The sequence below is a fragment of the Ursus maritimus genome, unplaced genomic scaffold (genome assembly GCF_017311325.1).
Source record: "Ursus maritimus isolate PB19 unplaced genomic scaffold, ASM1731132v1 scaffold_21, whole genome shotgun sequence".
In the NCBI taxonomy this organism is placed as follows: domain Eukaryota; kingdom Metazoa; phylum Chordata; class Mammalia; order Carnivora; family Ursidae; genus Ursus; species Ursus maritimus.
This window is the reverse complement of record NW_024424564.1, coordinates 11191039-11420560: the sequence shown is the minus strand read 5'-3', so window position 1 is coordinate 11420560 and position 229522 is coordinate 11191039. Positions and strand designations below refer to the sequence as shown.

Below are 229522 nucleotides of genomic sequence, written 5' to 3'. Positions count from 1 at the left end.
AGGAATAGTGGGGCCTAGGTTGGTATTTAAGTTCTGACTGAAAAGACATTAAAATTCATGAACCTGAGATAGTCTAGGTTCATGACAACAATGTAAGGGCTTCAAAGGATATGAATTCAAAGAGGAAAAGAGGAATGGGTGTATTCTTGGATATAACAATGAAGCTCCCATGTTTCTACCTCTTTTTAGATTAATACTTACAGGTGTAGTCTTTTCAAGACCTCTGGAGAAAACATGCCCAAGTACCCTTTTAAGATCTTACTCCAGGCTATCTAGTACTCTAAGGACAGAGGTTTAAACCCACTTCTACTGAAACCTCTGTAGGTCTTCTTGGTCACGATATGCTCACCTGTTCCACCTGAGGTGTGGAGATGAAAACTGATGTTATGATGTGATAAAGCACTTTAGAAAAAAATCAGTACAATTCTCTTTGATAAACTCAGGAAAAGTTTCTTTATGTGAATGTTGGGAGGACATACACTAGGACCACAAAAAACCACAAGTTTTCCCAGCTTTAATAGCTTCTATTAATAATATTAATATTATTAAAATGTTGAGACCAATTTTTTAGACAAAAACAAAACAGTCTGGGGGTGCCTGGCCAGCTCAGCTGGTAGAGCCATGTGACTCTTGATCTCAGGGTCATGGGTTCAAGCCCCACATGGGGCCTACTTTAGAACAAACACAAGAAAACAGGTTGTTTTATCAGCATTTCTTTGAAAACCCTTTTGCTCCTCTATGGAAATAAAATGTTTCTCCATTAAGGTATCAGAGATACCCTGCAAAAACTCAACCTACTGCTAGGCTTTCTCTCATTTCTTGGGCATTCTTTTATACAATGATGCATTAATAACCTCCAAATCTAAATACACCTTTAAACCATTAACTCAGTACACATCTATCCCTATTTCTACTCTTTCTCGAATCCATTTGCCAAAAACAAAAAATCCTAACTAAACAACCAACAATGCCTGTATCTAACCACATCCATCTTCAAGAAGGTATTACCTGTTAAAGCATCAAAGGTGCTTGAGAAGAAGCGTACCAAACAACTTTCAAAACAGGACTCTTTAAAACTTGAAGTAACAGAAACCACGATCATTTTGTCCTGTGTAAGAGATAGTACTTAGACTACACAAAATTAAATGAGTACTAAACTTTAAGATACTTTCACTAAACAAAATTAAACAGCTAGTAAAGGTTACATATGATTACAAACCAAGAGATTAACCTATGTTTATCACATCTGACTTGGACTTAACAAGATCATTATTTCATAAACATGTAAGGTCAATCATTAGTTAAGCCGAACAACTCCATACCGAGAGTATAATCATTTGCTTCCATTAAATTTAAAAAAAAGTACAAATCACTAAGATAAGAACAATTGTTCAAATTTTTATTTTGATGCACAGTATGAGAAATGAACTTTTAAATCAACAGAATTTTATGGAAAATGAAACAGCAAATAAATTAGACCCATGTTAAAACAGAAGGTCAGTTAAATGTCCAAACTTAAGGATGTAAGAGCCACAGATAAACTTCGATTCCACAGTCTTCTTTAAAAGGTCGAAGTCTTTCAAACACAACTCTGCCATGAACTAACTGGTCCAGAGCTCGACAGCACATGGGAATGTTTAACAGGGGTGGTGATCAGGGACACGTTTCCTGTAAGTATTACAAAACAAACACTTAAGAAAACACAATGGTAAAATTGAAAAGCATGATTATAACCAAAGGTTTATATTAAATACAAACACAGCTGAAATCCTAATTTTATCAAAACCATGACAGCCAATTCTTTATAACAAAGATGTTTCTCTACCTCATTACTAACATCCCTCAATTATTACTGTATTAGTAAGAAGGCAGTACAAAATCTGCGGAATGTGAAGATCTGTAAGTATTTAGCAACTCTCAACTTCTCATCCAAACAACCTATTTAACAAACACATATTCTCCAGAAAAAGGTTAATTCCTCTTTTCAACTAATGTATTAGGGCATTTTACTACATCAGTCAAAGACAAAGACAGTTTACTCTTAATCAGAAGTTGTAAAACGACAAGGCTTTGGGGCCTCTAGAAGAAAATCTCTGGATCACTATTCTAAATGAATGAAAACGATGCCAGTAGATAGGCTAGTGACAGGGTCAGGTAACTCACTAAAGTATGTCGAAGGCGCCTTTCACATACATCTTAGACGTTAAACTTTTATTCTCTGGTGAGAAAATAACGAATCCCTCAAGGAGGCACGGCAGGGGTACTAGAGAACTTTTTTACTTAATGCCTATGTAGTAAGCACTGCTTCTAGCGTCAAGTACAGATCCAAAGAGACCGTATAAAGAGAACGATCTTCCAAACCTGGAAGCTTAAGGGAATATGATTAAGGATGCTGAAAGATATCAACACAGAAAAAGTTCTCCAGCAGCTGTCATGGGGCAACCAATCTGGAAAACGAGTCCCCTGGAGATTAAGTAGAAAAGTCCCAAAGAGTCCTTCAGGAAGGTTGATTTAAACACAATTACTCATGTTTCCTTACTATAAATTACGAAGTACGTCTACTAAACTCAATAGACACTTAAACCACTAAAACACGGATATCGGATCAAATGAGGTATTTTAGTGTATCAAATGTGGTTGAGGGTGCCAAGTCACTGCAAAGATTCCTGAGGGTGGGTGTGGTTATGTGATCTTGCTGCCAAACCAGGAAACTGTACAGACCTCGGTTTCCTTTTGGTATCCTTCTGCTTAAAGACAGGAGAAAACAGAACCACACTCAACCATCTTTGCTGGCACAGTTTCCAAGAAACTTTCTCTCAACTTCTCCTTCCCACACCAATGTTCCATTCCAAAATATGACCGTTCCTCATTACCCTACCCTACTACCAGGGGCAGAGAATCTTCAGATTTTTCAGCCCAGTCCTCCCTCCATTACACCACAGTAGGTACAAATACCACTCCCCTTTTCTCTCCACATCCAAATCACTGTTTTCTCCTCTTTCCTTCTAATAATAAGAGGACAGCTGCCATTTACAGAAGCAAGCCACTGAAATGGGTGCTACCGGATTTTGCACAAAGAAAGTCCTCATAACACAGTCCATTTAAGGTGCAATCTCCTGATAGTGCTCCTCCTTCCCCCCTGTTCCCAGGGACGAACTCCCCTGTGCTCCCCGTGCTTCATCGAAAACCAAGCCCTCCTCTCATTCTCCCATTCCTTCTCACAGCTACTCAGTGGGCTGCTCCCTCTTCCGCATCCATCATCCCCTACAAGATCGCTCCCACATACAGCACTGTTCACAGTGAGACCCACGTCCTCTAACTCCCATCCCACTTCTCTGCTTCCATTCACAAGAGACTCCCCGAGAAGGCAGTTTATACACACTTCCTCCGATTCTTCTGTTCCTGGTCTCTGTCGCACCTACTTCAGATTTTTGCCCCCTCCACTCCACAAAACTGCTTGTCAAGAATACCAACGGCCTCTGTTGCTAAATCCAATCTTTAAGGTCAATTTTCAGTTTTTATCTTACTTGACCTATTTGTATCACTGTGGCAGTTGATCACTCCCCATCCCTGAACACTTTTGTTTGGCTTCTGAGACACACATTCCCTGGGTTTTCCTCCTACCTCAGTGGCACCCACACCCCCAACCTTTAAAATTCAAGTATTATGGAAAATTTCAAATGTACAGAAAAGCAGAGATTATATACAGAATCCCCATGTATCCATCACCCAGTTTTAATCATTACCCTTTATCCATACACTTCATGTTCCTTTTTAGTGTCCTCTAGCAGTCGCTCCGAATCTTTCTAAACTTATTACTCGAATCTCAAGCAGCCAGTGCCTATGAAACCCCTTCCCTTCCTTACCTACATTCCCTCTCTTGGGGACACAACCAATCTCATGGCTTTAAATACCAAATGTAGGCTGACAACTCCTAAATTTACAATTACAGAGCAAGCTTCTCTGCTTCAGCTTCAATTACCTAACTGCTTTCTCAATGGAAAGCTTGAATGTCCAACTCTGACACCCCCACCCTCCTTCTCAAAGTCTTCTGCATCTGAGATAAGAGAAGCTCTTTTCTCCCAACAAAAACCTTGGATTATCATTCATTCCCTTTCCCCCCACAACTTATATCCAAACCATAATCAAATTCTGCTGGCTCTACCTTCAAAATCTTTTATCAACCCCTTCTCACCACCCTTACCTCTATCTCCTGGTGCAAGCAACCATAGTCTCCCATCCCCCAACATTTTAATAACTACTAGTAACAAAATTAAAATTATTAACTGAATCTTCAAAAGTTAAGATTTTTCTGGCTACTTAACTATTTTTTGTTTGAATGAGTTTCTGAAAGTTTGACATCTTAGAAAAAATGATGAGGGGCCTGGGTGGCACAGTCGGGTAAGTGTCTGACTCTTGCTTTTGGCTCAGGTCATGATCTCAGGGTTGTTAAGATCAAGCCTTGCATAGAGCTCCGAGCTCAGCAAGGAGTCTGCTAGAATTTCTCTCTCCCTCTGCCCCTCCCTGTGCTCATGCTCTCTAAAATAAATAAATAAATCTTAAAAAAAAAAAAAAAAGCCAAAACAAATGAACAAAAAACCTGCTGAAATAGGAACATGTAAGAACTCTGCACACTATGAGCTTAAGATTATTTATATAAAAAAAGTGTACCCACGACAGAAAATGACTGGAGTGGATTCAGCCTGGTAAAAAGACATTCGTTCTTACCACTATAGCCCTCACCCCCATTCAATCAGGTTCTTGACCTTTCCAAGCGTGGCTCTTCATGTGACCTTTCAATTCTGAAAGCTCCCCCGTGTCATCCATACCTCTCTCCCCCTCAGCTTTTGACTTAAATCTTAGAGTTGTGACTATGTATTTTAAATAATGTGCATAATACCTTCAGCTAGGCAGAAATGCCTTTTTCCATCAACTACAATTACCAAATACACGTAATTATCTATTTTTTGCTTCCTACAAAATGTTTGTTAAAGTGCTACGATACCTTGGTGCTGCTTTAATAATGTTGTCCACACGAAGAATCACCTCTGCTGCTTCGGCTGCACTCAAAAGAACTTGTCGCTTCACTTGGAAACTTTCTGTTATACCCAGTACTGCCATATCTCCAACGGTACCTTCCTTCATATCTGAAAAAAGAAAGTATTTACTAAATAAACAATGGTTTTAATAGTGAAATTATCGAAGTATCTCTAATGACTTGTAACAAATAAAATTAATCCTGTTATAAAAAATGAGATCACAAGACTCAACTACTCAATTTAGTTAGAGCATTCTCATCAGCCTAACACTCAAGGAAAGCATTTTAGAAAATTAAAAGGTCAACTACTCATCATCTGTATTAATGGAGGACAATTAGCTCAGGTAATGGAAAGTGTACACAGAATACTCAATCACCTATCTTTATTACATACATATGTGTGTGTGTGTGTAGTGTGTATGTGTACATACGTATATAAAATCACTACAGAAAATGTGTTCATCACTAATTACCATGGATTCTTAAGAACTGGAAGAGAATTCAAAAGTCATCTACTTTTCCTCTTGTGAGAATCCTACTTCACTTTCTGACAGATCATTATTCATTAGCTCTCTCTTCTCTAGTGACACAATTATCTACCCTCTGTAACTATTCCTGCAATGTCCTGGACAGTTCATTGGGAAATTTTTCAATCTGAATTAAATCTATCCTTCTGGCCACTTATCTATGTAAAGATCTGCACTCAAGAGTATCTTATATCTGTGAGATTAGGATGTAATATTGATATTCTATAAAAATTTTAATAAAGTTTGTACTTATTTCAGAATATTAGTACTATTTATATATTTAAATCCTTCAGTCACCACATTGTAACTAAGTACAAGCCTTCTAACTATAGTTTCATACCCCTTATGGAAGAACAGTTCTGATAATTTTGAAAATATGAAGTTACATTCTCCTAGGATATACAATGGTTACTGAGGCAAGCACCACAGAAATCTTCTCTATGCTTTTAAGAATTCATCTTTAAAAAAAGAAAGAATTTGGTAAAGAATTACTCTTAATCACTTCATGATTCCAATCGCTTTCTTACCCAGTCCAGCAGTTGTATTGCCTTCACTATGGGCAGCTCGGAGCTGCGCCACCAGATCTGCACTGTCATAGCCTGCGTTATCAGCTATGATGGTTGGCAACTGGAACGTGAAAAAGACAAATGGTAAGTATTCTCCTATAAGAAAGTTGACTCAGTCCTAACTAGGACAGCTTTTTATAATTACGCCTTTAGAAACAATGTAAAATTGTTCCTTTTAATTACTGCTCATAAAAAAGATATGCTCCAGAATCAAATTTAAGTGGTGTGAACCAGCTCTTTTTCTTAAAGCCAAAAATTAGCAAACATGTCCGAGAGAGAAAAACGTATGCATTTAAAAAACCATCAATACTCACAAAATGTGTAAGTTCACATGTCTTTATCAACTTACCATTCTCAGGGCTTTAGCGTAAGACTCCATTGCAACAGCTTCTTTGCCTGGTGTTCTACTGGCAAGCTGTGTCACAGCATGAGCCATCAGCATCTCAGAACAGCCTGCAGATGAAAACGAAATTCCAATAAAATATGTTATCTCCCAACACAATGAATTACTGATTTCCCTTAGGACACATCAAACATTTTAAAATTAATTGCAAAAGCATTATATATAAACTTTCTAAAAATCATTAAAGCCAAAACCATTACTATACTTTAATAAAACATGTTCAATATTTTGAAAACGTTTACCTCCTCCATAAACTGTTCTAGTATCTTTCACAGTTTGGGCAAGAACACAAAGAGCATCATGCAAAGATCTTTCTGCTTCATCTAAAATCTGTTGAGTGGCACCACGAAGAACAATGGTACAAGCTTCACCTAAAGTTAAAAAATAATATTCTTAGGTCACAGTGAATACAAAAAATAAGAGTTTCCTTTCTATGATTTATGTAGATATCGGTTATGATTATCTGGTTTTAAAAGCTAACATGTCCTCTGCTGTTATACATTCTTTCTGCTAATTATCCATGTTCACAATAGTTCTAAGTTATCTAAAAATCACGTTGAATATACACTGTTCAGAAAGGCAAGGTGTTAACCTGGGTTTGACCTCAAGAGACTGAAATTAACCTGCATCCCATGCTTCTCACGAATTAAGACACATCATATTCTAGTAAATACAGTAACTATTTCTTTCAACTTCAACACAGCCTATCAAAGATTTAGGAACCTAAAACAGGATCTGCATAATCACTCACCAAGAGCTACGCCAGAAAAGTGGATGAGTTTATCTTCTCCAATCATGACTTCCTCAATAAGCTTGCAACTTCCAAGCTTCACTAGCTCTGGGTGGTCAAAGGTAGAGGCAATTTCACCACCTATGAACATAAACATGTTAACTAAATGTACAACATGTTTAAAATTTGTTTTCTAACAAGAACTAAGGAACAGAGAACATTAAGTTGACTGCTTACTATACACCAAGCACTCTGAAGCACTTCACATAAACTAATCTTTACAACAACCCTCATGAGAGAGGTTGTTGCTATCTGATACAGAAATAATAAAACTGAGGCAAAGAGATACTCTGTTTCTTATTCAAGGTTACATAGCTCAAACAAATATAGGGTGAAGCTGAGATTCAAATCCAAGTAGTCTTACACTTATATGTGCACACTGTGTAATACTATTTCTCAAAAGTTAAATTGGGACTTTTAACATTTACTTTTAAGTCTGAATTTAAATCCCAGATTCTCTTTTGAACCTAGTCTACAAGACCAGTACCCTTATGATCCAATTTCCCAAAACATGAGAAGTATTTGACTAGTTCTATGTCAACAGATGTAGACATTAGAAACTGCTTACAGGAGCACATGATACCTGCTAATCATCATGATAACTGAAGTCTCAGAAAGTCCCTATAAGGCCTAGAAAAAGGGGAAATGTATACTGAGAATTTCCCAGAGCAGACCTAATGAGGTGTCAAAAAAGTAAATTTATTTTGGGGCACTTGGGTGCCTCAGTCTGTTAAGCATCCGACTCTCGGTTTTGGCTCAGGTCATGATCTCAGGGTCGTGGGATCCAGTGGTGCATCAGGCTGGCACTCAGCGTGGAGTCGTCTTGACCCTCTCCCTCCCCCTCTGCAGCTCCTCCCATGCACCCTCTCTCAAATAAATAAAATCTTTTAAAACATAAAGCAAATTTATTTTATTCTTGTGTCTTATTTCTATTCCTATTTTCCCTACATCTTCCATGGTGTAAACTGAAAGGTTCAGCTATTTCCTTCCCTAGTTCTTATTTGCAAAAGTTCAGTTTCCATTTTAAAAGCCTTTTGTCTAATTTTTTACTCTCCTCTAATGAAGTAGATTCCCTCTACCATCATCAACCAACCCCTCTTTTCCTACTCCTTACTGCTAAGTCTGAATAATCAATACTTTATATCTGCTTTACAGAAAATTTATTAGAAGTACTCTTGTCTTCCCAACTCTACTGATTTATGCTCATCTGTATAGCTGAAGTTTTTTTTGACTTTTGATTGGCCTGAGACTGCTTTGTGTTCTAGATGTGACGCACAACAGATATTTGGGACCCCATACCCCCCAAATGAGACTAATTTCACTTAGGAGAATTTTCACTTATCCTAAATTCACTCACTTATCTACATTTGCCGACAAAATATTTCCAGACATTTACAAGAACAAATTTCACACATCTTGACAACACATAAGTTAAGGATGGAAGGCACCATGGGGTCAACTTTGCAGTGGGTTGTGCTTGGTGCAATGAATTTTCTTCTGAGTGTATGTGGCAATTTCATGTATCAAGTCCTTATGGTATCAACTTATCCCACGAAGGTGCTATCATTCACATTTACTTCTTATGTCATATCTTTAATTTTGTTGCCTTGAAGGAGGAATTACACCATAAATTTTATCACCTTAAGCATCAAGTATGTAATGGCTCTTAAAGAACTTTATTTAAAATAAGGAAACCCACTTCAAAGTAATTAATGAAAGAAAAATGTCTCTTTTTAGGTCAGAAGACTACGCTTCTCAAAATATTAAAAGTGGATTAAGAAGTTCTGAGATGAAACCAATTCTACCCCCTTTACATTAGTATACTTTTATTTCTAATACCCATGGCACTTGAAAACTGAATTCAACATTCCTAGTGGCTTTTATCTCAAACCCCTCTCCTTAATTCTCATTGCAAGATCTCAAACCAACTTCCCAACCCATTCATTCATTTTCAAAGGCCTGAAAATTAGAGGATAAAGGCTGCAAAACTTAGTCTTTCAAGGGCTACTTAGCAGTTACTTTGAAAACTATTACTACAATAAAAAGTCAACAAGCTGCATGCTATGTCATTTTGATGTAGACATTACCTTAATTATAAACACATTTTTATTCCACACAACTGGGATTATGAAACTCATAGCTCTATTAAAGGGTATTATAGTATACTAACTTTTCATTATTCATTGCTGGATTGTTTCACACTTATTTCAACATTACTTCAATTTTTTAAAAAGATTTACTTGGGGGAGAGAGACAGAGTGTGCACACGAGCACAAGCACACAAGCAGGAGTGGCAGGTAGAGGGTAGAGGGAGAAGCAGGCACCCTGCTGAGCAGAGAGCTGGATGTGGGGCTCAATCCCAGGACTCAGGTTCATGACCTGAGCTAAAGGCAGATGCTTAATCGACTGAGCCACCCAGGCGCGCCCCATTACTTCCACAAATTTTAAAAAATAAACAAAACAACATTTAAGCACTTGACCCACTCTCTGACATATAGTTAAGTGTTCAACAAAGGTTACCATCATAACTTACTACCACAAAGGGCACAAAGCATTCGACTACTCAGCACTAGAAATAAACAAATGAGGGGTGCCTGGGTGGCTCAGTCCGTTAAACATCTGCTTTTGGCTCAGGTCATGATGTCAGGATCCTGGGATCAAGCCCTGTGTCAGGTTCCCTGCTCAGTGGGGAGTCTGCTTCTGCTACTCCCTACCCCCATGCTAATAAATAAAATCTTTAAAAAAGAAGAAAGAAATGAATAAACTAGATAAAACTAAAAGAGTCCTTTTTTAAGCTTTAGTTTCTTCAGACAAGGGGTAGAACGTTAGTCCTGTGGGTTTGTGAGAAAAGATGTAATATCTTTAAAACAATGTAACAAAAAGGTATTTATAACCCATGGCAAACATGGCAGATAATTTGGTATCCAAGGATGTTAAACCTATACAATCAGATTTCAGAATATTTATGTTCTAAGCCCCTTAAAAGTATTTCTTTGTATTCTCAGAAGTTACATATCTAACATTCAATAAATCCAAGAGTGATTAGTGTTAGAAATTAATGCCTTTTTCGCCATACCTGTGACAAGAGCTAGGCGTTCCACACCTGCAAAATCTGCATGTTCAATCGCCATAACACCAGCAGCGCCAAAGAGCTGTTCAGGATAATTATAAATTAACTGCCTATAAATAAAATAAAAATGTTGTTCAAAATTGTTATTTCCCAAGTCTAAAATACATCAGACTAAAAAACATGGAAACATTTTTACCAAAATACAAATTAGAAATACCATATACAGTAATTCATAAATTACACAACGTAGGGCATCCATGCTAGCAATGCAAACAGGTCATTTTTTATATTGCTATTGATAGGATAAACTGAATCATAATTCTGAACAGCAATGCACCAGAAATGCATGAAAAACTGTATCAATGTTCACATGCTTTAATTCCACTCCTGAGGCTCTACAGCAAGAAAATGAATTCGGATGTTAAAAATCTTTAATGAAGGTATGTATAAAAATTTTTACAGAGAACAGCAAAACCTGCCAATGACTTCAATGTCCACTAAGAGTGTTTGTGTAAATCACAATTTACCAATTATGAAAACTAATTTTAAGTAAGAATTTATACTGTTAGGTTTAAAAAAAAAAAAGGCAAGTTACAAAAGTTTATAGCATGTGTTCCCAGCTAAGTGAAAAACTGAAACTTGGAACACCACACACACATACATACGCAAGTCGGCTTCATGAAAGAATAAATTTCAGGAAAGTTAAACCTCAGATTCTGTTTCTTCTTTATACTTTTCTATTTTCCAAAATTAGCAGAAGTTATTTTTTAGTAGGAGTAAAAAGGACATGTTTAAAAGTTTGGAACTTTAAAAAAGGCCAAGTATTTTTTTAAATTCAGTATAAGGGACCCCAGGATCGCTCAGTTAAGCCTCCAACTCTTGATTTCAGCTCAGGTCATGATCTCAGGATCGTGGGATCAAGCCCCATATTGGGCTCTGCACTGGGCATGCAGCCTGCTTAGGATCCTTTCTCCCCCTTTGCCCCTCCCCACAAATATTTGATTTTTCATCAAATACTGTCTGTCAAAATATTTTCACCATTTAAAAAACCCAAAACATCTAAGGGAAAATTGGACACAAAGGCCCTGAGGTGGGAATGAGCAAACAGTTCAAAGCAGTGGGTTCAGGCCCCCTGATCCTGGAGGGGAATAGTGGACTTCTTGCCAAAACTTCAGCCTGAGCTTCTGGAGCAAAAGGGGGACACGGTGAGTACGAGACTCCTCTGCTACCCACTCTAGACCCTGCTATGAGGTGGCACGCACTGGCCAGAGAGCAATGGAAGAAAGCTGTGAGCCCAGAGTGTCTGCCACCTGGACACTGATTCCATGTTTATGCTGCCTCATGCCACTGGCGTGGGTAAGATTCATGACTTTTTATAGAGCCTTTCCTAGTTTTACTGAAAAAATTTTTCCACTGCCTTTGAAAAAAGATACCATAAACACTTTAGATACTAACAATTAAGAATACATGGGAAAAGTTTACCCATACTTTTCCATACAAATTAAAGCCCTAAAACTGTTACTTTTCATCTCTTCATTCTTTTTTATTCCATTGCTACTAGCTTTTACTACTTCAAAGTCCCATCGTTTATTATGAAACTGAAGCTCTCCACCAAATACATGTACATTATAGGCCAAAACTAAAATGTAACTGCAGATCAGAGAACTGTTGTGACTATAAAAAGGTTTATTAGTAAAGTATACTAACATAAAACATCACTAAAATTGTGATGCCAATGCCCTGCTGTGAAATTCTAACTGTATTTGGAAAAAACACCAGTTCCTAAACAAGTCACTAATTCAATATGAAGTATTTGCATATGTCTTTGTAGACAAATATCATTAGATTATTACAAATATTGTTAGCAAAAGCACATACACACCTGTTAATAAAGCAGTTTATCCCATGCTTAAGAATACGTTCAACTTTCTCCTTCATTTTTTCCTTTTCAGCATGTTCTATTTCGGCAACCTTTGCTGTAGAATCAACTCTTACCCTGGAACCAAATATCTAAAACAAAGGAAAGCATAAAAATAGCATCGCTTTCATTACTCGAGTCCCACAGCATATTTTTATGAAAATAAGCTAAAATTACATATTTGAATACATTCATATATATTCTAGGTTTTTTTAGTGCAACTGAATTAGAATTCCAAGAAATGTAGTTAACATACCTTTATTTTGTCTGTATCCATACCAGTATTTGCAATGAGAATTTTAGCGTTTTCAATTCTCTTTGGTTGGTTTACTCCAATTTTTTTATCCAACAGAAAACCTACAACACAGAGTATTGTAGTAAATACTTCAAAGCTATACTGATAAATCTTTACGTCTGCTTTATCTTTCAAAGAATGCATTTAAGTCCAATTCACAAAGCTACTAGAACTTAGAAAGCATTCCACTAAAGCAAGTGATCATAAAAATCAATTTAGCAGTGGAAATGTAAGGGCACAACACAAATCTTAAAAGTTTCAAAATACTGTGTTTATTCTTGTTTCATATATATACAAAATATGCAGGTGTGGATTATAATATAAAGCTAGTAAGTCCACTTTCATTAGCTTAAAACCAACACAACAGAAAAACTGTGACGATTCAGGAAAACAAGGTATTGCTAGAGATTACTGAATTTTTTAAAGAACTGAGGCTGGTGATAAAATGAAAAAAAAACAAAAACCAAAAAAACAAAAAAAAACCCCACACAAAAAACCACGTATAATGGAGTCAGATAAACCTAACCCGCATCACGCCCATGCTGCTTACAGGCTATGCGTACAACCTTGGACAAATTAACCTCAGCTACTCATCTGTAAAACAAGAGTTATCACCACTGGCACAGCACTAGTTTCCAGCCAATGGGCCTGTGATTTGGAACTCTCTCTCCAGGTTTCTTTTAGATGCACGTATAACTTTTACCTTTTTAAGACATGATCATCTTGGGTTTTCTGCCCTATTCAGATGAATTAGGTTCATCATGAGGAATAAATAAGATTTTAAGTAAAATTCCCATTAGTATGCTTGCGCAGAACATTCAAGAATGGTAGCTATCCTTCTTTTCATTATCTTTCCCTACCACTAGCCCCTATTAGAAATGCTACACAGTCCTTGCATATAAAATCAACAAAGAATATTTTTAGAATTGTTACTCCTTTGAAATAGACACAAATGGGGCGCCTGGGTGGTTCAGTATGCCTTTAGCTCAGGTCATGATCTAGGGGTCCTGGGATCGAGCCCCACATCAGTGGGGAGTCTGCTTCTCCCTCTTCATCTGCCCCTTCCCCCTGCTTGTGCTCCTCCTCCTCTCTTCTCTCAAATAAATAAATCTTACCAAAAAAAAAAAAAAACACGACTACAGCAAAACCTGGAGTACAAATCACTGGTAAAGCACAACTTGTTCCTATTTCTCCTCTATAGAAGAGAATGCTTACACATTCCTCACCATAAGACATTTTGTAAATACCATGTAGATGTTTTGAAAAGTTCATACTCTAAGAACAAAACACACTATTACTAAGGAAATAGCAGTTGCTAAGACTTACTACTTTTTAAGAACACCAAGAACTATGGGGCGCCTGGGTGGCGCAGTCATTAAGCATCTGCCTTTGGCTCAGGGTATGATCCCAGCTTTCTGGGATCGAGCCCCACGTCAGGCTCCTCTGCTAGGAGCCTGCTTCTTCCTCTCCCACTCCCCCTGCTTGTGTTCCCTCTCTCGCTGGCTGTCTCTATCAAATAAATAAATAAAATCTTTAAAAAAAAAAAAAAGAACACCAAGAACTATGACCTCAACACCAACCAATTAAATATGACTTACAAACACTCTTCCTAGAAAAAGTGCCATTTGAGAATAGCTGACTTTCACTAAAACTACAATTTCTCTTTATTAGAGATTGCAAGAACTTCAAGGTATAAAATAAAACCTAGAGATTATCAAAGAAATGCTGGGATAGTGTGAAATGAAGCATACAGTAAGTATAATGAATGGATTAAAAAGACAAAAATGGTTGTAATATGATTTGTATTCTTAAAGACAAATTTTCTGGCTTTGTAAAGTGTCAAGTCCTGACCAGCTAAAAAATAGGATTCACTATTTAACCCTCCACATCTGATCAAAGCTTGTTTTCCCATATTCAACATATACATACCTTCATCTAAATAGGAATCTGCCAGACTTCCGCCTAGCTTCTTGATGACGTGAATTGCCTCCAGATTACCAGAGCCCTTCAGTCTGAGAACAGCTTCTACAGCTAACTGAGTGAAGTGGTCTTTGTGATGAGTAAGTAGTTTTGAGGATAATGTTGTTCCCGCAATGTTCATTAAATCTTGACGGAATTTAACTTCGTCAGAACTAGAAGAAAAAAAAGACTCATGCCAGTTTTTAAAATGCTTCTTCAAAGACATCAATCCTATTTTTCTTTTCAAAATTTATCCAAATACTTGTCAACAGATAATTTCACCGTAGCTGGGGCTCTCAGCCACAGCAAAAGAATTAAAGTTCACCACTAATCAAGAAATGCAAAATTAAAGGACACTATTTTCCTCACCAATCTGGCAAAACATCCAAAAAGAAACACAAGTAAACAAAAGAATACCAAGTGCTTCAAGAACATGGATAAAAAGGAATTGCTATACAGATATTAGGAGTGAAAACTAATAAAGGTTTTCTAGAGGATTACTTTTAAATAAAAATGCATTAAAATATACATATACATTTGGACCCAACAATTATACTTCTTGAAACATTTTTCTAAGTAAGAAGTCTGTCACAACTATTATTACAAATCTAACTTATCAAAACAGATCTCTAACTATACATAGGTAAATTACACTACAAATAACCAAATGCATACCCTCTACTAACTATTGCAGAAAATATCAACACCCAGAAATATGCTTATTAATCAACTAAGTTAGAATGACTACACAATGATTCTATTTGCTTTTTTTCCTGGGATTTTTACATGCGAAAAACTGGAAACCCAACTGCATCTGGAGTGTAATGTGGGGGTTTGTTTTGTTATCCGGGCAGGATAAGGCAATAGGGTCATGTTTGTGTATGCTTTTCACTGTTTTCCAGACTTCCTGCATTGAACGTATTTTGAAAAGAATGTTAAATGTTTAAAACAGTATTATTTTGGTATACCAACCCATGATCAACTGCAGAATTCAACAGAGCCTGTCTTGCCGCCTTTGTGGCTTCTCTCCAACCCGCAATGATGGTCTGTGGGTGAATCTTTTTTGCAATCAAAGATTCTGCTTCCTATTAATAAATAGTGGAAAACATTCACCAATAAAAAACACATAAAAAGGATCTAATTCTGATACAAGAGCAAAAAAACAAAAAAAAAATGAGGTTAAGGTTGCTCAGATACTCTTACCCTTAATAATTCTGCAGCTAAGACAGTAACAGAAGTAGTGCCATCACCAACTTCATCATCTTGAACCCTTGACATATCTAGAAAGAAGCTAGTTAGTAACTCATTTATATTTGATATAAATGCATTTTAAATTACTTCTCCACAGCTTACCTAATTCTCTAAATATATCCACTACCAACCTGAATCTCACTTATCTATGTTTCCTCACCTGACAAACTCTCTGGAACTTCTCATCTTAAATGTTTTATTATTAATAATTGCATGGCACTCCAGAAGCTTATAGTTTAATAATGATAATGATTAAAAAGGACATTAATTGAAAGTAGTCCACAAAGCTTATTTAAAAATGTGTTTCAAAATGTTAATGAAACCTTATTATTTTCAGACTCACCAACTAAAACTTTAGCTGCTGGATTGTCCACACCGATGTTTTTTAGAATAGTTGCACCATCATTGGTTACCATAAGAGAGGCATCTCGTCCACTGCTTAACAGAATTTTATCCTAAAAGGAATATATTTGATTTAAGTTAGGATATAAATACATCTGGAAGAATGCATGGGTCAAACCATACTCTCATATACTGCTAATGTGTAAATACTCTGGATAGCAATTTGGCAGTATCCATCCAGATTTTTTCAGTGCATATACTCCATAAGCAAACCCTGTTGTCTGCCCCCAAAAACAGGGAACAGGGAGACATTAACAAGGTTGTTTCAGCACTGTAATAGAGAAAACAGTGGAAACAAAGTGTCCATCAATTCGGTAATAAATATAAAATATAAGTATCTACACTGAAAGGGATTTTAAAAAGCAACCCTCAGAAAGAATACACACAAATAATTACAATAAAAACAAAATATATATAACAAAACACATAATACATAAAATGCACATAAATCTACATAAAAACAAATACTGGGAAGACTTACATCCAAATATAACTACGGTTGTCACTAGGGAAGGGATTGAGGATGGTGATCCAGGAGGGCTTTAGCTGTAGGAGTACTGTTTTGATTTTTAGAAAGGAGGACATATCCAGGTCTTACATATACAAGAGTTAACTTTCAAAGCTTAAAAAGCATCCCAGAAGAGTGAGCTAACTACATTCCCAACAACGGCTCTAAAGCAATATCAAAACATAAAGATTCCTTGTTTTTCTTACCATGCCCTTAGGTCCTAGTGTGCTCTTTACCAAGTCTCCAATAGCGATGGCACCAATAAAAGAAGACTGGAATAAAAATCAGAAATTAAAAGTAAAAATCAGTTTTACAGTCTTAAAATTCCTAAAGTACAACTGGATCTTTAAAAGAATGGGAGAACAAGGCTTACCAGCCGAGCAGTCTCTGCTCTCTCTTCATCAGCTCCAGCCTTGAAGATATTAACAGGTGCGAGGGAAAGGGACGCCTAAAATAGAGAACAGTGATCAGTCTGAATACCAATATTTAACACGTATACCTAGATGCATTCCGCCAGAAATACATGTACATATTTAAGAGAAAATTAATTTACAGCATAGCGTACTTTTTCAAACAAATGATCTCCATCACCGGAGCGGTCATTTACTTAGGGGGAGTGAGGGACTTACACAACCTGTGTAGGGGAGTTTGCCTTTGGGGTCTACAAGTGGTCTACGAGTAAAAATTATACACCAAAAAGAATAGCTGTTAAATATGGCAAGACTTAAGATGACTCTAAGGATAAGGCAGGCAAGGGTTGCAGGCCACTCGCGCAACAACCGTCAAGGCGGACTAGGCAACGCGGCCGAATCGCCTCCATCTTCACCCTCCACCCCTTCCAGCCCCGCTGCTCCAGGCTCCGCCCCCAGGCGGAGGGCGGGGCCTGTCGCACCGACCCGCCCGGGGCACTAGAAATTTCTTCGCTCGGGTTGACCCCCGGGCCTCGGGTTCTGAGACTATGTAGAGGCCGAGTTAGCACCAGACGCTGGCATGGAGGCCCTAACCTCCCGGTTAAGTATGGAGGGCTTCGCCGGCGGGCCCGGCGCAGGCCGCACGCCGCGCCCCGCGCCATGTGCTGCGGTCTCTGGGGACAGACATGAGGAGACCGCGGCCATGGGAAGACAGAAGGGGCAGCGGGCGGCAGGGCGCGGCGGGACGCGACAGGGTTTGGGCAGGGTCGACGGGGCCGGACTCACCATGGTTCCGACGAGTTCGGCACACAAGCTAATCCCTCAGCTCACGCCCGGGACCAGAGGGAAGAGAAGCCGGAAATGACGGCACACGCTCTACTGCAGGGGGCGGAGCCCCGGCAGGCGCGCAGCTCCGGCCTGGCACCGCCCTCTGGGGAAGGGAGGGGGTGCCAGTTTTGAGTGCAGGAGCGCGGTCAGAAATGCAGCTCGTCATACTGAGGGGCGGGGCTTTGACTCGCGCTCCGCCCTCTGCGGCACCACCGGCTCGGGACCAGGGAGGGAAGGATCTGACGTGTTGGGTAGAGCCGGGCAAACTGGGAATGGAACCCCCGAAGAACAAAAGGGACGCCGCGATGCGGGCGTTGCTATAGCAACGGAGTTCCTACTCGCATGTTTAATTTTTCTTAAATTTAATCTTTAAAAATGTGCCTTAAAATACCACATAATACACAGCTTAAAGTGTTACATACTAATAACGAAAAACAATTCACCAACCTCAGCACTTCCTTCCCCAGAAGCAAGCACATTCAGCTTTTTCAGTTTGTGTGGGAGTGTTGGGGTTACCATTTTATTATTAAATATTTTTATTGCTATTTTAATTTTAAACGTTATTTATTGAGTTACGAGGAAGACTTACATTCCTTTCGTTGAATTTTAAAAAGCTGTTTTAGATTGGACGTTGACTGTCCCGGATAAAGTCTTGTGAACTCTGATGGAGACATTTTATCTTTGCCCTGTTCGCTCATTTTCACGTCTCACATTTCACTCGTTCTTTTCCCCTCCACTAGTAGAGATGACTAATATATTTTTACATAGTGTGTTGATAGAGACCAAGATTGATTCCAAATATTTCAGTTTATTAAAACAATTTTCTACTTAACTCTTTAAGTTGTCCGCATAGGACAGTTAAAGTGTTTGTGCTTTAAAAAAATCTATTAGTTTTCTATCATCTACTGATACTTTTCTCTCCCTTTTTGAGTAATTGATCACGTAGCAAGTGCTTGGACTTACCAGCAATTGTTATTAACATTGGAAGATGTTTTCAATTTTTAATTGTTTTTACCCTTCAGATACACTTTAAGAGGGTTACTTTACCTCAGGGGTTGACAAACTATGGGGAGGGAACCAAATCCAACCTCCCACCTATTTTTTTATGGCTAGAGAGTTAAGAATGTGTTTTACATTTTTTAATGATTGGGGCAAAAAAAGGCAGCTATTTCGTGATACATTAAAATAATATGGAATTTGTATTTTGGTGTCCATAAAGCTCAGTTGGAACATAAGCATACCCATTTTGTTTAATATATATATATTTTTAAAGTTTGTTTTTTGTTGTTTTTTTTTTAGTAATCTCTACACCCAATGTGGGGCTTGAACTCATGAGCCTGAGATTAGGCATCACATGCTCTTCCAACTGAGCCAGCCGGCTGCTCCTACCCATTCATTTTTATACTGTGCAGTGTGATACAGAATTATACAGTAGCAGAGTGGTTGTGACAGTCTAGCCCATAAAGCTTAAAATAGTTATTATCTGATCCTTTACAGAAAAAATTTGCTGACCCTGGTTTACACTATTCTCAAGGTCCATCATGAAAAGGGGTGTTCAGATTGGACAAATCATTATTTTAAATCTACCAAGATTTTGAAAACTTGCTCTTCTTGCAGGAAATGCACTTTAATGGGTAGATCCCAAATCACATACTGGAATGAGAAGAGTCACAATGAGCAGCACAGATGCCTGCACAATATTAAAAAGGGCTATTTTCATTGTGGGCCAAATCACTTACCTGGAAACATTATCTCCTCCGGCAAGCCTGAGACTTACCTAAGATTGAGACCCTGGGTGATGGAGAAACCAATCAATGCCCCCTCCCTTCTTGGCTTTAGTGAAGTTGGAAGATAGCCAGGGGCATTTGGATGGGGACTGGGAGGCAGGCCTTGCCACCTGTGGAGCTAGGCCAGAAACACCCAGCAGACCCCCTATTTGGGGACTCAGCAATTTGTTCTTTCCCCTTTGCATGTGTTTGTGACTCTTCCTTTCCTACTTCCTTTGGTGTCACCCTTGTACCCAAGGGGTTAAACGCTCAGCGTCTGTTTTCTGTTATCAGGCTGCACGGGTTTGGATTTCAGCTCTTCTATTTATTAGCTTTGTAACTTTGGATGGGTTCCATAGTCTGCCCACCCTGATCTACAGCAATGGGAGAAATAACAGGATTTGTTGCTTTAAACCACTATGTTTTAGGGTGGTTTGTTGCACAACAATAACTAACCTAAATACTCTTTCAACAATGCCTTTGAAAAGGCATTTATCCAGTTTTGCTTCCATTTTTATAAGAGCCTAACTCAGCCTCCCTGCTTCATTAAAATGTCACATCCTCCAGTGTTCCTCCATGTTGATGTCAGAATAATCTTTTGAACTATTGTTTCTCCAACGTTTAAAATCCTCCAAATTCTCACCTCATTTAGATTAAAACAAAAATCCCTTAGTATTCTACACCTATGTGCTCTCATTTCTTCTTCCTTCTCTATCCCCTACCCTGTCTTTGCAATCTACGCTCCAGTCATATGGGACCACTTGCCGCCATTGAACAATCATGATCTATGTATAGTTAAATACAACTGTGCCTTTGTACCTTATTCCTTCTCCCTAAGACATCCTTTCCTCTCCTCCTCTAAATCTATGAAGACTCTCATCAAACACCTTAGGGATTACCTCCTCTAGGTTTTTCTCGAAGATCTCCATTCTTAGACCGAGTTTGATGCCCTTTTTTGTGTGTGTGTCTATATCATACCACATATACTAAGAATTGGAGTAACAATTTTGTTAATTCTCCTAAGGTATACAGCTAGTACCATTCTAGAGGTATCAGAATAACTTATTATATACAATTTGCCTCAGGGCTTAGTTCTCTGGGGGCGGGGGAGAAGGGCATTGCCCCCATTAGTAAAGCTATTCTAAACTACAAATCCTTTTGAGCACAAGGACTGCTATCTTTATTAGTAGCAGGGAACTAGTTTGTGCTCATCCATTAAATAAGAATAACATGTGAATAACTACTGTCTTCAAAGGAACTCAAAAGAAGAATACAGAAATAATCCAAAGAAGTTTTTAATTTCTGAGAACAAATGCCCAAATTTCCCAAGATGCGGTCTCTGCCACATCTTAACCAATCAATCTATGGGTTCCATGGTGTTTGGCACATAATAAGCAGCCAATCACATGTGGTCTTGTCTACCCCTTCATTGTTTAAATGACCTCCATCTTGAGCCGTACCCAAATAGAAAGCTTTGCATTTTTTACTTAAAAATAGGTTTGGAGTCCCAAAGCTGAGAACTACTAGTTTGAATGACCGCATAGATAAAACTGTGAGGGAGTCTGTCAAATACTTAAAATTTCATTTCACTTTGATGAAACATGATCTTTAACCCATTCATTATATATCACTTTGAAAATGGAGGCAATGATATGAGACTAAGAAATAAACCCTCTTATCATAAAGCTTTAAGAAATGTATGAAATATAAATACAGGAAAACTTTAAATAGGTATCCAACCAAACTTTTATTGGGGTTTTATTGCAATCTACTTTCGGCAATAAGGGGAAAGTAACCATAAGAACTCCGATCAGATTTTATTCAACAAAGCAGTTTTTCATGAATGCTTAAGGTCAGTGTATATATAGTCAGCTCAGCTTCCAGTATCAACTTGAGTACCTCATTGGGGAAATTTATGCCAGAATGACAACAGTAAGGCATTGCAAGATCCTAAATCATCTAAGATTAAACCATATTTTACATATAATTTTTAGGACAGTATACTAATACTCTACAATAAATAAGGATTTTAAAAATGTGTTGCTTAGCCCTTGTTGAACTAAATTCAATTATTAGCTTATTAAGTACTCCAGTTAATAAAGGTTCGATTGTACTCCAAGAACTCTGACTTTTCCAAAGATAAAAAAATTAGTTCTCATTTGTTATGACAAAAATTAAGCTTAAAAGCACATTCACACTTGTCCTTAAAAGCATGTTTACATCATATATGAGATAACTTCTCATGCCTGGAGATACGGTTTATATGGCAAAAAGTCATATGCAAAGAACGACTAGAGGGCAATCCTCCCAGCTCCACGTCCTCCAAAAAGCCACACTTGGCCTCAGTGTAAAAGTTATATTTTATTGCCATGCTACAAAATGTATGAAGTTGGCACTGATAGGGAGAAACAGAGAACAAAGGGTGGGAAGGGATAGAGGGCAAAAGGTGTTGTTACATATACAACAAGGTTTTAATCAACAGTGGTAAATTTTGCCAATATTAAAAATGCAAACCAAAATTTAAAATGCTGATATGAAACAGCATTAATATACAATTTATGCATAGTACAGTATCACTTATGTCTTTTATTAGAGAAATATGGAATGTTTATAAAAGAAATTAACCATAGGGGATAAAATTCCTATTTCATATACAATTTGGCAATGGTAGTCCCACTGTTAGACAATTTTTTATAAAAGAAAAAATTAAAAATCTAACAAGCTACCTTTATACAAAGTTGCTATATTTATGCCTTTACGTAGGAAAAAAACATTTATAATGCAAATTAGGACGTACAATAATCTTACAGTATTATACAATGTAATGAAAATAAAAACATAACACAAAATTTTTCCTTTATAAAATGTATATTTTGCATTTACTAATGCAAATGTGGCACACCGGTGACTACTGTACTATTAATACCAGTCCGTTTCCATGCTATTATTGTCCAATTGTCATAGAATTGCAATTCTATCGATGCTACAAAAGAATTGTGTTATACGCCCCAAAAATGAGGAAGTAGGAATGGGGAATAGGGATGTAAAGAACAGGATAGATAGGGTGCTGGTTTGGGCAGAGTATATTGTGGTATGTCATAAAGTATCTGTTAGTTTTTCAAGCCAAAAACATTTTCTATACATTCTGTAATTTCGTACCAATGCCTTTATTCAAATTTGGCAAACATCGGGGAAAAGGTAATTAGTACCATATACCTCACATATCAGAAATATGAATAAGATGCCAATACATCAGCTACTTCTGAATGTTGTCTCTGATGGTATGTCTATTCCAAGGAGAGATATATATATATATATATATATGTATATACACATATACATATATATATATTTACACACACACACACACACACACTACACATTGCACAAAACACTTGGGCATTATAGGTTAGGAACAGCACAGGGGGAAGCGGGAAGTACTTTTTAGCTTGTTAAAACCTTTACCTTGAGGCAAAAATATGGTGGCACATTATTGGGAAATTATGAAAACATAAGGCCCCTGTCCCATTTTTAATAGAACATTACTGAGGTACATTTTTATATGTTGTGCCACAGATTTTTTTGAGGGGAGAGGAATAAACATACATTAGCTTGACTGATAACATTGAACTGTGGGGGTCAACATTAATATCTATAAAAACAAAGACTGCTTGGCAAATTTTCATAAGTCCCAAATGTGATCTATTCCGGATATACTGGGAAGTGAAAAGCTTTTTGCTGAGTCTTCAAGAGTAAAGTGCATATCTCATCACTCCACAGCAGCAGTAAATAAAAGGAACTATTTGCCAATCTTCCTGGAGGGAGGGAAGGCACCATATTTGCATTTTTAAAGGAAGATGAAACTGGGAAATAAAACACATGAAGAAAAAACACAGGTAATACCCACATCAGTTTCTAACCTCTGATCTGGGATGAAAGGCTGTCATCACCTGTATGGATAAAAGAGGACTCTATTGGGGGGAAAGCATCTGAACAGTGATTATATTTCCAAAACCAAAAAGTGGGATCCCATGGTCTATCAATGGAACAGAATATCTAAAATTAGGTTTGTCTCAGAAAATCTGAAACATATGGCCACAATTATATCCCAATAAAATATCTCATTCTAAAATGCACCTAGTACCAGGTACATTCTTCCAGGACAGAGCTTAATGCCCATGACTAGACTACTGCAACGGACAAGTAGTGTTCTACATCACTTTTTATTAAATAGGAGCACAGGTGATTTCCAGAGACACCTAGAAATAAACACCAGTTGTATACATCTTCCTAATACTCATAGTACCTAAAATCAAATTCTTAGCAGACAAATTGGTCCCATTTTCATTTTTAAAGCACACGGTATTTAAAGCATAAACTGCGATGATTATATTGGAGCTACCTAAAATATATAAAAACTAATTAGAATCTGGAAGGAAAATGAAAATGATGAGGAAAAGAAAGAAAATAAAGTATCCAACCTCCAAAATGAATCAGCAGGTCAGCCCTTTCATTTGGAGGTTCTGTTCTGACCGCTCGTTTTGGAGAAAACCACGTGTACTGCTTCCATTATAACTCTTACTCCACCTTACAAAAACCATCACATGGATTTGGCACGATCAGCAATCCACTCAGAAGAAAGCATAAATGGAACAATATATTAAAAATGGAAACCACACACCTATACCACTGTTCTCTTTTTAGAGAACAGTGAACACTTTAGTAAGCACCAAGTTCACAGGGAAAAAAAAGAAAGAAAATTCTGCTATGCACATAAACCAATGGCACTGAAAATAACAAAGACACCTTTAATAATTTTTTTTCTTTATAATGGTCCCACTCTATTATTCTGCTAATCCATCCACTGTCCTATAATTAGGTTATTTACTGATCAGGTTGGGTGCTGTATGACTGAAACCTTTTCATGCTAAATTAACCTTAGTTACATCTGGTAGATAGATCTAAATCATGACCTCAGACTTCCTCAGATTTAGAGAAAACAGTAACCTACGCTTTCCACTCCACTGTCTCTTGTCTTCTCTAGTGTCTGAGAAACTGGAACATTCTTGATTTTCCAAGAGTTAGACATATGGACTCTCTTCGGTTTTATATAAACTTCAATTCATTTTAAATCCTAAATTATGACACAATCTCATTGCTATAAGACTTCCACTGTACCTGCTATGCTGGCGACAATCCTAACATTCTAATGAAATCAAGGGGTAATCAACGATCCAGCTATGAGTGAAAGGACAGCAGAGCTGAGTAGCACTACTGTGGGCAAAGTACAGTTGCAGCCATGTGATGAGGGAATCACTGCTAAAGTGCTGGGGAGAGTGCCCACAGAGAAAACACAGTACCTTTAGGGAACTTTGCCTGTTAAAAGAAGTTTCCTTTTTTTCTCACTGTTAAAGAGATCACCTATGGGCACAAGTGAAATTTCAAATTGAGCGAATGTTTTTATCAACTTGAAAAGTAAACAGCATATAAATAAATACTGGACAAGGGCAACCCTGTTATAGAATAACAGTAAGTTCCAAATGAACCTTCAAAACCACAATTTGACAAAAATGCAAACTAAGCAACAACGAACACATAATCCAATTTCAGAACTATATACAAACTCAAAACATTTTAAGTTGAAAAAAAGACACTAAACAACAAAATAAGACATCCCAAATACCAAAGGAACAAACTGAAGGTAAATGGCAACCTAATGGCACAAATGCCTCCAGAAAACAATGTCACTGTTAATAATCTAGAGGAGAGAAACTTTCAAGAGATCGTGGTTCAGATTTCCAAATGTGTTTGGGTAAAGTGACCTGAGGCTGATTTCTTGAGTCTAGTGTAATTCGGATTAAGATACCCGGGCATGCCCTTCAAATGACATCATGAGATGAGTAAACAGAAAATCTTGTTTCCTTCCTGCCTTTTGATACACCAAGAGCAAATCATATTCACGGGCACAGGGCTCTTTCTAGTAACGCAGAAGGCAAAGGAACTGACTGGTATACAAGGAGGTGTGGTACTTCTATTTCCTTTACATATGTTTTGGCTCAAGTCAAAAAGCCTACAATTAATGAAATAAAGGATTCCTCATGTTACATGCTGGAGGCCATATACCATGAATAGTGAATCTACAAATATTACTTTCAAAGCCTAGAGTTATCTGTTAGCGATGCACATTATCAAGAGGCTTTATAAAATGGTTTAAATGCCAACCATGACTTAGACATGAATGATATGCGTAAGTCCAGAATATTGGTAAGAATCACCCAGCATGTCACTCACTTCAGCTCTCATTTGAAATAGGCACTGTGAAAATGGGAATGCTGCTGCACAGTACTGAGTAGTATATACGGAAACTAGTGTTCTTTAATGAGTACCTGCTCTACATTAATTCCCTTTAGTTAAAGAAGCACAGGAAATATTCAGAAAAAATCTTATCAGTCTATAAAAGGAGTTAGTGTTTAGAAATGAAAATGAAGCACTTGCATCTTCATTTTTTAAAACTTCACAAAGGTGCAAACAAGGTACCGCTTTCCGGGCTCACATGGGCAGGTCAGTACTATTATGTCTAGTCTTCCTCGATGTACCGTCATCTCGTGGCAGTGCTTTCTGTAAATTTGACATAGCAGCAGTTCTCTCGATGTCTATCACAGCATACAGCTCTGTACGCCTGGTAGGGGTTTGCGGAAGGGGAGTGGTAGGCGTTTTTGGAGTCTGAGGGTTGTCAGAGTCACTGCCGCCTTCCAAGTCGACCTGTATGTAATTGAGCTGCCTGTGTTCTAAACTTGGGCGTCTGATATCGAAGTTAAAGACTGTCGGTGTACAGTCCCGACGCCTCGAATATTCTATCTTGTGAGCACTTGCCGGCACTGTTACATTCTCTGTATTTACATAGTTATGCATTGGGTCTAGATTATTATGGTAGCCATTTAGAGATGGCGTCTTTGGTCCTAAATTGTCATCTTCATCCCTACTAAGCTTGCGGGCTTCCCAAACAGGAGGCAAAGATGGTAAATTTTCATAGTTTAATAACGCAGTTCTTCTCTGAGCTGAGTTGTTGATATTCTGGGTATCTGAGGTGCTGGATGTCAGACGACCCCTCCTGACCCCTGAGGCACTAGGGATAGATAACCCATTTATGTTTTCATACACCAGTTTGTTAACAGAGGGCGCGTCTCTTCGCTCGTCACTGTCATAGCCAGTGTCCCATTCTGTGCTATTGGCACCACTTCCGCTCACTTGGTCTCTTCCGAGTTGCTCCAGTTTCTCTTTTTCCATTAACTGCTTTTGAACAGGGGTTGGTCCTAAGACAAATTTGACTCCTTCGGGTTCAAGAAGAATCTGAGGGTCCCTGTCTTCAATACTACTTGGTTCTTCTTTTGGTGTGTTGCTTTCAGCATTTGAAATCCTCGCCTCCAATGGGACATGCACACTTGTGCGGTTTTTCCGCTCTTCTTGCACGCCTGTAGTGTTGACATAGGTATGTACCTAAAGCAAAATGGAAGAGTGGATAAATAACTTGCTTAAAACAGAATAAAAAAAAAAAGGCTGACCATATCCGTTAAATGTTATCGATTAACTTTCTCCCTATACTCTTCCTTCAAAGCTTTTGTATTAGTTTTTCACCAATAAAAAGGGGGGAGAGGGGAGGAATGTGGAAATACTTTCTTTACTTGATGAGGACTGTGGAAATACTTTCTTTACTTGATAAAAGAATAATTAACTCTAGGGGCGCCTGGGTGGTTCAGTCAGTTAACCGCCTGCCTTTGGCTCAGGTCATGATGTCAGGGTCCTGGGATTGAGTCCCATGTTAAGCTTGCTGCTCAGCCGGGAGGCTGCTTCTCCCTCTCTGTCTCAAATAAATAAATAAAAATCTAAAAAAAACCCAAAAAAACAAAAACAGAGTAACTACTCCAAAATAACACATAACAGTGTACTTGATACATGAAAAGCATTCTGTTAAAAAAACATCAGGAACAAATTGGGATTACCATTTTGATGTTGTTTTAGAAATTCTCATCAATGCATTAAAACATGATTCAGAAATAAGGAATAACAAGAATTAAAAAAGAGAGAGAGACAAATTTATCAAGATCTGCAGACAATGGGACCAAATAAGGAGTTAAAAACCCTGCTAGATTTAATAAGGGTTCTATAAAATGCACTTATACAAAATAAATACTACCTACTAAGAAATCATCACTATTTAGAAAAGGTCAACAGTATTTTGCGGGAACAATATAAAATGTTTGGAAGACTAGGGGCACCTGGGTGGCTTAGTCACTTAAGCAATGACTCTTGATTTTGGCTCAGGTCAGGATCTCGGGATCTTCGCACTGAGCACCGGCTTGGGAGGGGAGGCGGGTGGGGGGGGGTTCTGCTCGGAATTCCCTCCCTCTCCCTCTGCCCCTCCCCCTGCTCATGCGCGCGCTCTCTAAAATAAATAAATTTTTAAAAAAAGTTTGGAAGACTATATATAAAATTTGAAAAAATTCAAAAATAAAATGCAAAAACTGCAGGAAGTATAACTATGGTAAATAAGAATTAATTTAACATGTAAAGAACACAGAGATATAGATTTTAAAACAGTAAAAATTTCTTAATGATATATGACCATTTGGTTTACAAAAGATAAGAATAACTAATTAATATATAGGCAATGTTCAGCCAAATACTTCATTCCTCAAACGAAAAACAGAATAGTCAGAAATATTACATAGCTTCATAAAAACACTGACAATAAAATCTACCTTCCCGCTAGTAGTCCACTGATACAAAAGGAATTTAAATTCCAAATCCACCGGAGGTTACTGTGACAGGAACTGACCATTAGTTCTACCTGTCTTCATCTACAGATGTGCCCCTCCTGAGCCCACGGGCTACTGCGACGCTGTTTCCCTCCACACCTGTATGCATTCGGCATATGTTAGAAAACACATGCGGTCTCCTCTGATTCTTCACTACAAACATCACCAACAAACGGTGAAAGCTAAAATTCAGACTAGAACTTCCACGTATCGTGCAGCAATGCTTTAAGGCCACACAGTCAATCCGCCTGTTAGACAGCAGTACGTGCTTACTTGCTCCTCCGCCACAAGCAGAGGGTGCGTAGATTCTTCACCCACTGACGGCAGGCGTGCGCTTCCCACGGAAGGATGTCTGCTTGAGGGATGGGACGAAGCATCTCCAAACGAGGGGTAGCGGGGATAACCATTAGGTAAATTCTGAGCAGCAAACCCTGGAGCTGAGTTTTTGTTTATTGGTTTAAGAAGAAAAGCAGGATATCGGGGCAGGACAGAGAGATAAAAGTGAATGAGAATGGAATGTGCGCTGAGAAAATTAAGCAAGGTGTTTCTGGTAAGACACGACAGAAACCAGAGCACGAACGACACCCTCCTTCCACCCCAACTTTCCATTCACGTTTTAGATAACATAGAACTTTTAATGTTTTCCTACTTAAAATATTAAAAACGTTTATAATTATAAGCTCTAACAGTGTAAAACAAAAAACCTGACTACTATTACACTTATGTTAGCCAATGGTGACTTCTAAGGCGTTACAGATTAAATACCCATAATCCAAAATTTATAAATGTCTACTATTCAAAATACAAGAGGGAAAACTGGTACTTACTTGTAGGTGTTCGAGGTGTTCTGGGGACTTCCAATTCTGTCTGATGATTATTCCTTTCTACAACTGGCTCTTCCACCACATTTATACTATTATTTTGCATAATCTCTTGCAACATGTTAAATAATTCTTCTGCACGGGCACACTTAAAGGCAAAGATTCCTACAAATATAAAAGAGAAGGGGAAAACAGTAGCTATAGCTTTTTTAAAAAAAACACAGGAACACCTGTCAAGAATGAAACTGTAAAGTAAGCATTCTATGCACTGACAGGAAGAAAGGCCTTTTAAATAGATGCCTGATAAATTAATGATATTCTGTTTCAAAACATAAACCCAAAAGGAAATTCACGGAATTTTCCTATGTCTGAGGGAGCTGGCCCAAAACAAGGCAGACAAAAACAAGATTTGAATACTTACTTTCATCTGCTTTTTAACAGCAGGGGGCGCCCAAATCGCCATTACCAAGGTGATCCTTTACTATTTGACAGTCCCTTCCTGGATAGTTTACAACCCTTACCTTGTTTAACCATCACAACAGTTCTGTGAAGTAGTGATTAGCACTGCCCACGATACAGAAGAAATTTGATGTTCTACCAAGATCATGTAACTTGCCCAAGGCCTTTCAAGCAGTAGGCAGCAAAAAAACCAAACTATGCTCTGTTTGACTCTAAAGTTTAGGTTCTTCCCCCAAAGGGTTATAACAGTAAAGATACATAGTCGATTTACTGGAGCTAATCATCTACTGAAAATCTTAAATAATATGAGTCAAAATTCTGGACATAGAGAATGTGCTTAATAAATTCCTGATAGGGGCGCCTGGGTGGCACAGCGGTTAAGCGTCTGCCTTCGGCTCAGGGCGTGATCCCGGCATTATGGGATCGAGCCCCACATCAGGCTCCTCCACTAGGAGCCTGCTTCTTCCTCTCCCACTCCCCCTGCTTGTGTTCCCTCTCTCGCTGGCTGTCTCTGTCTCTGTCAAATAAATAAATAAAATCTTTAAATAAATAAATAAATAAATAAATAAATAAATAAATTCCTGATAAATGAAGACACAGTCTACTCTATCTCTTTTCTTAACAATCCACTTAGTTGGGGAAATTTTTTTTTCTATCAGGAAAAAAGTAAAGTATTTATTTAAACATTGTAAATAGAATAACTGAAAGAGCAATTTTCAAATGTGATACTGTTTGGGGAAAAAAATTAAAGGCTCTACCTACCTTGTCCAGTTTGACACCTTCGGCCACTTTCAAAAGAAAAGAGATTTGAATCATAGCCATAGCGCCGCAGGCAGAGATAGTGCCATTTGACCGAGTCACGTTTGCGAGTGTATAAAATCAGCTCTGTGTCTGTAAGTTCCATTATGCCAGAACCTAACTCATTCCCATCATCATCCACATTAATGACCTAAAAAAGAAAGTTCAATTAATGCTAACCTAACGTTCCCACTTGACAGTCATACACGAATTCACCAATCTGTCAGTAAAATGCACTGCTGCTGATTGGTTCAGTTATTCGTTCCTTTGTTAGTTCATTCATTAACCAATGTGTGTGCCGGGCATGGATTATGTAGCAGTGAAATATCCTGCTCTACCCACAAGACGCTCACATGCCCAGTGAGGATATAGGATATACAAACACGAAGTCAACAACACAACGCTGTATATGAGCGATTGACAAATGGGTGCGACAGAGGCTGCAAAAGGCAGGAAACGTGGCCTAGGTGGCTGGAGGAGCCTTCACCCGAGAAGAGGAGGGACTTCGGCTGGGCCTCAGGAGAGAACTGATGGGTCAGGGGCTGTGGGGCACATGCTGAAGATGCAGTGCCGTGGCAGAGACGAAGAAGGTATGCTTCAGAGAGACCAAGACAAGACTGGCACAGAGCTCACGGAAGGGGGAGGCCTCGCACTGCTGAGTTTCTGAAAATGGCTAGAGACTACGAGGAGTAGGAAACACTTCGAGAAAACGGTCTATATTCCTGGGACTGGCAGAGCGCTTTCCACATATTTTTCCCATCTAATCCTCAAAACAATCCCAAACTGCAGGTAATACTATTTTCTCCGCTGTACAAAACTGGAACAAACACACAGTGATAACGTAACCTGCCCAAGGTCACAAAGCTACAAAGCAACAGGGTTTCGACTCACACCTGGGTCTGTGTGACCCAGAGGCCACAATGAGTAACAACCTGAGGTCAGACTACAAGAGACACTAAATGGCTGTGGAGAGGTAAGAAATGGAGCATCTGCGCTCTACGTAACAGAACACCAGAAGTTTTAGAATGATGGAAGAGTAAGATTAATATGATGTCAACTGCAGGATGGGTCACAAAGGTGACTGACTCAAGGCAGAGCTAAGAAGTTACCCAGGCATGAAGCAATGACTGGGAGGTGGTGACCAGACTGAAGAGGCACTTATAAAATGGCATTAAAAAAAAAAATTTACTAGAACTGTATGGCTCTAATTGGATACAGAGGACCAGAGGGAAAGCAAAAGAGGATTCCACACTGTCGGTAAGAACATACCGTCATCATTTGTTAAAACAAGAAAAGGCAGAGTGGACACAAAGAGAAATAGAAGAGTCTGGAGATAAAAGTGAGGAAGTATGATACATTATGTGAAGAAAAAGAAGAACATCCGACTAGGCAGAGAGATATAACTCAACCAGTTTTACTAACCTTAAACTTGTTCCGATGGTTATCTGGGACAGTGTCTTTATCTGGACAGCTACAACAGCTACCCATGGCTTCTTCAGAAGACCATGTGAGCACTACATGAAAGATAATTTGGAAAAAATTATTAAATGTAGGATACAAAAATCATGAAACAGAAAGAGACAGAAATCATCTAACACAAGTCCTGCATTATTTTGATAAGGAAATTTAAGCCCAAGAAGGTACAGGGCTGAGCTAGATTTCACACACTCAGCTGGTAAATTTTGCTCAGTGACAAGAAAAATAATTTTGTGAGGTAGACTTCATGGAAATCTCAAATTTCCAGTTTAATTTGCAAAGGTCTGCTCTATTTTTAAATTATCTTAAAAAAAAAAAAAACCACAAACCAATTAAGGTCTCATCTCATATGTAACACTATTTAAATAAAGTCGTTCATGGAATTAACCCTCAATGGTTTATCAGAAATTTCATGTCCCTCTTTTAATAAAATTCCAAAGGGATGTTGAACTTCAAGGTTGGAAGGTATTTTGATTCTTATTACTCACTGTAGTATATCCTTTATGTATCTCACCAGGCAAAAGTTGATTGGCAAATAAGACACAAAAACAAATTTGGACTAGTTCATTAAGAGAGAAAAACAACCCAACAATCAAGGAGTAACTCAACGTAGAAACTATTGGCAAAACTGACACAGCGTGTCTGTCTAATCCTTCTTTCCCACACAAGATTAGAGATAATAGGTTACAGGTGACATTAAGTGTTCAAGAAAACTCCAAATGAACAATGGAAAAATTCAAAACATCACTTAAAAATTAAGGGGAAGAATCAGAATGAATGTGACAATATTTGGAAAAGAGGGAGGGAAGGAAGCATAAAAAGCTATTAAATTTTAATTAAAAACATAAATCTGATAAAACGGGCTTAAAATTCTTCAGGGGCTCTTCACCATGTTTAGGAAAAAATTTGAAGCTTATCAGCATGAAATGAGGTTCTTCACCATCTTGTCACTGGCTACAGATCTAGTCTGAACCCTCTTTGTCTCTGCTTCAAGCCCTCCCAAGTCACACTTAACAATTCCCCCAGAGCAACCATCCTTCCATGCTGCTCCTTTCCCTTCTCAAGATTCAACTGCACAGTTCCTTCAGGAAGCCTTCTCTGATTCCAAGCAACTGGGAGAGTTACACTTCTTACATACCTCCCAAGGCACCCTGGGCTTCCCAGTATCATAGCATTCTTCACGTTGCTTACTTAGTAGAAATTGTGATAGACCATCTGTTTACTTAACCATCATTCCCCCTCTACCGAAGCTCCTTCCCAAGCAGGAAGAGACCTTATGCAGTTTTGCATTCCCCACACCTAACATGTTACCTAGCACACAGCAGTGCTCTAAGTCTCCTGTGAGCTGGATGAACTGAATTGTGTTAAACAAAGGTAAAGAATGCTGGCAGGTATTAAGCAGATGAAAAAGTATACTAGTGCGCAAACCAAAAGAAGTGATAAAGTAGTAAAGTTAATTAAGCCTCATATTTGGTACTTTGCTCTAAGTAATATGCCAGCTAAATAACATGGCATAAAGATGATTAATCACAGCATGTACTTCTGAAGAGTCATGAGTCTAAAGGGAAAGACAGAGATGTAAACAGATAATGCATTATGATTAAATGTTATATGAGAATATGAGAAGACTTCTGCGGGCACAGAAAAGGGAGCAAATAACTTTCTGGGTTAGCAGGGCAGGAAGCACCATCTGAGCTGGTACTCCAAAGGGTGAACGGAAACAGTGCACTGGGCAAAAGATAGAAACTTGAGACAGGTAAGAGTACAAAGAATACAAAGACAAAGGTCATGAAAGATCATGAAAGGTGGTACTGCATTCAGAAAAAAGTGAGGTGTCCAAGATGACTGGAGCACAGGGTCAGCTGTAACATAAGCAGGGGCCAAACCATATAAAGGGTCCTGAACAACGAGGTGCGAACTGGGACTCCAAGTAACTTGAAGCTAGACGGCATCCAGTGTCTTCCCAGTCAAATGGACATGACTGTATCATGGCATTTATCACATTCTACTGTAATGTTTATCTGTCTCAACGTTCACTTCACTGTGATTTCCCTGAAGATAGGAACCTTCTCTTCTTAATTTTCTAGGGCACTAAACGTACCACCTGACATAGCCACGTCCTGACGTGGTCCGCAAGTGTTTAATTTAAAAAAATTAATACAGGCATACCTTGGAGATATTGTAAGTTTGCTTCCAGACCACGGCAAAAAAGCAAGTGTCACAATAAAGTGAGTCAATCACTGTTTTGGTTCCCAGTGCACATAAAAGCTACGTACGCGCTATACCACAGTCTAGTCACGTGCAACAGCAGTATGTCTCACAAAACAATGTACGTACCTTAGCGAAAAAGTACGTCATTGCTAAAAACGCTAACCATCAATCCAAGCTTTCAGTGAGTCATTATCACTGATCCCAGTTCATCATAACAAATAAAATAATAATGAAAAAGTTTGAAACACTGTGAGAATTACCAAAATGTGACACAGAGACACAAAGAGAACAAATGCTATTGGAAAAATGGCGTTGACAGACTTGCTCAAAGCAGGGTTGCCACAAACCTTCAATTTGTAAAAATCACAGTATCTGCAAAGCACAATAAAGCAAAGTGCAATAAAACAAGGAATGCCTGAAAACACTTAATAAATTATGGGATGAGAGAGAGGCAAAGGAATACTAAAAACATTTTTTTTAAGTAGAGGGATAAATGCCAGAAACCAAGTCTTCTTGAAATTACACGCCCATCCTCCCCACTGACCTGCTCCTGAACATGAAGAGCTAAGAGATTCCTACAGTGTAGCTTCTGCTTCACAAGGTGGGGCTTCAAAGGAATAATTTTAAACTATTTCTCAAAAGGAGTAGAAAATCATTCTTTTTTTGTTTTGTTTTAAAGATTTTTTTTAAATTTTTTAAAAGTAATCTCTATAGCCAACATGGGGCTCAAACTCACAACCCCGAGATCAAGAGCCACACGCTCCCCCGACTGAGCCAGCCAGGGAGCCCTAGAAAATCATTCTTCTACTTGCCACCTCCCGGGCTACCTATGAAGGCAGCACCTCCTGTGTCGTCAAGGACATGTGGGCGGTGGCGCAACCTACTTGAAACTCTATCCACACGGAATGTTTCAATTCAGTACAACACTAATTAATGAAAAGCCTAATATGTGACCCAAAAGCCTTGTATGCCATACTAAGGAGAATGAATTTTATCCTACGCATAATGGGAAGCCAGCGAAGAATCTGAAGTAGGAAAGTGAGGTGCTCAGAATTTCATTTTAAACATATCCACCTGCAGAATAAATTTAAGTGGTAGTTCAGCTCAGAGAAGAAAAACCAGTTCAAGAATACTGAAAAATGAAATATGCTACAGACCTAACTCCAGAGCAGCAATACTAGGAATAAAGACAAAAAAAGATGAATTTTTAAAATACTCAGGGAGACCCGTCAGCAGCATGGAGCAGTTGGCTAAGCAGACAGGAAGGAAGAGGCACTTTCTAGCGTGGCGGATGATGGGTGCTGGTTCCATTACCTGAGACAGAAAACACCACGGTGCTCTTCAAGTAGAAATGGTGGTGGTTAGTTCAGTTTTAGACACGTTAAGTGGAGATTCTAGAGAACCACCAAATGGAGATATGCAACAGAGTTAAATACATGAGTATGGATTTGAGGAAGGAGGTAAATTATTGATACACACATGGTATTTGAAGCCATAAAGCAGAAAATACTGCCCAAGGACAGTATCAAGAGGGGTCTATAGTTGAAATTCTGGGGAATTTCAATTCTAATTCTGGGACACGTGGAAGTACTGGAGGAGAGGGAAGAAGTGAAGGAGAAAAAAAAAAATCAAAATAGTACCAGCTGAAAAAAGAAAGTGTCAAGAAGGAGGGTTCCATTCACAGTAGACTGCTAGAAGCAGAAACCAAACCGAAGCGAAGAAATGGAAGATAAGGAAGCAGCCCCCCAGGGAATGGAAACTGCTGTTTCAAGAACAGGTTCAACAAGGAGAGGGCAGAGTGCTTCAGTGTAGAAAGACATGGTTTGAAAAGAAAATATGTTGCTTGAGTTATTTGTTTTCAGATGACACAGACTGATGCGGGTTTGTGACCAGTAGGTCAGGAAAGGTTAAAATATTTAGGAAAAAAACCAAAAGAAAAAAATGTGCTATATGATGGCTCAAGACAGAAGGGGAAACTGGAGAAGAGGAGTTGCAGGACCCAGAATGAGAAGTCTGCCCCTAGAAGTAGGAATGCCTTGTCCTCTGAGGAGAGACGGAAGAAAATAAGGATGGACGAAGCATAGTAGAGAAGCTGAAGAAGGTAACACCTCTCATCCTAAATGTCCTTCGTGAAATAGAAGGCAAGTTTGCAGAACGAGGGACTTGAGGAGAATGGCAGGATTATTCACAGAGGGGCTGCCCAAGAAAGGCAGCAGGATGATTAAGCAGGCTGCCCTGAGGGCTCAGTAGAAGCTGGAGGGGAAGACTATGCTGTTTCTGCAGCAGCGCTCGGCAGTTCAGAGGGCAGACTGTGCAAGTGACCCAGGGTCAGAGGGTAAGAGCACAAGGAAATTAAAGGATATTGGCAATAACGGGGGTTTGAAGTGATGGATCATCAGGTCTGGTCAGGACAGAAGTAAAGAAAGAGGCCTGATGAAATGGGGAAGCAAATGGAGGCAAAAAGGAACAGGAGGCCTCAGTAAGGCTGAAGAACAGGCTTAGTAGGAGCAAGAGACTGAAACAGCTGGAACAATGGGAAGCTGTGGTCAATCCTCCAACACAGGAGACTTTTTAATGTGGAGTCTCATCCACATCTCTGCCTCCTCCTGAACTACAAACTCCTAGGCGAGGGGAAAGGCAAGATACCAGATATTCTGCATTTACGACCACCAGGTTAGTATTTGGAGACCACATCTGAGTTGTGTAAGACCTAATAATGTGCACTAATAAACACTTGATGAGAAACCATATGATTTCACCATCTTACCCAACCAAATTCATAACCCGGCAAAAACATAACTATGCTCCCTCGAGAAAGCAACACAGGAAAGTAACCGAGCGTACATTCAAGAACAAAAGATAGCTACGGTCTGGGAAGATTGATACTGCAGAAAGTTGGCTAAATATTTTAAATTCGTAAACACTGCCTTAGTTTAATTAAAGCCATTTGTCCTTATTCGCTGGAGGTGACAGCAAGTCAAGGAGGCAACATGATTGCATTCAAGAAAGCTTGACTAAAATCTCTTGTTTAAAAGAATATAATGTGAATTTGAAGTTTTTTCTTTTCTCAGGTAAACCTCAACTTACCTAGATCTGGCCATTAATATTCTTAGCCTCTTCTGCAGCATCAGGAGTTTAATCATACTTCAAAATACCATGTTTTCTTTGTTTGCTGACTTAACCTAGAAACAGAAAAAAGTCAAGAATTTATTTCTTTTAAAACAATGATTTTCCTTATGAGACTTTTGGTAGCACTGTTAGTTCAATTAATCTATTTCAATAAACTCAAAAGTATAAAGATCTGATTAATATATAAGATTTATTTTTAAAATGAAAATGACACGTACAGGTTATCATTCATACAGTCAAGTAAAAATGCTATAGTCTAAGTTCTAGGATGTTTGGATATCAGAACCTTTAGAAGCTGTTGACTCTGGCTTCTCCACTATAGCTATCACACTGGACAAATCATGTATCTCTATACTTAAGCCTCCTCAGCCACAAAATGAGAGGTGAGACTAAACCACCTCCGAAGTTCCTTTCCAGTTCTAATTTCACCAAGTGGCAGACTAATTCTCCACCACCAGTCACTTTCCTTAAACCTCGCCACCACTCCTCCCAAGAACAGACTCTTCAGAGTCCACCCACTGTACCTTTCTAATCTACAAGACCCTTCCAGAACCAAATCAGAGCACTCAGTCATCAGGAAACGGTCGATATGAACAAGAATGCCACACAATCAGGATAATGATATACCTTATAAGCAATAAATTACAATCTAGAGTTTCAAGAGATTTCAATATACTTTTAGGAAATTTCTGGTCAATCTATTCCCTTTTTACAACACAGAAAAAATCAAACTCAAACATGGGCGCTAATGTTTACCGAATAACTACATTGTATCAGGCATTAGGGGTTTTGCGAATACTCCCATTTTAATCTACATATTAACTAGAGTTAAAGGATTGATATCCAAAATGAACACTTTCAAATCATGAACCCACATGCAAACAGAATTTTCAACTCTGGACTTCAAACCAGTATACAAAATAAGCAGCTTGGCCAGGCGTCTGCTTGTGCCCCTCATCAGCTGCAGCTGCACCCCATGTTAGATTGAGCAGCACCCCACCGCCTCTGCCTCAGCACACCCTTCTTTTCTCCAGAAGCTTAATATATATTACGCTTTGTGTTTGGCTTGCAAAGTTATCTAGCTAATTCCAACAGAAATCATTTCTCTTATATGAATACATATTGTTTGTTCATCTCTCTCTCTTCTGGGAGATGTTAGCCAGCCAATGAACTCAGGAAAATCCCTCTTCCTCTTTTTATTCATTCCATTTATAAGTATCTTACAACTCCCATCCTGAAATAAGTTTAATCATAGTAAATAGGCTTAAAAGAGGTGATCCTTCCATAACCCTAAATCAAGGAAAAGTCTTAAGTTTTGAAATGAAACACATTAAATAATCAGTGTACCAACCTACACAGCTCTTGAAAATATTAAAAAGCATCCAACAAAATCTCTGAAAATTTCTGTCCCACCTTTAGACTTTTTCCTCTTTTCCTAATTTTCTTTGAGTAAAAGACACATAACATAAAACTTACCATCCTACCTATGTTTAAGTGTCCAGTCATGTTAAATATACTCAATAGTGTTGTGCGACCACTATCCAGAACTTCTTACAAAATGGAAATTCTGTACCCATTAAACATCTCATTTCCCCTCCCAGCTAATCCTGGCAACCACCATTCTACTTTCTGTCTCTATGAGTTTGACTGCTCTGGGTACCTCATATAAATGAGATCATACAGTATTCATCTTTTTGTGCCTGCCTTCTTTCACTAGGCATAATGTCTTGAAGTTCATCCGTGTTGTAACAGGTGTCAGAATTTCCTCTTAAAGGCTGAACAATATTCCATTTATACACATACACACACACACACACACACACACACACACACAAATTTTCCTTATCCATTCATCTATTGATGGACATTTATCCACCTCTTGGCTATTGTGAATAATGACGCAGCTGTGAACATGAATGTACAAATCTCTTTGGGACCATGCTTTCAATTCTCCTGAATACAGACCCAGAAGTGATATTGCTGACCACATGGAGATTCTATTTCTTATTTTTTGAGCAACTGCTATACTGTTTTCCATAGCAGCTGAAGCATTTACTTTCCCATGAGCACTGCACATGAGTTCCAGTCTCTCCACATTCTCACCAACATGTTTTCCGTTTTTGTTTGTTGGTATTAGCCATCACAATGGGTGTGAGGTGGTATCTCAATGTAGTTTTGATTTGCATTGCCCTAATAATGATCTTGGGGATCTTTTCATGTGCTTATTATTAAACATTCATATATCTTCTTTGGAGAAATGTCTATTCAAGTCCTTGGCCTATTTTTGAGTTGGAATGTTCTTTTGTTTTGGACTTTTAGAAGTTCTCTATATATTCTGGATATTAATCCCTTATCAAATATATGGTTCACAAATATTTTCTCCCATTCTGTGGGTTGCCATCTGCAGTCTGTTGAATAGTGCTTTTTAATGTACAAAAATTTTTGTTTTTCATCAAGTCCAACTTGTCTATTTTTACTTTTGTGGCCTATGCTTCTGGTGTCATATCCAAGAAAGCACTGCCAAATTCAATGTCATGAAGCTTTTGTTTAATGTTTTCTTCTAAGAACTGTATTGTTTTATGAATTATATTTAGGTCTGTGATCCATTTTGAGTTAATTTTTGTATGTGGTATTAGGTGAGGGTCCAAGTTCATTCTTTTGCATCTGGATATCCAGTTTCCCCAGAATCATTTGTTGAAAAAATTTTCCTTTCACCACTGAATGGTACTGGCACTTTTGCCAAACTTCAGTTGACCAAATATGTGAGGGTGTGTTTCTGGATTCTCTATTCTATTCCATTCTATCTATTCTATTCCGTTTCATTCCAAAAACCATATTGTTTTGATTACTGGAGCTCTGTAGTAAGTTTTGAAATCTGGAAGTGTGAGTCATCCAGTTTTGCTATTCCTTTTCAAAAGATGCTTTGGCTATTTGGGGTCTCTTGAGATTCCACACAAATTTTAGGAAGGGTTTTTTTCTATTTTTGAGAAAAAAATCATTAGAATTTTGATAGGGGTTGCATTGAATTTGCAGATCTCTTTGAACAGCACTGACATTTTAACAATATTACATCTTCGAATTCGTGAACATGAGGTGTATTTAGTTATGTATTCTTTAATTTCTTTCAGCAATGTTTTGTAGATTTTACTGTACAAGTCTTTCATCCCCTTGGTTAACTTAATTCCTAAGTATTTTATTCTTGTTAATGGAACTGTTCTAGTAAATGGAACTGCCTTTGTAATTTTCCTTCAGATTGTTCATTGTTAGTGTAGAGAAGCATAACTAATTTTTGCCTTTGTGTCCTACTACTTTGTCAAATTCGTTTATTCGTCCTAAAAATTCTTTGTGTGTGGAATCTTTCAGTACATATAAGATCGTATCATCTGCAAACAGATAATTTTACTTCTTTCTTTCCAATGTGGATGCCTTCTATTCCTCTTTCTTGCCTAACTACTCTGGCTAGAACTTCCAGTACTATGTTGAATAAAAGTAATGAATGTAGGCATCCACACTTTGTTCCAATCTTAGAGGAAAACCCCTCAGTCTTTCATTACTGAGTCTGATCACTGTAGGTTTTTCATAGATGGCTTTTATTACGTTGAGGCAGTTTCCTTCTATTCCTTGTTTTTTAATGTTTCTACGATGAAAAAATACTGAATTTTGTCAAATACCTTTTAAATGAGATGATCATGTGGGGGTTTTTTCCTTCATCTCATGAATGTGGTACATTACATTGCTTGATTTTTCTATGTTGTACCACCCTTGCATTCCAAGAATAAATCCTACTTTGTCATGGTATATAATTTTTTAAATATGTGGCTGAATTTGGTTTGCTGATATTTTGTTGAGGATGTTTGCATCAACGTTCATAAGAGATACTGGGGGGCATCTGGCTGGCTCAGTTGGTGGAGCATGCGGCTCTTGATCTCAGGGCTGTAAGACTGAGCCCAACGTTGGGTATAGAGATTACTTAAAAATAAAATCTTTTAAAAAGGGGGGGAGGACATTGGTCTGTAGTTTTCTTTTCTTACAGTGTTTTTGTCTGGCTTTGGCATCAGGGTAATGCTGGCCTCATAGAATGAATTAAGGAGTGTTCCCTTTTCTTCAGATTTTTGGAAAAATTTGAAAAGAGCAGATACTAATTCCTTAACTATTTGGTAGAACTCACCAGTGAAATCAGTCCTTTTCTAGTCAGGATATTTTTGATTACTGATTCAATCTCCTTACTAGTTACAGGTCTATTCAGATTTTTCTTTCTTTCTTTCTTTCTTTTTCCTTCTTTCTTCCTTTCTTGTTTTTTTTTTTTTTTTTTGTGATTCAGTCTTGGTAGGTTTTATTTCTAGGAATTTGTCCAATTTATCAAAGTTATATAATTTGTTAGTATACAACTGTGCACAGTACTCTCTTATAATTTGGTAGAATCTGTAATGATGTCCCCACTTTCATTTCTTATTTTAGTAATTCAAGTCTTCCCTCCTTTTAAAAAATAGTCTATCTAGCTAAACATTTGCCAACTTTGTTGATCTTTTTAAAGAATCAACTTTTTTATTTCTATTCTCTATATCATGTATCTCTGCTCTAAACTTTATTTCCTTCCTTCTGCTAGTTTTGGTTTTAGTTTATTCTTCTTTTTCTAGTTCCTTAAGTTATAAAGTCAGGTTGTTAATTTGAGGTCTTTCTTATTTTTTAAAGTAATAAGCATTTACAGCTGTAAATTTCCCCCTTAATACTGCTTTCTCTGGGTCCCATTAGTTTTGGCATATTGTGTTTTATTTTCATTTATCTCTAATCATTATCTAAGTTTCCTAGTGTTGTCCACTGGTTGTTTAAAAATGTGTTAATTTCCAGAATTTTGTGGTTTTTTTCAAGTTTTCTTTCTGTTATTGATTTTTTTTTAAAGATTTTATTGGTTTATTTGAGAGACAGAGTGAGAGATAGCACCAGAGAGGGGAGGGTCAGAGGGGGAAGCAGACTCCCCACTGAGCAGAGAGCCCGATGTGGGACTCAATCCTAGGACTCCAGGATCATGACCTGAGCCGAAGGCAGATGCTTAACCAAGTGAGCCACCCAGGTGCCCCTGTTATTGATTTCTAACTTAATCTCCTGTGGTTAGAGAAGATACTTTGTATGATATTAGTTTCATGTATAAAAAAATAATAAAAATTAAAATTAAAATAAAATCTAAGACTTACTTTCTGGCCTAACATATCATCTATCCTGGAAAATGGCCCATGTGCACTTGAGAAAAATGTGGATGCTATTATTGTTGGGTACAGTGTTTTGTTTTGTTTTGTTTTAAAGATTTTATTTATTTATTTATTTGACAGAGACAGCCAGCGAGAGAGGGAACACAAGCAGGGGGAGTGGGAGAGGAAGAAGCAGGCTCCCAGCGGAGGAGCCTGACGTGGGGCTCGATCCCAGGACCCCGGGATCACGCCCTGAGCCGAAGGCAGATGCTTAATGACTGAGCCACCCAGGCGCCCCTGGGTAGTGTTTTGTATGTCTGTTAGCTCTACTTGGTTATGCTATTTTCTTTCCTATATTCTATTATTGTGAGTAGGGTGCTGAAGTCTCCAACTACTATTGTAAAACTATTTCTGCCTTCAATTCGTCAGTTTTTACTTTGTATATTTTGATGGTCTGTCATTAGGTACATAAGTGTTTATAACTGTTATACATTCTTGCTCTGTTGAATATTTTATTGATATGTAATATTGTTCTTTGTCTCTTATAACCTTTTTATTATTTTTTAAAGATTTTATTATTTGACATAGAGAGAGAGAGAGAGCACATGTAGGGGGAGCAGCAGGCAGAGGAAGAAGCAGGCTCCCTGCTGAGCAGGGAGCCCGACTGTGGGGCTCAATCCCAGGACCCTGGGATTGTGACCTGAGCCAAAGGCAGACACTTAACCAACTGAGCCACCCAGGTACCCCTCTTATAACCTTTTTAAATTTAAAGTCTATTTTATCTGATATTAGTATAGTCACTCCTGCCCTCTATTGGTTACTATCTGCATGTAATATATTCTTCCGTCTTTTTACTTTCAATCTATTTGTCTTTGGATCTCAAGTGAGTCTCTTTGTAGAGAGCATATAGTTGGATCGTGTATTTTTATCCATTCTGCCAGTCTGTCTTCTGACTGGAGAGCTTAATGCGTTTACAACTAAAGTAATACCTGATAAGGAGGGACTTCTGTCATTTTCTATTTGTTTACTACATGTCTTACGCTTTTTTGTCTCTCATTTCCCATATTGCTGTCTTCTATTGTGTTTAGCTGATTTTTTATAGTGAAATGTTTAAATTCCTTTCTAATTTTCTTTTGTGTGTATATTCTATAGCTATTTTCTTTGTGGTTACCATGGGGATTAGATTTCACATCCTAATGTTATAATGGTCCAACGTGAATTTATCCCAGCTTAACATCAATAACATACAAAACCTCTGCTCCTTTACAGTTCCATCCCCACTCCTTTCAGTTACCGATGTCCTAAAGCTATCTTTATACACTGTGTGCCCAAATACACAAACTAATCATTCTTTTAAATGTATTAGTCTCTCTCTTTTTTTTTAAGATTTTATTTATTTGAGAGGAGAGAGAGAGAAGGGGGGGAGACCAGAGGGAGAGGGAGAAGCAGACTCCCAGCTGAGCAGGGAACCCAATGTGGGACTCGATCCCAGGACCCTGGGATCGTGACCTGAGCTGAAGGCAGACACTTAACTGACCGAGCCACCCAGGCACCCCATATTAGTCTCTTATATAGAGAACAAAAGAATTACAAGCCAAAATTACAATACTAGCTTTTTCCCCCTTTAAAACATATTAGTTTCTTAATCATGTAGAAAACAAAAAGTGTAGTTACAAATCGTTCTTACAACAGTACTAGCTTTTATAACTCCCCTTTATTTATCTTTAGTGAGACCTTCATTTCTCCGTATGGCTTCAAGTTACTGTCTAGTGTCCTTTTTGGTTTCACCTTGCAGGACTCCCTTGCATATTTCTTACAGGGCAGGTCTAGTGGTAATGAACTTCCTCAGCTTTTGTTTATCTGGGAATGTCTTAATTTCCCCATCACTTTTGAAGGACAGTTTTACCAGATACAGAATTCTTGGTTGACAGTTTTTTTCTTTTAGCTCTTTGAATATATAAGCCTACTGCCACCTGGCCTCCAAAGTTTCTAATGAGCAATTTGCTAATAATCTTATTGACGATACCTTGTATGTGATGATTTGTTTCTCTCTTGCTGCTTTCAAGATTCCTTGCCTTTGGGGTGTGCCGGGGTGGCTGAGTTGGTTAAGCATCTGCCTTCAGCTTGGGTCATGATCTCAGGATCCTGGGATTGCGCCCCACATGGGGCTCCCTGCTCAGCGGGGAGCCTGCTTCTCCCTCTCTCTCTGCTCTCCCCCACTTGTGCTCGCTCGCTATCTCTCTCTCTCAAATAAATAAAATCTTAAATAGAAAAGATTCCTTGTCTTTGGCTTTAGGAAGTTTAATTATAATGCATCTTGGTTGTGTCTCTTTGAGTTAATCTTATTTAGAGTGCAAAGAGCTCCCTGAATGTTTATATTCGTGTCTTTCATCAAATATGGGAAGTTTTCAGCCCTTATTTCTTCAAATATTCTCTCCTCCCCTTTCTCTCATCTCCTTCTCGCACTCCCATATGTACGTCGCTCCACTTGACTATGTCCCACAGGTCTCTCAGACTCTGCTCATTTCTCTTCAATCTGTTCTCCTTCCATTCCTCAAACTTAATAATTTCCATTGTTCCATTTTCAAATTTGCTGACTTTTTGCTCTGCCTACTCACATCTGCCTTTGAAACTACTGAATTTTTCATTTTAGTTACTGTACTTTTCAGCTGCACAATTTCTATTTGATTTCTTCTTGTTTTCTCTTTATTGGTATTTTTTCTGTTTTCCACATTTTCCTTTAATTCTCTGAGCATCTTTAAGACCATTGTTTCATCTTTCTGTAACATGTCTATCATCAGAACTTTTTCAGGGGCAATTTCTGTTGATTTTTTTTTCCTTTAAATGGACCATACTTTCTTATTTCTTTGTATGCCTTATGGCTTTATTGTTGAAAACTGGATATTTTAATAAAAAATATGGTAATTCTGGAAATCGGATTCTCCCCTTTTCCTTTTCCCCTTTGCTGTTTTTTGTGATTGTTTTTATTTTTATTTTTTTGATTGTTGTACACTGGCTCTGTGCCAACAGTCAGCCTGACATCTGAACTCGAGTTCTTGTCTTTTCAGATCTTTTCTGGGCCTTTTTCTGGACAAGTGTGGTCACCTTCAAATTTTCCCTGTATAGGCAGTTGTTTTTGAATGTTGTAGTCTGTAATGTCTGTTTCCCAAAAGGGAAAAAAAGAAAAATGAATGGGGCAAAAGAAGGTGCTAGTCCTTTAAAATCCTAGAAGTCACCTTCACTGGAGGGGAGGGGCTTGCAACAATGGCGGAGGCGCAACAACAATGGTTGGTTGCCCGCTTCTTTGTGTGTACCTCTGTGATCAGAAGCAACAATCAGTGCCAAAGCACAAATCTCTGACATTTGGAAAAGAGGATCTTTTTTGCCTATCCTGGCTTTCACAAGCTGTGTGTAAGCTGCGCAGGGCTGGAGGAAAAGATGGGTAGCTGTGCTAAGAGGTAAAACTGACTGAAATTAATTGCAATTTATAACCAAGCCTTCTGGCACATGCAGGTCTTCAACAACTTCAGTAACTTGGAAGCACTAAAACAGCTATGTAAGATTCTGCCAGTGCAATTGTTGCTTAGGTGGGGAAAGATTACTGATGCTTCCTATTCTACCATACATTTTGAGTATCAATATATATTCAGTTTTGTCATTTTAATTCCTTGATTATCAGCACTGCCAAAGTATTATGAAGTTTTTACTTGCTTTTATTGTTTTTCAATGCAAATATTCAGCATGTCCGTTGTACCAGGGATTAAAAGACTTTATGGGCTTCATTCAAAAGGATACTTCCTATACAAAAACACATTCTGAGTTCCAAATAACTGATATAAAACAGCACTCCTGGAATGAATATAACCCAATGGACCAAAGGTGTCCTGCATTTGACTCTGAAACATGACTGCTATCCATGAAACAAAAGACTATTCATGACTTGTTAACTGTCTTTGGTTTCTTCCCACCAGCAAAAGGCTTAGAACCAAAAGGTGATTTAGAGGTCGTGAAAGGAAAGAGGTAGCTACAGACACTATATGGAGCTATAATCTTGTTGTAACATGGATGTTACTTTGTATATCATTTTGGTGTATCAGACCAACTATGACTCAATACTCAAGAAGAATACAATGATTTTACCAGGAAAATAATCAAGAAGCTAAAAATTATACTAAATATTTTCTATAGCAAACTGATTTTAAAGCCTTCACTGTACACTACACATAAATGCATTTGGATTATCTCAATCTAGACAACCGCCCTGGGAGGTAGGTACTACCATTATTTCTGTGTTCCAGATGAGGAAACCAAGGCTTGAAGAAGTTAGGTAGCTTTCCCAAGGTCAACAGCTGATAAGAGGAAGAGCCAAATTAAATCCAAATCTGACTCCAAAGCCCAAGTTCGTATTAATCAATATGTATAAAAAGCTTAAACCAGTCCCTAGTATATAGTAAGCAATTAGTAAATGCTAGCCACTGAAATAATAAGTAATTTATTTTAAAACAGTGTTTTAGATGGCAGTCAGTCAACCTTTCTGTGCCTAAATTTCCTCATTTATAAGATTAGGATAACTATTTCACAGAGTTATTGTGAAAACCAAATAAATTCTAGCTATCAAAACATTTAGAAAAATATACGGTGTTTAAAAAGACAAGGAATTATTATATCACCACTGCAGGTAAAATCCTGTCTCTTGTATTACAAAGGAGCCTTTTGCACTATAAGCACAGAAGCCTAAAACTTAAGCACTATCCTCATAACAAGAGTTACATTAATAAATTTAGTAAAGCTGTCTTAAATTATTCCAATATGATTCTTGCAGAATGACAAGCAAAGAGAACAGTGAACTCTATTCATGAGTGTGATTATAAATTTGGTGCTTAGGAAGGTATATTTGCTCTTTCAGTTCAGTAGCACTGGGGGTGAATTTGGCTTATACTACAGTAGTTCTGTTCAAATGCAGCCAGGACAGAATATCTATAGTTAGAAGCATAGCAATATAACTCTCAGTTTAGGGCATAGCTAACTGCCACATTTAATTACATTAAAACAATCAAGAGAATGACATTCAAAAACCTTGTTCTTTATGTCAATGGTCTGACTGGTAATTGGTATGTACGAGTTTCCCGCTTATTCTTAACACTTAACTAAGGATTTTTTATTCTTTATATTATTCTGAGGAAGAGTTAAGAAACTAACAAAAAACAAGCTAAGGGGAGAGATTTCTCAGTATATTCTGCTAGTCACCAAAACCAGAGCCATTCTGTGAAAAGTAGGGACACCTGCAACATAGTTTCCTTGTTAGCTGAAAACTGAAGTACACACAAACACACAAAATGAAAACAGTACCCAACCATTTTTTAAGTATCTATTCATGAATATGGTTGTATCTGCATATTTCTAAGTCTATACAAGGAGATTGTTCTTCCTTTAGGTTTTTTCTTTTACTAGGGACTGTGTTGGTGAACCACTTTGCAATTCATAACCATTTAACCACACCACCCTCCTTTTTAGACTCTTCAAAAAATCAATGACATTACTTACACACTTCAATATCTGGTACTTTATTTTCTGGATACTCTTTATGTCTAATCTAAATTCCTGGTACTGCAATTTAAACCAGATTCCTCTCATTTCTGTTTTCTCTGTAAGAGATAAGTAAAACCAGCATGATCAAGAAAAATTAAGTGCATACTTATGTATATTTAAACTGTTATCAATTCATTTTCCTGTGGATAAATCTAAAATATTAACAAAGTAACATTTCCTTATTTCAGATATAGTTGTTTGACTTAAGCTAGCAAAAAATTACTTAGTAAGGTAACAATAATTTGTAAACAGTTATCAATATTAAGGAGAGAATAAAAGAATAAAAAATTGAGTTCATTCATTTCTCCATCTTCACACTGAAGCATTCAAGCAATAATTCTCTTTGCTAGGCACTGACTTAAATGCTAGAAATAAGATACACACATATTCTCTGACTTCAAGGAACTTACTGTTTAGTGAGGGAGACAGATAAGAAAATGAAAACAAGATTGAGTTACAAGCCCACAGACCAGTGCCATCAGAACATCTCACAGCAGAAGGAAAGACAAGTGACAGAAGGCCTCCTGAGAATGGCAACCTCTAAGTCAAGTCCTAAAAGACTGAGGGGAGTTTGCTAGGGCACAGGTAATCCAGATCAAGAATGCAGGCAAAAGCACAGAAGCATAAAAGGACATGGCTCGCTCCAGACGCAGCAAATAATTCCTTACGGCTGGAATGTAGGGTGTGCATGGGAAAATATTAAGAGACAGGTAGGAAGACAGGCTCGTGCCATTAAATGAAGCAGTTTGCACTTTCATAGTTCACATTCTCACTTATAAAGATACCACTAATGTCTTACCAAAATACTGTCCGATAGAAACAGAAAATCTAGAGTCCATAACAAGGAGAACTTCTAATTCCTAAGAATACAATTAATGGTGTTTTACTGTCTATGACGCCCAAAGTCTAACCTACCAGTCACAGCATCCACCTATGAACATAAGCATTCTCCCAACATCATTTACCTGCCTACAGTGAGTGTCATTATAGGATGATGACCTAAAAGTCAGATAATCCTTCTAGACCTAAAAGAGTTACCCACTTTAACCTCATATTTCACACTGATTTTGAAAAAGTCATTTTCAATCATACATTTTGACTTTTAAGAATGAAATGAAAGAATCTATAGCTATATCTTTACCATTTATCTACCTATAATTTTATGTGTGCACTTAGCAAATACTCAGAAAATGGTACTAAAATTGCTTGATAAAAATAAAACAAGAGAAATTAAAATGGAAGATGATATAAAACACCACTTTGGGCGCCTGGGTGGCTCAGTCAGTTAAGTGTCTGCCTTCAGCTTGGGTTATGATCTCAGGGTCCTGGGATCGAGTCCCACATCAGGTTCCCTGCTCAGCAAGGAGCCTGCTTCTCCCTCTCCTCCCTGCTCATGCTCTCTCTCTGTCGCTATCTCTGTCTCTCTCAAATAAATAAATAAAATCTTAAAACAAAAAAACACACCAGTTTGCCTTTAATTATACTTGTCATAATTCAATCCCGGAGTCATCTATAACCTTGGAATATACTTATATCTAGAAACACTGGTGATGAAATTTGTACAATTAAGTCTGAGTGTCCATAATCTCTGACCTAAGATATAAAAATACACTACAGATGTGCAAACCCAGCAGATGAGTCACTCTGCCTTAGCTAACTCGATAATGTAATCAGTACCAATGGCAACAATCCCAGCACCTTCAATCATAGGAAAAAATATCATCAACCTTGGGAACTCTCGAAGAAACTCTTAATATAGTACTTTATGTTGTGAATAAAAATATGCACAAGGAAATCAAATACCGTCCTCCAGTAACATTAAAGTGATGAACGTTCTATGTAACAGATCACACAGCTCTCTCCACTAAAAATCCACAGACTGCACCACAGAAAGACATATAATTGTAAGACAGCAGTAAGAAAGTATAGGCATTCTCCAGAAAATATTTATCACTAGCTCTGAAAATTGGAATATATTTGATCTTACAGAGATAGTGCATTCAATTTTCTGAAAGTACTGTATATCAGAATTCCATGTTCATATTCTTCAACTCAGTTATTTCTATATATTAATTCATAGAACCGTATCAAATTAACAAATGATGGCTTAACCCTCACAATAAACCTCTAGTTTATAAATCTCCTAATAGAAGAGTAGTCCACTAGTCCAGACTGAACTCTAGCATAATATTTAACCTATAAGGTTTTACTAAACAGAGCAACAGTAAGAGGTAAAACCTAAGTATGAATTTAACAGTATTTTGCTTAGTAGGGTACACCAAATAGTTCTTTAAAAGCACCTGATTTAATTCTGTAAAACAGCAAACATTAAATGCAAGCCACTCTAAACTTCAAACTTCATGTTCAAGGATGAAACTTATTAAGTATCAATCAAGCTGTCAACATCTACAAAATAATACAAGACATGCAAGAAAACCTCTAGATATCTTCGCTTTTTCTATTACATGCTTAACCTAGAACTAAATAAACATTAATGAAGGATATCAGAAAAGGAAATAAAGTGGTAATTGTCAGGGGGCGCCTGGGTGGCACAGCGGTTAATCGTCTGCCTTCGGCTCAGGGCGTGATCCCGGCATTACGGGATCGAGTCCCACATCAGGCTCCTCCGCTATGAGCCTGCTTCTTCCTCTCCCACTCCCCCTGCTTGTGTTCCCTCTCTCGCTGGCCGTCTCTCTCTGTCGAATAATTAATTATATCTTTAAAAAAAAAAAAAGTGGTAATTGTCAAAGCTGAATCCTTAAGTGCATAGGTAGAATATACCATAAATCTGTATTTTCAAACACAGGTGGGTATCATGCTAGTACCAGACTCATATTAAAAGGCTAAATACTGATTTGTGTATATAAAATGTACACACACAATTTGCCTAAAGCAAGGTTAGGCAAACGCCAAGCAACTCTAAATAACCCTCAAAACAAATTGCTTCATGAACAGCTCATCTGTTTCTGCATTAACTCAACCTAAAATGCTCTTAAACATATTCTCTAAGGAAAATAATCTTGATTATTTTCTACTTTTAGAGCAATGCATTATAAATCACTGTTATAATCTAGCATTCAAATTACCTGATTCAAGTACACCACTAAGAAAATGATTGATGTGTGTGTGTGTTTTCTAACACTCCTCAACCTCACAAAATGCCACCCAACACACAAAGTTAACGAGAAATATTTACATCAGAGTACATCTATCCATTTGATGAGCTCTCATGGGGCCATTAATAAGTATTGTTTAAAGAACACTTAATGACCAAAAAAAAAATGTTCATGGTCTGAAGTTAAGCGGGAAAAAAGAACAAAACTGTTCTTTTAAAATGCAATATGGTATCCTGGGTGGGATTCTGGGACAGAAAAAGGACATCAGTGGATAAACTAGGGAAGTTCAAATAAAGTCTGTAGTTCACAGCATTGTGCCAGTGTTAATTTCTTAGTTTTGAAGTATGTACCATAGTTACATAAGATTAACATTAGGGAAGGCCAGGTAAAGGGCATATGAGAATTTCCGTATTATCTTTCCAACTTTTCTGTGATTCTAAAATTGTTCTGGGGAAAAAAAAAAAGGTTATGTTAAAAATTACTCTTTGTGCCCAGTAGCAAATACAAGAGGCTTCTCATTTTAAAAAATAACATTCACACTTATTTTTCTCTCTCCCACCCCTACACACAACACATAAATCCAGAAAAAAAAGACTAGACTAAAACACACTAAAATATTAACTTTTGTTCACTGGTGGTAGGATGAAAAGCAAATTTTTCTCTTTATATTTTCTATAGTGAATTGCTTTTATAATCAACAATAAATTATTAAATATACAAATCAATACTTTATTAAAAACTTCTTTTGAAAGAAAAGCTATAAATGTCTAAGCAGAGCCCAAAGGCAGACTGCATACAAAACAGGTTAGGGCAGAGGGTGAAGAATGCAGTGGCCAAGGGAAATTGCCAGGAGTATTTAAGTAGGCATAACCTAATTAGTAAACGCTGGAAACCTGCCAATACACAGAACTTAACATCCACTCTGAGGCTAAAGGTGCTCACAGCCAGCAAAGTTATGCTCAGAATTCACATGTCTTAGGGGAATGTCCTGAAAGGCTCCCGTAATACTAAGAATTTGTGGAGATATATAGCTTGGGTTTGTTTCAAACAAAAATAATGCAGTTGGAGATGCCTGGCTGGCTCCATTGGTGGAGCTACCTGACTCCTGATCTCAGGGTTGTGAGTTCCAGCCCCACACTGGGTGCAGAGATTAGACAAATAAAATCTTTAAAAAATAAATACTGACAATGCAGTTGGACATCTGGTGCACAACTGCCCACTGAGAGCTTCTAGAAACATTCTTCAGTACCATGGTGTGCTCTTTAGGTATTTCTCCTCTACTTTTTCCTTCTCTAGCACCTTCCCACAACCTATGCCCAACCTTTAGCCCTCAGGCCTAAAAATGTCACTGCAGAATGATGAGGATCTAGAGACCACTGGGATTATACAATCAAATCCTATTTCAGATGTCTGAAAGTTATCACAAAAGTTATTATTCTGATACCTTCAGGGCAAAATATGTTCTAGAACTCCATTAAGCAATAGGAGGGGAAACGTAATCAATAACAAATGTTTCCCGCTCAAAAGTGAAAAAATAAAATATTTTGTCCCTTAGAGGAAGTGCCAGTGGGACCAAACAGACTGCGTTTTGACAGAGTTTCTTCCAAGCTATAATCAGGCTGATTTACGTGTATCAGGCTGTCTGTCCCTACTTAACACTAGCAAGTGCTATGTGGTCAGTGCCGGGTTCTGTGTTGTTTTAAAAAGTTTTTTAATTCTTTGTATATGGTCACCCTCATTCTCAGTTGATAGTACAGCAGGCCCTAGAACTCTCACTTAAACATGTATGTGCTTTTTTTTTTTACTCTTGAATCCTTGTGGACTCTATAATCAGATAACTAAGCCTATTAAGAATGGGTGCAAAATATGGCCCTGTACTCAGAGACAAAGGAATATTTAATGTTAAAATACATGGTATTTATTTCATGAGTTTTATTACAGCACTTTTAAGCATTAGAAGCATTTTTTGCTTACTTCCTGTCATAGTTACGTTTGAGAAAATAGAAGCGACCAAAAAAGATCCTCAGGTATGGAGGACACAAGAACAATGTATTACTGTTGTTATTATTTTGAATATCAATGGAGATACACACTGTTTTTCATCAAAGCTAAGGCACAATTGAGTTTAAGGCTGATGTTTTACACACCACTAAGAAAAAAACGTTGCCCACTGAACTATGACATGCCACTGATTGTTAAGATACACCTAAATTTCTATTAATAAAATCGGAAAAAGTCTCTTAGAATCAATGAAGTATAAGATACAATGAAAACTATCAACTCATTACAAATGACACTAAGGGATGTTTGTTACAAATCTTTTCTTTGCTCCTTCCCAGATGTTAAAAGATAGTTACAATCAAGTGACAGGATTTCAGAGTGTCCAAAACCCAGTGTTCTTCTGAGTCTTGATAAATATTTGTCTAGAGAACAATCTTTCAGTGCAGACTGCTGGGAACTATTTTCTTCATTCATATGGGGAAATGAAGTGAAAAAATTAATCAAAATTTTACTAAAAGCCAAATTTAGAATTTTTAGTTTTCCTGTCTACCACTTTAACAAAGACAATATTCACTCTTTCCCTAAAGGTTTCAGGGTTTGTTTTCCTTCAGTTTTACCTGGATCTTAAACTAGGATACCAATCATCCAAGATCAAGATAATTCTGAAGAGCTATCTTCAAAAGTACAGCTAAGATCACTGTGGATATTCCCTTTGAGCACAACTTATGATAAAATATAATTTTAAAGCAATGGTGAGAATATTTTTCTTTTTTAAAGGCAAATGTAGAGAAAACAAATGTCTACAGAAAACAGTGAGAATTTCTAAGATGTTTTACTCTGTCTCATTCTCCCAATATTTTTTCACCAGTAATGGCTGAAAAGCTATCACTTTAACTCTTTTTTTTTTTAGAAATCTGTGAACTTAATTAATTCAACAGTTAGCCACAAAGAATATTAGTCTCATATAATTAGGTACATGTAACATTCTTGTCAAAGCCTTAAAAATTTTCTACATGCGAACCGCAAATGTGAATGCTCTGAAACTATGAACCCTGCTAAATATGAGGCAGAATGCAGCTAGGGCAAGATTTTCCTTCTCATATAATTGATAAATGGCTTACAAAAGCTCTGCTGTCTTAATATATTTTAATACACCACATCAGAATCTAAAATAAAAGGCTTTATTTTTAGCATCCTAAGTCCCCCCAGCAGAAGGCAGTATTAATGCCAGCAAGGCAGCATGACAGAATGAAAATATAATGGGCTTTAGGGCAACAGAAATCTGAATTCTTATTTAACCTCTCTGAATCTACGTTTGCTCACAGGTAAGTTAAAAACACCACCACTCCCTACCTCATATGGTTGTTACAGGTTTGGAGGCTGTTGCAGTAGTAACAACTGGGGGAAGGGTCTGAATTAGGGTAGTGAACAATGAAAATGGAGAAAGATGGATTAGAGCAAAATATAAAAGTTCGAATCAATAATGATTGATTAAACTGGGAAGAAAAGCAAGGCTCCAGGAATGAATATTCATTGAGCTGGGCTGGGGAACACAGAAGGACACAAGGTTTAGAACAGTTTTAAACACATTGTGATGCCTGTGAGATATCCAAGTGGGAATAGGCAACAGGCAAACAGAAATACAGGTATGGAGGTGGGAAAAGGATCTGAGTTGGAGATATAAATCTAGGTTGTCAACTTACGGATGCAAGGCTTGGGACAAGATGAGACCGCCCAGTGAGAAGAAAAGTAAGGCCTACAGAAACTCAGAAACACTAATATTTAAGGGAACTGCAGAGGAAGGGAAGTCCAGAAAAGAGACTGGACAGGCACTGTCCAAGGACCCAAAAGAAAATCTCAAAGACGGTGCTATCACAAAAGCCTACGGAACAGAATGATTCAATGTGAGATGGGATAAGAAACAGTGTCTCATTGGTAAGACTGCAGAAACCACGGGAAGTTTGAAGAAAGTAATATTTAGCAGTAAGGAAAAGCAGAGCAGAAACAGTCAGTTTTCATCAAATTTCTTTCTGCTTCATGGAATAACAGACTTCACTTGCTCCTAAAACAGAAATTAAACCAAAACACAGAAGTCTGTGAGAATAAAACAGACTTCATCTTCTAGAAAGAACTGAGTTCCCAGTCACTAGCAATGTTCAGTAGATTCCACTACCGGTCAAGAAGTTGATGAGATGACTTTGCTCTTTTCTTCAAATGAAGGAATTTTCAAGGACTAAACAAAATCTGAAACACCTGCATTAAAAGGACAAAGGGAGGGGCACCTGGGTGGCTCAGTTGTTAAGCGTCTGCCTTTGCCTCAGGTCATGATCCCAGCGCCCTGGGATCAAGCCCCGCATTAGGCTCCCTGCTCTCTGGGAGCCTGCTTCCTCCTCTCCCACTCCCCCTGCTTGTGTTCCCTCTCTAGCTGGCTGTCTCTCTCTCTGTGTCAAATGAATAAATAAAATCTTTAAAAAAAATAAAAAATAAAAAAATAAAAGGACAAAGGGAAAGATACAACAAAAAGGCTCTTAAATATTTAGAAATAGAAAGTAATGGTTCTACGAAGTTTTAAAAATCATTTTCAATGAATTCTACGTAAAACACATAAAAGAGAGAAAAGCATTTTTTTAAAGATTTATTTAATTTAGAGAGAGCATGTGTGTGCATGTAAGCAGGAAGGAGGGATAGAGGAAGAGGGAGAGACAGAATCTCAAGCAGACTCCCTGCTGCGTGCAGAGCCTGACATGGGGCTCAATCTCACCACCCAGAGATCATGACCTAAGCTGAAATCGAGTCAGATGCTTAATTGACTGAGCTACACAAGCACCCCAAGAAAGGCATTTTTAACCTTGTAAGTCCAAAGTAAAACATTTAATGTGATATAAAAACTTGTAGAAAGTCATCCAAGATGGTGGCACAGGAAGAGCCTGAACTTCCTCCCATGGACATACCAAATCTACAGCTACATATGAAAAAATTCCCACTAAAAAAGAACTGAAAACTAACCATCTGAACAGCTCCCTCCAAAAGTGATAGAAGGACCATATCAAGTTAGGTAAGTGAGGCAGAGACACAGTCTCACCAACTATCCTACCTCCTCACCCCCCCGCCACAACCACCCACAAGAAGTAATCTCACAGTCCGGAGCCTTTCCCCAAGGAGTGAAAATCTGTGCCCCACTTCAGGCGCTCCAACCCTGGGGACCTACACTGGAGAGACAAGTCCCCAAAAACATCTGGCTCTGGAAACCAACAGGGTTTATGTCCAGGGGACGTGGGGAGCGGTGGGGATCTGAGATACTCCTTTTGAGGGGCTTGTGTGTGGACTCACTTATCCCTGGATCCAGTGCAAAAGCAGCAGTTTGAGAGGTAAGCGAAATATATGTGAAGGAGATTTATTTACTAATCTTAAAGTATCTGCTAGAGGAGCAAGAACCAGTTGGGAGTTTCTTTGGGGAGAGAGGTACAAGCAAGTGCCATTTTTGTACCCTCCCTCTACCTTACCATTGCAGGCAGGCACATGCAGACACAGCCTTGCCAAAGCCACGGGCATGCCCCACCCCCAAAGTTCTTTCCTTGCCTCATGAAGATTGCAGGCTTGTTCTACCCTTGGCACTCTCTAGCATGCTAGTCTCATAAAGCCCATGGGTGAGCACAGTCCACACAGGGGATGCCCCTTGACCACCTGGCCCTGGTAGCCAAAGGGGCTTGCATTTCTGGGCTCCACAGGACTATAAAAATAAGAAAGACAGTTCTAGGAAGGTTATTACACCCAAGGCACTGAACAAACAGCAAACATAAACATACCCTCAGTACCAGGAGGTACAGGCTTCAGGTCTGCCACACACTTAGAGGTTATAAAGGAGCTCTCAGGGAATGTAAGCAGGGAGCCACCACCTGGGCTGCACCACAGATCACTGTTACTTCCCAGAAATGAACTTACAGACTTCTCTGAAGCCCTGATTTTTGCAACTGTGGCCCAGGGGACATCTCCAGATCTGCTGGTCTGGAAGTCAGCAGGGTTTATGACTACAGTCCCTCAGTACTGTATTTATTTGCATACTTTTAAAGCCTGAGGATCTGGCTTCCAACTGGCCTGAAACCAGGTACTGATTGAGATCACTCCCTCTGGAACACTGGCAGGTCTTGGCACATCCTCATCAACTGGGACCTGTTGAGAGTAAATCAGGCTACTGAGACAATCACAAAGGTTTGAGAAACTACCAAGAGCTAGAGTAAGGCTGAACAATAGGTTCATCTAGGTTCATCATCTACACAGGGCCACTCCTTCAAGACTGGGAGAGATAGGTGATTTACCTACTACACAGAAACAAATACAGAAAGACAAGCAAAATGAGGAAACGGAGGAATATGTTCCAAATGAAAGAACAAGATAAAACCCCAGGAAAGACCTTAATGAAACAGAGATAAGTAAGACAGTTTACCTGATAAGGAGTTCAAAGCAATGGTCATAAAGAAGCTCGCCAAGCAGGAGAAGAATGAATGAACACAGTGAGAACTTCAACAAAGAGATAGAAAATATAAGAAAGTACCATGCAGAAGTCACGAGAATATACTGAATTGAAAAACACACTAGAAGGGTTCAACAGCAGACTAGATGAAGTAGAAGAAAGGATCAGTAACCTGGAAGACAGAGTAGTGGAACTTACCCAAACAGAGCAGCAATCAATCAATCAATCAAAAGTGAGGATAGCTTATGAGACCAATAAGAAAAAATCAAGCAAACCAACATTCATATTATAAAGGTCTGAGAAGGAGAAGAGAAAAAGAGAAAGGGGCAGAAGACTTATTTGAAGAAATAATGGCTGAAAGCCTCCCTAGCCTGGAGAAGGAGGCACAGAGAGTTCCAAATAAGATGAACCCATAGGGATCCACACCAAGACACATTATAATTAAAATGTCAAAAGTTAAAGATAAAGAATCTTAAAAGCAGCAAGAGAAAAACAACTTGTTACCTACAAGGGGAACCCTCATAAGATTGAATTTTCAGCAAAAACTCTACAGGCCAGAAGAAAGTGGCATGATATATTCAAAGCGCTGAAAGGAAAAAAGTTCCAACAAAGAATATTCTACCCAGCAAGGTTATCATTCAGAATTGAAGGAGAGATAACAAGTTTTCCAGACAGGCAAAAGCTAAACCAACCTTACAAGAATGTTAATGGGACTTATTTAAGCTAAAAAGAATAAGAAAAGGATAACAATAAGAAAACACAAAATAAAAATCTCACTGGTAAAGGTGAAAATATAGTAAAGTTGGTAGACTAATCACTTACAAGCTAGAATGAAGGTTAGAAGACAAAAGTAGTAAAATTAATTATAACTATGATAATTTGTTAAGGGATACACAAAATAAAAAGATGTAAAATATGATGTCAAAAACATAAAATGTGGTAAGGGAGAAGCAAAAGTCTACAGAGTTTTTAGAATGCAGTCAAATTTAAGATTGCTCTCAGCTTAAAATAGACTGTTAAATATATAGGCTATTCTGTATGAACCACATGATAACTACAAAGCAAAAATTATAATACAGCCACAAAAGATAATGAAAAAAAAAATCTAAACACAACAATAAAGAAAGGCATCAAAACACAAGGGAAGAAAGCAAGAGACAGAAGGATGAGAGAAGAACTAAAAAACAGCCAGAAAACAATTAATAAAATGGCAATAGATACATATCTACCAATAATTATTTTAAATGTAAGTAAACTATGGATTCCGGGAAACAATCTGGGGTTTCGGGGCAGGGGGAGGGGGATGGGGTGCCCCGGTGATGGTTATTGAGGAGGGCACGTGTTGTAATGAGCAGTGGGTGTTACATGCAAATAATGAATCATTGAACACGACATCAAAAACTAATGATGTACTATATGGTGACTAAAGTAACAAAAAAATAAAATAAAATAATAAATGTAAGTAAACTAAATTCTCTCATCATAAAACAAAGAATGGCTGAATGGATTTTTTTTAAAGACTCATCTATACTTTGCCTACAAGAGACTCACTTCAGATCTAAAGACACACACAGACTGAAAGTGAAGGGATGGAAAAAGACATTCCGTGCACACGGAAATGGAAAGAAGGCTGGTGTAGTCATACTCCTATCAGACAAAATAGGCCTTGAAACAAAAAGTGTAATAAAAGACAAGGGTATTACATAATAATAAAGAGAGTCCAACAATCCAACAAGAGAATATAACACTTGTAAATATTTATGCACCAGCATAGGAACACCTAAATATAGAGAGAAAATATTAACAGGCCTAAAGACAGAAATTGATGGCAATACAATAATAGCAGGGGATTCTAATATCCCACTTGTATCAATAGATAGATCATCCAGAGAGAAAATAAAGGAAACATTTATTTAAATGAAACATTTATTTAATGACACAGATGTACTTAATAGAAACATACAGAACATTCTACCCAAAAGCAGCAGAATACACATTCTTCTCAAGTACACAGGGAACATTCTCCAGGATAAATCATATCTTGGGCCACAAAACAAATCTTAACAAATTTAAGAGGACTGAGGGGAGCCTGGGTCCTCAGTGGGTTAAAGTGTCTGCCTTCACTCAGGTCATGATCTCAGGGTCCTGGCTCCCTGCTCAGCAGGGAGTCTGCCTCCCCCTCTCACTCTGCCCCTCCCCCCAGCTTGTACACGCTCTCTCTCTTTCTCTCTCAAATAATAAAACATTGTTTAAAAATTTAAGAGGACTGAAATAATAAACATCTTTTTCAACCATAACGGTATGAAACCAGAAATCAGTTAAGAAGAAAATTGGAAAAATCACAAATGTGTGACAATTAAACAACATGCTATTGAACAACCAAGGGTCAATAAAGATATCAACGAGAAAATTTAAAAAATACCTTGAGACAAATGAAAATGGAAATTCAAACATCCAAAATCTATGAAATGCAGCAAAAGCAGTTCTAAGAAGAAAGTTCACAACGATCCAGGCCCACCTCAAGAAACAAGAGAAATATCAATCTGGTATACTTAAAGGAACTAGGAAAAAAAGAACAAAGCTCAAAGTTAACAGAAGGAAGGAAATAATAAAGATCAGATTGGAAATAAGTGAGACTAAAAAAAAACAATAGAAAAGATCAATGAAACTAAGAGCTAGTTCTATGAAAATATAAACAAACCTTTACCTAGACTCACCAAGAGAAAGGCCCAAATCAAATCAGAATTGAAAGAGAAGATAGAACTGATGCCACAGAAATACAAAGGCTCATAAGAGACTACTATGAACAATTACAATCCAAAAATTGGACAAAGAAGAAATGGATAATTTTTAGAAACACAACTTCCAAGACTAAATCAAAAAGAAATTAAAAAATCTGAATAGACCAATTACTAGTAAGAAGATTGAATTAGTAACGGAAAACCTCCCAACAAACAAAAGTACAGGACCAGACTTCACTGGTAAATTCTACCAAACATTCAAAGATATTAATACGTATCACTTCCAAACTCTTCCAAAAAGCTGAAGAGGAGGGAATGCTTCCAAACTCATTTACAAGGCCAGCATTATGATGTACTAAAACCAAAAACACCACCAAAAAAGGAAGTTACAGGCCAATATCCGTAATGAACATAGATGCAAAAATCCTCAACAAATATTAGCAAACCTAATTCAACAATACATTAAAAGGATCACGCATCATGATCAAGTAGGATTTACGCCAAGAATGCAAAGATGGTTAAAATATGCAAATCAATCAATATGATACACTACAATAACATGGTGACAGATGGAAACTAGACTCATGTGATAACTCTGTGGTGTATACAAATGTGATATTATGTTGAATACCTGAAACTAATACATTCTGTATCAATTTTACCTCAATTAAAAAAGAAAAAAAAACTTCTGGGGCACACCTGGCTGTCTCAGTGGGTGGAGCATATGACTCTTGACCTTGAGTTTGTGAGTTCAAGCCCCATGCTGAGTGGGGAGATTATTTCAAAAGATAAAATTAAAACAAAACTTTTAACTGTCAACCAAATTTTATGGTTGATTTTTAGCTGTAATAATCCTGTTTCGTTTAATGTCATTAAAACCTACCCAACTGAGTTTTTATAACTTCTACTACTAAAAAAGTAATTCTTTCTTTTCGTCTTTTTAAAGTGCAGGCACATAAGTTTGTTTGTTTGCTTACTTGTTTTTATGGCAGAGTTTAGAAGTTATTTGCAATTCTGGCTATTTTCCATTTGACCCTCCAGAGCCACTCACTCTGTTCTGTTCCCTAGAAGCCTGACCTGCACGGAATGCCGCCAGACCAGGTTGGCTGTGGCTCCATTCCCCACTAAAGCTTTTTTGATGGCTCCTATCAGGAACCACCCCCCCCCCCAACCTCCGTAAGTATGACTACTGCTGGTTCAGGTAATCATTTGGTCCCCTGTCCCTTTCAGATCTAGAAGTGGTAACAGCTTCCTGCTATTGCTAACTAGCTTGGTCATCATTACGTGCTGGTTTCCTTTAACCTGCCTACACTTTGCAAATAATCCCATCATTGAATTATTTTCTATTATACTTGTCAGTGTCCTGTTTCCTGCCAGAACGCTGACTGATACAAGTTGCTACTGATGTTTTCAATATAGTAATTATATATTGCCCTCTAACCCCTGGAGAAAAGAGCCTATGGTCACCAGCTTTTACATTTCTTACTCAAACCAACAAAATACCTAAGAATAGAAAATAAAAATTGCCAACCTAAAAATAATTAAAAGGGAAAAGGATTTTTTACCAATTTTTAGGGGAAAAAATCTCTTTAACTTCACTAAATTTTATTATGATTAATACCCTCAAATCTCGTAGTCATCCTTGACCCCTCACTCTCACTTTCCAATCTATTAATCCTTTCAGATCTATCTTCAAAATATATCCCAATGTCAACCACTGTTTACCATTCCTACCACTAATTCTCTGGTTCAAGTTACCATCATGTCTGAATTTTTGCAATAGACTTCTAATTAATCTCTGCCTTTGCTCTTGGGCTGCTCCTTTCCTCAACAGAGCAACCAGATTAATTCTATCAAAAAGTGTCACTGATTTTTTTCTAATGGTAAAAAGACATGACTCATACACAAAGTAAAATAAATATGTCCAAGATATTATTGAAGTCATTAATTAATAAGGGAGTCATTAAAATGTTACAACTGGTTCAAAGAAAAACTCCAAGAACCACACACACACACAAAAAAATTGGGAATTCTGGCATGAATTTACAAATAGATCCAAAATTCTGAGGGCAATAATCAATTGTATTCCGCTGGACACAATTCATTTGCACTATGAATGTGAACTGTGTACGTTTTTAACGGTCTTCTACAAATTACAGAATTAGAAAGTAACTCAAAGAAAATCAGAGACAGATAAACCCAATAGATGAGCAAGATAAAAACCTGCTTATCATTTTTTACCCATTTCAAAGTTGTTCACAACTTTTCCAGACAAAACCTTGCATGTCTCCTTCTATTCCCCTAAAAGTAAAAAAATTAAAGAACTTTTAATGGCCTGGCCTACAAGATCCCAAATATTTTAGTATTGTTTCCTGCCCTTCTGGCTCCACTACTGATCTCGCGTACTAACTCTCCCCTTCCGCATCTGTTCCAGCCACACCGGCTTCCGGGCTGTTTCGAAGACACTAAGCGTGCTCCTACCTCAAGGCCTTTGCAACTGTTGTCCTGTCAAAACCGTCTTCCTCCAGATACCCTTGCTCCTTCACTTACTTCAGGTCTTTACTCACAGATCAATTTATGAGAGGACTTATCTGAGCACCTTACATGAAATAGGTAAACCCCTGTGCCACAATGGTACCTCCTTTCTTCCTTTTTTTTTTTTCCTTACACTGCTATGTTATTCTCAAATGACTTATTACCAACTAGCATGCTACATACTGACTTATTTTTGGATTCCCTGTTTCTCTCCTCCATAGACACCACAAAATGTAAACTTCATAGGAGGGCAAAGACTTTGTTTCCTTCACTGCTATATCCCCAGTGGCCACACAGTGCCAGACACATACTAAATGCTCAGTAAGTTTCAGCTGAATGAATAAAAGGCACTGGATAATGTTTCACAATTACAACGTAATTACTGACACATTCTGCCCCTGAATTTCTTCAATATAAAAACATATCAATAAAACTACAACCAAATAATCGTACATTCTTACTAATTGGCATGTTACTTAACAGTTTTTTATTAAGATTACGTTTTAAAATAGAGCTCAAAATTACTTAGGTTGGTCTGAACCCTGACGGTTATTTCATGAAAAATGCTTTAAAACTTAGCATATGGTGCCACAAAACTTCTCTCAGAAGCAACGTTATCCTGGCGCTGTCAGAGTGAGCAAGTATACTCACAAGACTCAGGTGCCACCAGATGTCCTCCTTCTCATTCAAAGACTGTGTGATACCTGAAGAGTCTAACTGGGCAACTCAACTGCCTCGAAATCATTGCCCAAGCTGTTTTATTTCCACCAAGCTATGTCAGGTCACTCCTTGAAGTTCTATAGTCTTGGCATAGACCTAGGTGAAGGTGAATAAACTTCTAGGATTGAGACTACTATTTACGTTGGATTTCTGATCCTAAACCTTTTCCTAGCCACTAGACCACCAGGGAACTGTGTTGATCCTAAACCTTTTCCTAAGCTCTTGTAATTGTTAACCTTAAAAGATGCCTAATAAATTAGAATTTTCTTTGAATAACACCTGAATTACCTACCATATGCAATGGCAATACTAGTATCTTTGGTCTACTTATTTGATATTTCTTTGGTCTTGTTATTTGGTAGCTATTTCTGCTAAAAGAGGAATACGATTATGTAAGTGGAAAGCATGAGTTTGGAATATCACAGGCTACTGAAATGATTTCACTATCAACATTCATTAGCTTCTTCAAATATTTTCTTTCTTTACGCTAGTGACTCAAAACTCTGCTTAAAAATTCAAAGGACAAAAGAGCTCCTCTTTTTCTTCTTCCATCTACAAATAAACCGAAAGTAAAGCTGACAAAGTAAGGCTTTGCTCCTCTTGTTGACAGGGTTGCAACTGTTCGAGACTGGGTTTGTCAGCATGCGCATTTTCCGTTTTTAATAAAATGCTACAAATTAATATGTCTATTTCGTCAAAACCAAGTGTGCTAGTAGGGGAAAATATCCAGCACACTTCCCCAGCCCCACCCCCCAGCAAGAAAATAGGTGGGTTGGGGGCAATAAATGCTATTTTCCTAATATATGGCCCCAGTGACACTTGCTTTAGTAATAAAAAAGATAACCGTATCACCATTCAAGTGCCTGAGACAAATTTATTCTGAAAAATAAAGAAAGAAATTAATTACTGTTTGAAACCAGTACTCTCTTTAAATTATTAAAAATGTGTTAAGATTAAACTAATGTAACATTATGCCTTAACTACACTCAAATAAAAAAAATAATTAAAAATGTGGTAAGATGAGAGTAGCCTCTGAGTAGCTCGGTTAGGTGACGGACTCTTGATTTCGGCTCAGGTCATGATCTCAGAGTCATGAGATGGAACCCTACACAGGGCTCCACGCTCAGCAGGGAATCTGCTTGAGATTCTCTCCCTCTCCCTCCACCTCTGCCTCCCCACCCCCAGCTCCTGCATGCCCGTGGGCACGCTCTCTCTCAAAGAAATAAATCTTAACCAAAAAAATGTGGTAAGATTATATCAAAGAATAAGAAAGGGCTTTTAAGTAACAAACTATACATTCAAAGGTATGGCCAATATTTTTTAATAAAAAGTTTGATTGGTTTGAAGATAAAAAATTTCAAATGATACTAAAAAGGACTTAAGATCAATAAATAGAACTTTCTACCATTTGAGAGTAGGCCAAAAGCTGGCATTAAATACATTATAAACATTGGGCCTGTTTATAAGAATCAATTATGTAATACCCTCAAGCAAATTGCTCTTTTACTAGACCTTTAAAAACTTGGGTTCCTCCAGGACTAATATGTATTTAAGAGTGGAATATGAGCAAAAATCTAGTATAAGTTGTTAAGTACATGATTTCTGGGTTTAAAAACATACTTAAAGGACATAGTGGGTTTTTTTAATAAACTATTTTTAAAATAGTTTTAGAGTTAGAGAAAACTTGAGGTGATAGTACAGAATTCCCACAGACTGACACCACAGCTGGTGTTACATGTTAATAACATCCTACGTTAGTACGGCACATTTGCTACAATTAATAAACTAATACAGATATATACTTATTCACTAAAATCTATACTTTATTCAAATCCTCTTAGTTTATACATAATTTGCTTTTTTTGTTGCAGGATCCTATTCAGGATAACATATTACATTTAGTTATGTCCCCTTAGGCTCCTGTTGGCTACAGTTTCTCAGAATTTCCTTGTTTTTGATACCTTAACAGTTTTGGGGAATACTGGTCAAGTATTTTGCAGAATGTCCCTTTACTGCGACTTCTCTGCTATTTTTCTCATGATTAGACTGGGGTGATGGGTTTTGGGGAGGAAGACCACGGAGGTAAAGTGCCATTTTCATCACAGCATATCCTCTGGACCAAACTATCGATATGACTAATGACTACTGACCTGGCTATGGTAGTGTTTATCAGATTTCTCCACTTTAACTTTACTCCAGGAGTAAAGTTACTCCTCCCAATCTCCTTTCATTAGTGTATTCTTTAAAAGGAAGTCACTATGCACAGCCCACACGCAAGGAGTGGGGAGTTATGCTCTCCCTTGTTGAAGATGGAGTATCAACATAAATTATTTGCAGTTCTTTTGCAGAGGAGATTTGTCTCTTCATTATTTATTTATTTATTCAACAACTTATTTATACCATATGGAGCCATGGGTATTTATTTTATACTTTGGGTTATAGTCCAATACTACCTTACACTTATTTTCTTGCTCAAATTTTTCCACCTTTGACCACTGGGAGTTCTTTCCGTTGGCTCCTACGTCCCTTTGATATAGTCCCATTGTTATGAGTTTAAGCACTTTCTTACTTTCTGGCGCTACAAGATGCTCTAGGCTGATCTTACATATTTCTTGCCCCAGTCCTTGAATCAGCCATTTCTCCAAGGAGCCCCGGTTTCTTTTCATAGAGAACTGCATTAGATATCAAGATCTAGGGGCGCCTGGGTGGCGCAGTCGTTAAGCGTCTGCCTTCGGCTCAGGGCGTGATCCTGGGATCGAGCCCCACGTCAGGCTCCTCTCCTGGGAGTCTGCTTCTTCCTCTCCCACTCCCCCTGCTTGTGTTCCCTCTCTCGCTGGCTGTCTCTCTCTGTCAAATAAATAAAATCTTTAAAAAAAAAAAAAAAAAAAAAGAAATCAAGATCTAGGAACCAGGTGTGCTCTTGCTCCTGGGATGGCACTGCTTCCAAAAGGGCCTGTTTTTAACTGAATTTTATGTTATTTTGGGATAACTTGCATAACAAGATATAGAAATACTTTCATGCATAGACTGTGCTAGACCTATGTAGTTTTAATGCAATTATAGATGTATTTATCATCATTTTACAGATTTCTTTTGAAAATAAGCTGAAAACCATAAAGGAGACTGAAATTTTTTAAATATAAAATTGGGACATGTCCCCTTTTTTTGAAAACGGAGAGGGGGACAAATGCATAATGTCAGAAATACAACTGAAATGTCATTATGATTTCTGTAGGTCAGCAAGCAGTTCAGCAACTTTTTGGTCTCAGGACCCCTTTATGCTTTTAAAAATTATTTGAGAATTTTTTCAAAGAGCTTTTACTGGGTTATTATCTATGGATATTTACCAAATCAGAAGTTAGATGTGAGAAATGTTTAAAATATTTGATTTATTTAAAAGGATAAGCTTATGATGCATTAATATAAATAACATCTATGTGAAGAAAACTTTTTTAAAAAAACTTATTTTCCAAAAAACTTGGTAAGTAACATTATATTTTTGCAAATATCTGTAATTTCTGGCTTTATAGAGGATAGCTAGATTCTTAAGACTGATTCTGCAATATGCTGTTTTGGTTAAAGTATATAAGCATATGAAGAAAATCTAGACTCATAACAGATATATAGTTGGGAAAGAGAATATTTTAATAATTATTTCAAGTAACTGTTGATATTCTTGAAACTATACCTGAACTCAACAAATGGTCATTTCCTGTAGGTTAGAGGATTCTAAAACTGTATCAATGAACTTTTCATATTCTATTACATTAAAATCCACTGATTTATCTTGCGCTTTGAATGGATCTTTTACCCACATGTGATTTAGTATCATGACACATTGGTCATCTGGAAAATACTGATTCACTGAGTTATGCAGGTGTTCCTCAAAATTGACACAATTCAGAATACAATATGAAGAAAAAGAAAAATACAACATTCTTTAATATCATTACCCACTTTGCAAGAAAAGCCTTCGAGTATCTGGGAAGCTGTCAAGCTCACAGTATAATGTACAAGTTTTCCAAAATTCTAAATTTTACTTAGAAGTTTTTATTTTATTTTTTTTACGATTGGCTACAAATACAGCTGTTTTTCTTGAAGTGTTAGGCCCACTTAGTTCATTTCTGAGAAAAACAAATGTCAAATACATAAGTTCAAATAATCAAAGTTTGCCTACCCTGTTTTTTCAAGAAAGAAAAAGGTTGTTACAGAAAAAAGCAGTAGTTCAGCTCACACCTCGGTTGCGCAAGTACTTTTTCTGAAGATGAGTATCATGCTCCAGTATACAGGACGAGTACTCGAAGTCAAGATCTAAGGAAATCAGTATTTTTGGGCGTCTGGGTGGCTCAGTTGGTTAAGCGTCTGCCTTCAGCTCAGGTCATGATTCTGCAGTCCTGGAATCAAGTCCTACATCAGGCTCCCTGTTCAGCAGGGACTCTGCTTCTCCCTCTACCCCTCCCGCATGCTTGTAATCTGCCTCTCACCCTCTCTCTCAAATAAATAAAATCTTAAAAAGAAATTAAAAAGAAGTTCATCTTAAAAAGAAATTAATATTTTTATTGCTTAATGCAAAAGGATATTCTTTTTTTTCTTAAGGGGGGGGAGGGGCAGTGGGAAAGGCTGAGCAGTGAACCTGATGCAGGACTTGATCCCAGGACCCAGGGATCATGTCCTGAGGTGAAGGCAGAGGCTTAACTGACTGAGCCACCCAGGCGCCCCACATCAAGGACATTCTTAAATAAAACTGGATTTTAAAAAAACTATGAATGTACGGCAGTGAAAAATATAATACATCGGTTTGATGCCACTGCGTTAATTTGTGTTAAGGTGTTAGCAGTTTTATTCACCATTGCTTTTACGGCATCACTGCAAATGTCAACACAGTGGAAAAGAAAAAAAAAAAACCTTATTATGAAAATAGTTTTGACCTTCCAGACCATCTGATCTCAGGGACCCACACAGGTCCCCAGAACAGTTTGAAAACCACTCAAAATTAGGTATTTCAAAGATAAGAGAATATTACAACAATATCATACCAAAAAATTAAGGAATTTAGATGAAATAGATAAATTCTTAGAAAAAATTAACTTGCCTAATCAAATTCAAGAGGAAACAAAAATATGAATAGTCTTAAATCTTAAAATATTCAATCAGAAATCAAAAAATCCTCCCATAAATTCCAGGCCTAGATGGCTTCACAGATGAATTCTGTCAAACATGCACTTAAGAAATAATTTTACACAACATATTCCAGAAAATAAAGATACCCTCTCTGACTCATTTTGAGACTTGTATAACCTTGATACCAAACACAGCACAACAAAAGAAAATGATAGGCTGATGTCCTTCATGAATATTGGTGCAAAATTTCTTAAAATAGGAGCAAACAACGTCAAAGTTGGTTTAACATTAGAAACACCAAAGCAGAGAAAGACAATTATCATATGATTTCTCTCATCTATGGAACATAAGAACTAGGAAGATCGGTAGGGGAAGAAAGGGATAAAGAAAGGGGGGTAATCAGAAGGGGGAATGAAGCATGAGAGACTATGGACTCTGAGAAACAAACTGAGGGCTTCTGAGGGGAGGGAGGTGGGGGAATGGGATAGACTGGTGATGGGTAGTAAGGAGGGCACGTATTGCATGGTGCACTGGGTGTTATACGCAACTAATGAATCATCGAACTTTACATCGGAAACCAGGGGATGTACTGTATGGTGACTAACATAATATAATAAAAAAACATTAAAATAAAAAAAATTTAAAAAAAAGAAACACCAAAATAATTCTCCATGTTAAACAAAAGAAGAAAAAAAGGTATCAATATTAATAGTTTCAGAGAAGATAAATCTTTTCAGATGTTTCTCTCAACAGAAAAGTAAAGCTTTAAGGCTGTTTTGGGAGAGCCAGGTAGCCGAAAAGGACTAGCTTCCTGGCCTCAAGGAGAAATGAAGCTGCAGTATTCCCAGAAAGAAGCCTCTGTAAGAATAAGGTGCTACCAGTATCACTTTTTCCAAAAGAAACAAAGTAGGGTCAAAATCCTAAGCAAGTTTTTCTTTTAATGTTTCATATTAAATGCAGTCGTGGTGTGCCCTCACACATCTGTTCCAACGTCTAACAAACTTCTTAACAATCAATTTGTAAGACAAAGATGGCCTATAATTTTGCCCCTAACTTACTACGAATCATCTGCACTAAAGGGGAGATGAATGGTACAACTGTTCTTGCACTGTTATTCAGAACACCTGGGTACACTTGCCTTTTTCCCTATCTTACTGCTACTCACACAAGGGCTCCCCACCTAAAGGAAGCAAGTACTCTTTCCACTGCCACAGATATTAAGCAAGTTCAGTAAAACCCATCTCGTCCAATTTAAAACAGACCTTAACTTGGTCAAATCAGAAAATTAATTGTGGGTGGGTGTGTGTGTACCTTGAACATTTTATTTTCGCTTACACATAAAAAAAATGTATGAATTATCCAAACTTAGAGTTAGGAACTTTTTTTTTAATGGAGGCCTGCTGGTGGGAATTCTGTGCCACATTTATTACATAAATCTTACCTAAAATGTATGTTTATTTGAAATGGATCAAGGATTTCCGTTTTTGGCAACATGGTAGGTTAGATGCGCAGACTGGATCTACGCATTCTAGCCTACATCTAGAATGCTGTATAAATATTTCTTCAGTATTTTTAAATTTTCTAATTTGGCACAAATGTACAGAGAAGGTGTACATTTGTACAAATGTACTGGAAGGTGGCTCTTGACTTTCAGGTTACCTCACAACACTACTTTGAAAACTACAGAGCTGGAGACAGGTTGTGTACCCTGAGACTCTCCAATATGGGCAATGTAATCAAGGAACTTTGCGTGTAGCTGACAATCCAAAAGGCTACACCTGCAAAGCAGAGCTGAATGAACGGTAAACCTACTTAGCAGAAGCTGAGAACAAGCACACTTGCCTGCTTGACCTTGGTGCCGGTAGAAGGAAGAAAAAAAATCTCGTGTAAGAATTTATAACTACAGCCAGCTCTTAAATGAATTTGTAGAGAAGGAAAAAGAGGAAAAGGGGTAAGAAACATGGAAAATAGATTAAGAAGGCCTAATAAATGTCATCAATGTTACAGAGCCCTTGTTTCCAAGACAACCATGAAAAGAAGGTACAATGGTTGTGTCAAAAAGGGCTGCAGCCATATACAGCCTATTTGCTACACTTAACTGCACCCAACAGCTTGCAAAGGACAAGGTCATTAAGAAGTTCATCACTGGAAACATAGTAAAGGCATCAGAGACATTTCCAAAGTGAGTGTTTTCAGTGCCTATGCAATTCTCAAACCGTATGTAGAGCTATATTCTTGTGTGAGTTGTACCATTCACAACAAGAAAGTCACGAATTATTCTCATGATGCATGGAAGGACCAAACATCCCCACCCTAATTTAGACCTATGCTGCCCCATGACCTCTGCCGAAGTCCACATAAGAAGCTGACTATTTACGTTCTGAAGAAAAACTGTCCTCTGAAGGGAAAGAGGAGAAAATAAAGAAGGAGAAAATAAGAAAATAATAGGCCATTATTCAGAGAGATAATGGTCAAGAATTTAACATAATTGTTGAAAGACATCCTCAGATCCAGGAAGCCCAAAGAATCCCAGGTAGAATTACAAATAATAAAATAAAATAATAAAGTAAAAAAAACCCCAAAAAACAAAAAAATTCTTCAATACATTCTATAAAACTAGGAACACCAAAGGAGGGGAAAAGGTTTAAAAAACAGTCAAATAAAAGATTATTTACAGGGGCGCCTGGGTGGCACAGCAGTTAAGCGTCTGCCTTCAGCTCAGGGCGTGATCCCGGCGTTATGGGATCGAGCCCCACATCAGGCTCTTCCACTGGAGAGCCTGCTTCTTCCTCTCCCACTCCCCCTGCTTGTGTTCCCTCTCTCGCTGGCTGTCTCTATCTCTGTCGAATAAATAAATAAAATCTTTAAAAAAAAAAAAAAGATTATTTACAAAGGGAGGGCAATTTTATTTCGCAACAGCAACGGTGGCAGTTAAAACACCAAAATAATGTCTTCAATGTGATGAGAAAACTTAGAATTCAATACACAGTGAAATTATCTCTCGAGAATGCAGAGGAAATAAAGACATCTTCAGACTGGGGGGCCTGGGTGGCTCAGTCGTTAAGCGTCTGCCTTAGGCTCAGGTGATGATCCCAGGGTCCTGGGGTCGAGCCCCGCCCTCCCCGCCAGCCATCCCCGCCATCGCCATCGGGGCTCCCTGCTCAGCAGGAAGCCTGCTTCTCCCTTTCCCACTATCCCTGCTTGTGTTCCCTCTCTCGCTACCTCTCTCTCTGTCAAATAAATAAAATCTTAAAAAAAAAAAGCCATCTTCAGATTAAAAAATAAACAACAAAACCATCGTCCACCTTCACCAAAAGACTTTCATTAAAACAAAAATTCCAAAGGATGTACTTCAGTTAGAAAAAAATTATTTCATGTGGTAGGTCTCAGATAATGAGCCAAGAAAACAGTAAACAAATGTAAACAAAGATAACTACCTAAAACAATAATTTGTCTAAAATTTTTTATGTATGCAAGAGATAAATATGTTAAAACTAAAATAATAGACAATGGTGTTATGGATTTCTGGAAGGAGGACAATCAGAGCATTTTAAATTATTACATTATTCAGGAATAGGTTAAAGATACTGATTTAAACTCTTCCTTTTAGAAAGGACTTCTTAAAAAAGCTAGAGCAACCACTGAAAGAATAAAAAACATATTAACTTACAAACAAGAGTGCATGTGTACAAGGTGTTAGGGGGATTGAAATGAGAAAACACGCCTACATGAAGGCTTCAAACACGTAACTCCACACAAAAGATTAAAAGACTAGGATGGAAGGGGAGTAGGACAAATAGACCACAAAACAGAAATAAATCTAAATCTACCAGTATCACAAGTGACTACAATTCCAGTAAAAAATATTGTCATTCAGAACAAAAACACAATTTAACCATACCCTGTTTACAAGACACAAACTAAAATACAGGACCAATGAAAAGCTAAAGGATGAAAAACACTATCAACCAAAAGAAAGCTAGAATAGAAACACGAATCCAAGAAAACAGCCCACCACAACAATCACAAAACTTAAGGCAAAAAAGTTTTGGATACAGCCTTTCATAATGACAAAGTTCGATTTAACAGAAAAACAATTCAAAATGTAAGTACTTAATATAGCACAGACTCAAAATACATAAAACAAAAATTACATCTAGAGGAGAAACTGCCAAACCTACCATCAGGTGAGAGGCATTAATATGACTTTCTCAGCAAAGAAACGGATAGGAAAGTCCCAAAATAAACCCAAACCCAAATTCAAACAAAACCCAGGCAAACCATGAAAGATGTGAGTAGAACAGTTAACATGAACTCATGAACATATATGTAGAACTACACTAAACAACAGATTTCACATTATTTCCAAATGCATATGGAACATTCATGAAAACTAGCCATATGCTAGGTCTTAAAGTTAGTCTCTACAAATTACAAAATTATGGGGTCTGAACATAATGAAATCAACTTGGAACACTATTGCAAAAATTATATTTACAAAGTTAAATATTTTGAAATTAAGTATATACACTTTTACATAACTCATGAGGCAAATAAGAGCTATTTTTTCAATGAAAAAAACAAAAATACTGTATATCAAAACTTGTAGGAAGGCAGCTCAAATGACACGTAGAGGCAACTTTAAACACTAAAAACCCCAATTCAAAAGTCTTTGTAAAAGGACAGAAAAAAACAAAAACCTGAAAGTTCTGAGAAAGTAGAAAGAAATAATAAATAGCAGGACCTAAAAGGACAGAAAATATTTACAACAAGAGGATAAGCTAGAAGTTCATTCTCTGAAAGAGTAATTATAATTATAAACCTCTGGAAAAACTAATTGGGAAAAAGAAAAAAACTAATAATAAAGTAAAAGGAAATATGATTACAGATGTTGTAGAGATTAAGCTGATAAAAGGATACTGTGGATAATTTTATGGTAATAAATTTAAAAGTCTGGAAAGATTTTTTTAAAGTGTTTAGAAAATACAATCTATTAAAAATGAATCAAAAAGATTTAAAACTTACACTTTCCAATTTCAAAACTTACCATAAAGCTACCGTCATCGAGCACCAAATCACCAAGTGTGGTACTGGCTAGAAGAGAAATATAGATCAAATGAAAGAGAATTGAGAATCCAGAAATAAATCCGTACATTTATAGTCAACTGATTTTCAAAAGGGAGCCTAGATAATTTGATGTGGAAAGAACAGTCTCTTCAACACATGGTACTGGGACAAGTGGATTTCCAAGTGCAAAGTAATAAACTGGGACCTCTACCTTATACTATATACAAAAACTAACTCAAAATGGATCAAAGACCTAAATGTGAGAGCTAAAAACCATAAAACTCTTGGCGCACGAATCTTTATGACCTTTAGGCAAAAGTTTCTTTGATATGATACCGAGTCACAAACAACAAAAGAGAAAACAGATAAACTGGACTTCATCAAAATAAAAAACTTCTGTGCTTCAAAGGACACAATGAAATAAAATGAAAAGACAATCCAAAGAGTTGGAGAAAATATCTGGAAACCATATATCTGAAGAGTCTAAAATTCAGAGTATATACAGAACTCTTAAAACTCAACAATAAAAAGACAACTCAATTTTAAAATGGACAAAATTTCTAAATAAATATTTTCCAAAGAAATTATACAAATGGTAAGTCCATGAAAAGATGCTCAGCATCCCTGTCACTAGGAAAATGCACATCAAAACCACAGACTCTACTTCATACCCACTAGGATGGCTATAAGCAAAAAGGCAGACAACAGCAAGTGTTGGCCAGGATGTGGAGACGCTAGAACCCTCACACACTGCTCGTGGGACTGTAAAATGGTGCAACTGCTTTGGAAAACAGTTTGGGAGATCCTAAAAAGGTTAAATGTAGCATTACCATATGAGCCCAGCAATTCTATTCCTAGACACAGAGCCAAAGTAACTGAAAAATCTGTGCATGCAAACCTTATATGTGGAGATTCACAGCAGTATTCATAATAGACAAAAAATGGAAACAATCCGAATGTGTGTCAACTGATTAACGCATAAACAAAATGTGGTATAGCCACACAATGTAATAATATTCTGCCAAAAAAGGAAAGATATACTGATATTGGCTACAAATGTGAATAAACTTTGAAAACATTTCACTGAGTGAAAGATCCTAGACAAAAAAGGCCACATATTACATATTTCTATTTATAGGAAATGCCTAGAACAGGCAAATCTATAGAGAAAGTAGATAACTGGTTGTCAGGGATGGGGTAAGGGAAAATAGAGAGTGGCTGCTAATGGGTATAGAACTTCTTCTGAGGACAATGAAATATTCTAGAATTAGACAGTGGAAATAGGTATACAATTTTGGGAATATTAAAAAAAACTGAATTTTACACTTTAAAGAGGTGAATTTTATATGTGAATTATATATCACTTTTTAAAGGGCAAATAAATCAACTGAGCATTTAAAAATAAGAAATAGAGAATCTAAACAGAAAAATAATAATTAAAAAATCAAACAGTGGGGTGCCTGGGTGGCTCAGTCAGTCAAACTTCTGCCTTCGGCTCAGGTCATGATCCCAGGATCCTGGGATGGAGCCCGGCATAGAGAGCTACTTTTCCCTCTCCTTCCCATTTGTGCTCTCTCTCTCTCTTGCTATCTCAGTCTCTCTCTCAACTAAATAAATCTTTAAAAAAAAAAAATCAAACACTTACAGTTTAAAATCTTTCCACTAAAAAAAAATAATCAAACCCAGATAGTTTGACAGGTAAATCCCACCAAACACTGGAGGAAAAACAAATTAAAAAAATTTAAACAAATTCTTCTAGAGAACAGTAAAAAAGAAAAACACTTTCTAATACATATCAAAATCCAACCAGGACAAAGGATGCCAACACCATTCAATGGAGGAAAAGACCACTGTTTCAACAAATGGTGCTGAGAAAACAAGATATCCACATGCAAAAGAATGAACTTGGACCCTTACCTTACACTTCATACAAAAATTAACTCAAAATAAATTCCTAAATATAAGACCTAAAAGTATAATACTCTTAGAAAAAAACTAGGAGTAAAGATTCATGACATTGGATTTGACAATAATTTCTTTGCTATGACACCAAAATCACAGGCAACAAAAATAAAAACAGATAAACTGAACTACATCAAAATTAAAAACTTCTAGGCATCAAAGGAAACAATTAACAGCCTGAAAAGGCAACCTATGACAGAGGAGAAAATATTTACAAATCATATATCTGAGAAGGGTGCTAATATCCAGAATATATAAAGAACTCCTACAACTCAGCAACAATAGTAACAACTACACAAATAACCTGATTAATGGGCAAAGGACCCGAACAGACATTTCTCCAGAGAAAATACACAAATGGCCAACAATTATATGGAAAGATCCTCAACGTCACTAGTTACTAAGGAAATGCAAATCAAAACTACAATGAGATATTACTTCACAACCGTTAGGATGGCTACTATCAAAGAAACAGAAAATAGGGGCATCTGGGTGGCTTCAGTCAGTTCAGCATCCGACTCGTTGATTTTGGCTCAGGTCGTGATCTCAGGGTCCTGAGATGGAGCCCCAAGCCCCACATTGGGCTCTGCTCTCAGTGGGGATCTGTTTCTCTCCCTATCTCTCTGCCCCTCCCCCTATTTGTAAGGGCACACACGCACCCTCTCTTTCTCTCAATAGCCTTAAAAATAAATAAATAAATAAATAAAATAAAATAAGTGTCGGCAAGTGTATGGAGAAACTGGAACCCTTCTGTACTGCTGGTCAGAACATAAATGGTGTAGCTGCTATGAAAAACAGGATTGCAGTTCCTCAAAAAATTAAAAATAGAATTACCACATTATCAGCAATACCACTTCTGGTTCTATATCCAAAAGAATTTAAAGAAGTGTGTAGAAGAGATATTTGTACCTATATGTTCACAGCAGCATTATTCACAATAGCCAGAAGGTGGAAGTAACATACTTGTCCACTAACAGATGAGTGGGTAACAAAATGTTTATACATACAATGGTATATTATTCAGCCTTAAAAAGGAAATTTTGGTACATGCTACAACATTATGCTACATGAAAAGCTGACACAAAAAGATAAATACGGTATGAGTTCACTTCTAGGAGGGATCTATAGTAGTCAAACTCATAAAAATAGGAAGAATGCTGGTTGCCAGGGTGATGGAAAGGGGTAGATGAAGAGTGTTTAACGGATACAGAGTTCCAGTTTTGCAAGATGAAAAAGTTCTCGAGATCAGTTGTACAACCAATGTGAATATACTTTACACTACACTAAACCATAAACTTAAAAACGGGTAAGACGGTAAACTTTATGATAGGTATATTTTAACACAACTAACATTTAAGAAAAGAGAGATGTTAAAAATCTAACCAGGATGATAAGAGAATGGAAAATTAAAAGCCAATCTGACTCATGAACACTAATGTAAAAATCCTAAACAAAATGTAAGCAAACCGGATCCAATAATTTACATAAAAGATAATCCATATATGATTAAATTGGGTCTATACCAGCAATGCTTAGGTGTCCTAATCTGAAAATCAATGTAACTGACCACATCAACAAATAAAGGAGAAAAAAATTTAATCATTGCTGAAGTTATACAAAAGCCTTTCAATATAGTTCAACATCTATTCATGATTTAAAACGAAGAGATAAACAAAAGTCCTAGTCAGGTAAGAACAGAATGAAACTTCTTTAATTTGGTAAAGACCATCATTTAAATTACACGTATCATTTTAAATGGTGAAATTTGAAAGCATTTTTTTTGAGGTGATGAACAAGACAAGAAATAAAACTGAGTATCTGAGATATCTAAGATAGTACAGTAATGATTCAGAGGTAAACAAAAGATGGGGCGCCTGGGTGGCTCAGTCGTTAAGCGTCTGCCTTCGGCTCAGGGCGTGATCCCGGCGTTATGGGATCGAGCCCCGCATCAGGCTCCTCCGCTGGGAGCCTGCTTCATCCTCTCCTATTCTCCCTGCTTGTGTTCCCTCTCTCTCTGGCTGTCTCTCTCTGTCAAATAAATAAATAAATAAATAAATAAATAAATAAATAAAAAGGTAGACAAAAGACCAATCGTACAGAAGAGTGAGTACAGAAATAAAACTACCTATATATGAATACTTGATTTATGACATAGGAAATTTCACATATCAGGGAAGAAATGAAGAACAATTTTAATAACTAGTGCTGGGATAACCAATTATCCATACAGAGAGAGTGAATTCATACCCATACCTGTCACAAAAATCAATTACTAGGAGATCTGAGGACTAAATGTGAAAGGCAAAACCATATTTAGTTGATAGAGAATGCCAAAGGTATACCATGAGAACAACCAACTGAATTCAATAACAGATTATTTTAATCTTTTAATTTCCCTCCATATTTTATAAATTAATCGATTAAACAGCAATTGTGTCAAAGTAGCCTATCTGTTTAAGAACAGGGTGCTAATGTAATACAGAGCTGCCAATGTCCAGTGACTTCACATCTTAAAGATATTGCACATTTATGCTGTCATTTAAGATCAACATGTTATTGTCAGGATTTGTTAGCAAGGATGGAAAAAACAAAAAAACTTCATGGTTCATTCAGTGTCTATATCAATGTATGTGGCTATATCTCATTTCAAATATTAGCAATGATGTCCATGGTAAAATCTAAATAGTGTTTCAGGTAAGTGGGCTTGTTAGTTTGACACTTCCTACTGTTCCTTGAATCATATTTTTTTACCAAATGCCAAACCTATCTTTGGATGCTTCAGGGAAGAAACACAATGTATTAATATAAGATCTCCCTTGGGAAGAGTAAGAACTATAAAAAAAAAAGTTGGGGGGGAGGGGGAAGAAATGGACCAAATAGACAACATATTCTTAGGACTTTCAAATAATTCTGAAACTAAAAGTGTCCAAGATATAGAAGGAACACATCATTCACTTGGGGAACTAATAACACTGCACATGTGACTGAAAGGGATGAGTTGGAAAGAACATTTATCCCAAGATAATTTTTGTTTTTACAATACGAAAGTATGTGTCCATCATACAATATAAATTCATTCCCAATATATCTACCATCAAACACCCTCCCCTTCACCCAAAACACACACATAGATTTATACGAGGTAGATGTTTTCAGTCTAAACTGTAAGCCTCTGGCTCACATGAAAACAAAATGATTTTACCCACACGGCACTGAGCTCTAGCACTCAGATTTGTAGTTTCTCCATGCTGCCCACACAGCACTTTGAGAGCATGTGATTAGGAGGAATGATGCACAATCACACCACATTCCTTCCCTCAGCTCACACATCAAGAACTTGCCCTCTCAGCTGCATTCTTCTCCAAACAGCCATGGTCACCTTAGCAACCCAAGGCTCCTAATATGGACAGCTGGTCCATTTAAAGTCAGCCCTTCTTGGCAGGAAAAATGCTTGTTCTTCAAACTGGGGGAGAGAGGAGAGGTTTTCCTTTCAATACACATTACAGGGGTTGATTTAACTTGATCAGCACTTTTGTTCTGTGGCAGCAATTTGTGTCAAGTTTCAACCTATTCTGAGTTTTTGGTTTTTTGGTTTTGTTTTTCTTTTTTAAATTTGAAAGCAAGTGGCTTTAAAAAAAAAAAAAGCCGCTCACATGGAATTCTAAAGAAGACTGGAACATGAAACAAAAAGGTATCTGAAATAACTGTAAACTTTTATAAAAAGATAAAATTATCCACATTTTTTTAAAGTTCAAATTTACTTAAATTACATTTGAAGTCTCACTATACAATAAGAAATCAGAGTCAGAAGACCTGTCTTTTTAACACCATAGCCTATTTTTGAATCACAATAACATTGCTAAACTTCAAAGTCCTATAACTCCAATCTACTCAATAGACTATGAGTCAATCTGTGCTCCTTTATCCCACCACCTACATGTGAAATCTCTCACAATCTTTCCACAGGATCAAATGTCAATGAGGTATTGAAACCAAATGGTTAGTATATCCAAAGATAGTTCAGACCTAGAATGCCCCAGGATAATGCCAAAACTGGATTAGTCAAAACCAAACTTGATCTGTACTTATACCACTAAAGCTGGGCCTGAACCAAATTAAGTCACTCAAGAGAAAAGATACAGGTTTATAACACAGTTTTCCTGATTTTCACACTATAAACAAATGATTTGGGGGGAAGGGATTACCATACTCTGAAATATGTGAGATCAAATTGCTTATTCCATTCCCACAAATCGGCGATTCTAATTCTCCCATCCATCAAAACTAGACACCTAATTCTTAAGTAAACAGGCATACTCTAAACTTTAAAAAAACTAAATTTATGGTATTTGTTATAAATCGGAAATTTTTTTTTAAGATTTTATTTATTTGAGAAAGTGAGAAAGCGCTCAAGTGCACGATGGGGGGAGGTGGCAGAGGGAGAGGGACAAGCATATTCCCCACTGAGCGGGGATCCCCATGTGGGGCTGGATCCCAGGATCCTGAGATCATGACCTGAGCTGAAGGCAGACACTTAACCGAAGGAGCCACCCAGGTGCCCCAAATTGGAAATATTTTTGAAATAATGTTCTATGTAACAGTAATGGACAAAATTCAAATTAATTTATTAAAGCTATTTTAGTGAACCTTAAGGTTAAGTGATTATCAATAATTATTCACTGGTTATAGTTTTGTTTGTATATGTGTGTTTTTTAACTTTTTAGGCTCTGAGGTTCTTCTAGTTTAGAAACATTTCTTTTAAGTTTAAACTAGTAATTAAAAATTCTATATAGAACAAAGTATCAGTTGACAGGGTGGCAGCACAGATTAGTAAAAAGATCCTAAGGCTCACTCCACTTTAGTGTCATCATTTGTAAAATGAGAATACTATCTGTTTTTCTTATGCCATCTCTTAAGATAACGAAGTGAGAATAATGAAATTACTATGCCATATAAAATACTTAGAAACAAATGAAACTAGAAAAAGAGACTATGTTATCTGATGTCTAATTCTCTGAACTGTTATTTTTAAAAAGAGCATGGGGAGTATTCAACAATGCATGGGATACTAACTCAATAACAACTTCCAGAGTTGCTGGTCTTCTCACCAGAGATCTTACAAATACGTCAGTGTTCACATATAAATAAATAAACAAACAAGCCTCAACACTGGCTTCACTTTTAGCAAACAAGAATTCCCTTACCCTTTTCCATTCCATTACTGAATCAGTAACACATTTTTTCCTAACCCCCAGAACTAAGTGACCCTAAGTTCCTCCTCCCACACAAACTGTTCCCCACAAGGTACCTTTAGCTTTTTCTATCTGTTGGAAGCCCTTCCCTGATCTGATCACAGCCGTCATTATCCTCCTCCTAAAGTCAGGAATCTGGTGATTCCTCTGGTGAATCACCAGATCCTCTCATAGGAGCATTCCTCTCTCTCTCCTCTTCATTGCTGCAAGGCATACCATCACCATGGACCTGGAGCTTCTAAAGTTCCCACTCTCTGGTAGTTTCCAGTTAGGGGATCCAAGAGAAGTTGCTTTTCCTGATAATGTGCTACTATAGATAAAACTGTATTTCTGCATCCCAAACTTAGAAACCTGCTTTTGTACTATTCTTACTCTGTGTTAGATTCAGTGATGGGAATTCACAGAACATGATTATGCCTCAAAGAAATAAAAGAAAAAATATGATGAATGTTCAAATATAATACAATGTAGAAACTAGTAAGTAATAGGTAATGGGGAAGTTCCAAAATATTACTGGTATCTTTCAACTATTAAGCTTTTGTGGGCTAACACTGAGACCCAAGCATTTTAACACACTGTTTCTAGAAGAAAAATACATGTTTTTGGTAGGTCCCACAATTCTTTCCTTTGACTGTTCTAACACTCTTAGCCTTTGAAACAGATGTTTATATTTCCATAGCATCTAATTCCATTCTTTAGATTGAATTCTAATATAAAAAAATGAACACAAATTGGACTTTTCTTAAATGCTCACTTAATGTATCTTATACATTTAAGGAATTTTACATTAATAGCTTCATTTTAATAAATAACCTAAAATACAATGTACCAGTTAGACAAGACAAATTAGATGAACACTCATCAGCATAGCCAGATCTTAGAAATAAAGAGAGAGGTGGGTGAAGGGGACCACAAGAATTCGACTAAGACCTAATATATAACTGAAATACATGAAATAATAAAACCTTTTATAAGACATAAAAGGATACATATCAAATATATCAAATATATTAAAAGGTCACCTATATGGGGACTAGTTATAAAGGAAAACAGAGAAACAGTCCTTTAATGAACCAATGATGATGGGTATGACACAAACTAAGGAATATGATTAACTCAACACTCCTGTACTTGAGGTTAAATACTGATACTTCAAACATAACCATTCTCTTTCAGAGTAAACAGAGTTGCTCAAAAATTTAAACAATTTTTTTAAATTGCAGTAAAGTATACATAACATAAAATTTATCATTTCAACCATTTGCTAGTATACAGTTAACAATAATTTTTATTGAAGTTGTCATTGTCCTTCTAATGCCTTTGACTGTGTAGGAGGATGATACTATATAAATATGAATAATCTTGTTTTGATTATCTTCTACTCTAAAAAAGCTATGAAAGGATCTGGGCTTTTATAAAAATAAATATTTACTGAACACTCACAGGAGAGCCCTACGGGTACCAAACAGTATGACCCATCATCACTGTACCATAAATTGTATTAATGTTTAAAAATTCAAACTTCATTTGCCCAAAGAACAGAGACAAAGGTGCAACAGATCAAGTTCACTAGGATTAAATCTTCTGAAATTTCTGTTTTCACTTTAAGCACAAATGGTCCAGGAAAAGAACGATCTGGATTTCTCCTCAAGTACTGCCTTTGAATAGTGCCCTGGAGGATCAGATAGTGCTACACACAGGTTCCAGGACTCCCTGCCTTAACCCTCTAGAGATAGGAGAAAAATATAGGGGAAAAGCTTCACAAGAAACTTTAAAGTAAAAACTATTAATGTTTTGCTCCCCACTCCCTCCTCATGAGCCAACGGGTCTCTTTATTTTAACCCTTTGTTTTCAGTTATCAGGATAAAAACTGACCTGATTAAATCTGTGGCAATTCAAAAATAGGTGGGAAAGATGTGTTTGAGAGTGCATGTTCCCCTCAGCACAAAGGACAATAAATGAGAAAGAGCTATTGACCTGAATAATTCACTTTATAAGCATTTTCCAGTTGACAGATTAAATTCATCTGCAGATCACTACTACCTGTACCAAAGAGTTTCAGAGAAAATTTAAACAATGTAACTTCTTAAGGCCAAGCAATTGATTTTAAGTTCCTGGCATAGGGTTATAAGCACATCAACAGGTGATTTTACTACCTACTCAGTTGAACATTTCATCCTTCAGAAGTCTAAAAAGTGTAACAATCTAAATCAATGATGATTAAAAATTCATTGTAAAGATGATCATTTAGGATTTTTTAATACTAAATGTTACTAAATATTTTATTATCTACCTAGTAGAAAGCATTCCACTTTTTAAACTAAATGTAGGAGTTCTATAATTTTCATAGGTAGAAACATAGGTAAATAATCTCCCTTAATTTACAGCCCCTACTAGAGCTTCTATGACTCCTCCACCACCCCACGTCATTCACTGACGTAAAAGTTCCATGGGCCCCAAGGGAAGAAGAAAACTTTTTTCCTAAAACGGACAAACCCAATCCTAAGGACGTTAGGAATAAGTTCCTTAATAATGCTAGCAATAAGGATGCCATGAAAAGCAGTATTTGAGTTTCAAAGGTGACGACTTTTATCACATTCTTTTAATCTTAACTTCAAATAAGATGAGATGCACCTTGTTTGCAAAGAAGGAGCTAACAAACTTGTGATAATCTTGTAATAATCAAGAAAAAATGTGAAATAAATACAGGGAAAAGGGATTTAAAAAAATCAAGAGCAATTAAGCCTATATTCGACTATATTTGTTTTATTACTATATTAACAATTTCTTACCTTGTGGAATTCTCTTCTGAGAAAAATAGATACAATTCTGTTCCTAAAAAAAATTTCAGGTAGAAAAGTTGAAATGTTAGTTTCAAAACAGGAAGCCTCTTAAAAATAAAAAGTTAACAAAATACTGATAGAGTACATTCAGAATACCATGACACTTGGTATTACCAAAACTTGAGACAATAAGTCTCTAATAATAAAAGTTATTTTGATATTTTTATTAAAATTTATAAAATTTATTATTTTTATTATTATGAAAACATTATTCTACTGACTATCAAATCATTTCTTCTAGGTACATGGTGATATCTTGGCACATTTTCATATTCTAACTCAGTTGCGTTTTACTCTTACCAAAATCTGGTATCCTGAAGGGTAGTTTTTAGGTATTATCCATATGTCATAAAATTCACCCTTTTAAAGTGTAAAATTAGTGGTTTTTACTATAGTGACAAAGTTGTGTAACCATCACCACCATATTATTCCAGAACATTTTCATTACCCCAATAAGAAACCCTGTACTGAAGAGTACATTTTTATTCGCAGGGAGTAACATCTGAAAGAAATTTAATTTTAAAAGATATAAAAGAAGCATACTCTTCAAAACACTATGATCAAAAATGATGTTTTTTAAAAAATGTATAGAACAGAGACTGGGAAGGAAAACAAATATCTAAACATTTTTAAAGTAGTTGTATTTGGCTAGTGGTATTATGGTGACTCTTTTTCATATATTTCCTCTAAAGCTATGATTTTATAATATTACCTTTATGGTTCTTAAAAAGGTACGACACAGACATACATTTTCTAGAGCTACATGCTCTAATTTGTACTACAATCCAAAGTAAAAACAGAAATACAAGTTGACACTTAAGAAAATGTCCACTATACTTTTTATTAAGTGTTTTTCAAAGTAGATATAAAGTTTAAAAAAATTTTGGCCACACTTACTAATCTGGTTGAAAAGCCACAGCTGCATCTTACTTTATGACAAATTGACTGTTTCATCACTTTTGCATCTGGGCATCTACTTCTTAATGGTCATTTCTGAAATAAAGATGTAGTCATTAAGAATATATTATAACAAAAACATAAATCTGTAAGGACAATTTTCTAAACTTTAGTGTCTATAAAAGGAACTATCAAAAAATTTCTTCAGCAACCTTCTAATAAAAAACATTAACAGGGCTGAGGATGAGGTGAGAGAGCTGGAATATATGCCATCATCCCACAGGTCCCGAATTACACAGTTATGTTACACATACTGAGTATAAAGAGCTATAAATTCTTCAGTCCTCAATGCTTTCCACCCACCAGGGTCTTACAATTCCTAAGAATGCCATTTACAGACTGGAAAAAGAAAAAAGGAAGATGTAGGAGAGGAACCCTAAAACTCCACATTCGAAAACAATAAATTAACTGATTATGCGTGTTTGTCTCTCCCCCCACCCAACACCTGTAAGAAAGGAAGCTCCAGAGGAGATTTTTATTGGCTTTATTTACTAATACCTTTTGAGCACTTAGGACAGTGACTGCCACACAGTAAGTGCTCAGTAAATATTTATTGAAAGAATGAATAAACTGATGAGTGATGTAACTGATGAAATATTTAACCTGGTACTATTTCAAAATGGCAAATTCTCAAAATGCCATTTCTTCCACACATACACCATTGATATCAATGCCAATTACAACATCGTTATTGTTTCTTCCCCAGTAAACAAAGCCCATAATTAAAAGACAAGATACGGTACCAGCCTTCAAGGAACAGAACAAAGGGCATAGATCACTTTGTGATTTTGTTACTGCAATCTTTGGGGAAAACTTCTTTTTTTTGGGGGGGGACTTCTGAAAGAGGAATTGCTACATATATAATTTTGCTAAATACTGCTAAATGTTGCAAGTAGGCTGTTTTTTTTAAACATGTATGTTCTTTAGCTGCTTGTTGTGGAGATGCTAGGAATATAAGAAACTCTTTTACATGGAATAAAAAATTCACAAGTCTCAAGAATAACCCTCAAGGAGACCAGTAGTTCCCTACTTCCCATGCTATACCTGAGTTAGCTTCCACACAATGCTATTCCACACAATGCTATTCTTTTTGTAAAAAAAAAGGGGGGGGGATAGGACGACAAATATTAACATAGACTGGTGGTTTTTTTCTTTCAAAAGGAAAAAAGCATTGGAAGGATAAACCAGAATCATTTTTAAATGGTTAGCTATAGAAAAAAGAGAAAGCAGGATGGGAGGGACAGGGATGGAAGTCAGACTTCTCAGAACTTGTTTTACAATTTTTACGTTGGAGACGTGTTTTAAGGTCAAATGAACATCAAATCATAGTGACATTTTGAACATAAAAATGGTAACGACTACCACTGATTGAAACATTAATTTTTTTTCTTTTAAAGATTTATTTATTTATTTAATTTATTTATTTCAGAGAGAGAGAGAGAGAGAAAGAGAGCACACGCAAGCAGAGGAAGGGGCAGAGGCAGAGAATATCCAAGCAGACTTCCACTGAGCGTGGAGCCCAACGTGGGGCTCCATCCCATGACCCATGAGATCGGGACCTGAACAGAACACCAAGAGGCAGATGCTAAACTGACTGAGCCACCCAGGTGCTCCGAAACATTAAATATATTTTTAAAAATCATGGTCATCTCTAGAGGTTGCTATAGCACTAACTTATTATTCTAAAAGTTGATAAAGGGAAAGAATCAAGCACTTATCCTGGCTTTCTTATATGAAAAATACCTTAGAGTAACCAATCAGTCAATAAGTGAAAGCTCTTTTTTATAGGATTCCAAATTATAAATGTAGAAGGAATGATAAAACTAGAAAATCATCATTTTGTAACATGTAATGAAATAACGGATCTAAAAAATGATCAATGGTTGCTAAAACCATTAGGTAAAAGACTAATGGGAAACTTTATAATGGACAAATTAAGTAGACAAAATTTGAACCCAAGAATTAATCTTAACATCATTTAAAAATGGGTCAATCAAACACTATGTGCAGAAATATCCACTGCTACCCATTAAGTGTTCATCCTGGGAGCTCCAGTTTCAAAAGACATCCATAATGTTACCACTTTTAACACTTCCACTCTGACCACCATGGTCCACGCCACCTTAGTTCTCATCTGCATTACTCTAATAGTTCCCTATCTGATCTCCCAGCTTCTCCCTTTGCTCACCTCAGTAAGTCAGTCAGATTCGTCCTTTTCAAAAGAAAGTCAGATGTCATGTTTCCGCTCAAACCCTTGAACTGAGTCCATCTCACTACTCTAAAAACCAAAACCCCTATCAAAGGCCATAAGGACCATGATCTGATATTTCCCTTCCACATCTCTTGAACATCATCTCCTACCACTCTCCCCCTTGTTCACTCCATCCCAGCCACACTGGCCTCTTTCCTTTCCTTAAACACTTCAAGCACGTTCTCACTTCAGGGCCTCTGGACTTGTCTTTCCCTCTGCCTGGAATACCAAGTATCTCTCTGTCTTATTCCTCCTCCACTTCCTCTAGGACTCAGTTTTTACAAGTTATCTCATCAACAGATAGGTCCTGTACCCTAGGCGAGCCCAAAATATCTGCCTCAGATTTCCTTATCTGGCAGAGAATATGTAAGGAGAAATATTTTGGGGATGATAATCATCCAAAATATGAAAGTCACCAATTACCATATCTTTGTGTCTAAACATCTGGAGAACTATACTGTCCCTTTTAAAAGATTCTTACAGGCCCAACTCCAAAGAATTAATGAAGGTATAGCCACCATAGGGCGCTTTTATTTGTTGTTTTGTTTTTAAATCATCTGTATCATAACTCTAGGGAGGAGTGGTAAATGATTTGAATTAAAAGAGTCCCATTAAAGGGGCACCTGGGTGGCTCAGTCGGTTAGGCGTCCGCCTTCAGCTTAGGTCATGATCCCAAGGTCCTGGGATTGAGCCCAGCATCGGGCTCCCTGCTCAGCGGGGAGTCTGTTTCTACCCCTGCTCATGTTCTCTCTCTCAACTAAATAAATATTTAAAAATAAATAAATAAATAAATCCCTTTAAAAAACAACAACTAGCAAAATAAATGGCCCTTTCCACCCACTCCTTTAGGGACGTCTCTTTGGGATTACATTGTAAAGTTCCCAGGAAAAGTTTAAATTACTTTCAAATTTGTTACCTTTAAGCACCATGACCACCAGAAAGAATCAAAAGAACTCACTAACTCTAACATGACTAGACTAGCTACGACATGGTAGGGATGTTTGAACTTAATTATTTTTCTTTAAATAAACAAACTCCCCTGGGCTAAAGCCTACTCTGCCTTTTAAACATCCTGTGGCTGGCAAGCTTCAGAGTCTTAAGAGAGATAGCCAGGGGACAGAGAAAACAGCAAGTATGACTCAGTGATCACATTTAATAGTCTCTGAAGACCAAAACAAAGATACCAGTTCTGGCAAGAGATCTCTAGAAGTGCCCTAAAACTGACTTATCCACATATCTTTCATCTGAACAATCTATTTTCACTTAGTTTAAGGTTCACAAAGCACTTGTTATGTGCCTATCAGACTTTAGGTACAAAAATAAACCAAGAGTACAAGAAAACAATCAGCAGGGGTTCCAAGAGTTGGATGATGAAATTTAACGTTAAAATCTGCTTTGTTTGGGGAGGGGGTGAAGAGAAGTCTTGAGTATTTTTGTGCAGAAATACCCCCACTCATTTAGAAATCAGACTTCAGCAAGTTCAACCACTTAAAGAAGGCTTGTGATATTAAAAGTAACCTTTCTTGAGCAACTCTTTTTTTGAGAGAGAGAGAGAGAGAGAGAGATGGAGAGTGCGTGTGAGCACAGAAGGGGGGGGGCGGCAGGGACAGGGAGAAAGAGAGAGAATCTCAAGCAGGCTCCACCCCTAAGCAGGGCTTGATCTCATTACCCTGAGATCATGACCTGAGCCAAAATCGAGTCAGACGCTCAACCGACTGAGGCACCCAGGTGACCCCTTCCTGAGCAACTTCTGCGTGCCAATTATTGACATTAGCTCATTTAATTCTCAGAACTCTATGCGAAAGGTATTAACAAAGCACACAGAGTGGTTAAATAACTTGTCCAAACCAGAGAGAAACAGCTCCAGGATGCAAAATCTCTCTTTCTTTTCACTATTATAACCTGCCGTAAACTGGAATGAAATTATTAGTCACAAATACCACATACGCCCTGTAAGAGTAACATGTAAATCCAGGTGGCTCGTGTAAGAAATGTGTTCCATTCTTCCAAAGCTGCTTTAGATAAGAGAACAAAGGGGGAAGATTCACTGTTATATATTAATAAGAAAACTATGGCATTAAGAAATGAATCAGAAAAATATGCTACATTGAGATCTAAGGGAACTAAGTAACTAAACTAGTCACACCAGAGCTCACTAGTATTCTTTCACAATGATTAACCTGTATCACCTCTAGGTCACTGATGGCTATTCCATACACTCAGAGAAGTCAGGGAAAAAATACTAAGATTTAATAGACGGGGTACACAGGTATTTATCAAAACAGTTTTTGTACTTTTCCGGATGTTCTGAAATATTTCTTTCACTCTTGACATATAGATACATACAAATACATACATTAAAGTATCCCATTTGTTTCTTAAAATTTACAACAAAATGAGTAAAGATTCCTAATTTTCCTTTTGTAGAAAATTCTCTCATGTGGAACACCTTACTTCCTGATTCCATGAGATAACACTTATTGGCCTCAGTTCTTTATACTGAACAGAATCTAATGTTTAATGAGTCATCAATCAGAAAATATTTTGTAGAAATATTTTTTCAGAAATGTAAATTTGATTATTATTAGATGTACCTACTGCCTATGACACAATAAAATAAATAAAAGTAACATACTTATTGTAAAATAAAAAGGCAATTACAATCAGGACACATCACTGAGGAAAGGTATCCTTGCGTCACTGATGTCCCTAGTCATGTGGAGGAGGTGAAAATTCCTTGGAACTAATTATTCCCACTGACTAAAAAACACACCATTTAAATGAGTGGACTCCTTTACAGAGAAGAGATTCAACAGATTGATGATTTAAAGTTTCCAAAGGCCTAAATACATATGCTGGTCTTCTAAATACTTGATTGTGTCCTGGGAATTGTCAGCATAAATTAACACAAAAAAAAATCTCTCTCAACTTTAATTCATTGCACTAATGGTTAGGAATGATGAAAGGGAGGACACACTCTCTCCCTGAACACCAATTATGAATAATACAACCTTATTTTTATTAAAAAAAACAAACCCTTAGGATTTTAGTGTTTCTCTCTCAATGACAAAATACTTCATGTGCAGACCTATCATTAAGACTAAATAAAGATAATGGGATGGCCTGTATGGTTCTGAAGTCAATGTCGGGGGCACCACCTACAGCATTTGCTACTTTTGTTTTATATTTTAAGAAAATGGAAGTACACAGCATACAGAGTATTTTTTCTTAAAACTTTATCACACACACAATCTCTCCCTACCGTGAATGTTTGTCTCTTTCTCTCTCTCCTTCCTTTCCTTCCCCTGGCACTCACACACACAGCATGAGTAACTATCATTTTTAAAAACTTTTGTTTTGAATACAAAAATGCTAGGCACATGTTGGCCATGATATAAAATGTATTTCTTACTAAGAAACAATAGAAAAATCTTAACATGTGATTCTATGTAGAACATCAAGGTAAATATTTCCAGAGTTAATTTTCTTCTATGTCTTCAACATTATCCATAACAAGGAGATCTATACAAATCTAAGTATCAGAGTCTGTGGCTTTATTGTTTTTCATGAATTTTAACACTATACACAATAAAATAGTCACTATGGAGAGTGGCTTGATATTAAAGCAGGTTTACCTTTCTTTCAGGAAGCTGAGTTACTTGAATACCAAAAGACCTCAGTATTTGATACCTTCTTCTTGAAGACGCTGTCATCATTAAGGATGTGTCCCAGGAACTGTCACCCAACTCCATTAATGTCCTCAAAAGTGGAAACAATGTTTATAATGCTCACTTCAGCCCTTTTCTTTTCTAGGCGGTAACCCATATCTTCAAAAATAGAAATCAACCAAGAAGGAGTAATAATTTTTTTCTAAATTCCTCCTTTATCTGTTAGGAAGAAAATACCATCCTCATTCTTTAGTAGTTCTGGTGGGCTCTAAATATTTTTCAGCAATATATTAGAGACTTTTTTTTCCACAACCAAAGTCTTTTAAGATAATTTCTCATGATAGGTATTGTAGAAGAGACAAAAAGAAAGAAGGAATGACCAATGTCTTCAACTAGTTTCCAGCGAATTAAAAAGCCGAATTCATATCACATGAAAAGACCTTCAATAAACCCATATCCTAAAACACCCAATACAAGCTATACCTGTTTTCTTTGAACTACAGCTATTAAATACCGTTTCTCCTAAAAATCCACAGAACTTTTAGTTACAGCCATCAGATAATTCAAAGGGATTCAGTTGCCCTACATAACTTGTGCCTCCTTCATGATACATAAAGAACTTGCTTAATATTCTATATTTAAATGGCATGTAGGGGGGAAAATGCTAGGAAGGAGGGTGAGAAAGACAAGCCTTATAAATTGGCCATATTAGAAATAACAGAACAGATTTTGAGAGTAGCAGGGGAAAAAAACTGTGAAATCATTTTATATTTTACAGGTGAAGAAACTGAAACAGCTTATGAGCAAAGAAAGAACTGAAGTTCACATTATAAATGGTATTTTTCCCCAGAGCTACCCATCCCAACAAATCTATAATAAGTATTTTAGCTTAATGCATACATAACACAATCAGAACGGAGTGCCATGCTGAAGAGTTTAAAAGAATGCACGAATTCTGAGTACAGTACGTTAAGTTAAGGGAAATTAGAAACGGCCTACGTGTCCTTTAGGAATGACAGAATTCCAATAAGTAACCTGTTTCCCTGCTGCAGCTCTTTAGGACAGTCTGCTCTTTAGGACAGTCTGGGTTGGATGGATCACCGTTCTGGCCCAGCAGGACAGCTCTTAAAAGATGACTAATTAAATTCACCATTAGCTAATGTCCATAAAGATAAGAAACTTATCTATATGAAAACATCATATTTTCAACCTGGTAGCTTAATAAAAGGACTACTGCCCATTTGAGGATTGCTGGCCCACTAAAAATGTTAATAAAAGAGGCTTAAATCTCAGGGTAAAGTAGAATAGTCGAGTAAATAACATAATTGCATTTATACAAAACTCCTTTGTATACAGCCGGCATTGGACAAAACAAATTCATAGAAAAATAAGAGTTCTCAAATTAAAATTTATATCCTAAGAAAGAACAGACGGAGGTAAGGACAAGAAACATAGTATACTCAACATTAAAAATGTAATATGTAAAGATGACGAAAATCACTTTTAATTTCATGGGCCTTTACATCATGTATTTCTCTAGCACCCACCCCACATTTAGACTGCCTACGAGAGTATGTATGTGGAAGGGCACTTGATCTACTCACTTTCACAAAAATTATAGCTGCCCATTTAGTCCCAAAGGCACAAGTGAATAAAATAACATTATTATAAAGCTCTATTTTGGTAGCATAGAAAAATCTGCAGGACAGACAGACTTGTGCTAAAGCAATAATTAACAAGAGTTGTGGTTTATGAAGAAATACTCCAACTTGGCTGACATCATAGTAACTATGGGAGTTTCTCTTTATGATTCTTCCCCCCCAAACCAAGTTGGATATATCCCAAGTTAAATAACAGCTCCTGTTTATTACCCCTAGATATCACATATTTTTTTAGCTTTAAAATAGAAGTACATAAGTCAATTTAAAATGGAAACTGGTACAGAGGCTTAAAACTCACTGTTTACTCTAAAGAAAGCACTGAATCGAACTTAAAAAAAAAAAAAAAAGCCCTCAATGACTTTCCTAAAGCAGAGAAGGGGGAGTTCCACTATGTTTCAAGCTGCCATTACAAACAACAAAGGACACAAAGAATGATGCTGCTTGTAGGGTAACATGTGTGTCATGTCCCCCCCCCCCCAGCATTCCTTCCATATGTATTTGTGTCTCCTTGGTGTGTGTGTGTGTATGTGTGTGTGTGTCTGATATTTCTCCCTTCCTGCCACAGTCTTGGTCACTCTACCTCTCCTTCTTGTCCATCTGTCTCCCTTACACTCAGCAACTGGCTTCCAAGCACTGATATTCCAGAAGAAAGCACTGTATCAGGCTATAGCCTGTGGCAAAGTCACAAAATGAGAAATGACAATTCACAAAACGAGAAAAAGAATTAGAAATTATTCAGTCATTTGATGGGGGCGCCTGGGTGGCTCAGCGGTTAAGCGTCTGCCTTCGGCTCAGGGCATGATCCCGGCGTGATGGGATCGAGCCCCACATCAGGCTCCTCTGCTATGAGCCTGCTTCTTCCTCTCCCACTCCCCCTGCTTGTGTTCCCTCTCTCGCTGGCTGTCTCTATCTCTGTCGAATAAATAAATAAAATCTTTAAAAAAAAAAAAAAAAGAAATTATTCAGTCATTTGAAAATAGAGAAAATTAAAGCCACAGATTTTCAACTTCTTTTAAAATACCTAAATACATATAAATGCCACATATAAGATTTTAATAAACTCAGTGGTCAATCTAAAGGTTTATTTACAAGATTTTGAGATAAATGTATTGGGGGGATTTTTTTAAAGAGTCAGTTTAATACAGAGGTTATAAGCACAGGCTTTGGAATCATAGCTCTGAGTTTGTGTCTCGGCTCTGAACTGACTAACTGTAGGATCTCTCTTGGCCTGTTATTTCATGTCGATCGCTGTGAGGACGATCTGTGATAGGGCTTGTGAGACACTTTAAGCATGGTGACCATCACAGTGAGGACTCAACACATACTACATATAAAACATCAGATGCAGTCAATGTTTATCTTTTTTTTTTTTTTTTTTTTTTTTTGTCTGCCTAGCATCTGAACTTGCCTGTAGTTTGGGAACTTCCCCAACTTACGATTTCAGAAGGTCAAATAGTTTTCCGCATCTAAAATTTGAGAATCCACCTCCCCAATTTTATGACTTCGAAAGATTAAACACTTTCCCACGTGTCCTATACATGTAGGACATGGGTTCTGCCAAATACACATGCCCAGCCCAGACTACACAAATGGACAACTAGTGAGCAGGCGAAATCGAGACCAAAAGGAACTCTCTCCCACATTAACGGTGGAGTAATTGCAGCAAGGTCAAGTCCAGGGCAGAGGTGGCAGCATTCAGAGTCATCCAGAGCTAGCCGTGTCACTGGGGCAGGCTGTGGCGTCTGTCAGTCTGTCTCTAGATGCTACCAGCATCCTCATGGGAATCATTGTGCAATGTGATTTTGGGCATTGTTTCTGGCTGCTTAGCCCTGAATACTGGTTCTCTAACCCTGGAGCAACAATTTGATGAGCCCCTGAGCTCCACTCATATCCTTTTAAAATATGCGATATGCTTGAATTGGTTTTTACTGCCACCAGGAATTCTTACTGACAAATCAGGTAAGGGTAACATTCATTTTTACTTGCCCCACCCCGACATGGGAAAAGAGACTCTATTTTAAATCTCTCTGGAGACACAAAAGTATTGTTCACTTTCAACCAACTGATTTATCATGTAAGGTCTTAGAAATCTTATTCTTACACATTTCAGATAATCGCTCCTAATTTAGAAGATGAGAAAAAACTCATCAATTTTAGATTTATTTCAAAAGAATACAATCAATAATAAGCAATGACACAAGAAAATCACTAAACGCAAGGAGTGACTATACTAGGGTAACAGAAATTACCCCAACACGCCTAAAACCACCTTTATCTATTCTCAACAGCTTTCTTCCCGGCAGGAGTTATTCACTTGAGGTTCTACAACCAAGGGGCAACCTCTGCCTTTTTGGGGTCATTTTAAGGTCAAAATTTAAAAAAAAAAAAATTATTATCAAAAGGCCTTAAATAGTCCTCTTTTGTTTTTAACAAACAACTCGGTAAAATATCTGTATTTGACAAAACTATTCAATTCTCTGTTAAAACGGTGCAGAGCAAGTAAGTGCCTGATTGCCACAGGCTGACTTTTCAATATATAAAACACACTCCTCTTCCTCTGCCAGATTTCTCTGCAGGGCTACTTTACAGTTCATTAATGCTTTCCCCACTGTTTAGAATGTTAAAGCTCAAATATGTTAATTTTATTACTTGTCAATATAAATGTGATACAAGGTTTGTGGGGAGGGTGAAACTGGGGGACTCTATGTGTTTTGTTTTGTTTTGACTCTCAGGAGCCAGTTACCATATAGAGTTAAAACTACACTTTAATGACTAGAAGAACAATCTAAACAAAATCAAACATAGCTTTAAAAAAAACTGATAGTCTTTTCAGATTAAAATTTAGAAAAAATAATCAAGCATTTGGAAATGCATACTGACATCTAATAAATACCTAAAGCATTAAAAATTCAGTAGGAAAAAAACTGAATTTTGGCAGGGATTTGTGGGGGAAGAAAAAAGGCCACAGATTTTTAGGGTTCATGACAATCATGCATTAGATGTCCTAAATTATGTTATAGGACAAAAGCAGCTGAGGCCATAAAAGTTAAAGACAGCTCACTCAAGGAACCTACCTTCTGATTTCTAGCTGAGTAATATCATTAAAACGTCTTCAGCCTGTCCTTCAAATTGAGTCAAAATAAAGCTCATTGAACACCATATGGTTTTAATTCCTGGATTTAAAAATAACAAAAAAAATATTAAAACCAAGGCAAGTGATTTCAAAATCCAACTGTTAATACTCTTTTTAATATAAATAAAGGTCTGATTTATGATACCTTATAAATACCCTGGACTTATCAATGTAGAAAAAGTCATCAAGAAAAGTAAATACTTTTTATAGTGTCCATAACCTCATTTCTATATAACTTTCAAGATGTGTTATAAAGCGAAATCATTTTTGCCTATGTGCTAAGGGATATTTCATTAATCACCAGTTATAATTTATTGATTGTAGTTTACTACATAAATTATACCTAAACAACATAAATTCAAACTTATGCCATTTAACAACGACAAAATTTTTCTGGTTATAATCCACCTGCCCTGAAAGAAGACTATAATCCCTTACAGAAGAGTTCTTGCATTTGATTGAAGCTAAACATAGCTTTCTAGTTAGGGAGTAAGAAGAAAAAGTTCACACAGAACCTAACTCTTCTTTAAATGAGACGTGTTCAAAAAAAATAAAATAAATGAGGCGTGTTCAAGTCAGCCTTACAAGCTAGCTCTATTTGTGTTTCATGAGAGGCCTAGAAGAAACAGGACTAAAGAGGACCTAAGGCTATTTCTGGATTACTACTCTATAATGAGGAATAATTTATGCTATCAAACAACAACAGTAACAATCAAAACGCTTTAAAAAGCAGGCAGATGAGAGCTAACAAACTCCTATCAAAATAAGGTACAAGAACAAAAAATACTTGAAAACCCGAAGGGAAAAGGAAGTGACTATGTGTGCAAAGAGACAAAGTTTAAAGCAAGGAGAGCAAACCCAAGGTGATATACAGCACTGCTACTTCCCCTCCTTCAAAACTGACCAAACAGGTAACAGGTGACAGCTCTATAGAGCTTGGCAAAAGCCTCGGAAACCTCTAGATGGTTATCACAAATCAATGGGAGTTGTCAGACCAAACAAAACACTGCCATTTCTGGTTTAGATTGACTGGAGGAAGATTATAGAGAAAAACCATTAAGGAGGGAATGAGTATAAGGAAAACCAGTAACAGGAAGAGCCCCAAATATCTACTGAGGTATTTTTTTTTTAGGTTACATACAGTGTTTCATTTAATGCTCACAACAAACTTTAACACAGACCTGTGCGCTTTACCACTCCTCTTAACGGATCATGGAATTCAACAACTGACCTAACCCTCTAGTCATCCTCCTACATAATTGGACCAGAACAGATGTTTTAAAATACAATGTTAATTATTTAAGTAATATCATGTTTTTAATTGAAAGCCTGGAAAACATAGTGGATGTACCAAAAGTCATGTCTTTTTTTACTGTTTCTATAATTAATATTTTCATGAACACCTTGTGCATAAATTTCTGTGCACATTTTTATTCCATTTATAATACTTTATAAATGGAATTCTGGGTCAAAGAGTGTGAGTACATTCTGCCAGAACATCTGATCTTCATATTACCGAAATGAGGAAGGGATGATGGTTCCTCGAGAAAAACAATTATGCCTTCTTCTTGCTTGCATCCACAACGCTTAGGTGCATAAGCAAGTTTTCTGTGACTGCTGACCGAATGGTGGAGGGTTCTCTTCCCTCAACACACGGTCTCGGAAGTGAGATGTTAGAAGACAACAAGCATGCCAGAAACGAAAGTCACCAATGAGCTGCCTGAAACTCTTCTTAGGAAGAAAAGAGCATGAATATTGACAGTGTTATCTAATATATTTCTGTTGAAAAGAATCTGGGGATCTTAGATTATATTTAAAGAATACAGAATTTTAACAGGCATATAACACATGGAGGACACTACTTCTCCCAGATTAAATTATTATCTAGATGCCATTATCTGTTATCTAAGCCCATGGAGATCATTTCAGAACATGTTCATATACAAAAGACAAAGAACTAAATATTTTAATAGTAGCTAGATTTGTCATTTTACTTTGATTTTCTATCAAAAATCATCATCTATTATCATCAGATGCTAATGATATTATAGAAGGTAATCTTCCCATAAAGACGAAAAAAGGCTTCACCATAAAACAATGTGCCAGGCATTGATCTAGCCTGCAGAAGTAGTCATTTAATTCTCACAACATTACATGGTAGCTATTACCTCTATTTGATAGGTTAAAAAAAAACTAAACCACAGATAGTTTAAGAAACTTGCTTATTTATCTGAACCCAGGCATTTTCACCACACAGAACGACCTCCAGTAACAAGCAAAAAGCACCTAACAGTTTCTGGCATAACTTTCAGTAGACACTGGTGATAAAGGGCATGAGGACAATATACTTGCTAGAAAGCAGGAAATGCAATCAGTCCAGGTGGATTAATTTTCATTTAGTAAATAATTATTTATTACTTATTGTGGGCCAAAAACTGTATGAGAATGTGGGAATGCTCTCCAAACCTTGTGAAACACTAGGCCTAAGAAAGAAAGGAGACAGATCACATAATGTAGTTATCTAGTATAGACAGACCCAATGTAGTTAGAATGATTGACAGGTGTCATGGCCCAGAAGGAGAAATTAATTCTGCCAAGGGCACTCAGAGAAGTTGCACAGAGGAGGAAATACCTCAACTACACTTTGAATAACAGACTTTTACAGAAATTTCTAGGTAACAGTCTATCACCCAAAATCACTCCCCACTTCTGTGCCAGGCTCTCACTGCTATGAAACTGCTGTAGCAGCAGAGAATATGTCTTAGCACAGTGGGCCCATCCTGGGTATGCTAGAGGGAGGGAAGAGGAGGTTGTAATAGGTCTGAGGAATCAAAACCAGCCAACCCAAAAGGAATCAGGGATAATGAAGGAGCACATCTATAAATCCTAATTTGAGAGACAATACAACTATAAGGCTGTCTTTATCTGTCTGGCACACCTGTATCTAAATTCCTAATTAAAAAAAAAAAAACTGGGGCACCTACGTGGCTCACTTGGTTAAGCATCTGACTCTTGATCTCGGCTCAGGTCTTGATCTCAGGGTCATGAGTTTAAGTACCATGTTGGGCTTTAAAAAATAAATAAATAACTGGGTGCCCGGGTGGCTCAGTCAGTTAAGCGTGTGCCTTCAGCTCAGGTCATGATCTCGGGGTCCTGGGATGGAGCCCCACATCACACTCCCTGACTCCTCAGGGAGTCTGCTTCTCCCTCTCCCCTGCCCCTACTCATGCTCTCTCTCACTAGCTCTCTAATAAATATTTTAAAAACTGAATTTTAAAAATGATAAACGAGGAATTTAGGGGGGGAGAGCAGATCTTCAGTTAAGCAAGATGACCTTGACTCCTTCCTAAAACCTCACCTTGAAAGGTTAGAATTTTTAGAATATAAAACCCGTAAGAATAAAGAAAATGAGAACGATACAACAGCAAATGAGAGAAGCCAACAATATTCTGGAAGCCAGAAAGGGAGAAAAGTGGTAACTAAATTAACGAGAACAAGAAAGCTGAAACCTAAACCCAAGAAGCAGCCATCGAGAAGCAAGCTGGTGAAGACAGGAAGTAGAACGGTTGCTAGGGGCTGCGGTGGGAAACGACATGGGGAGTTAGAGTTGGGTAGGCACAGCTTCAGTTTGGGCTGATGTAAAAATTCTGAAGACTGATGGACAGTGGTGATCATTACACAACAATGTGAATGTACTTAATACCACTGAACCATACACTTGAAAGTGGTTACGATGGAAAATTTTAGGTTATGTATATTTTATCATATTACATATCACAATAAAAAAGAGAAGTAAGTTGATGCATGCTGGAGAAATTCAGATATTGGAAGCATGATGAAGACAAAAACGCAGCATGGGGCTAGAAATGAGATGACAGACTGAAACTTCATTTAAGTGGCCTCCTCCCAAAAACCAATCTTCTCCTCATCCCTGACGAAAGTCTAGAGATGCATCTCTGGGGAGGATGGAGCAGAGACCCCGATCTCAGGAACACAAGCCACAACTGAAAGCAAGACGAAATTCCTTACTGAAAAACAGGAAGAATTATGTGAAAGTCTGCATTCTACATAGGATACAGAAGGCAGTCTCCAAGAAGAAAATGAGGCAAAGAGACTGCCTGATATATCCAGCCATATTGAAAGCTTCTTAGATTTGTCAGAGAATTGCAAATGGATTAATAATAGGCACAAAGCACATAAAATTTCAAACTCGGATAATTATTTGAAAAAACAATTAAGTTGGACAATAAAGGAAACGCAATCCCACTGAATTTGTGACTCAGCTGGGAAAAATATTTGCATAGTCATAATAATTTAAATACTAAAGAATTTACCCAAAAAATCCGATAGCCTATAAAAGGAACATGACAGAAAAGGAATTTTATGTAAATGTTTGCAGGCAGTAGATTAATTACAATGACTAATCCTCATTTTTCTTAGAAAGAAGTCTAAATGAACTACTACTAAAATGAACTACTACCTAAAATGAAAAGCCAACACAAAGCAGAACTGACTTAGAATATCAGAACAAATAGTTAAAAGAACTGAAACTAATTGCCTCTAAAGATTGGGAATTAGAGGTAAAAAGAGGAGAGAGGACAACTGCTGTTTTTATAAGCTTTCAAATATTACTCGACTTTTAAAACTACATATATACAAATATCACTTAAATGTTTAAATAAAAATAGAAAAAATAAAAAAAAAGTGAAGAGGTAAAGCAGATTCTGTCATGTTAAAAAGATCTCAAACTGTCTCAATTGAGTATACATCACTTTTTCAAACTATTATGTTGATTTCTGTCAATTCTACTGACTTTTCAGTAGTACTGAGGTCCAGTGTACTAAATACCTTTCTTATAACACAATTCATGAGCTGATACAGTATGCAATTCACTGGAGGAATACTTTGGGCATGTAGCAATTCTAAAGCCTAACTGTTTAAAACTACTCCATAAACACAGTGTTTTATTTATTCCTTTCCCCCAAGAATATATATTTGGATATATTTATACAAAAGCTTATATTATTTGTAACTCTTGGGTCAAATCCAAATTTTGACATTTTCAATGGCTAGCATTTGTAAGCACCAGGGATGGTAGTGTTTAATTTACCTTTAAGTCTGAATGTCAAACAATACACATGACCAAACTGAAAGGCTACCTCATGGAAAAATATACAAAGTACTAAATATGCAAAAGAAAACAGGAAACAATCTTATCTGCAAGAACTGTAGCAACTTGCAACTTTTTAAAAGTCACATTCTTGTGGGTACAAATTCACCAACTAAATATAATCTAATTAACATATTTCTTCTTACACAGTCAAAACCAAGAACCTCATTCCAGAAAAAGAAAATGCTTCAAAGCACAAGATTAAAACCATGAACAACTACATCAGAATCTATTAATTTTTTAAATTAATGAAGTTCTCTTCATATAAAGATAAAAACCGTGAGACTCGGTTTCCCTTTCCAGTAGTACTAATGGACTCTGCCGATTTACAACATATAACTGCTCAATTTCATGTACTGACTACGTAACAGATTTCCAAATACAAACAACTACAAGGGCTTAAGAGCCTTAAAATCATATACAGTAATCCCCCTCCTCTTGTCCATGGTTTCAGTTACCCACGGCCAACTGCAGTCCAGAAGGAGATGATCCCCTTCTTACACAGTGTCCGAAGATCGATAGTAGCACAACGCTATGTCACAATGCCTACGTCATTCACTTTACTTCATCTCACCACGTAGTCATTTTATCATCTCACATCATCACAAAAAGGGTGAGGACAGTACAATAAGATATTCTGAGAGAAACCACATTCACGTAACTTTTATTACAATATATTGTTGTAGTTGTTCTATTTTATTAGTTATTATTAATCTCTTACTGCATCTATTTTATAAATTAAACTTTATCATAGGTATGTATGTATAGGAAAAAAATATAGTGCATAATAGGGTTTGGTACTATCTGCGGTGTCAGGCATCCTCGGACATATCCCCTGCAGATGAGGGGGGTCCACTGTATATTATTTACATTGAACACCCATGTACTGAAACAAGAAACAGACTGAGAGGTACAGCAACCAAAGAAAACTTAAGTATTTAACAATGAGTGCCCACATGTTAGGAACCATGAAAGGGAGAGATGCATAAGAGACAAGACTCCTGCACTCAAGGAGTTTGAAATTTAGCAATGCAGAAGAGGTGTGAAGTGTGTGTGGTGGGGCTTGCCAAGATTAAGACATGAAAACAATTCATGAACAATATCAAAGAGTGAAACTGCTGAGTATTAAACTATGAAATATAAATGATAATTATAAATTTAGAGAAGAGAAAAATAATAGTTGCCTTGAAAATGAAAAGAGGCCTTGAACTGGGTCCCAAGTAGAAAAACATTTGAAGAAACTTGAAGAGAAAGATCAATGCCTCTCTTTCTAGATTTTGCTGTATACTTAAATTTTTCATAATGAAATACTGAAGGCAAATGTATGCAAAATTTTTAAAAAGTAAACTGAAAGAGAACTGACCCAGGAAAAGGGAAATGAAGCAGTAAACAGAGGGAAAATTATCCACGAAGAAAAAACAGAACTTAACCAATAACCATATATCTTGTGTATCAATAAATGTTCACATTATTTTGATTAGTCTCACTCCGTTATTTAGGGAAGAATAAAAGTGTTATAATCACACTTCCATAAAGAGACTAACAACGTTTTGTTTAGCAACAAAACTATATAAGGACAGCTGAGATTTCCTGATTCCCAGTCCTATAATCTATCCATTATACTGCACACAACTTTACATGTTAAGTATTTTACACTGGATTGATTTATCAACCTCAATCTCCTGTAACGGCCAAAACCATTAGAATGCTACAGCCACTGTAAAAAAAAACAACACCCATTTTTGAGTAAGTGTGGTGTAATACATGCTAGCCAAACAGGTCTTACTTAAGGCCATCAAACTTTTAGGACCAGAAACATGGTCTTTCCAATAAATTGAGATATGCTACCATTCCAGTGTGTCCTCTAGGTGACAGGCCATTCTAAGGGTCAGAGAAAGGGAGGATGATGCTCGGGCAGCAAATTTCGGAGCTAGAGTCATGGTTTCAAGAATTCATATACAGAATTTTTTCAAAGTTTTATCTAAATTATTTTGGTTGTAAGCTGACAGCAACATAAATAGGGATTAAAAATCAAAGAAGGGGGGCGCCTGGGTGGCACAGCGGTTAAGCGTCTGCCTTCGGCTCAGGGCGTGATCCCGGTGTTCTGGGATCGAGCCCCACATCAGGCTCCTCTGCTATGAGCCTGCTTCTTCCTCTCCCACTCCCCCTGCTTGTGTTCCCTCTCTCGCTGGCTGTCTCTATCTCTGTCGGATAAATAAAAATAATAAAATCTTTAAAAAAAAAAAATCAAAGAAGGGGCACATGGCTGGCTCAGTCATAAAGCATGCAGCTCTTGATTTTGGGGTCATGAGTTCCAGCCCCACACTGGGTATAGAGATTACTAAAAATAAATAAATAAATAAATAAACAAACAAACAAACAAACAAACAAACTCTAAAAAAGAAAAATGCTTAATATGCCTAAATGAAGCACTGTAAAATAATCACATTCATGAAATACACAAATTATGCCATATGGTTATCAGTCACAAACTTATTATAAGCTTTCTCAAAAATTATATTACTTTTTATACCTAAATTTTTCCTTTCTTTAAGTTAATAAGGTCTTATTAGTTTTTCCACATCTACAAATGGTACCCATTCTTACTAGTGTATTCCAGACTAGATTACTATTCATCACAGGGGCACCTGCGTGGCTCAGTCAGTTGATCATCCCGACTCTTGGTTTGGCTCAGGACATGCCCTCAGGGTTGTGAGATCAGGCTCCACACTGAGCTGAGAGTCTGCTTGTCCCTCTCCCTCCTTTTCTGTTCCTTCCCCCGCTTGTGCTGGTTTTCTCTCTCTCTCTCTGTCTCAAATAAATAAATAAATAAAATCTTTTAAAAAGTACATTCATCACAAACTGAAAAATACTCATTGGTCTAGCAGGTAGGAGTCATAGTCCCTTATATTCTCTCTCACTTCCTTCTGCTTCCCCATAGGCAAAAGAAGAAGATTCTCATGCTTCCCCGTTACACTCCCACCTGACACACCCCTGAGCAATAGCCAGGTGCTTCCTCCTCCTTCCACAGAAAGCCACCACTGAATTAACTGATCCCATTCACTTAGTATACAAAGAGTATAAGTTTCCTTCCAATATTTTTATGTGTGTTTTATGTATGACTGGAAGGAGCAGGGAAAAGAAGTCTTGAATAGAGGCACAAAATAACCAAGCACAACCTTCAGCCCTTTATTTTTTTTTTTAAGATTTTTATTTATTTATTTGACAGAGAGAGACAGCCAGCGAGAGAGGGAACACAAGCAGGGGGAGTGGGAGAGGAAGAAGCAGGCTCCTAGAGGAGAAGCCTGATGTGGGGCTCGATCCCAGAATGCTGGGATCACGCCCTGAGCCGAAGGCAGACGCTTAACGACTGCGCCACCCAGGCGCCCCAACCTTCAGCCCTTTAAAGCAGCTGTGACACAATACAAAAAGCAATTGTACCTGGAGTGGGAGACCAGAGTCTTAATCCCAGATCTGCCCCATTACTACATCTTAGTTGAGTGATCTCCTTCTAGCATTTCAACTTGCCATGCTTAGCCTCCAATGGCTCATCTTGGAAACTACCTTAACTTAGCAGAGTCTTTAATGATGATGATGATAATGATACAGATGCAGAAAAAGGAGATGAAGCAGAAGCAGCAGCAGCAGAAGTAAAAGAAACAGAAATACAGAAACAGAAATAGAGAAGTGGAGCTGATGGCAGTAGCAGTAAGCCTTAGGAATTGGTAAACATTTGAAGGCTGCAATATGAAGAGACTGAAGGATCCTACGATTCTGGTAAATGACTACAAAAACACATGAATTGTTCTGTAAACTGTAATTTAAAATCTCATTTAACCAACATTTATATAGTGCTTATTATGTGTATCACTATTCTAAGCACTTTACAATTTATTTAGTCTTCATAACCTTATGACATAGATACCAGTATCCTCATTTTACAGATGAAGAAACTGAAGCACAGAGAGATTAAATCACTTACCCAAGTACCCAGCTAAGTGGTGGAGTCAGGATTCAAATTCAGGTACCCTGACCTTAAAATCCATGCTCTTACTCCACTAAGCAGACATGTAGCTGTGGATGAATTATTTGTACTTACCTTTGGATATATTGTGTGATTTTTAGTACACATCTTCCTGACCACAACTGTCTTAGATAAACATTTAACATTTTAGTGGCATCCAGGTGGCACAGTCAGTTAAGCATCTGACCCTTGGTTTGGGCTTCAGTTGTAATATCAGGGTCGTGAGATCAGCCCGTGAGGTCAGGCTCTGTGCTCAGCGAGAAGTCTGCTTAAGACTTTCTTTCCCTTTCCCTCTGCCCTAGCCAGCCCCACCCCCTCCTGCGCATGAGCGCATTCTCTCTCTCTCTCTCTCTCAAATAAATTTTTTTTAAAGGGAAGCTAATGAAGGTTTAGTTTCTTTTTTAAAGATTTTATTTGTCAGAGAAAGAAAGAGTACAAGCAGGGAGAGAGGCAGGCAGGAGGCAGAAGCAGGCTCCCTGCTGAGCAAGGAGCCAGATGTGGGGCTGGATCCCAGGACCCTGGGATCATGACCCGAGCCAAAGGCAGACGCTTAACCGACTGAGCCATTCCAGTAAATAAATCTTAAAAAAAAAAAAAAAATTAACATTTTATTATCTGTATCCTATCTATAAGGAAGTAACTGTAGTGGGTATCAAGAACAAACCAGAAACTGAGATTAGTATTTTATCACTCATATTCACAAACTCAGTAATGAATAGTAACAATCATTAAAGTACTACTAATTTAGTCTTTCAGGAATTTATTATTTTTAGTTTTTTGAAAATATATCAGTTCATGTGCCATGCACACACACAAACACACAGAATATGGACTATTATGTATTAAATTATTAGTCTGTTTCAATGATCTGTATTAGACTAGTTAAATATTTGACCAACAAAATATACCCTAATGGACAGAGTTAGACACCATTTCACTTTAGTTAAATTTCACTGATAACTATAAAAAATGCTACATAAACTTCCATATCTTACTAAAAATTACATCATACAATTTTTAATTGCTGCCACCACAAAGTTTTAACTAATAGCTGAGCACAGTATTAACATTTATTAAACAGTTGCATTAAATATATTTGTTATTAATAGTAGTATATCTTATTCAAATAATTTCCCCTAAGAATACATATTGGCACTTCCCAAATTTATCAGCATAATTACATTTGCATTACCATTCTAGAATACTGGATAAACTAGACAGAGGACTAAAAGTTAATTTTAATTTTATGAAGGATCTGGGATCAAACCGAATGTTACACAACCCAATTAAAACGACAAAATCAAATATATTCTTTGGAATATAGGACCAAAAACCAGACTTCTGGAAGTCTTATTAACATTAAGACAATAAACTAAATTTTGAAACAATTCCCAGAAGTGTTAATGCTAGATGTGACTCTTCTCCGTGAGGAGAAATTTATGCAAAATAAGCATGTCTTAAAAGCCAACTCAAACAGTGTTAGGGTGAAAATAAAAGACATCTGAAGACAACTTTACTGAACACTAGGAGAAAATTTTAGGTTAAAGTAGTATAAAAACATTAATTGAAGAATATGTGAAGAGAAGAGAAAAATTAGTAAAAAAAAGAAGGGGAGGTTCTAATTAACCGAAGACAAAAATAACAGAAAACAAACAAGGAATTCAAATGCAGGAACATTTTTTGGAATTTGCACTGAAAATTAATGGTACAGAGTAATCATCAGAAAATATGAGGTCTCAAAGCATAAAGAGCGTATATCACATTTTTCCAAGCATACTCAATGAAGACCTTCCCTCCGCTACAAATACACAAAAGGTTTTTGTTGGTACAATTTACTATGCCTATTCTCAGCCCTAGGATATTTTTGTACCCAATCTCAAATTGGAAATGGGATACTATCTGTCCTCAAAATGTCGAGTTACTGGCAGAAACTTAGCTCCATGTCTAATAAAACTTTTATGCTCCACTACAAGTCTTTTAAGTGGTATTCTTGTTTATTTGTAACTAAGACCACCTGTGTATTTTAAAATATAAATCAAAACTTATGGGACATACTGTTCACTGATTCAATAGATCTGAATTTCTCCCTAATATGAGAATACAATCTTAGTTAGCACTTATCATTAAACCCTACTATTAAACAGATTAATTCATAGTATGTGTATCCCTCATTTTATGGAATTAGTTTTCCAAGGTTAGTACATAGTGAATCCTACTTTCCCCCCACTAAAAAGCAGAAAAATGTTCCCACAGAAATATATTTCCAACACATAAGCCAGAAACCGTCTACTGCAAAGGAAGGCTGACATTTCCTTTGCTTCCATTTCCTCATAGGTAATATCAGATACCATATGACATGCAGTACTCCTTAGGAATGGAAAGTGGAAACGTGTTAAGAATTAGAAGATTTCTACAACCAGATGCACAATGGTGACCAACTTAGGAAGCGTGGAATTAGAACTTGTTGTCCATTTACTCACGTCAGACTCTATGATTCTACTTTGATGATGAAGGAAAAGTTATGTGTGTGTTTTTAAAGTTAAATTAATATGCATTAAGCATAAAAGACATTATTACATTATAATAATTTCTCTACCTGGGGGGGTGGGGGAATGGGATAGACCGGTGATGGGTAGTAAGGAGGGCACGTACTGCATGGTGCACTGGGTGTTATACACAACTAATGAATCATCGAGCCGTACATCGGAAACCGGGGATGTACTGTATGGTGACTAACATAATATAATAAAAAATCATTAAAAAATAAAAAATAAAAATAAACCACTGTATTTTTTATTAAAAAAAAAAAAAAAAAGAATTTCTCTACCTGAAAAAATATAGTTTGTAATGGGATGCAATTGTTAATATAGTAGACAAGTTATTGTCCTCTATCAACTATGCTTTGTTTCATTAGTTTTCCTAAATAAACTCTCATTTCAGTCTCCCAGATCTATGCTTTAAATTCCTTTAAAAGCTCTGTCTTTTAAAAAATCTGTAAAGGGGCGCCTGGGTAGCTCAGTAGGTTAAAGTGTCTCTCTTGATTTCGGCTCAGGTCATGATCTCAGCGTCATGAGATCAAGCCCTATGCCAGACTCCCTGCTCAGCGCAGAGGCTGCTTGAGATTCTCTCTCTTTCCCTCTCCCTCTATCCCACTCCCCCGACCCACCCTGCATGCACTCTCTCTCTCTCTCTCTCTCAAATAAATAAATAAAATCTTCTAAAAATCTGTAAAAATATTTAACTAATACCAATTTTCCTTTTTGGGAGGCAAAAAACCCTTGGTGATCTAATTTCTATGAAACAGCTAAACTCTAAGCCCCAGGGGTGAAGTAGGCCTTGAGAACCTACCCTTCTACTCTGCTTTCTCCCCTGAGCCACCATTCCCTGTCTCATTCCTAGCACTGAGGAGGAAAATGGAGAAACACTGCTCCACCACTCTAACAACTTCTGACGAAACTCCTCTAAGGAGCCCAAGGGAAATCCATTACTATCACTGCAGAAACTCATGATATCTAATTAACGTACCGAGGACAGCTGCTGATGGTCCTCTTCACACACAGCAGTGGCAACTGCAATACTTACTGGCAGCCATGCAATGGGGACCATCTGTGGTATGAGAATTTCAAGATCCAAGATCTGTGCTTCCCAGTGTACATACCCTGCATTGTCCGTGTGAATACGATAGATTTCACTCCCATGATAATGCTGATTTTTAAGAAGCTGACTTTAAGAGGGGCGCCTGGGTGGCTCAGTCGTTAAGCGTCTGCCTTCGGTTCAGGGCGTGATCCCGGGGTCCTGGGATCGAGCCCCGCGTCGGGCTCCCTGCTCCGCTGGGAGCCTGCTTCTTCCTCTCCCACTCCCCCTGCTTGTGTTCCCTCTCTCGCTGGCTGTCTCTCTCTCTCTCTCTGTCAAATAAATAAATAAAATCTTTAAAAAAAAAAGTTGACTTTAAGAAAATGATTATCCAGGTGGGCCTGAGCTAACCACATAAACCCTTAAATCTAGGTCTAGAAATAAGACAGAAGCCAGGGAGATTGGAAGGTGAGACACACTAGACATGAGGATATATTCTCCATAGCTGGCTTTGAAGATGCAAAGGGCCATAGGGCAAACAATACAGGCAGTATCAATGAGCTAAGCGCAGCTCCTACGTAACAACCAGCAAAGAAATGGGATCTCAGTCCCGCAACTGCGAAAAAGTGAGTCCTGCTAACAAGCTGAGCTTTGGAAGTAAGCTTTGGAAGATCCTCTATACAAGAACTCAGCCCATAGGACAACCTGATTTCAGCTTTGTGATGCACTGAGTAGACAACCCAGCCACACTGCACCCAGACTTCTGACATACAGAACCACAAGTAATAAATGAGTGTTGTTTTAAGCCACTGAGTTTGTGGCAATTTGTTACACAGCAACAGAAAACGAATACAGGGACTCCATGGAGGAAAAGGGTGTAGGCTGCTACTGCGGCAGGTTTCTTTTTACCAATAGCAACACCACAACAGGAAGGCCGGACACAGAGCATAAATTTGCCTGCAAACTAAAGAAGGGTCACCATAATGAAGAACATGCTTGGAAACTGGAAACTGCCCTGCTTTCATTTCCTTCATATTTATCATTACCAGACCATACATATTCATTCGTTTGCTGCTTGTTTCAGGCAGTGGAATGAGAGCTCCATCAGAACAGGGACATGTCTCTTATTCTCTGCTGCACACCCAGCACCTTAAAAAGTGCCTGGTACACAGGCAGGCAGAAAGTATTTCCTGAATGAGTAGTCCACAACCAAAATTCACAGTAAATTGTGTTATATTTGAGGTTTCTTAGCATAAGAAACTGAAATAACTACATTATCAATTGGACATGCTGCACCCAGCAAAGTCCATCTTAATAAATAATTTCCCTTTAATACAAAACAGATAGGTGTTTCTCCATGCATAGTTGTTTCACAGATGCTCTCACTGATGCCTAAACCGATGCAATCCATTAAAGAATGCTTGCAGCCTGGTAAACATATCAATAATAATAGAATGGCATTTTAGTAAATAATATGATAATGAAATCCCAACACAAAACTACTGAGGAATTTATTTTCAGTAGATGGGGTCAGTTCAAGTCTTTGCCTCTTTCTACACAACTACCCCACACTCCGCAGAGCCAGAGTTGAAGAATCCTAATACGCTTGAAGAAACTCAGAACGAGAAAAATCTCCAGATGAGCAGTAGAGCGTATTTGTACACCGTGGATCACATTTCCACCTGGTTTCTTTGTTGTAACAAACCGAATGTTGCTCAAAATAAGTTTAAAATAAGTATAAAGGCCCTAATACAATATAAAAGAAATATCGTAATAATCATACTTCCACTAGAAACAGACTTCAGACTCGGGCACTTTCCAGGGCATATAATGGCAAAAGAGATACCCAACTCTCTTTTAACACATTTCTTTTCTGCCAGAATCAATTACTTCTACCGCACTTCCCAACTTAAACATGGTACATTCCAAAAAATGATTTCTTGGTTGGTTGCTTGGGAGTCATGAACATCTTTCTGCCCCACAGAATCACTGTTAGAAATGGCGGGTCAGTGATGCAGTACTATACTTCGGGATGGCTGGGGGCCTGGCAACTGCCACTATGTATTTTGTCTACTTATATTTCATCTCATTCTTTAAAAGCGGGCAAGGGACTAAGGCTGAATCATCTTATGTATCAATTTAATTAATTTTCTCAAGTATTACAATTCCTAAATAACTCTTTTTTTACATCTAAAAAGGTTAATCTTAAATCAGGACCACCTAAAGTCAGCCTGAAAAAAGGTGTGGAAAGCACATATTCTACTTAGATATTCTTGAAAATAAATTTTATAATGCAGAGAACAACAAAGTACTATTATGGGTAATTCACAGAATGATTTTAGCATTATGAACTCAAAGAACTTCCAAAACTTATTCAGAGTTCAAGAACAAATTTTCATTTTAAGGACAACAAAAATAAAAGTAAAGTGTTAATACACTAATTTCACCAACCCACTAAAAGTAAAAAGAACTTCACATCTGTGACCAGTGTCGGTTCATTCCCTGGAGTATGACTCAGAGACAAAAACTCTGCATAATAACTATTCCTCAAAATTACCCCCTATTCCTATGAAGATATACAATCAAATTGCCTCAGAATAGGCTCCAAAGGGGGGGAGGCTCCTTCTTTCTCTTTAGGGAAACCGTAATTGTGTGCACGCACACGTGTGCGCGTAGGTATGTGTGTTATGTATTTGTCTACATATATGGCAGCCTAATTCATGTTTATGCCTCAATCTAAAATTTCATTTACTGAATCATTACTATTGAAGTAACTAGTCCTGCTAAAATCTGTCATAAGCATAACATAACCAAAATAGTGTTCTAACAGTTACTTATTTGAAAGCCATGAATATATTTTCCTCATAATTGTCTTGTTCCTTCTCCACATTTCTTTTCACTATTTATACACCCCAGATAAAACTTGCTAACACACCGAGAAAGTATTTTATCAATCTCCACATGTTTGCCAATGGGAATTGGCTGAATCCAAATGTATGAGAAATCACCAGAATGCGGAAACTTCTTGGTGTTAATTAAACAGACAACACCACATCCTGATACGCAAGTTATCAAAAACCTTTCCTTGATTTTTCAGCAGCATCACATATACCTTTTTGAAACTCCCTAAGACTTGTAGGACATCATCGTTCTCTCCCGCCTCTCATTTGTCTGATCACTAGCTGCCTCCGTCTCCACAGAAGGTTCCTCATCCTCTATCACAGCTCAGCATTTCCCAAAGCATGGGATATATACCACAGTAGGTGACACATATATAATAATGAATCGTTTCATGAAAAAGTTATTAGCTTGTCAAGGCCTTGGGCCTTCTAATTACAAAGTCTTACTGTTTTTTCATTTCTTTTGGTTTTTTATTGAGTAGACTTAAACTCAGAGGATTTAACAGGTAATGGTATTTAGCTAAAATTTAATACCATTATATTTGGTGTGATCACTTTCATTTTTCCATTGCCAACTGCTTAAAGCAAGTTACACTTGTTTGCCATTTTTATAATATAATGTTCCCCTCTAAAATAAATGTATATAAGTAAAAGAGTCACTTAAAGAACAATAGTAAGGAAATAATTGCATTTTGGAGTGATCCTCAAAACACTGATGCGTCATAAGTACTGTTCTGACCAGAACTGTGGCTATTTCTAAACTCAGTCCTTCCTCCACATTTTCTCACTGTGATCACCGCAAACACTCAGAGAAGCTCCAGATTTCCATTTAAGATATTGTGCCAGCACATCTGATTCAATACCTTCAAATTAAACCCATTCTCTTCTGGATCACTCTATCACTACCAACACCACTTCCAACTTCACCATCAAAAGCTAGCCAAATTCCCCTTTACCACTATTCACACAATCTCAAAACCTAGGCGTTATCTTTGTCTATTCACTGAATTCCAGCAGTTACTAAATTCATTCATTCCACAAACACACGTTGGGTTCCTGTTGCATATGAATAAAATTACATCATCTTAGAAAACCATTTTCTTTAAAAACTTCCTAATCTATGAGAAGAGAATCTGACTTTGTAGACTCCTTCTCTGGGGTGGGGGTGCACTCAGAAGGACATAAGATGAAAAAGAACTAAAAAGGAATGCCTGAGAATATTAAAAGTGGTTATATTTCTAAATGACAGAAATAAAAATAGGTACCATCTTGTCCACATTCTTCTGCATTTTATACATCTACTGTATTTTTAAAATCAAGAAAAAATATATCCTACAAAATGTTCCCATCCAGACTCATCTCTCCGTTCCTGATATTCAAGCATCCTAGTTCGGACTCTCATTATGTCCTCTTGCCTAGCCTCTAAACTGACCTTTGTGAAGGTTGCTGCCCAATACATTATACATACAGTTGTGAGAATAATATTCCTGAAAAGTTATCTTTACTAAATTACTCTTTCATTCAACAACCTTTAATGGCTCTCTGTTGCCTGTAATAACAAGAGTTGTCTGCTCTACTAAAGCTGGTTAGCTACTATCAGCTAGCCCCAATCCTACCAATATAAAATAAAGGAGAAAAACAGTATTATCGCAAGTCAAATATTAATGCTTTATCAAAAAGTTAAATGTAAGTTAAAACTATTTAAGATTCCAAATCTGGCGTGCTATTAAGAATTCTGTACCCAGTGCTCATCATTTCTTATTAGTCACTTTTGCCCAAGAACATGTGTTCTAGGATGGGAGATGAAAGATGCAAAAAGCTCCTCTCATACTATTCTTCAGTTCCCAAGGAACATCTAAATGCTTAGGGGTTTTATTTCTCCTATCATTACCAGAGAACACTGAAACAAAACCTAGAAGCCGCAGGCTGGTGTGGGAGAACTTTCTCGTATGTGAGAATTAAATGCTAGGTAAGCACTTTGAAAATCCTTAAATTTTGTGCCTTAGGTGCCTCCTTGCTTCACCCTAGTCCTGGCCCAGGGTAGAGCCAGGGGTACTGCTAGACATCCTTTAATGCACGGGACAATCTTTCACACCAAAGAATTACTGCCCCAAATGTCCACAGTGTTAAGAGTTAAGAAATCCTGATATAAATGAAAAAACACCGTTAGAATGTCAACTCTACAACTTATTAGCTAAGTGACCTTCAGCAAATTATATAACCTGTTCACGACAGTCTCCTCATGTTTAAAATGGATATCATCCTTATGCCAAAGGATTTAGGAGGATAAACTGACACAGAACCCTTTAGACACCTAAAAATGTTAGCTTCCATTCTTCAGAAAGACAGTACAAAAACTTCTCTCAGACGTAGAGCTCTGGCCCCCTCAAACATAAATTCAAAATATGAATGACAGGTGGTACTATAACTGATTTATTTTCTCAATTTCTTATCAAAGTCTAAGCAAACTGAAGGCAGAGTCCTTACCTTTGTATCCTCAGCCTCTAGAACAAAGTAAGCATTGGGTAATATCTGTTAAACAGCTATACAGGGCTCGCTTCGGCAGCACATATGCTAAAATTGGAACGATAAACAGAAGATCAGCATGGCCCCTGTGCAAGGATGACACGCAAATTCGTGAAGCGTTCCAGATTTTAAAAAAAAAAAAAAAAAAAAAGGCCAAACAGGTAAACAAGTTCTAAGTGTTTACCCACAACAAGTCATTCATTGCATTGCATTGTGGGAACTACCAAAGAGTATATGATAACATAACTCTTGTACTGGAGAAAGTTAAAAATAGTAAGAGATAGCTAACAAAACAGAATATACAGATAGATTCAACACAGAATAAGCACTCAAAAAAGCTCATAGGTTGAAGAGCAAAATTTACATAAATACTGAGGCCACAAATAAAAACTAATGGCATGCACACAAAAGAATTAAATAAATTTAATCAGGGAAACAATTACTCTTTTATGAGTAATCTAAGTAATCTAAATCCCAGTGTAAAGAAATGAGTCCCTTTACATTGTCTTCTATTTTTTTTAATGTGTTATCTGTTCTTTCTCCTAGCTATCATGTCAAAAAGTGTAAAACTTGTAACTTTGTTGCATTCACAATGGTATTTCTATTGGCTGCTATACCTAAACTAGTGAGGAATCACTCTGTTTCTATAAATATGCTCATTTTAGGATACATTTAGGTCACTATTTTATAGCATTTGAGCAGTCACTGTATTTCATTAGATCTAAGACATAGTCAGTTGTATGATACACTGTCATGTTAATTACCATCAAGAAAGAACAATAAAAGAAATTGACAGTTAAAAAAATTTAATCAGGGAAAGGCCTATTTTTAATTAGTATAATCCTTCAGGGTACCTGCAGCTAATCTCTTCCAAAGGCATGAAACAGTACACTTAAAGAACAAACATCAAAATGACAAGTGCTATCATTTGTCATTTTAGCAATACTCAGCTAAATTTCATAATTCATATGATGGTAGCATATTTTAACATACTCGAAGGCCACTTTAAGCAATTTTTTAAACCACATTAGATTTTAATGGAAGCTTATCAAATTCCTAACATCCACAATCCATCTTAATTATCTTAAATGGTCTGACACAGAGTAAGACCAAAAGGGCTGATGCCCAAATGTCTGAGTACTTTGCTGAAAAGGCTGAGCTCCAGCATACCCAAAGTGTGTTAGAAGCAACTTTTAAAATGCACAAATGTAACAATTATTTTTAAACCGACAATTTTAGAAAAATAGCAGTTCCTATCTAAAGCTTATATAAATATAAGACATTGGGTTTGCAAATGTCAGCAGAGTTTTAAGATCCCTTTCTAAAGTAATAGTCTCCTGTTTTGCTTGGTATCTTAATTTGCCTTTAGTTTCAAAACTAAGCTTGCCAACACGATTCCTCTCAAAACCTCAGGAATTCCATTACAGTTTTAAGCTAAATTAAAGGAAAACAGACGCATTCAACCCATGGCAGAAGTGTGCACAAAGTGTTTGTTGACGCTCATGAACAGGCTGAGAAACGCAGACGCGTCTGAAGCACAACGGCCGTAGAATCAACTCTGTTTTTCTCCACCAGGGAACCAAAGAGAAAGAGAATTATTGCTACCACTACAAATGAGACCAGACCAGATACCTTTAAACCACCCGGGATTTAACAGAACATTCTCTTTAAGTCAGAGCCTTTGTGTATGTCTCCTCTTCAAGGAAGAATGGTTAGAGTACCCTTTAAAAAAATCCACATGAAGCCAAGATGTCACTATTCTCTCCCCCAAAACAATGCTTAAAATGCCCTCAACACTGCTCACCCACTCGCCTCCAAAAAAATATAAAAGATTAAAAAAGAGAAAGAGAGAGCTATAAATGCTTTACAGATGGTTCTTTGTCTTATCACTAGAAATCTTTTCTATTCCACTTCCCTATCCTCAGCCTCTATAAACCTTCTGATATTTATAGACATTTTCACTCCTCATCCCTCTTCATCACCTCCATCAAGGCTTAATTCATCTCAACTCACCTGAAGCCCAGGTATCAGGATCTCCTGAATGGGACTAATAAAAGAAGTAAGTTACTAAGAAGAAAAAGGAAGGAAAATCCTGTCTCCCTCCCTGCTCCCTCCCTTACCCTGTCCCAGCAGAGCCAGGAAACAACAAAAGGAAGGAATAAACCACCTTCAGTTCACTCTATTGCTCTTTCTCACTCTTTTACCTCCAACTCATTCACTACCCCCTCCAGGCATTCTGCTCCTCAGGCATCACCCTATCTAACCCCTAGTCTCCAGCCCCAGGTAATGGAAATCACAACCCAGCTCCCTAAGGTAGGGATGCAGCAGGATGAATTTCCACCAGTATTATAAAGGGTGTTTTGAATACATTGTGATATAATGGGTTACATCATTTTTTATGGCCTGACCTAGTAAGCTAAACACCATTTTCACATGACTAATTAGAAGAATAGGCTCCTAATTCCAAATTCCTTTTTTCAACTCCCAATTTCCCCTACACCCAACCCTTAGCCAAAACCCTTTTTAAACAGTTCATTTCCAAGATACGGCTACCTATGTAAAAGAGTAAAATTATAATGACTGCTAGTAATTAAAACAATACATTTTGACGAAGTAAACAAGTGAATGTCAGTAGCTTGTGCAATGTGGGCAATTCATTTGCAACCACCTTATTAATAAAAATAAGGAAAATAAATCTAGTTATAAACAACACGTAACCAATTAGCGATCATACATTTGCAAACACTGCCTTACAAAACTAATATTCTAACTTTAGAAACGAATACACCAAGAACAATTTGTCAGTATCTATCAAAAATGTTAATGCATATGTATAGTACTGGCAAAGAATTTGCACTTCTAAAATTTAAAGTACTGATATATTTGCACAGGAATGAAATATGCATACAATACTCACTACCACATTATTTATAAGAGATAGGAAACAAGCTTAATGTCCACCAGAAAGGGAACTTATGGTATAGTCAACACAACCGATACAACACAGCTAATAAAAATAGTGGATACAATTGTAAATGTAGAAAACTTGCTACAAACAGCAACTGTCTCAAGGGAGGGAACCTACAAGACAGGGAGGTAGGAGACTTGCTTTTCACAATAAATCCTTTTGTAACTTTAAATTTTGGACCATGGACACATACTGCCCTTTTTGTTAAAAATGAGTAAGTTAACAGGCACCTGGGTGGCTCAGTTGGTTCTCTTGATTTCAGCTCAGGTCATGATCCCAGGGTCATGAGCTGGAGCCCTGTGATGGGCTCTGCACTCAGTGGGAAGAGTACTGGAGATTCTCTCCCTCTTCCTCTGTCCCTTTCCTGCTCTCTTGCTCCCTTTCTCTCTCTCTCTCTCTCTCTCTCTCTCGCACTCTCTCTAAAATAAATAAATCTTTTTAAAAAGTGAATAAGTTAAAAATTTGTTAAGGGATTTAGACAATTCTCCCTGATCCTCTGATGCATAAATAGTTCCACTTCCTCTTCTGCAGGCAATGTTAACTAGGACTAGGACCAAGAATCTGCACTACTAGAGGTTACCCAACAACCAACGTACCAGAGTAGAGGGCTCATCTCCTCCTTAGTGGGAAGATGTACAACTACAGCAACTTCGCATCACTCAAAACAAAGCATAACAGCTGAAGAAATGGGTGAAGAATTTATCTCACTCAAAGCAACCTTCATTACAGAAATAAAACTGGATGCAATGTAATTCTGTCAGCACTCTTAAAAACTGTGCTTTACCAAAAGGAAAAAAAAAAAAAAAGCCACCTGGCTGGAATTCCTGGTTAGGGTCTAGATCTCAAATGGCTACATGCACCAAAAATACTTAGTAAAGAATCTAGGTGCCAAAATCGTTGAATCCAAAAGGCAGTTAAAAAGCAGGGGGAAGGGGAAGGACAAAGTCATAGACAGTAAGTTTCAAACGGCAAAATAAAAAACTTTTAAGATACCATTTTTCTAATGGAATTTTTCTCTTTATCTCTTAAATTCCAAGTAACATCGAACACAGCAGTCCCTCAACTAAAACTCAAGAAATTAAAAGAAACAGTTCAAACTCTAAAGCTAATTTTTAAATGTTGCTACTTAAAATGATTTTTGGTTTTGCTTCTAGATGAAAAGAACAAATAATAGAGCTGCTAATACTAATCTGATGCCCTCTTCCTCCTTCGTTTCAAAAGTTTATTACAATCTGACTGTTCAATTATAAAATCAGAAAAACTAGGGAAAAAAATCTTGAAACGACAGGGCACCGGGGTGGCTCAGTCATTAAGCGTCTGCCTTTGGCTCAGGGCGTGATCCCAGCGTTCTGGGATCAAGCCCCGCATCAGGCTCCTCCGGTGGGAACTTGCCTCTTCCTCTCCCACTTCCCCTGCTTGTGTTCCCTCTCTCGCTGGCTGTCTCTCTTTCTCTCTCTGTCAAATGAATAAATAAAATCTTTAAAAAAAATCTTGAAGCGAGGTGGAGTATATAACATGGTAATATGTAGGGAGAGGATCACATTTATTTTTTGTAAAGTAAGAAATCCTTTTATTGGGTCTCTTATTAACAACACTGACTTGCATCTGAGCACCCAGCTATACTGCTATGTACCATTCTAAATTTATAGACTTAATGATCTGTTTAAAACAAAACAAAACAAAATCAAACTAAATAGCACAAAGGTTTGTTGTCATAACCAATTAGTCTAATGAGGTCTAGAATATATGCAGTAAATGAAAGATGCTAGCTGGCATATAAAAAAATTCATACATTCCCTGGCCAGATTCAAATATTCGGACTAATGCAAACAACAAACTCATAAAATAAAGATATACCTAAGAAAACAGGAGGTAAAAAGTGCCTCAGCATTATTATGTGAGGTTTATATACCTTGACATTTACAAAGAAATAGGACAAGAATGTTATCAACTGACAATTTTCACTTTTATTCTATATTTATTACTAAACTATTTGTTATGCTCAAGAGTGTCTGAGGTACTTGGTACACTCAGAGTACTGCTAAAAAAAAAAAAGAGTACTGCTAATCATAATATTAATTATAATCAAATCAAAGTCAGGGATTAACAACTACACAAATGAACATTTAAATTCATATCAGTGGTTCCAGTCCTGAGTCAAGGACCACCTAAGGTAAAACTGAGAGTTCCTTAATCTATTTTCAAGCTTTAAAAATAGCCTAATAATAAAAAAAATAAATAAAAAATAAAAATAAAAAAATAAAAATAGCCTAATAGTCTCATATACTATCTGAAATACAGCTTTCTATGCTAACTAAAATAATTAAATTTCTTTTTGGAGGGCTGGAATTAAAACTCAATGTGGAAACACCAATTATCTCATAGTGATCAGAAGCCCTGGTTGTAGTGATAAAAATAGAAAACCCAATGAATTATTATGTAATACATGTATTTTATTTTGTGGCAAAACTTTTTTGGATTCTAACATCTGGAAATCAATGGAAATAGAGTATTTTAGGGGTGTGTGTGTGTGTGTTTACGGTTTAAAAAAGCAAAATGCAAAACTAAAAATACATACCAGACTCTAAATATTGACAAAACTTTTATCAGGAAAAGGTTTATGTGTTCTGGCTGAGCACAGAAAGACACCTATAAATTACAAGAAAATATCCTTTTCTTTAAATCCTAATGGCTCAAACCATGTTTCATGAAACAACAAGTACTGACATGGATAAAAATGACTGGTCAGATCCCAAACTATGAAGGAAACTTAACAGGAAAAGAGCAAAGTTTATGTCTGTATTCTCCACTCCATTTTTCCCCTTTCGGTTTTTTATTTCACAATTTCCTCAGCAGTTACAACACTGCAAGATTTTAGCCATATTTCTCACATATACACATCCAATATAAAATAAAACGAATGATTATAACCCAAAATTTCACCTGGGTATGCGCTCTCATTTTGTACAGAGTTAGAACAAAAGAAATACTAAAGCGCAAAATAAAACTAGGACCCAAGACGTGGACTAACTACAAAAACACTACCCCAAGCATAACCTGAAGACCACTCAAGCGTACTCATGGAACTGGCTGAATCTGATGAGCTGAAAGGCACTGAGCACCTGCATGGCAGATATGAGGACATGCTATGTTTGAATCTATACGTATTTCAGGTACAAATCCTGGACTCTATCACTTATTAGCTGTCTGACCTCGGGAATGTTACTCAACTCTCTGAGGCCTCAGCTTTCTCACCTATAAAATGCAAGTAAGAACAATAATTCAGTAGAAACTCTTTTAACAGTCCTCTATTTTATCCTAACTTACAGAAATAAAGCTCTCCAATCCCTCCATAAATCACTCCCTGATGCCCACCACAGGCTGACCACTTGCACCTGGTAGAGTCTTCGAAGTAGACCACTTTCTTACTATGTCCCCACCCTTCTGCTCTCACCAAATGAGCTGGACGCTTAACAAGAGCCAGCTGTTTCTGACAGATTATGAGTGTGAAAGGGGTCGTTTTCTCCGAAAGTTATGTTGTAAAGTTCAAAAAGATTCAAAGGCTAATTATTTTTGAAAAAGTTATTATGGAATTAGGTGTATGTAAAACAGCTTTAAAAGAATAAGGAAAAAAGCATAAAGCCATAGAAAGATTTTCTAGAACACACTGAAGATGCCTTAAATTCTCTCTTCCATAGGAAAGGGATACTGTTATGATATCCAATAGATAATGCCTCCTGGGTACAGATTATGCTAAAAAGACAATCCAGATTTTTTTTAAGATTTATTCATTTATTTTAGAGAAAGAGAGAGAGCAAGTGGGGGCAGAGAGATAGAGAAATGTGCAGAGCACAACATGGGGCTTGATCTCAGGACCCCAAGATCACGACCTGAGTCAAAACCAAGAGTCAGATGCTTAACAGACTATGTCACCCAGGCACTCGTAGACAATCCAGATTTCTAATCAAAGGACCCAACCACAAAGAAAAACATTGACGCTGTAGAGGGGGAAAAGAAACTGGTAAAGGAATGCAGTATATATTCAAGTTAACATTACAAATAATGTATCATTTTTTGATTCCCTGCTAGCCAACTTTCTCAATTATCTACTCCACATTGCAAATGAGATCTTCATATCTAGCTACCCCAAAAATTTATGGGAAAATTGTGAAGACTAAATAAAGTACTTGCACAGTGCATGGCACTTAGCAACATTCAACTAAAAACTGTTCTACTTTAAGGGTTATGTTACTACTACCCTTATGGTCTACTGCTCTAAGAATATAATATTGCTGTCTTCTAAAACATACAGAAAAGTAAAAGGTGTACAATCTCCTTGTATTATTTTTTGTATTCATGAACACTATACACACCCCATACGTTATTGGCCATATAAAATTTCTGTAGTGGCCATCAAAAAAGTGAAGACATTTAATACTAATGAATGCCCCAGAATACTGTACAGAGTCCCCAGGATTATACTTAACCATAAGGATAACATCACAGTAATGCATTAACATGTCTGCATGACCGTGCACTTAAAGCTGACAAGAACATAGGAAAAATGAATGAGGTGCCGGTATGGTACCACTGGAGGGAGCAGCCATTCTCTGATGAGGGAACAGACAGGGGAAAGGTCAAGGATCCAGACTGAGGATAGTAACTAAGAGATAATGGCAGAGACTGAAGAGAAGCAATGCAGAAACTGGCAATCATTTGGAGGTAACAAACCCGCCAACTAAGGAGGTTACAGTTAAGGTAAAGAGAAGGATCTGGTGATTCAACCTCTTCCTCAGAACGGTTGAACACTAACAGAGATATTAAAATGCTTTCTAAATTACTTAAAAGCAAAATCATATTTTTAAAAGTTCATGTCATTCTGACATTACAATCAATTTTCCTCTTCAAGGAAAACAATGTTACATAAAGCATTGCACTCTAAAATTAGAACAATGAAGTACATTTTTCACCTTATTAAGTTGGGGGGGCAGGGAAGTAACACTAATATCCACTCTAAGAAGGATACAGTGAAACAGTACTAGTAATACTATCCTCTTGAGAAGCAATTTGACCAAATGTTTCAAGACTAATAAACCTTCATATCCTTTGGCTCAATATCACACATCTGGGAATCTGCCCTAAGGAAATAACTAAAAAAATGAAGAAATCAATATGCTCAAAGGTGTTTTCTGCAACATTTCTTATCATAGTGAAAATTAAGTACGATGGTAACAAAAAATATTTAATATAACATTAAGTTTAAAAAAGCAAATAAAATTGAGCATATACTAAAAATATGATCTAAAATATCATATGAAAAAGGCTGTAAAAAAAACTCCAAAATGGTGACTATTAGAAGAGTGGTTTCAAAATATGTTTTTTCCATCGTCTAACATTTCTGAAATGTTATTTTACTTTTAGAATTAAAACAAATTATATTTTTAAGATACGCACCTCAAAAGATTACGTACTGTATTATATCATTCACACAATACTCTCATAACGGCAAAACCAGCGTTGGGTAGTGTTGTGAATACGTAGAGGAAGCACTAGGGAACTCTTCTGTGGTGATGGAACAGTTCTGAATCTTGATTACGGTGGTTACACCAAACTATACATGGAATAAAACTGTACAGAACTATAACACATACACAGAAATGTGGATTTTAAAAAATGGTGAGACCTGTATATGGTCTAGTTAACAGTAATGTACCAATACCAATTTTCTGGTTTTCATATTGTATGACAGCTATGTAGATGTCACTACTGGGGAAAATGAGTGAGAAATATATAGGACACTACTATTTTTGCAACTTCCTATGAGTCTCTACCTCAAAATAAGTTTGTTAAAAAAAAATACATGTGCTTGCAAATAAATTACGTTTGTTTTTTTTTTGAGGGGGTGGGAGATAAAGGAATGTAAAATGAGCCGTGAAATATAGAACTTTCAAGACACTACTACATACTAACTGTGCACAAAACCACATATGAGGCAAACAGCAGTCTTTAGATTGAACCATAACTTACTTAGGTCAGGCTTTAATAAAAGGCTTCAATTTAAATGAAAGTATCAGTCAATTTTCAGAATATGCTTAACTGTCTAGTTCTGAATCTCAAACCCTATACTTACACATTCCATTAAGCAATAGCCCCCAGAATCCTCTCCCTTGCCAGATAAGTTCCAACAGATATAAATATGATTTTCTTACATATATTCAATTTAAATATATAAATGACTAACACAGACAAAGGATATAATAGTTCATGACCTCTAGTCTGTGCTATATGACAGCAACCACATCCATCCTAATCCTCCATTTTAACCTCAATGCCTAGCAGGGTTCTTGATACCTACTGGGCTTCCCAAGAGCTATTTACTGACTCAGTCCGCCAGTGAATGAATTCATGTTCCAGCCAAGACTCAATGCCCACATCCCTCCAGCTTTAACCAAGAATGGGAGATAGAAAATAAAAGGTAAGAGAAAAAAGGCATGAATTTGGCTAGGGCCCAGCTTCTACCAATTCACCAGGTCAAAAGATTACATTAACCAACACTTCATCCTACTTTGTCAAATGCAAAAAGTGACCTTAGGAAAACCCTGAATCATTTCCTCTGAATCACCTAAGTCTTAAAAGAATTGTTTAATAACTAGAAAAAGAATTGAACTAGCATCAGAAAATCCACCTCACTAATCTTCATCACCTAATGTTTTCAAGGAAACCAAATTTTCTTTGCTATAGGCAAATACATCAAATCTTTGATCTGAAAGATCTTTTTTTTTTTAAAGATTTTATTTATTTATTTGACAGAGAGAGAGACAGCCAGCGAGAGAGGGAACACAGTCAGGGGGAGTGGGAGAGGAAGCAGGCTTCCAGCGGAGGAGCCTGATGTGGGGCTCGATCCCAGAATGCCAGGATCACGCCCTGAGCCGAAGGCAGAGGCTTAACGACTGAGCCACCCAGGTGCCCCATGATCTGAAAAATCTTAACTAGAGTTATGCAAAGCATCAAAAACCCCTTCCACACAAGCTCTAAGCTCTCAGTGATTATATGTATGTAATTATACATTATAGATATCTATATGTATATATAAACATAAAATACATAAATAACAAGATTACAATAGAACACCTGTCAGACAGCAACTCATGTCTATGTTGTTGGGTTTAAGATTTTATTTATTTATTTGACAGAGAGAGAGAGCGCGCGCACAAACAGGGGGAGTGGCGGGATGGGGAGGGAGAGAGAATTAGGGAGCCTGATGTGGGGTTTGATCCCAGGATCCTGGGGTCATGAACTGAGCCGAAGGCAGACGCGCTTAACCGACTGAGCCACCCAGGCGCCCCTATGTTATTTATTCATTCAAAAGTCCAAGGTACTGACGGTGTAACAGCGAACAAGACACAGACCATGCCTAAGTTTACAGTCTATCTTGTAACCTAAAAGGCAAGCATAGCTAGTAAAAAGAATCTTAAGAAAACCAGCGTTTGAATTCCAATGCCACCTCTTATTAGCTATGTCTCTGAGTCTTTTTTTCCAGAACTTTCAAATAAAATCATAAAATATAAAAATGCTTGGCAAACTAGAAGGCCCCATAGAAATGTAAGGTATATCACTATACTTAGTTTTTCATCAAGAAAAAATAAAACACTAGGATACCTCCCTACAGATTATTTATTAGTTGTAAGGGGGAAAAAAGTAACTATACAGTAAATAAACCAGGTAATACCTTGAGCAAAATTTAAGAAAACAGGAAATGAACCTCCAGGGGTTTATTTATAAGCTCTCACCTATACAATTTTAAAGTACTATTAAAAATCACTCTGTAAAATTAATACAGCAAAACAAACAGCAGAATCATATCTGCAAAGACTTCAGATATTGGAATAATCAGAGACAAAGTATAAAATAAGTATATTTAATGGGTTTTTAAGAAATAAAAGACAGCTTGAGAACACAACCAAGAAAAAGTATGACAACCAAAAAATAGTAAAGATAAAGCAGTCTTAAAAAGGAACTACCAGAAACTTCTAAAAATGAAAAAAGTATAGTAAATAAAATTTTTAAAAACTCAGTGAACATGCTACAGCATGAATGAACCCTGAAGACATTTTGCTAAGTGAAATAAGCCAGACACAGAAGGACAAATAGTGTATAATCCACTTATGTGAAGTACCTAGAATAGTCAAATTCATAGAAAAAGAATGTAACATAGTTCTTGCCAGGGGCTGGGTGGAGGAGACAATGGGAAATTACTGTTTAATGGTCACAGATTTCAGTTCCTGATGATAAAAAAAAGTTCTGGGGAGGGACAGCAGTGACAGTGAATGCACTTAGCATCACTGAACTGAGCACTTTCAAGTAGTTTAAAGTGGTAAATTATACTTATGTATATTTTACTATAAAAATGAATATAATAGTTAAAACAAAGTGAAAAAAATTAAATTCAATAAACTAGTTGAACAGAGATGAAGCAAGAATTAGCTAACCGGAAGAAAAGATCTAATTATCCAGAACACAACACAGAAAGATAAAGAAATGGAAAATATGAAAAACAGGTTAAGAGGCATGGAGGGTAGAGTAAGAAGACCTACTTCAAGTACAAGTTCCAGATAAAAAATATGGAAGATAAAATTTGAGGAGAAAATGGCCAGAAGTTCTCCAAAATTGTTGAAGGCACCAGTCATCGGATTCAATGGCCTAGTGAATTCCAAGCACGGAATAAAAAGAAATCAACTTCTAAACATCAAAATGAAAGTGTGGAAAACAGATGCTAAATATTCTAAATATAGTTATAATAAAAGAATGACAATTAGACGGATTACAGAGTTTTCAACGGCAATAAAAGCCAGAAGAGAATGGAATAAGATCTATAATGAGCAACAACAACAAAATACTGCTAACATAAAATGCATACTCAGAAAAACCCATCTTCAGGAATGAGATAAAGACATTTTCAAACAAATGAGAAGTTTTCCAACAACAGACCCTCACTGAAGAAAATTCTGAAAGATATATTTCAGGCAGAGAGAAAATGACCTTAGATCCCAAACAAGAGGTCTGAGATGGAAATGAAAATGATGAGCAAAGATACTGTAAAGGCAGAGGCAAATTAAAGCAAGTGTTGAAAACAGTAATAATATCTAATTTGCTGGGAGTTAGGGAAAACTAAAATAAAGGAAAACTACATAAAGTTTAACTTCCAAACTGGAAGAGAGAGGGAAATAAAATTTCCTTTAATTCATGAAAATTAAAAGGAAAAGGGAATGATTAACACAAAATTAACACAAAATTTAGATGGTGGTCTCTCAGGAAGTGTGTCAGAGAACACAAGTAGTAAGGGTTATAAATTGACTTCAAAGATACTGGCAATGTAATTCATTTTACAATTGTTTAAATTGTACATTCTGTATACTGTATGCTTCTGTAATAAAAGTAAAATTTTAAAATCAACACAGAAGAAAAAAAAAATCAAGACTAGTGATCACTCTCTAAAAACCTAGAATACTTCGCAAACTTTGGTCTTAAAAATTGAAACAACAAGGGAACCTAGATGGAGTGGTCAGTTAAACCTCTGACTCTTGGTTTTGGCTCAGGGTGGTGAGATCGAGCCTCACCTGGGGTTGCACAAGCATGGAGTCCGCTTCAAGTTTCTCTCTCCCTCTCCCCCCAACATGTGCACACTAGCGCTCTCTCTCTCTCTCAGTAAATAAATCTTTTTAAAAAACTGAAACAATAAAAATATTATTTGAGAAATATTTAAGAAATACTTACCAAGGGCCTAATTTTGCCTATAACTGAGCATGAAGATTTCTAACCTCCCTTCTCCATGTCTTCCTAACCCCTGATAGCAGCATTATCTCTAATACAGTACAGTCACTGGCCGCAAGTGGGGCTATTCACATTTAAATTAATTAAAATCAAATAAAATTTCAAATTTAGTTCCTCTGTAACCCCGGACACATTTTAAGTGCTCAGTAGCCAAATGAGGGCCACTATATTGAATAGCACAGATACAGAACATTTCCATCATTACAGAAAGTTCAATTAGACACTGCTTCTATATTTTTTATAACACTAGAAATATAGTGATCATGAATAATCTTAAATACAAAGAACATCTTAAAATTGATTAAATCTCCTTTTAAAGGCATTTTATCTCTATGAAACTACAGCTCCTTGGTGGTATTCAAAACAGTTTGCTGTTTGTTAAGAACATATAAAAGCGTCAATAATTGTCCACTATCCCGTGTCCCACCCTATCCCGTGTCCCACCAAAACCCATCAGAACACAGCATTTTTTTTTAATGAGCCAAAATTAAAAGGTGAAGCACAGAGCCACTGAACTGTAATACAAGCCATGTCACAGAGATATGAAAATCCACAGGAAGAACATACCGCCCCTTTTTGGGGGCACCAATTTTAGTCGACTTTAAAACACTGTTTACATCTACATAAAATAGCAAAACATGAAATTCATGTGAATTTTTAAAAATAAAACCCTACAGGAATCATGAAATTTCTACTTATAGCAGGACACTTTGGGCTACCTCTCCAGACTTCTAAGCATACCATTCATTTCTGCCAGTAGGAATATTCTGGAGGAAAAATGTAAGCATTGTTAAAATAAATGAATTCTATATGATTCTTTTATTTACCAGAAACAATGATATACAACGAAACTCTATAAAACAATAACATCCTTAATACCTAAAGCAGCAAACCTCCAGTTTCCTTTAAAATTGAAAGACAGAGGGCCTAAGCTTTTCAGCCTAATCTGAAATTTTGCTTTAGGCATTCTAACACATATTCAGTATTTCTATAGCACTCCCAATTTTTAAAATTACCTAACCAAAAACACTAAAAGGAAACAAATGTTAAGCCTTAATTTAACAGTCATTTAGGCCAGGTCTGCACCTTAACTTTTCTGCATCTGCCTCTCAACACTAAGTGAACGAGGGAGTCAAATGCTTCTCATCTAGACAACTGAATGTAATTTCAATAGCACTTATGCTAATAATTGGTTTGTGTCCCCAGGAGGACTTCTGTGGCTCCACTTACATAACCCATTATGCAAAGTGCTGAACTATTCTTTCTCTAGAAGGCATTTTGAATACTGATATTTGTACAAGGTTTACTTGCTTTATTAAATAAAAAAGCTTTTCTTGCTCTAGCGTCAAAGATCTTCCCTGCAGAAGAGGTGAAAAGGAAAGCCAATTTCTACTACTTCACTATGTCAAAGGCTAGTTATTTATCTTGTTGGCTAATCAACAGAGTAATGACTTTCAGCAGCACCCCCAGGCAGCCCCCCCCCCCCCAGTTCACCAGTTTCCTCTTGGGACTCTGGTTGAGAAATACAGCCTTAAATAATTTGAAGCAACTTGTTTGAACTGAAAATAATCTGAACTGCTCCCTGAAAGTCTTAATGTAAAATCTGACAACATTAATTCAGTCGTGGTGAGAATCAAAATACAGTTCCTATAGGATAATACAACGGCAGAATGTACTCCCAAACCTAATTTGACTATGTATAATATATTGGATGAGTAATCTCCCCCAATTCCCTGGTTCTGTTTAAGCCAAGATTTTCAGATTTCACAGAACCATAATCTTAAAAACAAAACTGGGGGACCAGAATAGAGTTGCCAACTTTTATTTTGCCAAGAACATTTAAAAAGAAAATAACTACCAATTACCACCACCATAAAAGAACTAATATGCTTACGTCAAAAATGGTAAAAGACAATTTTAGAAAAAATATTATCTTTTAAATTCTACAGATTTAGCTTTACGAAAAGCTAACCCATTCTCATTTCAGACAAGTGAAAACTCTGTCAGGGACTGACACCTCTCCATAGTCCAGCACTAGGGAACCACAGGTCTAAGCAGCTAACTCCCAGCTGGAAAAAGAAAACAACGGTAGGACATGCCCAAACCAAATATTAACCTATTCAATAATGAGGAAGTAGAGGCTTGGAGAGGTTTAGGGACTCTCCCAACATCGCAGACCAAGAATTTTGACACAGGTCTGTCTAATTCCAGAGTCAGAACTACTAACCATTATGCTAAGTTTCCTCTAATATTCTTTCAGTGGTATAAAGATCCACCCTAATCCAGTCACCTTTGTGACCAATGACAACCGAGGAATTTCCAAGACAGCTGGCTAGAGGTGTACTTCCCTGGCCATCACTCAGACGGAAGCTAAATGGAACTCCTGACCTTTGCCTCATTAATACCAGGCTCACTGCAACTAAGCCAACCAGCCCAGACAAAGCACACACAAAACCCCCTGCCTCCAACAAGACTGACACAGGACTCTTAGGACATTCCCAAGAGCCTGTGATATAGTAAAAAACATATTTCTCAAAAACAAAAGGAATGTATTAATTCTCAAGAAGGAAATAAACACTTCCCTGGTAACTCGGTCTAAAAATAATAAACTTGCCCTCAAAAAGTTACAACTCTAAGCCTCATTCTGCAAACTATTACAATCTTTTACACATTAATACTCAGGTTCCCCATATTTAAATATCAAACAGAAAACTACATGAAACTCCATAAGTCTATAGTCCTCAGTTTCCAAATAAAAATACATAGTTTTTATAGATGTATCATTACATGATGGATAAAGGCAGCTTATCATTCCATCCCTCTAGGATAATCAGAACATTAAAGACAAAACTACCTGTGTTAATCAAAAGTACTTATAAAAGAGAGTTGGAAGAAAAGTATGTAATTAAATACCATTTTCCATGAAAGGCACTATTAGCAGCCAGGAGGAATAGGAGGGACAAAAATTATTTTTGAATATTCAAAGGCTCTTGATATTGAAACCAAAATTGAAAGTCATAAATATGAATAAATAGAATACCTATCAGAGATGGCTTCCAAATCCTCACGTATCACTTGCCAACAAAAGCCCAAAAGAAAACCAAACAGCTCTTAAGTAACTAAAGCCTAACACTCTGTAACAAGTGAGTCTGAAATAGTTCATCCTCCATGAAAGGGGGTAATGATAGCATAATATCCTTGCTAGCAAAGGCAAGAAAATTTTATTTCCCAAATGGATTTTCAATGATCAGATTCTTTGTACTCCATCTGAATTTGCAATGAGAGGGAGCAGAATACAGTACAGACTATCTTTTCCTTCTGTTTTCAACAGATGCCATCTAAAATAAAGGTTTGTTTTTTTCTTTCCTTGTAAACTCCCTCTCAGCTCTTTCATCTCTTTACACAGATTCAACTAGTACATCTATTTGTATTACTCTCTCTACACCCATGTTTAATATATGCCTAGCACTGACCTCTCTCATGAACTACAAACCCACATTTCCAAAAGCCTCTGGGCAATTCCAGCATTTTGCAAGTATATAAAAAACTCAACCTCTTCAAAACTGATCTTATTATGCACCTCCTTGCCTATATTTCTAGTAATAGTACCCCCATCACCACCACCCACACTTAAAATGAATATAACTTTCAACTTCCAGGTTCTCCAAACCTTCCCCAACAACCCCTCCTCCACCCACCCCATCTCAATGCCACTGTCCTTGCCCAGTACAGATACTACATTGAAAGCTGGCTTTCTACAACAAATCCCTTCACATCCTACACTATTAGACCTAGCAGTTTCTCAATACCTCCTAAATGTTGAACTCCTAAATACAGCATTTAAACATGCTCCTCAATCCAGACCCACTTAAAATTTCAAACCTCATCTCTTATTTCCAAAAATGAACCCTATATTCTAAGTAATCCGTCCACTAACTTTTCTGTGTATACAATGAACTTTCCCACCTCCAGCCTTGTGCTTACATCACTCCCTTTATCTGAAAAGCTTTCATCCACCTACTCCCAACCCCTAAATTCTTGTTGTAGAAAAGTCTTACCCTCTGCAATGTGAAACTCAGGCTACCAGTTTATCGAGAGGTAGCATGATAGACTGGAAATGCACAGGCTTTGGCACCAGGCAGACCTGGATTCAAACTGAGGTTCAGCTACTTAATATATTTGAGCACTATCCTCTTATTTGCTAAGGAAGACGTTTATATGTTGTTGTGAAGCTTAGGAAATGTATGGAAAGCAACTAGCATAGACCATGATGCTAAGTGCTCAAGAGCTTCAGAGTTATTTTTTACCTCCCCACTTTCCACTTTTTAGCTGATTACTCCAGTTAAAAATGAACCCATTTTCCCTTCATATAACTCCAAACTTTAGGCCCAACCACTCACACAGTAAGTATTTACATATTTTTATGTAAATATCTTACATCCCCTTCTAGATTTCAAATTCCTAAAGACCAAATACTTAATCTTTGTACCCTGTAATGCCTGACAGTGCTTTTCATGAAACACACAACGCTCACCTACAGTTAGAAAAAAAATGTAATATGCCTAAGCAATACAATTTACCTCTTCATGATTTCTGACACACCTTAGAAAATTATTGCCAAAACATGAATTTTAATGGTTATGGCTGTATATGTGTTCCTACATGGTTGCCCAACATAGCTTGATGCCTAACATAGCAAACATTCTGTACCCATTGACTTGAATAATACAATAAAATTTGCAACGCAAATACTCAGTATCTACTGAATGGACTTGAACATAATAAAATTTACAGTGCCTAAGTAACTCCCCGATTACCTTTTTCTGCTCTTACAATTCTTGAAATATTTCCCTTCAAAACACATTAGCTTTCATACTCTCACTATGGATCCATAATATTTAACTTGACTCCTTTTGCAGATTTTCTCAATTCCAAAATTCCAACCATAAGCTCTGAACAATTAAGTACTTCAAACGGCTAAGAATCTACAGTTTCTATCTAAATCTAAAAGTTGGGCAACTAATCTTCCCTCCACAATTTTTTCCAGGGACTTTAAAAACCAACCACCCTCTGACCACAATCAATAAAGGAATAAAAGAAACAGAATTTTTAAAAAAATTGATCCACCCTTTGCCTGCTGAAAATCAACAACACTGAAAATTTCTTTTTCACAGGAGAGCTCACTGAACTTACCGCTTCAGTCTATTTTCCCTAACGCATGATATTACCTCCCCTTTCAGTAGTAGGAGGAGAAAGAATGAGATAAGCACCCAAAAAACTACAGTATAAGTCCTAATATAAGCACAAGATGAGAAATGCAGTTAAGTGTCATTGGTTTCACAAAGGTGGCTTGTGTATACTTTACACTGCAAAACAATGGTCACCCGCACGCAGTCACAACCTGCAGTAACCACATTCTCTTGTGATCATAATCTAAAAATCAGTACTAAATGTAGAAAACCTTCATCGCCGACAAACCTTCCAGCAGTTTACTACCTGAAATCTGTTCACTAAAAAAACTACCTACATCACTTTCTTCTCTCGGAAATTCTTAATTTATCCCAGGTGAACATTTCAAAATATAGGTTCACACACACACACACACACACACACACACACACACCTCGGTCCACTTGTGTGAACCTCTGCATTGCAGCACAACTGTGAAGTATAGGGAGCCTCTAAGGAGTTACTGAGAAAAATTTTTCTTTAAAAGTTAAGGAAAATGACAGGTCCAAAAATGAAAGTATACAAACGTAGGGGAAGAGGAGGTACAATTAATTCTCCAACCCTCTGTAATCAATTCGTGCTATAACTGCAGACTGAACTCGCCATTCAACTGTGACTTTAGATAGCCACCAGAATCAGGAGTGCGTATTAGAGAACAGCATCCTTTTTTTAAGTCTGCAAGAAAACAAGGGAACTTATCTTAACTACTGATTTTCCTCAAGCAAGCTGTTTTTCTACATGACTTCAGCAACAGCTTGAGCAAGCTTTCCAGTGAGTAAAGATCATGGGAGGCACGCTGGTGCCACACTGACCTAGGTATCCAGAACCGGTCCCAAGCGCATTCCAAATCGATCCCGGGCAACCCCTAGGCGGGTCTGGATGAAAAGCTTTGCAAAAGATCCCCGGCATCTACACATTCATCGCCCAGCCCTGGGGCTGAGAAGACGACACCCCTGGGACCTGGGCTAATTAGTGACCCGAGGACAGACCCGGAGGACGCGAAAGTCGGGAACTGGAGCCCAAGAATAAGTCCGGCGTCCAGGTTCCCAGCCCCAGGTGAAGAGAGAAAACCCAATCCGGGAGGCAACGCGAAGATTTGGGGGAGCAGAAATGAGGAGATCGGATGGACCGAGGCCCAGCCCATCCCCACTCTCAAGTCCCAACGGCTACAACAGCTCCAGGAACCCCCTCCCCGGCTCCGCCCCGCCCACCCCAAGGCCCCGCCGCCCGCTCCTTCCCGCCCGGCGGAGTCGGTAAGGACGTCGGCGATCGACAAGCCCCTTCCCCGAACCCCGACAGCCGAGCCCGCAGCGTTGAGCGGGCAGCGGGGGCCCGAGAGCACAAGCCCTGACGCGGCCCGAGGCCGTCCGGGTGTGCTCCCCCGGCCACTCACCGTCGGCCCGGGCGCTGGGAGGAGGCAGGCGCGGGTCGGCGGCTGTGGACCCCCGAGCTCCAACCCGGGCAGGAGCCCCTACTCGGAGCCGATCGAGGCTCAGCAGCTGTGCCTACAAGGCCTCTCTCCGGCCCGAACCTTGGAAAAGCACTTCCGGGGAAGCGGGGGAGGGAAGAGTTTTGGCACCGGAACTGCTCGCGGGCTGGAGCTGCCAGGGCCTCCCAGGCGGGGCGGGGCGGGGCGGGGTGGGGCGGGGCCTCTCCCGCTGAGCTCCGTAAAGCCGCCCCCAGACTCGTCACTAACCCTTTCTGCCCCGAGGCCCCTCGCATTTCCCAGCGACGGCTACGTCTCTTACTGCTCTTCCAGTTATTCCACTCTAGCCACCTAATTTTACAGACCACGAAACCGAGGATCGGAGAATTTTGGTGCAGGGCGTATACAGCGTATACAGCCGGCCTCCCGACTCTCCAGTATTCTCTCCACTCCAGACCGCCTCCTTTAAAAATAGTGATAGTTAACATTTATTGAACGCTTACTACGCGACAGGCGCTGTATTACGCGCGCTTCGGATGCTTCACTCAATCATCCCCAACCCCTTGGGGTTGTTGTTATTATCTGTATCTTGCATCGGAAGAAGCCGGTCAAAGATACCAAACCCAATACCACAAACCGTGGCTCTCGACTTTAGCTGGTGGTGTGTGTATAAATCTCATCTACCCCTAATAAGATTTTTAAGCTCTTTAAGGGCAGGAGGCAAATTATATTCCTATATTTCAGCATTACTTGGAATTTGAACAGAAGCCAAGAGCCAGGAGGCTCTGGAATCTTATTGCCTGCATCCTGTTATGCACTTTCACTTTTTCACCTTGAGCAAGTTGCTTGACTTCTTTAAGCCTCGGTTTCCTTATTTGCATATGTGTGTATCCGTATATGTATAATCACCTCTGGATTGTGTGGGAATTCAAAATGAACATGCATGATAAACACTTCAGTGTACCTAGTTCCAAGTAGGACTGGATGAAAGTCCACAATTCTACGTCACCATCAACAGGAACGGTTTCTCCTCCTGTGGATCACTCTAGAAGGGGGCAGTTTGGAAAACTGGGTTAGCAATAGGCGATAGAAAAGCTTAGTTAAGGAAATAAAGAGTAGAGAGTTTTGTAATAGGAAAAATGAAGGTAGGTAAGCCAAAGAATGTCATGGGGCCGGCCTGGATACTTGTGACGCTGGGAGCTGGGACAGCCTGAGGACTCACAGGCTCAGATGCCAAGCAGGGAAAGGAGAAAAAAAAAAAGAAGAAGGAGAAGGAGAAGGAGAAGGAGAAGAAGAAGAAGAAGAAGAAGAAGAAGAAGAAGAAGAAGAAGAAGAAGAAGAAGAAATTCCTCAGCCACAAAATCAGGAAGGCACTGAACATCTGAGGCAGATTCTGTATCTGAGGCCAGATATGGGAGGAAGGGTGGGGGGGATCCTTTTAACATGCATAGTGTCTGCAAAACATATTTACAAGCATCTCTTAAAACTGTGGGGGAGGAAGGTTTTTTAAAATTTTCTAGTAAGAAAGGCAGGAAAATGGAAATGGTTCAGAACCCGTTATTATGAATTTAAGATGTAAACAATACCTTTGCCATTGGCTTTATTTACAGCACTGTCTTGTTTATTTTATTTTTGTGTTTGCAGAAGTGTTTGTAAATACTTCCCTAATACCCAAATAAGCACCCTTCCATGCCTCACAGTGTGAAGAAGTGAAAAACAGAGCCTGGATTGGCAGGACTCACTAACTTCTCTTTCCACGGAGAGGCTTAGAAGGATAGTGAGAAGGAATCCTGACCTTGTCAGGCTCCTGCAGGACTCAGATATGCTGGAGGTCTGTCACCGAACTAGTTATCTAACTAGTAAATGGCGCAGTCAGCATTCGAATGTTGAGTCTGTCTCCTCAGATGCTTTTCATCACTATGCCAGTGGTTTTCAAACTGGTAAGTACATCAGAATTACCCAGAGGGCTTGTTAGAACACAGACTGCTGGGCCCCACCCCCCCAATTTCCCTTAACCATGCTAGTGCTTCTCTGAGGTGTCCTCCCTGGACTAGCAACATCAACATCGTCTGTAAACTTGTTACAAATGCAGATTATTAGGCCCTACTCCAGACCTCCTGAATCAGAAACTCCAGGGTGGACCCAGCAATCTGTATTTTCACAGGCCTTGTAAGTGACTCTGATACATACTCAAGTTTTAGAAACACTGCACTGTACTATCTTGTCTGTCACATAACTCTTTTTTCTAATTCCCCCCGACAGGAATAACCCCACTGAAGCAAAAGTTCTCCCATTGAATTAAACGATGTATAGAAGCATTTTTATTCATGTTTTGCTCTCAGTGGGAGATGAGGCTAGAAAAAAAAATGAGTATTCATGGAGGATTCTTTTTTGATTACTTTAAATCTGTACTGAAATTTAACCAGATAATACTGGGTTAGGGGTGGAACTAATCTTATTTGGGAACTACTCTGTGGCAGGGCTTTACATGCATTTTCTAAATTAATCTTCACTACACTAGTATGAGGTTTTATGGTCTTAATTTTACAGAAGAGAAAAACTGAGACCTAGGTGAAATAATTGACTTAAGGCCACATTCTTACTGAAAGGGCAGAAATCTGGATTGTTCAAACAAAGATTTCTCTAATTCCAAAACTCATGCTCTCTCCACTTCGTGGCAGGAGCTTGAAGAACCGAATTCCAGTGTGGGCTCCACCACCCAAACTATGCAACATTGAGTAAGCGACTTAATCTCTATTTCAATTTCTCCATCTATAAATAATGTTATCATAAATCTTCCCCTCCCACACTGGAATGTTAGAACAAATGAGGAAATAAAAGTATAAGCACTTTGAGCTTTTTGAAGAAAAACAGTAAAAAGGCAAGTTATTACAATATTGTAAATTTAACCAATGTGAGCCATGTGAGCCTGAGCGTCGAATCTTTCCTGGTTATCTGCGGACTCATACGTAAGGGGTTCAAAGGCGATACTTGATGCCAAAGAAAAAGTTGTTTGACTTCATTTGTCAGTGTCCCTAGAAGTTAAAGAAGATGACAGAGGGTTTTATGTGTCTCTTTTAAACATCACAGGGAATCTCTCACCAGGTTCATAGGCTCCAGATTGTTGCCAAATTGCTGGCCCACCCTCATCCTAGAGATCTTTCCTCCAAACCCTTTTCTTCTCCCCATTACAGGCACCCCTCCACCCTCCTGCCTCCACCCAGTAGGCAAAGATTTAAAATTCCTCTTTATTATGTAGAAGGATTTAGCTCAATCCTCCTCTCAGGCCAGACTCCAGGCCTATCTTTGTTGACAGAGTTACCAGGTTGCACAAATCCAGGGGGTACCATTCATAAAGAATACAATCTGAATGGTGCTCGAGGGGGTGCCAATTGCACGAGCCACAATAGGAATGGTCCCCCTGGAACCGTGCAAGGCTTGGCCCTGTCCATGCAGAGCTCCCACCCCAAAAATCCATTAAGGTGTTTTGTGAAACAAAAGAGCCATCTACTTGGGTGTCCACCGTTTGCCAAGCTTTCAAATAATAGGCTTCTTTGTTTTTTGTCTGTTTTAACCTAGGCCTGATCGAATGTTTAACTCACCAGGCTTAAGTCCTGGGTTCCACCCTCTGCTACAGCATTTTTCACTCTCTTCTCTGACATTATTGCCCATCTCCCCATTAGACTTGTGAGTTTTGTAAAGACTTTGTCATATTTTGTCTTCCCCACCTTTTATTCGTGCCTTAGCACAAGTGCTTGGAAACCATGTGCTGATTTGACTAACAGCACAGTGTACTTGTATGTACGTGCTAGTATAATTGGCCGATATTTGACAATCAATGGCCCTCAAATGTGTTGTTTGACCCACAGACTTTTGTACTAAGAAATAAATCGAGACGTAAAAATTTAAAAAAGAAAAGAAATAAATTGAGTCAAAAATTTTTAATTGAGAAATATCACATAAAGATCCCAATTTCTGGCATCCCTTGAAAATTTAGACACTCTGGCACACTAACTGTGCATCCCCCAGGGCGTCAGCGTCTTTAGCTCAGAAGCAGCTCCTTATTCGGATAGTACAGTAAGTCAGCCTCACTCACGTGCGGAATCTTCATGATGGGCCCTGAGTTTAGAGCCTCTGACTGTTGTGCGGGGTCATATGGATGTTTTGAAGAAACAAGTATAGAAGATTGTAGATGTCACATGGGCTCATAACTACTTATCGCAATATATTTTAGGGTAACTTTAAATTGTTTCTCTGGGGTAGACAATTGTGGGATACCATGTTGTACCATTTCTCAGCATGCCAGATTATAAATATAACCACCAATATTTTAAAGGCATTGTAGCTAATGTTATTTGTCAACAGCCTTGAAAATAAAAAAGACAAATAACAGCAAATACTTGAATAAATTTCATGATAACTAATTTAATGGAGAATGAGCCTTTCCCCCCCACCCCACCCCCCACCCCAGCTGGAGAGACACAAACATCACTAGTTTAGTAAGTAATGGAGCCAGGATTAGAACCCAGGCAATCTGTCTCCACAGACATGGTCTTAACCACTAAATTAATACTTTTTGAGCCTTTCCCATGTGCTAGAGCCATGACTGCCTCTCAACTGAGACTAGCAGATTTATGGAAGAGTGCTTGCTATCTCTTCCGGGCTTTTAATAGGTATTGTAATAAACTCACACAGAACCTTCTCATCTCTCTCTCTCCCAAGTCATGTTGATATGTTTATAATCTTCAGTTTTGAAGTGTGTAAATCTAAAACTAAGTGCCAGAAATCAAGACTTCCTTTAACTCCAATATAATTCCTCCACACAGTTTGTTTTCATTGCAAGTTATCATGAACAGCTGTGTGCGCGCAGCAAACGAAAGGGTATCTTTTAAAAACAATGGAAGCAATTTGAAGCAATATAATATTGACACTGGAAACCAAGATCTGAGGTTAAATTGTGCCTGTGTGGCGAAATGGGAGATAACAAGGTTGAATTCAAGCAAAAATGTCACATTGACATAGATGCAGTGAAAGTTCAAAAATGGAATAAAATCTTCAAAAATGGAAGATCTAAAAGCAAATGGTCATCAATCTTAAGCATATTTTACATTTAATTTTTAAAGGATTTTTATTTATTTATGTATTTGAGAGAGAGTGCACACGGAGGGAGAGGGAGAGGGAGAAGCAGGTTCCCCAGTGAGCGGGGAGCCCAACGCGGGGCTCGATCCCAGGACCCTGGGATCATGACCTGAGCTGAAGGCAGACACTTAACCAACTGAGCCACCCAGGTGTCCCTTACATTTAATTTTTAAGTAAACATCGAGAAAAAATATTAGAACTGACACTTCCCTTTAAAAGGTTTCAAGAATTAAACTTCTGTTGTTGTCCAGATTCGGCTGTTCAGTGAGTCTCCAGACCTTAAGAGGTCGCGTTTCCACCCTCCTTGTTTCTTATGCAGCTGTGGCCCAGTTTACTCTGCCTCAATTTCTCTTTTTGCAAGATACGCACAATAAGTGCATCTTGTAGCATAGAGATGTTGTGAGACACAGCTAATAAATGATTATAAAGCACAGTTCTTTGAAGTATAAAGCACTGCATAATTACTAAATACTATAATAATCATCCTCATAATAATAGTAATTTTCAACCAACACATCAACCAGACCCAGATGCTTATTCACCTCCCAATTAGGCAAAAGTCTATATGCCACCTATGAAATAAAGTAAAAATCTTAAGCTACAGATGGGTTCCACCTCCATCCTCTTCCCTGTGCAGAATGTGAAGTCGGCCTGCCAGAGACCTGTCCCAGTTGCATCACGCGCTAGCTGTATGATCCAGCTTGCATGAGAGAGCGAAACCTCTCCAGCCTCTACTCCTTCCACTATACAATGACAGTGATGGTAATGCCCACCTCACAGGACTGTTGTGACAGTTCAACCAGTGAGTACATGCAGAGCTGTGCGCAGTGCCCGGCAGACCGTAAGAGCTCACTGACTGGCAATGGTGCTAATGACTAACAGTGATATCTGAGAAGGACTAAGAGTGGGTAGCTGTCAAACCATGTTACTGAATGAAGGAAAATCAGGACACTCAGTTTAGAGGATGATCTGAGCTGCCCTCCAGATGATGTGAACATTCATCAAATATAAGCATTTAATATTAAAATTTGATAGCAAAGTAAAGATTGAGAGGAAAATGTGGTGGAATATATACATACATGTTTACTTATATATAGTGGAATATCACACAGCTATAAAAAGAATGAGATTGTGTCATTTACAACATGGATGGAACCAGAGGGTATTAAGCTAAGTGAGATAAATCAGACTGAAGAGCATTGTGTGGTGACAGATGGGAGCTACATTTGTGGTGAGCATGGCATAATGTATAGACCTATCAAATCACTACATTGTATGCCTGAAACTAATGTAACATTATGTGTCAACTACAGTCAAATTTTAAAGACAAAAAAAAAGAAAGAAAGAAAGAAAGAAAGAAAGAAAGAAGAAAGAAAGAAAGAAAGAAAGAAAGAAAGAAAGAAAAGGTGAGGCATTTTACTTTCCCCGTGTGTTTATTTTAATAACTGTACATGGAATAAACGACCACATTTTGGGTATAGATGATGAGGGGGAAAAATAGAGTAAAATGGAAAAGTACAATGCTCCCCATTCCCCAGCCCACTCTTGTCTGCAGGTGGAACCACTGTTAATGATTTGGTGTTCTCCTTTCCAGACCTTTCTCTGTGCATTTACATTCACGTAAACAAAACAGAATTACCCAATAGGCAGATAAAGCATGTACTTAAGGCACCAACAAACCAGGACCCCCCAAAATTTTTTTCTAAAGAACCTGACATTTTTACAAACGCATAGATTTTTAAAAATCAGAATTTGTTGGGACTTCCTTATGCTTATTTAATTTTAGCATGGTTTTAATCTTAAAGTAAATAATAGGGATATTATTTCATATGTACCATAAGCTCTTTAGAGCTTAGGACCTTTCTTCAGATCTTAATCCAAGCTCGCTTTTTATAGGATATAAATACCTGTATTTTACAAAACATAAATATAATCGTATTGTTTTGCAGCTTGCTTTATTTGTGTGAGTGATTTCAAACATTGTGCTATTTACTTACTGGCAACCCAAATAAGAAGGAACTTTTCCCATATCTGTCATTTACTCCACCAAGAACTATCCCTGTGTAAGGGCCTTATTAGAACAATTTGAGTTTCAAAAGCTTTCTTTCTTGGTAAAGCAAATTTCATTTTCCATCACATTTTCAAGCCAACGTAATACAATCCTTTTTTAATCTCCTCAGAGTGTATGATGGAGAGAAATCCTGCCGACCAGGAGCTTTCTAAATGGTGACTATGGAGAGACGCCAAGGAAATCAAACGGTGCCAAGTGCAGAATCCTCAAGTTGCTCTCTAAACTAACAGAAATTCGTTTAGAAGCTGGATTTTACTGAGGCAGGAAGCATTTCACCCACAAAGGTAGTGCACATGTGGAGACTGTATTTGGGACCAGGGAGAAGAAAGAAGTAAAGTAAAGCTACATTATACTTCAGAAGACAGTAAGAAGAGAACACTCCCTGAAGAGAAGATTGATGACCTTTTGTGAAGGAAAAAGAATGCTTAAGCAGTAGTTTGTAACTACATGTATTTAAAATATTTCCCTTATAGTAAATTAACTGCTGAAATTTTATTACTCCTTCAATAAGCTCAACATACTTAGAAGATACAAACATATATGTAAAGAGAGAGATCAAACAGATAGCGATAGAGATCTATAGATATAGATACACTTGAAATGACACTGACTCGAAACTACCAGAAATGTTTATTACACACATACTGTGAATAAGACACAGGGGGTCTGAGGACACTAAGAATTCTAGTCACAGAATCTGCCCTCTAAGACTCAAAAGGCCAGTTGGAGAGAGAAGTTATGGACTCATAGAGGAGGAACCACAATAGTGCCAAACATGCTGTGGTAAACGCTAAATGAATAATAGAACCTCTTACCTTTGGAGACCTCTTCCTTCACGCGTGGCCTTAGGACCAAGTAAGAGGTGTAACTTACGTAGTGTCTTAAAGGATTTGTAGAAATTACAGGGAAAAGAGGGAAATAAAAAGGATCCCAGCTTTCAAAAAGGCGTAGTAGTAGAAAACCACAGAGCGCATTCAGAAGACCTTGAGCACGTCCCTGTAGCTAAAACAAAGAGTTTGGGTAAGCAGGTTGGGCCTGTAGTCTGAAGGGTGCTGACAACTAAATTAAGATATGTGGGCATTATCTTTTCAGGCAGTAAAGAATCAAAGCTGGTTTCCCTACTATGAAGCAACATAATTAAGGTACGCTTAAAAAAAAAAAAAAGAAAAGAACACAGCTTGTTTTTGTTTTTATTTTTTTGAGATTTTATTTGTTTATTTGACAGAGAGACAGCCAGAGAGAGAGGGAACACAAGCAGGGGGAGTGGGAGAGGAAGAAGCAGGCTCATAGCGGAGGAGCCTGATGTGGGGCTCGATCCCAGAACGCTGGAATCAGGCCCTGAGCCGAAGGCAGCTGCTTAACGACTGCGCTACCCAGACACCCCGAGTTTTTGTTTTTGTTTTTTTTTTTTAAATGAGAGGCATTTGCAAAACACAGAAAAGCCTAAGAAATAAAATAAAAGTCACTTGGAAAACCACCACCCAGAAACATGTTACACTTCCGCTGGGATCACATATAGCACTTTTTTCTGGTCTTATATTTGTGTGTGTACACGTGCATGTTTGTGTATAAATTGGGACTATTCTTTCTTAACTCAACATGATTTTGTAAGTATTTTCTTATTAAAAATCACAGCTGCACTGTATTTCATCATGTAAATGTAATATATTTTTACTTACTCAATTTTCCATTTTTTCATCTGGGCACAAAAAACTAAAATTCATCCAAGGTTAACCTAAGCGGTATAAAGAGAAGATTGGAGTAAAGGATAAGCTGAGAGTGGGAAGATCACTTAAGAAGCTATTGGCAAAGGACAGCTTATATAAATTAAGGCAATATTCAGAATAGTTTATTATATTACAGTATAATTACTGTTTCAAAGAATGATGCTGTTCCTCGTGTACTATTCTGGAGTAGTCTCCCAGACATATTTTCTCTTCTCCCCAGTCCCCTGAATTTGGAATGTTCCAGAACTCAGTTCTCTCTTCTTCCCCATTTACATTTATTTCCTCCCTTGGTGATCTCCTCTGGTCCCAGGGATTTAAATGTTGTCTACATGATAACCACCTGATGGCCTGTGGAAAGAAAGGCTATTCTAAATTCAGGAATGGATAGAAGTTTTCCGAAAAAGTATTTGAAATTGTACATAAAAAGAGGCCTGCTCCACTCTGATGCTATCCAATAGGAGATGTTACAAATACAAAACGCAGGTGTCCTGCTCTGGGAGGGGTCCTTGGAAGTGAGGGGCCTTCTATGCTATAGCCGAAGCAAGGGCCTGGAGAGAGGAGCAGAATGATATGATGAAGGAATCAGTAAGGGGATATCACTATTTCAAAGTCAGGGGATGGGGTGGGTGGAAAAAATCACCCATGGATTTGGGCAATTTGTTCTTTGCCTTCTATTCATTCAGATGTCTATAGAACAATAACCTGAAACTATCATTTGATTCGGCTTCCTAAAAAAATGGTACATTGCTCATTGTGAAAGGGGGTAAAAAGAGAGTTTCTGTGGGCTACTCAACAAAATAACGCTCCTGAGACAGCAAGCAAATGTGCATGATTCTCCACATCAAAGTTTTTCTCACCGCCTCTATTGTAAGCTCTGCTTTTCAGCCAATAACACGCTCAGCTAAAATTTGCAGAGAATTCTTTCTTTCCACATTGAAAAGGCCTGGCTACTTTGATAGGACTGTAGTCTGCCCCCCATTATACGTGAGTACAAACATACAAAAATATTTATACATCTCTCCAATCTATAGAAAACCATTCTGGGGTCTTGAAAACAGTCTCTTTACAGATGGAGAGAATGTGAGAGAAATGCCCTCAGTGTGCTGGCTAAAAACTGCAATGTCTGCCCAGCACTGTGCTTCCTCTCATAACAGGGGATGCTCTGCTGAATGAGCCCTTGTATGTCAAAATTCAAAAAGTTCTTGTTTGCTCCAGTTGAACAAAGCTCTCACAGACAGTGGGATCTGCAGGGTAGCCACCAAGTGTGTTGAACCCATGTTCCCTCCACCACACTGCCGAATAGTTTATCGTAATGGCAGTTCTCACCTCCATGTATAGGGCCCGGTGTTCGCGGTGCCGTCCTGCACAGAGCTCCCACTGACTTCAAAGGAAATGACATAGAACAGAACCCCATGGTGTAAGGAGAAACAAGCAGCATCTGATCAGAATCAGGCCATATTTTTTTTCATTCTCTCTGTATAAATGGCTAAATTTATACACAGAATATTTAAAGGCTACCTTTCACTTCAGCAGTTTATGAATTGTCAGATATACACATACTTATTAGGGAGCTCAACACTGAACTGCTTATATAGGAGGGAAAGGGAGACGGCTGTGTTGTAGAGAAAGCCATCCCAGTTCCACGTTTTTCTTGGTCTAAAAGACCCCCCCCCCCAAGAGACCAAAGTGATTGGGGCTGGCTTAGTGGCTTGTTATCTTAAAGCTGGCCTTAAGGCAAAACTTGATGAAAAAGAATGAAGAGACAGAGGAGAATAAGAGGAGAGGGAAAGGGAGGAGGAAGGAGAAGAAGGGGGGGTAGTATGTTTATTAAATCCCTGCATAGGGGAGGTCTCTTTTTAAACTTTAAGGGGAGGAGGAGTCACTAAAGAACAGTAAATTTAACTACAAAAAAAGAAAAATTTCACATGTCAAGAATCAAAAGATAGATTTAAATGACAAAAAACTGGGGAAAATATTGGTGACAATAGGTAAAGAATTAATATTCTCCTGAATTTACAAAGAACTCAGGAAAGCTGATTTAAAAAAAGAAAAACTCTCCCACAGCCAATATCACACTCAATGGGGGAAACCTGAAAGCTTTTTCTCTAAGATTAGGACAAGACAAGGATGTCCACTCTTACCACTTTTATTCAACACAGTACTGGAAGTCCTGGCCAGAGCAATCAGACAAGAAAAAGAAATCAAAGGCTTCCGAATTGGTAGGGAAGAAGTAAAACTGCCGCTATTTCGAGATGATATGATACTACACAGAAAATCCCGAAGACTCCACCAAAAAACTATCAGAACTAATAAATGAATTCAGTAAAGTTGCAGGATACAACTAGTTAATTGGAATCTGCTGTGTTTCTATACATTAATAATGAAGTAATAGAGAAATTAAGAAAACAATCCCATTTGTATTTGCATCAAGAATAAAATACCTGGGAAAAATTAAACCAAAAAATAAAAAGTGCTAAAATTCCCATAGAATGAAAAAGGATCCATACAATTCACAAAAACATAAATTTAAATGGCCAATAAACATTTGAAAAATGTTCAGTGTTACTAATAACCAATAAGAGCAATGAAATAAAAACAATGTTTTCACTTCAAACTGGCAATTATGAAAAATGAAACTACATATTGTAGCCTTTTCAAATATAAGCAATAATCAGAAAATACATCTCTTTAAAAATGCTTTTTCAAAACACCAACAAAACAAATAAAATACCAAAGGCTATACATAATAAGATATGCAAAACCTAAATTTAAAAAAATGAACTTTCTTCCTGGGCAGAAAAGCCTCATGAGGAACAGGGCCTGCTCAGGGAGGGTACGCTAGCATGGCGGCAGCCTAAAGGTGTCAGGAGATTAGCTACACACAGGGAGATCAAGCAAGTTAGTAGAATCTTGAGGATAATGAGAGGCAAGTTTCTCACTGTGAGAGAAGAGTGGTATAAATAGTGATGGGGGAAAGCTAGAATGAGCCCCGTAGTACTGGATTGGAATGGAACATGAAAGCGTGAACTCACGGTTTTCAATATAGGTAGATAGACACAGAAATAAATATGGATGTAAATGCGTATTTTTATATATGTATACAAGTGTATGTAAATACATATTTATGTGCATAAGTATATGCATACATTAATTTCCTAGCTCAGTCCAATGACAAGGCCAGGGAGAAGAGACACTCTGGTAACTGATCTAGTGTCTAACTAGTACCTTCTCTTCTCCACATGGACTTTGTTCTTTGGGGAGCTCACCCATTTCCTAAGGCTTCATGCTGAAGCCTATGTCAAGATTAGACCTTTCACCTAAACTCCAGATATTCAATGTATTCAACATATTCAAACTGCTAATATGACTTCTCTACTTTGCTGTCTCACAAACATTTCAAACTTAACATAGTCAAAACAGAATGTTTAATTTCCTTGTGTTCTCCCCAAGCCATTCCTCCCTATCTCTATAAATAATAACACTGGTCACCCAGTCACTGAAGTCAGAAGCCTGGGAGTTATCCTAGCCCCCTCCCTTTCTCTCACCCTTCACAGTCTCTCCATCAGCAATTTCAAATTGTTCTACTTCCAAAATATACCTTGAATTAATTCACTTGTCTCCATCTCTACTTGTGACCATGCTAGCTTAAGCTGACACTCTCCCTCTCCTAGATTGCTGCAAAGCTGTCTAACTAGTCCCTCTACATCCATGGGGATCTCCTTACGTTCCATTATCAACACAGCCAGAGTGAACGCTTAAAATGTAATTGAAGCATGCCTTTCTCCTCCTCAAACCCTTAAAACCCTTCTATGATTTTCCGGCCTGTTAGAACAAATCCAAGTGTCTGACTACGGCAAAAAGACCCGGCATGATCTGGCTACCTGCCTAAGGCCTCCGACTTCATACCATGCACTTTATCCCAACAGTTACAAGTCTGCAGTCAAAGTTCCTAGAACACCAAGCTCTTATCTGTTTCAAGGTTTTGTTTTGTTTTGTTTGCACTTGCCCTTCCTTCTGCTTGCCATGCTCTACTTTCAGCTTTTCACATGATTGCCTCCCTCTCAGTCTTTAGTTCTTAGCTTAAATGCCAGTTCCTCAAAGCAGAATTTCTTGGCCATCCTACCTAAGATCCTCTATTATTCCCTATCACAGCCAACTGTTTATATACTTCCTAACACCTGTTGTAATTGTTTTTTTATTTTTTATTTTTTTGTTCTATTGCCTGTCTCCCTCAGTAGAGTATAAGCTGTAGGAGGGGAGAGACCTTGTCGATCCAGTTTTCTTTTTCATTCCTATATCTGCTATATACCATGCAGTTGATACATTTTTATTTTATTTTATTTTACTTATTTGAGAGAGAGACTGAGATAGGGAGAGAGAGCACGAGTGGGGAGGAGAAGGAGAAGCAGACTCCCTGCTGAGCAGGGAGCTTGATGCGGGGCTCAATGCCAGGACCCTGCAATCATGATCCGAGCTGAAGGCAGACGCTTAACTGACTGCACCACCCAGGCGCCCCTGTAGTTGATAAGTTTTTATCAAATTCAAACAACTTATAGAAATTTACTATGTATTAGATGTGAAGGATGCCGAAGTAGAACACAAAATTTCTCCAACTGGCTTACAGTCTAGAAGGGAAGCAAAGAAGCAATTGCAACTCTGAGCGGGTAGTACTGTAATAGGGAAAGTCTCATATGGGAGAGGCCCCTAATCTGGGCTCAAGGCTTATTGGACACAAAAGGCTTATTGGAGGCAGTGACATCGTAGTAAAACCTGCTGGATAGATGAGTGAGTCATCAAAGATGCAATGAGGTAGGGCAGAGGCCAAGAATAGCATGTGCCTAGAAAGGAGGCAGACCGTGACATAGTCAGGAGGCTAAATGCCAGGGGTGGAGAGTAGAGATGAGGGTGATGAGAGTGAACAGCAAGAGATGAAGCTACAGAAACAAGGTGACATAAGGGTAAACCCCATTAAACGGTTTTAGTAAAAATCCATCTTGACCCATCTTGAGGAAGTGGGATGGTCAGTGGAAGGTTTCATGCAGGGAGTAACCTGATCAATTTTGTGTCACACAAAGGTCATTTCGACCACAGCATGTCTAAGGAATGGAAGACCAACAAGGGTTAGGGGGCAATGGCAGCAATCTAGGTAAAAGTCAAGCAGGATGACAGTGACTGAAACTAGGGGAGTAACAATGGGAATACAAAGACTAAGACAAAAAGAAGGAGAAGGAGAAGGAGAAGAAAAGAAGAAGGAGGAGGAGACAAACTTGGGGACTATTTTAAAAATAGCAAGTGCAGAAACTGGCAATTCAATAAATAATGTGTTAAATGATGTGAGGACAAATGGTTAGATATTTGGAGGAAGGGTTAGAGCCCTACTTCAAAACTATCAAAATCGGGGCACCTGGGTGGCTTAGTCGGTTAAGTGTCTGCCTTGCACTCAGGTCGTGGTCTTGAGGTCCTGGGATCAAGTCCTGAGTGGGGCTTCCTGCTCAGTGGGGAGTCTGCTTCTCCCTCTCCTTTTGCCTCTCATCCCCTCCCCCTGCTCATGCTCTCTCTTTCTCTCTCTCTTTCAAATAAATAAAATTTTCAAAAAAAAAAAAAGTACATCAATATAAACTCCAGGTCAATTAAATATTCACATTTTCTTTATAATGAAATTATAAAACTGTCAGATTTCCAGTCAAAATGACACTTTAATGCACCCCATCTCTTCCAAATCTACAGTTCACCCACTTATGATAAGAGGTAAAAAAAACAAAGCCGATGACAACCTTCTTTCTGCCGTTAGGGCATTATAGAGAGCTACAGACGTGACAAGGTGTAAGAACAAAGACAGCAGCCAGGGACTCAAAGATGTGGGCCACTCTCTCGATGGCTGGATCTGCAGCATCCTGGATATCCCAGAGTTATTGCAGGAACTCTGAAATGCCGCCCAAGGACATGATTTTGGATTGGGGGAACAGACTGAGTGGAAGGAGCCACAAAACTGCTGGATAAGGAGAAATGAGCACAGGAGGTGTGAGAAGAAAATAAGCGAACCACAAACAAAAGAAAACCTCTTACTCAGAATGAGTCGAAAACCTAAATCCTCAAACACATGAAACAACACTAACGCTTAGGGGAAAAGTATACATAGTAAACAATAGGCATGTGGATTCACTCCAGTTGTATAGAACAGTCTGACAATTATTTTTTTAAAGATTTTATTTATTTATTTATTTATTTATTTATTTATTTATTTGAGACAGAGCACGAGCCTGAGGAGGGGCAGAGGGAGAAGCAGACTCCGCACTGAGCAGGGAGCCCAATATGGCGCTGGATCCCAGGACTCTGGGATCATGACCTGTCCTAAGGCAGACACTTAACCGACTAAACCAGCCAGGGACCCCCAACAATTATTGTTAAATAAATGTTTTTAGGATGTTAAAAAATACAAGTCAAGGAATAACTTCTATTAATATTAATAATAATTTATAAAAAGTGAGTATACAGAAAATAAACATCTGGATATAAAAAAGAAGCAACTAAAGATGATTAGAATTTACACATTTTTATAGCCATTACAAACTTAACAGAGGAGCTAAGCTCTAGACTAGATACATTTGAAGAGTGACTTTACTGAATTGGAAGACAGTGCTGAGAGATTTACCTAGAACACAGCACAGACAGCCAAAGAGCTAGCTAGCTAGCTACTTAGCTAGCTAAAGAAAAAGCAGTTAATTAGGAGACATGAAAAACAGATTAAAAGGCTCCAGCCTGCATTCAAGTTTCAGAAGAAGGAGGGATGCTGGAAAAACAGTATTTGAAGAAATAATAGGCAAGTAATTATAGAATTAAAACACACACACACACACACACACACACTGAGTACTAAGCAGCATACACCTACAATTTCAAAAGCTATTACAGAATTAATATGATGGTGGTAACACTGTAAAAAAGAGTGAACTTCATGAGGTTGTACTTCAGAAAATAGATTATATGGAGAAAATTAAATTTGTTTTCTATCTCATATCATACATAAAAATAAACTTAAGAGGAATTAAAAACTTAAATGTGAAAAGCAAACCTATAACACTTTTAAAAGAAAATTTAAGATAATATATTTATGCCTTGGGGTAGGGGAGGATTTCTTAATTAGGATTTAAAAACGAGAATCATTAAAAAAGTGAATATATTTTCCAAATTTAAGAAGGAAAACTTTTATTTAACCAAAGACACCATAAATGAGTGATAAGACAATCCACAAACTTCTCTTTGCAAGGAAAGAACATATTTTCAAAGCCTGTATTATACCACTGGAGGTAGACAAGGGGTAAGTGTCCTCCTTGAATTGCTAATTAAGCTTTTCTCCTTCCCTCCGTCCTTCCTAAGACCCTCTGTTTTGATTAACATGTTATCTGACTATACCACTCACTTCACTTATTATACCCATTCTCCTCTCCTGAGACACCTGTCTTTCCTTGAAGATTTTAGCTGGCAGTTCACTGTCATCCCAACAGCATTCTTGTTATAATTCTTGGTGATTTCAATATCCATTTCCTGGGGCGCCTGGGTGGCTCAGTCGTTAAGCATCTGCCTTTGGCTCAGGGCGTGATCCCTGGGTCCTGGGATAGAGCCCCACATCAGGCTCCTCTGCTAGGAGCCTGCTTCTTCCTCTCCCACTCCCCCTGCCTGTGTTCCCTCTCTCGCTGGCTGTCTCTCTCTGTCAAATAAATAAATAAAATCTTAAAAAAAAAAATCCATATCCTGATATGGTCTTTCAACAATCTAGTCTCTAAGTATTTGGCCTTCTCTTCTCCAGTAATGTTGTCTTCCAACTTAGCCACTCACTAACATGGTCAAATGTCTAGAACTGCACTCCTCAATCTGGTAGCTACTTGTTTCATGTTGCTTTTAATTTTAAACTTACTAAGTTTAAATACAATTTAAATTCCATTTCCCTAGTTGGCCCATTTTCAGTGATCAGTAGCCATGAGTGGCAACCATATTAGACAGTTGACACGAAAGAGTCCCACCATCACAGGAAGTTCTATTGAATAGTACTGCTCTAGATCTTTTTATCGCCCATAGCTACAACTCCTCCCTAATGTCAATATCAAGCCTCACACTCTCTGACCAAGACCTTCTACTTTTTAAGCTTATTTCTGACTCCAACAATTTGTCAAATATATTTGGACCTATAATCTATTGAGTCTTCCACCATTTTATTGTTCCTTACCCTGTGCCATGTTCTACTTCCATTATTATCCAATTTAAATTCCACGATCAACCATTATGTACCTCCCCTTGCATACATCTTAAACTACTTTCTCCCTCTTACTTTTTTTTAACATGATAAATTCTAGTTAAATCTAACTTTCTGCCTGTTTGTTATCTGGATAAATCCAATGCTCCACTTAACTCTGCACCCACACCTCTGCTGCTGACTGTGGGTGGAGAAAAAAGAACAAAAAACCCACACAGCTATCACTAACCTCAAGTAGGCCCTTACTGCTACCTACCAATCATTATTGTTCCGCAGTGCATTCAGTCTCCCATTCTCTTAGACTACTTATACTTTCTTCTCATTTTCAAACCTCTGATAACTTCTCCCTATTCTCACTCTCAGCTAATGATTTACATCTTATTTAGCTGAGAAACAGAAGTGATCAGAAAAGAATTACCATCTGCTCCCACCACCACATCTACTCACCTACCTGCTGTTGTGCCCATTTGCTCTGTCTTGTCACCTGTTGCTATGAACAGACTGTGTCTATAGTTCTAATGAAGACCAGTCCTCTACTCTATACTAGACCCACCCCCTCCAGCCTATCTAGGGATCTCAGTACACCAATTGTCTACTTTCTCTTTGGCATTATCACTTTTTCCCTTTCTACTGGATCCTTCTTATCATCATGAAACTATGGTTTTATTTATCCCATCTTAAAAAAAAAAAAAAAACTACCACTGACCTCACTTTTCCCACCAGTTACTCCTTCATTTCCTTCCTTCCCCTTTAAGCAAAAATCTTTGAAAGAATAGTCTGCTTGTACCCACTATCTCTAACTTCTCTCCTCCCACTCTTGAATCCACACTGGTCAGGTTTTTGTCCCCACACTGCGTCATCAATTCTCTTGTCAAGATCACCAAAGATTTTCATGTGGCTAAATTTATTGGTCAATATCAGTCCTCATCTTGCTTGACCTATTAGCAATGTGTGTGACCCAGATGATCCCCCCCTTTCTTCATGAGACCCTTTCTTTACCTGACTTCCAACCTGGTTTTCTCCCTACCTTACTATTTGCTCCTTCTCAGGCTCTTTTGTTGGTTTTTCCTTATCTCCATGACCTCTGAACATTGAAATATCTCAGTCTTCGGATTTCTTCTCTTCAATGTCTGTACTCACTTTGCGGTAGATTGAACTATGGTTTACAACAATTTGCTCCCTCCCTTCTATGAAGATTGTACATCCACACTTTTGGATTTGTCTTGAAATGCCTCCTCAGTGCACAATATACATCCTTGTCTCATTGCAGGGCTGGACTATGTGTCTTTCTTTGGCCAATGAGTGGAATAGAATGTAGGCATGTGTTGTATGCCACATACAAAGAGAAGCTTTAAATTGGATTGCATTGTTTAGTTTGGCCTCTCTTGCTTCTGCCCTTTGCCACGAGTGTGCCATGTGCCAGATAGTGGCTGTTTCTTCAGCTTAGGGCTCAAATTAAAATACGTTTGGATCGGACATAGCTGGCTCACAGCCTAGAGTGGAGCCATAATCAATTTGCCACCCATATGTAACAAGAGCGAGAAATAAATGTTACTCTAATCCACTGAGATTTGGGGGTTATTTGTTACTTCAACAATGCTGACTAGTAAAACTCCCTTTAAATTCTCCTGAACGCTTCGTTCATATGTCCAGTTGCCAAGTGGGCACTTCCACTTGAATGTCTATAAGGGAACTCAAATTCAAGAGGTCCAAAAATGAGCTCCTAATCTTCTCTACCAAATCTGATCTTCTTGAAGTTTTTTCATTACTAACTAATAAAAACTCTAACCTCCTAGGATTAAAAAACAAGACAAAAGCTAAAGTGATCCCTCGGGGCGCCTGGGTGGCACAGCGGTTAATCGTCTGCCTTCAGCTCAGGGCGTGATCCCGGCGTTCCGGGATCGAGTCCCACATCGGGCTCTTCCGCTATGAGCCTGCTTCTTCCTCTCCCGCTCCTCCTGCTTGTGTTCCCTCTCTCGCTGGCTGTCTGTCAAATAAATAAATAAAATCTTAAAAAAAAAAAAAAAAACAAGACAAAAGCTAAAGTCATCCCTGATTTCTCACTTTTACTTATATTCCATGCCCAATTTATCAACAAATCCTGTTAGTTCTGCTTTCAAAGTAACTCTAGATTCTGAAAACTTATTGCTACCTTTACAGGTACCACCTTAGCCCATGCTATTACCATTTTTGCCTGTTTACTGTTATTGCCATACCAATCCCCACCAAAGGGTTGGTTATCTTTGCTTTCTCCATCCACACTCTTGGGTCCTAAGCATGACTAGAGAAAGTTCTTCTAGAGTAGAAAAACAAAAATTAATCAATAACTACCCAACAAATGCTTCCCAACCTCAGCTCGGTCACAGTTACTCATAAGTTATCTTTTCATCTTTTCTGATCACTTTTTACCACCTCAGTAACGCCTGAGTCCATGATCTTCCACCTGGATTATTTTGAAAGCCACTCACTTTACTTCTGATCTTGTACCCCACAGTGGGCCTTTTAAGCCAGTAAGTCAGGGCACCTGTCTGGCTCAGTTGGTAGAGCATGCAACTCTTGATCTCAGGGTTGTGAGTTTGAGCCACACATTGGGTGTAGAGCACTTAAAAGAAATAAAATCTTGAAATATACAAACAAACAAACAGTAAGTCAGGTTGTGTCACTTCTTTGCTCAAATCTTTCCTTTCCTCAAATGGCTTATCACCTCACTGAAAGTAAAAGTCAACTCCTTGTAATGGTCTACAACATCTTTTACATTCTGCACACACACCTTCCCCACCTTACTGCTCAAATCTCATCTCTTGTGACTCACTTTTGGCCCCACTGGCCTCCTTGCCGTTCCCTGCACAAACCATTTATGCTCCAGCTGCAGGGCCCTCGCATTTGTTGTTCTAAGATGCTCGTCCACCAAATATCTCTGTGCCCTGGATCCCCAACTTCCTCAGGTTCGACTCAAACGTCAGTCTCTCGGTGAAACCTTCCTTGACCACCCTATTTTAAGTTGTAGCCCTTCCCCAGAACTCCCTATTTCCCTTTCCTGCTTTATTTCTGCCTATAGCATTTATCACAGGGTATGTAAAATCTAATACATATAAACATCCCTTATTTATTGTGTTTATTGCTTCTCTCTCTATACTAGAATGTATGTCTCAAGAACTGAGTTTTTTCATGTCTGTCTTGTTCACTACTATATCCTCTAAGTGCACTAAGTGCTCAATAAATATTTATTGAGGAAATTATTGTAACTAACAAAGGGGAATATGCAGAATATATAAAGTGTTCCTACATGACCAAGGAAACATAAAAGCAACCAACTGAGGGGTGCCTGGGTGGCTCAGTCAGTTGGGCATCTGACTCTTGATTTCAGCTTGGGTCATTATCTCAGGGTCATGAGATTGAGCCCCCCCGTGGAGTTCCGTGTTGGGTTTGGAGCCTGCTTAGGATTCTCTCTCTCCCTCTGCCCCTCCCCCTGCTCTCTCTCTCTCTCAAAAAAAAAAAAAAAAACCCACAAAACACAACCAACTGAAACATTAACTGAGGATATGAATAATGACCTCACAGAAGAAACACATAATCAATAAACATAAGGGACCCAACTTCAAGTGATCAGTGAATTAAGTAAGGTGAGATATCGTTTCATAACCATCAGATTGTCAAAAATTTTAGAAGTCTTACAATACCAAGCATTGGCAAGGATGGGGAGTGTCAGTAACTCTCACACACCTGCTGGTACAACTTTGGAGATGTGAAATAGCTAGTAAATACTGGAAATACACATACCCTTCACCCAGCAATTCCAGTCCTAGAGATAAGCCCAAGAAGTATGGTGCTGACAAGTCTTTTTATGAACGACATGTAAGAGATTCTTCATTTCAGCATTGTTAATAATAGCCCTAAACTAGGCATTCAAATGTCCATTAATAGAAGAATAAATACATAAATTTGGTACATGCAAACAATGGGGAATTTTATAGCGATCAAAATGAGTGAACCATAGCCAAACAAGAACACGAAGACTAGATTCCTGACCCCCAGAAACTGTGAGATCATATTTGTTGTTTGTGAGATAATGTTTATCGTTCCTTGCCATTAAGTTCTAGAGTATTGTGGTATACAGAAATGAGTAAGTAATACAAAAATGGTGGTATTGGTAGGGATTATTAGAATTACTTAGGGGAATTTTTTAAATTATTAATACCTGCACTCTGGTGTGCTGGTATATCTCACAAATTCTCCACACAAGGACATGGGAGAATATCCTATCACTCAGACGTGTCTGTGGAACAGTGTGAGAATCATTTAGTAGGTCTGAAAAGGTTGCTATTTCTTTTCCTCCCAAAACTCTAATAAAAAATGAGAATTTAAAAATTACAATCATTAAGTACAACGGAATGGAAAATGAGGCAAGGGTAGATGAGAGATATCAACAAAATCTTCAGAGATGAAAAGTGTATGGAGAAGTAGTAACTGTGGGGTTTTACCTTCTCCATTCTGCAATGTGCCTGCAGAGCGGGAAACCTGGGGGAAGGATTCTTATTCCTGCCACAGACCCTTAGAAGTCTCAGGTATATTCTCTTTTACTGCCCTTGCCCTACTGTGGTAGATGTCATGGATTATCTTGATCAACAACTATTCTAATGCTTCTGGTGTGCAGAGGCTGGTTGGAAAGTTTAAAAAAAATGCAGACTGTTTTATATCTAGTTTTCGGGTTATGAAGCAGGTTCCAAAAATGAAATGCACTTACATTAGATCTGGAAGGTAGAAATTAGGTGCAGGCAAACTTCCTGTTCCTTTGACTGTTGCTTCCGGCCAGCACGGATATGGAGACAATGAGTTTTTCTGCTAAATTCTAGGTCCCAGATTTGAGAATGTGGAGATACAGCGACAGCATGGCAACGGTGGCTTCATGAGCCTTGGGACACAGGTACTAAATTTAGTCTATTTCAACCCCTGGAGGCTTAGCCTCGCCTTCTTTCCAAGCTCTCCCAATGAATTTGGAAGCTCCTTATTAGTTGAATTAAACCCCTCTCTGATAAAAAAAAAAAAATCTAGATTGGCTTCTGTTTTGTCTAATGAACCATGACTGATATTCTTACAGAATAAAGGATATTTACAATCTGGAGAGGTACCAAAAATGGTACTAAAATATCACTCCATGGATTATTTGCTGATTGCAAGTGAAAAAAAAATGTAGTTTCACAGTGGGGAGATCTGGCTGTTGCCTCCTTAACCCAGTAATAAATGTTAGCATCAATAAAAGTGGACAATCAGAAGTAATTGTGCCTAAAATGATATGCGATATAAAGTACATAAAACCAGTTACAAATATTCCTCACAAAAATGTTTAACTTGAATTGAAATCAGCCTTTATATTTCATCTCCAGTTTACAGGAAATATAGGGGTAGATGAACATGTTAAATGACACCAAAAAAGAAAAAGAAACAATCAAACCAATCCAGAAGGTGGGACAATGCTAAGAACAGTGGGCCCAATTCACAATTCAATGACATAAAAAAGAGGAAGGGGAGCACCGTTGACATCAAAAGAAAATTAAACCACACAGCAACCTGAGGAACACGTGGTTTTTATTTGAATCCTGGCTTGGGAAAAAAAAACAACAACTGTGAAACATATTTTTTGAAACCATTGAGAAAATATGAATATGGTCTGTTACATAATATGAAGGCATTATTATTAGTTTTGTTAATTATGATAATGATATTGTTTCTAAGAGATGCATTTTAAAGTATTTAGGAGTGAAATGTCATAATGTCTATAACTGAATTTAAAATGCTTCATGAAAAGAAAGATGAAGAGGAAATGGCCAGTTGTTCAATCTGGGAGCAAGTATATTGGTAGCTACTATGGTATTCTACTTTTCTTTTGCTTTTTTTTTTTTTTTGAAGATTTTATTTTTAAGTAATCCCTACACCCAACATGGGGCTTGAACTTACAACCCCGAGATCAAGAGTCACATGCTTTACTGACTGAGCCAGCCAAGCACCCCTTTACTTTCCTTTATATTTGAATATTATAATTAAACTACAAATAAATTTAGTGGTAGAAATAAAGTAATGAAGTCATAGCTTGAGGCAGTAACTGAGTCAAGGTTGCTTTTACTGTGGACATATTTGTAAGTTGAAGGGAAGAAGGCAATACAGAGAGACAGGGAGGAACTGATGGAGTGAAGTCAAGAAGTGGGACAGAATGGATTGTAAGGACATGTGAAGAGTTTGAACCCAGAAAGGAAGACCAGCACCTATTCCTCTAAGACCAGAACAAAAAGTAATGAGTGAAGAGATGAGAGCATTCTAAAGTGGAGTCAACCAAATGGGAACAGCCTTCCACCGGAGGAAGGCTAAGGATAGACCAAGGATAGTGAAGGTAGGTGTGGGGACTTGAGGAGAATGAGAAAGTTCCAGAAATGATGTTGAGTAAATTCTGTAGAGATGCATTTGTGAAGAGAGGTGTTACCCAGATGAAGTTAGATAGCATCCATTCATAAGTGAAACAAACCAGCATGATTTTATGATTTCCTTCAGGCATGCTCATCAATCTGGGAATGGAAGAAAAAGCAGAGAATACTAGATTTGCCTAAAGTGGAGGAAGGGAAAGTGGGACAATCCCACAAATCAAATAGGTGAGTGCGGGTGTTTCTGTGTTTTTAGTAAAGCCATACACAACTAGCTGCTCATAGGAAGCCCCCTGTATGGAGCTTTGAGTAAGACTGGAAGAGTATTAACACACTAGGACGAGAAATGCTGAAAGGGATAGGAAGTCATGTTTGCTGTCAAGGATGGTGGAAGAGGAGTGAAGATGTGGGACAAGTAGAGGGAATGAAAAATTGTAGTCAAGTCAGGAAGCACAGAGGGTGAGAGTCTGGAGATTATAAAATTCCAAGTGGTGTTGAGGTCCCATATATGACCACCCAGATGTGTAACTGAAGTAGAAACTAGTCAGCCAAGTTATTAGATGAAAATGAACATGGATGTAGTAAGCAGCCTCTGAGACAACCCCTGAAGATCCCCACTCCCGTTACTCACACCTTTGTCTAATTCGCTCCTTTTGACCACAGACTGGACCTACTGACTTTTTTTTTTTTAAGATTTTATTTATTTGTTTGAGAGAGAGAGAGTGTACAGAGCAAGAGAGAGAGCACCAGAAGGGCTGAGGGGTACAGGAAGAGGTAGAAGCAGACTCCCCACCAAGCAGGGAGAGCCTGACACCAGGCTCAATCCCAGGACCCTGAGATCATGACCTGAGATGAAGGCAGATGCTTAACTGACTGAGCCACCCAGGAGCCCCTTTACTGACTTACTTTTAACAAATAAAATAAGGCAGAAAATAATGGGTTATGACTTCTGAGATTAGGTTGCAAAAAGACTCTGGCTTCCATCTCACTTGCCCTCTCGCTTTTTGATCTGTTTGTTCTATACGAAGCCAGCTGCCATGTTGTGAGACGCCCAGTGGAGAGACCAACCAGGCAAGGAACTCAGGAAGGCCTCTATCCGACAGTCCATGAAGACATGAGTCCCACCAACAACCACATGAGTGAGCTTGGAGTGACTCCTCCCCAGCCAAGCCTTAGATGACGGAAGTCCAGCTGACACCTCATTGCACCCTGTGAGAGTCCCTGAGCAGAGAATCCAGATAAGTTTTGCCCAAGGGCGCCTGGGTGGCTCAGCCGGTTAAGCATCTCACTCTAGATTTCCACACGGGTCACGATCTCAGGGCTGTGAGATTGAGCACTGTGTTGGGCTCCACGCTGGGCATGAAGCCTGCTTGAGATTCTCTCTCCGCCTGCCTCTGCTCCCCCATCCCCTGCTCTCTCTCTCTCTCCTAAAAAAAAAAAAAAAAGTCTTGCCCAGATTCCTGATGCACAGAAACTGTAAGATAATAAGTATTGTTTTAAGCAGATAAGTTGAGGTGATCTTATATGCAACCGTAGATAACTAACACAATGGATGTTGATGTCTGAAGAATGACGGGACAAGACAGAAAGGAAAACCACGCAGCCAGGAGCAGCAGGCATCCTGAAGATTTAAAGCAGAGCTTCTCCAACGTTGGTGTGCATACAACTCACTTGTGGGTCATGTTAGAATTCAGATTCTGATTCGGCATTTCTGGGGCTTGAGGTGGGTAAAGGGGAGTTAGGAGAATCCAAATCAAATGCCTGTGAAAGGGGTCAAACCATTCACTAAAATAAAGAGGCAGATTAAGGCATACGTAAACCAGGGCCTACGGTGAGGCCAGGGAATAGTAATAGAAAGATCAGATAAGGAGATCAGTCTGGGTGAAAACGTAATGCGCTGAGTATTGCCTAAGACTAGCTTTTATGGGTTCTCCACGGTATAATGTTTGGACAGGTCTCTCACGGTTGGGGAGTAGGAATCTCTCTGTCTCTCTGTCTCTCTCTTTCTCTCTTAATATCTACCTACCTCTATTTAATAAAAACTAATTTAGAAAGGCCATTAGGGTAGATGGAGAAATAACTCATTTATTTAGCAACCATGAACTAAGCACTTGTTATGTCCTAGGCACTGAGCAACAAGGTGGATGAGAGAGGCCCTGTCCCGGTGATGGAAACAGGAGGGGAGCTAGACACATCAAGAATTGCTAGAATACAAGGTGATTGGCGCTATAATAGAGGTATGAAAGTTATGGTAGCCTGACCGGGTAAGTGATTAATTTTTCCCAAGAACCCAGAGGTAGAAGAAGTTTCAAAGAACAGGTGAGGTGTGCACTGGGCCTTTAGAGGGAGTACACATTGAAAGGAAGTCAGGGAATTCTAGGTAGATCAGTTTGTAAATAAAACTGTCTCAGAACCCTTCCTTCTACCAGTAGCTGATGCTTACACAGCAACAGACTTCTACTTTTTGTTTGGTTTCATTTGTGGGAAGAGAACTTTCAAACTGTCCAACATAAATATTGCCCCACTTGGCTGCTATATTTCTCATTGTCAATGATTAAATTGATTTTCTGATACAAATTAGACTCACGTGAGTTTGGGATGCAAGACCAGTTTTTCTCGGGGCCTGATCAAGCCAGGATAAGCCCAGATTGAGTGACCCAGATCTACAAGGACAATCCAGAAGAGCAACATCTTTTCTGACCAACCCCTCACTCCCCCTCTGTACACAGTGAATGACAAACCTAAAGAGGACTCAGGTGATGCTAACATTGTTTACTGAAAGGTACAATAGGCAAATACGGTAAGACTTAGCGTGGGGTAAGAACCTTGAAAGCAAGCTAGCCAGAGACCTAATGAACACATTTGAATAGATACAGAATTTGGGGGTACTGCCATCCTTTGCGTGCATCAACGGGGAGCCCTTGGTGCCATGCTTTTATGCTTTTGGGGGCAGCAAAGACCAATAAAGAGAAGAGAGCTTGGTGCACTGTTCCTGGAGCTTCTTTGAAACTGTACAGAGGTCAGTTTGACATCACACACTAATGTTCTGCTTGATCAAGTCTGACCAGTTTTTCTCTCAGTTAATAGGGCAGTACTTTCCCTGCTCTGGGACTTGCCACCGGCCTGGAGCTGCTGTGGTAGCAGCAGGCACTGATGGAACCCCAAGCCCAGGTGCATGTGCATCGCTGAGCAACCGCAGTGAGGCCGCCCTGGGCGGCCGCGCCCTGCCCCCGCTCCGACTGGAATGTTCTCGAACACGGCCATCCCAAGATAAAACTGTCGCCATTCAGAGAGGGGGGTGGGGGAATGGGATAGGCCGGTGATGGGTATTAAGGAGGGCACATATTGCATGGTGCACTGGGTGTTATACGCAAGTAATGAATCATGGAACATTGCATCAAAAACTGGGGATGCACTGTATGGTGACTAATATAACAAAATAAAAATTATTAAAAATAAAATAAAAAAATAAAACTGTTGCCGTGTCCTTAGCCCGCCCTCTTGTATTGAAGTCTTCAGGTTTTGAGTTCCACGTCTTGTTTTTCTCTTCACAGTATAAAATCCTATGTGGGGGTCCTCAGAAGAAAATTCCAAAGGCATTATTTTCCCCCACTGAAATTATTCATTATTTGACAGCGAGAGAGACAGTGAGAGAAGGAACACAAGCAGGGGGAGTGGGAAAAGCAGACTCCCCACTGAGCAGGGAGCCGGATGCGGGGGGATGGGGGGCTCCATCGCAGGACCCCCGGAATTATGACCTGAGCCAAAGGCAGCTGCTTAACCACCGAGCCACCCAGGCGGCAAACCCCCATGTCACAGTGGATCTGATTCACATACAGTGTCAAACATTTCATTACTTTTTATTTACTGCCCAGTCTTTGTCAGTCTGTGCATGCGTATTTTTACGTTGAAATCAGGGTGTTCGGTATCCTGTTTCTTAAGCTGGTTTCACATTTGCCCCTTTTAGACACAGACACGGAGACATAACTCGTGCTTCAGGGTAGACCAGATTCTTATCATTTAAAGTAGGTACAGAGTATTCCAGTGTATTGAGAGGGCGGGATTCGCTTAGCCCTGCCCTTTATTATTGCGTTTTGTTTTGTTCTCAGTTTTGAATATTGTGAATAAAGCTGTTACGTACATCCTTGTACAAATTGCCCTTTTTTCTCTTAGGTTATTGACTTGGAACATATTTCCCCAAGGAAGGAGGCAATGCATAAACAATGAAGAATCACTGAAGGATTTTAAGCAGAAAAAGGGGCATGTCATATTTTCATCTTCAAAATATCTGTCCAGGGAGGATAATATGTATTCCAGGGTTCTTGCAAACACTAAGTGAGGCCAAGATGGTGAAAGAAGAGTAAAAAAATTATGCAGACACCCATCATTCTACTCAGAATGTTCTCAGGAAGTCTATCTAACAGAGTCTAATCATAGTTAGCTGCAGACCATCCGTGGATTGCATCACACGATCACACACTCAGAGTGTTTTTCTTGGGTTCTTATTTTATCTTTGTATGCTGAGGACAACACAGCCCATGAGAAGCAGTGGACCTCAACAAATAACCATTACAAAAACAGACCTGTGCTTTGTCTCGTGGGTAAGCACCTGTTTCAGGAACCCAAACCAACCTCAGAAGCAGGAAAGTGGCCTCCTCTGCAGCATGACAACTTCGGTGACCTGAGAAAGAGAAAGGAGACATTATCTAGTCTAGACACTGGCTTAAGGGCAGCTCCTCACATTTCTCTGCTCTCTTTTTATTTTATCCATTGTAATCCTCTTATTATATTTAAGTCCTGTTTTTGCTTCTCTCTCTGCTCTTAAGAGCACCCAAAATGCTCTGGCTTCACCACCTCTGGGCTCTGTTTTCTACTGGAAGAGGTGATCTTGATGGTCTCTTCTGGCCCTTGTAGCTCTGAGATGGGGGGTTCTGTGGTGCTGCCCACTTTCTCGATGGCAAGGCCTGGTCTGGCTCCAACCTCAATACTCTCACACCATGAACCCCTGGCTCTTCAGGGAAATCTGTCAAGGTGCAGCATCAGAGTCATCTTAAAGCTAAAATGTAGAGGTTCCTGGTTCCAGGGTTGCAGAATCAGAAGCTTGGGAGTCATGCCTGAGGAAGCTGTTGTTTTAATCAAAGGCAGACATGTATTCAACAGCATGGCTACTGCCTTAAAGGAACACCTATCCCTGCAAATCCCTTCACTCTTTACCTTCCCAGGCAGTGGGTCTTCTTCTTCAAGGTTCTGCTTTCTAAAACAGGTCCAAACAGTCACATCAGAGTCACACCAGAGACATCAGGTTCAAATGACAGGACTGGCATCAGAGAGACGCACAAGGAAGAAGACCTTTTCAATTCCACTGATTCCAATCCTATCTATCTGCAGTTGCCTAATCTATACCATTAAGGCTGGCACGGAATGTGACATTGGAAGACTGTCATAGGTAGAAATGTGTCTCCCCCATACCCCACCCCAAATTCACATGCTGAAGCCCTAACTGCCAGTATCTCAGAATGTGAACCTTATTTGGAAATATGGTCTTTACAGATATAATTAGTTAAGATGATGTAATACTGGAGTAGGGTGAGCCTCTAATGCAAGACGACTGGTGTCTATAAAAAGGGCAAATTCAGACACAAAGAGATAAGCACACAAGGAGAAGACCATGTGAACATAAAGGTAAAGATTAAGGTGATGCGTCTATGAGGTCAGAATGCCCCAGACTGCCGACAAATCACCAGATGGCCGGAAGAGAAGCATGGAACAGATTCTCTCTCCCAGCCTTAGGAGGAACCCACATTGCCAACATCTTGATTTCTCTCTTCTAGCTTCCAGAACTGGAAGACAATACATTTCTGTTGGCAAGCCGTTCAGTTTGTGGTACTTAATTATGGCAGCCCTTTGCAAATGAACACCGAGAACTTGGTTACAGTCCTGGCTGGGTCATGGGGACCTTGGGCTATCACTCTAACTCCTCTGAGCTGTGCCGTCTCATCAGAAAGACAGAAAATATGTTGTGTTCAACATTGAGATCTGTGTGACAGCACCTGTGAAGCACTGACTGTTAGTGAAACTTATTGTTCACCAAGTGGTCAATGGGGAACAGCTTTGGGAAGACCATCAAAGAATTCCTTAACCAAGAATGATCTTTACCATGTAAAGACAGCACCAGATTATGTAGGTGTCTTCAGTTAGCCAAAATGTGTGGTTAGTACAGAAGAACTCCCTGTGCTCCCGTCCAGAGCCAACCCCTCCACTTGCATACCAGACCGCATCCCTTCTCACCCGGTCAAGAACATCACGTCTGCATTCCCCCCTTTCCTGATTACTCCATCTTGATGTCCTTTGCTGAGTCCTCTTTTTCTCTCAACTCATTATTGTTGGCATGCTCAAAGGCTCAGTCCCCAGACCTCTTCTCTATCCCACACTCACTTCCTTAGTGATCTCATTCAGCCTTTGGCTTTAAATACCGTCTGGATGCCAACAACTCCCACATTTATAACTCCAGCCCAGACTTTTCCCCCGACCTCCAGATTTGTATATCCAATAACTTGCAGCCTTCTCCATCTTGATGATCATAGGTATCTAACTCATCTGGGGGTTTTTTTGTTTTGTTTTTTTTTACTTTCGTACACACCATATCTGATCCACAGCAACTCTAATTGGTTCTACCCGCAAATGCTACCCCAAATCTGACTACTTCCCACCACTTCCACTATTACAGCCAGCATTATCTCTTCTTGACAAATGAAATTGTGTTCTATAGGGTTTCCTCCTTCCCACTCTTGCTCTCATATGATCAGCTCGCAACAGAGTAGTCAAAATGATCTGGTTATAACATAAGAGCGAACATGTCACTCCTTTGCTCAAAACCCTCTAATAGGGGGCACCTGGGTGGCACAGCGGTTAAGCGTCTGCCTTTGGCTCAGGGCGTGATCCCGGCGTTATGGGATCGAGCCCCACATCAGGTTCCTCTGCTATGAGCCTGCTTCTTCCTCTCCCACTCCCCCTGCTTGTGTTCCCTCTCTCGCTGGCTGTCTCTATCTCTGTTGAATAAATAAATAAAATCTTTAAAAAAGAAAACCCTCTAATAGGGGGGCGCCTGGGTGGCTCAGTCGTTAAGCGTCTGCCTTTGGCTCAGGGTGTGATCCTGGAGTTCTGGGATCGAGCCCCATGTCAGGCTCTTCCGCTGGGAGCCTGCTTCTTTCTCTCCCACTCCTCCTGCTTGTGTTCCCTCTCTCACTGGCTGTCTCTCTCTTTGTCAAATGAATAAATAAAATCTTAAAAAAAAAAACTCTCTAACAGAGTCCCATGTCATTCAGAATAAAAATCCGACGGTGTAAAAGTAGAAGTCTCTACAGTGGTCTACAGGTCCTTGTTCCTTCTCCCATCTTCCACAATCCCCTCCCTACTCCACCCCACAGCTCCAGCCACCCTGGCTTCCTGATACTCTTCAAAAATACCAAGCACACTCCTTTGTCTGATGCACTCTTTCCCCAGATGTCCACTTGGCCAATCCTTTCAACTCCTTCAAGTCTTTGCTCAAATGTTACCTTCTCAATAAGGCCTACCCTGACTATTCTATTTAAAATTGCAACCAGCCCCCAACAGTTTCAATCCCTCTTATTCTGCTCTTTGTTCTTTTTCTAAAACACTGATAGTCTCCTAGCATACACTATATAACTTACTTATTCATTAGGTCTATTGCTAATTACCTATCTCTCCACACTAGAATATAAATCCCATAAGGGCACGAATTTTTGTTTTGCTCATCGATCCATTTCAATCTCCAAGAATAGTGCTTATCACATAGTATAGGCACTCAAATATTTGTTGAGTGAATGAATGAAAGATTAAGAAAATAGGAATTTATATTTCTCTTTAGAAAGGATTAGTCTTATTTTTTTGGTACAAATTCTCATCCTAAATTGAAAGCTAAAGGACTCATCTGTCAAGTTCCCAGTGAGTGGTTTGGCAATTATATCAACTACAGGCAGGTCCTCTTAGGTCGATAGACACCTGAGGCTATTTATTTTATTGGTGAAAGCTTGGTGTGAGAGCATTTTGGTCCAGTTCACGAAAACAGCAGTGTTCTAACCAGCAGCTCCAATAAATCTTACACATTCTTGAGCCCATAAGTCCTGGCCTCTTGCCTCTCTACACATCCATTCATCCAACTAAGAAGAACTTCTTGTTGGAGCACACAGGAGCACTTGATTAGTAAGAGCAATGGGAAGGAACACAATCTTCTTCCTTTTCTGCCCTGGGGACAAAACTTTAGAGCGACTAGCTCTTTGCTCCGCACATACAGCATGTGATGAGAAAGATTTTGCATCTCTTTCCACAAATACTGGATGGCTTGCCCAATGTCCAGAGACAGATAAAGTAAACACATGGAGCCATACGGTGATATAGTCTTATTCCAAGGCAAGTTGTGTTTACCTCTGGGATTGTCAGTTACTACATGGCCATCAAAATCCATAGAGACTAGTAGGCTAAGAGACGATTCATTCCCAAAGAGTATGTTGCCCATAATTTTCTGATTTCAATCTTCCTATCTATATCTCTTGCTTCTCCTTTGCTCCAACAACTACACTAGCAGTCTCTCGTAACTGGGACCGTGGCTTATTAATTCATGAACTCTGAAGCCAGATTGCGTGGGTTGAGTCCCAGCATTAGCACATACCAGCTTGGACGAGTTATTTAACCTTTCTGTGCCTTGATTTTCTAGACTGTTAAATGAGCACAATAACACTACCTGCCTCATGGGATTGTTGTAAGGATGAAATGAATTAATATATGTTTATATATAAAAAACTCTTAGTAAAACATCTGGCAATAGGAAGTTATAAATACAAATACTATAAATATATATTCATGTGTGTATATGTATATGTGTGTGTCCTCATTCATGTAATTAAAAGCATTTTGTATCTTGGTGAGGTGACAGAAATTATCTAAGATTGTCTAATGTAACCCCTGCATTAGAATCATGAATGAGCCAGCTGTTTGCTGAAAAGAGTCTAACAAGATGTTAGGGAAAAGGGTTGAAGCCTAAACCCCAATGTGATTATATTTGGAGATAGGGCTTTTAGGAGTTAATAAGATTAAATAAGGTCATAAGGTTGCAGCTAATCTCAAACGATTGATGGCTTTATAAGAAGAGGAAGAGACAGAGATCTCTCTCTCTCTGTGCACCCACTGAGGAAAGACCATAAGAGGACACAGCAAGCAGGCAGCCATCTGCAAGACAGAAAGAGAGATCTCATTAAGAATTGAGTTGGCCAGCACCTTGACCTTAGGTTCCCCAGCCTCCAGAAGTGTTAGAAATAAATTTTTGTTGTTTAAGCCATCCAGCCTACAGTATTTTATTATGGTATCCTGAGCAGACTAAAACAAGTTGAAACAGGATGTGTGCCCAGATGATCCCTGATAATGGGGGTTTGTTGCTGGGATTCATGGGCCACCATGGGATGTCCTCTGCTTTGTGACAGCCATTCTTTTTTTTTAAGATTTTATTTATTTATTTGACAGAGAGAGAGGCAGCAAGAGAGGGAACACAAGCAGAAGGAGTGGGAGAGGAAGAAGCAGACTTCCCGCTTAACAGAGAGCCCGATGTGGGGCTCGATCCCAGAACACTGGGATCATGACCTGAGCTGAAGGCAGCCACGCAGGCGCCTCAAGTGGCAGCCATTCTTGGCCACAGAGCTTCCCAGACAGGGATATCTATAGGCTCATGGAGAAATGAAACAAAAGCTCAACATGGATTGGGATATTGCCTACTCTTTGTTTAGTTAGTATCTGTATTTCCTGTTGAGTAGATTTGTCACCATCTAACACAGAGTGAGCCCTATCAGGCAGTTTGACACCAAACTCTTCTTGCCTCCTTCTGACTAGCTCATTGCCAGGAAACTTTGGTTCTAAGGATGTGTGGCTGGATTAGTAGCAGTAGTTTCACATGGTAAGAAATATAACAACTTTATGCAGAACAAACCACAAGGGACCTATTTCTCAGAAAAGGGCTGTGGGCCTAGAAGACACTTGAGAGCTTCAGGGGTTTCTCCCCGGTATAGAGTCTAGCCCTTTCCACGACAACAAAGTTTGAAAACAGCAATTTTGATGTAAACTGTCCTATAATGCTCCTTGTGTTTATTTTCTAGGGCTGCTGTGATAAAGTAGGACAAACTGGGTGGCTTAAAACAACATAAATTCATTCTCTCACTGTTCGGGAAGCCAGAAGCCCAAAATCAAGATGTCATCAGAGCCATGCTCCCTCTGAAGGATCTAAGGAAGAATTCTTCCTTGGCTCCTTTTTTTTTTTTTTTTAGGACTTTATGTATTTGTCAGAGAGAAAGAGAGAGTGAGAGAGAGAGACAGGGAGCACAAGCAGGGGGAGCGGCAGGCAGAAGGAGAAGCAGGCTCCCCACTGAGCAAGGAGCCCAATGCAGGACTCGATCCCTGGACCCTGGGATCATGACCTGAGCTGAAGGCAGATGCTCAACCGACTGAGCCACTCAGGCATCCCTCTTTCTTGGCTCTTCAAACTTCTGATGGCCTCAAGCATCCCTTTGCTGTATCAGCGTAACTCCTTCATCTTCTTACGGCCTTCTCTGTGTGCATCTCTTGCATCCCCTTCTATTCTTCTAAGAACACCAGTCACTGAGTTAAAACCCATTTGAATCCAGTATAACCTCATCTTAACTACATCTGCAAAGATCCAATTTTCAAATAAGGTCAAGTTCTGAAGTTCTGGGTAGACATGAATTTTGGGTGGGGTGGATGGACACTATTGAACCCACTATATTGCTTTAGTTAAGATTCTTTAGTTGAAAGGTACAGAAAAACACAGGAGCCATATTATGAGGGAAAAAAAAAGGAAGACTTTATTTCTAGGACACAGGAGTGTTTTACAGACCCATAAAGTAGTCAGGGCAAGAGAAAGAACCCAGAACTGTGCAATCATCCAAAGTATTAATCCTCTCTCTCTCTTACTCTAATCTCAGTTCCCCCTTGCCTATCAGCATCATTCTCTCTCTAGACTGACTTTCTCCACATCTCCCCGCCCTCAGCAGGCAGCAGATGACCAACCCATTGCTCCACAGTTTACATTTCTGTTCGAATAATCAGTTCAAACTGGATAGACTTGGTCCTAATTCTAAATTCCCAGGAGAATCTGATTGGCCCATCTAGGATCAGTTGTTCAAACCTGGTCCAATCCATTGTGGGTAGGTGGGTGGAGTGATGTAGTTAATCCAACTGGGGGATGGGAAAGTGACTCCCAGAGAAAGATGAATCACTGGGAGCTGGGTGGGTAACCCAAAAAAGGTCTACACATGTCTTGTGTTTTATAGCACTGAAGAGAGAACAAAGTGTTTTTGTGTATAATCTCATTTGATTTGTGCAAATTCATCCAGAGTAGGCATAACTGGCCTTTTGCCTACTTTACAGATGTAGAAACAGACTCAGAGATGAGATAACTAGCCCATAAAGATGGTCACTGTCAGAGGCCAGACACAACATCATGTCTTCTGACTCCCGGCCTGACGCTTTAACCTCAACACGCAACACAGCTTTGTAGTTTGCATTGCAACCCAATGTCACTTACGCCTAGTTTCATTACCCAAGCTTACAAATATACTTTCAACAATAAAATTTCGCAGCCTGAAGATTACAGTCATTCTACTCTTGTCCAACTCGTCCAGTTTTTTTCCACCTCTCATTTTCTTCTTCTTTCCCGGGGCACAGTTTCTTCACCATTCTAACCCCCCTCGACATTCTCCCAGGAAGTTTTCACTGGGATTTAGTATACTAAAATAAACAGGGAAATCATTTTCCTTTTCACATTTGAACTCAAACCCCCCTCCTTTGCATTTTGTTATTTCCTTCTTACTAATTCTGGCATCCACTCAATTCACAGTGTTTGGGGAAATGGGGCTGTTTGGGGCTACCCCTCTGTGGTTCTTTTATTCATTGCTTACATTTTCTCTGATTCAGGCTCCTTCTCATTTTTTTACTCATTGGATTTCCCAATCCATGGCCTCTTAGTAAATGATTTTGCCTCCTGTTTACTGAAACTCCATTAATTACTCAGGCCTTGTTTAATTCCCTTGAACTTTCTGTCTCCATTTTATATTCAGCTTCTTTCCATTATCTCAGGGAAAAATCATTCCTCTTCTCTTTAGAGATAAAAGTTTTCTTTCCTAAAGCTGCCTAGCACCATCAGCCTCACATAATTCCTTCTTTCTAACAATTGTCTTTAGCTTACATTTTTAGGTTCTCATTTTTTTCCTAGGGAAAAACAACAACAATCCAAACCTTTGCTAGGCCTTGCTGCCCCTTTCTGTCTTTGCAGCCATCCCTCTGGAAAAAATGGTCTCTGCCCCATATCGTGCTCCCCATTCCTTCTCTTTTCTCGGTCTGGTGTCTTTCTCCACCACTCTGTTGAAACCGCACTTTTTGAAAATGTCTTCCATTTCTCTCTCATTTTGTTCATGTTTTCTTTTCTTTTCTTTTCTTTTCTTTTAAGATTTATTTATTCATTTATTTATTTGAGAGAGAGAGAGAGAGAGAGCACACAGAGGGTGAGAGAGAGGGAGAAGCAGACTCCCCGCTGAGCAGGGAGCCTGGCATGGGGGTCTATCCCAGGACCCCAGAATCATGACCTAAGCTGAAGGCAGATGCTTAACCGACTGAGCCGCCCAGGTGCCCCACTTTGTTCATGTTTTCACTTAAATAGTCAAACATCATTATAAGAGCTGCTTTAACATTCTTATCTGCTAATTCTATCCATCTTTATCATTTCTGGGTCCTTTTTGGGTGATTTTTCTTCTAGTTATAGGTTACATGTTCCTGCTTCTTGGCACATTTAGTAAATTTTTATTGGATGCTGGACATCGTGAGTTTTACATTGTTGAGTGTCTTGGGTTTTGTTGTCTTCCTTTAAAAATTGTGTTTTGTTATGGTAGGCAGTAAAGGTACTTGGTCCTTTGAGGGCTTGTTTTTAAGCCTTTTTAGGATGGACATAAAGTCGCCTTTATTCTAGGAGTAGTTTAGTAACATTACTAAAGCATGGCTTTTCAAGTGTTTCTGCAGAACACTCCCAGTGATCAATGAGGACACTCCTCTCTAGTGAGAACTTGAGCAATTCCAGCCCTGTGTAAGCTCAGGAACTGTTCAGTTCACAGCTCCCCAGCCTCTCTCTACCTAAACTGTGGAATTTCACTGTACTCAGCAAAGATTCCAAATATACCCATACAGACTTCTGGAACTCTTTTTCTAGGTAGTTCCTCTTCTCTGCAGCTCTGCCCTACAAACTTCCAGCAGCTTCAGCCTTCCTAAATTCTGATCTTTGTTACCTCAACCTAATAAAACTATTGTGTTTTACGTGGAATCTACCTTCCTATTCTGTGGCCAGGCAGGTGCCTCCAGGCAGAAAGCCATGGCCATCTTAGAGCTACCCTCTTTGAGGGATCACAGTCCCATGCTACCTGTTGTCCAAAGTCTGAAAACAGTTGTTTCCTATATTTTGTCCAGTTTCCTAGTTGTTGAAGGTTAATCCCAGTTCTAATTATTCAATCAAGGCAAGAAGATGGAATGTCTGAAACTGGTCTTTTAAGAATACCAGTGATTGCTTCGAAGTAATTCCAAAGGCTTTTCCTTATTCTTCTTGTGCTGGTGGCAACATTTGGGTCACAAAATTCTCCTCCTTGGACCATCCTACCTCTCTTACCATTCCTTCCCTATCTGTTATTATCTTTTCTCCTCCAGAGTGCCTGACGATTAGGCAAGCTTGATTATAAAGCAGGTCCTAGTTGATGCTAGCAATTTCCAGTTTGATCAGGGAACATAGTTACAAGTATCTAGGCAGTGGTCTCTAGACAAAATCACCACAGTTAGCACTTAACAAACATTTGCTGATTGATTTTAGGTCCTCTGTACCCTCATCCATTAGTGGATGGTTGAGAGTTGACTGTGTTTAATATGTACATATTTTAGTATTAATGCTATTATTTTCCAATCTCAATTGTGGGAGTTCTGAAGACTTTTCTATTCTTAAGAATGTGTGCTTGGATAATTTGAAATTCAAATTATCAAGAATGTAATATTTGCCAGATTTATTGTATTCCATTATTTTTCTTGATATGTCTCTTTTGACTTGTATAATTCCTCTGTTGGTTCTTCCCAGAGCAGACCCAATATTTATTCTTTTTTTCTTTGTATATGTATTTCTGTTCTGGGTAGCTTAGCAATATGCTAAAATTTTCAGACTTTGTTATCTCAGATAAAATTATGTAGGTTAATATCTTTATTGTAAATTATGTTTTTCATTTACTTTGGCTAATGATTCCAGACCCCTACAGTTAAGAGTCATCCATAAATTCAAGATGATTATGCTGCAACTGAGATGGAAGCCTCATTTTTCCCCTGAGGACATATCCATTAATTATACATAATTCCTCCATGTATTCAGTATGAAACAAATTTAACTGCATCAAAAAAACGTCTGTGATAAACAGAATAATGACTAAAAAATAATCTAGTATTCCACATTTATCAAAACAAAATAACTCAGATACTCTGATCACTTGCTGTAGCTTTTATTGATACAAGATGACATTAAGATAACCAAACATTAAGCAAAAGTTAATTGTGTATTTTTCAATTATTCTTCCAACTCTCATTCGAGAAACTTGTCAACACAAGCTTGATGTCTTGAGAAATAATGCCACTTTAAAGGAGTCATTATCAAGCTCAAACTGACAACTCAGTGTTTAAAATCAAGGACAATGAAATATTTGCTTATCATAGGCATTAATTTGATGCCCTTCAGACCTTGTTTCCCCTCCTTTAAGAATGTTTAAAAAATCAGGGTGCTAGGTGGCTCAGTCAGTTTAGTTCTGCCTTCGGCTCAGGTCATGATCCCAGGGTCCTGGGATAGAGCCCCACATTGGGCTCTTTGCTCAGTGGGGAGCCTGCTTCTTCCTCTGCCTCTGCCCCTTCCCCTGCTCATGCTGCCTCTCTCAAATAAATAAATAGTTTTTTTTTAAAAGGTATGTTTAAAAAATGGGCAGACTGATTTTTAAGAAATGCCTCTCATAGATAATGGTTTACTTAAAAAGAGTTTTTAAAAACCCTGTGCTGTTTGGCATCCCTGGCTGCCTATGTTTGAAAGAATATAAACTGAGGTGGCATCCACAAATATACAATATATTTTAAAGATGCAATAAGAAAACTGACACTGAGTAACAGAATCTTTCTCTTAGCCTAAAAACAATGGTTGAGGCAAGGGTATATGCTAATATGACTAGAAAGAAGGAGATAAAATCCCAGAGCAGCAACAGTGAGTAGAAAGCAAGTCAATCAGGGATGGAGAAATAGTAAATACAAAGTGGCGCATTAGGGGACTGGTGATGGCTTCATGAGAAACACAGTGAGTTGCTTGTTCATGCCATATGGAATCATGGTGCCCAGCACGGTCCTTCAAGGAGGAAGGGAGAAGAGTTAATGTACTAGCTCCTCGTCATCTCCTGTCTTTCTTTGGTCAAAGTAGACCTCACAGGATGATAAATCCCTTGCACTCCTGGGCAGTGTAACCCAAGACCTCTGTAGGCAGCCACTGGGGAAGCCACAGCCTGAGTGAGGCTCTGAGTCTGGAAGTGGTAGGTGGAGTCAGAGGCTCCATGAGTCAGGTTGAGCTGGCTTGACACTCATGGTTCCAGGGCAGCTCTTACTGTGTGGGTGCGATGGAGGCCACGCCGGAGATGTTCCTCACAGCAGGGGAGGTAAACATCATCAGGGCTCTCTATCAGTGAGTAGCTTGAAGGTCAGTAAGGCAAATCTGGGGAAACATATAAAATAGGTCCAATATTCTCTTAAATGTTTTTTAAACCTCCTATCTCAGAGTTCCATTTAAAACACATTTTTTTGAGCCTCTACTATTTGCCAGCCTTTGTGCCCAGGGCATATAGATAAAGAAAACAAGACCCCTGGTGTCATAATTTTTTTTTTAAGATTTTATTTATTTTACAGAGAAAGACACACAGAGAGAGGAACACAAGCAGGGGGAGAGGCAGAGGGAGAAGCAGGCTTCCCACGGAGCAGGGAGTCCAATGCGGGGCTCGATCCCAGGACCCTAGGATCATGACCTGAGCCGAAGGCAGACGCTTAAAGACTGAGCCACCCAGGTGCCCCCCCTGGTGTCATAATTAACTATAGTTTAATATAATAGCAAGACACTGGGACTTTATTTTTTTTAATTAATTAATTTATTTAAGTATTCTCCACACTCAACATGGGGCTCAAACTCATGACCCTGGATCAAGAGTCACATGTTCTACCCACTGAGCCATCCAGGTGTCCCAAGACACTAGGACTTTTTTTTTTAATATAATAATATTTTTTTATTATATGATGTTAGTCACCATACAGTACATCCCTGGTTTTTGATGTAAAGTACGATGATTCGTTAGTTGCGTATAATACCCAGTGCACCATGCAATACATGCCCTCCTTACTACCCATCACCAGCCTAATCCATTCCCCCACCCCCCTCCCCTCTGAAGCCCTCAGTTTGTTTCTCAGAGTCCATAGTGAATCTCAAGCAGACTCTGCCCTGAGCATGGAGCCCTAGGCAGGGATGGATCCCATGACCCTGAGATATGATCTGAGCTGAAAGCAAGAGTTGGATGTTTAACCAACTGTGCCACCCAGGTGCCCCGACACTGGGACTTTATTTTTTTTAATTTAAATTTAACTAATTAACATATAGTGTATTATTAGTTTCAGAGGTAGAGTTCAGTGATTCATCAGTTGTATATAACACCCAGTGCTCGGGGTGCCTGGGTGGCTCAGTCGTTAAACGTTTGCCTTCAGCTCAGGGCATGATCCCAGGGTCCTGGGATCCGGCGCTGCATCGGGCTCCCTGCTCTGCTGGGAGCCTACTTCTTCCTCTCCCACTCCCACTCCCCCTGCTTGTGTTCCCTCTCTCGCTGGCTGTCTCTCTCTCTGTCAAATAAATAAATAAAATCTTTAAAGAAAAAAAGTAACACCCAGTGCTCATTACATCATGTGACACTGGGGCTTTAAATGAAAGAAATGAATTATCTTTAGGAGACAGCAAGTAAAGCTACAATGATGAGAACACGGATGGATGAATAAGGTAGCGTTGTCTAATTTGGGTGTGACATGTGGAAGGGAAGGGTAAAGACTGGTGAGAGATGTAGAAGATTAACCCGACAGTTTGCATTGTATCTTTTGAGCACAGAAGTAGAACTATACATGAGTGACTACCTCTAGCAGTTTGGGATCTCTTGCTTCTTAAACTTTCTACTGTGATGTCCACATATAAGGCAATGTGGCAATTAACAAAATATCCAACTAATCATGACTTAAACTGTGGGTGCACCAATTACTGACTTAAGTTCCAGGCAGGTTATCCCAGAGTGGTTTTGGAAACAAAACAGTGTCACCATAGTTGGTTTGCAACTTTGAGAGTTCTCTAGGTGAAATCTGAAACTGGCCCCTATGCATGGGGGCAAGGAGACATCAAAGAAAGAGGAGGACCACTCCAGATTGGTAGGTGGCAGTTTTAATAAGCAGGGGGACTTACATATGAGGTTCATCTTGGGCAGCCACAAGACGAGTAGATCTCTATGTCCACTCACCAGAATCTTAAAGGTTTATATAGAGAGGCCTAAATGGGGTTCACATACACAGTTCAGATGGTCTCTACAACACATTACTTCCTCAAGTTGTGCCCTGGAAATGGCTCTGGCTATAGAAATTGGTGGGCAGAAAGGTATACTCCAAGGACAGGGAAGAAGGTGAAGAACCTCTGATTGCTTGGGTCCAGTTTGTGGGTCAACCAGTGGTCAAATCCTCTTGATGACCTCCTCCAGCACCAAGAGCCCAGGGTCTATCTTGTGTTCTGCCATCTTCAACTTGTTGCTTTCATCCTTAGACTCACTGCTTCACAATCTCAAAATAATTGCTACAGCTCCAAACATTATAGTCTTCACAGAACAACATCCAGAAAGAGAGAAAGAACAGGGACAACAGAAGCTTCCTCTCAAGTCCTACGTATCAAAGCCTACTTTCCAAGAGGCTACTTATGGACATCCTTTTAGACCCTGTTAACCTAAAGTGGACTGCATGTCCCAATTCTAGATCAATAAGTGGATAAAGAGATTAAGATTGCCATCATTAACTTAAATCAGTCGAGATATATCCTCTGTGGTTGAGTATGTAATTGCACATAAAAATTGGTCTCCTTCTTGATCTTCTCGATTCTAGTCAGTGTGTTCTAACAAACTGATGATGTCACTGTCGTGCTTGAAATCTTTCTGTGGGTTTTCCTTGTCTATAGGGCAAGTCTAAATTCCATGACCATTCATATTTCTCTGTGTTTACTCTTCAATTTCATCCTTTCCAGCTCTGCCAAGGGCTCTCCATTTCAGACACATGGAATTAGCTGAAATTCTCAGAATGCACCATGCCTGATGTTACCTCTAATGTTTTGTATGTGTTGTCTCTTCTGATTTCCACCACTGCCTTCACAGTGACTACAACTTCTTTTTCTTTTTCTTTGTTAAGTTTTTTTTTTAAGATTTTATTTATTTATTCGACAGAGATAGAGACAGCCAGCGAGAGAGGGACCACAAGCTGGGGGAGTGGGAGAGGAAGAAGCAGGCTCATAGTGGAGGAGCCTGATGTGGGGCTCGATCCCATAACGCCAGGATCACGCCCTGAGCCGAAGGCAGACGCTTAACCGCTGTGCCACCCAGGCGCCCCTTTATTAAGTTTTAATTTTAATTCCTGTGTAGTTAACATACAGTGTTATGGTAGTTTCAGGTGTCCAATATAGTGATTCAACACTTCCATACATCACCCAGTGCTCACCACAAGTGCACTCCTTAGTCCCCATCACCTATTTCCCCCATTCCCACACCCACTTTCCCTCTGGTAACCAACAGTTTATTCTCTATCACAGCGTATTTTTCAAATATAGACTTAAATCCTCTCTCCTCAGAAAGCCTTCCAGGATGTTTCTCTTCTTGTCCCAAAAGCACCCTATTTGCACGCCTCTGTGACATTTACAGCCTTGTGATAATTATTTACTTCTTCATCTATCTCCTTAACTTGACTGGAAATCCCCAGGTGCCCAGAACACAGAAGCCACTTAAAAAGTGCTGATTAAACGTAAAATCACTATGGATGCATGCTACCAACCTCAACCACATCTTTATTTGTTTGATTTGTCACTTGTTGTACACTAACCCTGGGGACTACTGCTACATTCCCCATCCTTCTATGGCCCAAGTGAAGTCCTCACCTCCCTCTTCCTCAGCAGGCAATCTCAACATCTACTTCTTAGAGTCCACTGATGACATTAAGTTCAAAGTCCTTAATCTTCCCTAATTTTCCTCAAGTTTCATTCTCAATATTTAACCCTTCTCTCTTATTCTCTTCATCCCTCTCATTTGAAAGGAAAAGGTCTCTCTTCTTCCTATGGATCTCATGACTTCTACCTCCTCCCTTGGACCTCTCTTTCCAGAATCTTCCATCTTCTCTCTGTTACCTGCTAGCACTCCAGTCTCTAAAACACCCAGCAGACTGGTTATAGCTTAGAAGATTCCTCTCCTCCCATCAAAGTCTTCAAACCCTGCAGAGGTTGTTAGTAACGGTGACTCAATTACCAGATACAATGTATAGATGTGTTTCATTTGACTGACATATCTTTAAAATTGAAAAATTTCACTTAAAAATAAGAATTTCAGGGGCGCCTGGGTGGCTCAGTCATTAAGCGTCTGCCTTCAGCTCAGGGTGTGATCCTGGCATTATGGGATCGAGCCCCACATCAGGCTCCTCCACTGGGAGCCTGCTGCTTCCTCTCACACTCCCCCTGTCTGTGTTCCCTCTCTCTCCAACTGTCTCTCTCTCTCTGTCAAATAAATAAATAAATAAAATCTTTTAAAAAAAATAAGAATTTCAGTCTTCCCTGTAAATGTCAGGTAGCTGGCTGTCCTGGGTCATTCTTTCCATGTGGCAACAATGGTCTGGGCATGGCTGCTACCTTTGGGTGGGGCATGTGATCGATCACCAGATCATCACAGTCTCCTTGCTCACTTCTGTCACCTCTCTGGTCCTTATAAGCATTTGGGTTTGCAATTCCCTGCTAGACTTTTGGTTTTCCTCCTGTCTTTCAACTGGAGGTGCCCTTTTGAAATTTGCCACTGATCTTCCAGTTATGTAATACGTAGGTGTTTCCTCCATCCTCATTGTTCTTGAACTCTCAGCATCAATAACCTCTCTAGAAACCACACCCAGCTTGGCTCCCTTAGCCCCCTATTTCCTGTTCTCTTATATCCCTAGGACTGGGGAATTTTGCTGGCTGTTTTTCTCCTGCCCCCTAAATGAAACCTTTTCCTAAGATTTAGTCATGGAATTCTCTAAGACCCTACTCACCTCCATGGACTTACTGAATCATGTGGCTTTTGCCACCCATCCCTTCACGTGAAGAGCTTCTAAATTTCTCTGCCTCTAATGTCTCTTCCTCTCATCCCCATGTTCTTTTCACATATCTCTAATGATCTGCTGGAAGCACATCCAGGAGGATATTTCCAAGGCTTAATACATCTGAAATGTAATTCATCATCTTGCCTCTTGCCCCCTCCCCCTGACCAAAACAGATCCCTCCTGACTAGTTAACTGCTGATGGAGTTCTCACAGTGACCTGTCTGCAAATCACTTTATTCCTTTCCTTTGACTTCTGAGGCATTTCTTTAGGCCTTCAAAACTCCTGGCCTCCCAACCGGCCTCCCTGACCTCCTTCCCCTCATCCAGATCTCATTCTTTGTACCCTGGCAAAACTATCCTTCCAAAGCACTGCTGTGGTAATGCTGTGGTAATGTCTTTCTACTACTCTACATTCAGTAGCTAAAAGAATGAGACATATAATTAGTCAAGATTCCTGTCCACATTCTTCTCAGCAACACAGCCATATTTAAACCTCAAAGCAATGACAGTCCACCCTCCCACACCATTCTTGGTGCACCAAAGACTTTTAGTAGTTCTCTATCATTTGAAGAAGAAAATCCCAAACTTATGAGCCATCTGAAGGTTTCCAACCTACCCTCCCACCATTTCCTGACACCTACTTAATGTCACCTGGACAACATGAAATTCACCAGACAACTTAGATACCTCATGCTCTCTCGCAGATCTTGTTTGGAAGGTCCTCCCAACATCCTTTTGAGTCCCATCTCAAATATTTCACTGATAATGCCACCTGTCACACACAATCTTATATTGTATTTATGGCCAGGTCTTCTCTGGCCCACTATGTTGTATGCTCCTTGAGGAAAGGGACTGACTCCTGCACCATCTTTTATCCCAGCAGGGTGCCCAGAACATGGCATCCTTTCAATCAACAAGTATTTAGACAAGCCTTCTGTAATGGCAGACATGGAGCCAGGTGCTGGCATACAAAGATGGATGAGGCACAGACCCTGCCCTGATGGGGTTCACATTGGAACAGGTGAGAATGCCACATAAACATGTGACTATAAAGTATGGTGAGCAGTAGAGGAATATGCAAGTAAGGGAGGATTTCATTCATGGAGGAGTGACTGAGAATAGGAAAGCGAGGGTTCAGAGGATGTGACACTTGAATTGGGCACTAAAGGAAGAAAGGTCAGAGAGGTGGGCAGGAGAAACGACTGAAGTGAAAATTAAGTCAACTATATTTAAAATTTACTGGCAATGATGACAGTGGGCAAGTAGCCAGGTTGAAGGCTTAGCCCAAATGTGTTTAGATTATGTAGGTTTTCATTCAGTATGAAACAAACAAACAAGAGTGAACTACCACACAAGGATGGAGTCTACCAGGGGAAATAAGTGGGGGGAAATCAACCAAAGTCACTTTAATTCTTGGTTGCTGACGCTCTCCAAAACATACATCGCTTTGTTGACAGGTGAATGTTTTAGACTAGCAGTTATTTATTATTGACATTTAACAAAGATAGTTGGCAATCAGGATTTGGTACAGATCAGAAAACTAATAAAAAGTGCCTTCTACAAATTGCAAGCACATTATCTGCAGTCCAAAACTGACTTAGATTTTGGAGCTCTTCCATCCTCTGAACATGACTTGAACAGCATCACCACCTGCCAAGGCTGAAGTCACTGCTAAAATGGCTTCCCTAATACAAGACAATCACCAGAATCTGTCTTTGGCCTTTGGCCTTTGACCTCTGGTTTCTTCACTAGAATACACAGCTTTATTTGACTGAGATAAACAAAAAAAGTCAGAAACTTTAAATATGACTGATTTTATTTGATCACCTTAATTGAAATCTCTACATGAGAAAAGATTCCCCATCAGCGGTTTTTTAAAGAGACATCTGGCTTCAAAAGCTTTTACTGCTTTTTTTTCCAATTGCAAAAATATTAACTCAAGCATTTCTGGGGAGGCATGCAACAAAAATGCCCACATCAAGCTAAGTCCTGCTGATTTCCACTGACACTGTTTCCACAATGACAAATGGCTGCTGTTTTTTTTTTAAGAGAAACACCAATAAATAAACAGTCCTAGAAACACAGCACATGGATAGTGATCAATAACATTAAATATTTCTTCATTCGAAAGCTAGTCCTAAAACATCACAGGATTACTAGTAGAGAACACTGATAATTAGACTTGTAAAGCAAAGGATTTACAGTCATAGCAGTTTTAGCCTACCTGCCCATGCAGCCTTTAAGCATTAGGAGGTGGCCATCCTTTCTCATCTGCTCAGAAGCTTTGAGGACATTCAGCTGAGATCTTGAAAATTTGGCCCTGACACTACTGGGTACTGACCATCCATCTCCCACCAATGGCATTCTTACAATCAAAATTAAGCATTACACACCAACTTGAGAGGAAAGTGAACAGTCACAGATGATTTGTAATTTTAAACCCAGACCCAGGTGAAGCCAGCCTAGGTGATCCAGCAGTGGTGGGAGGGTTGCAGGGAGCTGGGCAGGGAATGTGACTCACTGTGTGTCTTGAACTGCCCTTTGAACCAAATCAATGGAAGTCTTTCCTTACTTGTGATAAGTGCCTTCACACACTGATAAGCGCCATTTGGAAATCTTCACCGTTCTGATAAACACCACTAGGCCAACAGGAGTGTTACTGAATTCTGGGTCTTTCCCTGGGGCCAGACAATCGCTTTGCAACATGCCTCCTGGGCAAACTCCAGTTCCCTAGCTAGAGGACTGTAAATATGACAAAACTCAGGAGAATTTCTTTTTATTGCTTGCTAGATAACAAATTAAACACATCAGAGGACTGAAAAGCCTCTAAGTTGTTTGTTGCTGTGTTGTTTCATGGGCAAGAGAACAGCTGACTCATCAGGGTGAATTCTTTGTACCCGTTTGCTCTTTGAAGCACAGCGTATATGTAAGAGTTAGCGGGGGCGGCAGAAACAGAGATGGGATGCGATGGTGTTTTCTACTCTTCTGCCACCTGAGGTGGGACCATGGGCCCGGGAGATGCCAGGCTTGGAGAATCCAACTGCCTCTGGCTTCCAAGGCTGGTGTAATGGCTCTGTTCTCACAGAAGTGCTGACAGAACATGACAAATAGAAAACAGATGTGAACTGACTTTCCAAAAATGTATTTCAAGGCTTCTTAATCTTCATAGGAATCCTTCAGAGTGAGAGATGCCACCTTCAGGCTGTGATGCATATGACATTTAAAGAAGGGCAGCTGGACACCCAGACACCCAGGACCCCGTGGACAGTCCCCTACTCTGTTCTCCTCCCACCCCTCCCTTCCTGCATTGCCCTCACACACACAATTCCCCTCAGAGTCCATTTCCCATGTGGTCATCTCCCTGCACACATGCTTTTGTCCCACCTGTCCCCACACACAGACAGTCTTGGCTTTTATAGATGTACCAAGCATGAGGGACATTTCTTTCCCATTTTGGATCCATACTTGCTTTGAAACTGTCACTGTCACTGGGTCCATAACCAACTCCAAATACATTTGTGAGACTAAATATTGATTTGGAACCACTGAGTACACTGGACTTTTGCCCACTTAAGTTAGAAATACTAGAGGGGCCCCTGGGTGGCACAGTCGATTGAGTGTCCAATCCTTGGTTTTGGCTCAGGTCATGATCTCAGGGCCGTGGGGTTGAGCCCTGCGTCAGGCTACTAGCCCAGTGTGGAGTCTGTTAAAGTTTCTCTCTTCCTCTCCCTCTGCCCCTCCCCCCCAAATGGATAAGTAAATCTTTAAAAAATATATTAATAGAGGGGTACAAAGGCCAACTGGGGAAACAAGTTTGAGGGTCCCTGGCTTTGAGGACAAAATACTGCTTCATATGCACGTGGGCTCACACTCTGCATGATAGTATGACTTTTGAATTGCTCTGCTTATGTTCTTTGCAGACATCTGTCTGCATCCCGCAAGAATTTGGGTGAATTTCCCAGAGTTTTGTCCTCCCAATGACTACAATATTTTGTGGAGGACTTTCTTCCTTGCCCAGTTGTTGATGTCTCACAAAACAATTTATGGCAACATCTCTCCTGAGAAAGAAAGCCGTTTAAGTGCAAGGCAGTGCAAATTCATTCCTAATGCCACTGATGAAATCAACCACATCACCCCAGTTAATCCCAAATTAGTCTGGTTTCAAAGGCACTTCTCAGTGGGCCAGACCAGCTCTTACCCTTGAAGTCCAGAGGATTCTCTGTTTGACAAGTAAATGCATTCCCCTACTTCCAGACATCATATGCCAAAAAATTCCCATCTTATTTTGAAATAAATAGAAAGTTCTGGACTAAAGTGGATGGAGTTTGTGGAACTTAAACATTTATTCTTTTTTTTTTTTAAAGATTTTATTTATTTATTTGACAGAGAGAGAGATAGCCAGTGAGAGAGGGAACACAAGCAAGGGGAGTGGGAGAGGAAGAAGCAGGCTCATAGCGGAGGAGCCTGATGTGGGGCTCGATCCCATAACACCGGGATCACACCCTGAGCCGAAGGCAGACGCATAATCGCTGTGCCACCCAGGCGCCCCGAAACATTTATTCCTGTATCACTTAATACTAAATCATTTATCCAATTTGTGGGGTAATCAAAATGCACTCTTTATCAGAATGTGGAATTGTTATTTAGATAGTTGAACTTTGCAAATGAATAGAAAGTGTCAAACATGCAATTTGTGTGCATGAGCTCAGTTAGACTGATGATAATCCTGAGAAGGGTAATATTATGTCAATTTTATGGAATAGGTAAATGAAGCTTATCAGTGTGAAATAATTCATGTTAAAGCTAATAAACGGTAGAGCAGGGTTCAGTTAATCTTGTCTGTAATGGAGGCCTTGTCTGTAAAGGGTTAGATGGAAATGCGGGCAGAGGACTTTTCTTGAAACTGTGTTTGCATAGCTAGCTCATCGCTTTACTTAGTGTATTTATTTGGGTTAGATAGAGGGGGTGATGGAGACCTGGGGCCTTTACCCCTCCCACTGCAAGCTGCTTCTTGGGCTGCCATTGCTTCTCTGACTCCAAGATCCATTCTCTTCCAATTGATATATTTGCAACATGAGATCCCAGGAAAATATTAAAAGATGAATACGCAATTAGTAGATTATTGACCCATAGATCTATTAACCCAAAGTTGCATTCCCTGCTTTTCTGGTTCATTCTATATCACCACCCCTCACACATTTGGGGATCCAACAACATGGTGGAGTTTTTTTCAGTCTTTCCAAGGCCCTGCTTTCTCACTTCTAGATCTGTCTTTGTACATGATCTTCCCTGTACCTGGAACACTCCCCTTCTCATCCCTGCTTTCTCTTCTGCCTACAGCCACAGTTGGTTAAGCACCTGCTTCTAGCTCAGGTCATAATCCCAGGGTCCTGGGATAGAGTCCCTGATCAGGCTCCCTGCTCAGCGGGGAGTCTGCTTCTCCTTCTCCCTCTGTCCCCCCCTTGTGTTCTCTCACTCTGCTCTCTCTCAAATAAATAAATAAAATCTTAAAAAACAAAACAAAACTTCAGCTTCAAAGGCATCCCCTCCCTCCCATATCATTCTATTATAACTCCGTCATGGATGCCATCTTTAAGGGAGGCATTCTGGAACACAACCCACTGCACTTGAATTCCGTCTTTGCCTGTTGTGCTACTCACTAACCCTCTCAGGGATTGACTTTCCTCCCCTTTAATGGGAACAAGAGTGGCACCTGAGTTTTAGAAGTAGATCCAGGTTCACTGAGAAAACACCTTTCCACCTCTTAAAGCCAACCTGACTTGCAGTAAGCCCTCTATCCATAGTAACTACTACCATCGGCTACAGTAATGGAGGAGGGACTGTCACTAGGCTCGTCACCACAGCATCCCAGCACACATACAGTGCCTATGAATTATTTGCTGAATAAACGAATCTCCAGTTGCACAAATATAGCATGTCCACTGCTCCTGACCTCAACCACCATGTTTTATCTGGATTCTGAAATGTACTCCTGCATCTATCTTGGGTCCCCTCTGGTTCATCCACAGGGATCTTTCCAAGCTTAATGCCGATCACACTGCTCTTCTGTTTCCTCATCTCACTTGGAATAACAACTGAAGTCCTCACCTTCTGCTACTCTTCCCTTGATCACTCTGTTCCAGCTGCGGTGGCCTCTTGGGTGCTCCTTGAACACGCTAGTATTTGCTTTTGCTTTAGAGGGTACACTGTGGCTGTTCCTTCCGCCTGCACCACATTTTCCAGAGAGAATTGCTAACTCGACCCCCTCCTGTACTTCTTGCTCTAATGCCACCTTCTCAATAAGGCCGACATAAATCACTCCATTTAAAATTGCAACTTCATGACACAAGAAGAGAATAATAAATAAAGAGGGCAGGAGGAAACTTTTGGAGGTGACGGATCCATTTAAAGCATACAGAGTGGTGATGGTTTCACTGCTGTATATGGTCTTCAAACTCTTCAAGTCGATACATTAAGTATGTACAGCTTTTTGTATGCCAACCACACATCAGTAAAGTGGCTTGGAAAAAAAAGTAAATGAATAAAGTCGCAACCTTGTCCATGCTCACCACGAGTGCTCCCAACCCCTTTCCCTCGCTTTAATTCCTTAACTTCACACCTTCCGACTTCACACTTCCGTTAGCTTCTTTATTCTGACTATGTTTTGTGTTTATTTGTTGGCTTTCTCCTCTCAAATGCTGGCGCCACCAATACAGGGATCTTAGTTTACTCACAGATAGATTCCCAAGGGCTTAGAGAGGTACCTGGCACTCAGAAGGCACTTGGTAAATATTCTTGAGTAAGTGGTCACACATACACTTAAAGGTACCCTGATCCATAGTTTCAGTTTGTAGTTATTCTGGGTTAGTACCGTGAGCAGAGGGCCCAACTCTTCCAGGAAAAGCCAAGACTTCGCCATTTGTAGTTTTGACATAATGCCCTCGCTAGATTGCATCTAAACGGATCTTTTCAACAGAAGGGGTGTTGCACAGAGCTCCATCTCTGTGCAGCCTGGACACTGTCTTTGGCAGTTGGGGTGCTCTGCTGTCTGGGTGTGGCCCTGGATGTGTGGTCTTGTTGGGATGTCCCGATTAGTTACCAGATGGGCCTCAGCAGCTCTGGGGCGTAGCCCGTCAGCTCAGGTCTCACCATGGGAAGCAGATCTCATTAGCGGTTCTACTGCAACCCTTCTTGGGCTCTCTCTCCTTCTGCACCTCGAGAGAGCACTCTCCCTCAGAGTCTTTTTTTCCTTACTGACCACTAAAAACAAGCAATAATTTCTGCATTTATGATCACTCTGGTCGTTTTGACTGAGTATTTCAATCCCATTCCGACAATTCTGCAGTACCATGGAATATTTTTTGTCTTACTTATATTACAAATAAACTATAATAGAAATGTGACTGTGTAGAAGTTACAGGGCAATACATGCAAACTCAATAGAAGACGTTTGAACAAAGAGAAAATCAGGATATAGAATGTGCTGACTCTTGACATGTAAGATTTCCTAATCGTTGGAGAGGATTCGTATGACGAGAAGAGACAAATCATACAGACAGAAAATGAGTGGTCATCTGGGGCTGAAGGTGGGAATGGGAAATGAATGCAAATGGGGGCAAGGTTTCTTCTAGGAGTGAAGAAAATATTCTTGTATTAGATTGCAGAACTCTGTTAATTTACTAAAAATCACTAGATTTTACATGAAAATGGGTGAATTTGATGGTATGTGTTTTAGTTTGCTAGGGGTGCTGTAACAAAGCACCACCGACTGGGTGACTGAAACAACACAAATGCATTGTCTCACAGCTGTGGAGGCTGGATATCGGAGATCAAGCTGTGGGCAAGGTTGGTTCCTTTCAAGGGCTGTGAGGGACGGTCTGTTCCAGGCCTCTCTCCATGGCCTGTAGATGGTCATCTTCCCCCTTTATCTTCATATCATCTTCCCTCCATCCATGTGTGTGTCCAAATGTCCTCTGCTTATAAGCACACCGGTCACACTGGATTAGGGTTTACCCTAATGGCCTCTTTTTAATTTAATTACAACTTGAAAGAGATAATCTCTAAATGCAGTTCTTTTTTTTTTTTTAAGATTTTTTATTTATTCATTTGACAGAGAAAGAGAGAGCACAAGCAAGGGGAGTGGCAGGCAGAGGGAGAGGGAGAAGCAGGCTCCCCGCTCCATCCCAGGACCCTGGGATCATGACCTGAGCCAAAGGCAGATGCTTAACCAACTGAGCCACCCAGGCAATCCATCTAAATGCAGTTCTATTCTAAGATACCAGGGGTTAGAACTTTGACATAGGAATTTGGGAGGGCACACAATTTAGCCCGTAACACTACAGGCATACCTTAGAGATAAGGTGGGTTTGGTTCCACGCCACTGCAGCAAAGCAAGTATCACAATAAAGCAAGTCAAGTGAAGTTTCTGGTTTTTCAGTGCATATAAAAGTTGTGTTTATAATATACTGTAGACTATTAAGTGTGCAATAGCATTGTGTCTAAAAAAACCCATGTACCTACCTTAATTTTAAAATATTGCTAAAAAATGCTTCCCATCATCTGAGCTTCCAGTGAGTTATAATCTTTTTGCTCAAGCAGTGTTTTGCCTCTATGTTGATGGCTGCTGACTGATCAGGGTAGTGGTTGCTGAAGTTTGGGGCGGCTGCGGGGATTTCTTCAAATAAGATCACAACCAAGTCTTCTGCATCAATCGATTTTTCCTTTCACAAATGATTTCTCTAGCATGTGATGCTCTCTGACAGCATTTTACCCACAGAAGTTCTTTCAAATTGAAGTCAGTCCTTTCAAAACTTGCTTCTGCTCTATCAACAAGTTTATTTAATAATCCATATCGTTCCTTGTCATTTCAACAATCTTCACGGCATCTTCACCAGGAGTAGCTTCCACCTCAAGACGCTACTTTCTTTGCTCACCCATACGAAGCAGCTCCCCACTTGTTCAGTTTTATCATGAGGTTGCAGCAATTCAGTCCCATCTTCAGGCTCCTCTTCTCTTTTTTTTTTTTTTTAAGATTTTTTTCTTTATTTGAGGGGGAGGGAGAGAGGGAGAAGGAAAGAGAGAATCTCAAGCAGACTCCCTACTTTGTGTGGAGCCCGACGCAGGGTTCCGTCTCACGACCCTGAGATCATGACCTGAGCTGAATTCAAGGGGTGCATGCTTGACTCACTAAGCCACCTGGAGCCCCTTCAAGTTCCACTTCTAATCCGAATTCCCTTGCTATTTCCACCACATCTGCAGTTACTTCCTCCCACTAAAGTCTTAAACTTTCAGTTTAGAAGAAGGCGGTATCTGTGAAGTGCGATAAACTGAAGCACAATAGAAGTATGCCTATGTGTAAGTTGTACTTCAATAAAACTGTTTTAAAATAACTTATAGTAACCCTCAGTTTGTTTCTCATAGTCCATAGTCTACAGAGGGGAGGGGGGTGGGGGAATGGGATAGACCGGTGATGGGTAGTAAGGAGGGCACATATTGCATGGTGCACTGGGTGTTATACACAACTAATGAATCATCGAGCCTTACATCGAAAACCGGAGATGTACTGTATGGTGACTAACATAATATAATAAAAAATCATTATTAAAAAATAAATAAATAAATAAATAAATAAAAATAAAATAAAATAACTTATAGTAATTGAGCATTCACTAGGTTGTAGGTACTATGCTAAGTACATTACATATATCATCTCATTTGATCTTCTCAATAACGGTATCAGGTAAGTATGTTTGTGCCTACTTTAAATTGAGGAAAGCACAGAGCAGTTATGTAATTTGCCTGTGGCCACAAAGCCAGTAAGCCACGGAGCCACGATTGAATCCATGTAGCCCGACTTCAGAGCCCACACGTTTAATTCTGATGCTAACACCTACATGTACCAGGCACTCAGGCCCTTTAAGTCAGTCCTCTGATATCAATTTCATAATCACAATTGTATGCAAGAGAAAACTGAAGCTCAGAGAAATGAAGCACCCTGCCCAAATCAACACAAGTCTAGGATTGGGCCTTCTCCAAAAACCCAAGCATTTTCTAAATATGTCGTATTTCTGATTATGTATGACTATGGCTCTCACCTTTTTGATGGGAGACCTCCTGGACAAGAAAAAGCCTCTCAGCACAATACGTGCTCAATAAATAGTTGTGGAATGAACAAGAACATACTGAAAAGGACTGGTCTGTAGTTTAAACTCCACTGTGGTGGATAAAGGAAACTGCTCATGCTGGAGACATGAGCAGCCTCAACGTGCAATTCTAGAGACTGACTACTCAGGCCGCAGGTCAGGGGATCGATCATCTTGCATGTGCAGTTCATGATACAAACTCCACAAGTTACCTCTTTTTTTTTTTTTTTAAGATTTTATTTATTTGACAGAGAGAGAGAGACACAGCAGGAGAGGGAACAGCAGCAGAGGGAGTGGGAGAGGGAGAAGCAGGCTTCCCGCCGAGCAGGGAGCCTGACACTGGGCTCAATCCCAGGACCCTGGGATCATGACCTGAGCCAAAGGCAGACGCTTAATGACTGAGCCACCCAGGCACCCCCAGAAGTTACCTCTTGGCTGAATGCTTTTGTATGGGGAAATGGCACCCTCATAGTCTACTGGTGGGAACACAAACTGGGATGAACTTTTCATTGGGCAACCTGGCAGTGTGTATCAAAAGCCTTAAACACAACACACGCATACACACATACCCTTACGTCCTGATAATTCCTTATCTAAGAATTTATAAGTGTTAAGAAAAATATTGGAAACAACCTAAATATCCCATAATAAAAGAATAATTATGGTATAGTCAGAATGGAATAATACGCAGTCTTTATTAATGATGTTGCTTTTTATTACTGTTCTAGATAAAGTTCCTATTATATATTTAGTGAAAAAACAGCAGAAAATAAAACAGTTACATGGCGGTTCACAGAAAAAGAAATGCAAATGGCCAGTAAATGTATGAAAAGATAGTTATTCTCATTCAGAATGCAAAGTGCAAATCGAAACAATGGAATATTTTTCACCCATGAGATCAGCTAAGAGTTGGCCAGCGGGGTAAACATGCACTCGAAAGCACAACTATTGATAGTATAAATTGGTACAAACTTTTGGCAGAAATTTGGGAATATCATTAAAATTAAAAATACATATTCCCCTTTATGACCTAGCAATATTACTTCTGGCAATTTTACTTTGTCCTATAGAAATACATATATATGCAAAGATATTCATTACAGCACTAACTGTAGTAGCAAAAAACTTGGAACCAAGTTTTCATCAATAGCCAAATGTTGAAACAAATGGTGGAAATCTGTACAGTGAAACATAAGCAGCTCTTAAGATAAATGATGTCAACCTCTGTGCTCATTTGCAAAGACATTTACATTAGTCAGGGTCCAGCCAGGAACACAAAATTCATGTTAGATAACTCAATAGAGAAAATTTAATGTAGTAATTGATTATGACATACGTTTGGAGGCAAGCTATTTTATATCAGAGGGTGGTGATTCAAGGACACAGGCAACCCTGCAGGCAAGGCACAGGCAGCTGGGAAGTTGGGGGGGCAGAGGCAAGATTACTCCACCCATTTCTTCAACTCTCCCTTCTCTGTGTGGACCAATTTTCTATTCTCCACGCACACAGTGGCACCAGCTCTAGTTCAAGCACTCGTTAATGGCTGAGGATAATCCCAGGAGATAATCCGATTGATCCAGATTGGGTTAAGTATCCACCCAAATCCAATCATCTTTGGCCAGGGGGAAGGGCCACATGATTCACCTCTGTGAATAGAGATTGTAGTTCTCACTAGAGGAGCCTCGGTTGGAGAGATCCTGTATACTGTTGACAATATGGCAAACTGGAGGTACTGATGCCATCTACCAAGGTAGGGAATTCATGATGGGGAAAAGATCAGAACAGATGACAATAACTTAGGTGTGGGGCATGTTCAATTGAGATGCCCACAGAGCATCTAAATATATTCTCTAGGAGGTAAATGAATGTATGGTCCAGAGTTCAGCATGGGAATTTGGACTAGAAATCTAGGCTTAGGACAATTAGCATAAAAACAATATTTGTAGCCATGGGTAGGTAAGAAAAAAAAAACCTGGTTCAAGAGAGAACCCTAGAAAATAAAAAATATATATATTTACAGAATAAACAGAGGGAAAGAGGGAACACTAAAAGAGCCTGAGAAAAATTGGCCCAAAGGACTGGTGAGAAAACAAACAGACAAAAAAAATCATGGAGGTGGAATGCAGAGAAGAAAGAGAGAAGAGGTTTCAAGGAAAAGAAAGTGATCAATTCAGTTAGATAAGATAAACCCTGAACATGCCCAGTTGGATATGACCCCAAGGTCTCAGATGATGTGGGCATCAGAGTGAAGGAAGAAACCAAATTGCAATGCATTTAGGAGGTTAGGAAACTAATTCCTAGTGATGTAATGCTTTCGCAGCCACTCATGAAACAGGGAGGTTAACAAGCCTCCGTGTGATTAAACAGAAGAAATAAGTTAGTGTCCTTGTGCTTCATGGTTCTTTTGCAAAGCTCTTTTGTATGGGATAACTTGGACTAACCTAGTCAGCTCGGGGACACTGACAAAGGCCCAAACGGAGGGTTCTGCTCTGAATTCAGAGCAAATCCTAGAGCTCCCTCTTGGGGTTGGTGATTCTTGTATATTCCTAGTCTTGGAAACAGAAGAATCAGCAGACTAGGGCTCTGGGGCGGCATCTGGCCCTCAGCCCATTTTTGCATGGCCTATGAATTAAGGATGATTCTTTACATTCTTAATGGTTAAAAAAAATTCAAATGAAGGAAAACATTTTGTGATATGGAAATTACAGGACCTTCAAATCTCAGTGTCATTAAACACGTTTTCATTAGAGCACAGTGCTCACTTGTGCAGGCACGGCGGCTCTCATGCTACAACAGCAGAAGTGAGAAGCAGTGACAACGTGTAGCCTCACGAAGCCGAAAACCTCTCTGGCCCTTTTGGAAAACGTATGCAGACCCCTACCCTAAAAGATTGGACAGGGCAGTCCTGGCACTTTAGGTTGCTCTTTGAGACATAAAAAAAGTTTAGCTCAGGTCACCAAACTCAACAAAAAAATTTGTCAAATTTCCTTAAGTCTTTTTTTCTCTCTTATTATTATTATTTTTAAAGATTTATTCATTTATTTGAGAGAGAGAGAGAGAGAGCCTGCATGAGCTGGGGGTGGGGCAGAGGGAAAGAATCTCAAGCCGACTCCCCAATGAGTGTGGAGACCGACATGGGGCTGGATCCCACGACCCTGAGATCATGACCTGAGCTGAAATCAAGAGTCATATGCTCAACCGACTGAACCACCCAGGCTCCCCTTTTATTGTTTTTTTATTATGTTTTTAAAGTTTATTTATTTTTTGTAGTAATCTCTACACCCAACATCGGGCTCAAACTCACGATCCCGAGATCAAGAGTCACATGCTTCACCAAGTGGGCCAGCCAGGCGCCCCTAAATTTCCTTAAGTCTTAAGTATGAACAATGTCATCATATTTAGACCCACATGAATTGCACATTTTAGGCCAAACTCAGTTTTCACTTTCGACTCATTTGTGCTTGTGGTATCTTGGGACACAGCGGGGCAAGACTGTGTGCCCAGTCCCGGGACAGGCTATACTCAGTCAAGCAAAAGCCGAGATCTGCAACTAGAACTGTGCCTCAGTGTGGAATAGACCTAGTGCAGATACTAAAAGCTAAGTGACAGAGAATACTAAAATGCCAGTGACTGTTTATTGACCACTTCCTATGTGCTAGTAGGCATGCCAAATGCTTTACATACAATTGTCAAGATAAACAAAATGAACTCCCCCTCTTTTGCCAACAGTGAAGAAAATCTGAAGGATGGTAATAGAAGTGTATCATAGTTTTTTCCCAGCAGGACGAACTACAACACAAAAGAGAGCAGAAGCAAGATACTATGGTAGTTCAGAGGAAGTGAGCTTACTTGGGAGTAAGGAAAGGGAAATTTGGGCCTGGAAGAAAGGAAGCATTTTAACAAAGGAAGAAGATGGAAGGTGTATGAGCAGGAGAATGCAGGGTATATTTAAGGAACAGCATGCAGATTCTGCTGGATGAAATGGAGGGTGTGTGTAAACTAATTTTTTTAACTTACAAATTTATTTTCAATTTGCCACGAAAGCCTTTCTGACTCTGCCTAACAGGGAAGATCTTGTTAGGTTCAATGACACCTTGACTCACAACGCTGATGTAGACCACACTCGGATACTCCAAAGGCCAAGCACAGGCAGAAAGATCGCCACCAACACTCCCAGGAGTCCTTGCAGCAGTCGACTGAGCATGCAGCTTAGATCTAAGGAAGCAAGGTGCTCATCAGGCAAGCACAGAAGCTGCCTTGGCTTACAGGCCTCACTCCCTACAGGAGCCGGTATCTCTTGTAACCACAGGTAAGCTTCTAGGGTTTCTATGAGAGACACAGCAATTACTAGAGTCACAGCACTCAGGCAGTCCAAAGATGTGACTTCCGGCCAGGGACTGATAGTTCTCTCACTCCCGATGTCGTTTACCAGAGAGGGATCATTTTTCCCATGTGCAATGTTGCCTAGCAGCAGGGAGGACACTCTATCTTTATCAAGTTGCCTGAGAAACCAAGGGTCAGATCCTCACGCATGAAGGGAAAAGGTTTTGTTAACCCTTTGCTCATCCTCCCCAACATCCACTCCAATTTCAGTACTTTCTTCCAAAAGTAACTCCTATTAATTACTTTTAAGAATTTACATAAAATTGTGTACATATTGGTAGGCATTTAATTTAGATTCAGTTTTTCACTATTACAAACAAGCAATGAACATCCTCATGTACATGACAGTGTTTCCTAGCAGTGAAATTATTTGATTAAATGATAAATATAAAATTCCGATAGATAATATTAAATCGCTGTTCATCTTAATGCACACCAGCAGTGTATGAGTACCAATTCCCCTTCACTATCTGTGACGCTGTTTATTAGAAATCTTTAAATTTTGTCAGTACAATGAATGAGACATGGTCTTGTATTAATTTGCATTTCCCCAATAACTAGTGAGTTTACAGATCTTTTCAAATGTTTATTGACCACCATTTGTATTTTTTCTTTTGTGAATTACTTGGTCATATTCTTTGCCCATTTTTCTATTGAGTTTATGTTTTTATTGATTTGTTGGTAATATATATCTATAAATACACCCATAACTTTTTTTTTTTTAAGAGGGTGGGGAGGAGCAAAGGGAGAGGGAGAGAGAGAATCAAACAGGCTCCACACCCAGTGAGGAGCCCAATGTGGGGCTCGATTTCACAACTCTAAGATCATGACCTGAGCCAAAATCAATAGTCCAACGTTTAACCAACGTAGCCGACCAGGTGCCCCTTATATCTATATTACTATATATTATATGTATTATATACTACATATATGTACTATGTTAGGCATATATGCATACTACATATATATTACTACATATATATGGCATACAGAAGTGTTGTTTATATACACACACTTAAGTATTTGGGTATTGTCAGATATGTATTGGGGATATTAATGATTTTTGATCAGGACAGCTTGGTGCTGGGAGTGATTAAGACTGGGGCTTTGGAGTTAGACTTGAGTCTGCTCAGCTCAAGTGCTTCCTAGAACGTGTCCTTGGGCAAAGCACTTAATTTCCTTGAACCTCAGTTTTCTTATTCGTTAAATGGGGATAATAATATACATTCACTGGGTTATCTTTAGCTAAGTTTGGGGCCATAAAGTATTCAGTAAATGGTAACACTTTTTATATAATGAAGTTCAATTTATCTATTTTTCTTTAGTTGCTTGAACTTTAGGTGTCATACTCATATGGTATGTGTAATTCACATACCATAAAGTATATAAGTCAGTGACTTTTTAGTATATTCACAAGGTTGTGCAACCATCACTGTTATCCAGTGCCAGAACATTTTCATCACCCCAAAAAGAAATCCTGTACCCAGTTATTCCCCACCCCCACCCCCTGGCAAACCCTAATCACTTCTTTTTTAATGTAAGATTTTTTTTTTTTTTTAGATTTTATTTATTTATTTATTTGACAGAGGGAGAGAGAGAGAAGAAGAGAAAGCACAAGCAGGCAGAGCGGCAGGCAGAGGGAGCCGCAAGCTCCCTGCTAAGCAGAGAGCCCGATGCAGGGCTCCATCCCAGGACCCTGGGATCATGATCTGAGTCGAAGGCAGACGCTTAACTGACTGAGCCACCCAGGCACCCCTAAATTTTTTTTACAGTAAGCTCTATGCCAAATGTGGGGCTTGAAATCATGATCCTGAAATGAAGTCACATGCTCTACTGACTGAACCAGCCAGGAGCCCCTAAACCCTAATCACTTTCTGTCTCAATGCATTTGTCTATTCTAGTCATTTCATATATGTGGAATGATACAATATATGACCTTTTGTGTCTGGCATCTTTCATTTAGCATGTTTATAAGGTCTATTCATATTATAACATATTATAGCGCTTCATACACTTTTACTGCCAAGTAATCCATTGTACTGACACACCACATCTGATTTATCCATTCATTAGCTGATGGACATGTGGAATGTTTCTACTTTTGGCTATTATGAATAATGTTGCTACAAATATTCATGTATAAGTTTTTGTGTGGACATGTTTTCAATTCTCTTACGTATATACCTAGAAGTAGAATTGCTGGGTCACATAGTAACTCTACGTTTAACTTTTTTTTTTTTTTATTTAAGCAATCTTTACCCCCATTGTGGGGCTCAGACTCATGACTCTGAAATCAGAAGCTGCATGTTCCACCTACTTAGGTAGCCAGGCACCCCCGTGTTTAACTTTTTAAGGAACTCCCAAGCTATTCTCATCAGCAGCCGTACTGATTTACATTCTCACCAGCAATGTATGAGAGTTTCGATTTCTCCACATCCTTGTAAATACTCATTGTCTGTCTCTTTTATTATAAATAGTCATCCTAGTGAGGTGGTGTCTCGTGATGGTTCTGATTTGCATTTCCCTAATAACAAATGATGTTGAGCATCTTTTCATGTGCTTATTATCCACTTATAATTCTTATTTGGAGAAATGGAGAAACTCAAATCTTTTGCCCAATTTTTAATTGGTTCTTTTTATTATTGAGTTGAAAGAGTTCTTCATATGTTCTGGATGGTAGCCTCTTTTCAGATGTATGATTTGCAAATATTTTCTCCCATCCTGTGAATTGTCTTTTCACTTTCTTGATAATGATCTTTGAAGCATGAAAGTTTTTAATAATGAAGTTCAATTTATCTATTTTTCTTTAGTTGCTTGAACTTTAGGTGTCATACTCATAAGTATTTTATTCTTTTTGATGGTGTTATAAATAAAATTGTTTTAACTTTATTTTCAGTTCATTGCTAGTGTATAGAAATGTAACTGACTTTTGTATCTTGACCCTATATCCTGCAACCCTACTAGACCCATTTATTAGCTCTAGTAGTTTGCGTGTGTGTGTGTTTCTTAGGATTTTTCTAAGTACAAGATCATGTTATCTGCAAATAGAGTCTGGATGACTTTTATTTTTTTCTTGCCTAGTTGCCTTGGCTAGAATTTCCAGCATGATGTTGAATAGATGTGGTCAAAGCAAACATCCTTGTCGTGTTCCTGATGTTAGGGGAAAAGCATCCATTATGTATAACGGTCACTATGAGGTTTACGTAAGTGCCCTTTATCAGGTTAAGGAAGTTCCCTTATATTCCTAGTTTGATGAGTATTTCTATCATAAGAGGGTGTTGGATTTTGTCAAATGCTTTTTCTGCATCTGTTGAGATGACCATGTAGCTATTGTCCTTTATTCTTTTAATATGGTGTATTAGTTTGCTAGGGCTGTCACAACAAAATGCCGTAGGCTGGGTGGCTTAAACAACCAAAATTTTTCTCACAATTCTAGATGCTGGAAGTCTGATTGGAAAGTGTCCGTAGGGTTGGTTTCTTCTGAGGCCTCGCTCCATGACTTGTAGATAGCTATCTTCTACCTATGTCTTCATACGGTCTTCCTAGTATTTTTATAAGGACTCGGTCATATTGAACTAAGACCTACCCTAATGACTAATTTTAACTTTATTATCCCATTAAAGGCCCTATCTCCAAATACAGTCATATTCTGAAGTACTGGGTTAGGACTTCAACGTATGAATTTTGAGGAGACACAATTCAACCCATAACAGCCTGTAACACAGAGTGTTTTTTACATGTTGAACCAACCTTGTATTCCTGGTATAAAGCCCACTTGATCATGAGATCACTTAATCCTTTCTATATGTTGCTGGATTCAGCTTGTATTTTGTTGAAAATTTTTACAAACAGCTAGCTAGAATTATTATTCTTTATTCCTACCATTCAAAGTGTTTTTACATACGCTGTTTCATTTTCCCTTAAACAGAATTCTATGAAGTGGGCAGTTTATTCATATTCACTAAAACAAACTGAGGCTCAGGAGAGTGAAGCAATTTTCCCCCAATTATAAATTTGCAGTAGTAGATAGTATAGACTGGAATCAAAACTATAGATGGGAAGAACATTAGGGGGATGAAAGAAAGCAGGATTTGGTAAGAACAAAGAGAAACTTTGGCTGGCTGGAAGTGAACAGGGTCAATTTGAATGGCATCAGTGATCTCAATGATGTAAGAACTGAGGTCATCTGCTGATGTGCACACTAAGAGTAAATAGACTTGTGCTTTCAATTCATGCATGTAATTAAACCAAGTAGGGATGACAATTCTCATTAATTTTGAGATGATTTGACCAGATTAGCTGAAAGGAGAATAAACCAAAGTTTTGATAATAGGGATTTGACTGTATCAGTAACAATACATCCCTCCTTCATTCTTGGAAAGTTAGTTTCCAAGGTGACTGCCAATTCATACAATTTTGTCTAAGCCTTGATGGAGCTGCACCTCTCTAGTACCATGATTGCTCAGTCAGAAAATGCTGAATTCAAATTCTACCTCTGGCCCCAACAGGTTGTGTGACTTTGAAAGCCATTTAATTCCTGCAAGACGGTACTCCCTCATCAAATGGGGGAATTGAATTAGATGTTCTCTAAACTCCCTTCCAGCTTTATGACTCTTAGCGAATAAAAGTGGTGATTCAGTTCACCGGAAATTTTCAAATAGCAATGATGAATTCACTAAGGATAGACTAAGGAATTACTGAAGAGCAATGAAGCCTAGTGAAGGATAGAGAACAGTTAAGCCAGGCTGGGTAGCCAGTGAAAGTGGGAAAGTAAACAGCCTGGGGTAGGTGAGGGGGAAGCTACCCGGAGTTAGGAATATCATGGGGTATATTACACAAAGCTACAGAAACCTAGGTGGCCAATTAATTTAAAAAATAGCTAAAAATAATTACAAATAATTAAAAAGCCAGACCAGAGCATACAGGCTGGGACAGAAGACAGATAAAACCCCAAACTTTTAACCACTTATTTTTACATCAGGATCATGATGTTATTTATCCCAGTTCTCACTGGATGATGCACTGAAGAGCAAGGATCTTAACCTGAGTCCCTCCAGTAAAGTTCCTGAAGTTCATCAGCTTCTCAAATCATTCACAAGTCATGTTTCATTTCTCTGAACTGTCACACGATACTTCATAATGATCTGGCTCACAGGAGGCAATGTTCTGATAATCAAGATATCTCTTTTTCCTGTTCATTGAATTTTAAACTATTTTGTTGTTCTTTTCCACTCAAATGAAATGCACTCACTGCAAAAATTCAAACATACACATACATAATGTAAATGGTGACAGTCCCTATAATTCCTCTTCCTACTGTTAAAATTGGTAAAAACTCCTCCAAGTGATTTTTCTCTCCATACTCTAACATATTATTTACAAAAATAAAATCGTGAAGTTTTGCAAATTGCTTTTTTCCCTCTCACTAACAAGTATAATCCAGATATTTTTTCATGTCAGAGCATACAGAGCTTTATTCATTTTATTTTAAGTAATCTTTACCCCCAACATGGGGCTCAAACTCATGACCCCAAGATCAAGAGTCGCATGCTCTTCCGAGATCTGCTTTATTCATTTTGACAACCACAGAGGAATCCATTTTATCATCATAGCATAATTTATGCACATCCTATTGATGCCATTTACCTTGTTCACAATTTTTTGATACTGCAAACAATGCTACAGTGAACATCCCTGTATATGCCTTGCATATATGAATAAATGTTCCTAATCAATATATTCTTAAAAGTCGAATCACATCAATAAAAAATTAAACAAATGTAAATTTTAGAAGTAAAATTACTGACTCAGAGTAGTTTAGTAGGTATTGCCAAACTGTCCTCCCAAAATGTTGAACCAATTTACAATCCCACCAGTGTAGGAGAAAAAGCTGTTTCCCCACTCTCTTGCTAGCACTGGGCAGTCTTGTTCTGTTTTGTTTTTTTAATCATTCCTATCTCAGGTAGACGTAGAATTGTCAAATAATAAGTGAAAATATAGGACATCTAGTAAAATTTGAATTTCAGATTAAAAAAAATAGAAATTACCCAACTCCATCTGCCAAATGGCCTGTTTTTAGTCTATCCTTTGGTATCATCGATGGTGTCTTCTGTCAAAAGTTATCTGAAACATTTATTTTATCCTAAATGGATGCGAAATATCTACTATTTAAATTTGTTTACTCTTAAGATTTGATGATATCGAGCATATACTTTGGCCATTTCTATATCCTCTTTAGTGAACTACCTCTTTTTGTCATTTGCTCCTTTTGCCAATGGTTTGTCTTAATGATTTGTAAGAATTTTTTTATATTAAGGAATTAGACCCTGTTACATGACCTAGTTTTCCTTTTGACAATTTTTTGTTATTCCCCCCATTTAGAAGTGTTGCACTTTTATGTAGTCCAACATTAAGCTGTGCCAATATGAGTTTCTCAAATCACCTGGATACTTGTATAAGTGCAAATTCCTAGCTAATCAAATTTCTGAGAGTGAAATCTAGAACTCTCTCCTTAAAATCCCTGTAGGGGATTTTCTTCCTTTCTTCTTTCCTATCCTTCTCTTCTTTTTGTATCCTTTTCTTCCTCCCATCCATCCTTCCAGACATTTTGGGGGGTGGGGAAGGAAAGGGAGAGAGAGAATCTCAAGCAGGCTCCATCCCCAGTGCGGAACCCCTCTCAAGGCTTGATCTCAGAACCCTGAGATCACAACCCTGAGATCATGACCTGAAACAAAATCGGACACTTAACTGACTGAGCCATCCAGGCACCCTCTTCCTTCCAGACTTTCATCATATCCAATCAAGAGTGAAGAATTTGCTAGAATTATTAAAATAAAGAACACAGAAGTTAATATGTAAACTATGCAAATGGAAGCTTGCCATCTTCTCAGTGTGTGCTGTTGATTAAAATGACTTATTCTGGGGCTCCTGGGCGGCTCAGTCATTAAGCGTCTGCCTTCGGCCCAGGGCGTGATCCCGGGGTTCTGGGATCCCTGCTCCGCTATGAGCCTGCTTCTTCCTCTCCCACTCCCCCTGCTTGTGTTCCCTCTCTCGCTGGCTGTCTCTGTCAAATAAATAAATAAAATCTTTAAAAAAATAAAATAAAATAAAATAAAATAACTCATTCTTTATCAGTTCTTGACTTCGGGGAGAAGAAAAGTAGAATTTTAATGGTTTCTTCTATCTGATGTTAAAAAAATTTTATTACGGAAAATTTCAAGCATATACAAAAGGAGAAATAATAATTCCTATTGCTCAGCTTCAAAAATTATCTATATAGGGTCAATCTTGTTTCATCTATATGCCCTATTCCCCCTACCATCTCCCATTCCCCAGATTATTTTAAAGCAAATCCCAAGAGATTCCCAAACTCATTACATTTGAGATCCAGAATTTTATTATTTGAGTTTCCCATTGTACTTTGAAAGTTCTTTCCAACTCCAAAAAATATTAACTCATGTTCTCGCTAGCTAATACCTGCCTGATCTCATTTTCTTTGGTTTCAATCTCAAGAATTTAAAGTCTATTACTATTTAGGAAAAAAAAAGACAACAAAAAACCTGCAGATATTAGGGATAATGCAAGGAACAGGTACCTGAAATGTCTTCTACGTGAGATTCCAAATATCTATTCTTTAATATTCCAGCCAATCGAGCTTAACACCAATATTTTCTTTAATGTTACTAATAGCTAGGCAGATTCTTATCTCAATGCTTTGCATTCTTGCCACCTGATGTTCCTATTTGATTGTCTTAAATTACTCCAACTACTCAAAGAAAGGAGATTTGAGAAGTATTTAGGCATGAACAATAATTAAAAATGCTAATGCTTTGAACAGAAAAATTAAGTCTTATAGAGGCAGAAAGGCCTATTAATATCTGAGTCACATTGTTGGTTGACTTAACATCTAGCTATAGTCCCTTTGTCTCCTATATATAAAATTTGGATAGTAACACTATCTACCACACTGTTTAGAAAACTGAAACTTACGCTTTCATCTTCTTTTAAAAAGTGAGCTGCCTCATTAGCTGTGTTTGTTTTTAGTCTTTAGCTCGAATTAATCCTTGGTAAATACTCTCTTTCACTTGGAGAAGAATGAGGAAATAGAAATCAAGAGCTTGTAGAATATTTTTAAAGTTTGTATAATCTAGACAAAATTTGCCACTTAAATGTTTAAAATATTTTGAGATCAAACTTATAGTGTTCATTTAAACCATTTTTAGAATGTACAATTCAGTGTTTTTATATATTCACAAGAGTGTGCAATCACCACCACTAATTCCAGAACATTTTATCACCCCAAATAGAAATCCCCTTCTCCCCATCCCCTGGCAACAACTAATCAACCTTCTGTTTTTACAGATCTGAGCATTCTGGCAATTTCATACAAATGGAATCATATAGTATGTGGCTTTTGTGTCTGACTTCTTTCACTTGGCATATGTTTTTAAGGTTCACTCATGATGCAGCAGAATCCGTACTTATTTCCTTTTGGCTGAATAATATTCCATCGTGTGGACATACATTTCATTTATTCATTCATCAGTTGATGGATATTTGGGTTGTTTCCTTTTTTGGCCATTATGCACAATTCTGCCATGAACATTCACATACACATTTCTACATGAACATGTTTTCATTTCTCTTGGGTACACACCTCAGAGAATTACTGGATCATAAGCATAACCAAGCTTAACTTTTTGAGGAATTGCCAAACTATTTTCCTAAGTGGCTACACTTTTTTACATTCCTATCAGCAATATATGAAGAGTTCCGATTTCTCCACATCCTCACCAACTTTTCTGTCTTGTTTTGTTTACAATTATAGATGCTTGGTTGGTATAAAAGTGGTATCACAGTGGTTCTGATTTGCATTTTTCTAATTATGAATGGTATTAAGCATCTCCTCACGTGCTTGGTGGCTATTTGCATTTCCTTCAAGAAATGTCCATTCAATCCTTTGTCCATTTTTAAATTGGGTGGTCTTGAGTGATAAGAGCTCTCTGCATACTCTGGAGAGATCGTACTTAAAGTCAAAACAAAAGTGAGAACTGATGGAGCACAAGATTGAGCCATAATGACCTATTTTGGACTCTTGTACTCTTCTACGCCTAAAGTCAGATCTACTTCCATGAACCAACACATTCTTGGGGGCTAATCTGACTAGAATAATGGAGGGATAATCTCCCATGTCTGGATCCCTTAAGTAGAAAGGGACTTTTTCCCCCATTAGTTTTCCTGGTCAATCCCCAAGCCCACCCTATACTGTGGGCATTGGATAGGAGGTAGGGGAAAGATGAATGATGCCTAGCACAATGAGAAGTGCCATTTCCAATCCCATAGGCCCTGGCAGAAATTTTAAGGCCACAGAGATCTTTGCACAACCTCGTAATGCTTATAAGTGCCACAACTTAAAAAATAAAGCAACAAAGTAAATACTCAAAGTAACCTATCGGGCAGATACAAAGAATCAAATGCTAGAGTAGATAGTTAAATAAGAGGATACAGAATCCTTACATTAGGTATAGGCATGGTTGCCATTAACTAATATTGTTACATGTTTTCCAAAATACTTTCCTACCTATTGTTGTCCCTAGGCTGCCTAGACAGATCAGCCCATGTGGCCTTAAGTACTACTACATGTTCCAATTAGATGAGTCCAAAAGTACAGGGTTCACTATGTGGCTCTGAACAGGAGGCTAAGGAGAAAGTGGAGAAATTAGGGGTCATATGTGAAGCTGATACATAGCTGATGTATCTTTGGAAAATGTATGAGGGATTAAGTATTTTTCTGTGTGAAAATGAATGACACTGTGGTAGTGAGGCAGAACAACACTTAAAATATGATCTTTGCCATGTCTAAGCGACAATGAGTGCCAATAAGAGATGTGTGATCATAATATAATGTAACTAATTGTAAGGAGAGAGATACCGGCACTTCATCATCGAGTAAAACACACATCAAGAGGCAGACACAAGATCTGTAAACTACATTTATTGAGTACTTATTGGGCAGTTGGCACAACAGATACAAAAGAGTGAGGATGGGGACAGGTAAGAACTTAAAAAATTAAATATACATGTTAATTTACCATCTAATTCTACCAGGAAAATACAAAATTTGTACAACTTATACTTTATTATGAAACTGTGATGCCTGTCAAAAGGATAAGCTATACATACAATGCAAATTTTTTTTTTAAATTGTGCTTAACATCATTAGAATTACCCCAAAATGGGTTGATAAAATGCCTAAACAGCATTCATTCTTATTACACACATATATTTCACTTTAAAGATTGCTTGAAAAGTACAAATCCTTTGACCCCATTGCTGGGAAATCTGTGGTCAACACCTACATGTGTCGTTTCTCTAAGAAACACCAGGGCATTTGCGGTCCGTTTCTCACTTAAAAGTCCACCTTATTTCCAGCTAGCTTACTAGCAAGTCCTCTTAGAACTGTTTATATATCTTTGGTCTGATCATCTTCTTCAAGTTTCCTGATTTCATTTTTTAAACAATTTATAGTTTCACGACTTGCCTTTAATCTCTCCTTAAGCTCTGCAATTTCAAAGCTTGTTTTTTTTTTCGCAGCTTCTAATTTTTCTCTGGTTTTCACTTCAAGTTCTGCAACTAAGGAAAACATATTTTTATTGAACTATTTCATTTCTCTCACCTGCCTAAGGTATGTCAGAGACTAATAAATATGGCATTTTCTTAGGTCAGTTTCCAAGATGAAATATAAACAACTTAAGATACATTAAACACAGGGAGGTTGGGAGAAAGTCTAAACTCTCACAAGAGAATCTGAGACGCTTTCTACAACTAAGAATGAAATTCTGGCCACCCACATTTTATTTCACAGTTAAGATGTTTACACATAATGTCCTTGTTTTTCTCTCCACACACATATTAATCTGGAAATAAGGTGGCATACAATCCAAGAGACACCCAGCTAAAACGAAGAGCTAACTAAATACAGTGTTCTTAAGCATATGTATGTACAGGTAAAACTTACATAAACAAATTCACACTGGTAAAACAAACCCCTATCTTTGTAAAAAAGATAGCACTGACCACCTAGGTCTAAATTCCAGCTGTACCATTTACTAGCTGTGCCACCCTAAGTTATTTATTATTTCTGTGTTCATTTCTCATTATAATGATGTATGAGACTGTAACACCTCATATTACTTGAAAAATTTTTTTAATTTTTTTAACTTCTAGTTTCAATTGCCTCCTTTAATATATTTTGCAACCTAGTTCTTTCCCCCAAACTAGTCTTAATGGTTTTAGAGAAGTTCTGGCAGATAACGTGCTATTAGTTGAGCTTTTCTATTTTCTTGGTGTTTGTGGAATGACACCTACTGGTATTAATGACCAGCTAGTAAAGAGGACCTAACATCTTAGTAAGCAGATCTGTAAACTTTTATTTTTAGTTCATATGTAAATCTTCATTCAAAAATTTTAAATGAATTAATGTACATGAAGTATCTAGAATACTGTCAAATACAAAAAGCCATCCTAATTACCATTATGACAGAGGAACATTAAATGATATTTAAAACATTTTAGCTGGTTATATAACAAATTACTAAAGAAAATATCATTACTGCAAAATAGAACACACCTATTTAAATACCCCACTTGGATAATGTTTTACATTTATATTATAACATTACATATGTTTTACAAAAGAAAAATGCCTACTTTCGTCCACCATTTCCATCTTGTGGTCATTTCAGGTAACTGCTGCTGATGACTATTAAAGCACAGCTGTACTTTTGATAAGGTAATCACATTTGGAAGCAGCATGGTTTGGTGGTGGGGGTAAAACGCTTTGAAATCAGAAAGACTTCAGTCCAAATACAATCTTGGCCCCTTATTAGCTAAATGCTGATATCTCCTAAGTCTCCCTCAATGTGGTTTCTATTTGGTACAGTTAAAACTGTATTTCTTAGAGAATATCTGAGGATTAAGTAATCAATGTAAAGCATCTAGCACATGAAAACATGCAATAATATTTATTTTGTTTATGGCTGGTGGCTTTCTTTTTATGATACATTTTATAATACAGGTAAAATTTTATATTGCCAAAACAATCCTTAATTTTCTTTGTAATTTCTTTCACCACTTTTAATGAAAATTGTTTTTGAGGGGCGCCTGGGTGGCAGAGCGGTTAGGCGTCTGCCTTCAGCTCCGGGCGTGATCCTGGCGTTATGGGATCGAGCCCCACATCAGGCTCCTCTGCTGTGAGCCTGCTTCTTCCTCTCCCACTCCCCCTGCTTGTGTTCCCTCTCTCTCTGGCTGTCTCTATCTCTGTCAAATAAATAAATAAAATCTTAAAAAAAAAAAAAAAAAAAAAAAAAAAAGAAAGAAAAAAGAAAATTGTTTTTGAAAACAGGAGTACCTACATATGATACAAAACTAAAAGGCTGAAAAATGTAGATAATGAAAAAATGTCTCCTTCCACCTCTGGTCCTCAACCAACCAGTGTTTCTTCCTGGAGATAATCAGCTTTAGGTTTCTTTGGCATCTTTCCAGAAATATTTTGTTCACAGACGAGCACACATCTAAGTGTGATTTCTTCACACCCCCAAAACAAGTGGTATCATACTATCTACATATGGTCTACATCTTGCTGCTTCACTTAATATTACGTCTGAAAGTCCATTCTGTATCCTATAGCTGTCTCATTCTTTTAATGGCTGCAGATGACTTCACCCAATAGACATACATAACTCATTAATCTGTCCCCTTTGATATACATTGAGTATTTCCATTTTTTCTTTTATAAACAACGTTATAATGTGTATGGTGTGAGAAATTATTTCAGTATATTTATGGGATAATCAGTACACTTGTAGGATAAATTCCTGTAAGTACAATTGTTGGGATATATGTACTTGTAACTTTGAAGGAATGCTGGGTAACTCTTAAAGGTTCTATTACTTTACAATCCTACTAGCGTTGTATGTGTTTGCCCACTGTATCAACTTCTTGATCTCAGTTACCCCAACGGTTAAAAATGGTATTCCAGGGTAAATTTAATTTGTCTTTCTCTTTTTACTACTGAGGCTGACCAATCTTTTTATGTTTAGGAGAGACATTTCTCCCTTCCTTTTTATGGATTGTCTGTCTTTCCTTTGCCAACTTTTTAAAAAAGATTTTATTTACTTATTTGAGATAATGAGCAAAAGAGTGAGCGAGTGAGAGAGAGAGAGCACACGAGCAGGGGCAGAGGGAGAGGGAGAAGCTGACCAATCACTGAGCAGAGAGCCAGATGTGGGGCTTGATCCCAGGACCCCTGAGATCATGACCTGAGCCGAAGGCAGATGCTTAACCGATTGAGCCACCCAGGTGCCCACCTTTGCTATTTTTCTATCACATTATTGGCCTTTTAAAAAAATTGAAGTATAAGTGACATATTAGTTTCAGGTGTACAACATAACAATTCTACATTTGTATATACTGCAAAATGATCATCACATAAGTCTAATATCTGTCACTATAGTTACAAATTTTTTTTCTCCTGTGATGAGGACTGTTAAATCTCTTAGCGACTTTCAAATATGCAATACAGTATCGCTAACTATAGTCTCCATGCTGTACATTACACTCCCATGACTTATTTATAACTGGAAGTTTGTGCCTTTGGACCCTTTCAGCCATTTCCCCAACCTCCCACCCCACCTCTGACAACCACCAATCTGTTCTCTGTATCTATGAGCTTTTTTTTTTTTTTTTAAGATTTATTGATTTTAGAGAGAGTATGTACATGTGAGCAAGAGGAGTAGAGGGAGAGGGAGAGAAGCAGACTCCCTGCTGAGTGCAGCACCCGATGTGGTGCTCAGTCTCATAAGATCATGACCTGAGCCAAAACCCAGTCAGACGCTTAACCGACTGAGCCACCCAGGCATCCCAGTTTTTTGTTTTTTTTTTTAAAGATTCCATATTTAGTAAGATCCATTTGGCATTTGTCTTTCTCTGACTTACTTCACTTAGCATAATGCCCTCAAGGTCCATCCATGTTGTCACAAATGGCAAGATTTCCTTTTCTTTAACGGCTGAATAATATTCCATTGTGTATTTATACCACATTTTCTTTATTCATTCATCAACAGACACTTAGGTTGTTTTTGTATCTTGGCTATTGTAAATAATGCTGTAATGAACATAGAGGTATATATATCTTTTCAATACTCAAGTTAGTATTTCTGTTTTCTTCAGATAAATACCCAGAAGTGGAACTGCTGGATCATATATGGTAGATCTATTTTTAATTTTTTGAGAAACCTCCATGCTGTTTTCCAAAGCAGTTGCACCAATTTACATCACTGCATCAGGGTTCCCTTTCTCCACATCCTTGCCAACACTTGTCATTTCTTGTCCTTTAGAAAATAGCCATTCTAACAGGTGTGAGGTCATATCTCATTGTAATTTTAAGTTGCATTTCCCTGAAGATTAGTGATACTGAGCACCTTTTCATGTGTGTGTTGGCCATCTGTACGTCTTCTTTGGAAAAATATGTATTCAGATCTTGCTCATTTTAAAACTGGATTGTTTGCTTTTTTTGCTGAGCTGTAGGAGTTCTTTATATGTTTTGAATATTATCCCTTTATCGGATATATAATTTGTAAATGTCTTCTCCCATTCAGTATGTTGCCTTTTCATTTTGGTTTTGCTTTCCTTTGCTGTGCAGAAGCTTTTTAGTTATTGGCCTTTCTTACTGATGTGCAGGAACCTTTCATGTATTAAAGAAACTAGTCATTTGTGATAGGAGTACAATAGTTTTTCATGGCTTGTCTGTCTTTAGACTTTGTCTAGAATGCTTTGTTTTACTAAGCAACAATTTTTATTCCCTTGCTTGCTCTCTCTCCACACCAATTAAAAAATAGATACTGAATGAAAGGCATTTTGTGAGATGTTGGGGTAAGGTAGATGATAAGACAAAAAGAAAAATGCAGTACAGTGTCAAAGGGACCAATGAGAGCAGACTGGATTCATTCCAGCGTGAAAGGGTGTGTGTATCAAGGGACGCTTCTTAACAGCAGTAAAATCTGAATGGAGTTTTATAGAATGAGAAGGAATTAGATGGATGAAGCAGACATCACAGGCCCTGGAAATAGCACATATAAATTTGGGAAACAACAAGGAGTCATGTACAATGGTTAACAGGTAGTTTTAAAACTAGTCAGGAAGACCTGATCCAACTTATTTGTCAAAAGGACAGCATTCACTGTAGGTATAGATTCTTGTTGTTTGGTTTAGTCATTACACTTCATTTTCTGACCAATCATAAGACTGCAAAGGGCATGATATATTTGGAAGAAGACCTAATCAGCAATGAGATCATAAGGAAAAACATTTTAAAACTTTTTAGCTTGTTTCAGTTTTCTCCTTCCTATTTATTAAATGCTTATAAAAGAAAAATTTGTTTTAAATTTCTCAATTAAGCCTCAATTTAGAGTAAATCAACCCAAAGAGAAATTATTATTTTTGCATAGCCAATATAACTTACTGGTTAGAAGCACAGAATGTAAGGCTTTTACACAGAGATAAAACAGCTTATTGATAGAACAGACAGAACAGCTTGGTTTCAGGTTAAATCCTGGCTCTGCTGGGTGATTTGAGACAAGTCATCAAGTCTCTCTATACACTAGGGCCTTGATCCACAGAATGGGGCTAATAGTAGTATCTTCCTCCCAGGGTTGTCACATCCATAATTCAGTAAATTCAGAAATGTAAAGCACTTATCTAGTACACAATAAGCTCTCATTAAGTGCATACTATTGTTTTAATTTTTCCTTGTAGAAGCAATTATTAACAGCTAGATCACTGTGCTTGAGCAAATCTCCAAGAATTTATTATGAGTATAGTTTCATGAACTTTTAATATGCTTCATAAACGTATTCTCTGACTGGATATTTAAAATTTAAAACTCCAACCATCTCCTCCCACCAAAGGTGTTCCCTTCCATGCTGTTTTTCTCCATATCACCTAATTACTAACTTACACTTAACTGTTCTCCTTATTTAATACCTGCCTTTCTCTCAATAGAGTGTAAGCTTCAGAAAGAGAGATTTTTGTCTGGTCTGGACACAGCTCTACCTTCAGAACCTAGAACAATGCCTGTTATATAACCGGCACTCAATATACACTGTAAGCAAACGAATGGAAGATCCAAGAACCACTGAGTGAATGGTGACATAAATGTTAACACAAGGATGGCAAACAGGTATCATCTTGAGTGCCAACTGCAAATGATTGGCAGTAGCTGCATGGAGTGTGATGTGTAAGGGATTCTGACGCCATGTCAACTTAGAGGGAAAATATAACATGACCAATTATCATTGTGTCATTCTAGTATTCACCACCCCAGCATTGATCTGAAACTATGTAAAATGACATAGGTTAACCAAAAAGAGATAAGCTAGTTCACGGTACAGTAGTCCCCCCTTATCCATGGGGAATACATTCCAAGACCCCCAGTAGATGCCTGAAACCACGATAATACTGAACTCTATATACACTATGCTTTTTCCTATACATATAGACCCATGATAACATTTAATTTATAAATTAGGCACAGTAAGAAATTAACAATAATAAAATAATTATAATATACTGTTATAAAAATTATGTAAATGTGGTCTCTCAAAATATCTGATTGTACTGTACTCACCCTTCTTGTGATGAAATGAGATGATAAAATGCCTAAGTGGTGAAATGAAGTGGTGAATGATGCAAGCCCTGTGACACAGCATTAGGCTACCACTAACCTTCTGACAATGTGTCAGAAAGAGGATCACCTGCTTCTGGACCACCACTGACCCTAAGTAACTGAAACCTCGAAACGTGCAATCATGGATAAGAGGGGACTGCTATACACAAAAGTATACAGCTGACCATTGAACAACATGGGTTTGAACTGCGTGGGTCCACTTATACTTGGATTTTTTTTTCCAGTAAATACTACGGTACTGTAAATGTATTTTCTCTTCCTTATGACTAACACTTTTTCTCTAGCTTACTTTATTATACAGACTAAAATATATACCATATACAATATATGTGTTAATTGACTGTTTTATCAATAAGGCTTCCAGTCAACAGTAGGCTATTAGTTATTAAGTGTTTGGTAATTGAAGAGTTATACAGATTTTTGACTGTCGGCGGTAGGGCAGAGGAGGGTGGTCTGCACCTTTAACCCCTGCGTTGTTCAAGGGTTAACTGTAATTATGTTCTGTGAGGTTTTTCACAGATTTTATTAGCAAAGACTAGTAAACAGGTTGACTGACAGGTTAAGCAAGATTAATGAAAAGCTATGCTTAAATGTAATTAGGGAATAAAAGACAGTATTTCAGAGAATGTGAGAGGCTACTTTGTGAACAATTTAAAAATCCTTCTTTGAGGTTCTATAGTAATACATATATTTTGTAACTCCTAAAAAATTTACCTTTATATATCCTTAGAAAAAAATTTAATAGTCACTAATCATAATGCTTTCACCATTACAGAATACATTATTTTTCAGGATTAATTATGAACTCATGGCACTTACATTCTGTTTCATGTTTATAGGCTCCTAATGTTAGCTGGCGAGATGTTGTTAATAATTGTTGCATCATTGCTGTTGGGTCTTGAAATATCTAATGGGACAGAATGAAAAAAAGCCCAATAACTTCAAAGTTCTACAACTTAAAATGCTTTTAAAATTCTCATTATAAAATCTTCTTACCATTTCATCATAGAACTCTGAAACCACTGTCTTTTTCCCCAGCATTGCATTGGTGTCTGACTGAAACAGCTTTAATAAATGATAGAGGGTTACCTGTGAAATAAAAATAGATGTCACATCTGTGCAATGGTTTTCATCATCGTGAGACATCATGATTTCTGTAACTGAATTAGAAAGCAGAATTAGTTAACATGCCAAATTCAGGATCTTATTTCAACTACAAGTTACTGTGTGGCAAACCACTCAAATTCTGTACTTTTATTTTTCTATTAGGTATTATTATCCATCCACATCTACTAAACATGAATGTTTTAAAAAGAGGAGGTATAGATGTTAGAAAACATCTCTACAGAGTAACTATGTAGAAAAATAACATAAAATAACAGCTATAGAAATTAAACTGGAAAATCACTAAGATACGAACTTTTTTACTTACACAAGTAAACTTAGATTAATTTTGACAGTTATTCTGCGAAGATTAAAGTTAACAAATTTACAGGGGGAGGAAAGATTTGACACTTTCAAAATAAATAACCAAAACTAAAATGCTCAGTGAAGGCAAGATATTTTCTTTGGTGATCTATAATATTATTACACAAATAACATAATGAATAAACAAAAGTTAATGATAATTCACTTTGGTAGAAGCAATATGTCCTCAAAATACATAAAAACAGGTATAATAAGACATCAAAGGAAAAGCTTTGGAGCACAATATGTGATTACTCGAGCAAAATAAAACCTAGCTAATAAAACAGCAGAGCTGATGTTGGTTGTAGAAACCAATTCAGAGCCCTCAAAGAATTTTCCAAAAGGTTGGTTAAAATAATTTTAAGGAGGGACGCCTGGGTGGCTCAGTTGGTTAAGCGTCTGCCTTTGGTTCAGGTCATGATCCCAGGGTCCTGGGACCAAGTCCTGTATTGGGCTCCTTGCTCAGCAGGAAACCTGCTTTTCCCTCTGCCTGCCACTCCCCCTACTTGTACTCTTTCTCCCTCTCTCTCTCTCTCTCTCGCATGCGCTCTCTCTCTAGCAAATAAATAAAATCTTTAAAAAAAAATTCTAAGGAGCATGCATTATATGCCATATTTAAAGCAGATAATTTGACAAATTTCTCAAGTAGACAGAAAGGAGGTGAGACTACACAAGTGGATAAACCATACAGAGAAATTCACAACATGAAAACTTAAGGCAGAAAACAGCATCAGAGGTTGGAGCTAGTGGAGACAGGGAGGCTCCAAGCCCAAAGCTGGCAAGCGCGGAAATCAAGAATGCTGTGTGGTGGCTGGGCCTTTTAACCTTCCTTCTCCCATCACTCAGAGATGAGAGAGCATATCCCCCTGCGAAATTTAGATGTTTTTACCCAAAAAATCAAGTATGCGGTAAAAATAAAGATATTTTCAGTAGCAATGGCTCTGAAGGTTTATTTCTCAGGCATTCTTTCTGAAAAAATTCCTCCAGAGAAATGAAAAAAGAAGCCGGAAACAATGAAGAAAATGGATCATCTGTTATCACATGAGGTGGTGACAGGTGCTATTGAAAACTGAAAAATCCAAATTTAGAGATTTAAATATATGAGATGCATGGGAGTAATTTCTAGAAAACAGAAAACAATCATTATAGTTTTCCTAGGGAAGGGGCCAGAGGTGGGAGAAAGATTATGTTATGGGTTGAATGGTGTCCCCCAAAAACATATGTCAAAGTCCTAACCCTCAGTACTAGTAAATGTGACCTTATGTGGAAATAGGGTCTTTGCAGATGTAATAAAGACAGGAGTTACTAGGGAAGGCCCTAACCCAATATGACTGGTGTCCTCATAAGAGACACAGACACAAGGAGGGAGAGGAGCCAGGTGACAATGGAGGCAAAGATTTTAGTTATGCCACTAAAGCCAAGAAACACCTGGGGTTACCAGGAACTAGAAAATGCAAGAAAGGATCCTTCCCTAGAGGTTTTGGAGACAGCACGGCCAATACCCTGCCTCCGGAACCATGAGAATAAATATCTGTTGTTTTTAGCTACTCAGTTTGTGGTGCTTTGTTATGGTAGCCCGAAGAAACTGACAGAGGAGACTTTTTTAATTTTTAATATCTTTTTTAAACCACGTGCATATAGTACTTTTGTAATTTAAGAACAATTTAAAACTGCGTCATAAAACTGCCCTTCCTTGAATTTATTATTCAGACATTTAGAGGCATTCATGTAGATATAGACAATGAAAAATGTCAAGACAGATGTCTCTAATTTTGAGGGGTGTTTAAAGATTCTTAGAGCAATGAAAATGCCTAAACTAGCCACGAAGATATTCCTAGTAATAAAAGCCCAATTTTAGCATTTTACTTTTAGGAACAATCATTCCTTTTATAATGGTTTGATCGATAATCTATAATGGTTTGATCTATATATTTTTAATCTATAACCAGGTAACAGGACTAAAACACACATTACCGGTATCTTTCTTTTGTATCTTAAATAAAACTTCATGACTTAAAGTGCCAATAATTAAAAATGGATAATGGTTTCATTATACTAAAAGAATACAACAACAGTTTTTGGGTAATAAAATTCAGACCTTTGTAGATCTATATGGAACCTATTCAATAAATTAATCACTGCAGAAGTACAATAACCATTCTTTTCAAGAGTGGACTTTGAGAGTTGTCTCATAACAATGTTATACGATATAATGATTTCTTTCAGAGATGTATTTTCCAATTGGGAGCGGTGTATAGGACAGATGAAAAAGAGATAGTAAGGCAACATATTCTCAAAGTAAAAATGAATTCAAAGTAATCTTACAAAGTTAAAAAGAGTTTCTGCCCTAGTAGCATTACTGATTTCTCTTCCTTCTCTCTCAACATCTGCTGTATTTCTGTGTTCTATTCTCCCTAACAGACTATTTTCATTGAAGACAGGAGCAGTAGCTCATCTTTGTATCCCACCCCTTGAACAATATCTTGGGAAATAACGGATATTTAATAATTTCTTGCCAGATAGAACATAATGTCTGTTGAGAGTGTTCTAGAAGGACAAAAGAATGATAGGACATCTGAAAACCTTATCACATGGAAAACACTGAAATGAGCTATAGATGTTTTTCAGGAGAAAAGAAAATGAACGAATGAATAGTCATCAGTAAAAAGTTCAAGGAAGCTTAACATGAACTAGAGCTTTCTTACCACTAGAACTACCCCAGATCTTAAGAGGATGTTTCACTTAATGACAGAAGTCAATAGTCTCTCTACTGGATACAGCAAGCCCAAACAAGACTGTTATTTGAAAGACTGCCTAAAGGAATTCCTACATAGACGAGTATGGCCTACACCTATGGGTCCTAAATCTTACTGCACACCAAAATCACCTGGGTGATTTTGAAGGGTGCTGGCCCCTCTCCAAACCTACTAAATCAGACTCTCCAGGGGATGGGGCCTTGGAGTTTGAATTTTTAAAAAATAACTCAGTTATCTCTGGTGCAGTCCACTAGGAACTAATTTTCTTTTTTTTTTTTTTTAAATAGATTTTAGTTATTTATTTGACAGAGACAGACAGCCAGCGAGAGAGGGAACACAAGCAGGGGGAATGGGAGAGGAAGAAGCAGGCTCCCAGCGGAGAAGCCTGATGTGGGACTCGATCCCGGAACGCCGGGATCACGCCCTGAGCCAAAGGCAGACGCTTAACGACTGCGCCACCCAGGAGCCCCAGGAACTAATTTTCTGAACTACAGACCCAGGTCATAGCTCCTTTAGAAGCACATACAATTTTAAAAATGTAATCTGATTATTAAAGTGTAAATGTTTGGTGCTAAAGGAATGCACTGAATCTATCAAGATGAAAATTAATGGTGATGACCTGATACTGGAGTCAAACACCAACGACACACATGTGGAATGAGAGAGCCATAACTGAGTCGTGACCCTATGGATTTACAAACAAAACAAGCTGAGTAGTTTTAGTCAAAAGAAAGGGTCACGGAAAGAATGTGAGGCCTGAATGCAAATAACCTGGGTTCAAAAACTAGCTCTGCCACAGTTAACTGTGTTTTTGACCATAGGACTTGATCTCTGAACCTTAGTATCCTCACCTCTAAAATGACGATATCATATACCTCACAAAACTGCTGAGGGATCAAAGTGAAAGTTTTTACATTATCAAGCAACAATCTGATAAGAAGAGAACAAAAGATGAAAAAATCAGTGGTTATAAATAAAAATTCATGAATAAAATAAAGCTGCTAGTACTGGCAGCAATTTGAAAAAGCAAAAAGACTGTTGCTAGGGCTGTTAACTATAAAAAGCAGATACTCTCATTCTAGACAGCAGATGGACTCATCCCGTTTATTACTAATAACCAAATAATATTAACGAATTTTAAACTTCTTTGCTGTAGTAATCACATGATTCCATGGTTTCTTTCTGAGAAATATTCACATTATATCCCTTCTTTCTATACTTGAAAAATAAGTTTTGAAAGGCACTTCCCATAAAAATGAAAAACCTTAATTCATGGCAAGATACACCATGCCATAAGCTTACATAAAATGTATCTGAATAAAAACGTCAACATATAACAAACTATTACGTATGTTACGTTTTCACAATACAAAAATCTATTCAATGTTTGCAAAGATTATCATTACTCACAGGTCTCTCATTAGGATCAATGAAAAATATTTTGATGATTATTTCAAATTCACCCCATCCTGTTTCAGTAATTTCATATGGAGGCTTAGTAACAACTGAAGAGAAAAAAATAAAACAATTATAAATTATAAATTACTGATACAGTCTCCTACACCTTTTAAATTTGTTAAATAAATTTTATATTATGAATCAAAAAACTGTACTGTACCTCTTAAAGGATTGCCATAGCTTTCATGTAATTTAAATTGGATTTTCTTCACATATGCGGACATATCCTAAAATACAGGGGAATTAATAAGTTCTGCCACCTACATATAAAAACTACGAGGAAAATACACTGAGCATCGTACCTAATTTTATAAAATATACTTTGCCTCAAATTTTATGGAATCTAATTTTTTCTTTTCTTTTAATTCCAGTATAGGTAACATACAGTATTAGATTAGTTTCAGGTGTACAATATAGTTATTCAACAATTCCACACATCACCCGGTGCTTATCCTGACAAGTATAACTCCTTAATCCCTACTGGAATCTATAATTTTCTAAAAAACGTGAATTATACCTAGGTTTGGTTTAAAACAAAGGAGGCCTGAACTGAATTCTTTCATAACTCATAACATACAGGAATATACATGTTCCTAATTCACTTGTTTTGCAAATCCTATTTTTACATATCTCCACAGACCATGCTCTAAATCGATTTTGATTTTCTATAAAAATAATAGTACATTTCCAATATATTTTATAGAAATAAGCATATAAACTAAAGCACATCTAAGAACTACACAACTTTAAAGAACAAAATTATATTATATAAAGCTAAGGTCAACTAAAATAAGCAACTTAAAACCATCAGATATAAAACAACTCCTTTTCCTAATCTTACTTTGAACCACAGGAGCATATTCATGAGTTCTGGCACATAAAAGGGATTCTCCTAGGGAAAGTGGCTTTTTCAAAAAAAATTCATTGTAGAAAAATAGGAAAATGCAAAACCGAATCAGTCACACTCTACAATAGTGTTCTTAATCTTTTTATCTGCTTTCAGGTAATTTTTCTATGTGATTATCGACATTTTTTTAAATTGGGGTCATAATGATGTATGAGCATCTGCATTCATCACTTAACATTGTATTGTCAACATTTTCTGAGGCAGCTTTTCATAAGCATATTTAAGACTCTTTGGGAATACTTTCATTCATTTTTTTCCTACAAATGACCAATACCGGGTACCAGATGCTACAATGGTAAATAACAGACTCTTGTCTTCATGGTAGGGAGTAGACAAGAAAATCAGCATTTCAATGTAATCTGTGTTAGGAGGGCAGTAGGTACAAATTCGTAGGAATGGCACCTAATTTAATCTTTGGAAATTGAGAGAGTAGTTCAAAGAAAATACACTTAAACTAAGACCTAAGGGAACAATAAAAATGGAGTAGGTAGGAAGGAAGGAATGAAGACATTTAAGAGTGTCCCTTTGGGAAACAGAGTAATCTAGTATTGATGGAAGGTAGGAAATGATGAGGCAAACACAGCAAGGGATAAGGCTGCAGAGACAGAACTGGGAAAGACCATGGCAGGCCTTCTAAAACCGTTTTTTGGTTTTTTAAAATATTTTATTTTTAAGTATTTTCTATACCCAACGTGGGGCTCAAACCCAGAACCCCAGATCAAGAGTTGCAAGCTCTACTGACTGAGCCACCTAGGCGCCCCTAAAACATGACAGTTTTAACTTTATCCTGAGAGCAATAGGTAGTCATTGAAGATTTTTTGTTTTGTTTTGGTTTTTCCTAAGTAACAGTTTTATCAAGATATTCACACACCACACAGTTCACCCATTTATAGTAACTATTCAATGGTCTTTAGTACTTTCAGAATTGTACAACCATCCCCACAATCAATTTTAGAATATTTTTATCACACACAAACTCCATACCCATTAGCCACACACTCCTAAATCCCTCTTCCACCCATCCACTGGCAACGACTAATCTATTTTCTGTGTCTATGGATTTGCCTATTCTGGACATTTTATAAAAATGGAATCATCCAATGGAATTATCCAATATGTGGCTTTTGGTTTGGCTTCTTTCACTTACCATAACATTTCTAAATTTATTCCATGTGGTAGTAGCATGTATCAGTCCTTTATTTCTTTTTACTGCCTAATAATGTTCTATTGTATGGATATACCACATTTTACTTATCCATTCATCAGCTGAAAGATACTTGGGTTGTTTCCATTTTTTTGGCTATTATGAATAATGGTGCTACAAACATTCACATATAAGTTTTTATGTGAACTTTAAACGGTTTTAAATCGACAAATTTCATTCAAGGAATATCTGCTGAACACCTACTATATATTGACTGTATTCCAGGCATTAAAGATTCAGCAGCAAAACAAAATTACCAGCAGCCAGATTACAGAGGAGTTTTTTGTCTTTCATCTTCTCTGATGGTATTACCAAATTGTTCCTAGAAAGTATGAACTACTCTTCCTGAAACACCTGATTAAATACGAGGCTAACTTAAGACATAATGATTGGCAGATGTGCTGTTTATAGCATCGTTCTTGTTATCATAACTTTAGTTAGAAAACATTACTGGAAAACTGATTTCTACTAACAGTTACGTGATGACAACTCTCACTTTATTCTTTCAACTTTTGGGGGGTAACATTTCTACAATGGGCCAATTCTATAATCAGAAAGTTACTATAATACTACAATTTATCTTCAATCGAAAACAAACTGTGGCTTCAAAAAAGTTATAGGAGAAACAAGTGCCTACCTCATTTCTATATGGTTTTACATACACTGTCCACTGATGGGTGTGCCCATCCTCTTCTCTTTTCTTTCCAAAATAACGAGCAACATTACCGTAAACTATTGGTTTAACAATAGTAACCCCCTAAAAGAAAAAGAATTTCAACACCAATTAATATTGCGTCATTACCCAAATATACAGAACAACAGCTCTGAAAACTTGTTTTAAGGAACGGCAGGCAATCTAAACACCTAGAGATTGCTTATAACATGGATTTCTCTCAACAAATCAGTATCAATTATCTTCATATTAACACAAGTAACTAAAAATCCAGATTAATTACAATGTTCTCACTTTGAAAATGTCTATTTAAATCATGTAAAATACTTTGAGAGGTTTTTTTTTTTTTTTGAAGAAAGGCAAAAGGCTCTTTATTTACAAACTTTAAAGTGAGCCTCGGGAATCAAGACTGCCAATTTTGACTGCCATCACCTGATGGTAATAATGTCCTGATTTATCAGCTTACAGCAGTGTTTTCCAAAGCACAGTACAAATACTAAAGGCAGTCTGGGAGAGGCTTTTAGGTAGAATTAGGGCAAACATTTTTCAATTTATTATTAAGTTCTGAGATGTAAGTACATGTTTCTCATCACATCTTGTATGCATAGAGGTGGTGACTGTTGCCAGATTATCATGAAAAGGAGACAAAAAGTTCAAGTGAGGAGAAAACTGAATGTTGCACATGAAATTTGAGACTAATTGTTCAACAGCAGGAATGTATCTGAAGGTCAAAGAGCAAGATATACCACATATTAAAGGTGCTGCGCCAATGAACTCAACAATTAAGCAGCAAGGAAAAGCAGTGAATAAAGTGAAAAACTTTTCATTTTGGCTGGAAAATCAAATCCAATCCCCATTAGCCTCTAGTTAGTTCAAAAGAAGGCAAGCAGTTTGTATGAGAATTTAAATAATCACAATAAAGGCTATTTGACACTTGTGGCAACGATATAGATGGGGCATCAGGTTCAAGGCCTGAATAAATAAGCGTAAGGAGCATTGGCCTGGCGAATGGCTAATACATCCTGCAGCTATTACTGTGGTGCTAGAAATTGCAGATTTCCTCAGTGATGCAAAGGGGGTTCATCAGTCAATAGACTTTCTAGCTGAAGGAAATTTATCTGAATTGGAAAAAGATGCCTACAAAACCACCTAACAATCATCAAAAATGAGAAATAAATCCTTAATTTTTAAAGCTTTACATGACTAACTCACAGGCATTTTTGGTGGAAAAGCATTTGAGAACTACAAGCCTAATCTCCTCAAATCACTTTGGACTTAAAACTTTTTGAACCTTACATGATTACAAGTAGAGAAGTTTTAAGTTCTTCTCCAAAACCTAATGTTTTAACACTTTGGTAGTACTTTCCTATCAGTCCAAAGCCTTGCCCAAAGCTTGGGTAAAATGTATACTTATGATGAAGTTTCTGATACTATGAATTTTACCTAACATCTTTCCATTAAATCTTGGTAGTTTCTGAAATTTTACAAGAACTCCTACTTTGCACGTGGTATTAAAGAACTGTGCATAATAGTTGTACACACGTATAGTCAAAATTATGTAAAAACAGTATGACACAGATAAGGACTCGATGAAAAGCTAGAGTAGATTGGTGCAAACGTGCGTGACTTCTTTAAGATTTTACTTATTTATTTGACAGAGAGAGCAAGCACAAGCAGGGGGAGCTGCAGTGGGAGAAGGAGGAGGCTCCCTGCTCAGCAGGGAGTCCGATGTAGGGCTTGATTCCAGGACCCTGGGATCATGACCCCAGCGGAAAGCAGCCACTTAACCATCTGAGCCACCGGGCGCCCCGCGTGTGATTTCTTTTTGAAGAAAAATTTTCTTTCTACAATATATCTAAAATCAGAAGGGGTAAAAATGGGTGTTTTATCCAGAACCAGATAGCCCTGCCTTAAACACTAACGTACCAGGGGATGCATGAAAATGAGAGGGAAATAGGTTGGTGTCAAACATTACGTTAGGCCCTACGCTAACAACTTTAAAAACAAAACTAGTATTTATTGAATTATGTGCGGGCCAGTGTTACGTTCTCTGCATGCCTTGATTAATATCTTGGCCGAAGCTCTGGGGCTTTGTGAACATCAAGAACTCGCGCAAGTTTTCTGAACTTTTCTTTCCCCAACCCCCCGCCCTTCTTCAGTTCTCGCACTTGCACATGCTGGGTGGATAAGCTTTTGTGAGGCTGCTATAGGGACTGAATAGTTGGCTACTGCGCTTGGCAAGGTAAAGGCGGACTTGAGTATCTGAAGCTCTTATTATCCTCACAATCATGTGGAGGGCACCCCCAATTTACCGGTGACCTGGGCTGGCAGAAGATGAGTACCAAGCCCTCAAAGTAGCTATTTTTTCCTCGGCAACAACGTGCAGCTCTCCCCCAGGCCACCACCGGTTGTTTTTTGGCGGGGAGGGTAGGGGGTGGAGAGGCGGTCAAATCTTCGCCAAAAGAAACACTGATTTTCCCGCAGCGGCTTTGACTCGCTCTCCCTCTAGAAACCACTGTTCAAACCCGAGCTCAGAGGGCGCGAAAAGGAAAACAACCGCGCCCTCCCCACGCTGCGCGGGGAGGAGCCAGGACGTGAGAGCCACTCCCGGAGGGGAGGCGCGTGCCGGGCACTGACCTTCACTCTCCCGCCGGAGTCAGGCCCAAATTCGGCCATTCTCTTGAACATATTGTCCTACGGAAGAAGCCGCCGCCGCCAGGGAAAGAGACCGGGGCCGGCGGGGTCGCCGCTCCCCTCAGAGGCCCCGCTCCTCCCGCGCGGGCCCAGGTGGATGGTTTCGGGCTGAGCAAGGGCGAGTCTCCGGGGCTCTCGGCGCTGAGGAACAACCAACTCCTCGGAGCGGGCGGCGTCCCGGAAGCGCGTTTAGTCCCGCGCGGTGGGGAGCCCAACGGAAGGAGGAGCGGTGGCGGCGCCGTGCGCAGGCGCGAGGAGCTGGCGCGCAGAGTGCGCAGGCGCCGGGCCGGGGCCCTACGGCGGGGCGGGTCTAGGTGGCGGGAAGCCGCTGGAGTTGGGGTGGTCCAGTTATCTTGACGACCTCCCCCCCCCATCACTTGGGTACGGAATAATCGAGAAGTTGGCTTTTGGAGCCAATACCTTTTCATCGTTAAAGAGTTACGATTTTGAAATCAAATTCATCAAATCTACTCGCCTGCCCACAGCTTTTCCTTGTTTTCATCTAGACCTCCGGGCTTGAACGGCTAATTTCTTATTTACCCCCTTCCTTCTTTCCTTGCTATCTTTTCCATTCAGAGTTTGTAGTCCAAAGTCCATAACTTGACGCAAACCTTCCCTCTATTGCCAGTTCAGTGGCACCGATAACTGCGCAGATTCGCAGCACAGAATTAAGTCAAATCAATTGAAGTCTTAGATGCTAACCAGAAGTTCTCGCTCCTTTTTCTCCACTAGTTAAACTTTCCCCAGTCTCAAACCTCCAACTCGGATATCAACCCTCTCACTCATATCGGGTGACTGTGCATGTAATTCATAGAGAAAACAAACCTCCATGCCAGCAGACCTAAACACAAGCTTTGGTTTGCCTAGTACCTTCCATCCCTTTTCTTCTGTTTAAGAGAGAATCTTTCAGTTTAAAAGCAGTTCTTCAGTCTTCTTTGCTTCTTCAAGGATTTTGCCCCATCAATCATACCCACTCCACTGTGTATCTTTAGCTTTTCCTCTACTTTGGCTTTTTCCCATAGTAAGAGTTAAGTTTAAATCTTTCTCATTAAAAACAGTATGGAGGGGAAGCCTGGGTGGCTCAGTCAGTTAAGCATCCGACTCTTGGTTTTGGCTCGGGTCATGATCTCAGGGTTGTGGGATCCAGCCCTGTTTTGGGCTCCATGCTCAGCTGGGAGTCTGACAGAGATTCTCCCTCTCTCCTTCTCCTTCCCCCTCTAAAATAAATAAATCTTTACAAACAAAAACAAAAACAGTATGGAGGTTCCTCTAAAAGTTAAAAATAGAACTACCCTAGATCTAGCAATTGCACTACTGGGTATTACCCAAAGGATACAAAAATATGGTTTTGAAGGGATACACGCACCATGATGTGTATAGCAGTGTTATCAATAATAGCCAAATTATGGAAAGAGCCCAAATGTCCATCAACTGGATAAATGGATAAAGAAGATGTGGTATAAGGGTGCCTGGGTGGCTCAGTCTTTTAAGCCTCCAACTCTTGATTTCAGCCCAGGTCATGATCTCAGGGTCCTTGGATCAAACCCCTCTATGGGCTCCATGCTCAGCAGGGAGTTTGCTTCAGGATTCTCATTCTCCTTCTCCCTGTGCTCTTCCTTTCACTTGGCCACACACACTCTTGCTCCCTCTCTCTCTCAAATAAATAAATCTTAAAAAAAAAAAAAAGGCATATATGTACATACACACACAATGGAATATTACTCAGCCATAAAAAGAATGAAATCTTGCTGTTTGCCATGACTTGGATGGAGCTAGAGAGTATTATGCTAAGTGAAATAAGTTAGTCAGAGAAAGACAAATACTTTGATTTCACTCATAGGTAGAATTTAAGAAACAAAACAGATGAGCATGGGGGGGGGAGGGAAGAGGCAAACCAGGAAACAGAGTCTTAACTAGAGAACAAACTGAAGGTTACTGGAGGGGTGGTGGGCAGCAGTTGAGTTAAATAGTTGATGGGTATTAGGGAGAGCACTTGTGGTGAGCACTGGTTATTGTATGTATGATGTATGTATGATATGTGTATGTATGATGAATCACTAAATTCTACACCTGAAACTGATGTTACACTGTATGTTAACTAGCTGGAATTTAAATAAAAACTTGAAAAAAAACTTTCTTAAAAAACCAACCAACCATTTTTAATCCTGCATATCTCTATTTTTGTATTATCCTTAAAAGTCGACCTTGAAAAGGCTCTCAGTATTTCCTGTTTGTTACCATATGCTCCTCAGTCCATCACCTTCTGAATTTAATCCTCACTGAAACCTGTCTGACCAGAGTTATTGACTTCTTTATTAGTAAATACATTAACCGCTTTCCCCTAACTCTTTGACTTCCTGGCAGGATTTGACGCTGTGATCCACTGCCTCCTTTTGTGATGCCCATTCTCTTGGTTTCTCTGTTGTTTTCCAGCAGCTGATTTCCAGGTGGTTAGTCACGCTTTTCTTTATATTCCCACAGTGCCTAAGGGATTGTAACACTTACCATGTTCTATATTAATTATTTGTGAACTCCATAAGGCAATAACTGTATCTTATTCACCTTAGAATTCTTAGGCCCTAGTGAACTTTTCTTGTGCCCAATAATCAATGTTTGTTGAATAGTAAATAAATGAAAAACGGAGAACTCAAGAAGACTTGAGGCTATTTTTCCAAAGGTAGTTGAAACCAGCGAGACCTGTTAAAGCACACTGTCCTACAAAATCCTTCGCATCACAACACGGGGTTTTTTTTGTCCCCTGTACCCTCACCCGAATTTCACCTTTTTCACATTACAGCTTTCAGAATGTGATCTCTGGAACCCAAATTCGCTCTTTATAATTATTTCTACAGATTTCCTCTTTCTGCTTTTCTCCTGTTTCTCAGAGATTTTTTATTCTTTGCTTAAAATATTACTCTAAGTATTTTTGAAGTAAGATACATTTAATAAAATAAAATTAAGCAAATACATAAAACATATTGGGAACTTTTGTGGAAAGATAATGGATTGAATACATATCTTTTGCCTCCTCCTGAAACTCCTTTAAAGCAAGTAAAGAGATTTTCAGAAAGGCACACACCTTTAAGGAAAAGAAAATGGGGGGAAAAAAGAAAAAAAGTAGGAAGAATGGGAGGGAAGGCAAAACAAAATTTGAAATCTGGAATACAAATGGTGGTATAGAGCAGTCCTGAGAGCTAATAGCCCCCCCACCAAGTCTCAAGAATTTGTGTTTGTGGGGAATCTCTGGACATAAGGTGAAGGAGATGGAAGAGAGAAGCTAACAAAGACTGGTTGAGAGTCTGTTTCCTGGGTGGCACAGTTGGTCAAGCCTCAGGCTCTTGGTGTTGGCTCAGGTCACAATCTCAAGGTCTTGAGGTCAAGCCCCACTTGGGTCTCCATGCTCAGCATGGAGTCTGCTTGAGAGGAGATTCTCTCTCCCTCTCTCCCTCCCACTCGTGCTCTCTCTCTCTCCCTCTCTCTAAAATAAATAAATTAATCTTTAAAAAAGAAATATTAATATAATCAAGCAATTACCTGTTATTTACCACCAAGGAATAAAAGAGGAAAAACATGATCTCTGTTTTGGAGAACACTAGATAGAGTTGAAGGAGGAATACCATACAGAAAATAGGTAGATTAACGAAACATATGCTCGCCAGGTGCTAAGACCTCTGTCCCTTACTTAACTTTTAAAATGCTGGCAACAAGGCCTTTGTTTTCTTTTTTTCTTTTTCTTTTCTTTTCTTTTCTTTTTTTTTTTTTTAAGATTTTATTTATTTGACAGAGAGAGACACAGCAAGAGAGGGAACACAAGCAGGGGGAGTGGGAGAGGGAGAAGCAGGCTTCCCACTGAGAAGGGAGTCCTGTGTGGGGCTCAATCCCAGGACCCTGGGATCATGACCTGAGCTGAAGGCAGACGCTTAACGACTGAGCCACCCAGGCACCCAGGCCTTTGTTTCCTAGTAGGCAATAGGAAGAACTTTCTCTGGGGAATCTGACCAGTCCGATGAGAAGAGATCTAAGGATCCCCGATGAAACTGACTCAACCCAGCTTGATCATCCTTCAGCAAAGTACACATGGTCGAATCCACATAGGCCCCTAAAACTCCAAATTAAACTTTTAGTTTTCCACTCCTACATTTAAGTAGATAACCAAGGATTACCAAATAACTGAGAAATGCCTCTAATATGAAAGGTACAATTCAAAATAAACAAAATGGTAGATTAGATGAAACATAGGGAAGTAAAGTAAAAACTAACAAAACAAAACTATTATCATTATTATATTCAGATAAAATAAAAAATAGTAAACATGACACAAAACATTTAGAGAACAAAAGAGAGCTGTTGGAAATGTAAAATATGATAGTAGAAATGAAAAAAAAATCAATTAAAAGGACAGATGGTAGGGCACCTGGGTGGCTCAGTAGGTTAAGCATCTGCCTTTGGCTCAGGTCATGATCCCCAGGGTCTTGGGATTGAGTCTGGATTTGGGCTCCCTGCTCAGCAGGGAGTCTGCTTCTCCTTCTGCCCCTCCCCCTACCCCCTGCTCGTGTTCTCTCTCTCTCTCAAAAATAAATAATAAATAAAAAAATTTTTAAAAAGGTCAGATGTTAAAATCAAAGAAATCTCCCAGAAAATAGAACAAAAACCAAAGAAATGGAAAAGAGGAAAGAAAACATAAGAACATCTGTATTAGTTTGCTAGGGCGGCCATAACAAAGTACCACAGGCCGGGGGACTTAAACACTAGAAATTTATGTTCTCACAGATGTGGAAGCTAGAAATCTAAGATCAGGTTGTTATCAGATGTGGTTTCTCCTGAGGCCTTTCTCCTCATCTTGCAGATGATGACCTTCTCGCTGTGTCCTCATACGGCCTTTTATCTGTGCATACACATCATTGGTGTCTCCTCCTCTTCTTATAAAGTCCTATTGGATTGGGGCCCCACCCTTATAACCTCATTTAATTACCTTAATTACCTCTTCAAAGGCTTTATCTTCATATACTGTCACATTGGAGGTTAGGGTTTCAACATACGAATTTTAGAGGGACACAATCCATTCTGCAACTACATCAGATGACCAGTCTAGGAATTCCAAAGAGAATGAAGAAAATGGAAGGAAGGAAATAGTCGATAAATGATTCAAGAAAATTTTCTTGTACTCAAGGTTATGAGGTTCTAAGCTGAAAGATCCTACCAAACACCCAGAACAAAGATGAAAACAGATCCGCATCAAGGCACATCATTTGGAACTTCCACAACACTGGAGATAAAGAGGAGATCATATGTCCTTCCAGGTTATCAATTCAGAATGGCTTCAGATTGCTCAGTAGCAACACCGTAATCCAAGGGAGTAATGGATTTCCTTAGATTCAGTTCCCTAGGTAGTCCCATTTCAGTAGACCACCTTCAAAATTCTGAAAAGAATTGATTCCAGCTTAATATTCCATGCCCAGCCAACTACCAACCAAGTGTGTAAATAGAACAAAGACAATTTCAGGCAGGCTAAGTCTCAAAAAAAGTACCTCTCAGGTACCCTTTCTCAGGAAGATTCTGGAGATATGACCCACCAGAATGAGGGAATAAATCAAGGATGAGGCAATTATGAAATACAGAAAACGCAATAAATATCAAATATGGAGATAAGAGAATCCCAAGATGATGCTGAAAGAGCAAGACCAGGATGATAGGAATGTTTTAGGCGCAGACAGAAACCCGTCCCAATTAGATCTGGTGGGAAATCTTTGGGAATTACTGCTTTAAAAAGATGAAATTGGGGCACCTGGCTGGCTCAGCCAGAAGAGTATGTGACTCTTGATCTCAGGGTCATGAGTTCAAGCCCCACATTGGGTGTAGAGATTGCTTAAATAAATAAATAAGCTTAAATAAATAAATAAATAAATAAGCTTTTAAAAAAGGATGAAATTGACAAAATCCTAGCTGCATCTGAAGCCTTGAGAGATTTAAGTACTTAATACTTAATGTTTAAACATTAGACCTAGAGTTTGGGAGGTAAACCAACGAGATACACAGAAAACTAAGCAAATTTAAGAGTCAAGCATTTATTAGTTCTAGGGAAAATACAATCTTCCATTAGAGAAGAAAATAATTATGGTTATGTAAATACTGAGTATTGGTCTAACAAAAAATATATAATTATATTGGAAGGATGGGCACTGGGGAAGGGTGCCATGTGTGATGGAGATAGAGGAGGAGGAAATAGAGCCTAATCCTTAACTTCTATAATGGAAAGTCAATATCCTAATAGTCCAGGATGATGGAGAAATCAAGGAAATGTAATATTTGCCCAATACTTAAAAGCATGGAGGTAAATATGAAAAACATTAAACTAAAAGAGTAGAGGGGCGCCTGGGTGGCACAGCGGTTGAGCGTCTGCCTTCGGCTCAGGGCGTGATCCCGGCGTTCTGGGATCGAGCCCCACATCAGGCTTCTCTGCTAGGAGCCTGCTTCTTCCTCTCCCACTCCCCCTGCTTGTGTTCCCTCTCTCGCTGGCTGTCTCTATCTCTGTCAAATAAATAAATAAAATCTTTAAAAAAAAAAATAAATAAAAAAAATAAAAGAGTAGAAAGCAGTTGCATGTGACAGGGGAGAAATGAGGACGTACATCTTTCATAAATTTTGTGGAACTATCTGACTCTGTAAACATTGAGAATTTATAACCTTATTAAAATTAAAATTGATTAAAAAATATAATTGCATAATAGACATGCATCTAATTGGAAAACATTGTATCTATGAATGACATTAATCACTCCTCATTATAATTTTTATTAATTCCCTTTCACAACTTCTAAGTAAATATTTTTTAAATGAGTCCACTGTGGGCGCCTGGGTGGCACAGTTAGTTGGAAGCCTGACTTTTGGTTTCGGCTGGCGTCAGAATCTCAGGGTTGTGAGATCAAGCACCACATCGAGCCCCAAGTCAGGCTCCGCATTTGGTGGGGAGTCTGCTTGAGAATCTCTCTCCCTCTCCCTCTGCCTCTCCTGCTTGTTCTCTCTCTCTCTAAAATAAATAAACAAATCTTTAAAAAAATAATAAACGAGTCCACTAAATAAAAGTGCAAGAAATGTGTTCAGGGCTTAGTTATAATTAATCCCACATAAAGAGCTAAGTTATCATCTGGAATATCACTTTGCATTTCAATAATACCCTGGGGTAAAACTAAGTAACATACAAATTGAGTTTGATTTTTATTCCATTCCCAAATAAGAATAGAAATTTAGTTTGGGAACTTGACTGTATGAAAATAACAGGTAGAAATAAGAAATGGCAGTTATCAAAAACATTAAGCAAAATCTCCAACAAACATTGCTTTCCCTCTTCAGCCAACTTTTGCTAATCTCTGGTTGTTTCTTCAGTCAGCCTGTGTCGTTGAGCTATCCTGGTGCTTTCTGGATATATGCCATCTCTGCATCTGAGCCATCACTCATCAAGTCTCTCTCCCCTACCTTGACCAATTCTTTATACACCTTTGGGTGACCTAATACGAATAAACCCATATTTTTTCTGGGTTTAATCATATTAGAATGGTTCCAGAATCTTGAAGCCTGAGGCTGCACCTGTGTTGGGGACCTCTGCTGCCCTCCCATGGCTGGTCTATGCATTACAGTCACATAGTCTTGAGACCTGACCCTTGGAATCCCAGAAGCTGTTACACAGCAATCGTGTGGTCCTAAAGAGTAAGAAAAATCCTAGAATGGTCAACATGGAGGAATATACTAAATAATCAGAAAGAGAGTCATTTGATCAACTGTTTACTGAGCACATGTCATGTTCCAGGCATTGTTTCAACTGTTTGGAATATAGGTATAAACAAGAGTAAAAAAACTCTGCCCTCCTTCCTATCAGAACAGTGACCCAGTATGACGTGTCAGAGATGTAACACAGTTAAGAGGGTGTGCAGATGTGGAGGAAGGGGTAGCCAATGAAGGATATCAGAGCCTGAGTGGAGAGGGTCTACTCCATGGTGTGGCAGTGTTGGGAGATTGGTTACATATAGACAAATTGATCAAATACATACATGTACTAAGGATACATTATAAAGCTATTAAGGACAATGGATAGCAGGTTTCTTACTATCAGAGAAGGAGTTAATAACATGGAAAAGGAGAAAACTAGAATGAACCCTCTGGTGTGGGACTGGAATTGGAGATACTGTTATGAATTCAATATAAATAGATATAGTGATCAATATTGTGTAAATACATATATCCTCTAGTTCTGCCCACTGGCGGGGCCTGGAGACAAAGACACTCTAGTGCCTCGATCTTGTTTTTCAAATACCATTGCCAGGGCCACCTGGGTGGCTCTGTTGGGTTGAGCACTGGACTCTTGATTTCAGCTCAGGCCATGATCAGCGTCATGAGATTGAGCCCTGCATCGGGCTCCACACTCAGTGGGGAGTCTGCTGGAGATTTCTCTCCCTCTCCCTCTGCCCCTCCATGCACACTCGCTCTTGCTCTCTCTCTCTAAAATAAGTAAATCTTTAAAAATAAATAAACAGGGACGCCTGGGTGGCATAGCGGTTAAGCTGCCTTCGGCTCAGGGCGTGATCCCGGTGTTGTGGGATTGAGCCCCCATCAGGCTCTTCCGCTATGAGCCTGCTTCTTCCTCTCCCACTCCCCCTGCTTGTGTTCCCTCTCTCGCTGGCTGTCTCTATCTCTGTCAAATAAATAAATAAAATCTTTTAAAAAAATAAAAAATAAAAATAAATAAACAAATACCATTGTCCACTATGAGGAATCAGTACTTTTTGGAGAAATGGCTGATTCCAGCGCTGGAGCAGGGAAAGAACAAGGTGAGTCTTAGCACATCTGTGCCAGAAAACAAGAAAGTGCTCAGGAAAGATGGGGACATGTCAAAACGACACAGAAGCTAGCTTGCAGAGACGCTCTACTAGCCAAATTACGGACAATGTGAACATCAAAAGAAATGATAGTAACGGATTGCAATTCACTATAATTTGAATAAAATAGGAAGCCATGGGTCCATATTGATATAATAAATAAAGGCATGAATTGAAAATTTGATAAGGAACAGTCTCAAAGTACCTTACCCCTTCGCAAATAGTTCACAATGGAGGTCACTTAATCGAATTACCAAAGTAAACATCATCAGTAACAGAACATTTCAAAACTGCGTGCCACCTGAGAAGATACAATGGGAAGAGCACAGCATCATTTCTGTGTACTTCTGCTAAAGATGCACCACCTAACCTAATCGAGAGAACATCAAAATAATTTTAAGACATTTTGCAGCATAACTGGTCTGTGGCCTTCAAAATTGTTAAAGTTGTGAAAGGCAAGGAAAAAAACTGAAGAAATGATATAGACTGAAGAAAACTAAAAAAAAAAAAAAAAGGCAACCAAATACAACACATAATTCCGAATTAGATCTTTCTATTGTGAAGAATTTATGGGGACAATTGATGAAATTGAATGGGATGTAAAGGTTAGGTGGTAATAATGTATCGATGTTAACTTCCAGATTTGGGTGATGTTTTAAGATTATGTAGGAATCACACGCTGAAGGATTCATGGCCACATGGGCACCAATTTACTCTCAAACTGTTTAGAAAAATTAAGGCCTT

The 229522-nt window shown here is 38.4% G+C and overlaps 3 protein-coding genes and 1 non-coding gene across 7 annotated transcripts; 1 reads left to right on the top strand and 3 right to left on the bottom strand.

Moving 5' to 3' along the window:
* Positions 1 to 1382: 1382 nt before the first annotated feature.
* Positions 1383 to 18062, bottom strand: CCT2 (chaperonin containing TCP1 subunit 2). Its single transcript, XM_008684281.2, has 16 exons — positions 17924 to 18062; positions 17101 to 17175; positions 16934 to 16999; positions 16161 to 16272; positions 15770 to 15846; positions 15539 to 15651; positions 14537 to 14739; positions 12569 to 12669; positions 12277 to 12404; positions 10401 to 10504; positions 7286 to 7405; positions 6777 to 6905; positions 6481 to 6584; positions 6093 to 6192; positions 5006 to 5147; positions 1383 to 1668 (listed from the first exon to the last, which is right to left on the bottom strand). Exons 1-16 carry the CDS (start codon positions 17924 to 17926, stop codon positions 1638 to 1640), a joined length of 1608 nt encoding a protein of 535 aa, XP_008682503.1. The 5' UTR covers positions 17927 to 18062; the 3' UTR covers positions 1383 to 1637.
* A 3397-nt stretch (positions 18063 to 21459) lies between these two features.
* Positions 21460 to 133532, bottom strand: FRS2 (fibroblast growth factor receptor substrate 2). 3 transcript variants are annotated; one of them, XM_040637253.1, is made up of 12 exons: positions 133330 to 133532; positions 84943 to 85038; positions 83995 to 84037; positions 73969 to 74015; positions 57396 to 57503; positions 48172 to 48272; positions 37400 to 37494; positions 32048 to 32139; positions 30590 to 30776; positions 29375 to 29533; positions 28821 to 28984; positions 21460 to 27228 (listed from the first exon to the last, which is right to left on the bottom strand). In XM_040637253.1, exons 8-12 carry the CDS (start codon positions 32111 to 32113, stop codon positions 26281 to 26283), a joined length of 1524 nt encoding a protein of 507 aa, XP_040493187.1. In that variant the 5' UTR covers positions 32114 to 32139; positions 37400 to 37494; positions 48172 to 48272; positions 57396 to 57503; positions 73969 to 74015; positions 83995 to 84037; positions 84943 to 85038; positions 133330 to 133532; the 3' UTR covers positions 21460 to 26280. The 3 variants fall into 3 exon arrangements, with proteins under 3 accessions (XP_040493187.1, XP_040493186.1, XP_040493188.1); XM_040637252.1 differs by lacking the exon at positions 57396 to 57503; XM_040637254.1 differs by lacking the exons at positions 57396 to 57503; positions 73969 to 74015.
* Positions 113933 to 114039, top strand: LOC121104490. Its single transcript, XR_005836815.1, has one exon. It is a non-coding gene; the product is annotated as a U6 spliceosomal RNA (small nuclear RNA).
* A 68447-nt stretch (positions 133533 to 201979) lies between the features above and the next one.
* On the bottom strand, positions 201980 to 220112 carry YEATS4 (YEATS domain containing 4). 2 transcript variants are annotated; one of them, XM_008684276.2, is made up of 7 exons: positions 219852 to 220111; positions 217179 to 217298; positions 214591 to 214657; positions 214383 to 214477; positions 209746 to 209838; positions 209569 to 209656; positions 201980 to 202637 (listed from the first exon to the last, which is right to left on the bottom strand). In XM_008684276.2, the coding sequence occupies exons 1-7, from the start codon at positions 219900 to 219902 to the stop codon at positions 202468 to 202470; spliced, it is 684 nt and encodes a 227-aa protein (XP_008682498.1). In that variant the 5' UTR covers positions 219903 to 220111; the 3' UTR covers positions 201980 to 202467. The 2 variants fall into 2 exon arrangements, with proteins under 2 accessions (XP_008682498.1, XP_008682499.1); XM_008684277.2 differs by lacking the exons at positions 214383 to 214477; positions 214591 to 214657 and having other exon boundaries at positions 219852 to 220112.
* Between the last annotated feature and the right edge of the window lie 9410 nt (positions 220113 to 229522).

Bases quoted from the DNA above. Each gene is read 5' to 3' on its own strand.
- FRS2 (XM_040637253.1), bottom strand. From the start codon at position 32,113: ATGGGTAGCTGTTGTAGCTGTCCAGATAAAGACACTGTCCCAGATAAC. The intron at 29,534-30,589 runs GTAGGTAGAGCC...TTATATTTGTAG, and splicing joins AAGGTGTCAAACTGGACAAG to GAATCTTTGCCTTTAAGTGT. The intron at 27,229-28,820 runs GTAAGCACGTAC...ATTTTGCTTTAG, and splicing joins TGCTTGTGGCGGAGGAGCAA to GTACATACCTATGTCAACAC.
- YEATS4 (XM_008684276.2), bottom strand. From the start codon at position 219,902: ATGTTCAAGAGAATGGCCGAATTTGGGCCTGACTCCGGCGGGAGAGTG. The intron at 217,299-219,851 runs GTCAGTGCCCGG...TTTTTCTTTTAG, and splicing joins ACTCCGGCGGGAGAGTGAAG to GGGGTTACTATTGTTAAACC. The intron at 209,657-209,745 runs GTAAGAAGATTT...CTGTCCCATTAG, and splicing joins CAGAGTTCTATGATGAAATG to ATATTTCAAGACCCAACAGC.
- CCT2 (XM_008684281.2), bottom strand. The intron at 15,847-16,160 runs GTGAGTCTGAAA...GCTTCTTTCTAG, and splicing joins AGCAGCTAAAGTTTTAGTTG to ATATGTCAAGGGTTCAAGAT. The intron at 6,193-6,480 runs GTAAGTTGATAA...TTCACGTTCCAG, and splicing joins ACGCTAAAGCCCTGAGAATG to TTGCCAACCATCATAGCTGA.